The sequence below is a fragment of the Solenopsis invicta genome, chromosome 1 (assembly GCF_016802725.1).
Source record: "Solenopsis invicta isolate M01_SB chromosome 1, UNIL_Sinv_3.0, whole genome shotgun sequence".
Lineage (NCBI taxonomy): Eukaryota > Metazoa > Arthropoda > Insecta > Hymenoptera > Formicidae > Solenopsis > Solenopsis invicta.
In genome coordinates, this window is record NC_052664.1 from 17699863 (window position 1) to 17942517 (window position 242655).

Below are 242655 nucleotides of genomic sequence, written 5' to 3' on the forward strand. Positions count from 1 at the left end.
AGAACATTTCAGGAATATTGCAGCAACATTGCAATATTTCTGCAATATTACTGAAATATTTTGTGTATAAGCAAAAAATTAGTTCTCCATTTAAGTTTTATCTAATAGAAGAACATTATTGCCTAGTTTTACATTATTGCCAACGTTAAACGCATAAAGAGAAAATAATTTAAATTAAAACTAAACACGCAAAAGAATTGTACGAATACGCGTTTAAATAAGTGTGTGGTTCGCTATTGCAATATTATTACGTAACGATATAGTCCTGCTGGTGCCATCTAGTATAAATTTACTGTAAAAAGTAGCAGCAGAGAAAAGTTAGCGACCATAGGCCGGTATTCATAGTCGATTCTTATTTCAAGATCGTCTTAAGTAACGTCTTAAGATGCTAATACGGCTCTCTGATTGGTTGATGGCATCTTAGGGTGATACTTAAGACAATCTTAAATATAAGAATCGACTATGAATACCGGCCATAGTAAAGCTATAATTCTCTCTTCATCGTAGCAGCATTGCAAGATAACTCCGCTGTTGCACATCGGTCGGTAAGTGATAAGCAAATTTTTATAATTGAGTTAATAGAAAATTCTCAGACGAGAACGAAAATTTAGTAAAGATTTTGCTTTTGATTAATTTATCCATTCTCCACTCCTGAGAGTCCTGAGTTTAGCTCAGAAGAGAACATAAAATTATGTCTATTACCTACAGGATGATAGACTTTAGCTACGTAGTTCAATATCGATGTTTCGTGAGCATAGGGGCGCTTCAAAATCGCCTGCTTTTGTAACTCGGAAATTTGCGACTTCTGCGAGTGAATAAATGGAACAAAGAAACCAAAGAAGTTTTGATGGTTAATTGGTGGAGTGTTGCACGTGTTATTCTATAATTTTGTCTTCTTTTTGTTACCTTTCGCAGCAACTCTTTTTTTACTTGTTACAATAACGTTTCACAGCAATCTTTTGTGATATTAAAATCGCATATTACTTGCATAGAAAAATTGAGTGAAGTTAAGAAAAAATAAAATATGTTAATCAGTTTTAGGCCGGTATTAATACTCGATTATTATATTTAAGATTAAATACTGACTTAAAATGACAACCAAACACAGAGCTGTATTAACATCTTAAAACATTTATTCAAAACGGTCTTGAAATAATATTCAATTTTGAATATTGGTGTTAAAATACGTTTTGATTATTTTTAACGGACGATTTGTATAAATCATGACGTTATCCAGTAAGTCTGCAATGAATTATTATAATAATATAGTGTACAGCATAAAAAATAATGTAAACATTTAAACTAATTTATATTGAGATGTAACATTGTAGTACGTCTTTGCCTTTTCAGAGTTTGCAAATCAAAGTAAGGAGGAACGTATGGTAATAGCAATTGGAGAAATTATACAGGAGTTATTGAAAGCCCATAATGAAAATCGAGATGTTAATTTAAATAAATTAAAAACACGAATTTCTTCCAAATATGGCTTGGACTCCTCTCCAAGATTGGTTGATATTATCGCAGCAGTACCTAGTTCTGCTAGAAATATACTTGTACCGAAATTGAAAGCTAAACCTATCAGGACTGCTAGTGGGGTTAGTTTAGATGTATCACTCTATACCACAGACTTCTATATATTACATTAAACTGCTAACTTGAGATTTATTCCTTTTCCACATTCTAAAACTTGCATCGTTTATCTTTTTTCTTTTTTTCCACACTTAAAAAAAGGAATAAAATAAACCATGCAAGAAGTTCAGTTTTGGAATGAAAAACAATAAATCTTTAGAACTTTTATATTGATGCCATATGTAGTATAGAATATATTTAAAACAATTATATTTTGAGTACAGTGTCAAATCTTGAAATGATATATTTTGTTTTTTATAAACTTTGATGTCAATTATGACTTAATTATGTAAAACATTAAAAATATATAGAAGAAAAGTCAGTAGAAGATATTATATTTTACGATAAAAATTAGCTTTTACATTGCACCTTACTACACAGTTTTAATAAGAATTAGCAGTCTGTTGTAGTAAAAGTTTATTACATACAAATAATCTTTGTGTGAACAAAAAAAATAATAGTGCTATTGCAGATTGCTGTTGTAGCAGTAATGTGCAAACCACACAGATGTCCACATATTAATATGACAGGAAATATCTGTGTTTATTGTCCTGGAGGTCCAGATTCCGATTTTGAATATTCAACGCAATCATATACAGGATATGAACCTACATCTATGAGAGCTATACGTGCAAGATACAATCCTTTCTTACAAACTAGGCATCGTATTGAACAGGTAGATCAAGTGTTATGGTTATATTCAATCATTTTTAAGTTTATAGAAATATGATTATGTATAAATATATGTTGCGCTTTTAGTTAAAACAATTGGGCCATAATGTTGACAAAATCGAATTTATTGTTATGGGCGGTACTTTTATGTCTTTACCGGAAGACTATAGAGATTATTTCATACGAAATTTACATGACGCTCTGTCTGGTCATACAAGCAGCAATGTTGATGAAGCAGTGAGCTACTCTGAACGTAGTACTACAAAGTGCATTGGCATTACTATTGAAACTCGCCCTGATTATTGTCTCAAGAAGCATCTTTCAGATATGTTACGTTATGGGTATATATCTGCTTTTAATACAATATTTAAGATTGTGTAAATATTGTAGCTTATGGAGCTACCACTTAAGTGATAAAATAAAAATAAAATTTTTAGTTGCACACGTTTAGAAATTGGTGTACAATCAATATATGAAGATGTAGCGCGCGATACTAACAGAGGGCATACTGTACGTGCTGTGTGTGAAAGTTTTGAATTAGCTAAAGATGCTGGATTCAAGGTGATAGCTCATATGATGCCAAATTTACCAAATGTTGATTTAGAACGAGATATCACCCAGTTTAAAGTAATGTTACTACATATACATAACAATGCACATAACTTATAAGTTATAAATTATTTTTTATTAATGTTTATACTTTTGTATGAAATTTTAGGAATTTTTCAAGAGTCCTGCGTTTCGAGCAGATGGATTAAAGATTTATCCAACACTGGTTATACGTGGCACTGGCTTATATGAATTATGGAAAACTGGGAGATATCAGAGCTATCCGCCCAGTGTATTAGTTGATTTTATAGCTCATATTCTAGCTTTAATACCACCATGGACTCGCGTTTATCGTGTACAACGTGATATACCTATGCCACTAGTGACGTAAGTATAAATAATCAGATTATTCAAGCGAGACACATATAAATTACGATATACATCTTTGTTGTTTGTATAAAAATAGTTCTGGTGTAGAACATGGAAATTTGCGTGAATTAGCTTTAGCAAGAATGAAGGATTTAGGCACAGAATGTCGTGATGTTAGAACACGTGAAGTAGGAATTCAAGAAATACATCATAAAGTTCAACCCTACGAAGTTGAACTTATACGACGTGATTACACAAGCAATGGTGCATGGGAAACATTTTTGGCATACGAAGATCCCCAGCAAGATATTCTCATAGGCCTACTCCGATTGAGAAAATGTTCTTCTAACACTTTCAGGTTTGATTTTCACATTTTGAGTAGCATGATTTTTATATCATACCATTATATCATACTGTTATTATTTAGATTAGATATTTAGATATGATTTTTACATCTTGAAGCTTAGAAGATAAATTCTTTTATAATATAAATTATAAATATAAAATGGACACCTCCAAAAAATTATCATTTGTAATCTTTAATTTTCCAACTAATCTCTTGTAAAAGGCACACATACCTGTAAGCTGAAGGTCGAGATAAAACTCGATTTCTTAAGAAATTTGAGGACTATGAATTGACTGCTTATATATTCATTCAGAGCTATACATCATCTCACATATTATTACATAAAGAATATATACTAACACTCTGCTTCTTGTAGGCCGGAATTAAAAGAAAAAACTTCTATAATAAGGGAACTTCATGTTTATGGCAGTGTAGTACCTGTTAGCGCTCGTGATCCTACAAAATTTCAACACCAGGGCTTTGGTATTCTGTTAATGGAAGAAGCTGAACGAATTGCAAAAGAGGAACATCATTCTCATAAAATTGCCATAATTTCAGGTATATTGTATAATGCTTTTACATTTTTCATACAATGTTTATATTAATCATTATTATTAGATCATAAATTGATCAGAAGTTTAGAAATTTATACTAACAATTTTTTTTTGTAGGCGTTGGTACACGTAATTATTACAGAAAACTGGGTTACGAACTTGACGGTCCATACATGTCTAAAATGCTTATAATATAAAGACTATGTTTCAACGTGCACTATTGAAAATTTATAATACATGTAGATTTTTCAGTACTGAAAGTGTACATCGGAACACAGCCTAGATGTGATGTTACAAAATATATGAAAAATCATAGATATAATGAATATAACTTCATCTACAAAAAAACTCTTAGACTTATTGTTAGTATTTTTGTAGAAAAACTACAATGAAGGCTTCTAATATTACATTGTTAAAAATAAATGAAACAGAAGATCCAGAATACACATCACAAATCTCAAAACTTCAGAAATATATTTATTTGAAAATTTAATAAATTTTTAAAGAAAAAAATACTTAAATATAAATAAATAATAAAACTAATATCTAGAATAAAACAAAATATAAGCATGTGATTATTACAGAAAATTAGGTTACATACATGATGGTTCGCACGAGTTTAAAATACTATAAATAACTAATAAAGTAAATTTTTATTTAAGTTTATTAAGGTAAAGAGAGAAAAGAGAGCAAACAAATATAAATAAATAATAGAACTAAAGTATTCAAAATAACCAATTGTAAATATTTAAAAATATAGTTTTACTTATAAAATTTTATTATTTTTCTAAATTAAATAAAATGAACTTTTCTAGACTATGTATCTATATGATATTTTAATTAATAAAATATTAATAATTTAAAAATAGAAAATTTTATATTGCCATAGCAAATAATTCAATTTAATTATTATTACATTTTGTTATTTTTTAAAGTAGGTGACAAATAAAAGAATTTTCAGAGAATTTATTTTTTATATTGAAATCATGAATTTTTTGGAATTTATTGATATTCAAAGAAATTTTTATAATTTTTATTTTTAAATTTAAATTCTAGCTTTTTTTTGAAAAAACTATTTCTTTGATCATTTTTTTCATAATGCAAAATGGATTAAATGTGGTATACACGTCCACGTTAATCTCGCAACTCTTAAATTTTTATTAAAAAAATATATTAAACAATTGGCAAATTTAAAGACTGTATACAAATTATCGTAAAAATTTAAATCAGAGTTTAACAAAGTTCAACCAATAAGAGTCAGCACGAGGTATTTATGTGCACATAGTAATTTATTAAATTATCGAAAATAATAGACGTTTGATATTCAATTCATACACCTTAAGTGAAAAACCACCAAAAAATGAGAATATTCAATACGCGTCCAATTCTGTAGATCAATATGTATACGTAGAGTACTACTGTGTCCAAAAAGTAAGGTGACATTGCATTTATTTCGAAAATTCTTTATTTATTCTTGCAAATCAATTTCGTCCCCTTCAAAGTAATCCCCCCCTGATATAATACACATATTCCAACGGATTTTCCAATCTTCGAAACAGTTGTAATAATCGATTTCAGGAATGGCCTTTAGCTCCTTCTTCGCAGCGGCTTGAATCTCTTCTATCGACTCGAAACGGTGATTCGTGATTTTTTAACCAAAAACTCGACTAATATCGTTCCACAACCACCGTATTCACCTGATTTGGCTCCATGCGACTTCTGGCTATTCAGCAAACTCAAGCGGCCGCTCCGGGGACACCGTTTCGCTGCGAAGAAGGAGCTAAAGGCCATTCCTGAAATCGATTATTACAACTGTTTCGAAGATTGGAAAATCCGTTGGAATAAGTGTATTATATCAGGGGGGGATTACTTTGAAGGGGACGAAATTGATTTGCAAGAATAAATAAAGAATTTTCGAAATAAATGCAATGTCACCTTACTTTTTGGACACAGTAGTATATCCAACACTTATACTATACCTAATGATTCTAATGTTGATCCACACATAAGGATAGTGCACTGAAGAGGACTCGAAACGTGAGTTTGCGAAACGTTTGCGTATTAATGTAAATTTACGTTAATTAGCGTATGAACGCCATTTACCAATGTGTTTAATTATTAATAAATTACTATGTGCACATAAACATCTCGTGCTGACTCTTATTAGTTAAACTTTGTCAAACTTTGTTTTGAATTTCTACGATAAAAAATATATTATTTTAAATTAAGATGATTGTGGATTTAATTACTTTCAAATTCTATACTTTTGAAGAACTGAATACCTATATTGCGAACAGATCATTTTATTTCAAATTATATCTTTATAGTACTTCTTTTAAATATTTTCCAGTAATTCTTCAAAATTTCACATTTTTAATATGTAAAACTCAAGTGGCTCTTCTTTACGATTGTATGATATTACAGAAGATTAAAAGATAAATTTATTTGAAAACTGCATTTAAAAATTTAATTTTGAATAAAATTCCTGGAAAATCCGAGAATTCTCAGTCAATTCTTTTATAAAATTTAAATAAACACCTCGTAATAATCGGTAGATGTTACGTAAATATGAAACTTAAAATTGACTTATTTCATTATCACACTCATTATTTTTAAATATTTAGTTATAGCCAAAAGAAATATTTCAAAACTTTAGTTATAATAAATGATTTAATGTGGAAATAAAATTTAAAACGGATTTTTATTATTGTGTGGTCAGTATCTTATTTAAGTATTTTCGATTAATCACACACATTCGAAATATTTAAAGCGATTTCATAATCTAAAATAAAGAAATGTACATAGATGTATATGAGAACAGGTTTGCAAAATAATTTAAATATACGCTTAAAATATAACGTATTTTATTTACGATTTTTATAATTATATAACTATTTATTGTAGATATCAGTGAATTATATTTGTCAGTAAATAACACTGCCACTAAAAAGAAAATGCAAGTGATACAAATTAATAAAGGAGTCATTCTGTCGTTGCTTGATATTCAATAAGAGATGAAGACAAAAGACATACATTTGTCTCTTTCGCTGGAAAAAACTAATGATTTTATACATATATTCAAAGTATTCAAACAGTGCGCAATAAGTATGATTTGATCATCTGCCGCAAGATGGCGCAACGTGACGCATTCGCGAGATTTGATTTTATTTTTAATCTATTCATTGCGTATATATTTTTAGCTAATTATGCTATTTACAATTTTTATAATGCCTGCTAATCTTAAACCATAATTTAAAACTTCAGAAATATGTAGCACATACATAATAATTCTTTTATACTGTTTCTTATTGCTATTAAATAAATTATTTGTATGCATGTAACAGTTACTAATATCTAGCTGATATTTATATTCTCTCACTACAATTAATTATCGACAAAGTATTGCGATAAAATCGTTATTGTATCATAATGACAGTAATTATAGTGTTTCATAATGACAGTAATTGTAAGAAAAACTTTTTAGAAAAAATGAAACTGAATCAAGTGCAAATTAAATGCTCGTCGAGAATCTTGTAACGCAAAAACTCAATGATCTTTTTTAATTTTTTTCGCTTATTATGAGCAGTAGATATCATTTAGCACTTCAAAACTCTCTCGATTCTAAACTTTCAACGATGTTTTAAAAGACAAAATGATTCTTTTATTGCCACGCCTTTCTCAATTATGAGCTGCGCGAAACGGCTATGCAAATTAACCACACGAATTAACTTGTCCCTCATAGTTCGACTCGAAATTATCGTCGGCGCATACGAGAGATCGAGCGCGAGATACTCGGTAAGCGTCAAGCAGTCTTCACTTCCCGTAATCTGTGGCGAGATTAAGGTGGTTTTACAATCTTGGAGGATCACCTCTGATCACTTCGGCCCTCGGCTTTTCGCGAGGATCAAGCCACCGTAATCCGTCACTGGCCTAAAAACCGCGAAGAATCGAGCCTTCTACCTGTTGTGAATCAAAGATCTCTCTCGCGGGAGGGACGTCCCCTCCCCCCTCCACTCACCCTTCCTTTCTCCGTCTCTCGCTCTTTCTCTCCCTCGCCTCCGGTGACAGACCGATAGAGGCCGTCGAGAGTAAACAAAAGCGAGACAGCCGCGGTAGTGGTCGTCATTCGTCATCAAAGTGAGCCTCGTCCCGCGTCCGTGGAACGGTGTCGCACGTCGCACCGCAGGTGGTGCGTATTGCATGTATTGCACGTCCGCATCGAGCGCGGTGCACTCGTTTTCGTTCGCGCCGCGGGTTCTCGGTTCTCGTGTCCTTTGACTGATCGAAAGGTGGTGCGGTGGCACCGCGCCGTTGCACGGCCGACGGGATGCGGTGGCCGACGCGGAGTCTGGCGGGATCATCGACGACGAGCCGACAGAGGGAATAGGGAGAAGGATCAAGAAGGATTGCTTCGGCATCCAGCGGATTTTCACGGGACTCCCGCGATTGCTCTGATCGTCTCGTCGTGGAGAACTGTTCGAGGGAGCGAAGGGAGTCGCGAGTAAGAAGGTAACGACACGCCGAAACCCATTCGACCGTGAGCGCGAGAGCCTCGGACGAGAGCTTACGTGCACACGCGTAATAGTAATAATAATAATAATAATAATATGCGGAACTCCGTGACAGTTGGCGAATCTCCCCCCCGAATTAGGTTATGTTTTTGCGCGAGCGTTTTTTCCTAATCGAGGTAGAACCACGCGCCGCTGCTTCATAATTGCGGCTCTATCTGCGTAGCGTGTAAACAGGAAGAGTTTCCACAACTTCGCGATCATTATCGTTTTTGATTGCGCCGCAATTGTGATTGACGAGGCGCGCTTAATTGCTGGTAACATCTAAGTATCCACTCGTTGCCGCGACGTTGCGAGAAATTTCGGAGTAAATGTGAGAGAATCTCTCACGAAAGCAAGTCTCTCACGAACGTAGAAGAGTACACAGAGAAGAAATCATTTTGTATTTATGTTAAAAAAAAATGGTACTTGTTAAATTTTTTTTTTGTTGAAATTTTAATACATTCGAGTGTTGATTTAACATGATGTGATTTTGTTATTTCAATATTTTACGTTAAATTGATATTCAATATTTCTTAGTATCAAAATATTACAATTTATAGATAAAAAGAAGGACAAATATTACGAAAATAATGATGTACTTTTTGAAACATTAATTCTAAGATAAATGAATAGAACGTACGTGCCAACATACTGTAAATGTTAATTTTACTGAAGAAATATAAACTTCCATAATTTTACCAAATAAACTTCGATAATTTTGCATCAGTGTCACATTCTTGTGCTAAATTAATACAAAAAGTTTAATGGACCGTTTTACACATGCAATATGTGTTAAATTTAACACGAATTTTCTTTCTAACTGTGTAACAAAAAAGCGCAAAGAAAAGTAGATGAACTCGTGTTCATCTTGAGCATTTGGTATTAAAATATGTTTAAAGCATGAAAAAAAATTTTACGAGAGCTCGCGCATTAATATTCTTACTAAAGCTACGTTGTTTTTTATAATTGTTACATAGTATACGTGCCCGCTATATAATGATATCTTAAGCGATAGCTTATCTTTATAGAGAATATAATGCGCGAATTTCTCCTGAGGAATTTTTTTCAGTTTATTCTTGTAAGTTTTTATTGTACGATAAAGAATTGTTATTGATCCCAAAATTCAAACATTGCATTATTACAAAATAATATGTAACGATTTTCTAACAATAAGCTATCACAAATCATTGTCTTCGATTTTCTTGGATACTTCTTGTATCTTTGTTCTTAGATTCAATATTTAAATCTAACGTTCCGATCTTTTCTCTGGCGGTCTTTCAACTTCAAGTTTCAAAATACGCGTTATCAAACGTGTATCGAAATTTTTAAATTCAGTTTCGTATCAAATGCTAATCGAATTATGTCACCTTATCATCTCATTCGTTATTACGGTCTTATTTTCGTGTTTGCGCTTAATTCCAATGTTCCAATCGCTTTTGGTGCCTTATCGATTTCAAATTTCAAAACACATTTTCAAACAAATATCAAAATTTCTAAACTTAATTGCATACCAACGGCTACTTGAATAAATCCAATGATGTCATCTTGCCATTTTATTTGTTACAATTGTCTTGATTTCGCGTTAAAAAATTCACCGTTCTAATCACTTCTGATGCACTATCTACTCCAAATTTCAAAACATGTGTTTTTAAACGAATATCGAAATTTTCAAACTTACAAAATCTACATAAGGCCAATGAATAATTATAACAAAATTTTAGTGATTTTCTTTTCCGAAAGTACTGTAAAAAATTTATTGCTTGCAAAAAATATTATCTCAGTCAGGATATAAATTTGGATCTTCCTACATTCCGTAACGAACGTTTTAAGTCAATTTGATCCGAGGTACATAGTAATATTTATCATAACATTAATAACCGATGGTATTAAGGAAACATGTTGAAAGACTAATGTATAAACAGTAATTAATATAAATAGCAATAATAGTAAACGGTAGTTAATATAAATAATTAATATAAACGCCACGTGATGCAACACAATTAAAATCTAGATAAGGCCAACGAATGCTCACGATTTCTAAACTTAATTTCGTGCGAAACTCTAACCGAGTTATGTCATCTTATTTGCCGTTATAATCGTCTTTCTCTCATTCTCGCGTACAAACGCCAGCGTTCCAGTCACTTCCGATGGTCCATTGACTCCAAATTTCAAAACGCGCGTCTCCAAACGAACATCGAGATTTCTAAACCTAATTTCGCGTGAAATGCTAATCGAGTTACGCCATCTTATTTGCCATCACAATCATCTTTCTCTCATTCTCACGTACAAAATCTAACGTTCCAGACACTTCTAATCGTCTATTGACTCTAAATTTCAAAATATTCGTCTCCTCCATATGTCGAAATCTTTCAACTTTTCGTATTAAATGCAAATGTCATCTTATTTGCTATTGCCCTCATCTTGTTCTCGTACTCGCTGCTCGCACTTCAATTTAGCATTCTAATCGCTTGTGGTGCACGCGTTTCCTACATATGGCTGATCGTCGCTGATACATGCGAGTAGCCAATCGCCGAGAAATCGCTGCCCGCACCAGGCAGCCAATCGTGCTTCGCGCGCGTCATATGTCAGTTTACTATTATTAAGTTTGTCCTTAACAATCGTCAGGACTATCGCTCGCGGATTGCCAGCTCGTCTCGCGGAGTTGATTCGCGTGTTTTGTTGAGTGCCGCGTAACACGGCCGACGAGACATTTAAATCAAATATCTCGCTAGTTTCGCTTCGTCTCAGCTCGCCTCGCCTCGTTTCGCCTCGAGAGATTGACGCCGCGGTGAAAGTCGACCGGGAGCGGCTTGTGGCTTTAAAGCTGGCGCTGATTTTCGAATGGGCAAGCTGAAGAGAGGGGGCGAAAAAGCGCAGCACCTTCGGTAAGTCGCCGTCTCTCGCGATCGCCACATTCGCCACGTACCCGAAAAACGATCCATGAATCACCGGCAAAATTTCCCACGTCTGCAGATGAAACGCACGAAATTTTGCGTTCGAATCCCGGCACGAGATTTACATATGCGATTTCCGTGCACGCGGCCAAACCGAAGTAAAATCACATTTTAGCCACGTGTCACAAGCGTTCGAGTTATTATTGCTTACAAAAATAGCTTGTTGTTGTGATTTCACGGCAAAATAATAAATAATTGAAATCTGTTGAATTGTGGACCTCTGACATTTGCTCGCAAAAATGTTTTCTAAATTTCGAAATTTTTAAACTTATTGCGTATCAATTATTACATTGCACTGCCGTCTTATTTGTTCTACTTATTTGTTCTACGGTTTGCACTTTTATTTCTTGTCAAATTGGACTATTATTGATACGCAGTTATCTGCAACTTTATTAGGTTACACCGTTTAGCCGTGATAAACATTTAGCTGGGCGTTATATAACTCAACTAGTTGTTATTATGTTTATTTTACCTTTTGGCGCTGTTACTTGTTGCCAGATCAGCCGAAATGCGAAGATAAACGCATGCTAAATCAGTACTAGGCTCTCACGTGTAAACAACGTTGGTTTACGCTATCTGAATAACGATCTATAAACGGTTCAAATAAGCGAATAATAAAAAAACAGCCGCTAGTTTTGCTCGTTTTTTTTTTTATCGAAATCGCCAATAAAATGCAGCTCACACAGGTATAACATGCTCCTTACTTGAGTGTGTTACGTCACGCGGCTGTAAAACGAATTTTAAAACTCCTCTTCGAATGTTCTTCAAATGTGACTTTAAATACTTTAAAAATAATATTCTTTTCCAGACTCCATATTGTGACACCGTGCGAATTTAACGCTGTGCGCTATTGATTACGAGAAAACGAGAATCGTGATGAATAGATAGATACTGTATAAGACGAAAACGCATGTGTAAATTTAATTAATAGCAGTATATTTCAATGAGAAGAGATAACAGAGATAACCGGTGCACTTGTATTATTTCCGGCAAGAGTGCAATTCAAGCTTATCTTTTTTGAGAAAACAATTAGGATATATCAGTCAAATGACAGATTATCATCACAAAGAGACATAGAAACGCCAGTCGATGCCTCATTATGAAGAAACTTCGATAAGATAATGCAAAGGTGTCTCAATTACAATCAAAGAATTCAGACAGAAAGGTTCTTTCAGTTTTCGATTCTGATTACATCTTGAAGGGGCACAAGTATCATTAGACGTGTCAAAACGAAACCTGCCTTTGTGAATTTTTTGTGGAAAAGCGGAAAGAGATGGAGGAGTCGGGTTTGCGTCATTGTAAAGATTGCATTTTTGTCTTTTTGTTATTTAAATTTCATTAAAAAATAATTATGGCGTTGTTATTAACATTCGTGTGAAGCTTGTTTTGAAAAAAACACGATTTGCGGTGATCACTGTCGCTCCCACGAAATCCATTTGAGCAAAATGACACGAGCTTTATAAAGCTGAGATATAAATCTAGTATTTGACGTAGCTGTTTTTCGAAATATCACATTTGAACAAAATAATAACTAATTATAGTTAAATGTCGATTTTTTATTAAAAATTTTGCTCGGTTGATGGTTTTGTTTAACTGCGAAAAGAAACGAAGTATCGTAAAAAGTTCTATGTCAAAGGCTAGTTTTTAGTGTCTAGAAAAAGTGTGTAAAATTGCAAGTCATCTTCAGAATGTAATAGTGACGTTTTTTTCGAAAAAAAAGCTTCACAAGAATGTTAATAACGACGCCATTTTTAATTGTATTTTGATAAAATTTAAATGAAGAAGAGAAAAACAAATCTGCCATTTCTTTATTTTTCTACAAAAAAAATCACCAAGACAGGTTTGTTTTAACGCGTCTAGCTTGTGTTTCTTTAATAAAACATCGAATAATTGTTGCGATTTTTTGATCAGTGAAGAAAACTATATTAAATCTATAAATTTACGGTTTTTTAACGATTATAATTACACGCGCGGTAAGGGAGGAGTTAAATATTTAAAAAGTAACTTTATTCATAAAAATAAATAGCGATTTCTTTCGAGACTTATTTGAAAGACGAAGGATAGGATTCTTCAGTTAAAAAATCGAGATTCCTATAAGTTTCACACTTTGATTTACATATCTCATCAAACACTTGTAAAATATTATAGGATAAAAATGAAAAATGCATGTATCTTCTACGAAAGACAACAAATTCTTTCTAAGCTTATTTTGAAGACTGTGTGAAAAAAATCGCTATACTTAATTTCAAAATGACAGATTTAATGTGGCGGGTCAAAATACTAAATTTATTGTCACAAATAAGTTAGTGTATATAAGTTTCACTTAAATTCAGTAAAGTTTAACATTTGGCTCGCTATATCTGCTATTTTAAATTTTGGAATTTTTACTGTAAATTCGTTGTAGCGGCTTTTCAAGTTGCTTATGATGGATTATGTTTATGAAATTAAAAATAGTGGATATAACGGGTCAAATGCTAAACTTTATAAGATGGATAAGACTTTAAATGAAATTCATTTTGATCCGCTATTTTAAGTTTTAAAATTTTAACTATAAATTTATAACAATACACAACGATCTTAAAACCTTTAGTAAGATGTGAATTCGGTACTAATTATTCTTAGAAGAAAATTAGGACACGAAAGGGTTAAAAAAGCGCCGATCGTCAATGTCTATCAAAGCGCGATTGCAAAGTCAAGTGGTCATGGATGATTACCATCGTAATCAATGTGTTAAAGTGATTAATTTATTTTATTTGTTTTTTGCTTCTTTATACAGTTTTTGCGAACAGCGCATTTAATTATTTCAGAATAAACACAACATTTTGCATAATAATGTTGCATATATAAATATTTATTATACATTTATAAACTTTAGTGATTAAAATAGATTTTATGAATCTATCAAATCAATAATCTTGAAATATACTTATCACAAATTAAAAAAGAAACTTATTATGTATTCAAAAAGAACATTTATATTCTTTCTGAATAATAAATAGAATATTATAAATAGAATAATACTGAAATATTGTATAATAATGAAATCTATTGTATAATACTGAAATCTACAAAGATAACTCAGTCAAATTTTTATATAACTATTTTTTCAATTTATTTACTATTTACGTAATATAATAACTAAACCATAATTTAAATGGGTAATCACACAAAAAAATATTTAATCTAATACGTTCAATTGAACATTGCGTTATCTAGAATTTAACAATTATTATTTGTACAAAAAAAAGATAAAGAAAATTCTTTCAACTAAATTAACTTTATATTTAGTTGAACGTATTGGACTGAATATTATAGTTTTTTTAACAAATTTTTTTTTTTAATGTACAATTAAGTAGTTGACATCGAAAATGACTATAAATTGTAGTTTAATTATGATAATTGCAATCATCTTTGTTTTCTCAGTGTGAAGTATGTTTCCAATTATGCAAAAGACGTATACAGACAATTATAATAGAGAAGTAGTCAATAAACAAACAAATTAAAGAATAAAAAAAAAGGAAATAATTTATTATTAATTCGTTGAAAAACTTAAGAATATTCAAATGACGTAAATTTTTCGAACTTTATTTGTTCTTTACGTCAGCATAAGTAACATTAAAAATTAATAATTAGATGGATCATCGATCGAATAAAATGCACCTAAAAATCGTATATATTAAAGATAACACTGAAACATAATAATAATTTTAAAAATAAATGACAAATGTGCGTATCTTGGACGCAAAGACATCGAACACTCTGACATTTTTATTATAAAATAAAATAAAATAAATAATTACGTCGGTACAATCGTCTAAGCTAATCTTAATTAGAAATACTTAAAACGACACAGGAAGAGCCTTGAAAATGTTTTTAGATCTCTTTAGCGTTATTTGCAATCTCGAAATGTTTCGTATCTTATATTTGCACGTTTGCCTATTACACTTTTCAACAGTGGCTGCATGAACGATTAAAAATGACGCTTTATACGTCCTTCACGAGCGCAGCAGTAACGTACCACATATTATAGAAGTGCGACTTACGCAATTACAAGAAAAAGAAACGAAAGGACCTTTCATGGTTCACTGGCACACGCATTGGTATTCTTATTTCATTTCCAACAGAAATCGCTCCATTCCGTACATGTGTACAATACGTGAGTCGTTTGGTGGAACAAACTGATTATCATCGCTGACACTAAATGCACGCCATCGTCTCGTCGTTTCATCTCCGTTTACGAAAGACATATCGTATAGGCTTGCGATAATACGAGTATGTAAATTGTGACGAGTTGCTGCATAAAAGCGAGAACATATGATAACACACAGTTGTCTATCGTGCTAGAAACAGGCACGTATCTAGGACTGTAAGCATTTCAACTAATTAATATTACCCGCAATATGTTTCAAAATTGCTTTCTTTGTCTTTATTTCAGTTTGTAATTATTATAATTTTATTAAAGTCACAAAAGATTTATTAATTTCAGATTATGACATAAATGTTTAAAATGTATTTCTAGACTGCGGCATCAATGTTTTTATTAGCATTTGTTTCTCTTAAAATGTTTTGTAAATTAATATTCTTTTGCACATTTCAAGCATTTCAATCATTACATGCTCTATGAGCGCTGCAATATTATTTAATAATAATATTTTAAAAACATTATTAAATAATGTTTCTGAAATATTAATTAATATTAATTAAAAGTGGTTATATATGTACTCCTGATAATATTATATGAAGTATATATTATATAAGAAGTATATAGAATTATTTACTTCGATATTTTAAATTGTTGGCATAATTATAACTTTTAAATATAATAATTATAAAGTTTATGAATATTTTATGTATAATAATTCACCTTGATTTTTTACTAAAATAATATTTGTAAAATATTTTTATAAATATTTCACGGATATTGAAATAATATATCACGAATATTATATAAAAATTAGACATATAACATTTATACAATATTCCCATAATATTAAAATAATTTTTTTTAAATATTGATCAATATTCTTGGAACATAAATATTATTTTAATTTTTAATAATATTTGTATAATATTCTAGGAATATTATAGAGCTTATAGGGCGATAATAATCATTAAATTATTTTTTTGTAATTTCCAAATATATATTCCTCCAAATAATAAAAATCCTTTGCTCCATATTAAACTTATTAGATGAAATCGAGGACAAAATACTTAATCTTTGCTTATTTGCGGAAAATAATTTAAATCCTTCTTCCTCTGAAGTTACATTAAAATGTCAGTCGTGCGGAAATATCGTCGCCTGAAAGGCAAGTAATCCGCTCCGAAAATCACGATTGCCAACCCTTTCTAATGTCAGACCGTGGTAAATGCGGCGCTATTTTCACATTTGAGAAATATTGGGCATGCTAAACAGGGACCGTGCATTACCTGACAGCGCGCAACCACCAGTCGAATGGTTCATTCGTCCCGTGGCGTCGCCGTGCTCCAGTACGTCAGTCTGTGTTTGCTCGGCCGTCAGTGAAGACGACGAGCGACGCAACGCGAACTGCGAAAACACGTTTTGCAAGTGCCGCGGATAAACAAGATCGGCTCTCGGATCACGAAGGAACCCACGCGGAATTTAACTCGACGATGCACCGACGTGGTGACGCTGAAAAAGTATTGCAGTGATGTAGACCAGATTTTATCGTAGGTTTAAATTGACGCTGAGAAGTCTTGTTACCCAGATTGGCACTATTGCGTTTCGGTTATGTTAAATATTTACGAGCTAAAAATAATTGTGGCAGGGCCAAGTCGCATTATTTTGCATTTAATTTGTCTTTGAGTTTAGTTCTGTCACGCGCATTCACGTGAAAAACGCGTTGGTAGCTTGATGAAATTTTGAAAGTTCTCTACTAGTTTCATTACCATTACCTTCACGGCTATACATTTGCATATTTTCGCACAGATTGATTAACACATTCGCAAGAGAGTTTCTACTTGTATTCTTCGCGATACTTGTCGTCACACCGCTTCACTTCTGAAAAAATACACTCAGAGTCAATTGACATTTGGCCTCGCGAAGAAACATTTTCAATGGTAGGATTTTGCGCGATCGTGTTCCATTAAATGAGCCTCAGTAGAAAAAAAATTGATAATTTAAAAGATAAATGAAAGAAACGATTTTTTCCGATCGCGGTCAACGACGTTTCGAACAGCTGAAAACTGTGTTGCTTTGCTTGTTGGACAAACAGGTACCAGATAACCGAGTGTAATAAGGTGTGCAAATTTATTCCGCATGAGACCGATAGAATAACGCTAGAAGTTTATTGCGCGAAGGATCAGAAGTCAGGATGATAACGGTACCGTTATCAGCCTCTAGTCCCTACAGATCTTACAGCGACGGCAGTAAGGTCTTTAAAGAGCCCTTGGTGAGGTCATCGGAGGATCATCCTTCGCCAAATGAGCAAGTATGTGTACTTTGTCTATTGACATAATTGCGAAGTTAGTTAGGAATTGTCGTTTTTTTTTCCTCGAAATTTGTGTTGAAATCACATTTGATATTATCACATTTGATACTCAGTATTTCTGAGTTACGTAAATTTCGTAATTACATAAGCGTAACCTGTGATGGGTAATGATATAGCGTGTCTGTTCACTTCTCATTGATAGTTTTAGTGAAACTGCATGCTTCGGCGAATCATTTGGTCATACATGACCACTAAAGTCGTTTACGTAATTTTATTTTCTACTGTCGCATCTCTGAAGCTAGCCTTCCGGAAGACAAAGTAACGAGCTTTCCCAGCTTATTTTCTTTGTCATTTTATTATTATCAAACATTATCGAGAGAGTGTAATAAATAAATATTTTCAATGATGTCATTTAAGAGAATTTGAGGAATTTTTTATTACACTTGTTCTATATCGCTCTTTAAGTGCGTGCTGAATAATCTTGAGATAATCTCTTACATTATTGGAATCTTTATAATTTTCCTGAAATTGAATAAACGTCGCATAAATGAGCTGTAACCGTGCACGGAAAAAACAATTTTGCTAAAATACAGATCTGAAAATAATTGAGTCATTTAAAAAATCGTATCGGCTGTTTAACTCGATCGCTAGAATATCAAAACCGTTCGCAGCAACCTGATCGTACTTGGACGTCCTACATAATTATTTTGCCAGCTCAACATAAAATTGTTTTCTGATCTGTATCTAGCTAAATTTTTAGATGCTGCAGTAAAATTGTTTTTTTCTATGTGGAAAATTTTGTTCACTTGTATCCTTCGTCCAGGATTCCAAGAAATTTCGCCGTAATTGCTGACGACCCGCGCGGCAAAGGGTTAATTAAAGCTAACCCGTTGCCACCGAGTGGAACGTGTTCGCTTCGGTACGTCACGACGAATGACGGCGTTATTAATTTTCTTCATTGTATATTCATCACCTAGATTTCTTATCGAGGAATCTGCCAGCGATCATTATCGCACGCTTCATTGCTCTATCCTTGCCAAAGATAGGTAATCACTTTTCAAGTGACACCGAAAGCTCATCCACTTTTCTCGGTTAGTTTACGTTGCTCACTGCAATTCTTATGTCCGCCAACACGTAGCGATTGAAGATCAGAAGATTACAAAAATATTACGTGCATACACTGAAGAACAAGAGTTTAGTAATGAGAATCAAGCTTTGAAATAAATTTAAATTAAAATGTTTGATTAATATATATATTTAATTACATTAATACTAACTCCGAACATAGTAGTAACCAATCGGTTACTAAATGGTTACTAAATATTTAGTTATATTAATTGAATACTTAATTGAAATTATTTCACTGAAGCTTAGTACATCTAGACTTAATTTCTTTTTTTTCTTCGTTTTAAGTGTTGTAAATTTCGTAAATTTCCATCTAAAGATTCGAAAAAGAAAAATATTTGCTTTATCGCTGTTAAAAATACACAGCAAAATTTAATGTAATGTAACAGAAGCAAATTTCAAGCAGGTCAACATTTAAAAAATTTAATGTTGCCAAAAGTGCGCTAAATTTCATACACATACTTTTCAGTAAATACATTAAATTTAATGTACTTGTGTAACTTTAAAATACATTGTATTTCATGACATTTCTAACACTGTAATTATATATGAGTTAGTTCTTTTAATATTAGTTTAATTATATGACAAAATGTTAAGTCCTGACAATTCCATTTAAAAAAAAATTACTAATTCTTACATGTAGATGCTTGTTAGCATCAATTAAATTATTATTAAATTTATTTTTAATTTGATATCACGACATTATTTTTTTTTAAGACCGGTTTTTTTTTTAAGACGGTTTTAAGACCGAAAAATTATTTGGCGCACAGCTTTGTTTTATATATATTTGAAAAAATATATAAAATTAATAAATATTAGTAAGATCTAGCTTTGACCTATTAGGCTTTTCGTTTAATATTTGTGTTTTCACATATGAGTCGATGTTCTCTATTTAATATAATCCACTGAAAAAGTACTCTCGATTAAGTGCTTTCGTTTATAAATCACTCTATGCCCCATCATCCCTTTTTTTTCCTTTTTTCCGTTAGCGGAAAGGCGTATTTTCGCGAAACCGAACGTACAGCAATCTAAATTTACTTCGCCGGACAAGCGACGTGAAATCCCAAGTCAGCCTGCCAGCAACCGTTGACTGACCGTGTTTCAATTCCTTCGCAAGAAACACGAAGTGTCTCCACGAACCATCTCTCCACGAACAGTCAACAGTCCTGTCAAGAAATCACCCATACCTCGTTGCATTTGTGCATCCTCTGTCGCTGCGAGATAATGCTCATTTTCAAAACTCTCAAGTCTCCCATTCCGATTTTCGTTTTATTCATAGACGAAATTCCCGGAAGGTCTGACCAAAGTCTGGGTCGAAGTCCCACTAACTCTGGCCAACGTTCCAGTAACACTGAGGATGAGATAATTTTACGTGGACACGTAACCACGAAAATACGAAAATTGGCAACGAATTCGCATACGCAAGCGCATATAGAACGCAATCGTGCATGCGAGTTTTGTAGAACCTGCTGTGTAACTTGGCAATGAATTTCAACGCGATTTACATGGAGCCTGATTGTAATGTAGCGCCCTTATACGATCATATCTCTTTGCGACGTTCGATACACGCTTACACGTGCGACAAACTGATACGCGTTTCGATAACCGCTGCATTTGATGAGTATTACTTTCTTTCGCCCAAGACCTTGCATTAACTTTGCATACGTCAATTATTGGAAGTAACTGAAGTTGCACCTTCTACGTAATTGTATATTCAGGATTAAAATTTAAGTGATGATTTTCGCATGCCACTTAGAAAAGCACTTAATAGCTGCGATGATCTGACGGTAAAATGATCCGATAATTGATTGATCGACGTATTTTTTTTTTTTTATCGCGTTCTCGAGCCAGATGGCCTCTCAAAACCATATTTCTATTAATACGTTTGTAAACAAAGGCGCGTAAGATTAAAAGGTAGTATAGAATACTATAGTCACCCATTTAAATTTTATACATTAACTTTGTTAAAAATCAGTATTTTAAATTGAAAACTTATAATTAACGATTATATTTATCGAACTGTTCTTCAATACATTCTAGACTCAAAGTTATGACATAATTATTATATAAATATTATTATTTATAAAAATGCAGCGACACTGCATAATCGGTCGAAGAAAAACAGAGGTGGCAAATATGGCCCACCACAAGAATGAATTAAAAAAAATTGGTTTTAATTGAAAAAACACAGTGTATTAGGTATAAAATTATATTTATTCAAAATAAAGAGAAAATATTGTAGAATGTGTGCAAGTATATAGACTACAGTATACTGAAAATCTATAATACAATCTAAACTATAAATTAGCAATAAAACTACTATCAACTTATCGATTAACTACTTTTATATGAAAATTTTGAAAAAGAGGCCATATTGAACCTATCGAGACGTCAAACGCACAAAGACTCATATTAGCAATAGTTTATGTTAGGTTATTGTTTAACTTTCCGTAACTCGAAATGTGTACAACCGAATAGAAATTTAAATAAGAAAGGAAAACACTCGAGTGTATGTACATTCGTGTGATAATACGCTCAAGTTTAGAAACATGAAAAAGTACGTGTAATAAAATGTTAAATTGTATCTTGAAGAAGTTTTGAAGTGCTCGAAAGTAAAATGCCTTATAATAAATCGGCTATTGTATACTGGCATATTAACATTACCACATAATGGCAGGTTACTAAACAAATACTTTAATAAGTAATTACTAGAACTCGTCATCTAATAACGTAGATAATATGAGTGACCATAATATTTATACCCCATAATACTACCTTCTCCTTTGTTAAATGAGATGCGTAAAGTTTCTAAGTAGATTATCCAATCAGCCACGATCGGTATAGGTACTTATTTGCATCCGTGAAGGAAGATAGGAGTGGAAAAGATGTCGAGGAAAAACGACAAAAGAAAGATAAAATATAAGATTGATCGACTGACTACGAACTGAAAGAACGTTGAGAAACACTGCTTTATAAGCTAATACCTCTTTTTCTTCTCGTTTCGTCAACCTCGTGTTTATCGCTTATGCAGATGACAGTGGGCGATGGTAGCTAACAGGTTTTTTCCGAGATCGCTTGTACTTCATTGCCACTGTCGGTCACGTACAGCGATATATCGTACGTTACTTGGAAAAATTTCTAGGAAATCCGATTATTTATGTCTATGCATCAGGAAAAATACTAATAGACACTACACGTGATTTCAGTGTATATTTATTTCGTACATTTCTGCACGTCTCAATAAACTGCTATCGTCCCGATAAAATTGACTTCCGAAGTCCATTCGAATATTTATTGCTCCACTCTCTTCACAGCAGAAATTATACGTAACATTGATATTCGTTGATATACGCAGAATTAAAATTTACAAAACCTTTCAAATCTAGTCTTATTAAGTCCAATCATAATTAATGTGTATAAATTATATCGTTTTTTAATAGACGAAGCTATTTTATATAATAATTGTACATACGTGTATTTTCTTAATATTGACAGTTGTAAATTATACAATTTAGAAATGCACATAAATTAATTCCTTTGTCGCATGTGCGTACGTATATGCATGCATAACGGTGTCATATTGACACTTTTTAAAAGTTTCGATTACGTAAAAGCAAATACACATCAAACATGAATAATTTTACATAGAATTTATCGAGTGCTACGGACAGATTCATTGCGTTATCATAAGATATATCGTTATCGGTCACATTTATAGCGCTTAAATAAAACTATCAATTTGCAGGTGAAAGTTTGGCCGTTTTGATAAGAAAAATTTTTTTACACATAATTATATACAGTGAATTATAATTTACTCTATAATTTATACAAAATGTTCTAGTACTGTCAACTTGGATTATATTCAGATATCTCGAGTATATCGATATACTTGTATCATTATTATAATTTATTGCAAAAAAAAAACAGTTAAAAGTACGAAGTTTCTAGTTCTAATAATTATCAAGGCTCCTCGATCAAGGTAACGGCGTGTAAGGTTCTCGATAATTATTAATTGCCGCTTACCAACGTGACATAAAATTCTAATTTCGGGGTTCCCATTTTAACGATTGCTTTGCGAGTGTCAATCAAAAGTGACACGGTTATCCCATTATCGCTAATTATTAGTAATTGCTACGTTGTTATTCTTTTCATGTACGCATTTACATAATCATCGTACTTTCAGCGCGACTGCTAATGAGGCGTTATACAGCGCGAGGTCGCTCGTGGGAGAAAGAAAGACAATTTTTTTTCTTACCGTCTCGACATTTGTCGAGGGAGACTCACACGAGGAATAAATTAGCTTCTCGCATTTTGACCCTTCTTCAATGTAGCGTACGAACTCTTTAGGCGCAAAGCGTTGCTCGTGGTATACTAACTATCGTCCGCGACGACAAAATGCGAATCGCGTAACGCTTTTAAGGCGTACAGCATAATTACACGTTGCTGCAGATACCTTTTTTCCTGCACTGCTCTATGCGGTGTAACTTTGTAGAGTTACGCTTGCATAATATACTCGGTAATTTATGCTAAATCAAAATCCAGCAAAAAGTTGAATTGTTAGAGATTCAATCTTAACAGTTTATATAATCGTGATGACGTTACCTGTATAAACACGTACACATGTTGATAATGTCTACAAGTATGGCGCAGTCGAAACTACGTTGTTACGTATCACCTTCTTTATATTGGCTTAATATCTTCTAATTTATTGCACTCGCATTCTTTCTGGCTACTTTTTATGCACAACTTTGACACACCCTGTAATTTTTCATACGTATTATAACATGCGGATAAGACTAATCTTCTTTTCATTACTTATAAAAACGTTATATTAATTATTCTAACAAAGCGAAAGAAATTTTTAATTGCCGGTAACATTAGTAATATTGACATTAAAATTTGTTAAATATATTTCTACGTTATAAATATAAAATATGCTTAACGTAATTATTAATATTCCGATTTTTACAGAATTATCTTATTTATTTTAATCATTATTAAGTTATTTCAGTGTATTAAATCTGTATTATTGCTAAAGTAAAGACGTGTATCGCGATTATTAAGGTAAAATATTAATATTAAACTCTAGCTATAAGAGCTTAAATTTTAATAATATAAAATTCTTTGAACATTTTAAATTAAGTTTGATTTTTACACTCAAATTGTATCAATAAAACGTTACATGTTTTATTTATATATATAAAAATTTTTTATATTGACAGAGCAATTATGAAAATAATATTATGACTGATATTTATATTAGTCCACTCTTATTTCAAGATCATCTTAAATATTGTCTTAAGTTGTTGTCAACCAGCAGAGTTGCATTATCTTAAGACATTACTTAAGACGGTCATTAAATAACATTTGCATACTAACGTATGATTATTTTATGACATTTTAAAACTAAACTAAACTCAAGACGGTCTTAAAAATATAAGAATGCGGACTACGGCTATGTTTATCTGATTTATTATCCGGTTATGTGTCACCTTAATAACGTCGAGTGTTAATATGACCATATGTTATGAAGAATGAATTAAAGATTTATTCGACAATCTTAGGAAGAAATTGAACAAAATCCAAACGTGTTACATTAAAATAAAATTGGAATGATCAATTTGATCTCTTTCGTTATCAACTCTTCTGATATTTGATCGAGAATCGAATCGGGCAAAATGTATATATATCTCCCACAATTTCACGCAGTTTACATCACGCTCGACCTTGAGCTGAAATACATCCGTAAACGAGCGGCCGTGCATATTCTCCCGATCGGCTCAATTGAAACGAAACTCGGCTTCACGCACGCATTAAATTTGCTCTCGCACGTGAATCTAATCGCCACGCTCATGGCATCGATTCGTGCATCATCGGATGACGTACGCCAACAAAATTAATTCGATCAATCGGGATCGAGAGACAAAGTCGAATGCATGAGCCTCTACGCACGCAAAGTGCCAAGTGCCAGAAGAAAATAGCATCGGTAGAATAGTTCGAACGTCTATTTTCATCGCTCGGCGAATTGCTTTTATTGAGAAAAATAATTTTGCGCGGTTTTTGATTAGGAAAACCCGAATACCTCTGGCCTTTTAAAATTGAAGACGTAATTCTAGCTTTGTGAAAAAGTAAATAGATAGCAAAAAAACATCTCGTTTCGCTAAACAATACGTAATATCTGAACATTGACAAGTACCTATATATTATGTCATAAAACTAATTGTACTTTTATGGCCGTTTTCTTTTCCCCCCCGGTAGATTAATTATCTCACATTACTGTATTAACTGGAAAATCCCTAATGATGTACGTGTGATGTCGCGCGTAAAAGAGAAGTTGAGAAATAAGTTTTACGAGAGGGTCGTGATGCGTTTCTATCGAATGCCAATAATGCTGTACAACTTTGCGGAAGCACAGGAGGGAACATAATAAAGCACGTGCCTTAATTGGATACAGGAAGCCCCACTATCAGTTATCTTCTTTCTATGTCACTAAACGGGCGAGCTCTCTTCCTCCATATCTGGTAAAATACTCACGATAGTCAAGATAGCTTTAATTACAATAATCACATTCGCAAAAGGATCATCATTCGTCATGCGTTAAGCCCCGTACCGCTGTGCATTAGCGAATTACGAAAGAAGAATAATGAATTGGAGATTAGAATTTGATCGATTAGAACGAAACGAGTTAAAATTGTAATTATCTGAATGGTCAAATTCTAATCTCTAATTTACAATTTTCGATTTTTGATGGGTAATCTGATATACACGAACTTTGCATTTTACATCATCGGAGATTACGATGATCATTATAAAAAAAATAGTTCCAATTGTTTTCATTATTGTCGTAATAAATACAAATGCATCTCCGCATTGTCCTGCACTCTACAATTCTCATCCGCGTGCCTATCGGCCGTAAAGAACTCGTTAGGAAAATTATGTCGCTCTCAATCCCACGTCGTAAATGTGAATAATAACATCCAGTGCGAGAAAATCAAACAGACTTGGAAATCAACTGATATATGTCGAGGAAAAAAGTAAATCGTCCAAGGTTACTAAAAGAAGCAGTTATAAAAACAAACGAGGTAAAAATTACTGCAAAATGGAAGAAAAGAATAACGTACATTTAACTGTACACTGAATGCAAAACGAGAATTTTTTTATTCTGCCACATCTATTTTCGTTATATTGTTTATACTTCTAATTAATTTTTTCCCTTTTAAACAAATTCCAGATTAATCGTAAGTTGTTTTTTTCTGCGGTATCTAAATTAAATCTCCCAAAATTTCAATTTATTTCTATTTTTGATACGTTCCTCTTTTTTCTCTTTCTTTTTTTTTTGTTCTAATTTATTGTAAGTTTCTGTCGCTCCACGTGCCGAATCGTTGTTATTATGCGTTCTAGAACTAAATTAAAGCATCTTTTCGGACGAAGAGTCCGAAGTCACAAAGACGATGAGCAGCAGATGTGGAACGTGGGAAGAGATTAGAAGGCGAGAGAAAGAGAGCTCTTTCGAAACAAAGACGGAGAATGAGAGCCATGCAGTCCACGAGTGCTGCTGAAATAAGTTATTTCTGTCCACGGCCATCGGCCACGTTTGATGCACGTTTTCTTGCGAAATCTATTTAGTATATCAATGGTCCCCGTCGTAACGTTTTGTATCTTGAATTATTTCTAAATCGAATCTTCTTTTCACGGGAATATTCTCACGCGGAAAAAATTACGTTACAGATAATTAATTTTTGCAAATTTGTATTTGAAAAACGTTCCATCGATTGAAATCATTCATGTATAAACAAAATATAATGAACGATAAAAGTGGATAAAATTAAATAGAATTTTTAATTGAAAACTTAACGACAGTTAATCTATAAATGTTTTTAATTTTAATTATTATTATTATTTAAAAAAAGAAACATTCTATTATTAATCAATCTCAATTGCAATAGAAACAATTCTTGTACTTTTTGTAAATGGGATTTTTTTGCGGCAATACATGTACCTGACAATAGTGAACTGCTTCTTCTCTCTCTCTCTCTCAGTAGACGTAACTACTTTTTGAGACGACGAACACGTCATATCGGTACAATTATGTTATGTAACGCCATGATGCTCGTTTAATTTGCAGATTTGCAAAGGGTCCTTGAAAGACATGAAGGAACATTCGGCAACTCAACGAATGGAGAGAGATAAGGACTTGCCACAACGGTCGCAGAGCAGCGCGGCTAGCTTGATGTCTATAGGTGCCGATATATCTCCGAGTTCTTCCCAATTCTTCGAAGTAATTATCCTTTTTCATTTCCCTTCTTATAGTGGCAATTATCAGAGAGACGTGTCTATCTCATTAGATAAAATTTCAATACATGAAACAAATACTCTGGAAGTTCACTAAATTAAGAAAATTGTATTATTATTGGTTTTCACATAATCGCTTAAAACTTCAGAATTAACGATATCTTGACATTTTCTTGTATTTGGATCTTACAGGTATTCTATATCGGCAAAATCAAAGTATCCAAAATCAAAGTATCGCACTCGAAAGTTCCGGATTCATTCATTGATGACGCCTTGATTAAGTTTCGCGTTCATGGACTTGAAAAATCGAGATCTTCAACGAGCAATCTTCTGTTAGATTGCCAACGGTTGAAACGTCAAACTTTGATGTCTTCCATTAATAGAAGAAATAGTACGGTAAGAACGCTCTCTTAGCTATAATATAATAATTCTATTTTAAACGTTGAATTAGGGTCATCTGTGTTAAAACAATCTGTGTTAATACAAAAATTTAAATTTTAGCTCTATTAATGTCTCTTTATGATGGACAATAGTGTGAAAAATGTTTCTTGTTCATATTTTTTTTATTTTTTTCTCTTTCAAGATCGTCTTAAGTATAATCTTGAGACGCTAATATGGATCTGTGATTGATTCCTAACATCTTAAGATTGTACTTGACGATCTTAAATATAAGAATGGACTATAAAAACCGGTTATAGCTGCTACTATACAAGCAAATAAATGATTTGAATTTTTACCTGGTAGAAGAGAAAATGTACCTTTACATTTTCAGGAATCTACCGCCAGTGAATCAGGCAGTATCGAGAACGTGTCGGGAAACAGTATAATTCCAAGCGTGAATCCGCTTGGAATACCGCCAGTTTTAAGCGGGTCCGTAGAGACTTTTCCAAGAACAACCGCCAACCCCACAGAAAACGATGATCGTGATGGGAATGAGACATCTGAATCTTCTGCTAATTCTAATATCAATGTACCTGAAATTATGCGAAATCGTGCAGCCTCTACTGGCAGTGTTTTAAGCGGCAGAAGAGATTCTGCTATTAAAGGAAACGATGAGCATAATCGTACTATGGTTTTTCAGGTACGGAGTATAAAACAAAATTTTTGCATTTTTATTGTTTTATTTATATTAATATTTAGGTAAAAAAATAAGAGATTTTAAAATTTTTAACAAGAGAATTATATTTATGTAATAATAAAAAAGAACATTCAATTTTTAAATTATTTTTTATATATAAATTTTATTAATATAAAACTAATAAGTTTATTGGCTCCGGAATTAAAAATAATACGAATAAAATTGCCAATGCAAACCTGCGCTGTTGTTGGTGCGAAAATAATAAAATTACTATATAAAACTTTCCGTCATCTCAATGATAACAAATATAATTTTCCATACAAAATCGATGTTGACGTGTGCAGTTGTTACACTGCTATAACGTTCAGATGTTTCGATCCATGGTGTGGATCCTCCTCAGTAAAATATTGAATTGGAACAAATTTAACGGCTATGAACTTTCCTCCCTCGTAACTTGTTTACGTTCAAAATTTATATTAATCCAAAGTTAGAAAAAATTTTTGTCCATAATTAAATCTTGAGTTTCCAGGAAGAGAGATCAAGCTTAATGTGTATATAATGTGTGTTTACAGAGATACCTTTTATTATATTCGCACCAACAACAGTGCAGGCTCGCATTGGCAACTTTATTCGTGTTAAAAATTTTATATTTTATAGGTAGGGCGATTTGATCTGAGATTGATTAGTCCTGATAGAAAGCAGATTCTTCTGCATAAACAATTAAAAGATGTAGCCAGTTGCGCGCAAGGGATAAGAAACCCTGACCACTTTGGATTTATTTGCAAAGAATCGGAATATTTCATCGGGTATGTCTTCAAATGTCAATCCGGATCAGTCGCGGATGACCTTGTTGCAGGCAAGATTTTTTTGTTTTTCTGTGACACAGTAAGACATGCACTAGTATTCTTGTTAGAATTACAATTTGTTGTACTAATAATAATTTTCTGTTTTTCTTTGTAGCAATTAGTCAAGCTTTTCTTACAAACTACAATGTCACAAGAAAGGAGAGATATTCTATATTTTCTTGCGATCACTGTCCTATGTATTGGTATAATAAATTATGCCAGGAAATTGAAGGTAGAGTACTTAAATTATTATATTCCAAAAATAGATAAAATATGATTTTTTCAATTTTATATATGTATCGTTTTTAGGACAAAATGATAGAAGAGTGCAAAGTATTATCTTTTCCCGTATGGAATTATTACCAGAGGACGAGCAGGAAATCGTTGTGAGCAAATATAAAGGCGCCGAAGCTGCGGGTAATATTGGTGCAAGCTCCTCGAGTCTACGAGAGCAAAATCAATTCTTAATGCAACTATTGCGTGCTCATTGCGAGTCAAAACAAGCTAGACATGTACACGATACGGCTGAAAATAGGTAATGCAACATAAACTGGATATATATAAATACAAATTGTCTAATATTAGTATCAAAATTAGTATCAAAATATAGTTTGTAAATGGAACATTCTAACATAATGTTTTATGTTATAGGAGTGAATTTCTCAATCAATATTTGAGCGTTGGCGTTGGTAGCACGATATTTATGAAAGCAAAACGCTCTCTTACGAATAGTTTTGACAATCTTATGAAGAGGAAAAGTTCACGTGACGATTTTGGTTTGGGTCCGCAACTGAGGGATACAAATCATCTGAATATGGGGATACAAAAGAATGGTAGTCAGAGTCCAGATAATTCGCGACAATCATCTATCTTGGACATTTCACCAGAATCCAGTAGACCAAGATCATTGCGTGTTTCGCCTGAACAGCAAATAGTTGTAAATAATGGACCAAAGAGTTCTATGATGGACATGTTAGTACAACTTTATTGTTAGTAATTAACGGCTAGGACTCATTGTATTATAAAACGAGAATAAAGGCAATTAGAAGTCAGGGCGGTAAACGAAGCGCATAAATTGATTGGTTCAACTTAAAAACAATCTTTATCCTCTTGAGTGAGAACAATAATTATCACAAGCAATAATTATCATCTTGAATGAGATTACACAACTTTATTGTATTTTCAATTCTTTGTTGACCTTTTTCTAATTTATCATTTGTGTTTTGTATATTTATCATTATTATATCATGTTATATTTTTCACAGCTTTTTAAAAGTTGGTAACTCACCGAAAACTTCACCTACGGAAAGTGACGGAAATAGTACGATACAAGCCAATAGTTCGTGGCGACAAACAATATTAAACAGAGTTGTGACGCCGAATAAGGACCATAATGCTACAGAAATTGACAAAATTAGTATTCTCAAAAATTCGGAAATATCTGTTAAACGTAGATCAAGACAAGAATTGCGAGATTTATGGAAGAAAGCGATCAATCAACAATTAATACTTATAAGAATGGAAAAAGAAAACGCAAAACTTAGAGGTAAAAATTCCCACATTTAAAAATATGTTAAGGCTTTTGCTGACTCGATTGTTAAGTCCGCATTGATAGGCGATATAATTCAAAGTAGAAAAAAAAATGAAAAAGAATCACGTTCCATATATCCATATAAAAGAAACACATATACATATGTACATACACATTTAATGTATGTGTGATAAATAATACAGCAAGAAAAACTTGCAATGTACAACGTTATGTTTCATTTTAGTGCAGTGTTTTTATATTTAAAATAATTATTCTAGTATGCTAATATATATATATATATATATATATATATATATATATATATATATATATATATATATACCGAAGACTTTTATTTTATAATAATTTTATATATGTGAAAGCAAATATTTATTTCAATTCAATTGTTTTTGATTATACATAATTCAATTTGACATATATGAATTATTTATTTATCACCCTGAAATACTATATATTAAAATACAAGTTTTTGATATATTTTGCAAGTTTATTTTATCGATTATAAATAGTGTTTTTTATTTTAATACACGTTAGAATAATTTTCGTGATGTATTATCTCACATCTAATGTCAATAATCAAAGATGGCGGCAATGAGTGAACAGAAGCCTTAATCTTCTAATGTGTAATTGTTATCTAAATTTCTTAATAAAATGTCAGAACGTCAAGAAGAGGCAACAGTAAAAAGGATTAAACTCGAATATGACGAGCTTAGTAGTTGCGCGCGTGAAGTGATAGAAGTTTGGGATCTTCTTGTTAGCAAGGAATCACGAGTCTCTACTAAATGTGATAATCAAATGCTTTTACACGCTATTAAACAAGGTAATGAGAAGTAAAACTGTATCTCAATCAAGCTTAAATTTCTAAAATTTAGCGCAAGTTTTAAAATAAATTCTCATTGAATATAGGTGTACCGAAAGGAAAAAGAGGCGAGGTTTGGCAGTTTCTAGCCGAGCAATTTTGCTTGAAACAACCGCCTATAGACACGCAAGAGTTTCCAAATTATAATACACCCTATGAACTTCTCCTGAAGCAACTTACATCTCAGCAGCATGCTATCCTTATTGATTTAGGAAGAACTTTCCCGAGCCATCCATATTTTAGTTCACCCTTGGGACCTGGTCAATTAGCACTCTTTAATTTATTGAAGGCCTATTCTTTGCTAGATCATGAAGTCGGTTATTGTCAAGGCCTCAGTTTTGTCGCCGGAGTGCTTCTATTGCATGTGAGTGCAATTTTAAGTTTTACATTACTCTGTCTAATAATTTATCCAATAATTTATTTTACAGTTTTATATTTTGCGATAATTTTTTTTTACATGAAATATTATTTCTTGATTTTCTTATTAGATGGCGGAGGATCAAGCCTTTTTCTTATTACGGCATCTAATGTTTCGTCGAGGACTTAGAAAATTATATTTGCCAGATATGGCAGCATTGCAATTACACTTGTATCAACTCTCTAGGTTGTTACACGATCGCTTGCCAGCCATTTACAATCATTTTGACAAACATGAAGTTTCACCTACTTTGTACGCCGCTCCGTGGTTATTAACGCTGTTTTCCAGTCAATTCCCCTTAGGTTTTGTAACCAGAGTTTTTGGTAAGATATATATTCTTGCATGTAATAATAATATATCACACACGCGCACAAACACACACACACACACACACACACACACACACACACACACACACACAGTTTTGTAATATAATTGATTTTATTTCTATAGATTTGCTTTTTCTCGAAAGCTCTGAAGTTCTTTTCCGTGTATCGGTTGCATTATTAGAAGAACATCAAGATCAATTATTATGTTGCGATAGCTTTGAAGAAATTATGGAGTACCTCAAGGTAAAGTTATAATATTTTAATCCTTTATTGTTAATTACAAGAAATCAAAAGCAGAAGAGTGAATTTATATATCATTACGTTTCTATTCTTGATTCTAGACACGTGTGCCAGCAATAGACAAACAAAGCTTAGATCGCATAATGAAACGTGTATTTTATCCTGATTTGGAGATTACAAAGCAATTGAATGAATACAGAGTGGAATACCAAGTGCTTCAAGAGGAAATGATATCAGTGAAACCACAAATAGAGAATTTGGAAAAGTTCAAGTTAAGGAACAAGCAGCTCACGCAAGAAGTTGCACAGCTTAATGAGCAACTTGAGGTAAAATCCGAGAAATATTTATCAAATATCATAAAGTTAAGACTTATATGAATCTTAAAATTACAGTTTACAAATAATGTGATAACCATATTGAATATATTTATTCAGTAATTTTATATATACATACATATATATACCAATATTTTTTACAATGCCAAACAAAATAAAATAACAATTAAATATATGAGAAATTATAAATGAGTCAAATCTGATAAAATTAATTTTAAATACAATTTCCAAATTTTTAATCTTAATTTTACAATGAATTTACCTCTCATTTTTTAAATATTATGTTGTTTTTTTAATTCTCATTTTTCTATTATTACGGTTATAATATTGAAATTATATTACAGATTACTATCAGCAACTTGCAGAGGCTCGAAACGGCACGTCCAATGCAACAAGCAACTATCCACAAACTTGAGTCTCAGAATCGCAGTCTTGAAGTAACGGTGGCCACATTAGGCGCATTCATTCAGCAATTAGCGGACACACGTGCCGATATCGAAATTCCGGGCGAAGTTCGCAGGATAATTGCACAACTGAGTATGGTCGAAAAACGACGAAATGCTGGTACCAAATCATATCCTTTAAAAATCATCGAAGACAACAAGCATGGAATGATAAAAAGTAATTCGACTGGAAGAGAATCTCAAAATCTTTTAAGGAATAATAGCACGGACATGCCGTTTCCTTTGAAGTCGACTCTGAGCCAACCCAACTTGGCACTGAAATTAGAGAAAGTGTCATCGTTCTTTTCGAATTCACACAATCACATACAGAAACAACGCGCGCAGTTAGCAGCTCTCAGAAACGAGTTTTCCGAGCAAACAGTAAGAGGCAACAATGACGAGAACGATCCCAAGACGGTCAATATCGATATTCAAATTACGGATACTATGAATCTAGCGAACAATCCAGTCCCACAAAGTGAGAACAATTTAAAAGTTCCAACTACCAATTTAGAAAAATCGATATCGTTACCATTAAAGCTCAAATTGAAATCGTCGAAGTCAGCATATGAATTAAGTTCTATAAAAAAGGTTCCCACTAGCAAACTCGAAGTTACAAGTAACGATTCATTAACAAATTTGACAGGAACCATACATCCACTTGATACTTGTAGCGATGTGAATTTTCGATTTAGCGGTACCACAAAATTGAAATCCATCAAACCTGTAAAATCTAGTCAAAGTTGTCAGGAAGATAGTAGTAACAAACAAAAGCCCGATCAAATCTCCGATTCTTTAAACAGATAACAATTACTTTCAAATACATCTTCAAAGAGCATCTTATCGAAGAGAATTTTCATAAAAAATATATATTTAAAACGATACTGGTGATGAGTAATTTAAAGATTACATATTTATATTTAATTATTCATTTGTAAGTTTTTAAACGAGCAAGTTTCAAAAACTGACTAATTTATGTAATTACGAAGGGAAGGAAATAATTCTTTTTGATTCTCATTGAGATCTGATGTTTGGCAACACATTACAACTTGTGAAAATGAAATGTTCTGTTGAAACAGTATTGAACATTATATATATGGAAATCTTGATCGATTAAAAATCCATTGTTTCCAAATAAACATCTAAAACCATGTCTCAAGATGTATCGAGCATTCAGGAAATGAGATATATCAAAATAAGATACTATAAAGAGACATACGCAACCAGTTTCAAATTGCCAAAGGAAGTGCCAAACTTTCTCTATTAGAATATATTTTATAGTAAAATAAAAACGATTTTAATTACTTAGAAATAAAAATACGTATGTATGTTGCAAATAGATACGTATATTGCATACGTATGCATGCGTAGATGCGATTGTATCGTTGAAAAAATATATTGATAAAAATCATTAATGTATAGGCCTGCTATGCACCGTGTAAGATTCAAAGAATTAAGTATTACTATTTTTGCACAAAACAAGCCTTGTGATATCAGGGATAGTTAACATATACATATATATACTCTTTGTTCTTTATAGTAAAGTTTACCATCGTTGATACATGTATCGTCGATACAGTAGTATTAGCTATACTTAACATCCATATCAAACGTGTTGTAAATTAGAGGATAGCAAGTTATTCAACCCTTAAAAAGATATTCGAACGTAACATTTTGACAGATATTAATGTGAATTAGAGATTTCATGAAAATGAAATTATATTTTGTAGTGTATTCGGGTTACTGTAATATTTTATCAGCTAGTGATTATACGTAACTGTAGACATATTATTTGTAACGAAATAATGCGAGTATATAATCATATCTTATGAAATAAAGATATTCTATATGTATAATTGTTTATTATCACATAGATTGTAGAAGTTAGAATAGATTATATTTTGTATTATATATAGTCTTAGGAACTAAGAAATATTTAATTGATTTTCATTGATGTTTTGTTGACTTGCTAATCTTATTGTGATGATAGATAAAAATATTTAAAATATTCATAATAAAAATAATTTAATAATTTTATTAAATATTTTAATTTTTTCAAATAATTTTATGAAATATATAATGCATAATATATTTAAAAGGCAGGGTTGGATAGTAATTAGTTCAAAAGTTAATAACTTTTAACTTGACTTAGAATTACTTCAATAATATTCTATTCTGAAGTTTCTTCGTTGTTCACTATTCAACGATTTACGCGTTTGGAAGAAATGGGTAAGCAGTACTACTGTTGTGAATCAAATATTGCTGATGGTCTTGAAGACATTAATGTTGCGAAAAACTAAACAAGAATTGATAGCAAAAGGCGAATTAGAAAGTTTACTCGATAAATATAGTAAAATAACAGTAAAACTTAAAATATAAACAGATTCAAAGTTACACATGTATTCTTCTTCGCTTGCGCGCAGCCGTTGACAAACGTATAGCAAGCGAAGAATACGCGCGTGATTTCAAATCTGTTTATATAGTACTTGTTCCTCACGGGCAAGTTTAACTGCTATTTTTTTACTATATTTCTTTTGCATATATCCATAGATATATGGGATCTACAGTTTTAAGTCGCCGATTCTGAACGACCAATTAAAAGAGATTTTCCTAGGCAAAGTTTTTTTTTTCTCATAATGCTCTTAAAATTATTATTTTCATAAAAAGCATTAGTAAAATTTCTATACATACACACACACACACACATGTGCGCGCGCGAATTTACTTTTCAAAATCAATTTTTCATTCAACATCAAAGTCAATTTAATCTTAACATAACTTTTAAATGAATTTTTGTTTTTATAACTTTTAACGTAATTAAGCTATTAACTTTAATTAAAATTTTATTCAACCCTGTTAAAATAAAATAATTTTACATCTATATTCATTAGATCGTTAGATGAATATTTTATTTATTTTTTTTCTTTTATCATGTGAATTTTTGTTAGAAATTTTTTGTTTCTATAATTTATTTTACACACATCAATATAAAATATAATAGTAATGAACTATATATTATGGAACATGTGATTTTTAATCAAGAAATATATTCATATATCTATGAAGTATGCTTTATTGTATAAAGTAATATCTATAAAATTATTATACTTTCGCTGTTACTTCTTCAATGATACATTACACAATCAAATAAACTATCGAGGCGTAAAACGATTAATTTTGAATCATAAATTTGCTGAGTATTATTACGTGCTTTCATAATTCATTAATTGAGAAAAATACGTAGTTTTCTTTTTTTATTCCTAGTTTATAATCTTCACATTAAATTATGAATTCAATTATGAATTCAACTTTTTATTTCCAGATACTACATTATACACATGTAAGATTATATACAATTGTCATCCTCATATGCTTTTACTATTCCTTAATGTTTTGTTTTAGCTATGCTAGTCCTGCAAAAAATTCATATTGCATTTGAATTTCTATTAGAATATCTAATAAATAATCATCATAAAAAATAATTATAAGAAAATATCAGTATATATATTTAAAATATTTACTCATTAAAAATTTTCTATTTTAAAATAAATGAAGTATTCTTACGTTTGCATCTGCTTACTGCCGCTGAGCACTATATATGGTGATTGTGTTTCCTTTTGTTTAGCTTGCAATAAATTCAATGTACCTAGAGGTGTATCTGTTGAAGACATTCGTTTCATTAAAACTTCTTGTTCGGCTTTCTTCATTCTTTTCTCCACCTAAAATATTGGAAAATTACAATTTCAAATATTAAGTTTGACTAAAATGATACGAATGTTACTATTTGATAAATTCGTATATATATGTTCATATATATATAAAACATTCTAATCAATATAATCTAATTTATAAACCTTATTTTTTCCTGGACCTTTCCCATGAAACTTATGCGACAAATATCGAAAAGCTTCCTTGGCACACAAGACGTGTCCATCATCATCAATATATTCAAGTTTAACATTCGGTTTAAAACCATCCTTTTCCTTAAAATCGGACGTCGGTCCGTTAAAGCGATCTCTTCTGCCGAACTTGTCATCATCTCTAAAATAAAAATAATACATAAACGAGCAAATAAAACAAACATCTCAAATTTTAAGCTCTTTATCAATAAAATTCAGGTCAGTTTTTCTCAAAGGTCAGTTTTTATCAATTAAATAAATGCTACTATACTACATTATTTTGTCTTATATAATTATATAATTTCGATATCAGAAGAATAAAAAATAAAGCCCTTGAAATGCGGTGTTCTGAAACTTGTATCCACTACCAGTATAAATAAGACTTGTGAAGAATGATGTTCGTGGATATCTAAGATACGTTATGCGAATAAAATTAAAATAATTTTTAAGGTATGTTACATTTTTTTAAAGTTTTGCTAAGTTTGAATGTGTTTATAAATTCACACGAACAAAAATAGCACTATCTAGCTACGACCGTAGAACGCATGGTTTATTCAATTTGTATTATACATTATCGGTCAAATTCTTCACCTTATTACATTTTTTTAAATTGTTGAAATTCTATGTTAATTAACATTTAATACATTCAGTATAAACAAATCGTATTCTACATTATATACCGATATAAAAAAAAATATTAAACTCTAATTATGAAACTTAAAAATTATTAATTTTATATTTATGTATGTAAAAAAATCTATATTTTTTCTCTGCTTTTTATCATTCTTATATTTATCTAAAATTCAAGTATGCTCAAAAATATTAAACATTTTAATTTTTAATAGCATAGATTGTATCGCCACAAAAATCGACCATTATACTGATTTGTATTAAATACATGCAAGTCTTTCATAAAAAAAAATGATAACAGCCATGATGTATAGAAATAAGACAAGCAAAATCTTTTCTTAACATTTTGTTGTTGACTTATTCTGCAATCTAATCACATCTGGCACTTGACTCTTCCCACGAACGGAGACTCATTTAGAATCTTAACACGATTCGCAGCAACGGAATCGCATAACATAAACATACCTTAACAAATCCTACTCTCTTCTCAGGCCTTGTGTTCACCTCCGATTAAGCGGTAAACTCTCGTAGTGGTAGCGGATCACCCGTTCCGAGCACCGATTTCCGGGCTCTATTTAAAACTGTTAACTGACAGTTCGAAATTCACTAGAGACTTGTCTAATACAATACTTGTAGGAGCGTATTCGACATAAGAACCATTTCTTACATGTTTCCTACGCACGACACATATTTGAAACACGTAAGAGATCTCATATATCGAATCGCGGTAATATATATACTCACTTACCCGTATGTTTTGTCCTCTATTGAATAGTTCTGAGCTTGCAGATGTGCGAATCGTGACGCCGAAGGGCGATTGCTGTCCTCTTTCTGCAAGTAACCTTTACTCATAGCTAACTTTAAAGCTCCACCTACCCCTTGACCGAGTGAGGGCTCGGCGTCTAGAATTGCCGCCTCCATTACAACTGGTTCCGAAGTGTTCTCATCTATTTACAGATTTATATTTAAAAAAAAAGAACGTAATTATGTGAAATACTTCAATTACAAAAATAAATTTACAAATTGTAGGAATGCATTCATTTTTTTCTTATCTTATAAAAAGAAGTATCAATCTTTATATAAAGTTAATCTATATGTGAAATACCTAAATGCACTGTGTTCCAAGCACCACGACCATCGTCCTCTTCTTCGTTTACAGGTGGCTCATCTTTAATTCCGTCCATTTCAAAATCCTACAACATTTTATATTACATTATAAATATGTTATTCTAATACAAATTCAGTAATACAGTACGTTTAATACCATGAGTTCTTGTCCATTTTCCTCTCTATTTCCAGCGAGCCCATAAGTAGGTATATCACCCAAGGTTCTACAAAATTCTGCAGTAGAATTAAGAACGATATTTCCAGATTGATTTTCCTCGGAGTTAAGAATTTCCTGCTTTATTGTTTCAACAGTTTTTTGAATGCTAGATGAATGTTCCTCCTTCAAACGTCGAGTTTTCTTTAAAGCCAACTGTAACTCTAATTCTTTATCGTCTTCTTCAAGTTTTATCCCGGCAAGATCTTCCTGTGGAGCTATTCACAATAATTTTAATAAATCGAACAATAATAAAATAAAAGCGTTATAGGTTATTGAATAAGCAAGTTAGACGTTATTTTCTTTAATTTCTACATGAATAGTTTTAACAATCAAATGAAATGCTTCAACTTGATCAAGTCTTCATCATATGTACCAATTTGAAAAACAATTTTATTACATTAACTTTAAATTAAAAAGATTAAAAAATAAATGCTGAAGATTTCACATTTGCATCTATCGATGTTGGTAATATTATAATATTCTAAAGTGCTAAATTATGATTAGAACAGATGTATATAACAATTTAAATTTTGAATCAGCTATGTGTAAAATTTTATGATCAATTCGTCGTTACATTAGTATATAAAATTCGGAAGAATTTTCACGAAGTCAGTGTCGATAAAATCATGTCCATTCAAATAATTGTCTAACAAAATAATAAAATAAATTCGCTTATTTATTGACCTATAATTTTTTACATTATTATTATTGTTAATATGAGCAAAATAAAAATTTATTAAATCAGACAAATAGTGTAATTTATTATCTATAAAAAATTTAAGAAAAACAAAAACTATGTATATAATTTAACAAAGTGCATATATGTGTGTAGGCACATATATGTATACAATATATGCGCGCGCGCGAGCGTATTGCGTGTGTTTGAATAAATAATAGAGTAGAAAATGTTTCACTGCAAGATTAAAACTTACACTTGCAATTTACAGTTGTCTAATAAACCCTTTCTGTCTCTAATTTTTTATAAAGTTATATAAATATTATTATAAATTACCTTCTAAATCGTCGACATCTAAAGTATCATTATCCTTTGAATCTTCTGGTTTTTTTCTTCTTCTGCTTCCAAGATCTCTAAGATAATCATTATCCACAGGAACCAGATCATCAGCCTTCAGTTTCTTTTTTGTTCTAATTTTCCGAATCTACAATCATATATTTTATATTATTTTATGTTACAGAGAAAATTAGATTTTTGAAATACATTATGAATACAAAATGTATTAAATATAATTGCTCGAGACAACTGTGATTAAAGAATATTAATATACAAACACATAAAAAACAATCTTGTACCTTCTTCTTTGGTTTCTTGAATTTTGCAAGTTCCTCTTCATTATAATATTCACTTGCTAATTTTGGCTCTGCGATTTGTAGCGTTTCCAATTTTTTATTTGCTAAGCGTTGCTTCACTGTCTCTGTCTGACGTCGTTTAAATTCGACCGCATTATTAGTGCCCAGCACAAAATTGTCTTTTTTCTCACCATCAATTTCCTCGTCGTACTTTTCTAAAATCTTATTTTTAGGGAATCCATATTCGTCCAAATTTTCATCGGCATATGGATCATACGTAGGTTTCTTAAGCTTATTTATAACACTACGCTTGTAACGTTCATTGTCAATCATATTCACATTTACAAGTGAATCACCACTTTCATTTAATACTTCTTGATCTTTCAATGTTAAAATTACTGTATTGCCTTCCTCAAACGATTCCTACAAAATATTTCCTATTTAGAACTTATTGTAAGTAAAATAAAATTTTTTTTAATTATGCGTGTTATATACAAGTCTTGAGGGAGCTTATATAATTAATATCATATATTTTTACACTTACAATATTGTGTTCAACTTTAAGGCCTTTTAAATCTTTCCCTGTATATGCGGTATTACGAGTAGTATGCATGTCCTCTTTAACCAAATTACCAATTCCAAACTCTTCATCCAATTGATCCAACATTTTTGCCTTAAATTAATATAAAAAAATTGTTAACATGCAGCATAATAGATAGTATAAAATTAAAGTATTGCAATATATGAAATTGTTAAATATGTATACAAAAACTTGCTTTTACAACTTCAAATCTGAACAAAGTAAAGTAAGTAAGAACAAAGATGCTAAGAATCCTATTAAGACATTACTCTCATTTCTGCTTTCTTCTTCTCTTCTTCTAGCTGTCTAGATCTGTTGATCCATGCTTGGGTGTCATCATCCGAATCACATTCACCCAAAGTTTTCATTTTTGATAAATTTGCCTCAATCTGTCTCTTTTCCTTTTGAGTACCTATCTTTTCTCTCAGCTTCTGCGCCTTTATTTTATCACTATTATTTGGTGCAGGTTTGTGATAAAACTCGCCCAAATCATCTTTAATTTTGCTAGAATCATCTTTCGGTGTATTATCCACTTCCAATGGTTTCAACCCTAACTTTGCGCGAAGCTTGTTAGTTTCTTCAATTGATAAAGACGCTTGCGACGTTCCACCTTTGACAGGAGATGGGCTGCGCTGCTTAGAGATTTCAGGTGGCGGAGGCGTCGACGGATGTGACGACTTTGATATTTTTGGTGGTGGCGGAGCATTAACGATCTCAACTGCAAATAAGAAAATCTTATTCTTCTACAGTTATATATCAATATAATTCTCATCTATTTTAATTATATATAATTTCATAACGTATAACTAGGCTTATCCTTATTTGACATTCGGAGACTATACAAGAATAAAATGATACATCATGCGTGATACAGAGCATAGCTCTATAATATAATACAATACTGGAGTCTCTTACCATCGCTGTCGTAATCTTTGCGCTCTTTCCTTCGATGTTTCTTATGATGTCTATGCTTCTCTGATTTTTCGCGGTCGGGAGTGTAACTTCTGGAGCGACTGCGATGACGCTTCTTCTTGGCATCGCGAGACTTTTCGGTTTTGTGACGTTTGTTGGAACCCATGTCAACGCTTCCGATTTAACACCGCTGTAAAATCTATCGTCCACTCTATTTCGTGGTTACAACTTCGTCACAGTGCTACGTACTATTCTTTTGCTAGCTGAATCGTCTAATATTCTATGCTCACACAGTAAAGCGAATATACGATTGATAGGCCTTTCCTCTTGATTGTATTTCCTCGGCAGTCCTCAGGCTCTCTAATAGAGCATCAATTCGACCAGGACCTTGTTCATATTGTGGTATATCTTGGTTTTATATATTGTAGAAAGAACTGTAATAATAATTCAAAGCGTTGATTGATTGCACCCGCGATAATAGACGATAGGTAGCACACCACGAGTCGCGTCTACTTGTTTCCGCTTAGAGTTATCCTAGTATCTCCACCATTAAATTACGCATGTTTCTACGCATGCGTACGAAACCATTAAACGAATTGTAGGCCTGTTCGTGTTGCAGCTGCACTTTTTGCATTCGTCCTCCATAGCGTGGTCGCTCTTTGAGGTTTACGAACGCATTCCAAGTCGCACCCAGTCGCATCTGGTCGCATCTGCGACTGTCTCAGACTGTCTGCAACTGTACCCAACTGTACCGAGTCGCATGATAAATACGTTTTTCGTATCACTTTGTGTTCAATGTAAATTACGATTTTCTTCGTGCTGAACTTCTCACAATAATCATGATAACAATTTTACCCAACGAGGTAATAACCATCATCCTGCAGCAGAAGAGCATTAGCTTTCAGGATGTCTTAAACTTTGGCCTTACGTGCAAACGATTCCTCGGTGTGATTGACAACAACAATTTATGGCAAAGAAAACTTCATCAGAGGTAATTTTGTCTTGAAATTTCTATGCGATTTAAACTCGTGTTTAGTACTTATAAATTTAACGCTTACGAAGATGTTAGCGTATCTTTTGTTATTATATACCTTTCATTAGATGGATGTGACACAAGAGGTTTGTTTTTTATTGCTACAGTGGCTTCAGAATAGATTACCAAAAACGCACATTTTTATAAATGCGTTCTGTATAGCGAGCCTTATATCCATCAATTAATTCGATCTTGATTTAATCTATTCTTTATCTTTTTCTAACACTGGGAGCATCATAACCTAAATCCGATTAAGGAGGTTTAGGATAATTAACCGCGTCATACAACTTAATCCTCGTAGGGGAGTTTCAAGACCCTCGTTAAAAAAAAAGAATTAGGACGTTGGTTTGGATACCCAAACCAACCTTTCAAAAGAATTTCTATAATAAGAATTAGAAAAAGGTAAAGGATGAATTGAACTATCATGTAAATACATGTAGTTCTAATGTATTCTATTCCTTTCATCCATAATCCTGTATGCGCTGTTTCTGAACGGCTGAATATTGTTTAGCTATGTCCAGGTATATGCCATTAATACATAATTTTTATATCAGAAGTTCTAATTCTGTCATCTTAAAATTAATTAGGTTATTTGTGTTTATTAAGTTTAGTTTTTTAAAAATTGCTTTTTTAAATCATTGGAAAAAATTATAAACATTCTGATTTTTTGTCAAAAATTGCTAGTATATAAATTTTTAGTACTTATATAAATGCTACCTAATTTTTAATATTCATTGTATGCAAAAAATTTGTGAAAAAACCAACATTTAATACTGTTAGCATTCTAGAATTAAAGTTGACTTTAATCAAAACTAAGCAAACCACAAATCTCTATAATGTATCAAAATTTAATACACTGCTGTTGTTATTTTGTTTTACATTAAAAATGGCTTATTTCTTTGAATGTAAAATTTATGTCAACATACTAATGCTGTATATTATTTGATAGCATTAGGCACTTGAGGAAAATAATTTACTATAGTTGATCAATATTTCTTATGGCTTAAAGCTACTACCTATTGTCAGGACTTAACATTCCAGGATGAAAGTTAAGTTCTATAGAAATCAAGCAAACTAAAAGCTTCTATAATGTATTAAAATTTAATAAGCTATGGCTTCTATTTTTTTTTATGAGACAAATACAGTAGAAACAGTCTAGAAAATTTGAATTACATATTATCTTTGCTACTGCAGCATTTTGCATATAAAAAACAGTTTATTTCAATCTCTTATTGACCCTTGTCAATAACATCGACCTCCTATTGATAACATTTCTATCTTATCATACAAAATTTTTTTTTGGAATTAGAAATTTATAATTAATGTCAGATTCAATATGACAAGTATGGTAAACTTATATTAAGATGACAATTTATTGATAATTTTAAAATTCATTGTGTGATAGTGTCATGTGCAAATAAGCTAAAATCATTTTCCACTCTAATTCATAAGATAAAACAACATTCTTCTATATTCTTATCAATTGTATTCTCTAATTGATGAAACTAAATTTCTAAATTCTCTGTCTTTAATGATGAAAATGCGCGACCATCACTATTATGACAATTTTATCTTTGACGATAAGTCAAAGTGTGAAATTAGAGAATAATGTGAAAATTTTTTACATAATTCTTAATTTTTATTTATTAGTATTTTAAAATTTAGCTTTTTGTTTGATTTCTTATTCTATGTATTTTTGCTAAATATTCCTACAGTCTAGTGTAATTACAAAAAGTTTATTTTTATAAGCAACTGTAAATTTGAGTGTGGAGTATCATTATCTTCTGGAAAGCATAACGAATGATTCGGTGAATTATTTGTTAATGTCATGATTTAATGTAACTATAATAATATCCTTCACATCCTCAACATTGTTAAATTTAATGAACATTAAGCGTAAGACACAACATAATTTATTATTTATCTATAGTGTTCATTCAGGAAACCGATTCTAAAATTCTAACTTCTATTACTAATATCTGATATTCATTCATTGTGTACAAGATCTTATGCCTTCTTATCACTAACCCTTATTGCAAATAAATAAAAAACATTTTAATTTAAATTTTCACGATCTATTCACAGACTTTACACAAACATTCTAAATACTGATCCATGTATACCTATGTGTAAAAGTGAGGGAAGAAGGTCTAACATCTGCAAAACATTATATTTCAAACACACTAGAATCTGGTGTAATATATACCGGCTGGGTTCGAACGTTCATAATCTTATCTGTATCGCTCAAATCGCCGTGATTCTGCAAATTTTCAAGCAATTGCGTTTAAATGTTGGGAAATATTCTTGAATTCCCCGCAATTGCTTGAGTTATTATCTAAAACAGTAAAAGAAAATCAATTTTTTGACCCTCTAAATTGTGTGATCTTCTTAAGAAAAGTAAACATAAGTATAAATATCCTTAATAAGTAAATATAAGAAATAGATGTTTGAATCAAACATCTGTTTGAATCAAATAGAATTTGAAATTTTTAAGTCAAATCGAATCTCTTTAATTCTAGTGTAAATCAAATTTTCTTAGATTTACATCATACACTAATTTTAACATAATAAGATATTTTCAGTTACGTTTCAATAACATCTTTCTTTTAAAGGATGAAAAAATTAATCGCCACATAGGTTTGAGAAAATAATTCACTAATTATAAGGAAAATGATGTGTTTAAAAAATTAGAAAATTTATAATATTAAATAAGGAAAGTGCAGATTTTATAAACTAATAAATGCATAATAGGCGAAACCGTACGATCGATAATTTAATCCTATCAAATTATTCGAATTTGAATAATTTTCATATACTTTTAACAAGAAAGAAAAGATAAACTAATTGCTATAGCTTATCGATATATATTTTTAAAAATAATGGTTATTAGAATTTTTTACAACTATTGGTCTCATAAAATTAATGTATTTAATTTTTAAAACTGTTCTTTACAACAAGTTTATAAATATTCTTTTTACACTACATGCTAATAAAAATAACAAGTTACTACAGAACAGTGTTCAATTTATTTCATTCTATTTGTTACACAATAATAGTTATTCAGCTTTTTTTCAATTTAGCAACTACTCGATTATTACCTTATAATTTTTCTAATTTTTATTGTTGATGTACACTAGACCTGTATACTTTTACAATATAATTTTTCAGAATAACAAAATATTTTTACTTTTAATAATAGGTGGCCTCATTTGAAAAGAATACATAGCAAACGAATACAAAATAAAGAATATATAAATTTTAAAGACGATGCGAAAGAGAATATAATATGTGGAATTGAATTACGGCGTTACTTGACGCTGATGTCCGAGAAGTTCTTTTACAAAAATGAGTTGAGCGACAATGACTTACAAGATTTCGATAGCTTATTAAGTCCAAATATAGATGCGTATACTATGAATTACTATTTTGTCAAGGAGGAACTAATATATCTGATCAAAATGTTTCCATTGTAAGATTTAATAAGTTATTAATATTACATTGTGTTAAATATAGTAAATTGATTGTACGATTAATATGCACACATATTTTTCAGATCATCTAATTGTAATTTGACACATAAATATTACAGTAAAAAACTTCTTCCTTATGTACAACGGCGTAGTCTAAAAGACGTATGGCTGGAATTTATAAATTATCCTACAGAAAAGCAGCTTTTAGAACAAGCAGCTACTATCGTAGCACAATGGTACCAACCGGAAAAAAATATTTTTTATTTGGACGTAGGAGCATCGCTGGATAATATTGCACAACGAGTATTGGAGAGTCTTAAAAATACACATAGCAATCATCCAATATCTTCAATATCTGCTGAGCAGTTTTCTTTTTGGAAATATAACAACATCGACAACAAACAATGGAATAAGGAGGAACAAAAACAGATTATAGATGTACTTCGAACTGTTTTATTTAATGAATTAGGTTTTCATGCAGCTTCGGTCTCCGACCCAAACGTACTTCCTCAACCAGAAGACATTCTTATAGATTGCGTAAGTCATTACATAATATGTTGCAATATATTGCATAATATGTTATAGATATATTACAATTACATGGTGAGCATATTTTGATACTATAAGGCCCTGTACACAATAGAGGAATATTTAACATACCTAAAATATTAGAAGTAAGAATTAAAATTTAAAAATCAGTTTTCTTAATGAGCATTATAGATAGATACTAAGTTATGTTGTATCTTGTATAAGCATATTTTTGTTTTATGTTTTATTCGTATCCATTGCGCGTTATACTTAATATTGAGAAAACTGATCTAAAATTTTAATTTCTATTCCTAACATCTAATATTTTTCTATTATGCGCATAGCCTTATACAAATATTAATAATTTTATTATAATTTGTAACATTATTATAATTTGCTACATTATTATAATTTGTAGGTTTTAGAAAGCAAAGTTGGTAATGCTATATCTCTGGCAATAATATTCCAAAGTGTGGCAAGAAGACTTGGAGTGTGTTGTGACCTAATATCTTTTCCTACTCACTTTTTTTTAAGTTGGAAACCGAAGTGGTAAGCATAAATTTATCTTTAAAAGTATTATCTTGTTTTTCTATAAACTTATGTGTAATTATATTATTGCATCTGATACATCGTGAATATTTTAAAAGATATAGGATAATTCCTCACATGTCAAGTGATGAAGTGATGAAAACTTTCAATGATTATTTATCCGAAACGATTTAGTTTCAAAAATACAAGTTGTGTCAATGTTGAAGAAAAACTTTATTTTTTTCCAAAAATTTTGAAAACTATTTGGGTTATTTTGATGAAACATTAGGTATGCTTAAAAGGTTCAATACGAGGTTCAATATCATACTTTTTTTTTTTCTCCAATCAGGAGCTAATCAAGGATAAGCTTGTGCGCCGGTACTTGGTTTTTATAAGAGAGCTAATATGCAACTGATTCTTTTTAAGTTTAAAATTGATAATAAATGAGATAGCACAAATAATGTCTCTTTATTATTTTTGATAGGATAAGTCATTACGAAATTTTTTCTTTAACTTTAATACACTATCTTTGATGCTAAGCTGTTTTACATAATTATATGAAATTTCCGTTTTGAATTAATGTGAAGAATTGTTCCTAAAAATCTTTTAGAATATTTAAAAACCCTATATATATATATATATATATATATAACTTTATTGTTATACATACATATAGGCATAAATAACTTTATTGTTATACATACATATAGGCATGAAGAATGTTTCTATATTGATATCCTGCATGGTGGAGCCATTTGGAGCAAAAACGATTGTCCGAGAACTCGGGGTAAAAGATGTCCAATAGAAAATTTTAATTATCACAAAGAGATTAGTCCTACAGAGGTTGGTAATTATTTATTTATCTTGATAAAGTTTCTGAACTACTCGCACACTATTTCAGAAGCGAGAAACACAACTATAACAATAAATACAAAATAATAATTAAAATAATAATTGTCAATAAAATTTGTAATCGATAGAATAAACTCATAAAATATACTTATGATTGGATTTTCGACTTTGTGTTGTCTGGGATGTTTTGTATGAGTTTGAAAAACATAATGGTTTTTTTATTTGTTACAGTTTTAGCCCTATTTATATATGTTTAATCTTTGTTTTAAGATGGTATTACGGATGATTAATCATTTACAAATGGTTAATCCTAACTGTCAACATTATCAAGACAGGACCCAAATACGTTCATTGCTGGAATTTCGATATATAATAGAACCATACAACTTAGACACGATTGAAATGCTAGGTTACCATTATATGCAAAACCAAATAAATTTATCAAGTCTCATAACCACATTACAGTCAAGGGTATGTAAATTTAATTTATATACAAAAGTATATATATACATTTTGATTTTTTTCTAAAGTATAAATTATTTATATAATAAAATGTAATAAGAAATAAATGAAGTGCTAGTAAAGTGTTTAAACTTTTTTTTAGTCTTCTATATAAACATACTTTTTGCATAAGTAAGATTACAGTACATTTTTAACATATATGTTAATGAGATCTTAAGTTAATGAAACAACTGTTGCAAGAAATATTTTTAAGTAAACTTCATTTTTCCATACATATACAGCGTTTTGGACATGGACTTGAAGAACACATGAGAGCTAGGGAAATGAGCGTGATATTTCGAACATATAATGCAGTACGTAATAATTTATTAGGAAAAAATATACAGTTTATGTATTACATAATATTGTTGGAAAGATTTTAAAAGCTATCTTGTAAATGAGTTCTATAATTTAAAATGTAATGCGTGATAGTTAATGCTACTTGCAGATATCTTGAACAAATGTATATTGAACAGATATAACCATAATAGACTGATTTGTTTTATATTGATTACATATTCATTAATTATTAATACATAAGTATTACAACTTGAGTATGAAGAACAATTTAGAGCATTATAAAAGTTAATAAACATGAAAAAAATATTATTGTGACCTATATTTTTCAGGCTACACCAACATCTGCAGATTGTATAGTACCAAACGAAAGACCGAGAAAAATGAAATATGCGGTTGGAATGATTGTCATTTGTTACAGTAGTTATGTTATGCATCATACAGGTGTGATAATTGGATGGGATAAAATATATAACTCAAACGTGAAAATAGACCATGATTACAGAATTTTATATAGTCATTCTTGTCCCGGCGCCAATACCTTGAAACAGCCGTTTTACACTATCCTCAGTGAAAACGGTAATACGTATTACGCTGCCGAAGGTACAAATCGATTATGTTATTTTTTATGATATTATTTACATGTAAGTACGTAATATAAAAGAACTTTTGATTTTTAGATTCTTTGATAGAGGCATGTCCGCCAAGATGGATTGAGCACAAAGAAATTGGCCGATATTTTCATAAATTCGCACGGTCTCACTATGTACCTAATACGATACTAACAAAACATTATCCATATGATCTGGCTGTTCTCAATACACTTTGTCTATCAGAATCTCTTCATTATCCACATCTTTAGCCCATGGTTAAAATTCCATTGTGATCAGAAATTGTACAAGGCATTACTTATCACTGAGAAAACAAATTGTTATATTAGAAATGACTGCAGTAATTAAATAATAGCGTTTTACAATTTACTGAACACAAATTATGGCACGTGAGAAATAAAACGTGGTATGAAAGCTCAAGTTTTCATACTTATAGTATTATCTTTCATTCAGATAAATGTATTACAAATATATTGTAAATAATTATGTAGTTTATTTTAAAAATAAGAAAGTGGTGATGTATAAATGATTGTTATAAGAAATTTTTTTTTTTTTTGAAAGAAATATTTATACATATCTTTACTGTAGAAGAAAATGTGATAAATATATATTTTATATACATATATACATGACAGTGTGGTTTATTTTTGATATTTACGAAAATATATAATACCAAGGTGACGAAATTTTAATTTAATCAGCAATTGGTTCAATTAAACAACAAATTTAACCGCGATATTTTCATAAAGTTTCTAAAATATAATTCATTGATCTAGTCTGTTTTTTTCATATATTAAATGCGAAAAAATGATTAAAGCCATCGGGCTATAAACGGGGACACAGGGGGTGCCTATTTTAATCGCACCAGATCCAAGTTTATCCAGCGACAATTGCCGCTAAACAAAGCGCGCAGAGACGCAGAGTCCTTGCACACGCGAAGTCGATGCGCACGCGCACTCCACCAGGGAGATCACGGCTTCCCCTACCCATACATACCCATAGATATATCTATTCTATGGTCGTGACCGTCGTGACGTCCAGTGACGTTGTGTGCATACGTCTCCGGAAACACCGTTATGATACTTGTCAACACGTGCTATCCTCGTCACAGAAGAAAATACAAATAATTCAAACGAAAAATTTTGCTAGTTATTTCTAGAGAAAAGACGCGTGGAAAGAGGGAGAGTAGTATACAACATACATCATCTCAACGAGACTGACGTCCACACATACACGCACGCACAAATATATACATATATATATAACGGTAGAAGAAAGGCGCTCTTGTAAGTTTTTATTTATCTTCATCATTTTAACATATATAATGTGTATATAATGTGTTTAAATCTATCGAAAATAAATTTTGCGAAATTGTGTACTATAACTTTATTGACAGAATACCAACAGAAATACAATAGTCTGCTGTGCAAAATATGATGGTAGCCAGATAGCAGTTTGCATATTCTTTGCCTAAAAAGAGAAATACTAACTATACAAGCTTTACTTTTGATTACAATTATGTTATAACAAAGACGTTAATCTCTTTGTATAAGGTTACCTGAAAGCAACAGAAAGAAAACTTTCCGAGCAATTGAAGGACAATAGCATATAAAACTTAATGGTATAAAATTTCCAAAAACTTGTTATAAGTAACTATACATAACATACGTTTCTGACAATATCATGAGTAAAATTGGAAGTCGCTTTCCTAAAAAAATATAACAATTCAGGCAATGCACTTTTAGTAACATGTGGGAAACTTACTATCTGGGTAGATTAACTGCAGAAAAATCAAGAAAAATCTACCATTTTATTTAATGAATGAAAGTCTTAAAAATATTATACAAATTCATTAAGATCCTGAAAAGATCAATATAAAAATGATAAATGGTTATAAGTTTCAATCATTTGTGCTTTATAATTCCAGGATTTTATAGTTGTGATGATATCAAAAAATATTTTATTTAAATAGTTACGAAATGATAGATTCTACTGACATTTTGTTATCAAATTATGTCAGAATCTATTGATAGAACACAGATATTAATGCCGATATAAATGCTAATTTGCCAGTGTTTTGTGCTAAAATCTACAGGCAAATTGTTAGTGTGCTGTTAATATTTTGCTTGTTGAATGTATATATATAATTTCTTTATTTTACAGAAATGAATATCCAAATTTATTTTTTATGCACTTATATTTTTTAGGTAAAAATCCATATTGAATTTTATATTTTTTATTTTAGTACTATGCCGATTTTGCCTGCAAGTTCAAAGCACATATCCCACGATGCTCATCCAATAAATCCATGCAAGAATGATGACATTGTGTTGAGTTACCATGATTACCTACTCAGGGCATCGGATGTCACATTACTGGAGAGAAATGATTGGCTTAATGATATCATAATAGGATTCTATTTTGAATATCTAAATCAACAATGTAAAAAAGACAGCCAAAATCGGTTATTATTTATTGGACCTGAAGTAGCTCAGCTGTTAAAGATGCAAGATTCTTCACAGTATAATATATTTCTTGAACCTATCGAGGCTACAAGTTATGACTTCATATTCTTCCCTCTAAATGATTGTGACAGCAGTGAGGCAGGTGGCTCACATTGGAGTTTGTTGGTATACTCTCATATAGAAAAGATGTGTTATCACTTTGATTCGTCAAGCGGTATTAACAGCTTCTCCGCGAAGAAGCTTGCACGAAAAGTAACAAAATATTTTCTTGAGAAACAAGAGAAAAGGTACATTGAAATGAATTGTCCGCAACAAGATAATAACTACGATTGTGGTTTATACGTTTTGTGTTTAGCAGATGTAATATCTAGACATGCTATAAGTAGTTCTAAAATAAGCGATTGTGATTGTAATATTGTTACAGAAATGGTCGTGAAAAAACGTACTGACTTATTAAAATTAATTTACGATTTGAGAAATACATGTAACAATATTTAATAGAGTTGTAATTAATATTTATGTTAATAGTAATTCTGATTGCAAGCAATGTAGTATTATCTATTATGATTTGATGATATAATGAACTTTACTATATATTAATGTTTCTTTATTTTTCTTATTACTATTTTATGATATTTATATAATTATTTGACGTTAAATGTATCTCAAACATAAAAGAATATTTCATATTTTTTTAAAAATTCACTATTCTTTTATATAAAATAAGATTTGAAAAATTTAGATTATTGACAAAGAAATTTAACTTTTTAAAATTCTTATAAAAGGACAAAAAAATTTATTGTGTTAACTGAATATTAATGTGTAATAATATGAAGCACAACATGATTAGTTGTTCAAGTCCAAATAATGATTAACTTGGACAAACAGTACAAATATGAAAGATGACATGTAACTATATAAAAAAGATTTATAGTTAGCGGGTTTGCTCCCGAGTCTCATCCCCTGCATGTCTTGACTTATAATAGGTTGATTAGTTGAAGATTATGAATAAAAGGAATATAAGATGAATGTAGTTTCAGGGGGAATAATAAAACGGATACGTACAGTAAAAAATGTGAAAGTTTTTATACTGCAAACTTTAAAGTTATTGAAATCCTTCATTTGAGCAAGCTTAATACTAAAAATTAATTAGAATATTAGAACAAAGAGTAATGTGCATATATATATTTTTGCTCAACAGAAACTATATAAATAAAACAATAATTTTCTGTAGTACAAATCTTAATGTAAAAAGTACCATTTTTTAGTAAGACATGAAATTTTCTATAGAACAAAAGATTTGTGCTGATATCCTTCGATTAGATTATATATTATATTAGATTACATGTTATATTATATACATATTTATGATAATGCCTCATGTGAAATTGGTTTATTTTCATAAATGGCTATAATAAGTTGCGTGAATTACCATATCCCGTGTAATATCTTTCACGGACGAACAACCTAAAAAAAACACTTGTTTAAAAAAATATTTCAATAAGATGCATGTTGATATAAAAAAAAACAATGTCTTAACTTACCACTTAACGCAAATGCTAGATCAATTTCCCTTCTCATAATTTCAAGAATCTCGTTAGCACCTTTCTCGCCACTATGTACCAAGCCCCATAGTATTGGTCTGCCTAAAAATACCTGAAAAAGAACACAGTTGTTTAGATCTGTAAACAAAAATGTAAAAGAAATATTTATATAGTATTTATATAAGAAATATTTATACATGTGTATAGTATTAGAAAAATTATTTGAACGATTAATATATCTATAAAGTAAACTGTTCCAATATTTTTGTTACATATATTTAAAATAAAAAAACATATATATATATATATATATATATATATTTGTCGTTCAATGAAATCGTACCATTTTTGCACCCAGTGCCAAAGCTTTTAACACATCGATACCTTGCATCACTCCACCGTCCATGTAGATTTCAACTTTATCTCCTACGGCTTTGCTTATTTCAGGTAAAACTTCAATCTATGAATATAATTCTTTCAATAATTCTCTCTCATTTATTGTATATATTTTTTCTAGATAGTTTCCAATAATGAAAACTTATCAAACAAAAAATGGACCAACCGTTGCTGGAACGCCGTCTATTTGGCGCGCACCATGATTTGATACTATGATGCCGTCGACCCCACTTTCCACGGCTAAACGTGCATCCTCTACTGTCATTATTCCTTTAAGAATTATTGGTAGCGTTGTAATACTGCAACAATTTTACCCAAATACTCGCTTGATTTATTTGATGATAAAAGATCTAATACTCTAAAATGTCAAAAGATAAGGAAAGTTCACAAACAATGATATGCAGATACCTTTTAAGCCACTTCACGTCATCCCAGGAGAGGGACGGATCAAACAGTGCAGAAACATATTCGTTAAGACCAGAACCAGTCTTCGTGGTATTTATTCGCTTTGATAAATCACCTTGAAAATTAGCAAATCTAAAACATAGTGCGTACTGTTTACTTTTTTACTTTATCGTATGTTATTAATTTATTTAAATTTCATTTAAATTCAAAATGCATAATATATATAGGTCGGACTATTTCTTTTTTTTTATATTATTTGTTGCTTATTAAAGGTATAAAGTCTAATTTTTTGTATTTATAAATATTGAAAAATAATTTAGTTTCTCTGTGATAGATTGTGTAGTTTTGAAAAAATAAAAAATACGTTTTTTTTTTAGAATTCTAAGCACAAAACCCTCACAAATTCTTTAAAGTTAATGGCAGTTTACTAACTCGTGCTACTCATCCACATATAATATAAATTTTTTTACGTAACTTTTATATATATATATTTACATTCAATATTTTCTAGAAAAATCAAATAGAGAACGTCCACCGTCGTTTTATCGACACATCGTTTTATGTGAAAACACAATGTACTTTCTACATATTTTTGAATGCGCATACCTCAAGTGATTAGGCAATGCGAATTTATTTCTCAAATCGGCGCGTCTATCGCCAAAATATGGCGCGTCGATGGTGAGAACTAGCGCTTTGAAACCAGCACGTTCGGCGCGTCTTATCAAATTTAAGGTAACATTCCTGTCAGTATAAATATAGAGTTGGAACCACTTTATACCCTTCGGTGCAGCTTCCGCCACTTCCTCTATACTGCTCGTGGCTATCGTCGAAAGAATGAAGATCGTTCCTGCAGCCTGAGTAGCTGTGAATAACAGATAAAAGCAACAAAAACATATATAAATAAAAATAGTAAAAGAATAATTAAATAATAATCTATACATTGAAAGATATCTTGGCGGAAAAAAATTTTACAAAATTCTGCACAAATTTAAAAAATGCTATCAAAATACATGAAAATGCTAGAATTGAAGCACTTATAAATTTTTGTATTTTTGTTGTGCGATTTCTACAAATTCCTCAGTAAAACAACGTCAAACTACAACTTTCTACATATTTCTAAGTAACTTGCTCTGGTGAAAAAAAATTTCTATGGATAATTACCTACTAAAAATAGAAATTTATAGAAATTATTAGTTTTTTCGTAGAAATATTTATTTTTATATAAAAATATTTATTTTTTCTTAGATATATGTATTTAACTACTAAAAATAACAAATGTTTTAATTTTAGCATTTGGACATAAAATTTTGTAGAATTTCTTCCGCCAGGGCATTCTCGAATATTTTTAATCAATTAATTTAACCAGCAGTCATTTAAAGTAAAATCTTATGCTACAACGACATAACTCAAAAAATGAATTTGAATGTTTTGAATCATTAAAACTTTGAATCATAAAATCATAAAAATATCATTACTAGATGCGATTTTAATATTTGAATATATAAAAATAAAAACTATGATTAGCTCTTTATTAAATTCAGTGTACTAAATTCTCTCTTTAATTATAAAAATGAATTCTTGAAAGCATCCCTTTTTGACTTATGATATTCTTGATGCAATTTTTTTCTCATTTTCTCACTTTTTAATTTTAGAAGCTTAATTATGTCGTTCTACCAGTAATAAGAACTTTAAATAACTTCATATACATAATTCAAAAATTGGCATTTTTAACTTATATATCGTTGTTATAGCAAATAGAGCAATATACTTAATCTATTATTCTCAATTTAATATTCTTTCCTATGTTAAACATTTAAAAATACGAATAATGCATCAATGATTCTATCCACGTTAAAAAAAATAATATATCGACGTGTATTATTAGATGTATTATAACAAAATAGTCGATATTATTGAACGTTTCGACATACATTATTGAACACGTCAATATTTTGATGAACATAGTTTGTACGTATGATTCTAAATTGATAAAAAATTACAAGAGTTAATTAAAAAATTACACAACATTTTGAAACTACGTTTTTCTTAGCGAAAAATGACAGTATAAATGAAGGCGTGATGAAAACAATACAACGCAAAAGAAACGTATAATTATAACTTTCATATAAGTATATCTTTCAGAAAAACATCTGCTACAAGTGTTACAAATAATAATGACAGTTATATGCGTGTTGCGGAAACAGGTCGCATGATGTAATCGCGGCGCATAGGTGAAATCGAGGTTTAGTAACTAATACTAATGTTAGGAATAGTGCATTTAACGTTATAATTTCAATAACAGAAAATGTAGGGCGTAGTATAGTGTAGTAAATTATCGGAAACTAAAGTAGGCTAAAACGGATAAAATATGTTCAAACGGATCAACAAAATTTTATTGAATTAACAAATTCATAATTTTAATCAAAAATACTCTCTTTAAAATTTGATTCTAGAAACAATTTTCAAATGCAATAAATTTAATTGATTAAATTTGTTTGGATCCACCTTAAGATTTAACTTAACCGGGTATTAATTTTTTAATAAACATTATAGTTAAATGCGTTATTCGTATTTTTTAACATGAATAGAATTATCAATTTTTGTTGCTTAAGACACGGAAAAAAGATGAGATAATAGAGGAACAATGAACTATTTTAACATTTGTTAAAGCCCAGCAAACAAAAATAAATTCAAATAAAGTACAGTGAAAGTTGCACTTTATTTTAATTAATTTATCTATAGCTGTGTCGCGCTTTAGAATCTTGGAGTACTTTTGGAATCAAATGGACTCAAATAGATTGAAATTTGAAATGCGATATTCATAATTTTGAATTCGGATGTATTCATGTTCATATTATATTTGAAAATGTCGAAATAAATTAATTTTTTTATCCATTTGAATTCATTTTCATTTGGAGCTGTTGCCGCAATATAAAAATTCTTACAATTAGAAGATATTCACGTACACGTATTTCTTTCTTGACCTATAATTAAATAAAAATTCTAACTTTTCGATTTTTTAGTAAAGAAAAGCCTTGAAAGAAAAAGTAAAAAAATGAAATTGTTTTCAAAATATTACTGTTTTTGCAAAAATCAATTATTTTTTTAACTTTAACAATTTAAAAATAATCCAGATAGCAATCTGACGTAATTCTATGTCAGCTTGTTACCTAGCTAGAAATAGATTAGATAAGAATTTTTTTTAATTTTTTGTTATAATTACATATTTCTTGAGTCTTACAATTAGTAAGAGTGAACCAATACCTTTTGACACATTAATATAGATTTGTAAATAATTGCCAAAAAATCTTTCCTAATATTTAAAAAAAATTTAAGAAACATTTAAGTATAATATCAAAGAATTAAGTTTCAAGTAACAGAAAAAGAGAAAACTCTTCGTTTCTTTCCAAAAAAAAAACCTAAAAAAGGTACAAAAATAAAAACTATATAATAGCAAGATCCCTTTAAAAGCTGTGCTTTGAGCGATTCTGTTGTCTAATCGGAGTCACCTTTTAAACTGAAAGAGTTTTCCATGCGTAAATCATTCTCTTAAAAAATTCACACATTCTTATTTCTTATTTAAAATATGTTTGTAATCGATGCTGATCGATAAGGACTATTAAGTCCGCATGGAAGGCAAAATGATGAGAGGCAGGTGGGATCAGGCGGGCGGAACCGATAGAAAACGAGTTTCCTTAATGAGGTTTCTCTCGCGAAGGGTCTCCCACCTTTCCATCCTTGATATATCAGTCAAACGCAGTCAAACAGTCATCCAACATAGTATATGTTCTGTACAGTCATCACGCGGCGGGCGGCAGTCGCGCGTGTCGCATAACTCGTCGTTGCGTCAATTCTTTATCATTTGCCGAGGCGTCGAGCGGGAATCGACGAGCATATCTCGAGATCATTTCCTGACCGCCGCACAGCGGCGATGACGGACGACCGGGACGACGCGTCTGTCTATTCGTGCCGCGAAGTCCGCCTGCGTCTGCCACGTACGACGTGCGACGAGGTTAGAATTGAGGTTAAGTCGTCGTGAGGGAGGCCGGCGCGAAACATGGTCCTCTCGCGAAGATGAGGCGTAACGTGATCAGCCTGGTCAAGTTCCTCCTCCTGGCGGCATTCACCGTGTTCCTGACCGTCGTGGTGTTCCGCTACGCGCGATCGCCACCCAGCCATCGGATCTCAACGTCGCTCGACACCCTGGCGACTGTCGCCGTCGACCTTAGGGATGACGGCAATCGAGGAAACGAGGAACGTTCGCATCAGGTATGAATGGGGAATCGTACGCGAACTCGTTAAATTGAGAACTCTGCATCGAGAAATCGCGATAAAATGGACGTTACATGTCGATTAAGGGCACGAGCCCGATGAAATTTGTTGTAAACACACTGGTAAGGTGTGTCTGCTACCAATTCCGTATCGACAGACTGCCAGCAAAGATGTAACAAATTATTCTTATTTTTTTTTTTTTTTTAATTCTTACATGGCTTATCTTTCATTTCCTGTTGGAGAAAAAGAGAAAAGTTGAATTATGCAAGAATTTCAGTTAAAAAGAACAAAGATCTGTCAACAGAATATAATAGCACTTTGATTGCAGAATCAACTACTTCATAATTATTCATATTATCTTGCTGTTACGTTCGAAATTACTGTACGATTATATTATATAGTATGTTTGGGTCAATGTGATCAGTTTTAACAAATAAAAGCTAAAAAATTTCTACACAGAAAAGATCTTAATAGATGAAATTATCAAAATATGCCAGAGAGAAGTTTAAAAAAAAAAATATAATAATAAAGAAAGAACATGTGTTTTGGATCAAATAGATCTGAACAGAACAGTAGGAGGAATAAATGATACCTAGATAGCCATAGTATATCGAAAACAGATTTCGTAAAATGTCAATTATAAACAAAATGCCAACAGAAACATAAAATTTGTTAATGCACACTTCGCAAGCATTTAAATGACATTTAGATAGCCACATTGGAAACAGATTTTGCAAAGTGTCTGCAAATTTTGTTAGCAGAATACTAACAGAAATATAAACTTGTTAATAAAATGAGATGGTTGATTGATTGCCAAATTATTTTGTAACTATTTGAACAATATCCAAGTAACCAATTTTTTTTGTAAAATGTAAATAGAAACGAGAAAATTTGTCAATAGAATATAATGACTGTTTGAAAAAATCAAGCTGTAATTTTGTAATGTTTTTTAAATATTTAAAAACGTTGTAATGAAAAATGAATATTTAAAGAACGTTATCTGCTGATTAGGAAGTTAAATATAGAAAAAAGTATAAACTTGGATTTCTTTTTGTGATTTTTTTTTACATGTTTTTTTTCACACATGTTATTCGCATATTTTTTAATATAACAATGAATAAAATATTGATTTAAACAATTTTTTTTAATTAACACAATAACTCTTTTATGTGTTTATTAAATAAAATATTTTTTATATTTTAAATTAGTTTTTGTATACTTTGCATTACTTTAACACAAATTTTACACTTTGTTGCGAATTAATTTTTACACTTTTTGTATGAACATCTGCCGAGAGAACCAAGGATAAAAAAAGTATCCAAATTATAAGAGTGTTAATATATCTGACTTTTGTATTGATAAAATAAAAAAGTAATGTTAAAAATTGTAAAATAGAATGTAATTTTTACTATTTCTGATGAAATGAAAATCTTCAATGATTCACATGTTGCTGTTTACATAAACTTTACTATCATCTAGTCATTTTTACATTATTTCTGATTCGTCCATTTTTGAATATATGTACTGGTTGAATTTACCAGATTTCTAATTAATGCAACAAGGCTTTTCTTCTTGCATGTATTCTGTACTTTTAGTAAGATAGATTATTGTGGACAAATTGTTATATGCCATTTAGTTTACATTATTTCTTTTTAGTACTTTTTTTAAATTTAATATTTAAAACCCAAGTGACTTTTCTTTTTATGATTAAGAAACATTAAAAGATATAAGATAAATATATTTCAAAGCTGCATTAACAAATTCTATAATCTTATTTGAAATTTTGAATAAAATTATTGGAAAAACCGAGAATTTTCACGGAATTCTTTTATAAAATTTGAGTACACACCGTGATAACAAAATCAGTTAATAAATTATGATGGCTAATTGATTGTAAAATTTATTTTGTAATTATTTAATTAATATCCAGATAAACAAATTTTTTTATACAATGCTGTTTCATAGAAAAAAAATATGTTAATAGAATAGAATAACAGTAAACTGCAAAAATCAGAAAGAATCTGCTGTAATCAATTTAAACCATTTGTTTGTTTTATTTGGAAGGTCAAGAAATGATAGATTTTGCTCGGTTTCTGTTGTCAGATTATGTTCTGTTGATAGAACACGAGCTTAATGCAAACTCAGTTGATGCCAATTTTCCATAATATTCTACATAAATCTAATTGCGACAAACTGCTAGTGTACTGTTGACATTTTGCTTACGAAAGTATAAATAGAAATCAGTATGACATTTCAACGAGTTTTATTCGGGGAAGAAAGTCGCGGCAGGATAAATTTCGCACCAGTCGTAAATTAAGGAAGGAAAATTCCAACCCCGTTGTAACTTCATTGAGTTTAATTTCCTGCTGGCGCAGTAAAGGAAAGCTTACTTGGATAATCGCGTTTATAATAAATACGTGGATCATTGATGATGGCATCAGCACTCAAAGTATTAGTCATATCATACCGGATATTATGAATAGCTCTCTTATACCTATACATACTTAAAAACCTACTTTCCTCATATGCATACAACAGTTAGGAAACGAGTTTTAGTTGCATCTCTCTTGCATTCTTAGCGATCAGGAATGTACCACGGCGATTGAGTGCCCAAGTCAGCTGTGCGTTATCGTTTTCTATGATCACAAAGGATATTATTTGTTGATTTCCTGATTTCTCAATCATATACCAGAGATCACCGTAATAGTACTATTTAATGTGAAAAATGGACTGATTATAATTCTCAGTTACTTGGTGGAACAAAATAAAACAGTCTATTAAAGTATTTGGACACTTTAATTACTTTTTATACATAGTTTTTATAATTTATTCGACTGACAACTTTTCTGGCCAACTCAGCAAATAAGAGCCAATTTGCTTCTCTGATTACTAATTTTAATATATTTTACAGGATATGGACAAAATCGATTGGCATGATTATAAGAAGATTGAAGAAGAGGAGAGACGAACGGGGATGGGAGAACACGGCAGACCAGCTTTTCTTTCCCCATCTCTCGATGTGCGAAAAGAAAAATTGTATCAAGTAAATGGATTCAATGCAGCTCTCAGCGATGAGATCTCAGTGAATCGTTCAGTGCCTGACATTCGCCATTCAGATTGTAAGAAGAAACAATACTTGAAAAACTTGGATCCCGTTTCTGTGATAGTGTCCTTCCACAACGAGCACTTCAGCACGCTGCTGCGAACTTGCTGGAGCGTGGTTAACCGCTCGCCGCCTTCGCTTTTAGAAGAAATAATATTGGTCGACGATGCCAGCACGAAAATCGAATTAAAAAAGAAGTTAGACGATTATGTTGCCCAACACTTGCCGAAGGTGTTAATCGTGCGATTGCCAAAACGTTCGGGATTAATCAGGGGCCGACTCGCGGGCGCGAAGAAGGCGAGAGCGAAGGTTCTTGTGTTCCTGGACTCGCACAGCGAAGCTAATGTAAATTGGTTGCCACCGTTATTAGAACCCATCGCGCGAGATTACAAAACCTGTGTTTGTCCGTTCATTGATGTGATAGCTTACGAGACTTTTGAATATAGGGCGCAAGACGAAGGCGCTCGAGGGGCGTTCGACTGGGAGTTATATTACAAACGGCTTCCCTTGCTCCCGGAAGACCTGAAGAGACCTGCAGAGCCATTCAAGAGTCCCATAATGGCGGGCGGTCTATTTGCGATCAGCACCAAATTCTTCTGGGAATTGGGTGGTTACGATCCAGGCTTAGATATATGGGGTGGCGAGCAATACGAGCTGTCTTTCAAGATCTGGCAATGCGGCGGTCAAATGTACGATGCGCCATGTTCCAGAGTCGGTCATATCTATCGTAAATTTCCACCGTTTCCTAATCCTGGCCGCGGCGATTTTTTGGGGAAGAACTACAAGAGAGTCGCCGAGGTATGGATGGATGAGTACGCGGAATATATCTACAAGAGGCGACCGCATTTACGGACATTGGATCCGGGTGATTTATCGGAGCAGAAGGCCTTGCGCACGAAATTACACTGTAAATCGTTTAATTGGTTCATGAAGAATATAGCTTTCGATCTGGTGGAAGTGTATCCGCCCATTGAGCCGGACGACTTCGCTTTCGGAGAGATCAGGAACATGGGCGCGACTGAACTATGTTTGGACTCGAAGAAACGGAAGAGAGACGAGGTTGTCGTGATGGACATCTGCATGAAAGACGACCCGAAAATGTCGGGTGAGCAGGAGTTCCGGCTGACTTGGCATAAAGACATCAGACCAAAAGATCGCACAGATTGTTTGGACGTGTCCAGAGGCGAGGAGAAAGCACCGGTAAGCCTGTATCCCTGTCACGGAAAACAGGGCAATCAGTTGTGGCGTTACGATGTCGAAAAGCAATGGCTGCAGCATGGTTATTCGTCCAGGTGTCTGGACACTGATCCAGGCAGTAAGAGGGTGTTTGTGACTGCATGCGATAAATCGTCACTCACTCAGAAATGGCGGATAGAGCAAGTTAACATGAAGGCGATTAATAATTGGGAGAACATAGGACCCAAACTGAAGTGAACTCTCTTCCTTCATACTGCCATAAGCTCTTGAACAGTAGGCTCGCGCCGAATTCCTATTCGTTATAGAAATCTAGGGAGAATTCCTTTATTCCTGGTTACTAGTCATCGCAAATTCCAATCTGAGTAACATACTGCATATTGTGTTAATAATTAACGAAGAATAAGACTCGATGAACGCGCGACCCGAATAATTTTGCACGTAACGTAAGGCGAAATTTTCATTCCTTGGATATGCAAACTGGATAGCAAGCCAGAATGTTTACTATTGAGAAAAATTGAGAATACCTGGAATTTTCAGGAAATTAATTTTTTGCTTTTGAAAATCACATGGATTTTTATAAGATTTTATTAATACTCATGAAAATTTTTGAAATTTTACTTTTACATTATAATTCTGTCTTTTTTTCACAAAATTATTTCTGTGATTATTTAATCCTGATAATTCAAAAATTAATTAGCAATAAATATGGCACAAAAATTAGTGATAATAGAAAATAATATATTGTTCTAAATGGTATTACGCGTTTAATTACCTTTTGAATTATGTACTTTTGATAGGCTAGATCCATGTTTTATAGCTAGATTATTATACGCCATATTTAGTTCATTATTATATGGCATATTTAGTTCATTATTATTATTTTTTTTTAGTATTTCTTTCAAATTTAATATTTAAAACTCAAGTAGCTTTTCTTTGTGTTTGTATGATTAAGGAACATTAAAAGATGCAATAAAATAAATTTATTTCAAATCTGTAATATTCTCTAATCTCATTTAGAATTGTGAATAAAATTCCTGAAAAATCTGGAATTCTTCTTTTACAAAATATGAGTAAACATTTTGTAAGCAGTCATTATATCAGCGGATGTATTTATACATATCGTATAAGCCGAAGCGCTCTATCGTGCCTTACATCACATAGCCATACGTAGGAGTACGGTACGATAATGATCTTAGCATTTAAGTTTCATCTTTCGCTCAAATTAATATTACGATAAATATAACTTTTTAAAATACTGCTTATACGGAGCAGGACTGATATATTTTATTTGTATTATTATAATATCAATTTATTTCTTATTAAAGCGGAACTGTTTTTTAATAGAAGATATTCTACCGAGAATACGATTTACACAGTGTACCTAAAGTATTACAGATTATTATTTTTTAACTATTAGAAATTATAAAAATTTTTTTTCTTATCTTTTTATATGTCGCATAAAAGTTTCTTTTATAAATATTAAAAAGATTTTCTTTACATTCTTTAATATCTAAAAAAATAGTTTATAATAATTTATGTGACATATAATAGTTTTAATTATTCATTCCATTATCACTAATCTATATATGTATAAATAAGTATTATAAATTACTCTTTCCCTCTTTATGAAATTAAATTATTAGAAAGAAAACCAGTGACGAAAAAAAGATGTATGAAATCACTTTCCATTTTCAATTCATTATGAGTAAATTATAAAATAACTTTAAATATACAATATATATTTTTTTCTTATAATACGCAGATATTATATAATATACCAAACTATAAAATGAATCATGCATTTTTTAAATATATAGTAGTTCTTTCAACATAATATACAGTAGTATCTTTCAACATAATATAACTTTTGTTTTTGAAATATATTTTTAATTATAAGTAAAGAAAAACTAAAGATATAGTTATTGTGATTTCTTTTAAAAAAATCTGTTATACCCCACAATTAGATATGTATAAATTGCTTCTTATTGAAAGTTATTCTGCGATATACTTGAAAGATCAAAATTTATAGTAGAGCAATCGTTAGTAGTTATTGCAACAACAAATGAATACATTTGAAGTTGACGTTTATTTTTTACGTTTGTTAGTATATTCGTTTGTGTTTGAATGCAGATCTTTGATAATTATGGAATGGTAAATGAATGTTAGAAAAAGTATTATTAACTGTCTGTGATCGTTGGTGTGTCTGGGCTAATCTTTGATTATTACTATTTTTATAGCATATTTATATGATTTAATACATGTTTGTATTAAAAAAATCCTTATATATATATTTTACAATAAACGTAAGTATCAGTCTAATAATAAAAGTACAGTATGCAATAGAGTTGTAGTTCTGATCGATCAACAATCCCAGACGTCAATCTTTCACTATGGTATCTCAGAAATATTTTGCGAAGCGTATACTCACCTTTTGCACTGGCGCACTCGCCATCGGGATGTGCCATACGTTGCATTGCTGTAGGCGCGACTCCTAAGGGCATTGAAATTTTATGACCCAACACTGGCGTGCTTAAATCTCTTTTAGACACGTTTCGCAAGAATCTAGGGCGTATTCTGTAACTACAAAAATATTAAAAATAATTAAGAACTGAATCGCATTTTTAATTGTCAACCGATATGAAAAGTATACATATATTCCATCTTTCAGCTACATAAATTTTTTAAAGAAATTATATTTATACAATATAAGGATTTAGAAAAATCATGACACCCTTCTAACTCAAATATTTCATATTGAACGTATAACCATATTTCTTATTTCCCATGTTTTCTCTTTCTCAGACATACACATACAATTCTACTTCTTTACTTTTAAAATAGATTTACTTTTTGAAAGCCTCCCTGTTCCATTTTACACTATATTCTCCTCCTGCTCCGCTTTTGTAATAATCTTTCACAGATGCAGGTAAATGTTCCAAAGCATATTTCTCATAGTCCTCGACACAAACGTATGCTGTCATCTTATTGCGTTAAAAATTATTGCAATCTGTAACAAAAATATTCTAATTTATTTTGAAAATTAAGCTCAAAAAAATGTGTAATAAAACTAATGAAAAGATTTCTATCCAGGTAAACACTAATTAACAATAACTTTATAACATCAATATTATAATGTCACATTCTACATATCCGAGATCAATATATCAAGTTATTAAAAAAGATGAAAATATATTTTTTTTATAAATGTGAACACGAAATTATGTAGTTTTTACTGATTTACACATATACGGAATAACTTCTTTATTACTTTTTTATGAATATGACATTATAAATGTATATATTAATAAAATAAAGCTAGAGTTCTCTACCTTTAATTATGTATAAAAAAACTATAAAGTATGATATAATTTTAATTATACAAATTACATTACTACATATTTGAACGGTGTATAAAACGTAATAATGGAGCGTAATCAAAACAACATTAAAATGAAAAAAAAATGTATATTGTGAGTCACTTAATGTCAATGGTCATAAAAATATTTTTGACGTCATATTTGTTAGATAGCTACGACTTTAAAATTGAAAGTCAGATCCGTAATTTTTGTTAAAAGACAATAGAGAAATTTATTTTTAAGTTTGATTAATTCAATTATACATAATATTCCGCTTCGTGAACGCTCTACGGTAACAGCTCTCACTACAAAATTTTATTATATACTGCGAGTATAAACGATTTTAATAAAAACAGATTGAGAAAAATTCACGGATACATAGTTCGATAAAATAATAAAGTCAACAATTGCTTTTTTTTATTTAAATCATAATACAGTGGCACGGATAGTGTCATCGTGGCACGGATAGTGTCATCGCCGTCTTACAAAAAAAATAGATAAAATGTTGGAAAAAATTGCATATTTGAATAAGAAAATCAGCTTACCTTACGAATGACTAGTCGTGCACTTCTGCTCGTCTCGATCGTTAACAAACGACTGACTGTTTCTTGAATAAATCCTCGATGATAACACGGTGATAGTTAGAAATTTAATGTAACAGATAAAACAGTTTGCTCTTAATAACACAATTTTTATCTTTCTCCGCGACGATGCGATGAATATATCGACTGTCTTCTTATGAAGGATGAATTGATAACGTTCAACAAACATTTACAATTTATGATATTCTAAGGAACATTTTTGGCAGTTTCAACGAATTCCACATTTTTCCGTGCCATTATACATTTTTTAGATTTATTAGATTATTCTATAATGTATAATGTAATCGTATAATTGAAGTCGATAAAAACTATATACTTGATATTACATGTTTCTGAAATGCGATGTACTATTTTAAGTATAAAATAAATAAACTATTTTTTCGACCGGTATTTGTCGTTATGATAATACAAACATTTATTCAATGGATTCCATTTTTCAACTTATCTCACTGATAAAAACTCGCCCAAATAGATTAGTTAAAAACAGATTTTACAAAGTGCCTGTTATAAATTTTGTCAACAGAATGCTAACAGAAATATAATGCACGGAAAGACCGGTTTTGATAAAATATTTAAAGATTTAGCTGGATATAGATTTGAAAATAATTTCATTAGATTAATAATTATCTTCCAAATCGCTTTTAAGATGATTATTAATCACAAAAACGAAATCTCTTACAATTAATTTACTTTACTATTAGACATTACAATTATATCTCTTTAATTTTGTTTATAATTAAAGACATTTTTTCACTTTTAGAAATTCTTGACCATGTGAGTGCAATTTTAGCAAAAGTTGACAGTATTGAAAATCGTTATCCTCTGTTGCAACACACATAATAAACAAATGACAATAATCATAACAAGAAACGTGTAAGTGGCCCTTATTTAATAAGTACATTATTTATAAAAAAAGTAAGTATACTTATTTTAAAAAATCTATACACACACACACACACACACACAGGGTGTTCCAAAAAGCTCGCATCCCCTCTTAAGAGCGGATTCTTTGGGACATTCTAAGAAAAAAATCCTAGTACAAAAATGTCAAGGGTATAATGGTTTTCAAATTATTTGCGATTAAAGTTTACGAGTCATAGTGTTGACATTTCGCGCGCTCAGGCATGATGACATGACAAGATACCACAAGGGTACTTCTTGACATTGAAGTTGTCATATAAATACATATAAGTGACATTTTTATTAAGAAATTATTGCTATAGAAAACATATTTGTACATTACATGTTCGTAATTAATGTTTTCAACAACATATTAATTCAATAACAAGATGGTACGATAGTCGTTGGGTCAGCTGTCAAAATAAATTCATTAATTATCGATATTATCGGTATGTTACCATAAAAGTTCTTATCAAACATTGCGCAGCAAATTTTTATAAAAGCCATATCATCATAAGTTTTTATGGCATTAAATAAATATGTTGCTGCTGGTTTTCATTTCTCAGTTTTCCCTCTTTATCTACTTCTTGTTTCTTATGACACACCTTTTAAGCATATATTCTAAACATAAAGCGCGCTTTAAAGTGGTAAATTAAAAACTGACCCTTGTACAGTGCTGAGTCTTCAGCTCTACTTCTTTATATTAATTTTTAGGAAAGGGAGAAAAGAGAAAACTATCGTCTGTTTAAACTTTACTTTATTACATTCTGTTAGAAATAATACACAAAAGATTCCGGAGGCGGCAGAGGTCTCCTTACTGCGGAACACGCAGGACGCGCGGGTGTCGCCCGTTCGTAAGAGAAAGCCCCCCGCGAAAATTGGCAAACCGTCGCCCGCAACCCCCCCGTACGTACCTATATTTTTATGTTTATTTTTGTGTCTGTCTATATGTTTGTGTCTGTATACGTGTCTACAGGTGTTACGTGTGTGTGTGTGTGTGTGTGCAGTTTTCTTTTTATCTCAAATCACCTCAGCAACCGCGCGTGCGCGCGCGCGCACGTCAGCACGTTGCATCTATATAATTAAGAATATACAATCTTATAAGTAATTATACTTATATTTATATATTTATATATATAATATGTATATCGAAAGAGAGTCTGCGAGGGACCATAAATAATCGCGCGGGTCGGCGGCATGGGAAGGGTCGCAGGATCGGTTGGCGAGTCGGTTTACGAGTTTTAAATGAAAAATGCCTGCATAAATGCGCCATTTCAACGGATATGTAGCGCGTGGGGCGACCTGAGCGCTTCTGTTTTGTATATTCTCATTTTTGCTCATAGAATTCCAGCACGTCGACGGCAAATCTGTATCTCGCTATCCTCGCCTCTCTCTCTCTCTCTCTCTCTCTCTCTCTCTCTCTCCTCTCTCCTCTCTGCTAGAGATCTCTCCTCTCTGACAATACAATAGTTAGATCGGTATGACGGCCGAAGGACTGAAAGATTCCAATCTTTCCTAGCACATCCCCAGTCTCTTAATTCCTACTTTAGGATTATTTAAATTCTAATATTTCGCATATTTCAGAATCTTTCGAATCGTTCGCGTATATCCATGAATAATCCGGGAAGGACACGAGGACGAAATCAAGAAGGACTTTACGCGAGCATTGCGATTTTAATATTCGAAAACACTCGTCCTTACGTCTCATCGTGTGATGATTCGTGAGACGAGAAATGAGGAGGCTCCAGCAAAAACGTTCGCAAGCGCAAACACATTTGATTGTCGAGACAGTCGCAAAATATTAAAAATTATGAGAGCTATCATTAAAGCAAAATAAATATAAAGACATAATTAAAAGCAATTGCAGCTTCATTAATGTTCATTTTCATCAATGTAGATTAACTTCATTTTTGGTTTAACTTACTCTTTATTCTTCTAATTCTTAGAATTAGAATAGATAAAGTTAATCTACATTGAAAACGGATGTAAGAGATCCTAATTGATCAAATAGGATATGATAATAGTACGATTTAAAAATCTTTACACGCTTACGCCAACGTTTTTTTCCCCTGATTCTCTTTCGAAGTTCGCTGCGAAAAATTCACTTCGGAAAGTCCCCTGTAATATTTCATATTACAATATTAACAGCGGAAGATAGTACCAAAGTACGTAAGTGTTTCCCATTCTATCCGCGATATTTTGTAGCGATTGGGTAAAAAAAAAATTAACAGATCTTTCCGAAAATTTTTTCAGACCACATTGATAAGAAAAATGGATTACTTGATTCAAATAAATATGTTATTAATACTGTTCAAATAATTTATTTATAAAATTGAATATTACTTGTTTAAAGTATATATTACTAATAACATAATTTTTATTTAAATCGAGTAATTTTTTCTGTCGATGGACTTTTTCCTCTACCCTGTTACAAATGACTCGTACGGAGGGTAAGAGTAGCTTCGGACACCAGAATTTATTCTCCGATTGTTTTTGTATTCCAAGTATCATTATAGAGATTTAAATGTCATTTAAAATTATTCGCAAAACTGTCTAAGAACGAAAACACCTTTCGGCATTTTTGTTACATCTCCCAGACATTTGTGTCGTTTACGTTAATTTCGTATTTATCTCTTTCTCATGGTGATTTCTATCTCGTTTCTCGATACTATTTTTTTTCTCGTTATCGCATGCAGTGCATTCCTTGACGCATTTGTTGTCTACTCATTTCAGCTCTCCATATCTTGATATTAATTTTTTCCGTTTGAATACATTTCGATTAGATATGCTACTTTGATTTTTGTATTGGCAATTCTTTTTTTTTCGAAGATCATGTATCTATGGCTAATGGACGTATAGAATAACGCTATTACCAATAAATTCACGTTATTCCATGAATCATATTCTCATATGACGAATACACAAGGATGCTCACGCACGCATGTCGCATTCGTCTTATGCACAATATGTTAGTCCTGCATAAATTCTTTATGGATACATTTACAGATACTCTATCTTGTACCTCGGATAAAATTGCTCTCTCGTTAATTGTTGTCAATTCGGTTTTATACTGCAATATCCAATCATCCGAGGAGATTTCGAATTGAGCCTTTCTTGCTGCTGGACGAAGCAAATATTGTATATAGCTATGTAAAATTCAGACGTTCCTTGACATACACAGCGCATAAATAAATATTCCTCCTAACTATTTAATAGCAATTATTAGCATACTTTAATTGCAATTAATATAATGCGCTCGCTCCTAAATGATGTGTCCTAAATTTCATCCTTTCGCCGCAATCCGGTGTAGGATCTTCGAATTCTGGTATGTTCCTACATTTTTGTTCCGTTTTCTTCTATCGCTCTCCCTCGCCTTCTCTTTTGCGAAGTACTAGTATTTGGTTTCGTGCGAAGAAAGCATAGAAACTAAGTACATGCAACAGGACAAGCCTGTTTACGTACATATACGCGCAAACGCAACTTACACATCTCTTCCACATGGAACGTAATCCTCCCTAGAGATCGGAGGTCGCGTGTTGCAAAACATATTAGAAGCTGAAAAAAGATTTTAAACGGCAGGATATACTTCATTATACATGTGTATTACGCGAAGCAGTTAGCTCCTGCTCCGAGGAAACTCTCTTTTCACTTTCTGAAAAGAATTGTGTACACGTCTCTCGATCAAGCTCTTTCTCTTCTCCTCGATACAACTCTCTTGTTCTTGCAGACTACTCCATCCTTAAAGATATGCGCATTCTTTCGATGTGAACTACCTAGCGTATTTAGATTAATGTAAAAAGGAATACGTCGTGGTATCCGAACATCGAAGATATCACCATCGTGAGATCGTTCTTTGATCGACGTTCGCATCCCAAAGAAAACCAGTCACGTACAAAAGATACACAAATGTAAATGTACAGCGGACATGACCAGCGAGTAAGGGGTTATTAGAAAAAATATACTTCTGGTATCTGACTTTGGTAAGGATTACATCTGCCGAGCACATTCCGGTCTGAGGCTCGTGGTATCAAGGTCGACGACAAATTATGAAGTTCCGAAATCAGTGGAGCCGAGTCCTCGACCCAAATACCAACTCATGACCTGCTGTCGCGTTCTTTACAGCACCCGATCCCCAATTGTGAGTTCGATACAGTCAAATCGTAATCTGTCTGACAAATCTCGTTCGTTTCTTAGATCCTAACTAACGAAATAAAGCGATATCGAACGGTCGCGCTGATGCACAAAATAGGTCGAAAGCGGAAGCGATGACCTTATCCTCCATTCTGTTCAAGGAGCATTCTCAACCTCCGCGGAGGTAGGATGAGGAAATTTTCTCCTGAAAAGATACGAATGCCAATATTTTACCAGTGCATAATACTAATGTTTTCTCATTTCTTAATGACAGGACAATCGAGCATGGGTAGAGCACCAGCACGCCATCGCGTCCTACTTCAGGACGGGATTTTGTTCGAGGATCAAAACGAAAGTACGAAGTAGACACCCTGACTGCCTGTCGAGGTAGTTACAAGCGACGAGCTCTTCGCACGTCAAAGGCAAATGAGAATATGCGGAGTACGCGTCCGCAAAAATATTCGTAGCCTATTTGATACAAAGTAGCGACGACGACAATAATGATAATGATGATAATGATAATGATGATAACAATGACGATGACAATGACAACAACAACGACGACGATCCACAGTTGTTGGTCTAGTTGCGCGCAAATGCGTCGTCGTGCCGGCGCTTCAAGAACGTCACGCAGATCGTATTAAATGAACGAAAGCTGTTAATCTCCTTTCGTTTATTCGTAATTTTACTGACTAGAGCATCATTCGCGCTGAATACAATTAAAATTCTTTAGAATTAGAACTAAAAAGACGTCGATGATAAATCCTTTTCTCTTTCCCTTCTTCCTCTTCTTCTTCTCTCTTTGCTACGTTTACAAGAGTTACAACTGCATACGATCTCGAGAACGATATGACATTCTGGTCTCACGCGCGGCTCCGCATGCAGACTACGCGCAAGCGACACGTGCGTTATAGTTCATGCATTTGCCTTTGAGCCTTTTGCTTTTTTCCCTTTTTTTTGTCCGATGATCCTCGTACTCTGAAATGAACGTAAACTCGCGATGGCTACTTCCGCCGACATGTACGCAACGTATTAAACAGCGTATAAGTTCAGCGGTTCCTTCCACAGAATGGGGGAACACGCATACGTGCCGTATAAAAACGTTGCTGCACGGAACACCTTTCTCTTACCTCACGCTCCTCTCCGCTACATACAAATGTTGTGCAAATCGGTATAATTTCGATGGGTTCTCGCGTGCGCGAGGAAAGGCCTCGACGCCAATCATCTCGCCCTTCGAGTCTCGCAAACGAATTCACACAGGCGATTTTCGCGTGCCTCCGTAATTAGAAATTATACATTGATCTTAATCCCTGACGTGACCCTTTGTTTCGCATAGAAAAATGACATCCCGTCGCAATCTCCACCGCCCCTTGCATATCACCTTTCTTTCGTTCTTGTGCGACAATACCGAGCGCTACCTTGCATTCGATGGCAAAAAAAAAGAAACGATATTCCGGCGACATATTTGTCATCGATTAGAATAACACGCTCGGCTATACGTCTCCCTTATTTCTACCACGCATAAGATAAATGACACTAGTATTCATGACACTTCCAGTTTTGTAAACCCATATCTCTCGAAGAAGTAATTTAAAAAAGAACAGAAAGAAAATCAAGTATTGTACATTATACGCTTATTTAGTGATACAATTAAATATTAAATAATTATAGATTACAGTTCATGTTAACAAAAGTGAACTTAGCATACAGTCTGTGTACAAAAACCAGGATTTACAATAGCATTTCTCTAAATCTCAATGTATAATAGGAATATAATAATTTTTTTATCACATATAAAAAGCGGTTGTCTATATGTACATATCTGAGTAAGATTAGGTACCATTATCATTTAACCAATAGAAGCTATCATATAATTTGGTACACTGTTTAACTCGATATTCGATAAATACGAACAATAATAATCGATACGTCATTATTTCCTGGTGTCTTGACATAGTCGTTGGTTTTTCGTACGAAATCTTATTTATGTATACACACGGCTCTCGCTTATTCCATGTTACACATGTGACTCTTGTTTATTTCCCTTTTCCTTTTTAAAGATTTTTTTTAATATAATATCTATATATAACACACGTTATTCAATAAGTCAGAGCTATGGCCAGTTCATTAAATTCGAGGGTCGTTCGTCGCATAGTCCGCGTTCTCTCCTGTAGAATGCACCTCCATTACATAATATGCCGGGCATAATTGCCGATGTGCGCCATGATCGCTTTCACAACTTTTGTGAAAAGACCACAGCTCTATCAACGATGAATCGTATCATACAACGATACAAACTAATATTTGTTTGCTCCATATCCTCTTTGTGTCTCACTATCGTTCTTTTCAATTCCTTTTCTTCGTAAAAATTTAGACTCCAAATGAGGACAGTGTCCCAGTATTTTTAAGCAGCTGTCCGTATATCCGACAACTCGATGTTATATTAAACGTGCGTACATGCGTCATGATAAACTAATAAAGTGGCCTCGTTTTTGGGCTTCGAGATTACGTTCCGATCGATCTCTCTCGTCGACGAAATGATCTCTCGTCATCTCTCACGCGTTTTCAATGATATAATCCTCTAAATTTCTTTTCTCTTTTCCTTTCCCTTAATCAACTCAACAAGCGAAGCAATCAAATTTGAAGCAACAACTTGATTCTTAAATATCTACCTAAAAGTACAATGGGAGTCGCACAATGTCGAAGGCACAACTCTTTCAAATCGGTCGAACTGAAAGAAAGCACAACAGGAGGCATCATTGGCGTATGTTGAAATTTAGCAGCGCGGCAGGCCGCCGATAAGTGTCTTTCTTCCAGAATGCTCGAGATTATTAAGTACAAGAAGGATTCTTTTTATTGTTGTTAAAAGATTAAATAGCAAAAGCTATGATACATATATAGCATAGCTATATAATTTTATAAATATGTTAGAACATAGCTTTTTTCGCGATAACTGTGCTTTCTCTGAATGAAATGAGAACTAGCTCATTTACCTTTTTTTTTTAAGTTTTTAGTCGTATCTTTCAATCGTCAGAAAGTTCCATTTGACAACTTCCCTTCGGTTTTTTTTATTAGTAACAAATTTACATAGGCATACGGAAAATTATGATTTATATTTTTGTCTTCTAATCGGCAGAGAACGGGATTCCGTAACACACTACTCGCTATACATTTATACAATCTTACGATATTCCTAAGCTTGAATCCACATGCATTAATCGAGGCAAATGAAATTTCTAGCTGTACTATAATATAACTTTATCGATCGTTCGAGAAGAGACAGCATATTTTTATTTTTATTTTTTTGTCAAATTGTTATTTCTAGAATTGGAAGCCAAACAGTCGTCGGAGGATACAAACAGATGTCAAGATTAAGGAGAAAGAAACTATCGTTGAGAATTGATTGCCTCAACCAGCATGCGTTAATTCACTTCTCAGTCGGAATCGTTTCCCATTTTCACATTGCAGTTCGAACATTTATAGCACGTCATATTATCAAAGTAACTACCCACAGTGAAACTAAGAGATTAGCATGAGTTCGTTAAAGAATGATCACTAAAAAAACAAATCCTCACTTGTTATATCTGTACATATGCTGCTACCGCTCGCCACCAAGCTGCTGGCGCAGTAATATCTAAGTATCTCGAAATCGTTTCACTGAGGCAGCAACTTGGTAAAACGTCAGTATTCAGCGTTCATTATGGATCCTGGCTGGTATTTTGTGACGACTCACAGTTTTGTGGATTATGCATTTGAAGCGCTAAGTGGGGTGTGTGTACTGGAGAAGGTCCTGGTTGAGGCTGTTGCTCTTCTTGCATTTGTTGGATCACGGTAAAATCTGGATAACTGTGTGAAAAAGAGAAAGAGCAATTGTTAAAAATTAGTTTATTTAAAAAAAAATTGTTTCTACTATTTACAATTGATGTACGATTATTATTATTAAATTCTCTTGTGCAAATAAATATCCTATATCTATAAAAAAACTTATCTATAAATTTTAAGTTGTAATTAAAATTTGAAAGTTGTATGTATTTGTAACGCCATTATCATTACATTACTTTTTTGTAACAATTGTCACTTTTTTGTCTGTAATAGCGACAGTAATTTTATTGTTACTTTATAAATATACATATAGACCATGCATATGGACCATGTTGCAATTAACTAAATCACTAGAGAATCACTACTAAATTGATCAAATAATTGGCCATTCTAAAAAATTTATAAAAATTTTGTAAAAAAAAAAATAACGAATTGTTTTTTCTTAACGAAATGCGTTATTTTATATATTTGTATATTTTAACGTTCTTAACTCTGATTGTATACGTCTTTCATTTCCAAAAGATTTAGATAAGCATTTTTGATATGATCAAAGGTGCGTAAGTGTATTCATACAGACAAGATATATTATACTTATAACTTACTCCATAGATGCCCATGCTAAGCTTCTATTATTACGCCTCTTAATTCTTGAAGAAACTTGAAATGATTTGGTTGGATTGATATTGGTAGATTGATATTTAAATGTATGTTGATACTTTTCTGCTTCTTCCGCGCAATCTTCACTCGTATCTTCAACTTCCGGTTCTTCATCAGGACACAACTCGCATGCTCGCTCTAGTGTCTTTCTTGCGCTATTGCTACGTTCCAAAACATAGCCGTTTGCGGAATCATTGGACTGTGTTGGTGGTGACCAATTGTTATACGCGTGTGTATAAGGCGCCGTAGAAGCATATGGTCTCTGCGAAAACGATTTATTGAATATTTCTAATCGTTCTAATATTGAATGGCTTAACGCTCAATTTTTATTACATACTTTGTCAAGTTCGTCATGGAGCCAATCTATAGCGTGACTCCATTTTCTTTTCAACTCTGGACTGTGATGCAAAAGCTGATGCGCCGGTCTGCATTTACTAAAGAGCTGCACCATGCATTTGATACACTGATAAGCCCTTTTCTGATAATGGTTTTTACTTCTTTGTATCGTTTCAAATAAACCTTCTCTTTCATCAGGAACTCCTATAGTTGTAATCATATATTATATATTATACAATACGAATGATTAATGTGAAAGAGTACGTTGTTGCACAACTTACCCTTAAGTGCATTATGCACGCGATGTGTCTGCCATGAATCCTCCATCAGTAGTATCGCAAGCAGCAAATCTGTATGATGCCTCAACTCATGGGTGTAAGCAAATCCTATTTGCCACAACAGCTCACTAAGTACTGTTCGCGACAAATGTGGATTTTCCCAACAACAGTATTGCAATAGTTTAACCGTATCTTCAGTCACATTAGCGTCCTCGATCAATTTTTTAATATAACTATTCCAACAAACAAAATAAATATTAAACATTATATGAGAATTTCATGTTACATCTCCGAGATTTAAAACTTGTGCTAATTCTTACCTAGTACGGATAAATAATATTTCCGCTGCTGAAGATTGAATGGGCATAAGATAATCTGGTTGACACGCGGGATCTCCATACGGATTTGGTAAGGGTTCCGCACGAGGCGTCTGACTCGAGTGTACTTTCGATGATACATCGCAACATCGTATTAACATGCTAACTACCTGGTGAAGCTTAGTCAGTTCCGGATACTGATATTTGATGGTAGGACCTGGGCCTTCATCGATGGCGACTAACATAAACGTAACTGGTACATTTAGCTACAAATAATATTTATAAATTGTTAAAATCGGACATGTTTTATTTCTAGCGTGAAATGTGATAATATTAATATTTAATTATTTATTACCTTAAGCAGTTGCGCCTTTTCGGCAAGACCAAGCGAAGCATATGCATGAAAGAGAGAAAAGTAATGGGGAAGATGACGCCCGTGATCCGAAATTTCTCGGTGCAGCAGCGACAGTACAGCGTGTAACAGGTGATCGCTAAGAGTCGCTACTGGATCTAAGAGTATACCTAAAAATATTCACAAATTAAAAAAAAACAAAGATTATTAAATGTATATTATTTTAATTGCGTATCATTGAATTCTTGCAAGTATCTTAGTACTCACTTGGTGCATTTAAACTGGGCGGAGCGCATGGACCATCTTGCAAAGAAACATGTGCAAGAAATACCAAAATTTTAAGAAAAGCAGTGCGCACCTCCGTACTAGGGCAACTTAAGAGGTATTCGCAAAATCTACGGATAACAAATTATTATTATTTAATATAAATTATTACTCAATATTAAAACGCAAGTATTTCTTAACACATTACACATTTAGAAAATTTTAATACCTATGTGGATGATTGAATAAAACTTCATTTGCGAACCAAGATCGCACTGCTTTACTGCTACGCAAATGATGACAGACAATGTCATACCAGTCCGTTGCCGTGCCACGCAATGTTTTCTTGGTGTGAAAACCGGTGTAAAAAAGAAATCTTGATGCCAACTGAACCGAGAGCATCGCAAGTTCTTCCGCTTCCGGGCTCTAAAATATAATTGCGATCATTAAGCAAAGCTCTGTTGAAAATATGTATCTTACACGTATGGCGGACTTACGAGTTTCTCATTGAGATTTTGACGGTTAACATTATGAGGATTACAGGACACCAATTTCTTAATGAATTGGAAGTATTCGGCACTAAATTGATTTCGGTTGTGCATAAATTTTATATTTTGTTTTCGTACACTGTACTCAATCGCTGATGGCATTTTCATAACTCCTAGTTTCGTATCTAAAGAATACGACCGATAATGAGACGATACATTCGAAAATTGAGATTGATCTCGTGCAAAATTATATAGCGATACTTACACAATGACAGTTCATTTACACTCTTCATTAGAGAATTTTCTTCTACATCTAGTCTTGTATAAAATAACATATATGCATTCCACCATCGCTTCTGTTTGCGGTAACTCATCCGCTTGAGCATATGATCGAATACTTCCCCTAAATAATCACCACCAAAGCATTGAGACTTCATCTCTTCCTCCTCCTCCATTTTGCATTCCGTTACATCACCGTCATCGAACTTATACCACTTTGCCGTACCATCATTCAGCCTACAAAATTTAATAAATATTAATAAAAGCAATTTAATTTGTCAGTTAAAAGTATTTCATACGTTTAAAATACCTGTGCAGGATGTAGGAATAGTAATGACCACCGCTAGCCTGGCCACTATGAACGACAATACCAGTTAATTGATATTTCGTGCATGTTCCTTTTACAGATTCCTCATAATCACAGTCTATAACTTCTCCTTCCAATTTCGCTAAACCGGAGACAGTGTAAGGTTCCATATCAAGATCTCGTGGAAATTCAAAGTAGTCGTTGAACTTTATAGCACATACACGCTCGAAGTCATACTCAAATCTTTTCAATTGAATTGCTAAAATAGGCGGCAGCTTTTTTACGCACAATCTCTTTACTGTTACGACCTGAACATAAAAGAGACATATAAAAACTTTGATCAGACGAAATTCTGCTTAATTTATGTAAAATATATAAAGGCAAAATAAAATTGCTAACAAATTACGTTGTTCAACAAATTTAAACTTTTTCTTAAATCACAAACCAGACAAAAAAATAAATTATTTGGAAAATTGCATATTTTTTGAGCTATTTTAGCTCAAAAGTATAAAAAAAATACCATTTTCAGCACTTATAAATTCAATTTTCTCAAAACTTGTAACGTGATAAAGCAATTTCATTAATGGATTCATTTTCAGCAACAAAAAATCTATAAAACATCTGAATATATCTGATTCATAATCTAAAATCTGTGCCGGACAATGTTATTTTCATTATCTCGTTTGAAACAATTATTTTCATTATAATAAAAATTTCTTATACATTTAAAAGATATATTATTGTAATCGCACCTTTTTGTTGCATTTATCACAATGATAGGCATCTGCACCCTCCAGCAGTTCTCCCTTCACGTATTGCTCAAGAGAATCCAATAAATTACTGTGATTCCGTATGTCCACACTTATCACGCTGAATGGCTCCTCTTTGGAATATCTGAAAGTAATGTAACGTGATATTACAGTCTACCGAAAAAAGTAGAACATAAGAACTAAAAAGGTACCTATGAGGGCAACCTTTGCAGATTTTTTGGTCGCTATATGAGCCACCAAGAATCTTGCCCATTATCTGCTCATGTCCTAAGGCTTTTAATGCCTCGTCTAAGCTCTCTACCAGACTCATGAAGAATTCTACTGCATCTTGTTGCTCTCTAAGATTTACAGGTTCTCCTTGAAGCCTATGAAAATCGAAATTTTTCATTAATGATATAAAACGCAGAATATAATACAGTTTTATTAACAAGATTGTAAAATTTCTGTCATAAACAAATCATTACTTTAAATAAAATTATATTTATTCTTACTTAAAATGCTTCCATAGTCCTCTAGGTATGTAATATTGTAATTTACTGTAAGCCAGATGACCAAATATTGCTTGTACTTGTTTCAGAATGCCGATGTTGTATTCTTTCCTGGATTCATCGGCACCGCACTTTTCTTCGTTTGTGTCATTGTCATTCGTTTCGATTGTCTGCTCTCCTTCTATCCTCTCTTCGCCCGAAAAATCCTCATTCAGATCCGTCGCCGCGCCTTCTGCCGCCAAAAGCCCGACTCTAATGCTTTCCACCATGTATAATTGCTGTAATACTGAATTCATATAGCAGGTTGCCCCTGCATTCTTCAAGCCTACGAAGCCTTTAAGTGGCCTAAGCCCCACAGGCGGTAAATAATCCCACTCTACTAATGGTTCGTCCTTTTCAGAGTAGAACATGTCGGTGAGCATTGTGACTAGAAGTTTCATGTTGGATACACAGCCTACGCAAAGACCTACGAGCAAGTCGAACGCAGCGCTGGTCGATTGAGGAGTGGTACACACCGGGCATGCTTGCGAAGCGCTGAGTTCGCCGGTACTACGAAGCTGCAGCATGAGGCGAGATGCGGGGAATACAAAGTCTTCAACCATTTCCTTGATCAAGTTAACCCCATGCTTCTCATCGGAACCGATTTCGTATTTCTCATTTGGTGGCAGAAAGGCCAACAGCTCCTTTGTTAGACCAAGATGACCTTCGAGCAAGGCTTCGTCCACTTGACTCTCTCCAGTCTCCTTCACGTTATCGCGAACTTTCTTTAACCAGGCTATTTCGACGTTTAACAGTGTCTCTGCGGTCGTAAGAGGGCAACCTGACATATGCGCGAAATTCAACAGTCGGCACAAAAGCTGAAAGTATTCGTGACTCTGTTTCGCATTCTCCATAACTGTACTGTTTAAAACGGTGAAGAGAAGCGTTATGGTGACTAATAGCGTTTGGTGTCCACCACTGCACCATGTCGATATGAGAAAAAATTGTTCACCAGCGGCAACTCTAATAGCTCTTGACGTACTAAGCAGCACAAGGTCTATTAAGAAAGTATGCCATATTTTGTCCCTCGACAATGTTTCTAGTGCCGATGGATTCAAAACAAGGGCGATTGTCAATACTTCGAGTGCTTCCTTGCATACAAGGACATCGTTATTATCGGGATTTCTTTGTTCTTTTTGGTTAGTCTCATGCATCGAGTGAAGAGCCTCATTCGATGCATTAATGTTGTTCAGGTTACCCGTGGATGCGGCCCACGCTAATCTAATTATGGCACGTATAGTAGCCACATCCGGTAATTCCCATGAAAGGGCCTGCACAAAAAGTTGCCGACATCGATCAGCCTCGGGCCCGCCGGATAGCATTCGATGCGCCAGATGCTGTGCCAGTTTGGCTGCCACACTTCTCAGCATGTATTCGGTACTTTGATTCGGTACACTTTGAAGAGCCTGTTTCAACACCGTCACTCGACCGCGATTATTAATGTGGTTGTCGTGATTTTCCGAAGTTCCAGTTTGTTGAACTTCGTCCATCACGCATGCCATTACGTTACCCATCACTGTCAAGAGAAGTTTACATAGTCTCAATACAGTTAGATACGCAGACCGCTTCGTAGTTTCGTCCGCATTTGGTAAAAACTTATTTTTGGTTAGCATATCGAGGATAACACCCGCTTCGCCACTTTTTATGAAATTATATTGAAATTCAAATGCTCTCTCCGACATAGGGTCGAGAGCCGGCATTAACAAAGTGTATAATACCTAAAAAATAAGAAGGCCATTAGCGATAGCGCACAAGGATAAAACTTATTAAAAACGGCTAAAATCTATTTAATATGCATTCACCTCTAAATTGTATAAAACTTGGCTAGGACTTGCAGTAAAAAATAGAGAATCTACTGACGTATTTTGCTCGTTACAATGATATTGAGAAGGGTTCTGTAAAGCTTCCTCGTCTTTGTAATGGCCAAATAGCCACTGTAATCTTGTTACAGTGAAGGTATCTGGCGGCACTAATTGCAAGAGATTTCGTGCACCATCACGCAATTGCGAATGCTGAAGAGTACAGCCAAGATCTGCTAATTGAAAGAAAAATGTCGCATACTGCGATCTTTGCGACATCACCTAAAACGAAGTCACATGGTTAAAATAAACAAACACAAGACACAATACAATTAACTTAAATAAACTATAAAATATAAAACCAAATAAAAATTTTATATTAAGTTTTATATTTACACAAATTTTATAAAAATATTCACTGAGAATCCCCGGATTTTCCAAACTTTATTTAAAATCCCACATAACATTAGAGAATTTTTTAAGTGTAGCTTTGAACTAAATTCATTTTATTATAACTTTTTATATTTCTTAATCATACAATCACAAAGTCATTTAACTTTTAAATATTAAATTTCAGAAAGTACTAAAAGAAGAGAAAGTACTAAAAAGAAATAATATGAATTAAATATAAAACATTAAATACGTTCCCAAAATAAGAATCTAGCTTATCGGAAGTACAAAAATCAAAAGACTATACAATGCCAATTTAGAATAATATATTGTTTTCTTTTTCATCACTGATTTTTAAGTTTTTAAAAATAATATTATTATATGTATATAACATTAAATTAAAAATAAATTTAATAAAAAGAATCACGAGCCATACAGTAATGTATATGAATATTTATTGTTAATTGATTGTTAACATTTTGCATTAAAAAAAAATGATCAAAAAGATACAATTTTGTCAGAAAAAATTTAAATTAAAAATTCCAAGAATTTCTCTGGGTAACAATAAAATTCCATGAAAATCCATAATTTTCAAACATAAAAAAGAAAATCGAAAGAAAAAAAGAATTCCGTAAAAATTCCAGGTTTTCCCAGTTTTTCCTCGCCTTCAAACATCCTGATTAAACTTACCACGCCAGGTAAACTATTCTCTGCCTCTACATTCGGCCCATCATATGGATGATGCGGAGAACTAGTGGAGCTATCAGAGCTACTGTCCGGTGAGCTTGGCATATTGCTATTTACTTGGCTGAGCTTAGCAGACAATAACTAAACAAATAATATTCGTTGATTTTTTACATTCTTAGATATCTTTTGCTTACAATGTTTTGCTTCTATTAACACTCACCATTTTGTCTCTCAGTGGAATCTGAGAAAGGAGTTTCCTATCGTCGGATTGTTCTAGCGATTCTCCATTAATAAATAAATCAAGTTTCACATTTGTTCCGCTTGCCTTAATCCTGCGTAGTATTTGACGTCTCAATGAAGCTAAAGTGTCATTACTGTGTGTAAAGATATCTATGTCGTCAACGTTTCTACCGGGACTCGCAAAACGAATAACAAGTGATAGGTGCTTGCCACGAGCTGCTCTGTAATCAGAATAAATATTACGTTACCTCTGTACATAAGAAAAAGGTATTGTCATCTTTACGCGCAACTGTAAGTTTACCTATGTAACGGTAATATCTTTCGTTCTCCTGGAAAAGCTGTATCGCACTCGTTTATATATTCCTGTAAAACTTTCATAACGCGGCACATTTTTATGGCTTCCATTTTAATCTTATTTGTCATTTGTTCTTCACGCTCCTCTTTTCCATCCAGATACACTCTGCTCAAAACGGTCACAGTATCATAATGAGCCTTCAATCTGTCCATACATTCCGCTATATACGTTTCGTGAAATGCCAAAACGGATGACTGCAACCGCGGTCCTAAATTAGTGTTCACCTCTTTTAAAAGTTCTATGCCTCTGTTGGCAATTTCTTCCGGACTGTTAGTCACTACCTAGACAGATAAGATTACCACTGTTACAAACATGTGCATACAAAAAAAAAATGGCAAATCCTATAAAATTGTATAATTGAAGAAATTAACAAATGTAGTACTACGTACTCTCCACAAATAATCGGTTCCAATTAAATCCACATCATCCATAAGATATGTTCTGCGTTTCAGTTTCAATTTTCCTTCCTTAGAATTGACAGCTTTAAAAAATCTTTCATAACATTTAATACCGCTTTCTGTAAGTAATGTTGGGTCTAATTGCAGTATATTATTTTGAAAAAAATCCTTGTTTATTGCTGGATCCAAATCCGGTTCATCTCCCATAAGTTTAGAAAACCATTTGAAACATGCCTCACGATCCGAAACAAATACACCTTGCTCAGCTAAACATTGCCAAATTTGTTCCGCTTGATCAGCGCAAAGCCATAATTGCCCATCCTAAAAACAAAAATTATGTGTGGTTTTCATAGAAATTTATGCTTATGCATATTCCAAGATCTGAAATATACCTTTAATAAGAAACGCAAAAAATTCAATCTTTCTTGCACTTGTACAATATGATTATATCGACCATCAGGCATAAAAGTATTTGCGTCGATGTCAGGATTTTCTTTCACCAATTGCCGCACCTTATCCATATAATTTGTTAAACTATTTGTTACAAGAATTACTACTGAATGTTCGCTCTGTAGACGCTCTATTACTTCTTGCCTATATAATAACAATAAAGATCAAAATTAATATTAAAAATGTATTGTATTTGTTTATAAATATAAAGTACGATTGATCTGTCATAGTACCTGTAATGTAAATGATGGCTACGTTGACTATGACCTAGGTTGGGATTTGGTTCATAAAGGCAACATATTTCCCGAATTTGTTTCAATGCAGGGAGGGCCCACTTGTCACCATTTTTCAATTCTTCAACACATTTGTCTACCCAAATTGCTTTTTGCGCATCTCTCTCTTGTGAGCACGAGTAATCAAGAATTTTTACATGAGCATTTAATGCCTGATCCATGATCTCTGTAGGGACTTCGTCAGAATGTGCCAAAGTCCAAAAGAGTGTTAACACCTAGCAATAGAATTAATAGAACCAATAAAATAATTTGCAAGCTTAAAGTATGTTTATGTACAAGTCTGTATATTTAAGACAATCTAACCTTATGTGCCATAACACCATCTTTATCATCTTCCGCGAGTCTCCTGATCAATTCTAACAGCTTTTCTCGTTGTTTCTTGTTGGCAGTCCTCCAACTTGTCTGAAATAGCAGTGTATCTCATTGTAAGCTTTCTATTCAGTGTAAATTTGATATCAATAAACTATTGCAATAGCTACCTGAAAACACTCAAATAGGTGATCAAGTTGTTCAGGACTAAAATCCCAAGCTAATTTGGCTAACAAGTCATGAACATTCTTCACAATTGCTTCATGTTTGCCAGCTTGTGCAGCCCAAACAGCATCTAAGTCTTCTAGTGTAAGTGCACGTTCTTTTATAATAAAGCGTAAAATTTTCTCCAGCTTCTCTACATATTGCGGTTGATGCAATGAATCCCTTAGTACAATTTCCAATACACCATTGTCTTTAATCCATTTCTGTATCACAAATAAGTATTCCTTACTTTACAAAATTTATCATATAATTATCAAATTTACAATATTTGCAAAATACTCAAGCAATTACTCAACCCAAATTTTTGTTTTCTGGACTTTTACTACACACTATGATTTGTTCATGTCTATCAATAAATTCAACCATTTTTACAAGTACATAAAAATTATTGATCTTATATATATTTTTATTTTCTTTAAAAAATATTCGTATAGTTGAATATTTAAAAAATGTTTTTTTTTTAATTATAAGATATGTACTATATTTCAAAGAAAAATGTAGTATACAAATATCTCAAGGTACATTAAGTATTAATACATTTAAACTGTTAACATATGATTTAAAAAGTTATTATATTAAAAACGTTATTAGTGTTATATACATTTTTTAGACGAGACACTTACTGCCATACGCTCTGCTGTAAGCCACTCCTCCTCCTCTGCTATAGTATTACGGTGTTGGTGATAACTAACGCTAGATATTACTTTATTAACTTCATTTAAAGCATTCATCTTTCCATTAAACGAAGAAATTTGCAAGAGTCTCAATATCATTTTCAGTCTCAGTATTTCCAAGTTCTTTATCATTTCTTCCTGATGAGGTACGCGTGACACCAAGCATTTAGCAGCTTTGATTATGGCTGATATTGCATCATTTTTTGATTCATTTTTTGCCTCTTTCTTTAATTCATCATCAGTTAAGTTATTCAAAATAAGAGGTACCATTTCCTGTATATAACATATAACGATGCTTTATAAAATGTTTTTAAATAATAAGTAAATAATTAGTGACGATAACTTGAGAATATACTTACAACAATAGGCATCAGATATTTAACTATTGTGTGAACAGTTAACAGTTCATAACACAAGCCAAAGGGTCTGATTAAAGCATAAATAACTGGCACTGTTAAATTACGTCCACTCTGAAATCTCGAAAGCAAAATTTCAAATCCATTAAGACTCCCGAATCTGAAATAAAGATTTACGTTAATTTATATCGAAGTAAAACGTTTTAAATGTATGCGTAAAATCTGATAAGACACCTGTTTATGAGATCTACTAGCCAACCACGAGGAGCTCGCGAGTCAGATGGTGGGCGAGCATAAAGTTCCTCATCAGGAATATCACTACCAGGAGGAACAGTTTCTGAAACTCTTATTGCATTTACTGTGTGAAACCTGGAACAAATTTAGATAATTTAGAATAATCACATAGAAAACTTGCATTTACATAAACAATGCATTTGCTATATAATATCCACTTACTTATTACTAGGATTAAAAACCATGGCCAGCAAATCAAGAAGAGGAAACCAATCCTCATCTAATTTCAGGACACATAGTTCCACCAAACGTGCACAATTAGTATTGATACAATTGTGAATATTCAATTTCCAACTGTTTACTGCATCATCTGTTAATATCTTAGTAAATGAGATTGTGAGACCTTCTCGAAAAAAGCGTTGACACGCTTCACTTTGTACATCAATTCCTGCAACAATAAAAGCAAAATTAGCACATCTTAAAAACAAAAATCAAACACTTCTATAGAAAGACATTGCAACACTTTGTCACAAAGATAAAAATATTTTCCTAATGCCACGTGCAACAAAATGAGTGATTATCTCAAAAATTCATAAATGATACATAACCTTTTTTACAAAGTTCGATACTGGCTTGTAACAGGCACTCTAATTCTTGTTCGGGTAGAACTGGTACAACCCATCGTGGACTAGATATCTTCTCATGAAGCATATTAAGTTTGAAAATAGGAAACTCAGGCTCTTCATGAAGCTGGTTGCTATCTTCTACCGTTGTGATAGCATCATTGTTGCACTCCGTTTGTACCACATTCTCGGTGAGTTGGAGTCCCGACATTGTGTCAGCCAATTGTTGTGGACCTGGTGGACTGTGCATCTACACAAACATTTTTTTTTTTATTTTTACTATAATGCCAAAATAAGTTTTCCTCTGTTCTTCAATTGACTCTAAAATCTATAATACCTGTGTATTTTGCTGGCTGTCGGGAGGGTCTATGCCAACTCCCTGGCCCCTAGTGGCAATCGTCATTTTACACCTTCTTTGCTATACCTTAATTGTCTCAATATTTCTTGGTCCAATGATTACACCACCAATAACAAGCATTCAGCTTATATACTGACATTAAATATAATTATATCCTAAAGGCCTTGTTTTAATAAACTATACCTACATTATCTGTAACAAAAAGGAAAGAAGTTTTAGCATCGCGTTCCTTAGACATTGATCGAGAAACATAACTAAGCTGACGCGTCAACATCCTCAGTAGCATAGCCAAATTAACAATGATAGTAAAGTTCAATTTACAATCCGAACACATGGAAATTTAAGTTTATCACAGCGATGGCACAGTTATGTAAGCGTTTACTTTCTCGAAAAAGTCACAACGAGTGACAACTCGCGAGTCAATGTGAAACAGGCAGAAAAATGTACTCTGAGACTAATATGGTCATCATCGTCCTCGAAGTCTCGAGTAACGCACAAATCAGCGCGGTTCGAACTCCACAGCCGCGAGTGGAGATTCTCCACCCGACACAGTCGGCCTTGTGTTCGGCATCAAAAGTGCGGCGCGCGTACGGAATTCCGTCGACTCGGAGCGACGCATAATCACGGGCGTTTAAATCACGGACATTTAACAAAACTGCGTAAGCCGTGACGGCATGGCACGCGGCCGAGATGGACAATCGAAAAGCGGATAGAATCGGAGTTGCGGACAATTGCTTTCTTAGGATCGCGCGACCGTCCATGCCGTCGGCGACGCGGCGAGCTGTCAACGTCGTCGGGAAGTCGACGACGAGGGAGCGGCCGTGCCGCCGGTCGGCGGAGGTCCCGTCCGAGGAATGGTACGCGCGTCCTCGCCAGGGAACTCCGAACGCTGCGGGTATCGAACCGTCTACGTCGCGACAAGACAGTCTCCGTGCAACTGCCGAAAATGAGGGAGAAATCGGCGTAGCGCTGGCCGACAACTGGCGGACAACGAGCGACTCTGTTGGGAGGCTCGACCGTGGTCTTCCGAGTCGCTGCCGCTGCCGCCGCCGCCGCCAAGACGCGCTGGTCTCCTCGGCTCGAATGATCAACGACGAGCGATGGAGACGGTGACGGCGCGCGGCTCGCTACCTAGAATCCGACGATCCTCGCGGTCGAGGCAGCGCCTATTTTCGCTTCGTTCGCTCGGACCGGGCTACCTCTCCGGACAAAATGGCGACTATCCTAACGATTGGCACTGCCGTGTATTAACAAAAGCGCCGATATTCCGGCCCGATAGCCAGCTACGGTCACGCGAGCTTCGTCATGCCACGCGGACGGTCACCCGGGACCATGGACGATCGACGCGTCGCATCTCCGACGCCGGGGAACGCACCTTTACATAGTAAACGTGGTAGAAATTCGTGTGTTGCACTTTTTTGACGTGACGTTACGGAACTCAACTGGCAAAATCTGTAAACACGACTGCCGCGGCGCTGCGGTGCTCGCTCGAGACGACGTGCGTGCACGACGGGGTGACGAGCGACGCGCGCGATTGGTCCGGTTTCTTGTCGCGCCGTCTCGTCGCTAGTTGTCGCTGATTGTCGTCGACGTCTGACGCGGGAACGTTCAATCAAGGTTGCATTGTAAATTTCAAAATTACATCTAAATGGATCATTTGTACTCTGTTTGCGTTATGTTTTACACGAATCTTTCATGTAAAATTCAAGCAGTGTAAATTAGGACAAAATTGATAAAATTATAAAATGATTATTATTATTGGATAACTTAATACAAAAAATAATTAAGTTATAAGATATTAATATATCTGACTCTGCTATTCATGAAATTATATAATAAAAATAAATAATTTCTGATGAAATCTAAATATTCTACAATACATTGATTATTATTTACATAGATAACACGTAAAACGTAGTTTACATAGTTTCTACTGGTATACACATAATGTAGATCATTTATATTACATTTTACACTTAAACGCTAATTCTGCGTTCAATCGACAAAGGAACGCAGAACATTGAATACCTTTATTGTTGTTGCACCATTCTTTCTGCACTTGAAAGGAAATAAGTATACGATTTTCAAGGTAAAGATGGAAAGAGGGAAAATGAGATATAAGGTAAGCTAACTGCAGCAATTTTGATCAAACTTTGATTAACTTAATCAATGATTAATTCAATCGGAAAAATTGCTTATAAAATATCAAGCTGTACATTCTGTTCTTAATTTAATCTTTTTTCACGTATTGGACAACAGAAAATTTATTATTCTCTTTATATTAAAATAATAGTATCTATAAGCATTAATTGTTTTTAAGTTAATTTAATTGATTGTAAACTTATTATGACAGGTCTAAAACAATTTCACCAACAAAGTTCCGGTTAACGTAATCGGTATTAATTTAAGAGAATTATTTTTTAAACAAAATTTTTAAGCAAAATGTTTAAATTCTATAATTCGTGATTTCTAATCTATCTTTCCTGATATAAAGAAAAATTAATAATTTTATTCATGTACAAAGCATTACTCGACAAGTTAATTGTTAATCAAGTTGATCAGAATCTTAACCTAAATATTTATTAAGTTGTCCTGCAGTATTTTTTAAATGTAGATGTAGAATTACTAATTTTTTGTAATTTGACAGATAAACACAGATTCGATTAAATATGACAAATTATTATTTGAAATTTTACTTTCAAACATCTGTATCATCATAATTATAAGTTAATCAATCTTTGAAGGATCATCTTACAAAAAAAAACAAATTGTCTATTACCTGTTTCTTCTTAACTTATTATGCACTTTGCTCACTTTGTTAGAATTGTATAGAATAATACAAAAATAACATATTCTTTATTCAATACACTTATTCACTTGAAATAAAATATTTCATACGAAAGAAAGAGATGTAAAAAATCAAGAAACATTTCTAATATATGCGATATGCAAATTCTCCGTGCTTTAATTATAATCATTTTTTTCACACAAATTTCGAGCTACTTTTTTATACCAGAACCAGGGTAAAAATCATAGTAAAAATCATGTTCAAATGTGTTTTAAATACATGTTTAAAACTTGATTTTTATCAACCCTGACCAGAATTAATTTTTAACAAATATAAACAATATCAGTTTTGAATATATTATTCTTTAAGAAATCAAATTTTAAGATATAAAATTTATTCTAGTGAGTAGGTTCTAGCGTGTATTGTTTCATTGATATACAATTTCTTTAAGAATTTATTTTCATAAATCCCATCTAACTGTACATAACATTCGTAATTACCTTCCTGTATACATCATAATTTTATCAATATTTTTCGTCGTTCTTATATATTCGTTAAATGCAGTTCATTCATCTTAACAGATCTTGTCATTTTGAAAAAATCTTCTAATGCTTTATTTATTCTTAATAATATGTTACATTAATTATATCTATATCCATAGATGTATTGAAAATTACAAGAAAAATTTATACCCCAATCTTTTGATATAATACAAAAAGATTGTAATTTGAATTATCTAAAAATATTGTGAGAAAAACAAATAGAAGGCGTAGAACATAATCAAAACAATAACATGTCCAAACAAATTTTAAATGTATAAATTTTAAATATACAAAAAGTTTCTTTTTTTTAATTTCTAATTGATCTAATCAATACAATTTTCGATTGCAAAAGATAACATTGTATTAGATAATGTTATTGTGAATGCACAGAATAACAAGATATTTAAATGTAAATTCTACTACTGCACTATAAATACACGTTGGATAAGATTTCGAAAATTCTAAATTTCTCGTAGAAAAAGATAAAACAGAGAACAAATTATAAGAATAGTAAAATATTCTCATACTGTCAGAAACACATTTCTGTTAGAAAAGAATCTGATAAATTTTCAATCAGAGTTGTTCAACTAGTTAATAAGGAGCTTTCATTAATTTGATAATGATTATTTCAAATGCAATAATTTAGATTTGATTAACATTGGTAGTAAACACTGCAACTATCTCTATCATCATCTCTCAATTTGTATTAGTAAAATCAACAAATACATAAGTAATCTTTTAATAATACTAAGTATATTATAGTATTATACAGTGTTATCTGCTGATTAAAACTAATATAATTATATATTCTTATTTATTGATAAGAACACAATTCTTGGATTAATTATCAGTTGATAACTGACGAAAGAGATACGGTCTTGATGTTATCTTAAATTTCTCATAATACAATCTTACTGCTTTTTCAAGTTGTAAAGATGAAGAATTTGATTTTCGTCTGTAAATATTTCTTGCAATCGTTTTCTCTTTTTTTTAAAAAAAAGCTATTTTAGCTTTGTAGATAGTCAATTCCATTTAACATCTGGATGATTTATCATAAAGTAAGCTCTTCAAGTTCTTTCAGCAATTCATCTTCCTTTTTAATCTTGTCTAATTGATTGATTTCTAACTGTTTTCCCGCTTTCAACTGCTCTTTCAATTTAGAAATTTGATCTAATTTCTGTGACACAAATCGAAATTATTAATGTAAATCTAATAATAATGTAAGAAATAGAAACAAGAAACATCACTATTTAGATGCTACTTACGCTTGTTACTTTCTTTATTTTTTTATTTTTTTCAGGATCGTCAGTTAATTCTATTTTGGTGCTTGTTGTAATATTTGTAACATGTTCAGTAACAGTAGGATTGTTAGACTCCAGTTCTTTTTTAGCTTTCTTTGCTTCCCGATTTTTCTTCATTTTCAATGCAGCTTTGGATGGATTTGCTATAAACAAATTTAATAAAATTAAGAGATACTTTTTCATATACATATATATTTATATATATATAAATTTTATTTATATATATACGTTTACATACATTCAGTTGACTTAGAAGGCATTTCAATATCATCATGCAATTTAAATGTAATATTTTGTCCTCTGGCACACGGTGGTCTATATGCTTCTTTTGGTTCTTGAAATAAAGTATAAGTATTGCTATATTTATTTTAAAATTGTATTTAGAAACATTTAAAATAATTTAAAAAATGACCATTACTTTGTGACTCTTTAAGATTAGTGATAATACCCTCAACCGCTTTGTAACTAATAGGTTTCTGTGAAAAAACATTCAAAGGGAAACTTTGCCACAACACTTCCCAAAGTTCTTCTTGGTTATTCCATGGTCGTTGATAAATTAGCGACCCGGTATAATGCCAAATTTTAAAGCTAAAAATTAATATGCATATTAATTTCACAACAAATAAAAATGTCTTAAATTTAACATAATTTCTATTATATATTAATTTACCCATTGGTAATTCGTAATCTAGGTGCTGTAGTTGCAGTCATGAAATGTTCACCATCTGGTGACCACTGCAGCAGTGTAGTATCTGGTGCGTCAGCTTTAGCAATAAGTTTTCTGTTAATGACATCCCATAATTCAATACCGCTTCTAAGATTACCAAATCCAGCCAAAAGCAATAGTACACAGTAGTCAAGGAAATTAATGCATAATTAAGTAACTTACAATTCTCAAGATTTAGGCCTTGTTTTTCATTATCTATTAAATTATGGTTAAACTTAACTTGAAGTTTTAGCTAATAAGCTTCACCTATGGCATCATCATAGATAAAGCCCATTGGATAAATCGGGTAAAATTTAACCATCAGTTAATCAGATAATGAAAAACCTAGTCATACTGTTATTTTCTATTACAAGTATATCTATTATAAATTATTATAGTTAAAAACTTAGTTATAATGAGCACTAGATAATATAAATTCATTAACTTATATTAATAAGTTATTGTATTATAACAAGATGTAATTGTAGTAAAAGGATATTGTTGCCATGTGGATTATAATATATACTGTTTCTATACAACATGCCAAATTCAAAAACAGCTTCGCATTTGCAATTAAACAATGTTGTTTTAGATGGCATAAAGCCATATATCACACAGAATTCTGTATTCCTAGGAGACCATTCTACTGCATGTATTGGACCTTCTTTACCTAATCAGAAGAATTTCTGTTACAATATAGTTTTAGAATTAGTCTTGTCTGTTCTAAACTTTCAAGGCCTGGGCACAATAGAGGAATATTAGTTATAAGGAATAGAAATAAAAATTTTCAAATCTATTTTTTCAATGTTTCCTCATGTAATGAATGAACACAACAAATAAATAATAAGTTATGTTGTATCTTGAACGCCACATTTGTGTCTTATCGTGTTTTATTTGTATACATTGTGCATTACATTTAATATTTATTAAAAAAACTGATTCTCAAATTTCAATTCCTATTTCTGTATCTAATATTCCTCTATTGTGCACAGAATCTAATGTTAATCGAAAACGATAGTTTAACTTGGACTTACTGAGCATAACCATAGCAGTTTCGCCCTTTGTGTTGAGATGATGCAATGTTTGTTTCCCATAATATGATGCACCAGTTTTGTCAACTTCTGTATTTGTCATCAATAAGACATTTGTTCCACATTGATTCCAATACATATCAACCTTGTCTGCCTAGAAAACGATAGTGTATAGAAACAGAAACAACACACTATTTAATATTTAATATTAAAATTTGTTCAAAACTTACTTGGAAAAAACTTTTGCTTGCAATCGCTTCTGCAATCTCAAACTTTGGATATTTAAATAATCTTCCAAAAGAAGGTTGACCAGAGCTTCCTAAATTACATATAAACATTTTATTTAAAAAATATTTATATAGTTCATATAATACACGTAACACATATAGTGTATATAATATACATATACATATATGTATATGTATACATATACATATATGTATATGTATATAAATCATTATTATGAAAGATATTAAATGTGGAGAGTGTTAAAATAATAACATGCAAAATTTGAATTTGAGTTTAAAATTAAATAATATTACACTATCATACTTTAAATGTAATTCTATTGTACAAAATCTTTAAAATGTACAATAATCTCCACATTTCAGTATTTCACCATATTACAATTCATAATTCTTATGATTGTATATTTTAATGTTACACTATAGTATAAAGACATAATTACCTGGCATATGACAGAGGATATGATATGGAGCACTACCAGGTGCTATACTAAATTTGGCAATGTTGCCTTTACTTATTTTGTGTACATATCTATCAAAGTTATTATTTTCATATAAAAGAACATTTCCTCCCTTTAATATTCCATAGAATGTTTCGTCACTTGACCACTGTGGCTCCCTATTTTTAAATAGACAATTATTTTGATGTATTGCACATAGTTAATAATAAAAATATAAACTGCAATATGAAATTTACTGTTTAATTATAGTTTATTATACTAGTTATTTAGAGATTTTAAGATTGATTAAAAAGATCAACTTTTTAAATCAGTTGAGCAGAAAGTGAGTCAAGATAAGCATGTGATACAATACCAATCCATCATTCTCTTTTGAATGAGATGTTGAACTGGTTCACCATTTTCGGTCTTCCATATGTGGAAATTTTGTGATCCCTGAGGTTCCTCTTTTGTTACTAAAATTATATCAATGTTTCTAATTATAAATACAACAAAATTAATGTAATTTTATTTATGCTCAATATAATTTTGTATTAATTACCAAAGGATGGTTCCCAAGTTGCAAGATAAGTGCTATAACTGGAAAATTTAAGAGCACAGATTTTGGGTCGTTGAATTTCCACAACAGTCTGCCATGTTTTGCAAAGCACAATTTTAACCTTTGATGAATTAGACCATGCAAAGTATTGGCCATCCTGACTGAAGAGCATAGTCTTGCAGTTTTTGCTATCATCTTTAGGAAATGTTTTGACTGATTCATAAGATGGTGGGCCAAAAGCCAGATTAATACCATTAGACCCTCTCACTGTAAAATATATTAGTACCTCTCTTACATATGACAAAAAATTTTAAGTTCAATTATATTAGACAATTTATTAAATGTATGTTAGACATAATATATTTTATGAATATTTGTCTGCTAAATTAAATTTAAAAATCACTGCTCAAACAATTGGAAAATCTCTGTTTCTAAAGAATGTATCAATACAAATATGTAAACATCGCTTTTTTTCCCCAGCATTATTGCTCTCGCGAATTTTGCGTCAGCAGTGACGTTTGAGAGAGCACACGTTAGCAATTGGAGGTTAGAAATCTCGCGGTGAATTCGTTTTATAGCATGCCTGTAACTCGCGATGTGACAAACGCCGGTGTTATAATCCGTGACGATTAATCTCGAGCTGTTCGGGTGCCACGAAATATACACACCCATACATGTTAAGCACGATCACAATCAGACACACACGGCGAGTACGGTATGCAGCGGATACTCGGAATGCCATCGGACGTTCGTCTGTGCAGCGGCGCGCATTCTCCAAAAGCGAGTCTCTTCAGCGACCGAGTCACGACTCCGGTAGTCAATAATCACGTTCGCGAGAAGTCTAGGAAAAATGCTTACCAGCTATGCAGGGCACAGACGAAGCCATTCTATCACCATCACCATGTGCCGCACGACAAGCACGAGCGAAGAGCGGATGGAGCGGAGCGAGCCACGAGCCACGAGCACGAGTCACGATCTATACCGTTCCGTCTGAAGTCAGGCACCGACTTGCGACTAATCTCCACGCACCGCGTAACGCGCCTGGCATCGCTGCGACTGCCAGGAGACCGGTCGAGCTGATCTAACTTCAGACGTATGAGTATTTACAACGTCGAGTATACAGTATACTTTCAGAGTTCTTCAGTAAATTATAAATTACATTTGTTTTACATGTACCTAATGAATTTTTACTTATAGGGTGATTGGTAAAACTATGGCTGATAAACTGGCGTTAGAATAGTATCATGTTAATATTTACCGAAATAATTATTCTCAAAAAAACAAAATGGTATTCTGCAATCTCTTCCTTTCTTCTATTTTCATATTCTAAATTATATTTTGTTCAATCTTAAAATCATCTAGAAAAGATGGTGTATAATTTTATCTTTCATCTAAATAAATTTAAAATTAAATCATCTTTATCTTATCTAAAATACGTTTATTTAATTACTTAACGTTTATCTTATCTTTAGCACTTTTACGTTATCCAACGTTATCTAAGCGCATAATTTATTCCAAATATTTATAATATGACCACACTCTACATCACTACATTAGATGCGTGAAAGCGTTTACGATGCCGAATGTACCGATAATCGCGCGCGCATTGAGTTTCGAGACAAGCGTAATCGATCGTCGATCAATCGCGTTTTTTGAATCGCCCCGGGAGATTTCAAAACGTGATGCGACCTGACCAATACAAATCGTCCATAATTTATAAAGAGGTGAACGGTTGGGTCTATATTTGGAGACGTCTACAATTGCGGGATGCTCCACGCTTGTTTCTCGGACGAGACAATCTTGCACAATCGTCTCTTTCGCAAGTGTACTCTTTCTATACGAACTCTATTCCGTTGCTCGAGCGCCTCTCGAACAGAGAGGCACTCGCGACGAGAGGCGCGCGCCTTTCTATTCCACGCAACTCCACGCCGAGCTCCTGTCCACTCCTGGCTGTGTTCCGATATTAACTGCCAGCACTGAAAATGTATAGTATATGTGACGTGAACTATAAATTTTCAGTACTGCCAGTAAAAACGGAACACAGCCCCTGTCTCCGCGCGTTGCGAGTTATTTCCGCGAACGCGATCAGGTGTCATCGGCGCTGATAAGCGAAACTCGCGTGGGCGTTTCGTACATGAAACACCTATGGACGCAACTGCACACGATCGTAGATCTCTCCGACATTCACAGAGTTGCGTAGGGCATGGCAAGTTCATGCTTCAGGTGATTGTTACCTGTTGTTTTCCTTCCCTTCTTTCCCCTACGGAATGATTGTGTTTTCGCGAACCTCATTCCGGATGCGATTGTGATTCTTGACGGAATCATCGATTTAAAAATATCGTATTTGTTTTGTACTTTTGTTTTTGTCTTGTCGAGGTTATGTTTCCGCCCCTCGAATCCACTTTAATAATCAAAAATCCGCCTTCTCTATTACTTGTCAAAACTTTTCCTCCTTTTATTTTCATTTTGGTTACATATATTAATTCATAAATTCATTCATGCTGCAATAAAAGTAAATGAAAATATGTAGCATAATGTTCACTTGACAACAATATCAATAAATTGTAATTTTTATTATAAAATACAAATTGTTTATATTATACATTTATTACATAATAAATGTATAATATAGACAATTTGTATTTTTTAAAATTAATAAATATGTAATATATTATATGCCTACTTATAAATCTGTTTCCGCAGTGATGTGGACGAATATGGTTTCGAACGACCGCACGACTTCGATTATGAAACGTACGAAGATTTTATGTCCGAGTACCTCAAGGTGCTCGCAAAGATGGCCAAAAAGTGGGCGAAAATTATCGGCGAGGGAAAATCCCTACAGCGAAGCATTACGCTCAAAAGATACGTTCGTAAAGGCATTCCAGGAGAATATAGAGGATTGGTAATATACAAAGTTAAATTATACAGCTTGTTTGTCAATTTTTTGAATATTTAATACAAAAAGAATTGAATCAGGTTTGGCTTGCTGTGAGTGGTGGAGAAGACATGAAAAATGCATCGCCGGACCTTTATCAAAAATTACTGCTATCTCCCCACAATGCAGAAACCGTTGAGATTATTAAAACTGATCTCCCAAGAACATTTCCAGACAATATATTCTTTAATAACACGGAGAATCAGCAGCATCAATTATACAATGTTTTATTGGCTTTTGCTCATCAAAACAAATCTATTGGATACTGCCAGGTAACATTAGCACATTCTTAAATATATGAATAAAATAATATAATTTTGTTAAAAGATTTAACGAATGATAAATGATGATTTTATGAGAAAGTTTTTCAAGCATTTATTTAATTTTATTCACTTTTTATTTTTTTCAGGGTTTAAATTACATAGCAGGTTTACTTTTGCTGGTAACAAAAAACGAAGAGACAGCATTTTGGTTACTAAAAGTGTTGATTGATAAAATCCTACCAGATTATTATACATGCACTATGGATGGCCTACTCACTGACATCGACGTACTCGCAGAATTAGTAAGGTAAAGCAGAATTTATACAATAATAATTTGATTTGTCAGCAATATTTGTGCACATGCTTATACATTATATTTACAGAATAAAGATGCCTGATGTGTATCAGCATGTAACAAACGTGGGATTGCCTTGGCCAGTAATTACGACTAAGTGGTTTGTGTGTTTATTTGCTGAAGTTTTACCTATAGAGGTATGTAAATAATCATACATTATATACATGTCGATTAGGTGCTTTCCACTTAGTAACACAAATCGATACAATCGTTGTTCTATCTTTGACTGTTTTTCAACAAGGTAACAGATAGCAGTGTAACACTGCTTGACACTGTAAAAAGTTAAATCGAGTGTCAATCGTAAAATATGTCAGTGTCATCAACTTTTCAAAATATTTTATTTAACATACGCTAATTATGTTCATTTGTAATATGAATATAATCTAAGTATAGAAAAAGAAGATTAGTTATTAATGTATCAGAAATTAAATTTAGAGATCTAATTGTGTTTCAACAAAAATTTTATACAGTATATCAGTGTATTCTAGCTAGAAAACAGCTTTTGTTAGTTATTAAATACCAAAAAAGTTAGAACAATGTTTGTGTCACTAAATGGAAAGCATTCTATAAATTATTAAGACATTGAATAATTTTTCATATAATAACATTTGAATATATGCAAACATGCCAATTATTTTGAATATAAAATATCCAAATATTTTGGCTGCAAAAAAGGTAAGAGTAGTACATGTCCTCAAATTCACAGACTACTCTGCGTATTTGGGATTGTCTTTTTTACGAAGGCACCAAGATTATCTTCCGTGTTGCATTGACACTCATAAAAAGGAATAAATCTAATCTATTAGCTTGTCAAGATTTTGCAACATTAGCCGAATGTTTTAAAGAAATTACAAAAGACAGTATTGTTTTGCGATGTCATGAGTTTATGCAGGTATGTAGCTGGCACATTACATATAGTCCAGACATCTAGATTAGGGAAGGAAATTTAATATTTACGGAGATGAACGTTTTTGATGTTTCGTAGAGTATTTTTAAAGTACCTGGATCACTGCCTGGGAATACAATAACAAAACTAAGAGCAAAGATCATGCAACAACATATAAAACGAAAGCAAGATAAGCTGGAACGATAGTATTAATGGCCAACTTTTTCCATATATACACCGAAATATTCTAGTCTGTTATGTTATTCATTTGCATTTTTTTTGCAAAATGAATGCATATAAAGCTGTATTATATTGTTATTGCATAATGATTCTATTGCTGTACATATTGGGGAGGGTGAGGCAATAAGGTAGTTAAAATTTAATGACGAATAAAAGCTATGTTTTCATAATTAACGAATCATTTTTACTTGTAAAATATTTTTGGGATAATCATCTTTGAACATAACTATAATTTTAAAAAATCTTTAGAAAATTATAAACTTTATTTAAGAAAAATAAAAAGGGAGCATTTCTCCACATCTATCCTATGGTAAGACAAGATATTCCTGAAGACGAGATAGCATACATTTTAAAAACATAAATACAAAGTAGAAAGTGAATCATTTTATCCTTGTTTTATCGTTGTCAATATTAAATAAGAATGAAATTATGCACTTTGTTGCATTGTAGCCTTCTGTGTCTCTTGCTGGAAAATAGCTTCATTTAGCAGACAATAAATATTCTCAATTCATTCATCAGCGCGTAATGTCATACTTTTTACAAATGAAGTTAACAGACATGAGTCTATTTGAGTACCATTCGATTGTTCATATTGTTAACATAGACATAGGATCTATAGACCGAGCATTCGAGGAGTGGGGGTAAAGTTCTCGCGTGAAAAACTAGAAAGAGATAGCCTGCTTTGGACCACTATTTTGTCTTTGTCTAATGACGCGCGTGAGGGTACAGTAAAGGTAACGAAACTCTCGGTAAGGTTAGGGAAAAAGAAAAGGGAAATGTAAGTGAATGTGAAAAAAGAATGAAGGGGAATTGAAAAGCATTGGAAAAAGTGCCAAAATTATATATAATGTAAAATTGTGTATTAAAATTTAAACAATAAAGTATTGAATAAACATTTAAAGCACCTGGCATAATAGTAATAAAAAAATTAACTCTGCTGATCTTTATATATATCTATATATATAATATATGTTATTGATTTTTAAATAAAATGAGTTTTGTGAATTTAGATCTTATTTGTCTAATTTTGTTATTCTTAGAAGCAGCATAATGATGTATACAAAGAGTGAAAAACTTTTCTAAGAAAATACAAATCAATTGATTTCTATGATCCATCAATGGAGCTTGATTAAAAGCATGTTTCTTTTCAGTAAATAAATCATTTATTCTTAGTTTTATTAATGTTAAATTTATCAGTTTCTTTATTACGTTTGTAGACGTCAAAATATAAAAAAAAAAAACAAGTGAAGATTCCCCACGCGCGTCATTAGACAAAGACAGAATAGTGGTCCAAAGCTTGCTATCTCTTTCTAGTTTTTCACGTCCCCACTCCTCGAATGCTCGGTCTATAGATCCTATGTCTATGATTGTTAATTGGCTGTCCGAAGAGAAAAATTGCGCTATAAGTAGCTGTGGTCATTAAACAGACAGGATGCGCAATCTATTTTCTTCTACCTCCTTTTTGCCTCTTTTCATCTAATCGAAATAATATCAATAATTTTTCAAACACTATAAAAGTAGAAAATTAACATTCTTACTTTATAGCCTATTAAATTTGGTCTCAGAAACACATGCATTCACAAGGAAACTACTATAATTTAATATTAATATCACGAGTGAAAAAAATGAGATATGATCATGAGAAAATCGCCAAAAAAAATTATATATATATATATATATATATATATATATATATAAATTATGGTCTAACTCAATAATGCAGCTACCTACTTCGCTGGCTCGTGAATAACTTTCAACGACAGATCGTATGTAACTCGTATGCTCGATTGTGATTCAAGCATTGAAATCGCGCGATACAGGAGATACCTTGTCTTACCTTGCTACCCTTTCTTGCCCTACCTTCTCCTAATATGTTTATTTAGCAATATAAGTATGATACAGTTACTCAATTATTCTAAGTTAAGTTTATCTTAGTTTATTACTGTATATACAATGTAATAAAAAAAACAAGTTATAAATATTTTACTGAGAATATTAATAATGCAAAGTATTATAAGCTATAATGAAAGTTACGTAATTGTGATATTGTGTGGGAATAATATGAAAATGTTAACTAGATAACTGTGAGAAACAGCATCCTTGTAATATTTTATTAGAATTGACTCTGAATTTATATACATATGCACAGTGTCTATTTATGCACAAACTTTCTTGAAAACTGACTGCTTAAGTAAAAGTATTAAAAAAAGTTAATTTTTCTAAACGTACAGTTCCAAAAATAATTATATTTATTATAGAGAAAATAATACCATATATGATTGAATTATAACTATGTATATTAAAATTTTGTCCCTAAATACATTACAAATGTATATTACAAACTACGATGCGTTTTTCGATTGTTTCATGAGCAAATCTTTTGCCTCGTTAATTTTTGTAGCGATATATAGAGAACCGCCCCGATCTGGATGATTCACAGACATTATTTTATTAAATTGGTCCTTTACTTTGCCCTTACTGGCCGTGGGTGACACATTCAAGATCAAACTGGCTTCCCGCTTGGTCATCTTCGGCTCGAAACCACCCTTGTAATACTTGTTGTTCGCTAGCGACTACGAATGTTAACAAAATATCTTTTATGTGAGCGATGCGATTACGAGAAACCTGCTCAAGAAAAATCAGGATTGGAAAGTAATACGCGTTACTTGCAATGCCGTTATTGTTATACTTTTTTTAGTAACGCTTGTTATTTTTTCTATCTGTAATGGTAACATCGTTACATTTTTACAGTAACGGTAACGAATTCAATCATGACTTTTATCGTTACTTTAGTTTTCTTTATTTTAAATTTATACCTATTCAATAGATTCACATATCTCTTCATACAATAATCAGTGTGCCAAATCAAAGATTAAACGCGCTATAAATGCAATTATAAGTTTAATTTATTTTCATATTTTATAATGTATTTTAAATGTTGAAGAATATTTTGTATTTTATATTGTATTTTAGGTTGTATTCTTATAGTTATTGTACGTCATTACATATATATAACAAATATGTAATGTGATAGATTTCCAGTATCGACAATAAATAGTGAAATGCATTTTAATAACTATATTAATATGTTTAAAAACAATAAACATTTTTTACAAAATTCACGTTTGAATTATAATCTAAATTTCTATAAAGTAATATTAAAAAATATAAAAATATTAATATAAAAAGATTAGAGTTATTAGATAAGTTTAATATAAAAAAAGTTTACTACAGAGACCAATTTAGAATTGTAAGTTTTAATATTATTACATTTAATATTATTATATTTAATATTAATTATTAAATAATATAATTTAAACATTTAATGTTTTACTTTTTTGCATTACAAGTAACGAAAAAAGTAACAAATTGTTATTTTTAATTTATTATTTTAGTCTAAATAACGGTAATGCATAACTTTTTACAAAAAGTAATAATAAGTAACGTATTACTTTTATGAAGTAATATTCCCAATCCTGAAAAAAATGAACATTTCTACCTGGGAATCTAGCCTTTTTATTGTTTCTGCCATTCTCTGCGATAAATTTGGTACTCTCCTGAGCAAATAACGACCTGCAAACCCAACAGCTGCCAGACCAATGCCTGCTGCTACAACTGTGCTTGCCTGGAGAACAATTTTTTTTGTTTTCATTGAACATTTTAAACTCATTATGAAATATAATAAAATTGCTCCTCCAGAACCAAAAGAATGTCATAAAAAAACTGAGAGATACTCAAGACATATAAGATAGACAATACAAATAATTTTAATATGATTGAGAAATGCAACAACAAACTAACTAGAAATGACAATATCGATTGAAAACAGTTCTTAGGACCTCTTTTATCAATCTTCAGTTAATTAATCGGCTGATTAGTCCATTGGAATCGACCAGTCGCTTTGCTTTAAGTGAAATGACAAATGTGATTGATCAATTCCAATAGATTAATCTGTCGATTAGCTAACTAAAGATTGGTGAAAAAGGTCCTTCGTGCTCAACAACTTTCAAGTAAATTTTCAAACATTTACAAAATTCTTCAAACTGTGCACATCAAATTGTTTTTTCAGACTTGAAACAGATTTTTAAAAACCCTGAATGCAATATCATGAAATTAAATTAATGCTAATTTATTTATTTTTTTATACTTGCATGCATTTATATATAAAATAGACTCCATATGTTATATATTTTTTAGCACTTCGAGTGAGTATGATAGAATCAAACATTAGAAGTCTCTTCTTGTGCAGGCGGTTGCTTAACAACTTGTTGAATTATGATTGATATCAGAGTTGATACCATTAATAGTAAAAGACAGTAAAGAACAGATTTCTCCACGTTTTGATTATTCTGCCAAGAATAGCTAATGCTGAGTTTCTCATACTTCTATGGACTCAACATCATTGAACTTAACCTTCTATTTAAATCTTGAACTTGTACTATTCTTGAAATGCCATTTTATTTACATTGCATTCATGGTGTCCATAATTCTCATTAAAATACTCGTCATTTTGTGATAATAATGTTATATATTTAAAAGGTCAAAAAAAATGACGAAATCTTTTTATATATATATATATATGACGGACTACTTTGGTACTGCATTTATTCACTCGCACACTTCTCAGGTTTGACATTAATATAAGTAGTTTCCTGTTATTTCAACAGGAAAAATGCAATTTTTACCATTAGTTCTTTCTTGTAAATTCTTCTCAATATTCTTACCATTTTATTCAAAGTTTGAAACAGCAGACGCAATTTTGTGTATATGCTGGGAAGAAATAACTTTAGCGTGACAGCGTGACCGGGTGACCAGCTAACTATGATTACTCCATCTATATGCTATTTTCGAGGGCATCATTGCTCTCGCGATAAAATCGCGATTCTACATTATCATTTGTATATGCCGTACACGTGCACACGCACGCACACAAATAGTCACATTTGCAAAGCTTGGATTAAATATATAAATCTTTTTAATCACATTTTTTATGCCTTTTGTCGGTTTCCTAATTATCAGAGCTTGTGAAAAGTACAGTTTATTGCACCTTAAATACGGAAGGTCCAATTAAAAGCAAGACTCCATTTTCACTTTATTTTTTACATTTTTTTTACATAAAACAAGAAGAAATGTGACGTAATTAAGATATCTTATACTTTGATTTGAGTGGTTGGGAGGGAGGGGAGAGAAAAAATAAGTAAAGAGACGATTAGAACGGTATCAGATATCCTCGGAAATAAGTCTTCGAAATGTTTTGCATACATGCGTGTATAAACGTGGATGGTAATGCAAGTTTTGCCATAAAGACGCATAGCCGTCGAGCGACTGCTGCTTTCAGCTTCTAGTTGATGACGGCGAATGCGGAAGGTTTGGTTCTTTGCAACTGAGCTTCCCGCACCTCTCGTCTTTCTCTCCTCCCTCCCTTCACCCCTTCCTCACAACGCTAACTTGTTTATCCTATTCCATTTTAATCTTTAGAGATCCGCGAGATGTTATAATGTAAGAGTATCATATTTTGCATGTCGATTATATATATATAAATATATTTATATAAATATAATATTTAATAATTAATATTAAAACTTATACAACTTTAAACTACAATTGACTTCTGCGACTTCTGCGAACTGATCCCTAATAATGATCTGTGAACACTTGTTAATATCTAATAATATTGGGTTGGCAACTGAGTTTCCGCCGTTTTTTTTTTTTTTTTAATTTTAACATTCTGCATTAAATGTTTTTGGCATGTTTTAAATCATTCGAAAAGGGATGTTTTGTTCTACCAGAATCTGTTTTTGTTTTTGTTTGAGTTAATTTATGTTAATTTTGAGATTATTAAAATGGAATGTCAAGTTGAGAAAAATAAGCATTTTCGACACCTCCTTCTTTAATCAAGTTTCTAAGGCTGTAAAAGCTGCTCGCGACATTTGTGTATGGAGAGGGTGCCATAGCTGAAAGAACCGCTCGTGATTAGTATGCCAAGTTCAAAAATGGAAATTTTGATCTCAAAGACGCACCTCGTTCTGGCCGTTCAGTTAAGTTCAATGAAGAGCGATTAAACCAACTTTTGCGTAAACAAAAATTCGCGTCAAATGACAAGGAAACTGGTAAAGAAAATGGAATGCTCCCACACTGCTATAGAGAAGCATCTTTAAATAAAAATTAAAAAAAAAACGGCGGAAACTTGGTTGCCAATCCAATATATCACCTGATGGATCAGGTCAATATGTTATCAAAAAGATGAAACATAATTAAAGCACATTATTTATATAAATATATATATAAAATTATAATTTTTTTACTGCTTTTTACAAATGCAGAATAGCACCTGGAATAACTTTTCTGTTATTCGTTTAAACAAGCATACAACTAAAAAAAAGTCAGTATGATATAATAATTAAATAAAATATGAAAAAATTTGTATTAAAAAATAAGTATAAGTAACGAAGTGTATTTATAATATTTTTAGCATATAAAATATTTATAAATAAAAAAAATGAACAGTAATAAATATTTATAAACATTGTGTGCAATCTTGGGTAGTCCGGGGTGTAGCACAATCGCGAGGAACAACTCGTGGTCTCGGCGTTGTACGATCGTTCCGATCATCTTCCGTTTCCGATTGCGAGTCTTCAAGCGAGCTGCAGGAGTGATCACGCACGGTCGTTACATCCGCATGCGTAACGAAATCGGCGTGCGCGAATGTAACGCACGCAACGTACGGGAGCCATGCGTTTCTCTGTGCGCGCGTATAAATATTTGTATATTGTCGCGAGGCCATGACCGCCGTCGCGTCGGATCGAACTTTCGAACGAGCCTCCTAGGCCGCGCGCATCACCAGGGACTTCTTCCAGGCGCTGCGCAACGCGTGTATCCCATCGCACGTCCATCGATTCGTGCCTGGAGAATTCTCCGTCGAGGTTTTGTCATGACTGCGAGAGCTGTGGGAAGCGTCGGACTCGCGTCGTAACGTGATGTGGTTATGCGCCGAGAGGACGACGAGACGACGCGATTGTCGATTAATCCTCTCACAAGCCCCCGGGAACTTTCGATGATACGATCATCAATACCGAAATACTCGACTCGACTTGACTAGGTCGTAGCGTTGATCAACGCTAGTCCTGGTTAACTCAATCTCCCTACCTTCCCCTCCTTTCCGCAGCTGCTTTCCCTGTCTATTACATATCGCGAGGCGAGACCGATATAACTTTGATAGAAGTTGAGACTTCGATGCGACAGGCATGAATGCAGGAGAGCGATCAGTCTACAACAATTCGCACGAGACATAATTTATTAATGCTGGCCTGATTGAAGTTATACATCGATATCAATCTCTCTCTGGCCAAGAACTAATCCAGAAATGAGCGCGCGGAATCCAGCACACGCGAAATTTCAGATCTGCCTCTCGTCGAGGAAAGTTGCAGTAAGGTGGTTCGATTCCCTCCGTGACTCTTTCGCAGATCCCTCTTCTCGCCAAATAAGACGCACAAATGTGACCTGTAGACCAACACTGTCGTTCGCACTCGCATGCGCAACCGTCGACGCGGTGCCTGCATGTAAGTGTATCCCATTTGCGCCGTGACAAGCAACACACACAAACGCAAAATACTTCACATGTATATACATTATACAAGCACACATATATTATACATGCATACACACATTCATATGCACACATGTACGCACGCACACATCAAGAGAGCGAAAAGTAGGTTCCGAGTGAAGATAGCGCATAGAACAGGCGCACGCAGATGAACGGGCGTAAATGTGTGCGAATCATATGCGGCGAAGGATGACGACTTCCATAGGCCATAGCACATGCGAATTGACACGGGAGACATAGCGCACGTACGCGCGGGGTCGTTAATACCTTAACACGTGAATTTAGGTGTTTATTGGGGCGCATATGTGAGAGATGTATACGGTATGCCCTGACAGGCGCATAAATTTTCGTGTTAAGTCATTAACGACCTCGTGTATACGCAACCGATAACGTGGACGCAACCGATAATGGAGCATCCATGGGATATCTGAAATAATAATCCTAATTCACGCCGTTTCTTTCATCCGGGATGAAACGCACTTACGCGCGCTATACTTGATACTACGCGCGTAAATCTACGCACAGCGCTCCCAACAAGCGTGCGTGAACGTTAGTTACGCAGCGTTGCAAGCAGACCTGTCTGAAGAATCGTCGATGTAAATTACAATCGTGTTTTCGCGTACGCTGAAGGGGATTCTCCTTCTCATCGAGAGACTTTGTATGCTACCATTACACACCTACCGCTGAATCTGTGTGCGGCGGCCTTTAAGGTCACGCCGTAACGCATATGGATGACTCGACACGCGGGAGGGAGAGAGAGAAAGCACGCGACTCTCCGGACTCACGTAACGTGCGAATAGTTAGGTTCCAGCGAGTGAGCTAGTTTTTTTTTTTCGTTAAAGCCGAATGTTTTATCAGTCGAAACTCTAGCTTACGCATCACGAGATGCTTAAATGTACAAATTGAATCGCACGGCATATGATGGGAAAAGGACAGGGTCTTTGTTTCTTAAAGTACCCGCGAGCGTTTCTCCGCATCTTGAGCATCTTTCATTCTTTTGTTTGTCCCTTTCGCGGCGTCGGTGATAGCGCGTGCGCGCGCGCGCACGCGCGAGTGAGAGTGAAGTTTGTTAAATACTCACTCGTGTCGTTCTCCCCTCCTCACCCTTTTCTCCCGCCTATTCTCGCTGCCCCCTCCTTTCTCCTTTGCCCTACCTCCCCCCTTCCTCCCTGCTGCTCCGCGCGAGGAATGGCATCCGCGCATTTAGAGACGAAAGAACGAAAACAAAAGAAAAAAAGAGCTAAGAGAAAAAGGAATAAGGAAACAAAAGAGAACGAGCTGTAAGGATAGAACTCCCCCATATAGCGGACTCCCTATATTTATAGTCCTCCACGCGTTCACGTACGTTGCACCCATGGCAGATTGCACATCAGCGATGCATAAGGTGCCTGCGTATGTGTGCGCGCGTGAGCTCGTGAATCGTGTAACGGGTGTACGTAATACTCACACGCATCGTTACGCACATATGCTAAATAAACGAATATATGTACCTACGACGAGAAGATGACAGCGAGGAAGAACGAGGAGAGGGCTGGTGAAGGGAAGAACGAGGAAGAGAGAAAAAGAGGTTGCTGCATGCAATCGTCGCGGGGACCACAACATCACTCTTACTCCTCTCTCCTGCTGCGGCCTGACGAGACTCTTGTAATTTGGCTTTCTTATCTCTTCTCCGAGGATTATTCGAACTTTGCTTTTTTCTCTCTCCTCCTTCCCTCCTACCAGTTCGTGGCCAACAATCCTCCATTATCCCGGCTCTGACATCGTATTAGCAATATTTGTGTTTGCTTTTAATTAAGCAACATCGTTCGGCGATAGCAACGGCGACAAATCGATGTCGCGTCGCTCAATTGGACAAGGTAATGTCGGGTTTGTTATGGTCGTTTCGAGAGAGAGCAGCGTGTCCTCGCGCTGCAATTTGCAGCTGTTATTCTCGACAAGCGATTTCATTTTTTTTTTTTTTTTCTTTTAAGAGGCGTAGATCTCGTTGATCTACGGAGAATAGCGAGTGCAACGACCTCCGGCGTGAAATTGCATTTTGTAATGAAGGATGTGTATACTCGCTCTGGCATATTGCAAAAGTCCGTTTTCCTCCCGCGATGATTCGATCGCGATCACAATGCGATCAAGTATGGAGAGTTCATAGCCACGCACACTTCTGTTTGACGAACGATTTTATTTGCACGAATAAACGTTCTTTTTACTCTCAATCGCCAATTAATGGCTCACGGAACCATCAAGTACGATGGCAATTCAAGCGCGCGAAAGACGAAGACGTCTGCGCACGAATTATTGTTTAGCTGTCTTATATAATAGCAATACGTAATTTTGTAAACCGTACATTTCCGCTTGCACAATTATGAAATATTCGCTGAGTACTTTAATCTTTTACCTCCTCCTTGTTTTCCTCTCTCTTGTATATTTTACTTTAACTTTTGTATTACTTTCTCGTTTTTATATTGTTTTTCTTATTGTTGTTTTTTGTACTATTTTTTTTAATCTTTACCATAATTTGTTGCTTTTCTTGTTTTTTTTTAATTAGTATTTTTTGAACGTTCGTATAAAAGATTTACCCTGGAACAAAAATAAAACTCTTTGTTTCTCACTTTTATTTTCTATTTTCTTTTTTCTAACCGAAGAATTTAATCATTGTATCACATTATTCATAAACTCATAATTATACAATTATTAACGATGATACGTTAAATAATTATTGCACCGTGATATTAAATTACGAAGTTCGTATTTATTTAATTAGTTGTAAATAATACGTATAATTTTATTAAATAATCTAAAATCATTTTTCCACTCATTGTGCTACTCCCAATCTCTTCGTTAATCTTTCCTATACATATGCAGGAAATGATTGAATATTATCATGGTAATTATTCCAACGCCTGAATTATGTATTCTCTCATCCTTTTAAAATGCAAAAGATACAAATACACATTAAAACAGACCAATTGTTTACATTGTCATACGCGAGGGAATTAATTTTTTCACGATCATGAATAATAATCGGAGATCGTCGTCGTATAAAAACCTTTCCGCGTTTGTGCGTGCAAGGACGATGAGGCAATGCGCACTTACACCTTTCTCGATCACAGTATGCGGACGGTGCTGTATACATAATAAGATTCTAGCAAGCACGCGGATTGAGAAAACAGATCGTTGTGCCTACTTATAAAGATACACTTTCCCAAGCAACAATTTGGCGTCGTATAGACGTCGAAAGTCCCGACTTTGTACACGGACATCTATTTAACGTACCGAACATGACTCACTCGAAGACGTTCTCAAGATATAAATCTCAAGATCTTTTCTATGTACGATGCGCCGCGTAAAGATGTCCCGCAGACATTCCAGCGAGAAATGATAATGGAATTGAAATGATTAAAATGTAAAAGAGGAGTATAAAGCCCATATTTGGGTACACATATTGTGTAAAGACGTTTTTACGATGTCTTTAAAAAATATACATATTGTCGTTAATGCATTAAAAAGAATTAAAATAATTGCATTATAATTATACACACACAAACACATATATAAATATCCTAGAAATATCAATTTCTGAATTAATTTTTAAGTAAAACTAAGGAAAAGAACACCTCGCACATTTAATATACAAAAAACTGCTTCTGTCAAATTGGCTAAATTTTTTATATGTAATTACTTTTAGAGGATATTGGTTAAAAATTTCAATGAGTATGACCTCGGAAAGGCTCAACTTTTTGGTTACAAAGTCTTATATTGCTCAAAATTATGTTTACAGAAATCATGTTTTTTCTACAAAACATTATTCATACTCACACATACAACACATATTGTGTGTGCGTGTAAAAATATACAATGTTTAATATTAAGTATAATATCGTTTATGGGTAGATAGAGCAGACTAAATTGAATCAAAAAGTTCTTTATCAGAAATGAGCGTAGCACTTACAAATTTATGTAAAAATATTTTTTTTTACTTTTTTAGAATCTTCCTACAATCTTCTAGCCTTCTTCCGGACCTTCTTAACAAAGCAAAATTTAAAAAAGCCTATTCTTAAAAAGATAGAGTGTTTAATGGTGCCTATTATTATATTCAAGTAATTATTTAATAACAATAAAAGTAGAGCTTTCTGAGGTCATGCTCACTGAAATTTTTAATCAGCATCCTAAAAGCAATCATGTATAAAAAATTTAGCCAGTTTGACAGAAACCGGTTTTTTTCGCATACAATGTGCGGGGTCCTTTTACAGGTACTTTGGCATCTGCCTACGTTGCTAATTGGCTAATTTAATGTCAAATATTTAATTGACTGTTTCCAAGAAAAAAATTGCACTGTGAATGGTTGTGGTCAATTGCAACGTAGTCAAATGGAAGGCTTTCCGGAAAATGTTATCAAAATATGTGTTATTTATACTTTCACCTTTCCAAGTCTCCAAGTTTGAGGACTTGACTTTAAGAAATCTTCTCTTTTCAAAATATATTCTTGTCAAAAATAAGAATAAAAAAATTTCATTTAATGTGCTGTGCCTTTTATTTGATTGCATGTGGATTTTATTTACAAGAGATGCAACTTTGTTGCTGTCTTGAAGCGATGCAACATACATGCTATGTACAAGACGTTCTTTAGACGTCGTTGAACATCTTATTTATAACAATAACAACATATTTTAGAATTAATAATAAAAGTCATCCGTGTAGTCTAAATATGTAAAATAAGCTCATGCAATTAGTAAAATTAAAATTTTAAAAAATTTAATTTTAATTAGTTAAAAAATCGAACATTTCTAAAATGTCTGCTCAAATGTCCTTATTGTAAAATGTCCAAATGATGTCCTTAGGATGTATTTTAAATGTCCAATCTTTCAACGAACGATATAAACTGAGGATTTTTCATGGCATACTTTGAACGTCCTGGGACGTCGAATTGTTGTTCGGGTTTTAAATTAAAATCGATTGCATAATTGCTCGTTAATGTTGTCGATTCGCTTGGACCTCGGCGATGCAGATACCCGAAAACGGTAGTCAGTTAAAAACAGATTTTGCAAGATCTCTGCTGCAAATTTCGACAGAACGCCAGCATAAATTATAACACAATCTTGTTAACGAAATATGATGGTAATCCAACTGTAGAAACCGAGCTGAATTTGCCGTTTCGTAACCAAACCATTTAAATAATTACAAAATAGACGGATTCTGTACGGTTTCTGCACTGATAATCTGCTGTCTGATTATGTCGGCAGGCTTTGCTTGTAGCACACAGAGCTTTGACGTGGACGCGATCAACGTTCTGATTGATTTGCCGCAACATTTTATTCGAATACTATTGAACTTTATTTATTATTAGCTACTAAATTTTATTTATTATTTTACTTGACATTACATTTATTTAATATTGATTTCACTTACCGGGAAAGGCGGAGGGGGATGAAGGAAATTGTTACTTTCTGGTATCGTAATGCGATTTCTTCTTTCATTATAGAAATACGAAATACGAATACTGGTAAAATATATCCTTGGAAGAAATGTAAGGACAAGCCTGATAAATCAAAAGATCGACACGAGGAACTGAAAGACCGTTAGCGACCTGTAGAAAAATACAATAGAGTATTGCAGTAAAATTTATGGGTCGTATAGGATCCGCGGTGAAATCGTCCAACGTTGCTATTATCAGACCGCGATTATTGATAATTACAGAAGTTGACGTACGAATTACATGTATTATATATTTGTGTACAACATCGCGATCGAATTGCGGGTTGCATTCGCAGTACAGAGAGATCCTCTTTGCAGCGTAGCGCAGCGCGATCCAGCGAGATCGAAGCAACATGCGCGAGAGAAGGCGCTGACGCGATACGCGATTCGGAAGAACGGAACAGCCGTGTGCGGCGCGATGGCGCAAGGAGAGGGCCGCGCGAGCCGCGGCAGCGGTCGCGATAGTCGGGGTAGGGACGGTACGTCAGCATGTCGCCGCTCGCTATCGTCCGTAGAATCACGGGCAAATCAAACATGGCGATTCGGTCGCTGTTTACGGTGCGAGCATACGGTTACTAGTGCCGGGGCGGGTGGTATCAGTACGCGAGAGTGACTCTTCGGCGGCGGTGCGTGATCGTGCCATCGTGTATTAACGGATTCCGGTACGTATCGTGGACATGGAGCCGCGTAGGACGGAAACGGCAATGAGAAAAGTGTCGGGCGGTGCTGATGATGATGGAGTACACGACGCAAAGGGCGTAGAAGCTGGGCCAACGCCTGCGACGTCATCGCCTCCAGTCGCGGAGCGGGTGTCGCAACCTGTCGGCGAGAACGCGGAGCGGAAAGTCGAATGCGCCAATGGAAAGAATGTAAGACCCGGTCGATCAATAAGCAATGATAATATTTTTAAAATGCCTCGCTTATTCACTGACAAGGTACTATTTTACGTTTTTATATATAAGTTTGTATGACATTGAAAAATTTAAACGATTAAAAATTCGCTGATTTACATACTTAATTCGTAAATAATAATAAATTTTATCGTTTATTATCGAGGTTGATAAAAATTAATTTTAAACACATAATTTAACATGAAACATGTTTAAAATGTGATTTTAAAACATATATGTTTTTAAAACACGTTTAAAACATGATTTTTTATTGACCCTGTTTATTATTACCCTAATGTTTACATATACATATATTTACATCTCGATATTCGACTTTTATCTTAAATTGTTTGTATGTCAAATTTACTTAACTAATCGTATGTTTTGCAGTGTCCAAAGTCGCTTATAAACACTTGTGGAAGATTGGAGAGTGGTAGCGGCAGTGGCGATCAGGATGGTGGTCAGCATGACGATGGAACGGACATTGCAGCGAAGAAGAGAAAAACTCGAAGAGGCAAACCCAAGCATAGGAAATTAAAGCCTTATTCAAAGCAAGTATCCTATCAGCAGCAATTAAGGAGCAGATGTATTGGTAGGATCGCTAAAACCAGCAGGCAACCACCGGCCTTGTACAATACCACACAATTTCTCATGGCCGATCACAGTGATCTACCAGATCTTGAGCAAAAATTATCGGAAGCTGCGTCATTGGAAGTAACTGCTTTGTTTCCAAAGCCATCAGCGCCATCGCGCACTCGCGATTCCAGTTTCAGCGTAGATTCCGATGAGGATTACTTTTACTCATCTCCAGAGGATGAGGAGGAATTTTTAACGAAGGAATTTTCAACCGCATACGAAGCCGTTCATGAGGAGCGACTGAGCACACTGACAAAAACGGAATTGATACAGGAATATAGGCTCTTAGAAGCCAGAATGGATTCGTTAACAAAAAGACGTAATAAGAGCAGTCATCAAACGGGGGAGGAAAGAGATTCGGAAAATAAAAATGTATCTACTACAGATTCTGAGATTGCGAAGAAATTGAAGTTGTGTCAACAACGGATCGACGATCTGTTACAGCAGAATGAGCAGTTGAGGCGGGAAAATGAAATGTTACGTACTGAAAAGAGATTACGCGCGAGCAGCTCCGAATCTAGTGTCGACAGTGAAAACGACAGCGACAGTTCTAGTAATAGCAACCAAAGTGGATGCAGTTGCTCTCTTTCGAGTTCAGTAACATCTCCTAAGCATACTTATAAATCTAGATTAGATAATAATATAAGAACGGATAACAAAAACGATAGCTGCGATACTAGCCAAAGTGGAAGTCCTAGAACATCTGTAACACCCACTAATTTCTCCAATGGTCATATAATTCTAAATGAAACCAGTAGTTTACCCACGTAGATTCCGAAATTGCTTCTTAGTATGTACTGATATTATGTTCGATATTTGAAATCCCCATTGATAAGATAGGCTGCATTCATTCGATATATATTGATACAACGTATAAGGCTTTTGAGTAGTCGGCCGAGAATTCCGTTAATAGTGACGACGTAGTATTGCGGAAAAAATTAGAAACCAATAGATGAAACATGACATGCTAACGATGAAATTTTGTCTTGCACATCATTTTGTTATATATTTCAGTGTGAAAATGTGACTTGTTTCGTATTTACCAGATTCGTAAAAAAAAAAAATAATAAATGGGTCGCAAATAAAATTTATTTTTGAATTTTATACATAGAATATTTTTCACTCCTTTTAACAGTTGTCCATGTATTTTTTTGCCTGAATAGGCTTTACTTCATGTACTTTTTACAAACATTTACTGTCTGGGGAAAAGGACATAAAGCCCATTTTTATAAGTGTATTGAAGTGATTTTGTTTCACCTAAATTCTCTTTATTTACTAATGTAGGAAAAATTCATGAAGTTGATTGGGAGATTTAATCCCTGATTCTCATTCCTGACACTTAGCATGCTACATCACGACTGCTTCATTGGTCTCATAAAAATTTTGATTGTTTATAGTTTGCTCTATGGTTCTATTTTCCTATACAAATGACACGCAAGAAATTTTTACGTGTGATTTCTCGTTTATGACGTCACTTCAATATGGCCGCAGCGACTCAGGAGCCTTAAAAGAAGCAAATTCTTCATTCAATTTTGTTGTAATCCAGCAATTTCATCTTTCTTCTAATACCTTCTAAATCTCGTTAGGCTATTGTTTAACATCCTGTTACTATGCTGGTCCATTCTTTCTCTTAAGACTGTATATACATACAGTGACGTGGATGCATATATGTATAACAATATAAATATAGGATTAAAGTTCTTTAGGAGAACTCTACGCATCTGTTTGTGCTATTTTTGTTATTTGCTTAGCAAAATATTTACCAAACCTATTGTATTTGCTTCTATTTCTTGTTTACTCTGATACCATACACAATGGAATTTGTTTTCCAGCCTGATTTTTTTTCTCCTTTCGCATACTGCCAATTATAAGAGTTACATTTGCAAATAGACGGTCTACAGACCATCAACTAACGCAGACCTCTATATATATATATGTATAATATATATACATATGCATGAGTAAAGTGCGAAGCGTGATTCTTTTAGACTCATCAGAAGTATTATATAATATGTATAAAATATGTAATATTGTCAATTGTGATGACCTATATTGTAAGAGGTTAAAAATCTTTGTACAATTGTATAGTTTTAGTCAGTAAGACGAAAGGTTAGTTTATGGTCTGAAAATGTAAGATACGCAAAAGTGTTTTTCGCATTTCCAATTTTTAATAAATTTTATGTTTTGCTCCAACATGTATGTTTTAATTATAAACAATGATGTTTGGGACTATATGGTCTTCTTTCAAGATTTATATACATTCATTCTTCCTGATTCCTAAAATACATTTTTCTTTATAGATTTTTTTACTTTCTTTATTTTGAAGAACTTTAAATAATTTCTTAACAAAAAATAACAGAATTAAACTTTTTGCATTAAGGATTAGAAACCCTTATTCTAGTAATCATATTGTGATTAAAAGCTTTTATGAATCTTCTCTTATCACTTTTTTTACTTAATATATAATAAAATCTTTTTTAATCTAAAAATGAAAACAATTAAAAAAGTCTTTAATTCTGGAAATAAAGTCTTTGTTCTTTATAGTCCAATAGAATTAGACTTTTGGAACATAAAAAAATTTGTAAGTGGATATGTCTTTCAACAAATGCTCTGCCACATCGCCACAATCGATAGTAGAGAAATTTTAGTTAATGCTTCTTATGTAAATTATTCTATTTCTCGTTGTACCTTCGTTTTTTTCCTTTGATTTCTAAGAGTTATATCAGTTCTGTTAAAATTTTCTTTATTATCTTTTGATTTCTGTAAAATAATAATAAATTTATTTTAATCACACACTATACATCATAATTAGCACAAATTTTTTTTTATTAAAAATAAAATTGTTTAAAATAATGATTTCTGTTTTATTTGTCTTTAACAAAAAAAAAGAACATATGAGAAATAGACTTTTAAACTACACTTTGTTGGGTCGCTCTTAGGTTCTTCCTTGGTATGCTATTTCATCAATTTCATATAATAGACAAATGCGATTGATTAATTCCAATGAACTAATCAGTTGATAAGGCTAATCAGAATTTCGTTGAAATGGCCCAAAGTTTCTTTCACCAATCTTCGTTTAGCTAACTGGTTAGTCCATTGGACCAATCACATTTGTCATTTCACATAACAGGCAATACGTTTGATCAATTGCAAAATGGACTAGGAATGGACGATACAATAGAGAAAATCGATTTTTCCACTGCATCGTTAATTTCTCCTAAATGCGAAAAAAAGCGCCGTCTAATCAGATGGATAATACAGCAGAAAAATCGATTTTCTCTACTGTATAGCTTAGAGACTCTATACTCTAGTATAGCCCATCTCCTTACAATGGACTAATCGGTTGATCATCTAAACGAAGATTGGTGAAAGAGGCCCTTAGCTATTGTAAACGAGCCTTATGTCTGAAGTGTGACCAACTTTATGGCGCGATAAATTGAAAAACACGGAGTAGTCGAGCACTCAGAGCCAAAATTCGTGATTATTGAAGAGTGTTTATCAGGTGCCAGGCAATATATTATGAAAGCAATGACCCATCATTACGTGGTGACGGCACATAAACCAACGGCTGTCACCGCCTGCGTGACTGGTAAGCTAATTACATTCACAAAATCGCAACAGCGGGAATTGCGTCGCTATATAATCCCTTTGTGTTACACTTCCCTGTGTTACACTTCCCCCAAGGTAATTTTACTTCACCTACGGATTTGAATCTGATATTGGCCAAAAATGTACGTTTGGAGATATATCTCGTGACACCAGAAGGTCTGCGGCCTCTGAAAGAAGTCGGGATCTACGGCAAAATAGCTATTATAAAATTTTTCAGACCGCCGGTAAGGTTAACTCCATGCTAATGTCTGTTTTTTCAGAGCGTTTACAATTATTGTCTGGTATTCATGTTTACCTTTCTCTAATAAATCATATCGGAAAACAGTGTCTAGCAACTTTCATGTATTAAACTTTTGAGATATATATGAAAGTTTTTAATATAATAAATAGATCTGTTCTCTCTTTCTTTTTTCAGCTGTCCAGAGCTAGCATAGAACTTTTCAGCAATGTGGCAGTATTGCTGGAATGTGTCATGCTACTTGGACGAATTTGTATAATTTGTTTTTTTCCAATGTGAAAAGAAAAAGAGGAAAGATGAATCATGCAAATTAGCTAAAAAAATAATAGAACTATATATAAGACGACACTGTAAATATTGTATTTCTTTAAAAGAAGCGAACGTTAAAATGTTAATGTAAATTATTATTATTATAGTATTATATAAAGATAAATAAAATGTGTGAAAATTTATATTAATATTACATGACTAAGGCATCATATTAATTAAGAATTACATCATATGTTGTTTTAACTAACATCAAATTGCACATTGACACTTACAAAATGTTTATTTTGCAACAGCATGAAAAGAAGGATCTCCTGTTTCTATTAACAACACGTTACAATGCCATGATTTTGGAATGTATTGGTGAAGGAGAAGATATAGAAATTATAACAAAAGCCCATGGGAACGTTGCAGATCGTATTGGAAAAGCTTCAGAGACAGGGATTAAAGCTGTTATTGATCCAAAAGCACGAGTAATCGGTCTTAGGTTGTATGATGGTCTCTTTAAAATTATACCCTTGGACAAAGATAATCCAGAATTGAAAGCGTCTTCAATCCGCATGGATGAGCAGCAAGTGCAGGATGTCAATTTTCTTCATGGATGTGCTAATCCCACCTTAATTCTTATTCATCAAGATATTAATGGAAGACATGTAAAAACACACGAGATTAACTTGAGAGACAAAGAATTTTCTAAGATACCATGGAGACAAGATAATGTAGAACGAGAGGCTATGATGGTTATTCCTGTACCTTCTCCCATGTGCGGTGCAATCATAATAGGACAGGAGAGTATTTTGTATCACGATGGTAATTCGTACGTTGCGGTGGTGCCGCCAATTATAAAACAAAGCACTATTACTTGCTACGCTAAAGTAGATAATCAAGGATTAAGGTATTTATTGGGAGATATGGCTGGCCATTTATTCATGCTATTTTTAGAACAAGAAAAGAAGCCCGATGGAACGCTAAGCGTAAAAGACTTGAAAGTCGAGTTGTTAGGCGAGATTAGTATACCAGAATGTATAACTTATTTGGACAATGGCGTAATATATGTCGGTAGTCGCCTAGGTGATTCCCAATTGATTAAATTAATTACAAAGGCAGATGAGAATGGTTCCTATTGTGTACCTATGGAAACGTTCACTAATCTAGCGCCTATTGTCGACATGGCTGTTGTAGATCTAGAAAGACAGGGCCAAGGGCAAATGGTCACGTGTTCGGGTGCCTTCAAAGAAGGTTCCCTCAGGATCATTAGAAACGGCATAGGTATACAAGAACATGCGAGTATCGATCTACCTGGGATTAAAGGCATGTGGGCTTTGAAGGTCGGCGGATCGCATTTCGACAATACACTGGTATTGTCGTTCGTCGGACAAACTAGGATCCTAACTTTGAACGGCGAAGAAGTCGAGGAAACAGATATTCCGGGTTTTGTTGCGGACGAACAAACGTTCCATACAGGTAATGTCACCAATGATTTATTCATCCAAATAACTCCAACCTCTGTTCGATTGATCTCGTACGAAAGCAAAATGGTCATCTCTGAATGGGAGCCACAAAATAAGAGAACCATCAGCGTAGTAGCCTGTAATGGCACCCAAGTCCTTTGCGCAACGGGAAATGATCTGTTTTACATAGAGATCTCATGTAATCAGATTGTATCCAAAGGATTCGTTACTCTGCAACACGAAGTGGCATGTCTGGACATTTCCCCCCTGGATGGCAACGAGGCCAAGATCGTCGCCGTTGGGCTTTGGACGGACATATCTGTTCGTATCTTAATTCTGCCCAATCTAGAGGAAATCAATAAAGAACTTCTTGGGGGCGAGATTATACCGAGGTCCATCTTAATGACCTGCTTCGAGGGTAACACATACTTACTTTGCGCATTAGGCGACGGTAGCATGTACTATTTTATTCTACATAAGCAGACTGGTATACTCTCAGACAAAAAGAAGGTCACCTTAGGCACACAGCCTACTGTTCTCAGGACTTTCCGATCACTCTCCACGACAAATGTGTTTGCGTGCTCGGATAGACCAACTGTCATTTATTCTTCGAATCACAAGCTCGTTTTCAGCAATGTCAATTTGAAAGAGGTGAATCACATGTGCTCTCTGAACGCGGAATCTTACCCCGACAGTCTGGCACTGGCGACCGACAGCACCGTTACTATCGGGACGATTGACGAGATTCAGAAGCTTCACATAAGAACGGTTCCGCTTGGCGAGTCTCCAAGAAGAATCGCTTATCAGGAGAGTTCGCAGACTTTTGGTGTTATCACAATGCGCGTCGACGTACAAGAAAGCAGCGGGGTGAGCATTGTTAGGCATTCCGCATCTACCCAGGCGACGTCCACATCCAGCAGCAGTCACATCGCCTCGCACAACAAACCTAGTGGACACACGGCCAGTGAGATTGGCCAAGAGATTGAGGTTCACAATCTTCTCATCATCGATCAACACACGTTCGAGGTTCTACATGCACATACTCTGATGGCTACCGAGTACGCGTTATCGTTGATCTCAACAAGACTGGGCGAGGATCCGACTTCTTACTTCGTAGTCGGGACCGCGTTTATAAATCCCGATGAGACTGAGCCCAAGATGGGCAGGATCTTGTTATACCACTGGAGCGAGGGCAAGTTCACGCAGGTCGCGGAAAAGGAGATCAAGGGTTCGTGTTATTCTCTGGTCGAATTTAATGGAAAGCTCCTAGCGAGCATCAATAGTACCGTGCGACTGTTCGAATGGACTGCGGAAAAGGAGCTCAGATTGGAGTGCAGTCACTTTAATAACATTATAGCGCTGTATTTAAAGACTAAAGGCGATTTTGTCCTAGTGGGAGATCTAATGAGATCCCTTACGTTGCTTCAATATAAGACAATGGAAGGCAGCTTTGAGGAAATAGCTAGGGATTACAATCCCAATTGGATGACTTCTATCGAGATATTAGACGACGATACTTTTCTGGGTGCTGAAAATTGCTTCAATCTCTTCGTATGTCAAAAGGACAGGTATATTTGCAGTACAAATTTATAAGTTTTTATCTTATTAAAATTGGTTTTTCGAAACGTGATACTATCATCATCTTACACTGCTCCAAATGCAAACTTCAATTTTTCGATTTAAAAATCTTTTTTTTTTTCAATCTTTAAATCGAAGCATATATGGAATGAGAATTGTTAATCGAATTCAGGATCAAGAACTCGGAATTCGTTAATTACGAGTCAAACACTTTCACACGAAGCCACGTATCATCCAACTTCGTATGAATCGATTTTAATAAGACAATAGTAAATATCAATAACCATTTTTTTCTAGCGCTGCAACATCCGAAGATGAGAGGCAACAAATGCAGGAGGTAGGCCAATTTCATTTGGGCGACATGGTCAATGTTTTCCGGCATGGTTCGTTGGTGATGCAGAATCTAGGAGAATCAAGCACGCCGACTTTGGGCTGCGTATTATTCGGCACTGTAAGCGGCGCGATCGGTCTGGTGACGCAAATACCATATTCATTTTACGAATTTCTGCATAATATGGAGGAAAAATTAAACAACGTGATAAAGAGCGTGGGCAAAATAGAACACAACTTCTGGCGAAGTTTCAATACAGATTTGAAGATTGAGCAGTGCGAGGGATTCATAGATGGTGATCTGATAGAAAGTTTCCTCGATTTGAACCACGAAAAAATGACAGAAGTTGCAACGGGACTTCAAGTAATTCGTTCACGTATCTCTTCCCTTAATTGTGATGTACGCCATGAAAATAGAAACACTGAGAAAGGAAAACAATCATCAATAAAAATACTAAAGTTTAAATTTGTATTAAATTTATTTTATCATGTTATTTATTTCTAACATAAGAGATTGAAAATAATTTTTATTTTATTATAACTTATATTAAAATAAATGATAAATTAATATAAATGCATTAATGTTTATATAGATAGCTCTATTTTCATAATCATCACAGTATTTAAATATACTAAATTAATATCCTAAATCTCTTAATCAAATCTCTATATTTTTCCGTAGATCGACGACGGCAGCGGTATGAAGAAGGAAGCGACGGTAGACGATCTTGTAAAAATAGTGGAGGATCTTACAAGGATACATTAAATGTTATATAAGTAAACAATATTTTAAATTCACGAAATGTTTCTGTAAGGATATTAGAAGTTATATATATATATATACATATACATACATATATATATATATATATATATATATATATATATATGTATATGTATATATACATATATATACATACGTATATATACATATGTATATATACATATATATACATACATACATACATATGTATATATGTATACATATATGTATATGTATGTATATAAAATATTCTTAAGCGATGATTTAGTGAAAGCGCGAATGTTTATACAATTATTTTATTGTTACTGCTGATATATGCACAAAAAGACGCAAATTTTCCCTTACTTTTCGACTGCTTTCTTCTATCTACAAAATTGTTTCTTTAACATTTGTAAGTATTGTGTGAAGATTCATATCAATGTTCAGTTGTGCGTTAGCATCCGTCGCAGTATTTTTTTAGACTCGATCGTAGAAGTAATATACAATAATATTCGTTAATGAATTATTTTCAAGGATGCTCGAGGATTTGTAGAATAATGTCTTTGTATCTTTGTAAGTTCGAGTGTGTAAATAAAAAGGATGATACATTTTAAGTTTTGTTCTTTCTCGTGCAATGACAATCGTTGCCTATCTATTAGCCTTGAGCGTAGCCTGCAGCGTTTCAGGATCGAATAACCAGCTGCGTAAACTCTCTATTCCTTGGCCTGTCATACCGCTGGTCTCCAGCACAGTGATCTTCTGAGTTATTTCTTTCTGTAAACGCGCGTATTGTAGCATCAGCAAAGCTTCGTTTCTCATCTGACGATATGAAACATCCATTTTGTTTAAAATAAGCGCGATTTTCACGTTTTGTAGTCTCGGTTCCACGAGGAACGAATAAAGCAGAACACCTGCTGCACTTATTTGGCATAGATTACTCGTATCCACCACGTAGATTATTTTATGAATCTAAATAATCAAAGAGAAAGCGCAGCGCGTGCTTTAAGTATATCGTGTTCATTAAGATACGATTTTTAACATTTTGCACAGTACCTTATCAAAATAGTGTTTCCATATTGGTGCCATATTGCCGCCAATTTCTTTAATCACCATATCGAATTCGCCAGTATCATTTTTTACAGTGTATATATTTATTCCGTTGGTAGGCACAGTATGAGTTGCGTCATCGATCTCGTCTCCTTGGAGACTTTTCATTAGGAGAGTTTTGCCCGATTTGAATGGTCCAAGGCAGAGACACATTTTCTATATTTCAAATTCTATTAACTATTATTAACTTGATGTTAAGACGCGTCTATAAATTGTCTGCTTAATAAACGACTGCAGTTTCGACACGTACAGGGCGCACAATAGACGAATATTGATTTAACAGATTTGTTGTTAGAATAAAAAGCATCTACCGATGATTGAATTAAAATACGTAATTATGGTATGTAATTGCAAAACTCGTTAACTTCATAACAATTATTCACAAAAATGTCTTAATCATCATTTATTTGAATTTTTTATTTAAATGGGAATGCTAAACATATCTTGAAACTTTTAATTATCTATACAAATTATGTTTTTATATTTCAGATGTTCTTTTTCTATTTTTTATGATTGCATTCAAATACCTTAATTGAAAATGGTTCTAGCATATACAATAGTTTATGACTTTATACAAAACTATTCATGTATGTATATATAGATGCGTAAATGAATGTGTATGCATGTGTAAATTTGTTATTAAATTAATTATATTTACATTTACAATGTGATATATATATATATATATATATATATATATATATATATATATACACATACATACATACACCCACACACACATATACTTTTCTAAAAAATTATGTAATGATTACATTTGCTCTTACAACTTCATGTTTTTATTATAATTGTTTTATTTAACAAAATTAAAAATTTAACTTTCTTATTTATCTTGAAAAAGGAAAACTGTAAAATTTTTTCAATTATTCCATTCAAGAATTCTGCATAGAGAATTAATGTTGTCAAATCATTATTTAAATATTGGCAGTAATTTCCTAACATTGTATCATTTTTGTAGACAAATAACACATGTATGATTTTTTATAACTAGCATATAGTAAATATCAATATTGCATACATAATAAATGTACAATAAGACTTACATATGTAATAATAAATACAGTAATCATGTGTTTATTATAGTAGTAAATTGTAAACGTATCAGCCTACAAGTTTAGAATTTATTAAATGTAACGTTCTCTTATTTGCCCCCCCCCCATCCCTTTTTACATAACACAAACATATACATTATCTATTCTTTAATTTCACATTGATTTTCTGATTAGATTATAAATGGCTCATTACATATATTTTGGTACAATTTCTTATTTACATTAGCTAACGTCTATTGCAATAAAATAGAAATTAAAGGATGATAAAGTGTATTTGTTTCTATTAAAACGCAAAGTAAATTGTAAATGAAGCGTGATTGTCATTAATATAAACAAGATCTTTTTAAGGACATATAGGCTTTTTAGGAACAGGCAACAGAGCAACAAATCTTCGCGAAACGCCAACAAGGAACAAAGTATTGTTTAACCAAGAGTTTTATATAAACTGTTGAATGGCATGTATTCTGCATGAATTCTCAATGATGAGTATACCAGTCTCAATTCTTAAACAGCTCATTAATTTGTTGACGTGTGTTGACATAAAATTTGTTTTCACGCGTGTATTAATGTTACATTTTCGATTGATTACAAAGTTACGAAAATTTTCTTAATCATTTCATGTGTGCAAAGCATGCATAAAATAATTTCCATTATTGCATTATTTCAGTTTAAAATCTTTACAAATATACACTTTACACATATTACAGATATGTAATCTTTCATATAATCAATAACGAATAATTTTGGTGTCGATGCTTTCTCACTATAAATAGTTTTTACATACTGTTGCACAATATGTAGCTGTAATTATAATTATTTTACTTAGCATCTTGTTGCTTTATAATAAGCAATTATTATATATATATATGATATAAATAAAGATGATTTGCACTCACAGAAAATGTAATGATGACTTGATGCTATTTATAGTGAAAAAGTTAGAAAATATGCAAGCATATATTTTTAAGTTATAATTTCGGTTTATAAGTTTCTTGCTTCACACATTTATATAATATTATTCAATCGCTGTGTCATTAATTTATCAGCTGCTTTTCCAATTATTTTTGAAATAGAGAATTTCCTGAGCGTGCTACGACATTGTTTAAAGTAAGGCACGCACTTGGGTCGGCATTTGCCACATAAGCAAAGGCTTGTCTTTACTTCCTGCTATAATCTGAAAGAAAAAATTGAAAAAAATGATCAAAATGGTAAAAATCATATTTCTTTCAAAAAAACATGTTTTTTGTTTAATACATATTTTTAATGTTTTAAACATATTTTAAGCACAAAATATAACATATATGTTTAAAACATGATTTATATTAATCCTCAAAATTTATTTATTAACATCAGTGTGTCTTTTTAAGACATACTTTTAACTAAAAACTCAATAAACAAATAAATCAATAGAAAAAATATTTACTGATATTTTATTTAAAATATATAATTTAAAGAAAAATAATATAAAAATTTAAAATTGTTGAAAAAATATAAAAATGCATATAAAATACATACCTTATTATTTACAACCTCTATACTTAATACCATTTTATTCCCTGGACCATGTATGCTACACACTAATTTTTGAGTCTGTAAAAAGATTTAATTGAATATTAATGATGCAAATATGTTGTAATGACTGATTACACAACTTGTGATACAATAACGTTTGTATCAAACTCACCTTTGTATCAAAAACATAAATAAACCCGTTGTAACAGCCTGCAAAGAGTAGTTGCTTATAAAGCCGCATACATACAGTACCCTGACCAGCATGATATTTAACTACTTGTTCACCCGTCTACAATTATATTGTAAAAATTGATTATTTAATTTCTATTTCAAAATAATTTATGTATAAAAATCATTACTACTTACCGTAAAATCGAAAACGTTTATGGATGTGCTCTTTGTACCACAATAGAGTAAATTATTATGAAGTAATAAACTGTAAACCGTAAGATCCGTCTGACCACTAATCGTACGAAGAAACAAACCAGTGTGTGCATCGCGTATAGATATCGGCTGATTTCGACTTGCTACAATAAGGATTTTTCGAGGGCCTTCATTCGTTGCTTTAAGCGCAAATACAGATTTATCCGAAACCTGAGTATTCTCTCCTTTAATTGCACTAGCCTGTCAATAAATTTGCATTTGTTAGAGTGTATTCAAATTTTCTAAAAGATTTTCCTGATAATTTTTAGATTTTACAGGAATTTTATTCAAAATTTCAAATATAATTAGAGATTTTTCTAATATAGCTTTAAAACAAATTTATTTTATAAAGTTGGAAGAAAAATTTGTAGTTTTATTTGTTAGCTTGATGAGAAAAAGTTCATAGAAGTTGTTAAACTAAAATTCAAAGACAATGTTTAAATATTTCTGCATAAATTTATTTAACCACATGCCACTATAAATTTTTGTTCCAACTTAATATTTTTTATTGTTTCTTTATGTAATTATAGAATCACAAAGAAAAACCACGTGGTTTTAAATATTACATTTAAGAAAGTATTAAAAAAAAATATTAACTAAATATTAACTAAATATAGCATATATCAGTCTTAAGCTCATCCAAAGCTTAAGACTGATATAGTCTTAAGCTTTGGATGAGCTTGTGTACTATGGACACAATTCAAAAGTTTAAATAAAAGATTAAATACAAAACGTTAATTTACAACACATTGCCACTAATTTTTTAATAAAAATGAATCAAATGAGAATGTATATGTGTATGCTATATTTCTTCTTAATAATTTTTTAACCATAAAAAAATAATTTCGTTAGAAAAGAGGAAATAGAATTTAAAATTAAAAGTAAAATTTTAAAAATTTCCCCGAGTACCAATGAAATCCCATAAATACACAATTTTAAGGCAACTAAAAGCGGATTCCTTGAAAATTACAGATTTTTTTAGTAGTAAATATATTATATATATTTTGTTTATACATTGACAAATTCTATCTCTTTTACTGTATAAATTACTGTATCCATATTTAGGAATATGTAGATCAATGTAATAAAAAAAATATCTTACCTTGATATGGAAACGCGAGATAAGGCCAGATTTAGTTCCCATAAAAACCAACCCCCATGATTGATCCATGCACAGTATCGGACTGTTTATTGTTACCGGATCAATTATCACTGCTCCAGTCTACAAAGAGGCAGTTTTTTTTAAATTATTTTTTATAATTTGCAATAAATTTAATATAATTATAAAGTTTTACCATTATATCATAACAACGTAAGGTGCCATCCAAGGAACCAGAAAACATAAGATCTTTGTTAATTCCCGCAATATCCGACTTGTAAATATACAGACACGTAACTGCAGCTTTGTGACCTTTATAGATATTCAATATTCCATTAGACATCTGACTATATCTGTATATTTTACCGTCTTCGCTTGCTGCTAGGAAAGAGTTCCCAAAAACCTAAAAAAAAAAAAAAGAAAAAAAACACAAAGAATAATTTAGCTAGATGTGTGTGTGTGTATATGTATAAAATATAATTATCAGATTACTACCTTGATGTCTAAAATAGGGCCTTTGTGAACCGTGTACCGCATCTCCGTCAATTTGTCAATTTCTGCTACATGTGAAGCAGATTCTTGAGCGAGATCTTTGTTGCTACTTTCCTTGAACACCTTCTCTTCTAGAACTTTAACCTCGGGTTGTTTTTCATCAAAGGACATATCTACTAGAAAACTTTTATTCAAATGTGCATTAGGAATTATTGCCACATTTTGATTATATGTGGCACGCATGTCATCACTCGGTGCACAAGGATTGTTGGCAACTACTCCAAGGCTGCTCACAACCTTGGATCCAATATATTTAAAAACAACAGATTTACAATCGACTAATCTCACTTTGCAGTTTTTCATTTGCCATTGTGTGTGTCGTTTTCTCTTTCTTGTAATCTTATTCGACATTGTGGAGTCTACAGTCTTTTCGAGGCGTTTAACTACATCTTCGATCTTTGTTTCAGATTCAGCATCAACCTTTTGGTTACTTGTATTTTTCGTTTTTTGTGCAACGCGAATCTTCTTAATGTTTGCAATTTCGCGTGTTGCCGGCAAAGGGGATTTGCTTCTGCTTCGCGTTATTAATTCTCTTTCGTGAACAATGCTCGCTTCTCGTGAAGAGCGTTCACTGTTGCTCGAATTAACATCGACTTCATTTATTTTACTAGACTTAACGTTTTCATTGGAGTTTCTGGTGCTTCTCCGAACCGGCGCTGAGCTGGTGTATTTAGGACGAAGTTTCTTGCTCGTTTCTCCGCCCTTCGCAGTTGTCTTATCAAACGAGAAGGTAGAAGCGCCTTCCAGACTGGGCTGTTCGATAAACGCTTCGTTGGATTCTTCCGATCTTTCGTTCTCTAGATTAGCCGGAGCGGAACTACTGGTGCTTTGCTCATTATCCAGGATTTTCTCAAATGTATGTGACTTGTTTTCGATATCACTTTTATCTTCTGTGACGACCACGTTATTTACGCTTTGACTATCTTGTTTCAAATCAATCGCGTCATTCGAGGGCTGCTCGGATTCAGCATTCGATTTTTTCTGTATCAGATCCGTCTTTTCTAAAGTAGAATCGGAATCATGCGCTATATTTTTTACTATTGCCTTAGCAGACTGGTTGGATACAATGCTGTCACCTGATTCCTCGTTCTCAGTAACAGCGGAAGATCCGGACTTGGCAATGGTAGATTGCGGCGCAGATGGTGCATTACTTGCGCTATCGATCGTCTCCTCTCCTTCGTTTGCGTCCATCGCGTCTTTATCTTTAATTTCGTCTTTCTCATCCTTCTCGACTTCCTCCACGACTTGTGAAGTATTTTGCGAACTCTTATCCTTATCCTCCAATCTCTCAGAATTAACTGAAAATGCATTAGTCGTAGAATCAACCAGACCAGTGCCCACGACACCACCCTCTGTATCATTCGATTTCTGCAACAGACTCGGGCTAAGATCATCTTTTGTTAAAACTTTAGGCACAGATACTTTAATATCAAAGTGTGACGTGACATTGTTGGAATCCTTCGAATGGTCGTGCTCAGGGTCTAAAGAATGGCTCTCCAATAGAGTTTCTTCAGGGGTGATGCTACTATCAGGTTCCACGTTACGTTCCTCGTAGAAGGGTACTTTGTCCTGAGTCACAGCTTTAAAAACGTGATTCGATCCATCGGCAGATACGTCGTTACTGTTCTGCTGCACCGTTATCTCTTCTGGGTTTTCCTTTTCTCGACATGGCCAATCCGAATTGGCGTTTGCTTCAGCGTCAACGTAAAATTGATGCTTGTCGGATTGAAGTATAGGAGAGGCACCGGACGTTGCTGGAGCGTTATCGGGAGCTCGCGTTTCCAATTGCGGTTCGTAAGGATCGTCCACCTTGTCCTCCGTCATGGCCACGTTCTGAAGGTCGTTCGAAGTGACGACTTCTACGTTTTCCTTCTTCTGGCTGAGCGAGTCGAGCAAGTCTCGCTTTTGCTGCAGCTTCGTGATGTACAATTTCGTCAAAGGCAGCTCCTCCTCCTCCGTCGTCAGATTGTTGACCGACTTCAGGAAGTTGTCTAGCTGCTGCTTCTTTTTCTTGCGCACGATCGCTTTCATTTTCCGCGACTTGGCCTGTTCCTTCTTAAGAGACTCGTCCAGCAAGGCGAGACCCGTTGCTTTCTCCCCGTTGCTTTCTCGTGCGTCTCCGATGCGGTATTTTGCTTCGGGGAATCCCACGTGCCGTCGTCAGAATATATATTTGATGATTTCGGTGTGTCATGCACTTGCCTGTTCGACGGCTGAGAATTTGTCCTCGCCGTTTCCCTCGGCGGTTCATCGTTTTGCTCATCGAAATCAAGAGATCGTTTCGTACGGTCCGTCTCGCCTTGAGCAAAATCTCGCCATTCCGGACGATCATCCACGCCCTTGTCCGCTGCACTTTTATCCGAGCAGATCGCAGCATGGCTCGAATCGATATCACGAGCAATCTCCTCGTTTGGCTTACCAATGGCTTCCTCCTCTCGCGCCTTATCGTCTATCGCAGCGGTCGACTCGGGTTGCCGAACTATATCTTCAATTACATCAGTCGAGCAGTTTTCTACCTTTTTATCGGGAGATGTTGAGGTCTGCCGTTCCGTCTTCTCGTCGAGGACCTCCCTCCCTTCGTCTTTCTCCTGTCTGACTACCTCATTCAGCCGCGGCTTCTTCTTCCACCTGATTACCGGCGTTTTCGATCTCGTATAACCTATATCTCGTACAACCTCATCGTCCTCCGAATCGCGAGGCAAGACTCTCTTTCTCGGCGACGATTTCGACGAAGGTGAGTGCTTAGCGCGGTTTACCTCATTGTTCTGCACCAATGTCGGAGACGTTAACGCCGACGGTGTTACGGACTGACCGGAAACGGTAGCGTCCTCTGTCGTTGTCGGTATCGTGCCGCTAGTCGCCATAGAATTTTCCGTCGGAAAATTATTCTGCAACATCTCGTGCAACTTGAGCTTCTCCGACGCCAGTTTGTGCATCTCGATATCGATTTCCATCATTCTAGTCAGAACGGCTTCTCGCGTGAGACCGGCGGCGAACGACCTTCGTTCGGTTCGTTTCATCTTCTTGAGTCTCTTCGTCAAACTATTTCTTCTCGACGCTCTCTTGTACTTCATACGCCGCTGATCTTTCAGCTTGTGCAAAATCGTCCCGTTACGTTTCTTTGGATCTTCGTAAACACTTTCCGTCACCTTCTCAGAAGTGTTTTGAGATGTCGACAGACCCTTCTTTTCCAGCAGTTCATCCAGCTCTTTCATCTTCCTCAGTTCCACAACTGGATTACGTTGCACACCGCCGCACAGGTTTTTGATATTGATCAAAGAAGGCACCGCTGGTGGCTTGTGCTCGCGTTCAGCAACTTTACGAGACGGCCCGTCGCACGCGTTCTTTGGCGTCGACGTGATCATGTTTACGTTCTCGACGTCCTGCGCGACGGTAGCGGGGGTCGCATTGTTTCGAGCCTCTTGAGACGGCCGTTTTTTCACACTGTTTTGTTCTACGCGGTAAGCCACGATTTGATAATTCGAATCCGCCTCGATGTGCTGCGTCTTTTCTAACACTTCGAACGATGCTTCCTTACCGATCGCCGTCGACACGTTACTCACCGATTTCAGAAAGAGACTCGTCGCAGCCTCCTTCAGGGCGGCCTTCGTCGGGATATTCAACGTTCTCGGCATGTCGGACGGCGATCGTTCCGTCGACATTCCCGCGAGCAAATCGTCGACGTCGCCGCCAGCGCCGGTTCCCGCCGAAATGTGTTGCGGCTGCTGTTTCATGTTGTATGCGCACTCCGGCGCTCTCGACGGCTCGCCACGTGATAGATCTGCGCAGGGCACGATCATCGCTGTTTCCGGTGTGATGTCGTACTGTGCGATCTGCTGTTCGACAGGGAAGTGCACGTCGGACTCGTCGTCCTTGTTATCGAACGTGGCAGTGCTTTGTAGACGATCGTCGAGATAGAATATATCGTTGTCCAGATGCTCGTCGGAATCGAAGCCTGGCAGTTTGTCGCAGGGCGCCTTTTCCGCGCATATGTTCGTTTCCAGGTCCACGAGGTGTTCTACACTCTGACTCTCCGGCAGGCGCAACGCGTCGTCCGAGTTCGCCTCCAACGCGTCGGACAGACTGGGATCGGTCGTGGTTTTGAGCTTGCTCGTCAGATCTTTCGAGCGCGCGTCACTCTGAATAATCTCTTCCTCGTTAATAAACATCGACTCTTTCATTGCCAAGCACGTGGCATAGCGTCCCTCCTTGCTTAGCAACTGCCTTTCCGTTTCGCTGCCCCCATCAATGTTAATACCGTTATCCTCATCGTGCAACGTGCTCGTTATCTCGCTAGAGGCTTTTGTTACATGACGCTCTCTACATTCATCCACGGGTATCGAGTCGGACTTATCGCTCTTCTCGCTCGTCGTGCATTCCTTATCTGAAGCAAGTAGGGTGTCACGGAAAGCGATGTTAAAATTCTCACTGACGCTGATATTCGTACCATTAGCGTAATCGGTACCGGAATCGAGCGTTTCGTAATCCTGTCGTTCTACGATCTTATCAGCGGTATTTTTGTCAGCGCTAACATAATTCACGTTACATTCGTTTAAGAATATCTTGCTCTTCTTATTGTCGTCTATCTCGTCGAGATTGAACAGATTAGATTGTTCGAAATCCATCATGCTCTCCTGAAGAAAGCCCTTGAACGGACTACCCGTGCTCTCGGGAGAACAAACGATGTTTCCCGCACCCTGCTGCTCCAGCGAATTTTCATTTGAAACCGAAGTCGGCTCGGTGGTTTTCGCAGCCGGCGAAGAGGCGTTCTCATTCGCGGATTTATCACTCGGCACATCTAATTCGACTTTATTTTCTTTAATGTTATCGGTTTCGATATTACTATTTATTAAGAGATTATCCTCCTTACTTTCTTTATCGACGCTGACTAATCGAGACGCCGTCACATCAAATTCGTTTGTATCACGCTTGAGTGAACTTTCCATTTCATTTTCAACGCTTGATTTTTCAATTTCGTCCGCATAATTCGGCGGAAGCTCCGTATTTTTCGTGTCAAATTGCCGAATCTCAGTGGATGTAGATAGATCTTCTTTATTCATTTTTTCATCTTTATCTGAAATTTCAGGAACATGCGGGACACTTTCGGAAGATGTCGGTACATCGAGCTCCGGAGCGACTTTACAAATTTCTCGCGCACTTTGACTCTTTTTATCCGTGTTCTTCGTACGTTTTATGCCATGTGTTTTTTCTTTTCGCATCGTCTTTGACGAATGCTCACGCGCATCGCCGCTTTCTACATTGCTCGTAGTTTTTTCAGCGTTTCCACGCTCATTTATTTCTAAATTCGCAAGTTTCGTCTTCTCGATATGCGTTAACTCGTTATCAGCGTTTCCTGAGGAAACTGTTGCCGATTCCGTCTTCGCGTTATTATTATTATTTACCTTATTTTCGCGAGAACTTGTCGATTGCGTCCGTTCAATTTCGATTTTGTTTGCATCGCTGATATTACTGATCTTCTTTTCTTGCGGCATTTTTTCTGTCTTTGTCACCTCTTTCGAAGGAAAATATACTTTTGTCGAAGCCAAATTAGCGGGCGTTGCCGCAGATTTCTTTTTCGCCTTCTGTTCCTTCGCCATTTCCTTCTTTAACTTCAACTCCTTGCTACCTTCCGATCGAATGTTTTTGAATCGCTTAGGATCAGATGAAACTTGACTCTGTGATTTATCTGTTGCATCATCTTTAATCGCTCTCTTGGATTTCGACGTTGTATTATCAGCTGGTTTTATAACAACGTTGGATAATATGTTGATACCTTTACTGCCGAGCGACGTTTTACTTTTTGATTTATCCTGATTAACTTTTTCAACGACGCCATCGCTCTTAACGATACGATTTGAATTTTCTTTAGGACGTTTCGGCGCTAATTCGGCGATTGTAGATTCCTTTGATTTATCCTGATTAACTTTTTCAACGACGCTATCGCTCTTGACGATGCGATTTGAATTTTCTTCAGAGCTTCTCGGCGCTACTTCAGCGATCGTAGATTCCTTCGTCATCCGCTTTTCTTTTTGCTGAACGTTCTTTCCCGTTGCTGTCTGCGTAATATCGATTTTACTACTTGTTGCGTTTTTAATATTGGCGTTCGCCAATCTTGCTGCAATTCGTGGATCTTGTATAGAACCGCTGTATGTAGGTATCAAGGATAATGCAGGTTTGCTCACTGCAATTTCTGGCTCTGTAGTTTTCGGTGCAGGTAAATTCTGCATCAATTTTGTGGGATTTTCTGCGGGCTTCTTCGATTCTAATTTCTCGCTCTTGCGACGTTCTTTCGTGCGCTCGTAGTACGTCTTTATGTCGATCTTTTTACTGGTACCCTGCTTCGGAGTTGTAGTGCTCACAGGCGGAATACTCGATGCCGACGATGCTGACGTATCAGCTGTCGCTGATACTTTCGATATATCTTTATCAGCTGAAGTTTCATTACCGTCTTTGAGAGTCGTTTCGGCAGAATTGCATGCCGGTGCGTCCGATTGTTGCGGCATTGTATTCTTATTAGTTTCGTCGCACGATACTAGCCCGGCATCCTTGTTCGTTTTAGTTTGTTGATTGGCACAATTGTCGTTTGTCGACAAAACAGCTTTATTTTGGCTACAGCCGGCGTCGAGTTTTTGACAAGGCTCGTTCAAGTTCTCCGAGCATTCAGAGATATTCGGATTAAGCTTACGACAATCTTCCGGTATGCAAGTCAATACATTCGAGGAAACTTTATCATTCATATCGGATGCTTCCGGCATCTGCTTTAGCTGCGCCTTGGTCTTTAGCTGCGTCGGAGAAGCCGTCGGCAGTCTATCTTCAACATATAGTTGCGTAGCATTGACAGTTAACAGTGGAAGTTCTTGTGTTGAAGGAGATTCTGATAGTCTACTCGATGTGGGGAGCGAATTTACCGTCTTATTTTCTTCGAATCTCGCGATCATAACATTCGAAGCATCTGCTAATTCAGCGTTTCCGATAGTCTCTTCTTGGCCAATGTCCAATTCCTCTTTGACAATCACTTCCTGTGTGATCTGATTTTCTATTTCCTTCTTAATTTCGTGTTCCATCAACAATCTATCGGTCGTTTCTTCACCATCTTCTTCATCTTCATCTCTCTCCGAGAAAGAATCAGAGGAGCTCATCGATTTCTTGCTGTGCCTCTTCTTTTTCTTATGTGCTTTTCTGTGCTTTCGACTCTTGGAGCTTTTATGATTTTTTCGCGACTTCTTTGATTTTCGCTCTCGCTCAATCTCGGCATTCACCTCGTCTCTTATCGCTTCGTTCAATGTCATCTTCTTGGCAACCTTTTCATTCTCTTTTATCACCCTCAACAGTTTTGTAACGTTTGTATTATCGCTACTGCTAGTGCTACTTGTGGTGCTACTGCTACTACTACTGCTGGTGCTACTGCTACTAGTGTTACTATCGGGATTAATATTCTGTTCTAGATATTCTGTACTATGTCTTCTATCGTCGCTATGTCGTCTAGATTTTTTATGTTTATCTTTTTCCAATGTTCTGTGTCTCGTGTTTGGCGGATGTTTCGAAGATTCAGATGAATGACGACGTCGCGGATAACATTTTTTACCACGTCCTCTTAATCTCCTGTTGTTAACATCGATTCTTTTTGTACTAACAGAAGGCGTTAGTCTTACATTAACAGATGGTGTCGGTTTTATATTAACAGAAGGTGCTACATTTGCCTGCGTTCCGTATCTTGCTTCCCATTCTTCTTTGGTAAGATTTCTGTACGCATACGGATCTTCCCGTTCCTTTCTCTTCCATCTATCGCATCTCTCGTCCCAATACGAGTAATTCTCCATCCTGTATGCTCTATCATCTTCAAAAACTGCTTCGTTCTCTACGATTCTCGAAATATCGACGTCAAATCTCTTTACGTTTTGCTGTCCCATACTGGCACGCTTACGTTCCTTTGCTATTGCAGGTTTTTGATTTTTTTTTCTCACTTCTGAAAATATATTATCTAAATCATGTTGTAGAGATACTACTAACAAGTCACGGCTAACATTTGAAGCGTCAGTTGCAACAGTATTACAATTATCATCTCTCAAACTAAAATCGTTAATGCTAGTATTATATGTTGGCACATCCTTTTTATACGCCGTTCTCGTTGTGCGACTTCTGGGTTTTACATATTCCTGACTTTGGCTTTTGCTTTCCTGACTAACTTCATTTATTATTTGATCCGCGTACTCTGTGTCAGATATGGGACTGAACAAGTGGGCCGCTTCTTCCGATGCGAAATGGGCATCTTCCAATTGACTACTACTCGAAGCTATTGCGGGCTCGGCCTGAATGTCTGGCTGCACATCTAATTGCAATACCTCGTTTAAATGATGAATAAACTCCGAAGGCAGATCTTGAACGGACACAGTAGTATTGTCCAACATCGCGTTCAATTGCTTCATAAATTCCTGTTGGTCGTACAATTTCATCTTTTCGTCCTGCGCATGCCTCATCTCCAAGGATAACGTATGTTTCTTCTCTTTGACTAGACGCTTCATTATAATATCAAATTTCCGAAGACTAGTATTATTCACCATGTTGAAAATATCGTTCTGACTCATTTTTAAGAATCGGCTGATAATCTTGTTCTTCCACATAGTCTCCATGTCAGAATTCTCGTTCTTTTCTACACGACTCCTTGACTTTTGCACGTTGACTTTCGGATGAAGTGAAATGCTAGAGTGTTGAGATTTTTCTGTATTGACGTCCCTCTGTGACTTTTTACGAGGCAATGCAGTATCTTGATTCGTAATCGGTTCAGATAATGCTACATTTTCAAAATTATTTTCATGTCTCTTCGAAGTTTTCCTTTCTTCTTTACTACGTCTCATTGTATCTTCCAAATTTTTAGTTTTCGAATATGCTGCGTGTGTTTTTTCCGATTCCACAAATTGCGTCATTCCATTCTTTTTCTCATTATTCTCGTTCCATGCTGCTTTAGTATTTACTATTTTCGTTTTGTTATTCAAATTAAATGCTACTTTAGGACGATCTTGTTCCTGCAATACGACATCCTTGGATCTCACATTTACATCCTGTATCGGTTCCTCTGTTGACAGACGGTTAACCGCACTTGGTTCCTCAGATACTGTTTTTTTCTTGCTGTCATCTTTGCTTGGTCTTTTTAGCTTGTTAGTTTTGGCTTTCGGTTTCCCTGGAGGTAAAGCTATAGACTCTACAGAACTAATAGGATTAATTGAAGTACTAGTTTCGGAAAGAGATTTGGAACTTGTCTTGGATTCCTCGTCCGACTTTCCCGTTATACTTGCCATTTCCTTTGCAAATTTCAAAGCTTCCTGCATGTCATCCAAACCATCGTCTTTGTTCTCACTGCAATGTAAATTAGAAGGCAGAGAGAGTTTCGGTAGGGAAGATGAAGATACGTAAGTATTAGGAGGCGCCGCATGCATTGGAGGCAATTCTGGTGGAACATATGCATTGATGTCGGAATGTCCGGTTGCCGGCATAGGAAATACCGGGCAAAAATTTACTGGCTCAATAGGAGGTGGCATAAAAACGTTACCTGGACTGGCTATTTCTAGTGGTAACTGTGGAGGTATAAATCCTCCGCATGTATTTAAACCCATATGAACTTCTATGTTGTTATAAGTGGGAGGTATCGGATTTTGAGCATTACTCCATGGAGGATTTGCGTCTTCATGGGATCCAAGCAAACATTGCATATTTGGCGGTGGTTCCGAAGGATTGAATAACGGTGGTAAATCAGACGGTACTGGATACAGAGGCAAGATACGTGATTGATCTTGTTTTAATAATATCGGCGGTGGAGTAGTAGGGTCGAAATCAACGGGCAATTTCTCCTGCTCGATATGCGGCGAAAGTGTTGGTGGACCGCTATGAAAAGTGTTCTCCTTCATCTGTGGCAGTTGGCTATCTAACATGATATTATTTACCGGCACATCAGCTAGGACTGGTTGTGTCGACATATAATTACTACCGTTTGAACTTTCTGCATGTAAAACATTCGAGACGTTTTCCTGTATTTCTAAATTCGTTGAAAGTATCTCTTCATTTGGCGATGCGTCTTTCCATGAAGTATCCTGATCTGTTGCATCAACTGGAAATAAGGTAACCTGCAAATTCGGTGTTTCAGATTCGTCCGGGTCTTTCGTAGCCTCTGTAGGAAGTATTTCGATTCCTTGCAAAGCATCCTGTTGCTGGTCATCTTGTAGTGTATCCTGTAAAATATTAGTTGGTGGAGTATTGTACTGAAGATCTGATTCTAACGTTTCACTCTCAACATTGTTAACTCCATGTAAATCTGACTGTATGAAATTATAGTTGTTGACTGGTTCTTGAGCCGACAGTTCCCAACTGTTCAGTTCAATATATTCATTATCATCCGATACATTTTCCAGATTTGTCACTTGATCGTTGGGTATCTCTAGTTGAGGTCCATCTTCGTTTTCACCTAATATTACATCGTTATTTATATTATTTGTAACATTAAATACATTTGTAGTGTACTGTGTGTCAAGTTCCACGTTCGCGTTATCAAGCTCCATATTCACAGTATCAAGATCCATATTCGCGTTATTAAGTTCCATATTCACGTTATCAAGTTCAATATTCGCGTCATTAGGATTTATTTTTCCAATGTCCTTTAGATCATTGTACGTCAGATTGATCTCAGATGATTTGTATCCGACTAACGGGATACGTTTATTCTCTGCATCATCCTCGACGACGCCGGTCGGCGCATCCTCCTTCCAGACATCCGTCGTCTCCTCGCTGCTAAGGGAGGAGAGCTTCTGCTTCAGTCGATCCGCCGTCTCGGTAATTTTCTGCTGTCGCTCTTCTTCGGAACCGAGTAGAGGTAGTTGCGGCGCAACTTCATCTTGTTCGTCGTTCAGCTGAGTGGCGGACGCCTCGCAGTCCACCGGGAGCAGTCTGGTAGGACTGTTAGGGTATCGCATGTTGTAGTACCCACCACCGCCTCTTCTAACATCCGGTCTGTTCCGCAACAGCGGACCACCCCGCAACTGCGGACTGCCTCGCATCTGCGGACCACCCCGCATCTGCGGACCGCCTCGCATCTGCGGACTACCCCGCGGGTGCGGCTGGAAAAACATGTTCGGTTGCCAGGAGGCACCGAACGACGTGGGTTGCCCCGGCTGCCTCGGCGGGGCCACATGATGGAAGGGCGGACGCGGGAATCTGGGTCGGCCGAAGCGACGCGCGGCTCGGGTACCCTGCGGGCCTCCTGCGTAGCCCCTTCCTCGACCGCCGAAATTGTTGTAACTCATTCCACACTGTTTATTTCCTGACACCTCGGTATCGTCTCAACGAGTTGACGCGAGCACAGGCTACCACCGCACAAGTCTTTGGTAACTCAGCATGCCGCGATAGCGCGCACACACGCACGCTTATTGCATCGAACCGTCGCGAACGACGGGTCTTCCCTCGGATACTCTCGTATTCGGGACGTCAGCAACCATCGTGCTGCTCTTCCTCCGTTTCTCCGTCTCTAGCGCTCGCTCCCGACGTCGTCGAAGTGACGCACCTCGATCGACATCACACACCACCTAACCTCTCACGTTACAGGGACCGCCCGACTGACGTTCTCACCGGCGAGGCTGTCGGCTGCAAAGGAACAACACGTGTTATTAGATTGGGAGGGAAAAGCGCCGAAGGGCGAACAGCGCCCGACGGCGACGTGTCTCGCGACACGAGCATCATCGAACATACCTGCGCTAGTACTCACGCGTTCTCGCGTCAAGCGATCAGATGTTTCGCGCTCCTCTCCTCGCGCGTTGTGTCGTCGTCTCGCGGTTCCCGATCCTTCTCGCGCTTTCTGCTGCCTTCCCCCCTTCTTTCTTTCTTTTTCTCTCTCTCTCTCTCTCTCTCTCTCTCTTCCTCTCTCTGTTGTACCGCGGAGCTCCCTGTGACGATGTTATTTCCGTCGCGTGGCGACGTCGCGGCGAATCCCGCCTTCCTCGGCGCCGCGGACGTCCGCGGACTCCGCTTGATTGATCGATTCCGCCGATCTGATGGCTCTACTCACCAAGTATGGGCACAGACGGGCACAACAGCCCACGAAACGCGTTTTTCGATCCGTCACGAGCACTGACGAAACACTCGCTCTTACACTCGCTCGGTCGTGCTATGACTACTACTGCGTGTACACATGCGCGCGTCCGATATCGCGCTCGACTCGCTGCAACTCGCTGCCGCTGCCGCCGCCGCCACTGCTGTTCATGATAGGTACGCCACGCGATTTGATTACGCATGCACGCGCGCCCGGGCGCGGGAAGGGACGGAGGAGCGCAAAGAGGAAGGGAAAAAAAGAAAAAAAGATAATCAACGGTCACCTCGATCCTAATGCGCGCGACCGGATCTTCCGCGCGCACACGTCTCCCGTGATTATGCAAACATTGTAAACGGCGCGCGGGACGGAGTATGCGACGGTCTCCACCACGTTAGCCCCAGTCCCCGAGCGTCAAATGAGCGTGGCAAGTTCCGTGCCACTTGCACCGGGAGCACCGAGCGTAACTCACACGCGCACACGGAGCACACTCTTATTCTGCCTGTCCGCGGTCCGCGAGTGGACGCCTGGTCTATGAAGGGGGGGGGGGAATAAGCACTCTCCCTTTTTTTCGCGTGTTCTCCTCTCTCTTTTTCGTGTTGCCGATAAATTCCTTATTAATGTGCGCATTTACGATTAACTTCCTTTATTTTAAGTCAGCTGTTTTTCATCAGATTAGCATTCTCGTCCCTTTCCCCGCATCGACGCCCCAATCGCATTCGTAGATGTCTCGCGAGCACGTGACCGCGGGAAAGAACGAGCGAGCGAAGCCTTTTAACTTTATCGGAGTAACGCGGCGGCGGTAAGGAAATGGGAACGCTCTAAAATAAAGGAAACGCTCGCAGGAGTGTCGATGATTGAGACTGAAAAATGATTATCTCTTTAAAATAGAGGTAATCGCGATTCCATGTGACTCTCGCTACGCGAACAGTTTGTTACGAGAATGCGGCGAAATATAAGCGCGATTAAGATTCGCTTAATCCACTCGATACACGAACGTCGCAATTTACTGAGTTTAATCCAATTCTCTCTCTCTCTCTCTCTCTTTTCTTCGCTACTACTTCAGTGATCGAGAGATAACAAGCACGTGTTTATATATTCAAACCTTCGCGATATATTGATCGAGCTCGATGATGCAACGCAAATACTCTTTATCGGACGCCTTATCAGTATAGTGCTAAATCTTTTAGAAGCTTAGCTTCTGAAATTTCAGAAGAGACATGGGACATTAACCGGAAACGACGTAAGATAAAGATGGAAAGATGAGGATAATTATCGCTGCAATTCATCACAATTTTATTGTGCAGTAAAATGTACATTCCGTTATGGAGATGTATACAATTAATTAATATAATAGCAGAGATATCTTTGGACAACAAATTTTCGCGTATGTGTGTGTGTGTGTGTGTGTGTGTGTGTGTGTATGTGTGAGAGTGGCAGAAGAATAACATCTTTTGAACACCTTTGAGCGCTGTACAGATATCGAGACATTGACTGCCTGTACCGCGTAAAATTGTTAAAGTTTGAAAATTCGACGCAAGAGAACGGGAGAGAATTTATGCCGAAAAAGCCATTCATGTTTCGTGTCCGAAATTCCGTAACATTAACGCCGTGCATAACTGAACGTACATCGAACACAAATTTCACGATTTTACATCATTCTTTCATATTGACTTATATGGGAAGTATCGAATAAAGTACATTATATTTTCTCCTTAACGCGGACCAAATTGGAGTTATTACAATATGGAGTTAATTAGATAGAAAGATAATTGGATAAATATACATTTAGCTTTGCAGCTTTCTGTAGAAAATAATAAATATATATTAATATATATACAAGTATTTCTCTGCTTACGAGGCAGGGTTACATTCAGTCATGAATTGAATAGCATTTCTGATTTATATAAATAAAACATTATTTACGCAAAAAATAAATTTGTGACTAAAAATGATTATAGATTTCTATTTGCAAAATAACATTTTTTTCAAGAATTATAATTCTTAATAAAATATTTATTACAAAATGAATATTTAGCTTATAATACATTAACTTCTACATGTGATTAAAAAACAATACTATTCTTTTTTTAAGTAGATCACCTAATGCAATATTTACTATCATAAAATTAATATTTAATTTGGGTCGTTGGTTAATGAATTATTAATCATTTTTGTTGTAATCCGTTATCTACTAATTCATTTTTTAAATCCATAGTGTGCTGATAATAAATTCTAAAATTTGGAAGTCAAGGCAGTCGTTGTAGAGAAATACTTGTATACATATCGATTCTCTTTTCTTTCATTTTATATATTAATATAGAATCATTGTAAGATATTTTATATATATATATATATATATATATTTATATATATAGTATGTCTTATTTTCTTTTAACTCTTGGAAATAACCGATTCCTTTGTAAATCTGAAGAAATGCTGTAAGATCACTATACGTTACTCCGTATGAATATTAATATATGTAAACATTTGCAATATCTTTACGCAAAGATATACGTACAATTTCATCCTTGTACAAAAAACGGTTCAGTGTAATTAAGAAGTTGCAATATTCTGTTTTTAGGTTTATCTTTGAATACTTCCTCTTTTTTGGAAGAATAAAAGAAAAATTATTCGTTCTCTCCTTGACAAAAAAATCATTTTAATATTTTCTTATTAGCCTTATGCATTCATTAATTTGTTGCTCTGCCAATTAAACGCAATACAATGAGATATTTTGCAAAAATTTTTACATTAAGAATGATTCCTCTTTTAAAATGTTAAATAATAGCAGAATAGTGGTAGCGATATTAATGGAAACATTTAATTAAGTACATTTAAATACAATCAGTAAAAGCATTTTTGCGCATAATAATATAATAAATGAATTTTATGTATATTGTGTATATAAATATATATGTATACATATATGTGTATATACACATATGCATATATAATGTATATATTTAGTTTATATATATATATATATATATATATATATATATATATATCATATTAATAATGTAGCGATATAACATGATATATATTCAGAATAATTTTAAATTATTTCAGAACCATTTTTATATGCTTAACAATTTATATACAATACATACATAGAGCTTCCCTGGTCTATCTTATAAATTAGTGGAAAAATAATGCTGCTTTGGCCATGATCTTGCGCATCAGTAATTATAAACTACATCTTTGTTGCTAATACCTACACTTTTGAATGTGTGTTTCATGGTAGTCTTCAAAATAGTCAAAAATTCTAATTATACACAGAGTTTATCATCGCGAAGTGTATACTTCTAGAAAAATTTCATCTCGAATAATGCATCGATCGTTACCATAATATAATCCTTTACTATAGTCTGCCATTCGTTAATAGTAATAGATAACGTTAATACTTTGATTATTATCACTGTATGAGGATGATTTGTGTAAAGCAAGTAGCCATCGATTATTCAATAAATGGAATAAATTACTTTCAAATTTACTTTTTTTTACGTTTTGGTTTTTACTAAATTTGTAGTAATTATTCGGCTTTGCGTCGTTATATGAAATATTCAATTTACTCATATAAAATATCAAGCATCTTTTCGACTTTAATATGGAAATAAAATGATTCGGCGATTGCGATCTCTTAATATTCTGTTGAATAAAATGAGATTTCATACTGAAAAATATATTATAAAGTATACATATAAAAAGTACAAGTCGGTCGAATTATGAATATAATATTCGAAAATGGAATGGCTCGGTAATTCATATACATATTTATATATGCATATATATGAATTCTATTACAATGTTTAAATATAAATTAAAAATATGCGTATATATGAACTACATCATAATGTGTAAATGTAACTTGAGAACGGGATGACATACGCACATGGAATGTGTAACTTAAGTGTTTTTTTTTCTCTGAAAATGGCTATTTATCACTTTGTTTCATAATTCATAGTAAGTCATAATCATCGCTTCAAATCAAACTAACGCAATTATTAAATTCTCATCAGCCCCATATCTGGAATATGACTTTAATGTACAAGCAGACAAGCGTATTGGAAGTAACGTTTAATCGTAAATCCTCTCGCATTTGTCTTGCCAATTAATAATAAAATAGTTATATCTATATTCTATATGTACTCTTCTGTGACAAATAAGATAATTACAAGGCCATATAGCAGTACCGCAGAGCATTCTTACAATGTTAATATTTCTATACTACTTTTAATATGTTTTAAGATAGAAATTTTAGTTCAGAATTATTTATTCTAGCTAGCGAACTAGGATAAATTAATCTTAAGAAAGTGCTGTACAATGTAAATAGCTGTCTCTCGACATCAATAGGTTCGTGTGAGAAGTATACCTATTATATACCTCTATAATTTAATAAATTTATCATATATTTACTTTCCAATAAATTAATATTCACGTTGCAACAAATAAACAACGATCTGTACATTCAATATAAAAATTAAACCTAAGGACGGAAAACACAAAACGCATTAATCAGATATTCCCCACTGTGAATAATGTGTTGGTTGGCAATATGTCAAGTTGCCACATTGTTATCTTGAAATCACGCTATGCGCGTAATACTAACAGTGGAATCGTATAATTACTCATTACTCTAACTTTTGTCCGAATAGTTCCATTAAAGTATAACGCTCGCCGAGTCCAATTAATTGTGCGGGGCATTTTTCTGGGTACGAATGAAAAAAATTTCATTTGTATCTCGGACTATCTGGCGGGGTCGGTTGTGTGTTAGCCTTCTGCTTTGGTCCGGTTTTAAAGGACATCTTTTTTACGGGTCTTGGTGAAATTCCGTGGAGCGCAGTACTCTCGGGGATATCATTGCTAAACCACACTCTGCTTCCGTCAGAAACTGGAAACAAATGCCGGAAATCTCACTGATTGTAACTTTGCAGATTATCGATCAACAAGCAACATAAAATTTTAGCCAGAAAGTGATGCTCGTGTGAGAAAGACAGAGATTATTAGAAAAAGTAAGCGTTCGAACAAGAAAATAACATTGGCGGAAAATATTTTATTGATATTGCAAATATTATATTCTCCTGCAAAGCGATATTAAACACATATAAACATAAGAAAAAATAATATCCAAACATGCTATCTTTTAATGTTGTTCATAAATTGGGAAGATTACCTCTGAATATATTTTGCAAGACTGCCAAACAAAAAGTTAATTAAAAAACATAGAAATGTTAAAGAAATTGATATTTTTTACTTTATTACCATACTCGGCAGATTAAATCTTGCAATTATATATGTACAACGTTATTAGATATACAACAGATATAAGATTAGAGTTGGAAACTATTTACTTTCAAACGTCATGTTGCAGATATTTCATGGATTATTGTCTACGTAGTCTATGAGATTGTGATCAGAGATAATTATAATATATATATACTTAACAGATATAGATAGAGAGACATAAGATACAATGTCAGATAAAACGCTGGAAGAACAGCACGGAAACAATAAATAACTAATAATACTACCTTGTCCGGTGGTGTTACAAGGTGGGTGGGGGTTAGTGGACTGAATTAGTCACCTCTATTCGCACGGTTGTCACTGCTAGCTGTCGAACTGCTGCGCAAGCCGGAGCGTCCCTGATGCGAATCAATAAGTGCTGCCGCGAGATTTGACGATGCTGTGGATTGCACGCTTGTTGTAGATCCTGATAGTACGATATTAGTAATAATAATAGATTTCTAAAATAATCAATATCGTAGCGATATGCGAAATTCTGCAGAGACATGTTTCATTTATTTCTGCATATCACATGTGTGAAGATGTAAATAAAATTAAATGTTGCATTACAAAATAATATATAACACTATTAATGCTTTTACTCAATCGAGATTTACGTACCAGAGACAGATGAAGCTGCGCTAAATGGGCTTGGCGGTTGCACCGGTGAATAAACATTTGCTGTAAATTCCTCAAATGTCGTAGCTTCCTTGTGATTTCTCATAACAGTATCGATGGATCGCGCCCTCTCCTCGTAACTGAAATTTTTATTTAAATGATATTCCATTTGACGATTTCATAATTTTGCAGCTTGTAAACAGACTACTTACTAATGTTGGTATAAGGTAAGCGTAGATCTCTTCGCTCTACTTGCGGCTAACGCGGTCGTCCTCACTAAACCTGGTAATACCTTATCTTCCACGATACACTCATCAAATAAAGGACCAAAAAATGGAATCTCCGATTTACGCGAGATCTGTATTCGATATAGCTTGTTTTTCAGTGGATAAATGACTATGAGGACGTCGCAGAACTCTGTGGGTATGATGTCTCTGCGATAATCTCGCCAATGTTCCGACCAAACTATGTGGATTTCATCATTGCCAAGATGCCGTGTCTGAAATCAGGTATCATTTAAATATCTTGAGAGTAAACACCAGTGTGCGATTGTATCAAAATACCTTTTGCAACAAACTCTCGGGGCTGTCCGATGGCATCCTTGTAGCAACGTGGAAGAGAACTTCGGTGAAAGATGTGGCATAATACGGCGCGGTAACACCAGACGCCTTTCCAGGCACTAAGCCACCGAGAAAACCAGTATGCGATTCTAATTCGACTTCCCAAGCGAGTCTCGCGATGAAGCTCTCGTACTCCTTACTGGCAGTGACGTTGCTTAGTATGGAGTTCTTGTCTTCTTGTCCCTGGCTGACGTAAATCACTGCTATCTTGTGTGTCTCCCGAGACCGCTGGCCATCGAGATTACGGAGCTCGCGTAAGAGCTTCTCGTTTTTTGCCAGCAGATGCAATTTCTTACGCAACTCCCAGCCGGACAAACCGAGATGCGAAAACAGAAGGCGGCAGTGATGAAATGGCGCCGGGGGCGGGCGACATGATGGTGGACTGATTGCTGTTGCACTCATACTAAAATTAAGATTTATTAACATTAAATACAATGTAAAATTACAATAACATATGGATGTGTCATTTATCTAATCTAGCTGGACAAAAGTATTTCTACTTTATTCTATGCAAATATTCTCTTATTCTTTAATTTTATGATTATTTATGTTATGTATACTTATGTTATATGTTATATACAAATATAATACATTTTATTCTTTATTCTCCAGTTTGTTTTTAAATATAAATATATATAATTTTCTTAAATTCAAAGTTTAAATTTAAAGTTAGTATATAATAATGATATAAATAACAATAAAACTAAATAACAATGCAAAATATTTGCATGCAATCAAGTAGAAAATACTTTTGTTTCGCTAGATATGTGTTAGGTTCGAAGTAAAACAAGATCATTTTCATATTTTAAGCTTTTATAGATATAAAAATAAAAAATAATATAATAATGGTTTTTGTAAATTTTAGATTTAGAAACCCCAAGATTTTTTTAATACTATTATGAATATAGATATAATATCTTAAATCTTTATATTTTTGTTAGAAAATTTTGGAAATGTCAAAAATCAAAATAAAACTGTATTACTCAGGTATTACAACGATAATCAAAAACGTAATTGTTCAGATTCTTCTAAATAAAAATATTTTTTTAAAAAATTCTTTAAATTTGCATTTAAAAATAGTATACATAAATAATTATAAAATTAAAGCATAATGTGGAATATCTGCAAGGAAGTAAAAATACTTTTATCTAGGTAGAATAGCTTAGTGACATATTGTGCGAAACTCCGTTATGATCAATTGCAAATCGATAAAACGTATTTATATATTGAGATACACGCAACCTGATGTGTTGGTTCCAATTGTTCATGTGTTCTTGCTCTGCGTTTCTCTGATTTAAAATTGTCGCAATAGTTTCGCTTTCAAGATAATGTCCTTGAGGTGGATTAGCGGGCGCATTGAGAGCGATTTCTGGATTGGTCAAAACTTCCGGGCTGGTGTGTCCTATATATTGAAGAAGCTGAAAACACGCAATTTTTTAGAGAATCACTACTTCATAGTTATCGAAAATTACAGTATGTCCTTATAATTTTAACTTTGCTATCTTACATCATCTAAGTTGTCCATGTCGCTTGCAGCGTTCGCAAAAGTCGGCAATATGTGCGGCTCGCGATGCCGTATTGTGTGTCTGGGAGTACAGTTGTGAGGTGTGATGACACTGTTCAAATCATCCGTATGTAATTTTACGCTCCAATCAACTAAAAAAAAATCACAGAGATTTATATTATGTCTTTATTAAAAAAATTAGTATCAAGCAAGAACAAAAAATAAATTATTACCAGGTTTCACAAACGGCAGCGGTAGATCATCATCAATGAATGGTTGGCTATACAAGATCGAACTGTCCCAAGAAGCTTTTCCAGCAAGATCGCGCAACAAAACTCTAACCAGAGAAGGAGCTGTAGTCAAACCAGCCGTGACGCCTCCGCCAGGTGCGTCCAACGCCGCCAATTCTATCAGTGACATTATGATCGAATTAGAGAGCATCAAGAGTTGTATATTAGGCGCTTGAAAAACGGCGGAGGACAGCTCGTCTCCATCGATTCCAGGAACGTCATCCAATTCAACAACTAGTGATGAAAGACGCGCAGCTCCGATACCCATTGGAAAGTGTCCCAAATGATTAATTAAATGCATCAGTACCTGTGTTCAAGTATAATATTTATATAAATATTTACAAATATTTATATAAATTATGCATCTCTATATATGTATAACAGATCAGCTTACCATTTTTGCTGCCAATTGTACAGATTGAATATTTCCTTTGCGAGGGGATTTAACGGAGGATTCGTCAATTAAATTATCTAACGTAATATTAGGATCGAAATCATCGTCGTCGTCCTGATTCTTAGCGATTTTCGAAAATCCCTTTCCAATTTTATTTTGCACTATGTTATTTAACACCTACATAATAAAATTAAATGCTGTAGAAACCGAGACAAAATAAATCATGATATATCACTTCTTTGCTACAGTAACGATATAACTCAAAAAATAAAATTTTCCAGTAAATTTTGAAACGATAACTTTCAAGTTCACTCATTGCAACCAATCTTGGATTGATGACATCAGAGGCAAGAAAATATACCATGAAAATTCTTGAAACGTATATTCCAACGAGATTGCGCATTTAGTATATTAAAATAAAAATATTTTTCAATAAAATATTATTTATAATCAGTAGAGCAAAAAAAATTTGTAAAATATGCTGAAAACTTTCCTTTTGTTTGAGTATGTGATCAATAAATAACTCATATATGAATTAAATTGTGTCTTATCAAGGACGAAAATAAGGACAACTATTGAATCGAAATAAATATTTGCTTTTCAATATAATTGTAGCAACATAGTTTTCGGTATTTTATTACTACAGTTATTTTAAATATAAAAATACTTCACTAAAATGGAAGTTAATATTGTACACGTTGTAAGAATAATTTAGCTTTTTTACATGCCATTTTTCATGCATATATTGAATGTATACGTGTGTACGTTTTGAATCGATATATGGAATGTAATTTTTTATCGCTTTGAATTAAATCGCTCTTGTCAGCATGGACTTCGCAGTCAGGCCAGCACGAACTTCGCAATCAGGCCAGCAGGAGTTTTAAAAGCGATTTTGATGTTACGATTTGATTTAATGATTGCAAAGGAATAAAAATATCATTTCCTCAATGTATTCAATTCTCATTGCAATTCTCATTTTTTTGTAGACAACTCAAAAATTACAATTTTTAAGTTAAGTTATTATTGTAGCAAATGAAAAATATATAAAATATACAAAAAAATGTACTAACTGTAAATAAGGTCATCAAGAGAGGTTTTCCTTGAAACACTTGTAGTAATACTGTTGGTCCTAAGTGCATGGCCCATTCGCCCAAACAAAACAGCATTGATACTGTTAAAGGTCCGCGTCTTTCACGCGTTGTCATTCGCCCAAGTGTATCCGATAAAATCTGCATAGATATCAAAAAATCAAAATTATTATTATATTATGTTCTTCCTCATAATCTTTAAATCAATCCTATGTTCCATTTAGCATTCATAGCGTTTGTAATATATATTCGTCCTAGTTTAATATTTGATAAACAAGAATGATATAATATGATTATAGACTTAAAATGCGGTTTAATGAAATGCACATCAAATCTTACATCGTACCTGTATTATCTTAGATGGCACATTAGGATACAATTCTAGCAACACATCAGCCTTATCGCAGAGAAGTAACAGAGAATCACACGCAACCTGTGCAACAGTAGCGTGAGAAGCCTAAAATAAAAAAAAAAAAAATGATATAATCATTGATCATTAATTTCCGATATGTATAGATTAACTTCTATATATCTGAATAATCATCAACATAAAGTTAGTAACATATAGAGAATTTGGTCATTAGCGGGTATATAGAATATCAGATAAAAGGGCATCATCGCAGACTGAAACAATTTATCACTTCGGACACACATATAGCAGTAGGCCATGCAAAATCAACGATATATCCTCGTAAGGCACGCAGGTATCAATCCAAAACTGTAAACGTCACATAATAACGGCTGACATTGTTATATAATGCAGAAAAAAGGAGGACTACCTGATCCATTAGGGGAAAACAGAAACCAGCTCTGCGACGCTCTGCTCCTTGCATCCGCTGCCAATGACACTCAATGAAAGAGATATTCGCTTTCATCTTATTACTATTGCAACATACCTTATACCGCTTTATATAGCCTACATGTCGTTAAACGGATCTCTTTTTTTAAAAATACATATTCACGGATAGCAACGGTCACGCGATATATACTGTTTAACTTAAGACAATATTCCAAATGCAAACTATCAAGCAACTACAAATCAAAAAACTCATAGAGAATATTTTTCTCATGCAGTCTATGTTCTAAAGTTCTAAGGACTTCTGTTAAAATCTGTGTGTATATAGGCGTTCTAGTGATCTTATATAATCGTCTTTCAAAGACATCTAATAAAGATTTACAATTTAATTTAAGACAAAATTTCAACTTACTCTAAGTGCAAGAAGAAGAACTGTGACAGCTTCCGGAATTCTCGGATGTTGCGTTTTGTAGGACAGTTCTTTGTATACAAACATCGCGATACTTGACAGGGCCAGACATCTCGCAATACCAGTGGGTTCTCGTCGACAGCTTCGCAGAAGTATTGTTACAATATGCTCCTAAGAATGTAAAAATAAATTGAATAAACATAAAATTGTAAGGATCAATTTGGAATCATCTATCAACTGTGTTATTAAGTTATGCATAATAATTACTTTTGCTTCTGGACACGTCATAGTTACAATATCAGGTCCATTTGGTTGTAACATGGGTAGCTTGATCATTGTGACAGGTAACGTTAACAATGAGCCAATAATAGAAACAGCTTCTGTCCTTGGTGCCTGAGAAAAGAATAAAACAATAAATATACATTCGAATAAACGTTACATTATTTAACTCGCAGAAAAAAATTATATACCTCGACATCTTGACTGCTAAGTATCACATTAGCAGCATGTATATAGTCCAAAATCAAAAGACTCGATCCAGGTAGATTTAAACTAAATAATCTGGGCCCTGTATATTTTACAAGTACATGCAGTACTTTACTTTCGTTACTAGCAATTCCATTATGAACGGCGCGGTAGAAGAGCGTGAGATGTTGTTTTGGTAAACTAATATCCAGTGGTTGTACCGTTAAGAGACATATAAGACGATACGCAGCTAATTTACCACTTTCATATTGATCGGGAAGCTGAATTGCCTGCAAAGGATTACGTGGATAAGCACCGAAAGATGCAATTTTCATATTATATGTGTGTATACCTTGAAACACCAAGGTGCAATAACTGTTAGAGGTGGAATTAGATCTGGTGCTGGAGGTGTTGCTTGATTATCCCCGGATACTCCTTGATTTAAACGTATCTGTATAAAAAATTGATTATCAATTTAATATTGTAATATCATTTTTCAGGTCCAGTTTAGAACTGTTTTAAGATTGAAAATATTCAGTGCGTAGTTTGAAGGCCTAAAAAATGTATATAAATTTACATACAAGAAATATTACGTCTTAAGATCCAGCTCTAAACGTTTAAACTATTTCTTTATGTGTTGTTCACAAAATGTTAGGTGAATTTTTTAATTCATCAATTGATCAATCGGAAATACAGTTTCTTTCAGAAGGAAAAAGTTACATTACTAGTTTTATTTTTTACTGTCTATTTATACATATAAACTGTACAGCATAAGAATTAGGTAGATATAACTCTATACACATATTTTATTTTTAACTTAATTTATTTAACATACTGAAATTAATAATTATTACCTTAATTAATGTTTGTGTGAGTTGCACGAGATAATCCATGACTTGGCCATGTAAAACAGGATCTTGAATATTATTAACATCACCTAATGCCGACAGCATACGTCGCCATAAAACGACAGCCACATCTGGCAACCATCCACGGACCCCTCCACCCGCCATAACTGATCTCCTCTCAGATGCGTCATTTGTATCTACAGAACAATAAAAACTACTAAGTATATGTTAATTGTAATCCATTTTAAGTATACAATTTAAGTTTAAAACCAAAAACATATTATTGAGCAACATTGTTTATTAAGTTATTTATGCATTATGAATTTGTCATATATAATTGAGCTTTATATTTTGTAGTGTTGTGCAATAAGAAAAATTATTACAAGCTTAACATATGACTCGATAATAAATGTATAAAACCCAGAAAGCGAAAAACCATCTGAAAAGCATAAATTAAAGAAATATTTTAATTCAATATTATTCAAATTTCTTTCTGTCGCTTTAAATGTCCAAGTAATCATGTTCATCAAAACGCAATATATTGTTAATAAAAAATCATTATTCAGCTAATATGAGATGTTGTAAAGTGGTTACTGAAGCAAGACATATAACAATTTTTCGGTGATGCAGAAATATTCACACAAATGTTCACACATGATGGAAAATTATTGCACGTTGAAATAATACGTTGTATAGATAATGTACAACAACAGGCCTTACATACCAATACTGCTACCGTCAATATTTTCTATCTGTATGGGACTATCTTTGTTGCTATCAACGCCACTGCTGGGTGTTGGTGAAGGGCAGCGTGGTGACGGTGGTTCGCTATCAATTATAACAATGCTATCCAAAGATTTTGCACGTCTGTTGGACAGCATCTTCCGACCGGTCGCTGACGACGAAGTCGAGCCGTTTGACAGTAACCGCGCCATATCTTGTTCTATCGATAGGGGGAGTACTGTATGTGTGGAAATTGTTTACAGTTACTCAAGAAAGACAAACACTGCGGAGATGTATTCAATGATAAATTGTTTAGTTAAAATCGATCTAATGAACAACATGCCGATTAAAAAATTAGGATAAGCGACGATGGGCGCTGCGTTATAATTATGACAAATCTACGGGAGGAAACGATGCTAACTGTCCGTCTCTGTACGGTACGGGGCAAAGTTATTTTTAACCTGGTGTCGGCGCCAAAGCGAAAAAAAAAGAAAGGAATAGACACAGTTATAAATAAATTGCGTACACAGCAACACAAAGGCATTATTAAAGATTTCGCCATAAGTTCGAAAAATGTAAAAATAAAAAAAAAACTATGTGACTAATTGCGCTTATTCACTTACCGGGAATACCGCTGTGTACTGTGTGCGTCCGTTGCCTATGCAATTTTGCACGAGTCTTAACGTTATATATAGTGTTGTCGCTCGCACTGCGCGGCAATGGTCGCACCTTTCTCATATCACGTAGCGGGTGATCTGATCAAAATTGAAAAGTTTCTTTATTAAATCAGTATTGCAAAAAAAAAAAAAAAATTACGATCAAGTGATCTCACGTACCTACGACGCTTCTATTTAACACGGTATTATTCTCTTGATCAACGCTGCCTTTCCGAGGCGGCTGTACGCTTCCAGTTGACGCCGCGCGGCTTCCGATTCCACGTCTCTTTTTTGATTTCTGTTCGCTGAGTCTGTCTAAAGGTAGATCATTCAAATCCAAGTTATATACGTGTCTCGCCAATACTCTCGTTAGCGTGTCCAGAGTTTTCTGTATAGGCATATGTAAAAATAAACTTTATTCCATAGATATGAGTCAGAACTCGTGAGATATTTATCGTAGACTCACCGCCCACTCTCGAATTAATTCCTCCCATTGTGTTAACGATGTCAACACCTCTAGAAACTGGTCCCATAACTGGGTAGAAATAACCACGTTTAAGTTAGCCTTAATCCATGTAACAATTAGAGTCTGGAATATGGCAGGCGCAAGTTTTCCACCGATACTTTCCTGATGCTTGCGGCGAGAGGACTTCTCGCTCAGTACGAGCGATGTAATTTGCAGTAACACTCTGATGGATTCAACAAATTTAAATTAATTATTGCAAAGAAATATTAATTGCAAAAAAGTTATAAATACCTAAGTAACTGTTCCCAAGTCGCCGGTTCCAGTCTAGAGTGCATAACAACATATCGGTATACATTTAGGACTCTCTTACAACTGTCCGTTTGCTCCTCAAGTAATGTCAAAGATGCATTCGGTCCTGAATTCTCTAAGAAAAATACATTTGAAGCTTGCGTAATAAAAATTTGCAGAACATTTTGCAAGCCTGCTCTAATGAACAAATTTTCTCGGTGTATTGCGCCAAGATAAGAATCATTTCTTAATCTCGTCTGCCGGTAACTATCAGACGGACTTTTTTCCATTTCGCTTTCCTTTCTTTGACTCTCCTCAAAATCCCGTTCTTTATGGCCATCAAGCGGTTCTAACATAAATGGAGGGATTTCCTACAAAACATGTAATAAAATATATAACAATTTACATAAATGTGTTTGTATGAGGTGATATTTTTTGCAATAAATTCTTTATAGTTTTTTCGGAATGTGGGGGATCATAGAAATGCCTGTTGGCATCGGTAATATTGAATTAATTTTTAATTTCATTTTGTGATATTACAATTCAAGTTTTATTTAAAAACTGTTTGAAACTGAAAGTAATGGCATACAGTTCGAGAGAATAAGCAATTATAAACACAAGAAACGTTATTTTAGCACAAGAAACATTATTTCAGCACTAAGACCTAGTTTTCATCGTTTAAGCATGTCAGTTATTTATGTTTGTATATATAATAGAGTTACTGCACTAGTTGCTGAACAAATCATCAGTAAGTGACTGTTTAAGAAAAATTTAAAAAATAAAACTTTAAAATAATAAATTGTAAATTGATACTTTTTAAACATAAATTTTAAATATATTTAATTAAAATATTATTTTTACTTGAAAAGTAGTTATATTAAGTTTTTATTTGTTCATTGTCTAATGCAGTCACCTTAGATGATTTTCTAGCATTTGAAACTCACATTCATTTGAATCCAATCTTTATAAACGGCAATAGCCTTTCTTATGGCTCCTGCATGGTGGAAATCCAGAAGAAATGCCTGTCTGTACAATTCATGTACAAAGTTTACATTATCCCTGTTTCCATATAAAACCTCTCTAACTAACATAGCTGAAACTGCACTATCTTCCTGATTTTGACCATCTTGCTGGGACATGGTTGATTCGGGTGATAGTAAATTCGAATCAGCAGAATTTTGAGTGTATACCGATACACGGCGTAATTCCGATTCTGTGTTTTCCTCATTTGGTGTTGTGCTGTAGATCAGATAGCATTTGATAATATAATGTAATTCAATTGTAGTACAAGTAAACAGATGATAAATGAATTACCTTTGTGAAAGATGTGCGAAAAGTCCATCTTTTCTAGCAACATGCGTAAAGCTCGCAATCCATTTGATTAAAGCAACTTTACAAAGTAGATAGTTATTCTGATTTTGATTCATCGGTTTACGCATTGTGGGTAATTCTAAGTTAGGTTTGTAAAGCGAAAAGTTGTCATTAAATTCTGGACAGATGTGACGTAGATATGCTACCTTAAAACGTTCTAATAAAAATTGGAAAGTTTTATGCTGTCGTGTAGATTTATCACGCCATTCTACTTTTACCACCTAGCAAACGTAAACAAACGATTATAAATCATTTTTATCCTAATTTTAAGATTAGAAAAATATTTATAAATATGTCCACATGTAAAGAAATATATAAATTATATACCTGAGTAACCATAAATTCAAGCAATGCTTCCAAAAACCTAACAGTTTCATTGTCGAGTGGCTTTTCTCCACTTTGCGGTGGTAGGATAGGTCCACTGTCAACTTGACTGATAGGACACTGATTTGATCCATTGTCATGAAAAGTACTTTGCCCAAGTTGCGTGTCATAAAATTCTCTCTTATCCTTCTCCTCGGAATTGGCTGCTCTCGCCAGTTTATCTTTCTTACTATCCGTCTTACGATCACATTTATAAGGCGACGCTTGATGCGGTGGAAATCCTGGCACCAAGCTGGCAAACATCTGATGTATGTGTTCAGGAGCATTTTCGCCAAGGGCTTGATACCACAAAATAAAGTACCTAAAACATTAATGTTAAGTATACATTGCTTCAAATAAATATACATGAAAATATATGTCGAAATTCGCGAATCAAAATACTATAGTACAAAAGTTCTCATAAAATTAAGTAAGATATTTGTAAATTGATATTTCAAATAGTAATTTTTGAGATGTAGAGATTAAACCTGGCCAATCACAAACTACGCTTAGATAGATGTATGTCCATAAGTCATATGTTGTATTAATAATTGCATGATTGTCTAATCTTTGACAACTTTAAGACATTATATTTCACAAACTACAGCTTGAAAATTTACAAATAATTTTTTACTTAAATTTTCAAGAACTTTCTTGCTAGGATTTTGATTTATGAATTTTGGGATATCTTGTATACTTCAAACACTGCATACCTTATAGCTTGTCTTCGAAGTTTCCAACTATTACCAGGATGCAAGAGCTTCTGCAAGATTCGTGCTAAACTATGACACTGCCATCGTCTATTAAGTAACTCAGGAAGAAGAGTTAAAATTTTCTCCAGAAGTTGCAATACTTGTTCTAACTCCTCCCTGTGTGCTTTATGCACTATAAAAGAAAGTATAAATTAATTTTTATTTTTAAATCATTTTACATAAGGAATATTTGTGACAAATACCATAAGTCTGTTTTTAATAACTGAATTAATGCACTAAAAAACAGATCTTTTGATTAACTCTCACATGAAGATATTTGTAGAAACATTCATGTAATTGTAATTCGATTATAAGAAGTTAGTAATGAAAGAAGTAATCAATGCAATAAAATTAAGCTAGAGTAATATGATATATGACTTACCAATATGGAAGGAAAGCTCTGGCAGCAGAATGGGAAGAAATGAAAGAGAGATGATAATAAAATAACGAATGAATATATTATGGTTAATACAAAATTTATTACAATTTTGAATATAACGATATTATTGTCAAGTTATAAAAATAATGCGATATACATCAAAGCATGGAAATCTTCAAAGTTATGCAGCATTAGGACAGTTAGATTTATTTAGTACATTACTTTAATATCAGTCCAGTTTGCAACTTACCGCGCTGCCGAAGATTCGCTTCGGCGGACACGAAACAATCGTATAGGATGAAGTACACATGGCTGAAGTTACCCTCAAAAAAGCCCTTTGCCTCGTCAGTGTCCACGTTTTCTTCAATATAAAAACGTATGTGAATTGTTTATTTTTACATAAAATATAATCTATTCTTTTCAGGTTCTTCTCGCATCATTTATCTTTCTTCTTTTTTCTTTTTATGCTGAAGAAAAAAAGAGAAGTTGAACTGTGCAAGAAGTCCAGCTGAAAAGAGCAAATGTATATTCAAAAGCATTAATTAAATGATGAAAAAGGAAAGAAATCTTTTTCTCGCAACATCAATGCCTTATACAGAGGAATGCAATAGAAATTCTATTGCATCACTCATTCGGGATATCTGTGCTCATATGGTAGAATTCCTTTTCCTTTTTCCATATATGTATATTATCAGAAACAAACAAGGAAGGAAGAAGAAACAGAGAGGAATGCATATGTAACAATTTATACATATTATATTTTTTTAATTTAATTCACAAAGACTGCCTGAACTAATGCTATTATGTTTTGCATGAGTTATTGAGTATGTATTAATCAATACATATTACTTGGATACGCATACATTTTAACATCTTAATTCAGATTCCTCAGTGCAAATTTGGTGAAATTCTTTAAATATTCATTCCTGTTAAAGTGTGTGCCAAATGTATTATTAAAATCATCGTACTTATTTGTTATAATTTATAAAGCGTGAGTAAATGAAAGATCATATGTATAATTAACCTCATATTGATCATTTGCTATACAATGTTTCTTTAGTTACTTAGGCCAGTATTCACATTACATAAATCTGGAATTAATTGCGCTTTCAATCAAAGATTAAAAATTATTTACAACTATAAATAGCAGCCTTAGTCAAGCAAAATAATAAAACAGATAAATAAAATAAATATTTTTTATATAAAATATTTATATGAGTATGCTAGACACACATAAGCGCATATGTGAAAAGTATTTAAAGTTAGAGACAATATTTATTAATAACTTTTTGCATATGTAAAGATACATATGCAATGATAATGTAACTTTAGCTGGCGACAGAGGCCACAAGTTGGTTAATGTGGTCAGGCGGTTTGGTGATTAGATATTGACTACCTCTCTCTCACAATACTGTAAAACCACAATCCTAAAACTGATAATTTAAAATTTTTTTTCTTTTAACTAGGATTTGCAACAAACAAGTGGAACACAAATTTTATCTATATTAAACAAACAGCTGACGAATTAAATAACACAAGTAATGCTTTCTCAAATCTTTTACTAATTTTCTTACAAAACTTATTTAAATAAAAAAATAAGCTTAAACTTATTGGCTTTGTTTTTAAGATCTATTAAATATTATATTTTGCTTTATTTCATGAAGAGATATAATCATTTCCTAAAATTCAAATATAATTAATTCTAATTATTACAATGGTATATTCGTAAAATATGCTGTTACAAAAACTTTTCGCTAATGTTACTTAGAATGACCTGGATTAAAATCCAATTAACTTAGTAATTAATTTATCAAGCAATACCTGTGCTATTTTGTTAATATAAATAAAATATGATTTTTTTTTGTTATTTAACACATAAAAAGATTAGATTAAATTAGAAATAATGAATTATATAGTGAGAAATTTTGCAATAAACAATCCTGCCAATTAATCAGAGTTTGATCAGAGTTACCCATAATAATTATTCGAAGCTTTATTGTTTAACAGTATTTTCTCTCAATATCATTTTCTATTTGTAAAGAAAGTCAAAAGAATTGCATGAAATGAACTGTCTGCCTTCAGCAACTTGAAAAATATTGTAAACTTTGACATTCTCTCTATATTCAAGCTAAGAGCAAAAGCTAAAGTAAGACTCGTTGAAGAACGCGACACGAAGCTCCTAGAAACAAACGTGAAATCTAAACAAACGCCAAGAACTTCCTTGCGCTGGAAACGTCATCGCACTCCCAATTGGAGGCATTTTCGCCAGCGCGCGTAGGAGCGAATAAATACCAAGTGGTACCGCCTCGGCTCGCGCGATTACTCTTCCGCGAAATACTGACTCAGCCAACCTCTTCCGACCTAGTCGCCCGGCGCAACGTCGTCGTCATCATGGTTCTCACCTAGCACGATCTTGAGATGCTTGAATCGCGTCGCGCTATCCTTCTTGACATCCTGGATCTTAAGCGTCGACTTCTTGACGTCTACATGGAGCTTCTTGCTGAACATGATTCCACCAGCCGCCGGCGGCCACGGGGACAAGAACAACCATCGACGACGACGCCCAGGACGGTCCGCGTCGATGCCGGGTCCGGTTACCTTCGCGCGATCACCATGCCAGCGGCGCGAGGTGCATGGCCCACCCTCGTCACGTCAAATCGGCGTCAAATTACGGCACACACCTCCGATCAGATGTACGTGACGGCCATCTTGAGCGCCTCACTGGCCGCACGCACCAGCGCTGCGCCGCTCGGTGGTTCCTCGGGGCAATGACATCATCCGTCATACAATTCCCGGAGAACTGCGGATTACGGAGAACATTTGTGACGTTGCCTCAAGTTGCCTGATGGACGATGAAATTTTGAAGGTTCATACGACTGTCACAGAAATATCCATATGCCGTTTTTAAAATGGTTTTTTTTGTATGTCCCGATTTAGGATGTTTTTGACATATTTTTTAAAGTCTTTAAAACGCGCGTCTTATTTGGTATGGTGGCTCTTGATCTATAATTTCGGTCGGTAACATAGTTTAGATAGCAATAATATGCAGAATTGTTATAAATTTCAAAATTTACGTCTACAAATTATTATTTTTTTAAATATATTGTTTACGTCGTGTTTACGCGAACTTTTTCCATGTAAGTAAAATACAAGTAATGAAATTATTATAAACTGGATAACATTAGCAAATAATATAGAACAAGTATAATTAAGTTGTTAAAATAATATATGTATATCTGACTTTAATATCAATAAATAAAATAAAAATATACAATATCAAAAATAAATTGATGGAATATATTTTTCATTATTCCTCATGAAATCTGAATCTTATATGATTCATTTATTATTTTTTACAAATATCCGTAAAATATAATTTACATATTATGTCTTATATTGTACATGCATTATATTGGTAGATTATTTGTATTTTACGCGCAAACACTCAATCCTGGTAATATATAAAATACATTTTTTACTAATGTTGATTAATTTCTTGATTTAAAATTTGCTCTTTATTTTTTTCTAGTTCGACAAATTAAAAAAAAAGTTAAATCAACGTTGTGTTCTAAAATTTCCTTCCAGTATTGAAAATTTATAGTAAAAAAAAATATAACAGTGACTCGCACTAAATAATGAATACGTAAGATTGCAAAAAATGTGGAACGCTTCACGATTTTGCGTGTCATCCTTGCGCAGGGGCCATGCTAATCTTCTCTGTATCGTTCCAATTTTAGTATATGTACTGCCGAAGCAAGTACGATAACTACTCCCTACAATATTCCTTATATAGTGAATGATACATTCAAGAGTGCTAACGAGAAACTGGAATGTTTGTTCGTTCTCGCCGTCTAGCGGCGAAATTGAGCACTACACTCACGATATTATCTCAGAAATAAGAGTAGAATATCGCTAATAATAACTCTGCAATTAAAACGGATTATTTAATGATCAAACATAAATTAATTTTCGCAATTAAAAGTCGCTGATGTTTTAACGATTGCAATTTAAATCCCAGTGTGCACCTAGTTTGAAAATGTAATTGAAATAAATAAAATATATTTCTTTGGTGAACATTTTTTTTAGAATTCTTCGTATAATATTTCAGCATTTTCATATAAATTTTAAAATTTTTCAAAATTTCTATAAAATCATCATGATTGTTTAGAAAATTTATCTTAGTATTTCTAAATTTGTATACTTTTTAGAAATACTGAGAAAGATTATATGTTTTTGGATTCTTTATATACGTAAATAAATTCTGAAATATTCTAAGATTTCTCCTTCTATTATAGTTATTAAAAAAAATCCTATAAAATCTGAAAAGATATCAAAAAATTTTGTTTCTTTTAGAAATCTTCTTGAATTTTAAATATAAAAAATTCTTAAAAATATAATGAGATGTAAGAATTATTTTTAGTAGTATACGTAACGTGAATTACACCTCTACAGTACAGAATATTGTACAATATCTCTGCAATATTGCTACAATGTTGAAATGTTGCTACAATATTTTTGAAATATTTCGCAATATTCTGTGCTGTAAGAAATAAATTTTTAATATTAGCAGAATTATATCAATACCTAGAAGTTTAAATAAATGAATCTTTTTGATAGAAATTGACATTTGAGATGCGTGATATCTGTAATGATATTTGTTTATGATAATAAAACAGTCTTTATCGACCGAGCCGATTATAACTAGATTGACATTTGATTTTACTAGACGCGCAGGGTTGTCTTCAAGAGCGAAAGTGATGTCAAGAACTAGTTACATGTGCTTGCCGCGCGATTTCAAAATGAGCTCAACGGATGAGAATATTGACATGGAATTTGCATTTGTCAGAGAGAATAGCATAAGTCAGCAGGAAAAGATCAAGGCGTTCTGGAAGTTCTTGGATGCTCAGAATTGCTTGCAACCGCACGAAGGTATCATGTAACAAAAAATATGAGTAATTAGGTAATTAGGTTATCATATTTCTTAAATATCTTTATGCCATTTTTTCTGCGAAATTTGGCGTATTTTACAAAATGCGTATTAATATAAATATCTTTGATTTCGAATATTCTTTATGAATTTTTTCAACATTAGAAAAGACATTTTTGGGTTATTTACAAATCTATTATATATTACAAATCTTTTGTCAAAAAAAATACCGTCTTACTAACATAATTAATAATGTAAAAATTATCTGAAACAAAATTAAAAAATTCTTATTCTATATACTTAAAATTGAATTTTCCAAAAAGTTTTATAGAAAAGTTTTAGAAAAAATTTGATTTTTTTACTTTTTTCGAGAATTGTCATTAAAAAAACATTAAAAAAAGTAATAATAGAATTTTAAAATCTAAAAGCGAAAATATTGTATGGCATATTGTAACGCAATGAAGATAAGTTTGCAATTAAGGGAATATTCTCACTTTTAGGTTTCAAAAGTTTACTATTTTTTGGTATTTTTTAATAATTTGAACCTTGAAAGAGAGAGAGAGAGAGAGAGAGAGAGAGAGAGTGTGTGTGTGTGTATGTGTGTGTGTGTGTGTGTGTGTGTGTATGTGAGCAAATAATGGATAAGAAACTTTCAAAAGTTTCTATTAACATATAAACTGCCAAACTCTAAATGCGTTTGTCTCAAAAATATTTTTCAAAATTGTTGCCATAATAACTCATCTAGCTATATGATTAATTCAAAATTTTTAGAAAATATTTACATTTTCTTTTTTTGTTCAATATAATCAAATATAATCAAATATAATAATCAAATAAAAATTCCAACTTTCCTATTTTTCCAATAAGTCTTGAATAAAATAGCAAAAAAAAAATCAAATTTTTTTTCAAAACTATTGTTTTTGAAAAATTTAGTTTTTTAACTTGATTGTTGATCAGATGAGAGCTACTTTTACATAGATTAATTTTTTTTTTTAATTTTTTGTTCCTGATAATTCTGCATTTTTAATTATGCTACCAGTGAGACGGTATTTTTTTGACAAATTCATTCAAATTTAAATAATCCAAAAATATATTTTTTAATGTTTGAAAAAATTTGTAAAGAACATTCAATAAATTAAAGAATAAATATATCAAGTTTTGTAGCTTTTACCTATATTTTTTCCCTAAAAAATTTTTAACAAAAGAAAGTATAAAAGTGGTACTGAAAGTGATAATACCCCCCAATACCCTTTCAATTATATCAGCAATATATCCCGCTTGCCGAATTGCTGGACATCGCGTGTATAAAACAGTATTTATTCATATTTTATTTTTATTGTTAATCTTAGAATTGTAAAATAATAAATATTAAGCAAAATTCCAAATTGATTGAGACATAATATTTTGAAGGGATATCGGAGCGCGAGTCGTCGTCGGAAACGGAAATGTCAGTACCGAGTGTTGAAGAAATTATGAAAGAGAAAGATATTTGGCGCAAAGGATTGAAAGTCCTTCAACATCTCGGCTTGGATAAGACCGCTCTCGCGGCTGATAGCAGATGCAGACTCTGTGTCGCACATAAAACAATCCAGTACGATTAGAGGAATGATTCAATAGAACAATATTTAATTCAACATTTTTTTTTTTTAATTCAATTGCAGATGCAAAGATTTGGCTGATACGGTGACGCAGCCGTATGAGGAATTAAACGCTGACATGGAGGCTTTTGAGCAGCGTCAGAAAATCCGCGACTTGAACAAGAACGAAATAACTTGCACTGTCGATAAATTAAATGAAGGCAACTCCAGTCATATAAAAACAAAAAAATAATTATTACTAACGTGGCCAATGCTTTAGAGTGTTCTTTTTCTAATTCGCGTTCCGTGGAACCGCGACGTTTTCGTCAAAGTTTCAAGTTTTGCATCGATTTTTGATAACTCAACATATAACTTCAGCGGTTTAACAAAAACTATACACATTTATTTACGAATATTTTACATCAATCATTTATGGTGTCTTTATAAAAAATTACTTGTTATGTAAAAGAAAGAAATATATTATTTTACAAGAACGCGTACAATTGTATTCATTGAGAAACTCAAGTTACCAAAATTCGATAATATTAATAACAGACGATAAGGTAACTTTGATATTTATGTTCCAAAAGTCAGAAAAAATAGAAAGAGTAAAAGTAAATTGCTCGCAATCACTCTGTTACATGCCTTTAGTTAATATTGTGTTACGATTTCAGTGTTTTACTGTTAATATTAATTAACAAAATCATCGCGAGCTGAATCAATTTGACAATGTTGCGAGAAGCGCAGTGATGTGTTACAACTTACGTAAAACGATTACTTTCTATGGTGACTTTCTCTGGAGAATAAAAAGATTAGCGATTATTTCGTGATACATGAATATATAGCGATAATTAAAGATGGAGTATACTAAAATTCAAGTGCTTAGTTCTTGTATTTTTTATTCAGTTCAATTGTTCCACTTATAAATGGCCATATATTCCACTTCTTTTGATGTATACTAAAAATGCAAGAATTACTCAGTTTTTTCAAATATAAAAGGTAATTATTTAAAATAAGGGCCTCACCTCGAATCTTCATAAAAATGTACTCATTTTCACTAAAAATGAAAGAATTGGTAAGAAAAACATGACGGTCTGCTCCGCAAAGCAAGTTATTAAGCGAGTTATTAGCGAGTTAGAGCTGTTACGATATCTGCCATACTGACTAAAGGCACGGTCCGATTCATGTTCAAAGTGCTATTCGCATCTCTTTATTGTTCATTAAGCATAAACAAAAATAGAATAAAGCCAATAGCGGTTTTAGCAAATCGGACAGCGGCCTAAATGTATCGACATGGCGCAATAAATATTTACATTACCTCTATTAAGCCAGCCTCCCCCGCCCCACTAGCGTAAAATTAACTTTAAAATATTTTAAAATTGAACACTAATTTGGTGTTAAAGCCCGAAATTAGATGCTTGCATTGTTAGACAAAAAATTAAAAAAAAATAGAGGGACTTAATATTAAGCTAGTTTCCCCCTTAACAAAAAAACATTTATTATGTAAATCAATAAATAAATACAGTAGAATCAAATGCTAATTAGGTGCTTCAAGAAATAACAAAAATAAATTAAAAATATATATTACAGGATAAGAATTTACAAGAAAGAAATCTTAAAAAATTAGATGCTTGAGCAAATTTTATAAACAAAGAAATTTTATAACTCACCGGACCGATGCGCAGCAGAGGAGTTGTAACATAGCTACATTAACCTGTAAAGTGCATATAAATCCAAATTATAACAGTGTCAAAAATATTTTTTTCTATATTAACTTAAAGAAAGTCGTAATTTTTTAAAAATAAATTATTCAAAACAATTATAATATGAATTATTAAATAGATTTAATATTTTATTTGTAAATTAAATCTATAAAATAACAAAAAAATATTTTTTATATAAATGTATTTTTTCTTTTAACTGTTTTTTTTCTGCATAGATGATTTTTTAACTTGGGAAAAAAGTTTATAAATTAAAGGTTGTATTTTAGAAATAACTAATTGAAGATAAAAATAAATAATTTTTAACTAGTTAAAACTATCTATTCAATTCTGATTATTTGAAATAGCAACATCTATTAAGCTGGCACAACTATTTTAACACAATCATATACGATTCATACAAGGATTATGTGTTGTTTTCTTGCTAATTTTTTGTTCTATTTAGCATTTTTTGCCAATAGCTTAAAACCCATTAAAGCCCATAGTCAGATCAACAAAAATAGCCACAAAATAACAGTTAGAAATAGAACTGGGACATGAAAAAAATATTAAAATTAATTATAAAGTAGTTTAATTTATAAATCATGTATTCGTTTACCTTGTGCTTGCTTCGCCGTTGCCTGTTGCCTCCCAGGTCCTCCTTCTCCTCTCTTGTTTTTGCTTGTTGCTTTGTTATGGCACGAGCACTCACTTACGAAAACACTACTACTTATAACATGGGCAGCAATAATTATCTCGATATGACGATTGCGCGACATCCTGGACGACACTCCGCGGTAGACGACGAATCTCGAGCGCCAGGAGATCGCGCGGTCGTAATCTTTCGACCGATTAGCTGCGACCGTTCCTAACATAGGTGTCTCCAAATGATTATTATATCCGCTATCTGTCCCACATCGATCGATGGATCGATTTTTCGATCCGCGGCAAGGTGACGATGTAGCATGAAGGTGTATGCGCATCTGCATCATTCGAGAATCGGCCAACGTCATTGTCGGGTGCCGAGTGACGTGGATAGCGCTTGCCGTTTCGCATTATAATAAATTGCGCATCGCGCACATCAAAATTGTCGTGTAAGTGCAAGGTGCGCGATCTTCAAAGTAATTACCGCCGTATGTACATACGCACAAATGCACCGGCAACTTGTTAGCTTACAAGTTTCGTGAGACATTATACGAAGCTCCTCGCGCCAGCAACGGCGTCAGCTTGCATCTTTCAATGCGACTGTCTGTTTTCCGTCTCAATTCGAATGTTTATCAGCGTACGTGAGAACGCGAACATAATAATCATCCGGAAAAGTGCGTATTGTGTGTTAGCAACGGTCGCGACCAACTAGTTGAAAGGTTATGTTATGTTGCGCGGCGCGGCGTGAAGGTGAGCGCGCGATTCCCTGACGCTCGAGATTCGTCATCTACCGCGGAGTGTCGTCCAGGATGTCGCGCGATTGTCATATCGAGATAATTATTGTTGACCAAATTATAAGTAGTAATGTTTTGTAAGCGAGTGCTGGTGCCATAAAAAAGAAACAAGCAGGCACAAGGGAGGAGAAGGAGGAGGAGAAAGAGGAAGAGGACCTGGGAGGCAACAGGCAACGGTGGAGCAACCACGAGGTAAACGAATACATGATTTATAAATTAAACTACTTTATGATTAATTGCAATGTTTTTTTCATGTTCCAGGTTTATTTCCAACTGTTCTTTATTGGCTATTTTTGTTGATCTGACTATGGATTTTAATGGGTTAAGCTATCACAGCCATTGTCTTTAGCGAAAGAATTGCCACAAAAAATTCTAAATAAAGCAAAAAATAACACATAATGCCTGTATGAGTCGCATATAATTCTGTTAAAATAGCCGTGCCTTAATAGACGTAGCTATTTCAATTAGGGTTGAATAGATAGTTTTAACTAGTTAAAAAGTTGTTGATTTTTATCTTCAATTAGTTATTTTTAAAACACAAATTTAATTTATTAACACTTTGTAATAATTATTGAATTTAATTTATTAACTTTATTTCCAAGTTAAAAAATCATCTATGCAAAAAGGAAAACAAAAGAAAAAATAGATTTCCATGAAAAATATTTCTTTGTTATTTCATAGATTTAATTTACAAATAAAATATTCAATTTATTTAATAATACACATCATAATTGTTTTGAATAATTTATCTTTAAAAAATTACGACTTTCTTTAAGTTAACATAGAAAAAAAAATTATTTTGGATACTGTTATAATTTGGATTTATATGCACTTTACAGATTAATGTAGCTGTGTTACAACTCCGTTGCTGCGCATCGGTCCGGTGAGTTATAAAATTTCTTTGCTTATAAAATTTGCTCAAGCACCTAATTTTTTAAAATTTTTCTCTTGTGGATTTTTGTTCTGTAATATATATTTTCAATTTATTTTTATTATTTCTTGGAGCACCTAATTAGCACTTTATTTTACAGTATTTGTTTATTAGTTTACATAATAAATATTTATTTTTTTGGTGGGGAAAAGGCTAGCTTAATATTAAGTTTGCTCCACTAAATTTTTTTTAAATTTTCTGCCAAACAATTCCAGCACCTAATTTCGGACTTTAGTACCAAATTAGCACTTTATTTTTAAATATTTAAAAATTAATTTTACGCTGGTGGGGGAGAAGCTAGCTTAATAGGGTGAATACATATGTGAATACATATAATATTGGGTCATCTCGATACATTTAGGCCGCGGTCCGAGTTGCACTCAACCGCTATTGGCTTCATTCTATTCTTGTTCATGCTTAATGAACAATAAAGATAGATGCAAATAGTGCTTTGAACATGAATCGGACCGTGATCTTAGTCAGGCAAATATCTTAACAACTCTAGCTCGCTAACTTTAACGCTTTAATAACTCGCTTCGCGGAACAAACCGCCACATTTTTTTTACAGATTCTTTCATTTTGAGTGAAAATAAGTACATTTTTATTAAGATTTTAGATGAGATCCTTATTCTAAACAATTACCTTATTGTTTAAACATATATAGTAAATAATGTTTACACACAAAACTGAATGTATATAAGATATGGAAGTTTATTATATTGAAAACACGATTGGAAATGAAAACTCTTGCCAGTGATAAATTTTTATCAAAAATATACTTTTGATTTATAGCATAAAATAAATTTCCCATATTTTACATGTTCAGATAATTAATTTCATGACTGCATATAAGATTATCTTGTTTATTTAATATTATTTTGTCACAATTTTACAATGATTTTTAAAACTTAAGTAAAAACAGGTGCAGATAAAAAATCGGTTCTTAGTTGCAATTTTATTTAAATTTATCTTTTGATCTGATTTTGTTAATAACAGATCAGTGCATTTTTTTCAGGTTAAACACAAGTTTGTTTCTGATGAAAATATGTATCACTGAGAACAGTGACAGTTTTTACTTTAATCGATATTTCCCTATCAAATATTTGATAAATTCGAGCATAAAGTAATTTTCGAATATCGTGCGTCCAGACAATTAATTTCGTGACTATATATTGTATGTATACATATATATATATCGCAGTTATCTTGTAAGATGCTTCGGTGACATCAGCAATCGCGCGCTTTGAAACTACTGTTCGAAGACAAGCGATGCCAATCGACGTAATCGATGGCAGGAGAATTATAGCGTTTACAATGGCAACGCGATGCACGGGGGCCGCTCTCGGCGGAGGTTGCCGGTTGTTTAATGGAATTGGAACGGGCCGGAATATGGATGAGTAGGGTAGCGCACATCCCGAGGTACCGCGATGGTGTATCGGATTTCCTTAGTCCAGGAGGTCGACGTTGTTTCGAGCAAGGTGCGCCGCTACGGAAGCTATACCCATGAATGGACCGGTGGATCCTGCTGAATCCTTACGCGACATCTGGCCTCCTGGGCTCCGACGACGTTGTCTTCTTATTGTCAGTCGTCCGTACAAGCGGAATACTTTGCGCCAATCGAGAACATCGCTCGATTTCCCCGAAGTATTTTACGATTTAGAAGCATAATGCGGCAACCCGCCTTTCTTAGGATTTTAAGGACATTGGTTTAAATCGAGTTTGTTCGATAAGTTTTTAAAAGAAGTTAATCAGATCACCGTTGCTTTACTAAATTTTTTAAATGTCGCATATTTACATTATCTCAGCATATTTTTTAAATAATATTAATGAGCCAGAATAAATCAATGTGTAGATAGTTTAAAACTGTTTAAAACTGTTTAGAATAAAAATTAATACCTTTTCTGATTTTAAATCCAAATTTGAGTTTCTGTCGAAAAACTCTGATAAACGGGTATTGCATCTACCTATGTTAAAAGCATGATATTTTGCTTCAGCTTACTTTGTTTTTCATTACACTGAGAAAAATTATTTGATTACATCAACAAAACTTATATGATTGAGTGCGTTCTGAAACTAAGCAGAATTTCTTATTATTATAATAGGATTCAAAATTTTATAAACAGAACGTTAGATTTTACTATTATTCGGTATTTCCCACAAGATTTCTGATTCGTCCATTTTTGAATAGACACACTGATCGAATCTATCAGATTTCCAATTAACGCAACAAGCCTTTTTCTCAGTATATATATTTCATGTGCCGTGTGTATATAATTATAATTGATATCAAACATAGGGTCACTGCACCAGTCGCTGAACAATCATCAGTAAACGACTATATTTAAAAAAGTACATGTATTAAAATAATAAGATTTTGAAATAATAAATTGCGAATTAATTGTATTTTTTATGATCTAATTTTCATAAACATTTTATTAAAATATCATTTTTTATTTAAAAATGTAATTATATTAAAATTTCATTTATATGTTCATTGACTAGTTCAATTTTTTATTTGTTCATTGACTGGTGCAGTGACTCTATATAGATAAAAAATTGATCTAATTCTGTCGTTGTATCGATAGTTATATCTTTTGTTAAAAGAAGAAAGAAACAATATTTATAACACGATCATATTTGGAAATTAGATTGGAGTATATTGTATTGACCACTGGGAGCAAAATGTAACCGGAAGTCGAATTCGGTCGAGCAGTTAACGGCTCCGTCAACATTATCTTCCATGGACAATAATCACGAGCGATCGTTTGTGCGTCGCAGGGGGTTTCCGTTTCGTTTCGATCTTACGTTTTACTTTTTTTTCCTGCTCGTGCCATTACGCGCAGACCATTTGTCTCCTGTAGAACGAACGGTCCATTGTCTCGTAAGTTTCTCGATCGGGGACCACGCCGGAAATCGGCCATCGAACCGCGCCCGTACGCCCGCACGCACATACATTGTACACACGTCGCCAATATATGTATCTGTAATCGCATAAAAGCGTTCCGATAATAACTATTTCAGTCGGGCGATCCTCGAAATAGTCTATATCACCAAGGTTTGTGTAAATAACATGGTACGCTTAGGACATGATGTAGGATTTAAATTAAATAGGACAGAAAATTGGAATTGGCACATCGTCGGTTATTGGAGCAATTATTTACGAGGGCCAAATAGAGCATGTGCTTAGTCGTCAGTCGTTCAAGTTACATACAGAACGGGCGAATCTAATTCTCGATGATTCCTATATGTTGAGTTATAGAAGACATATCCAAATATAACGTCGAGAATCTCGCCGTAATTAAATTTGAAGCTATTGGAACGCTACGTCAATATTGCATGACTCGCAGATGAGCTAGTTCATTTTAAAGAGAATGTGGGGGGAGAGGGGGAAACATGACAGTAAATTCATATAATTTACGCAAATGATAAAAAATTATGATCGGAGGTATGTAAAAGATGATAGGAATACGAAAAAGAATGAACGAAAATCACGAAGGATGAACGTGTAAATAGAGTGTATCTCAACCTTTCGATTCCCATGCTAATTTTTCAGACATAAATTCCCAAGTGGAGCGAGCGGTTGACCCCGGAAAAAAATTTTCCGTATAACAGTATGTTTATGATGATGGTAAAAATTATATTAATAAAATATGCTATATATTATATAAATACGTAGAATCTTAATATATAGAATCTTAAAACTATAATTATAATAACAATAAAATTGTGACACTTCTTGTACTATTCATTTATGGGATAAACAGCTTAAACATGAAGAAATATCTTCTTTCGATATAGTTATTGCAAGAAAAAGCCTCGGCTAAGATGTTATTTTTCGCAATAAATTCTTGAGTTTTTTAAGAGCGAAAAGGTTGTCTTATTGGCATCATTATCACATTAGATGCTGCTTAGTCATCATTATTATTAAATTGTTTATTAATTTAATATCGTAGTATTAATATTTAACTTATAACTGTGTTTTAAGATTGTAAATTTATTCGGCGCGCAGTTCGATGATTTTAAAAATATGTGTAAAATCATGCTTCATTCCATTTTATTTAAATATCAACACTAAGATCCATGATTGTTAAGGTTTTTAATTAAGCTTCTCAATTAATTGTGTTAATTGCAAAAGAGTTTTTCAAGATCAATTCTTTACATCATTTTTATTCAAGATTAATACTTTTAATTCAAGATTAAGTAACCAAAACAGTTCATTTAACAAGAATACATTCATAGCGTGATACTTTGATAGTGCGCGGGTTACAACATCCATCGAGTGCTGTTCAATTGATTAGATCTTACAACCCTTGTAAGTGCTAAGCATTTTTGTGTTATATGCGTGTGTGTGTGTGCGTATTTAAATGTTGGAAAAATCATGTAAATTCTCTTGACTACTTGTTGTTGCCTGCATATCTCGCATCCCTGTCTATGATTCTTGCGTCTTACGCAAAAATTCAGTCGCATAATTTAGTAGTATTTGTACGTTCATATCTCTGCATAGTCCTGATATGAAGAGTCGTAACACGTCCTGAATCTTCTCCCGCGAATGGAGCCGCACCTGGAGCATAATGGACGCGCCGATGGAAGAAGAACAGGCAGGGCACGAAAGGGGCGAAACTTACAGAGACAAAAGCACGAGAGGTAAGAGAGCGATCGAGAGGTAGTACAAAAGGAGCAAGAGAAATGAGGCGGATGAAGACAGAGAAAGAGAGAAAGAGAGAGAAGAAGAAGAAAGACAGAAAGAAGAGGTGGGTGGAGAAAGGAAGAGAGAAGAGCGAAGAGTCCCGTTGACGGAGATTCGACGAAACAGTGTTGTTTAATCGATGTTGGCCCGCATCAGGTTGATCGAGGACCCCCCAATCGGGTGTTGGAGGACGACGGACGTGGGCCCGTGACGACGACATAGGGAGGTCCGGAGCAGCGCAAGCGGAACCGGGGAGAGGCTGCGCCGTGCCGATCAGGCGAACAATGGAGGCGGGATGCTCATTTGTCTGCGGGCATTGTTGTTCACCCGGCCGGAAACACGAGCCTCGTACTCTCCTTTTCCCCTCTCTATCAAGCTCTCTGTCTCTGTCTAACTATCTATCTCTCTCGTCCTCGCTCTTTTCCTCTCTCTCTCTCTCTCTCTCTCTCTCTCTCTTCATCTCTCTCTCTTTCTCTCCCCCTGGCGTTCGTCGTTCGTGCATCCTTCTCGTCGACGTCCCCTCTCTCCCGCCGTAGCTTTTTCCAGTACGAAAGTACCGCGATGATTCCGCCAATCGTGTCGCTCGACGTCCGCAGGTCGATGGTGCAAAAATTCGGGATAACCGTTTCCACCATGTTCAACCGCGAGTCGACGCACAATGTTGAATGTGTCGGTCTCTCGTCCGCTGACTTATCGATCGGCGGAAGCTCGCATCGGGTCCCGCGATGCGTGATTTACGAGAGATTCCTAAGAAGAAGAGGTCTTCTCTCAGCTGAAGGAACAAAAGACAGGATTAACCCGCTTGTCAAGCATCTAATTTGCGCTGTTAGCAGATTACAGCACCTAATTTTTCCTTTGGTTTGACAGGTAGATCTGTCTAAATCATCGGCTTGCCAAGGGTCGCCAAAGATTGCTCGTTGGTGATCACTGTGCTCTACTTAAGTTCTTGTCCACAACGAGTTCATTAATTCAAGTATACTAATTCAGACGCCACTTCTTACCGTCGCGTAAAGAGCGATGATACAATACTGAAAGATTTAAATTAATTTAGACCTTTCGACATTAAAGATATCCAATGGTTGCATTCGGCAAAATACATAATGATACGATTGGTAGTTCTTGCTCTTGGTTCCTGCCGGATCTGAATGTATAATAAACCAATCGTAATAAAAAATCTTATAATAGTTGCAAAGCTGTTTCTTTCAAGCTGTTTCTTTCGCTGAACGATATTCGCACACGCGATGCAATGAGGCATCGATTCGGCGATAATACTTGCTGATTGATAATATTTGCGGTATCGACGGTCAGAAGGTTGAATTTTATACGAAGAAGGTCAGCCGGTAAAATATACGGAAACAAAAAGGTGAACGGGAGCGTGTGCGGGAGGATACAAAAATAGAGGGGCAATTTCGCGGACGACCACATCCACCAGCGGTCATCGAAGGGCCCTCGTTTTACGGCCGTTTCGGATCCCTTCGACCGACAGGAGCCGGCATGAAGAAGAGCAGTCGAAGGATCGCCGGCGAGAAAAGAAAAAAAAAGGAGAGAGGGAGGGAGAGGAGGCCTGGCAGCACCGGCGATTGAATGGCTCTGCCAAATTAACAATGATTTATGGGGTCGGTGTACCCCAATACACCATTCTATTAACATCGCATTATTCGATCGACAAATTACACACCGACGATCGCGCTTACGGGCCGGATTCGACACTTTTTATTTATTTTACCGGTAACAAATGACCCCCGCGCAATTACCCAGACGCGTGCATGATAAGCAAGGATTCGCTATCTTAAGCAATAGATATTATCTCGCACATTGAGGAAAAAGTGTTTAGTGTTTGTGACTATAACTGCATAACTAATGCATAATAAAATAACTATTGTTAAGAGCTCCATTTTTATAGTTATTGCTACTATAATGTTAGTGATAATAACCTTATGTTTATAATGCTAACAACTATAAAAAATGTTATCATACGCTGAAAGAAAAAATATCTTAACAAAAAAATTATTTACCCGGTGGATTCTAATAGTTTGTTTACTTACAGTCAAGTTAAACATTTTTTAATTGAAATATTTATGTAAATAAAATGAAGATGATTTTTAATTAATTTTTTTAGTTCTAGAAAATATTTACTGTCAGATTATTTTTCTAATAATTAGATTTTTTATTATATGAAAATTTAAACAAGTTTTATGATATTATTAGTTTATTTATAAAATCATTATTTAAATGTAGAAAATGTAAAAATTATATACTTAAAGTAATGTGTCTATTTACTTCAAAGTAAATATTTTTACTTGAATAGAATAAACAAGTGCTTACATCAAAATATATGGTTGTAAGAAAATGTATTTTTTTCATTGAAAAAAGGTTTTGGTTTTCAGTAGATACATTATAATTTCAAATATTAATAAAATAAATAAAATATCAAGATATAGATGGTAAAAATAAATTTAACATTTCTATGTAGTAATACAATTATAGTGAATACAACTATTATATTTTTTCAACATTTGCTTATCATTAACATAGTAATAATAACTACAATTTACATGGTTAAAACAACCAGAAATATAGAATTGGTAGCGAAAATGACTATAAATTATAGTTAAATTGTGGTAATTGCAACCATTTCTTTTTTAGTGCCCTAAAAAATTTTAATGTTTAATAAATACAAAATTTATTAACATAAATTCATATTAATATTATAACAAATCTCTTCGTAATACAGACATATATGCATATATTGAAAAATAAAGTACGATAATAGCTCGAGAAGCGGCGGAAAACGCATCGAATAATAAATTTTCCTCATCTAGAAAACGATATTTCGACGTTGTGTATTTTTACTGAGAAACATGTTGTTGCCCGCTCTCTTAATTGGCCGCGTCCGCCGAGTTTTCATATTGCGTGCAAAAATTAATGCACACGTACGTTTTGTTAATGTTTTCTTCGCCGCGCCGGTTATTAACGTGGGGCGGCGCGGCGCGGCGCGTATATATTTTCCGATAAGTACAGATACCGCTCGCGCACGGGTGGGGTACCATCCTACCGTTATATTTGCCATGTAAATTTTCAACGATAAATATCGTATCGGTTTATATGGAAAACTGATTTATTACAAATTACATCATTAATATTTATATTAGTATTGCGGCAGCGTGCAGTTTATACGTTTGTTCGATTCTCATTAATTGCAAAGCTTCTATAATTACATATAAATATACGTGTCTGTATCGCGCCTTTCAAAAGATTCCACGCGACACGGCGAGACGCGCAATTTTCCGTATCCGCTCTCTTAATTTCGCGCGTGTAATCGCGATCGGGTCCAGCGATGATGACCACCGATGAGGACGGTAGCCATTTTGATGTAAGGGGCCCAGTTTCGCGGCTTCTTCGCCGTGACGTGGAACGACGACGACAACGATGTGGCGAACGGGCCCCGTGTGTGGAGAAGGGGGCGTATTACGGCTCATTGGACAAGCGAACAAATTCGTCGCGACGTACTCGTGGATTACGTGAGGGGGCCCTCCGCGCGCGTTGGTCCCCAAATTTCGGCTCCACGAACGCGCGGCGGGGGAGGAGCGGCGGAGAGAACCGTTGTCGTCGTACCCCGTCTTATCTTCGACATCGGGGCCCCTCGAGCTTCCTTCTTAACGGGTGATCGAACACAAGCTACGCGTACACGCGATGTGTCCTGTGTACGACGAAAGTTTGTGGACGAAAGTTTGTGTGCACCGGGGCTTTGTGTACGCGGCGTGTGTCTCGTTCTCCTCCTCTCTTTCTCTCGCGTCCCGACACTTTTTTTTGTTCGCTTGTTGCGACAACCGGTAAGCGGGCGATTTTTTTCACTCGACCGCGGTTAATCTACGATGTGCTCCGTAAATTACGCGTATACCTGTACTTAAGCGGTTGCGAGATCGTGAGCCCCTAAAAATTAACCGAGATTTATTTCATTTTCATTGAGATTTCGCTCCTCTCTCTTTGGATCATTATACTTTAGATTATTTCACACACTAGGAATAAAAATTCACTGCTTTCGGCAAAACTGTTTAGTTCAGACATTTTTTTAGATATATTTTAGACTTTATGTACAGAAGCTTGAGCATTTTGAAATAAAGGAATAAATATTAAGAAATAAGGCTATATACGTTACCAAATACTTTTTACTTCTCATAACAAAATTTATTTTGTTAATGCCTTTTAACTGCTAAAACGCAAGCAATTTAGAAACAAAATCTTAATGACGAAAAAATTTAATTCTACAAAATACATTTTTCTATTTTTTTCCTGTGGATCAAATAATTTTATTCTTAGACTTTATTTACAAAATTTAAAGTATTTTAAAATAAAAAACAATAATTATTAAGAAATTAGGCAATATGTTACCAAACACATTTTTCATAACAAAATTTATTTTGTTAATGTCTTTTAATTGCTAGAACAAAAGCAATTTAAAAACAAAATGTAAATGACGAAAAAATTTGTTTCTACTAACTAAACAGTCTTGTTCAGTACATTATTTTAATCGAATTATTTTGTTTTTACAATAAAATTTTGGTTCCTAAAACAAAATATTTTTCCTAGTGCACAAAATAAAAACAGTGTTTTGTAGAAACAATTCTGCGATGAATCCTCTACACTGAGAGCAATCGCTTGGTGAGATCAACCAAAAGTTAGTTAAATAGTGATCAAATGGATTTTGTAGTTACTGGTACCAAAAACTTACATTACATTTTATAATTAGTTACGAAACTTTTTATAATTAGTTGTATGAAAATAATTGTTTAATAAAGGCTACAAATTGTTTGGTCAAAACAACTACATATTTAGTGATTATAACTATAAAATTCATTTGATCACTATTTAACTAAATTTTGGTTGATTTCACCAAACATTTCTCTCACAATCAGTGTACATAGAGAGAATACGTTTTTTCATAATATCTTTGGTCATTAACAACGACATAAAATTGAACTAACAATCACCCACACATTTCTCTTTAGTAAGCGCTAATTTTGTAAGAGCATGTTATCCATTATCAGAGAACATTCCGTATATAGCTACGAGGACGACCGAGAAGTTCCAGGAAAATTCAGGCCGAGCTCGTAGACCTCATCCCCCTCTCTTTCTTAATTTCTAATTTCATTACGGATTCTCGGACGGCCACATAATGGTCTCGGCTCGTCCTATAGGCCATCTGGCACGATCTCCGGTAGAATCTATATCTATATGCGTATCGAAAGATCGATCAAGATCGATCAGGACGGAACGACGTCTAGCTTCGACGACCGACGGCGGCAGCGGCGGCGGTGAGTCCGGTTATAGTTTACTAAGGCGTGTAATCATGTTACGATCGAATTTACATGGCAAATTGCGCTAACGTAGAAAAAACGATTTCCTTCTGGCACCGGACAGCGAATGGAAATTTTTCTGTCGGGACGGATGCTCCCACTCACTCCAAACCCGATAGCTGCTTCCCTTGAAAATTTATATTTTGTTGACCGAGATGCACCTCCTGGCTGCGGGCTTACCTCTCGCGATGTAATCGTTCCGATATTATTGTCAATATCTGTAAATTCATTTGGCGTCGCATTATTAAATGCATTAATAATAATAAAGTATTATATCGTTACGTTATTATGTTACGAGCGATGGGATGCGCTAATATATGCATAATCGGGAATTATTTATTGAATATGCAAATTATTGAAATAAGAATAAAAATCGCAAAATAAAGCAAATTAGTTACAAATTATTTATTAATCAAAATTTTGAGGCTGTTGTTTATAATTTTTATTTTTATTTTTATTAATGTCTGTTAATCTTTTTACTTCATTCTATTATTTCATATTGTAATTTATTGTAAAACCTGATTATTATTTCATTTTAATTACTGCAAAATAATTCTGAAGTGAACATTATATACCAGAAGCTCATAGAATATCTTTCTGCATTTCGCGAAAAATTTCAATGCTTCACAGAATGACTTATAGTGTAAAGTATCTCTTTTCCGGAGAGTGGAACAAGTTACACGACATTATGGATTATTTTCAGGTAAAAAAATACGTTTACGGTGGAAGGGAGTTGGAATTAACAACAACGACGTTCTTATGCGATGCAATATAGTGACGCAGCCAGACGGAACGAATTATTCTAATTCGCTCTGTATTCGGACTGGCGCGTCTCTAGGAAACAGCTATTATGCTTTTAGACGTGCCTAACCGGACCTAGACAATGGTTCTATTAGCGAGGTAGACTTATAACAAGAATAATTATTTAAATACCGTTTTGCGTTGAATCTTGAAATTTTCCGCGTGTCTTCTAACAATTCTCGTATCTTTCATCATGTAATAAATTTTCATTCTAATTGTAATTTTCATTTATAGAAATTTTACGGATTTTTTGTTTACTTATTACAGAATTTATTTCCAGATTAAAAATCCAACGTAAAGATTTTTTTTGCCTGTAGAGAAGTATCATTCTAAAAATAGAAGAATTAGAAGTGCGGAGCGTTGAAATATACGTTTCAATTTTAGTTGCTCATTCACATTATATCTTTTATCTGTAATAAAGATTAATAGTTAATCGGCACCTACAATACGATACCTCGGTATTTTTAGCGTTCGCCTTTACGAAGTCCCCATTCATATTTCGAAAGTGGAGCATTCGCTGAAAAAGGTCCGCGACGTTCGGCCAATTGGCGAATGCAGGGCAACATTGTCCACGTTGCTTACATAATAGGCCTCCTCTGATGCGACGCGTCTGTAATACCGGGTAGCCCGGGTATTTAGATGAGTTGACTCCAATTGGCGTACGTACCGTGAGAATCCAGTATCTGGTGCGCGGACAGACCAAAGCGGGAAAAAAAATGGGTGAACTAATCATGCAAATTACTCGTTGAGTTGCGTAACGCCCCTTCCGTCTTTGCACACTCCATGATTACTGTTTTAACTATTTGTTAGCTATATACGTATATACATTTATTTGTTACAACAACGACATAACTCGAAAATGTCATTTTTCACTTGTCTGCAAAAAAAAAGAATTTTGACGAGAATTCACTAATAAATGAAGAATTAATGATACTTTTCCTCTACAATAATAGACTAAATCAGTAGATATTGCATTTAAAAAGGATATTACAAAATTTTAGTAAAATTTTGATATAAAATTTTAATAAAATTTTAAAACATTTAAACTGAAAAATTTTGTTTCTTTTTTTTTAGTTATGTTATTGTAGCAAATAAACTATAGATATAAAATCAGATAAAATTTGGATTAATTCGTATAGGAGTTGACATGATACCTTCATGGCGAACGATCGCAATTAATGATACCTCGGGCGGAACAGCGTATTTTTATCATTATTATAATTAACTGATTTTGTTTTGTGCACACTGCGTATTATTAGTTGAACATGATCGCAGTTGTTAGCCGATACTTTACACCCGTAATTATCTAGTTTATACGCCGTGTAAACCAGATAATGTTCATCGTTGTTTTTTATTCATTGTTATCACAAGTAACACGTGCACGCAAAATGTGACAAATAATGCTGTTTTAACAAAATTGAAGAGAATTAAGTTCGATTAGAATCGATAGAATTTCGTATAGAATTTCGAGGGAAGAAATTTATATGAACCTTGGCAGAAAGCATGTAAATCTATTTAAAAAATGAGGATTTTAGAATAGCAAGTATTGGGATATGTATTGTTTAAGAATTAGTAATTTCAATATGTATACATTAGTGTAAAAAAATGTTTGGTATTTGTGATTACAATTACAGGGCAAAATAATTATCGAGAGCTCCATTTTTATGACTATTACGTTATTCCTGTAATGTTAGTAATAATAAATTTATATTTATAATTCTACCAACGACAAATATAGTAGAATATTAAAATATAGATGATAAAAATAAATTATTTTTTTATGTAGTAAATGCAATCGTAATTACAGTAAATGTAACTATTTTTAGAATAATTGCTTATTATTTACAGAAGAATAACTAATAGTTATAATTTGCTGAATTAAAGCAACTATAAATACATATATAGTTGACACTGAAAATGATTATAAAGTATTTAAAAACGTCGTGAAATTCGATGTATTTTTAAGTTACACGTGTCAATAATTTAATGTATCTATAACTGAAAACTTTTGACAATTTTAAATGTTTTTTTAATGTACCTACTTGAAATTCGCTTCCGTTGCATGACATTAAATTCTACTACCGATTTTTAACACTGTAGGTAATAAATACATCTTTTTTTTTCTCGGTGCATGTGTATTAAGAGCAATTTAAAGAGAAATTATGAGATAATTAATTTCAATAAATACAGTGTTACGGTGTTGGTCACATACAAACGCGGGCCTCGAAATTCCGTTGACAGATTTCTGCGGACGACGGAAGAAACTGCCGATGAACGATTATGCAGCTGCGACGAGGAGGAGGCACGCGGCGCGCTACGAACAATGTGCGAGGCTTCGCGCGGCCGTCAATTACGATTAATTAGAGCGGAGACTGACAGCGGACGCAGCGACGGGCTACTTAATACTTTAACTTGTCGCCAACCCTCCGCGCGACTTCACTTCCTCCATCCGTCACCGTACGTCATTTACGACGTGACCGAACTTCGGTGCCGTCATCGTGCACGCACGCCGCGTCGCCGTCGCAATCGCGTCGCGAAATTATGCCGTTCGTGTGTTAGCGCAAAATTCAATCAATCATCTTATATATTTCGTCTACACATGATTCCCGATCCCCAGCTCGCGATACGAAAAGAGATTCCTCGATGATACATGTATATAAAAGCAATCCGAGCCATCAATTTCGAGAGAAGTGCATGAGAAGAACGATTTTGCTAAAGTATTTAAAAATTTAGTTAGCAGAGATTTGAAAATAGTATACCATTAAAATTATATTGGATCGTTAAAATAATTATATTGGACATTTAAGCAAGTTAATAGAATGTTAAAACTTTATGTAGCTATATACGTCTGTTCACATCACGTGTACTCTTTGCATTCAACATCGTCGCTTTCTCTATTTTCAACGTTCGAATATATATTTAAGTCTTGTTTTAAGTTAAATTTTTGCACAGAGGATTTCAAGCAACAAACTTAATTCAGATCAGAAATTAATTTTATGTTGGGCTATCAAAATAATTTATGTGAGAGATTCAAGCATGATGATACTGCTGCAAAAAGCTTTGACAATCAGTTTAAACGTCCAATATAAATCTTTTAATGGTCCAGCATAATTATTTTCAGATCTGTATTTCAGTAAAATTATCTTTTGCATGCAAGCATCTTACATGATTATTTTCATTTGTGTATCTGCACGAAAAGGACAATTTTGCTGAAATACAGATTTAAAAACAATTATGTTGAATCATTTAAAAAATTTTATCGGACGTTTAACTTGCTTGCTAGAATGTTAAAACTGTTTGTAGCAACATTATCATGCTTGTGGGCATACTCGACATAATTATTTTAATGGCCCAACATAGAATCATTTTCTGATCTATATCTAGCTAAATTTTTAGATGCTGTAATAAAGTTGTTCTTTCCGTGTAGCTCAATTTTTACATACTTTAACAAAATTATTCTTTCCTTGATTAACATATTCTTTTGTGAATAATTCATGTGCTTCTATTTTAAAATCTCCTTTCAAGCCGCGTGAATAAGGAGTATTATAATATGATATACATATCATGCGTGTGTGTGTGTGGGGGGGGATTAAAATTCCTACATAAAAATATTTATGTGTGCAAATAAAGGCTTCCGAAGGAGCACAATCTTTTGAACGGTGATACGCCGCGTTCACACGTAATCAATTATTTTTCAATGAATAATCAAGATAGAATACATTTCATCTCATTCAATTATCGAATTATTGAATATCTCAAGTTGGGCCAGTATTTTAATCGTGTTTATACCGCAAAATGTAGCAGCCTATAGAATCTCGCATTAATGGCCCCGCAATTGAAAAGTATTTAACGAAAGTCGATCAGACCATCCTCTTCAAAATGAGTGTAAAATGATAGCTTTCTGCACCCTACGAAAACAATTTGCGAATTGAAACGCTCGAATCGCTCGCTGAAATGACACGCGGTTCTTGACAATGCAACGCCCGGCGCGCGTCTCTCGCGCGCGCGACGAAACGGAGCTTCTACGTAATGATATGGTTTTCGGTTTCTGTATTGAAACACGATTCTCAGTGGGGTAGGTCACGCCGCGTGAGTGTCGTGTGCGTGTGCACACGCGTGTAATTCCTTGTAGGAGAACAACGCTCCTTGACTTGTGAATGAACCGTACACGTCACAGTTGTTGACTTCGATCTGCGAGAGACTTTCGAAATAAGAAAAGATTTTCTTTCTTCTTCAAATCCTCTGATGTAAAATCATTGCGAAGATTCAATTTCGTATTGAAAAAAAAGTAGAATTTGCTAATTATATAAATAGATAATTCTTCACATTTTAAGTTAGCAAGCTTGTTCTCAAATAATTCACATTGTTTCGTTATTAAAAAAAAAAAAAATGCCTAACAGAAAAAATTGTCTTTTTTTTCTAGGAAAAGAAGAGGAAGAGAAAAATATTTTAAACTTGTTTTTTCACGTGAAAATGAACAGAAAACTAATGCGATATAAAAACATGTTACAACAGTAACTAAAGAATTATACAAAGTCCAAGCAATAGCTTCCTTTTTGATACTATAAATAATTAACATTTAGCAGAGCTAAATGAGCCAGGCCAGTTGGTAATGCTAAATTAAACATAAAAGTAAAAATAAAATTAAAAAATTTAATAAATAAATATAATATTTACAATGACAGACGTTTCGATTTTTTACATTAAAATTATCTTCAATGTTTGATGTTACAAATTTAAATTAGCGACATTCAATTAAGTATATTATTTCATAATTAACTATATATGCCGCCAAATTGCTCAGATACAATGTACATATCTATTGCAATTGCTGCACATCTTCTTCAGGCTTATACTTAAAAAATCTGTCCTTTTTTTATATTGTACAGTCCATTGTGTAAAAGACACAGGCAGGAAAGAGACCTAGAGACTTTTTTCGTCCATACGTTAAATAATTTTTTTTTAACCGTCAGGTCTGTATAACATATTAAAGTAAAGACAACCGAGTCTCTGATATAAAATTATACATAAACACAATAAATTTATAATAAAGAATGAAAAATAATAGAAAATAATAAATTAAAAATTAAAAAAAAAATCACCTACCCGTTATTGTCATACTCTGAATAAAAGAAAAACTAGTAAAAAACTGGAGTATTAGATACAAATAAATTACTTAAAAAGAAAAGATTATTAATCAAAGATGTTATTGTAATTATCACGTAATAATTGTCACATTTACTACATTCGCGTATCGAGTCTTAAAATATTTTCAAAATTAAAATCGATTATCCATCGCTTTGTTCTCCCGAGGTACATAACGATTCAATCTTCCACGTGATACTACCAGTCTCTATCGGTGTATTCGTTTCTGCGAGAGCTTCGTGCGGAGAGATATAATAGCGACTGGTCCCGCCAACGAAAGAGGTGGATCGGGTCGAGAGAGCGGGAGATGCAGATGGGCCGCCAGCCTCTTTTCCGCAGAGGCCCGCAATAAATTCAATGAGGGGGGCAGGGCAGGCGCGGTTCGATAAGCATCGAAGCATCGAGCGTCGTGCGAAGTGCTAAGTAACTACCGATCGTATCGGAGATATGAGGGAACCGCTCGGCTGCGGGCCCTTTCGCGCATTATACCGCGCCGTACCGTGGAGATGGATGTATTTATTGTGTCCCGGGGGTGCGGAACGATCGACAGGTCGAGTCCCGAAATTGGCAGGCGACAATGGAGGTGCGAACAGCGTAAACAGTCGCGCTTGACGTTTATGAATCGAATTCCGACACCCCCATATGCGGCGTTGTATACAGATCGTAGATAAGGACGAGGGTGCCCCATTTATTGCCGGTCATAAGGCCGGCTCACTTAGCAACCCCTACGAAAAAACGAGATCATCGATGAGCATCGAAACACTCCCCGATACACTTCTCGTTGCTTCATCGACTTCAACACGTCGGATACTGCCTTTTTCGGAACGATATCCTATTATACGGAATATTGAAAGCTTTCCGTCTGTTTTTTATACATGTAGGGATGCGCTTGACGCTCGTTATTTCACTCATTATTGTTTTAACTCGTCTAACTTTTCGAAGTGATTATTACAATACACAATATGCATTGATCATTTATTATTTAGTTTTTAAAGATATTTTTGATCACAGAATATAATAAAAATTACGACGCTGCGTGATGACTCAATTGCGTACACGGCAGGAACGATCTTGCTGAAGAGTCTAAAAATTTTAGCGAGATACAGATCTGAAAATAATTTTTATTATACCAAAATGATTAAAATAGAATGCTTGTTGCTATTATAGAAAGTCAAAATTTTTTGCATCATGGTTCATCATGCTTGAACGTCTTTCATAATTATTTTGATGAGCCAACAAAATTATTTTTACATCTGTTTTTGACACTCTTACTTTCTACCTGTGTATTAGAAAAAAACAAATAGAAATAGGGGAGAAAATTCTGTTTAAATATTCTATAATATTATTATACACGTAAAGATAAGTTTCGTAACAAATAAATTACTTTGAATTAACAATGGTAGAAATGATTTGGACAGAATTTTCTAAAATTATTTATCAATAGTTAAAATTATTTAATTTTAACAGCCTCATTAATGGTGTTAACGGTAAAAGCATTGCGGGTTCTCTGTATTCCTCCATGTTTATGCGGTGTGTCGATTTTCGTATTCTGTAAGAGCCTATTAACCCATCCGTATCGGCGTTTATCCCACAGGAGGCTCGCAATTTGTCGTAATGACGTTACGTTTGCGTCACCGCGTTACCTAATCCCATGGATTTAGCTGTCAATCCCGGAGTTGCCTACGGATGAATTCGATTGGAGGAATCGTCTGGCCAATCCCCGAGCACAAAACTTCGGGGTGTCATTGTACGGAGGGGGGTGTCATTGTACGGAGGGGGAGCTCCGAGATGTTCGACATATGTTTGGTGGGCTGGCATTCATCCTGCTGCAAGAGAAAATAAGAGGGTGGAACTGGTTCCCGAGTCGGCTGCCGATCAAGGATTGCGAAACCGGTACAACTTCTTTATGAATAATTTTTAAACTTCGAATAATATAAGAGACGGGACTTTTTATATTACATTTGTTATAACATTTTCTTCGATAAAAAAAAAAGAATTATTTCTATCGATGTCATCGAAATTTGAGCTTAAAGAAATTTAAATCCGATTTAAAATCTTGGTCTACATGGCGTTTGATACGAGGTTTCTTCTATACGCAAGATCGATAATGCAGCTATTATTTATCGTCGACCTCCGCGATTGGATGGAGGTCCAATTATTCGCGAGATTCGGTTACGGGGAGCAGTGCCAGGGCGCCAAGTCAGGACCTGATGCGAGGGCGGGAAAGGGTGTAAGGTGACACCCCTCCAGGACAGGTCTGGCTTCCCGTCAAGAGCACGTCCGAGATAATCATATTCATAATTCGCGAGTTCGCAGAACCCGCGCCCGAATTGCACGCGAGAGAAGAAGCACCGCCGGAAGATGGCGGATTATCTCTTTTGTGATACAAAAGCTTGAAATATTCGGACGATTGTTGGCGCTTCAACGAGGGTCAGAGTTCCGGTTAAGTGCGCTATAAATTATTCAGACCATATCGACACTCTGAGAAAATTCACCTAGTATTTAGAGGCTGCGGAATAGAGTGCTTCTTTTGTTACTGTTTCATTGTTTTGATTTGCACTTGTAAATTACATGAGATAAATAAAAAAATTGAAAAGATATATAAAATCACACAATAAATATCAGCACTAAGATCAAGTTTACAAAAATTATTAATTGATATCATAAAATTATAGTTACTATTATTTTATCATAAAATGAATGATGTAGCTAATAAGCCAATTGAGATTTCTAAACAAATGGGCGGGAAGAACGATTTTGCTGAAATTTCTAAAAATTTAACTGGATACAGAACTGAAAATAATTTTGTTGGATCGTCAAAATATTTATGACGGATGTTCGAGCATGATAAGCAATGCTGTAAAAAGTTTCGACATTCTAGCAACAAATTTGAACATTTCACCACAATTATTTTGACGGGTTAATAAAATTATTTCCAGATCTCTAGCTAAATTTTTAGTACTTTGGCAAAATCGTTCGTTTCGTGTGGAGTGTATTTTTTCTAATTTATTGAATACATAGCGTTAAAAAGACGAATAAATAGGTGTATCCTGGACACAAAAACGCGTCAAACTATCAGACGATGATTTTCTGACAATTTTATCCCGATAAATTATTCTGTTCCTGTATCTCGATATAATAAAAAAAAAACAAACAAAAAAACAAAAAAAATACAACTGAATCTTGTTGATATCCTCGACAATTGCGATCAGCACAATCGAGACATTTCAAAACCAGAGAGCACGAGAAAAATGCAAAAGAACAGGGGAAAGAGGAAGAAAGCGAGGAAAGTGGGGTCAATCTTTACGGAGAAAAAAAAGGTGAATCGTGTACACGCACACGTATGTTTAAAGGACCCGACACCGCGTGTGAGTCTTTACGCGGACGTGTGGATGTTCCAGACGGGGTCCGGGCCCCGACGCGGCGTAATCTGACACCAATGGCCCTCTCCCCGTCCATCTAGTCAGCCCCCCTCGGCCCATTCGTTCATTCGTTCGCTCGCATCCTCACGTCCCAAACTAAATCATAACCGTATTATGCGGCCCGACAATAGGGTCCGCTCTCTCGCCGTACAGCGAGAGAAGCTGCCTCTAATCCGCCACCGCTTAGACATTTGCTCATTATCTTTCTATCTTCGTCTCCTTTTCTCTCTCTTTCTCATCTTTGTATCGCTCGTTTTCTTTCGTTGCGCCTCTGTGTTCTTAAAGAAAAACGGTTCTTTTATCAATAAAGCAGCAGGAATATCTCTATTTCGCGGAGGAGGCTCTCCTATAATTGAGTTGTTTATGAATAAATTCTTTTATTTTTGCAATGCGTATAATGAAACTTGTATACTTCACTCAATGAATGCCCATTATTGACAAGACAAAGAGGTATGATTATTTTGGGAAAAATTGTAAATGACGTGTTTTTGTCCATCTTGTATTACTTGTTTTTACTCGTTATGCTTTGAACTTCTATTTTTAAAGAAAAACTTTTTATTAATATCATAGAAGTCTCGCTATTTCAGAGAAGTTCTATGCAAAAAGAACGGTTTTGTTGAAGTATCTAAAAATTTAGTTAAATACAGATTTAAAAATAATTTGGACATCACATTTCACTGCTCGACGTAGCTCGATTTAACCCACAATGAGGAAAGTGACATATACTCTTTATAGTTTGCACTTTTATACTTACTTTTCTCTCTTAAATTTATATATCTGACAGTTGATATGGCTTCTTACTTTACCATTAACGTTTCTCTTTATTATATTAAAAGGTTTACATTTTTTAATTTTTGTTTATTATAATATTTTAAACCAAACTTATTTTTGTATGATGGAGGATAATCAAGTAAAGATCTAAACGTTCCATTTGTTATTCTTTTATCAAGTTAAACTAATAAACATCAACTGTTTATCCCCTTAGCGCTCGATTTTTTGGCCCATTTTCACAAATCTGTTAAAATTGATTAATTAAAATTGTAAAAATAATTTAGACCATGAAAATCATTATATAGAACGTTCAAGCATAACAAGCAATGCTACAAAACATTTTGACATTGTAGCAACCACATCTTAAGTATTTTATATAATTATTTTAATATAACAAAATAATTTTCAAATTTATTCTAGTAAATTAAATTTTTATATAGATAAAATTGTTCTTTCCGTGTTTAAATAAACAATGATTAAATTTCTTTACTTTTAAAAATTAATATGAGAATTGTACTTTAACGAATAATTATTATTGACACAACATAGAAAAAAATTATTATCAAATCAACAATCATATTTTCATATGTAAGCAAGAGTATAAAATCTTCTTGAAAGAATTTGATAATCTTAAACAGACATGAAGAATTTGTTTCTTCATGTATGCAAATTGTTTAAGATTATCAAGTTTTTTCAAGAAAATTTTATTTTTGCTGACATATGAGAACATATTGATTTGATACAAATTTTATTTCTGCGAAGATAGAGATACGCTTATTTTAGTAAAGAACAATATAACACTATAAACAAGGTGCAAAGTCTTCAATAACGTAAAATTGCACTCTGTAAAGTATTTAATCAGACAATTATTCACAGAAAAAAAAATGAATACTGCGACTAGTTAAGCTAATTTTCATTTCACGCAATTATCTAGGGAATAAGATCGATCTTTTAATGAGTTTCGGGTTTCTGCTGCACTAGCTCAAATAATTCTCTAATCCCCCTTCCCCAACGAATTATTCTATTAAAGTCTAGTCCAATGTGGTAGAGTCTAGTTTCCCCCTCCGTGTCATCTTTATCAACCCGATTCTAATCTCGCCGGGAATTATTTTCGCGATATACCCGTACCATCTGCACATCTACGCCACCCGTGAAACGTTGCGACGCAAACCACCTACCCACCTACGATTTTCCAGAAAGATCTGCCGTGGACCGTCGTCCCCAACGACGAGGAAAGAGGAAGAGGGAGGGAGGGAGGAAGGTGGTCGCGATTTATCTCGCCCTCTTCTTTATTTCTCCCTCGCCTCGCCTCGCTTCGCGGCAAAACGTCGGGGACGGAATTTAAATTTCACAAATTAGTCCGTCCATTACACCCTCGGCGTAATCGGGGCCGGCTGATCTCTCTCTCTCTCTCTCTCCCTCTCTTTCAGCCGGGGACCTTAACGGTCTCCCTTCTTCGCGCCGGACACCGCGGACGCCACGCGGCGGACGGTTCCTGGAAAGCGTGGGTGCGCTCTCTGCTCCGCCAGCCAACCAACCAGCCAGCCAGGACAGGATCACGATCTGGACGCCCACAAATCATAACGCGGGTGCAACGCAGATCTCACCGCGAGATCCTCGCCCGGGCTCTTCCTCGGGACGATCCCTCTTGTTTCAGCCGCGCTGCGCGCGCGCGCGCGCGCGGGGATCCTTCCTGGATCTCTCTCTCGCCCCGATGATGGAAACGCGGCCGCGCTGTCGTGAGGATGCACACCACGTCGCGACGCGCCACATATACCGAGAACCTTGATTTTGAAAAATCCCGAAAGCCGACGCATCCGAAAATCGTGGATCTAAAACGTCTACACGTCTCTCATAGGGCTACAAGGATATAAATCTTAACGGCAAGGATATAAATACAGTTCCCCAGCTCATCTCGAAGTTGCCCGTTACGAGACGAGCCGTAAAAAATAACGAAGTCTCCGTATAGAGATTTCGTGCCGATAACGGTAATTATGATAAAGATACGGGCGATAAAATGAGAGTCAAGGTGGTACGTATATCGGAGTTTTAACGTAAATGCCTTCTGTTATCGACCAGAGAGATTGCTATCTATCGAAGCGGCATCAAGACGAAGATCTCTCACTTCCCTGTTCAGGTGGGGCATTTCGTTTTCCGAGGCATCGGCCGGCCGATCTCGCTAGAGAAAGAGAGAGAGAGAGAGAAAAAGACACAGAGAGAGTCGTGCTCGCGAAACACAACGAGCTCGATCGGGCCAGCAGCAGCACTCGGAAGAGAGCTCGAAGAGGGATCGACGCGGCGCGGCGGCCCTTCGTGCCCGTTTCTAATGGCCCGGGATTTCCTTACACACAAAAGCCCGCGAGGAGAGTGAGTGATCGTCGCGAGTCCCGCGAATAAATTACGTGGCAGCCTATGCGGCTGCATAAATTAATTTCAGCCGGTCTGCCCATAAATATTCCCCCCTTCGAAAATCGCTTCCCCGCTCGTCCGCGCTCGTCTAAGCTCGCCTAAGCGTTACCAACATCGTAATTTACATCGATCGCCCGTAAGTGGCGCGTTAATGGATTTATATACGCGCGTCGACCTATCCCTCGAATTCGCCTCCATTTCGATCGCGCTCGATCGAGATGCGCCACGCCGCGCCGCGCCGCGTCGAGAACGTTGCGAAGAAATCATTACCTGTTACGCAAGAGACTTGCGTTGAAGAGAATTCGTTTCCATTAACAATAAGTGTGAGTTAAATTAATTATGGCTATTGATTATGGGTTAAATGTTTGATTTTACTAAACGCATATGATAATAAACGCCACCTCATAACAATACGATTATTCGAAAAGTTATTCGGTTAAACGGTTATTAACAATTTACCACAATGCTGTTAGATAATTCAACTGATTCTCGATCGGTTTAACTAATTCAGTTGAAATGACTGATTGAATTAAATTTGTGGAACTTGTGAATAGTTATTCGGTCTTGAAATATTGATTGAGTTCGACATGCAAAATAGACAGCTTTGCTATTATAAGATTATCCTCTGCGATTGGAGTATTGTTTTAGATCCTTAGATAGCTTATCGTTAGTTAGATCCAGAAGAATGATACCAATTAGGAACAATCATCAATGAGGCGTTTAATGATTGTCTCTTATAGTAAATTAGACCTATCAAAGATTTAAAGGTATATTTTGATCACAGACAATTATAATTACTAAACGCTTATTAATCACCGAAATTTTGATGAATGCAGCTATTACGAATTAATATTCGTAAACTAATCATTTTTACTAATTCGTGAGCCAATTCATAAGGTTTACCAGAACATAGAGAATAAGTTGCGAACGATTTAATTATCGATTAAACAGTTGATTGGGATTGATTAGGACGTTAAACATTGTTTTTGTAAAACTGTGATGAACTTTAAAAAAAATAACCAGTACGTTTTTAGTTCGCCAACTGTTGTTCTCCAAATTTGATAACGGTTACTCAGTAACGGATAAATATAAATATGCCGATCATTACCCTGAGAAAAAATTGTTAACTAAAATTATTAACTTGACTAAATTGATCGTTGACTTAACTAAATTCATTAACTTCATTAAATTTCTTCAGTCAAAGCATTTATTTGGCTTAAATAAATAGTTGAATGAAGAAACTTAATCAAGTTGAAAGATGTAGTCAAAATAACATTTTTCCCTCAGTGTACTATTTAAGCAACATTCATGTATAAATATTTCTTTGCAAACAACAGTAAGATCGTTTTAATTGGTTTAACGTAGAAATTGATATTTCTCTCCGAGTATCATTTGTCTCCTACATAAGCAATCTCGTTGCTTTATTAAGGCATGTAATTGATATTTTCCAATGTTACGTTGCAGAATTTAGCATTGGGTTATCTATACTTTTTTTTTCTCGACCTTTTCAGCATCTGTGTATGGGAATAAAAATACCAACGACGCAATTGAGGAAAAAGATAGCTGTTGCATAAGCGCGGAATTTTTTTTTTTTTGCAATTGAAACGTCAATCCTCGGGATGTGTTATTGCGCACCGCCCGAGACTCATCCGTAGGGTGGTGCATCGCGCGTCCATTGTTGCACATCCGAGGCAGATGCGCGGGGAAGGCCGGTGGTGCGTTGCAGTTCGCCTCATGCCTGAATGCACCGTCATTACCAGCGCGTAATGATCGCATTGTAACGGTATCAAACTTATTATTCGCCACGTGACGGCGATGCGCCCCGGAATTAAGGTGAAGAGAGGTTTGGACCGTAAACTTCGCGCCCGAGCACGATCCAGTTATAACGCGCAGCTTACAAAGTATAGGCAACCACGAGTAGTTTGGAATACTTTTCAAATTATCCCTCGAGAGAGGTCTCGTTTTTTTTTCTCATCGAGGAAAAGAATAAATCAAGTGTTAATGGCCGACACGACAGTCTTCGTCTCTTTCTTTATAACGGCAATTCGCAAGAAAAAAAAAGCGGCAAAGAGAGAGCGTCATCCTTTGATCCTATGATTTATCCGAATGAAGCCGGAAAGATGGGTACTTATAGATACGAACTGGTAATTATTTCAAAACGAGACCGTCCTTCGGCACGCTATTAGGCCTATCAACGATCGCGATGACGGATAAGATCTTCGACCTCCTCTTTGTGCCGATATTTACCAGTGCAGTTCGAATAAAATCCTCTACGATCCTGAAAGAGAGCATCTGGCTTCTCCACGTGACCGGAGGCTCCTTTGTAGTCAATTCTGTTCTTATCACCGTGATGATCGCAAACTAAATTCGATCGAACGTAACAGACCTGTGTCGACGCGCTATACGCTTGAACTTTTTTTTACACAAGTGTAATTGCAACGTTCAATTCATATTCTTAACTTTTGATCATTGTAGCTTTCTATTTCTTTTATTAACAACAAACAACGATCGTCATGATGTCAATAAATATCTACAACACAAATCTTAAAAAAAAATAATTTTTAAAAATAATAAATACTAGGTGAGTGGAAAAATTTTGATAGGTTTCAATAGATGTTGTAACCAATGATTTTTTTAAACGACGAAAAAATACGGTCTATTTGAAACCTGTTGGTTCATCAACAATTTCTGCCAGATAACAAGCTGACGTTGTTTCATCATCATTTTGACGTTAAAGTGACGACGAATAACGTCAGCTTGCTGTCGGGCTGTTGAAATTGGTTTGTGTATCCACTAAGTTGTACACGTTATCATCGTCAGTATCAAAAGACCGTCCAGAGCGTGTGATTCGTTAGAAGTTGAAATCAATTTGTTTAAATTTAATGAACCATCTTTCACAGCAATTCAATACAACACATATTCTTCTTTCCGAATACACATACATTTTTTTACTCTATTTCAAACATTTTGTCTCTTTCCAAAATTCACGCATCATTATACGTAAAGAACAATTTTGCTGAAATACGGATCTGAAAATAATTACGTTGAATCATTTAAAATAATTGCATCGGCTGTTTAATTTGGTTGCTCGATATCAAAACTGTTTGCAGTGACATTATCATGTTTGGACATTCCACATAATCATTTTGGCCCAATATAAAATTATTTTCTGATTTGTATCCAGTTAAATTTTTAATTGTTGCAGCAAAATAGTCTTTCTGTGTATATACACACAGAAAAAAATTACTATTAAATCAACAATTCATTGTTTCATATATAAGCAAGAATATAAAATCTTGAAAGAATTTGTAATCTTAAACAGACACAATTTTGCTTACATAAAGAAAATTCTTTTCTTCGTGTAAGCAAATTATGTCTGTTTAAGATTATAAATTCTACCAGGAAAATTTTATATTCTTGCTTATATATGAAACAATGAATTGTTAATTTGATACTATTTTTTTTCTGTGCATAAAGCTTTCCTTCGCTCACTTTTATTTAAAAATACCTTAACTTACTCGAATTTAACCAATTTGTTTTCTAAACGATAGCTGACAATAGTATTGTTTTTTACAATGATGCATAATACATGGTGCTAATAAGAAAACGTTGATTATAACATTTATAGAAAACCTATCAAAGCTTTTATGCTCGTCCGATATATTGTACATATCAAAGGGAATCGAATTGTAAAATGATGCGAGGAAAACGTTTACCGTTTTATTAGGCCTCTCAGAAATAAAGCGAGAGGAAAATTATACGGTTGTTAACAACCCAGGCAAGTTATCGCCCAAGAGGTTCGTAAATAAGACATTCGCCGGAATGAAATTTTTCACGGTTTCTTTGCGTTGATTCTCGATTCTCTTTCCCTCACGGTTCCGCTGAATCCGTCAGCGAGGCGGAATAAGAGCAGTCGACGCATGCTCATCGGCCTGTTATAATTTCGGTTCTATTAGCTGCGAACGATGGGGCCCCGAGGGATTTTTGGAGATCGTAAAGTTAAGCACGGACCCCACAGAGGTGCGTGAGTGCGTGCGTGTGCGTACGCACGGCATACGTCCGTGCGCCGCCGGTTGTGCGGCGTGGCGGAACGGGGGCGAGTGGGCCTGAAGAGGGTCCGCCGAGAGAGAGTATACTGTCAAGTAGCATCTTGACACGGGGCTCACAATGGCTACTTGTTAGCGCGCTGCGCCAACAGCGAGGGGAAAAACGATCCAGACACTTGCCTTTTTCACATCGCGCTCTTCTGCGTTTCGTTACGGCCATCTAACTGCCTCGTTTCAATCTCGAAAATAATCTTGGAAAAGATTTTTCGCTTAGCCGCACGTGCACGCGCGATATTTTTGCGTGCCTTCTCTCGTGTCAGGAAATCGGTGCCAATCTCTCAACGAACCTCGGACGTGACAGGCGAGAAGTTCGATCGCGCCGATGGAAACGCTGTGATTGGCGTAACGCGAAGAAATAAACTTAACGAAATCGTACGAGTTGTACATACAATCTCTATTAGTGTGTCTATTTCATCCGCATTTATTTTACTCGACTTCCTACTCGGTAGAAACTTGGCAAACAAGGTGACAAGGTTAAATGACATCTTAACAATTGTTTTAAGTCTCCAACGTTTCAATAAAACGTCATTAAAACGTCATTTGACGTCATCTTGTTTGCTGGACAACTGTTACTACTTAAATAAATACACAATGTAATTGTCTACAATAATTAATACACATAAAAAGTGTGACACAATTAAAATCAAGAAAAAAAGGCCAACAACAGCTATAGCGGATCTAAATGCTCGAATAATAATTTCATAGATAATTTTATATACATTTTCTAAAAAATCGTCTTCTTAATTTTATTTGAAATTTAGTGATTAGGGTTCATAGTTGTCGCGCGTTACTTACCAGTTTCGATACTGAGCAGCATCTAAGCACGACAGAAGAACGCGGGATGCTGTAAAAGGGACGTGTATGCACGTGAACACAGATAAACACAATTGGCATCTTGTTACTTTAAATAACATCAACTTTACTCGATTACAATTCGATCGTACATCGTGATCTCTTACTTATATTTACTTGCGCATCGTCGTTTGCTTTCTATCCTCTCTTGTGCACACATACACACACACACACACATACATACATACACGTACGTACACACGCGCCCACACGTACAGTTCACTCGCTGATACACACTCATGAATAATCGCACTCACGATCACTCTCGGCAATTCGTCTCAGTTAGTTGTGCAACGTTAGATTTGTCCGCTGAAATACACGAATGAGAACTGGAGAGGACCAAACGATGGTCATTAATTATCGTCCTTGCGCGGCGCGCGCTCGGTTCTCCTTTCATTCATTCGCTTCTTCGATGCCCTTGCCCTTCTATACCTCCCTTTCGTATGCGCGAGTTGCGTGCGAGTGCGTAATTTGTGCAAGAGTCGATTACGATTAACATCCTATTCGCAAAAATTAATTCTTTAGCTTTGGTCGAATCGCAGCGTTCGTTTCGTAGAAAATTTTTTCAAGTTTTCGATCACGATTAAAGTTCCTATAAGTTTGGAAAGGAAACGTGCAATGGTATCTCGGAAATCTGTGTGATGACGGAATATATAAAGAAAAAAAAGGCAACTTCCGGAAGAGAAAGAAAACTAAAGGGAGATTCTAACAATTGTTCGGAAGCTGCGCGTTTGTGCAACACAACTTGCGTCACGTAGACGCTCTTAAACAACGCTTTGAATGTGAGAGAGTAAAATGATAAACATTCCTGTTAGTAATTAGTTCCAGTTGTTGCAGCGTTCATTAGCCGAAGCATTTTAAAACAGTTTACATAATTTTACAAATAAATTTGTCTGTTTAAGAGAGCATATAGTGCTTTTATTTCCTGTACGAAAAACTAACTAACGTAAAACGCCGTTAAAACTGTTATATAGCATTCTGTGAACAAGACTGCAGTAGTACTTATGGCTCGTTAATTTATCAACAGACGAGTTTCGACTGATCCTTATATTTAATTTAATAATTTAATAAAACGTACGACCTAACACGAGATTGGCTTTAACCTTGAGCTTTCAAAGGCTGAGTGGCGATATTAGTTTCATAAAAAAAAAAATTATTATATTAAATTCTATCACAAAAGTCTCGAAATTCAAATAGCTCTTCTGTAAAATGTAAAATTATCGCACTTAATTCTCTTAATTAATGGAAAAAAAAACGTTGCCTCGACAGTAATATTATTGTTGTATATATTCATCTGTTGTATATCGTCATTAATTAATATATTGTGTATTATTTATTGTACATTTGATTCCTTCTTTTATCATCCGTTAACATCCTCTATTGCAATACGAAATGTGGCACTTACGAATTGTCAAATAATTACTTTAATAGTAGTCTCAAATTATTTCTGTGAAAATTAAAGAATACACAGAATACGACAAATGTGAAAGATACAAAATGAAAATAACGCCGATTGGCTCTCTCTCTCTCTCTTTCTCTCTGCCGTAAATCGAAGATATTATTTTCCACGTCGCCTCTCTCTTTCTTTCTTTTCACCTCGATTCTATTCTCTACCCTGTTTCGTCCCGAGGACTCTTTCATAAGAGAAATCCTTTCTCTCCCCGACATCCTAGATAAGAATCTACAAGGCAATGTCGTAGCTAACGGAATATTTAGGACATCTGCGCGCGAGATAGCTCACGAATTGAAAGTCGACATTAGAGATGAATGTAAGCGCCCCCGAATCACTTTAAAAGCGACTTTATAAGTCTTGATAAATAATCTTCTTACATATCGCGCGTTCTTCGTAATAAAATAGAATTTTCTACTTTGTCGTTACAAAAAGATAAAAGCTTTCGTTAGAAGAAAAAAAAGGAAAGATTATCGCGACGAACAATGTAATTTTGAGCTCTTCTTTGGCAAAAATGCGGTTTAATACGTATACATACTTTTCTTGACCCAACGACTGAAGAATTCATCTCGATATCTCGACTTTTCTGTCTTTGTCACACTCTTGCGAAATCTTTTTTCATCTTTCATTGCATTCAATTTTTTTTTCGCGCACATAAACATTCTCGTTCTTCCTCTCTCTTTCTCACTGTCTTTAGATATACTTATGTACAGACTGCGAACTGCGAATAAGTGATAACTTACGCACTATCTTATCCTGCGACAGCATTCACTGTCTACTGGGGGTACCCCTAAAGCTTCTCATTTGTCCAGTTGCTTTTAGTTGATTAAATAACTACGCGATATCACATTTTTTATCAGTAATGATTGATGTGATTAATATTTTTGCGATTAACAATTTTTCATTAATAACAATTGCTTGCTTACTCATACACACAAACCATCTATGGAATGTGAGTTAAGGCTCCTGGCACCTCAGCCGAGAACTCCGCGTTAACGGTAGCGACATTCAGTCGCGGATAAAATTAGAACTAATACTCGTGAAACGTGACAGATTGACGATGAGATGTTATCGTGCATGTCATTTTGTTATTATGTGTTTCATTGTGAAAATGTATTTACGAAATTCGTAAAAATGGACCGCAAGTAAAGTTTTTTTGAAACATTTTATACATAAAAGCATATTTTTCCCTCCTTTCAATAACTATCCGAGAAGTTTTCCTGTCTGAATAGACGTCACTTTACGTGCTTTTTACGATTATTTACTGATTATTAGGCGAAAAAAGGTAGTCTTTACTCATTTGTACAAGTGTTTTAAAGAATTTAAAGTCATCTGATTAGTTTATTTTATCCAAATTGTCTTTATTTACAAATGACACATCGGACAAAATTACGTGTCATTTCACGCTTTTGACGTTACGATTTCAATATGTCCGCGGCGAGTAGACAGGAGCCTTAATAATAAAGCATCTTGTAAAATTTGACTTGTTTCAGATTATCTATGGGTGCTCTCCAATTGCTTCACACATCTTGACACATACGCACGCAGGAATACACAAAATGCAACGTTGTGCACAATTCAATTGGAACAAAGTGTGCATTAATATGTATGCTGTGCATAGTTTCGGATGAGGATACATAAAAATGGTTTTGCTGAAGTCTAAAAATAGTATTGTAAGATAATTTCTGTTGATCTGTAAAATAGTGGAAAAATAAAGGAGCTTAGATGGGTTTGAACGTGGGAACCCTCATTCCGACAACTAGTGCCCTCACTGCTAGACCAAGGCTCCACTGGCATCTTGGTGTTTGTTTCTTGTATATTAACAGTCTGATTTCAGTCCTTATGATTCGGAGTTATGCTTGGAAATCTTACAGTATTTAGCTGCGCACAGACATGATAAATAATTTTGTTGGGCCATCAAAACATTTGTGCAGGACAATCAAATTACTTGCCAGAATATGAAGACATTTTACAACCTTGCTCATTATGATTGAATGTCCTACGTAATTATTTTGATGGCCTAACAAAATTAATTTTAGATCGGTATCTAACTAAATTCTTTTACACTTTAGCAAAATCGTTCTTTCCGTGTAAGATTATTTTTCAATACCGTACCCATGCCTTAATATTTTTTAATTATTATTGTTGATAAAAACTGCGTTTTCTTCTTTTCAATCTCGTTTATAGCGGCTACGTTAATAACTATTTAATTGAAAACATTAGAAACACAAGTTTACACAGGTGAATAGTAACCCTTGAATTAGGTACGGATGTATGATGTATTTCGCCGATTACAATTGGAACACAACTTGGGTCGTCGTGCGCACAAGTGCCTAGAGATATTGCAATTGGAGAGCACTCTATTTTACTGTTATACATATAGGATATGATAAAATTTTTTTAAGGATGTAATAAAATGCTATGAAAAGTATAATATAAGCTAAGAAAAATTAAATTAAAGAAGTCGAGCTATTTTCCCGTGAAAAATATGATTAATTATTTTTTAATCGTTGTCATGAAATTGTAATCGTTGTCATGAAATCCAAATCAGTGATGGGAACACCCGGTAGGCAGCGAACAAGAACGAGATTAACTTAGTAATATGCCGAATGCCGTGTGTATTATACATATGTACATATACAGAACACAAAAGCGTATGGTGTAAGAGGAGCGTATAGTTGGCTACAGTAAATTAATTAGCTGATCGAATTTATGTATATAAAGTGAAGGAGAGGGGTGGGGGCAAGGGAGTAAGTTGCATTCGCTCATATTTCGCGTGCACTTCGCGTAAAAAAAAAAAAGAAACGTTGCTTCATCGTGCAATTTATTCCGCTCGGGCAAAAATCAGAAAAGTACGGCGCCAAGTATGGTGATGGGACAGAAAAGCTGGCGAGATTTTTCGCCCGTTGTTTACTTATGGAAATAGTGGTAAACACAAGCCGGTCTAGCCGGCTTGCCGCGAGAGTGTACGAACTGAGAAAGTAAAATGCTAATATGTCTTTTGCTATTTCGTTCGGAAACGTCATCGTCGCTTCGGCATCCTTTGATTTTTCATAGATATTCTTGGGGTAAGATTATTTTTCTACGAGAAAATATATTTGAAGAACGGGTAGATAAACAAACACATTTTTGGTCTAGAAATTAATGGGAACAATTTTAAGTAAATATGTATTTTTCTATTTTTCAAGTTTAAATTAGCGTTATTTGATAAAAAAAATAAATATAAAAAAATATAAAGTTTTTTTATGCAATGCGTTTGAGTTACTTTCTGGAATCTAATCATAAGGTAAGTGTACTCTGTATGGCCCAGTACCCAATATGGCTTACTTGCTATTTCTAAGTAGTTACACGGTGAACTGAACAAATAACGCTAGGCTGTCAACATGATTTGTTTGTAACAATTGACTGTTCAGTTTGTGTATTTTGTTGCTGACAGCGAGATCAAAATAGAATTTTTTTGATAAGAGGAGGAAAGAGTTTTCGAAATTGTCCCATATTTTAAATTAGATAACGTTTAGAAATGTTTCCTATTTTAAATCAGTTTTTGATTTTTAACTCAGCAAAAAAAATTAGAAAAAAAAATTGCGTAGCTTGGGTAGGCCATATAAGGTACAGTTTCCTGATATATTCTTACCCCGAAAAAATTTTATTCAAAGAATTAAAAAAATGTTTTAAATGCCGGAGTAGACGCGACGATTTGACATACGACTATTTGACGCTCTTCATACGCTCTAAACGTTACACCGAGAAAAGCTGAAGGAGGATGCAACAATATATCCGCAGAAGGCTTTCCTCCCCGCTTATCTGGACATTATCGGATCGCCAAGAAATTATCGTCGCGATGAAAAAGATATTTTCAACGGAAATAAAATTCGCATTATTCAATAATTAAAAGCAACTGGTAAATTTATAAAATTGTTCCAGGTTAATCTTTATTAACCAACGACGTATTAAATAAATTTTAACTGATCTTTATTTTTAGTCAGCGGTAATAATTTATTGGCAATCCGAATTTCGGCAAGCTACTCGAGTACCTTGATCGATCGTCTTGCGTCCCGCCAATGTGTATTAAGTTTTCTCTTGGCTCCTCTTGCTCTGAGTGCTTGGAGCCCAAGGTCACAACGAATGGTATTCGCCCAGCACGAGGCCGCTATGGTAACTCGCGTGCGACGTGGACATCCCCATGGAGCCCATGCTTTGATAAGCGCCCATGCCCATGCCGTTCATCGACATGGTGTTCATGGTGTTGACGCCCTGCATGGTGTTGGACAGCATCGTCGACGGTCCCATCGGGCTCAGCCCGCCCATGGAAGGAGCGATCGCACCCATCTGCATTGACGTCGCCGTGTGCGGCAAGGACTTCTGCAGATCCGCGGAGGTCGGCGTGCCGATTAAATAATCCTGCAAAAACAACGACCATTCTCTTTTTTTTTTAGCCATTTCTGCACGTTGCAATAAAATATAAATATATTTGTCACTATCAGCGCAACGATATAAAACACATTCTTGAAATTTTATATTCATAAGTTTTGAGAAAGAACCTGGAATTATTATATATTTTCGAGATAGTAAATATATCTTTAAATAGAATAGACCGGGGCAAGTTGTCACATGAGGTTGATTGTCAAAAAACTTACAACTTAGTTTTTAATACAAGAAATGTGTAATGTATTAGACAGGAGGTTTAAAAATCTCCCATTTACTTTTTTCTAAAAATCACTATTGAATAATTGTAACAACCAGCTCCGGTTTTTCCTATTTATATTCTCCTATTTTTGAATCTCTAACTTTTCATACGTGAGCAGAATAAACGATTTTCCATCTCTGTTGTAGAACAATGTTACATAATAATTTTTCTCATTCTCAAAGAAACAGGAAAGTTATTTATACATATATTAAAAAAAAAAAGAGTACACTTTTCCATCCTACGCGGTTTCGCTTTACAAAAGGTTAAAGTAACACATACGAATTAGAAATAAACATTCAAGATTATTTCATCGTCCTACCTGCGGATAGTATTGCATGTAATCTAGCTGACTTTTCTGTTGAGCGCAGCTAGGCGGTGGTGGTGGCAAGGTGACGGTAGGATGGACCAAACCATGGGCGCTGTGGGTGCCGACCTGGAGATGATGCTGCAGCTGATGTTGGAGATGCCTCTTGTCATCGCCGCTCTCGCTGCTCGTGTCGTGCTGCATGTGCGGGTGGCTCAAGGACGAGCCGTGGCCTTGATGATACGAGTGCGGGCTGGAAACTGAGACGGAAGATGGTGGCGGAAGTTGGTACATGCCGGAGGTTTGTTGATGATCCACCATTTGTTGCTGCTGCTGCTGTTGCTGCTGAACCGCGCAGGAAGACGGTTGTTGCTGCTGCTGCTGCTGCTGGCCGGATTGCCGCTTCGTCTCGTCGCCACTCTCGCTGCTGGAGTCCCCAAGACCCCCGCCGTGGGTCTTATCCTCCCTCTGACCACTGAAACCGCAAAGCGGCCTTTCAAAAAGAGACAGTTGGTCTTTTTTTTGCGAAGATATACGTTTCGCGTAACGTAAAAAAAAAAGAAAATGGTAAGTGATGAAATGGTAAGTGATAGCAAATTGGAGTCGGTTGAAACAAATTATTATGTTAATTACATCAATATTATATCATGTTTAAGTGTTGTTATGCTAATTACACCATTCTCAAATGTACTCTCACTATTTGTTTCTACTTTATTTTATTCTTATACATAATATAAATATTTTATGTATAATTTTATAATATAAATATTTTATTTTATTTTTATATATGATATAAATATTAATTCTTCATTACAAGAACTAAAATAATTAAGAGTGATACTATTAACTCCATCCAGAAATTTATGACTACTTCACAACAATTAAATTTATTGTAACAAATAACAAGTGTAAGCTGGGCTATTAAAAACGATGCAGATTGTACAGTATTACATGTTTGTCATCGATCCCTGTTAGAAACATGTTCTCCATCATTCCATTATAAAGACATCCCAGGGGCCCGATTTAATTGCGTTCGCAGGCGTGCGAGCGTCACGTTTAAAGCAGCGCCTCGCGGGTAAACCGGCGATGCCAATCGGCGAGGCTGGGGAATCGAAATAATATCGCTTAAGATAATACCGGTACCGGTGCGTAAAGTACCGAGAAGAGGGTATATCCTGCCTCTTTCGTACTTGTGAATTAAGGGCGGGCACCGAGCGTAGGGAGGCACGGTACGGTGTTAAAGAGGTGCGCAGCGGAAAGGGAAGAGAGACTGAGGGGAAAAAAGGGTATGAGAGAAGTGAAGGCGAGAGAGACGCTCTCGGCGTCTCGTAAACTCATTTTAGCGGCCTGGACCTCCTCGAAGCACGTGGGACCTACGGGCCCGGTCGAACCCCCCTTCGCCTCTTCTTCTACTTTCTCTCTTTCTGCCTTTCTCTCGCTGTCTTTTCCTCTCCCTCTTTGTCTATCTTCTCCAGGTACCAGCAATCGTTAAGCGCTTGTTTTACAAGTCGTTTAGACGTGAGACCAGTGATACTGCACTGTTCAAGGCAAGTGCTGCGACACTTGTCTACGGGGTGTTTCCGAGAACCGGTCTTTGGTACGAGAGAGAAACTACCGAAGTGATAAGGGAGCACGGAAGATACTTGAGCTCTCGTAGCCTCGAAGAGCGATGCTGATAAAAGTTCCGTTTAATCTGCGGTATTTGCCGTAAAATTTCTAAAACGTTCTCTAATTGGGTAATACTATGAAGACAAAGTAAAAAATGTAGGTATTATATAACATGTTTTAATACATTGAATCTCTTTTTTTATTCTAATTTAATACTAGAAACGTGCTTGTTAATATATAACTACAGAAGAATTTGAGCTGATACAAATTAGAATTCTGACGAGTTCAAATATTTTGTATTGTATTTAGCATATAAAAAATATTCTCTTTTCTTGGCAATAAAGTGGAAAAAAGTCACTTTTTTCCGTCATAGTTAGAGCGGATTTGTTTTGCAGTGTAGCACTGAAAATTAAAACGATTTTATAGAGGATTATATCAGTAACAATCTCTATAAAGATATTCCTAAGTGAAACGGAACTTTTGTAATAATATATACAGTAAGGTAAGATTCTATATACATGGAGACAATATGTAATCACATTCATTTTTCCATGTTAAGTATTAATTTATACATTTGGTATAATCTTAGTTTCTCTATGAGCAATATGATTTCTAATTAGCGTAAAGACGAGATTCGAACGTACCAAACAATGTAGAGCCGGGTTCATCGTAAAAATCTTTTTCGTACCACCCGTTACATGGTGGAACCTATAACCGGACGGAGGTGTCCCCAGGTATGCCTTATCCGTCCGTAGATCGCGCAGTAAATTTATCCTCGTTGCGCCGTGTGGCCACGAAAGAACGGAATCTTTCGGGTATTATTATTTTCATTAGGATTTGTGACTCATCGCGTGTAGGAGACATTTATTTCGTAGCCCCCGTCGCCATGACACTTCGCGTCTCTGGGATCGACGCTTCTCACTTGTTTTCTTTACTTTTGATGACACCACGTGGAATCGAGAGAAAGAGAAAGAGTCTCTTAAACGTTGGAAGCTTCAACGATGTAACTTCTCGACGGGAATAATTAATAATCATCTCCATGAAATTTGTCATACTATCTTTGTCTTACTATCTTCGCGATAAAATCTTTTAAATCACTTCGCTTCCGTTATTTTTGTTCAGTCAGTTTTTTTTTGTAACGTTAAGCGTTAATATTCAATTCAATCAGGCATCTTTATATCGTAGAAAGTAATCAATTACGAAAGTATGAAGATGTGCAAAACGTCAGATGCAAACAGAGCGTTCCGAATTTCAACGATGCTTACTTGGAAATATTGTATTTTTAATTAAATATATATAAATAAAATAATTAATCTGTAGAGGAAAGTGCTATTATAATGTCGCTGAAAGAGCAAATTTTGAGACAAGGATTATAGTTAATTAAAATAAATCTTATTTAAGGAAAAGCTGTATGGTTTTAAAAATAGATCACCCCGCTCTTTAAAAGTTAATGAAAATAAATTCTATAATTTTAATTATACTATTAATATTTACAACGTATATAAATATTTAATTATATGTTTACAATCATAGATTTACGTATCTTTGTTGCGCTGAACTTTATATACTCGGACTAAATATTTTTTAGAACGATATAGTTATTTTTATCTCATTCTTGACGGCACATCATCAACATATTCTCGCTTTTTAACGAGAAATAAATTAAATATTACATTTTATTGATTTGATTTATTTTTATATGTACACTACTGCGTCCGATTGTATGATTCACACAAGGCTTCTTATGTATTGGAAATGGTTCTCTGACTTCTGTTTTAAGGCTTCTTTCGTTACCTGCATTACTTTATTGTTATTCTTATGTTACTATAATTTTTTTCGGTTGATTATTGTCATAAGTTACTTGAGTTTAATGATTATAATTTATTTAATTTGTAATGTAACTTTGCTATATTATGTATTTGCTTATAATATTGTTTTATGATGAAGAAGAACTAAGTAAAGCGGAAACATGATGTACATACAATTAATTATTCTTACCGTGCTAACTGAGAAAAACATTTATTCCTTTTAAATCTTTTTAATTGGCTTGTTCTTATTGATGATTAGTCTTTCTTTAGTACTTGTGCACTTATCGAATTTAAGTCTTTCCTTTTTTTTCATACGAGAAAACGAGATCTCTTCGTTCAGTTTTTTTTTTTTTTATAAAAACTATGCGGATCAACTTTAAATTGTGTGTTTATTTTATGTGTCTTCAACAATATGTAAAATAAAAATGAGTAAAAAATGTAAATATAAAATTTGAAATCAATCCGTCACACAGCTTTTACTATTAGTCTAAGTCTTTGCATATAGAAAAAAGGGAACGCCCTTAATTTATTAGCTTTATACCATTTATATTACATTATATGATATATTTTGATTTTTAGTATATGTACTGCCTTTTAGTATACGTACGAAGATCGCGTCGACCTGTAATGGGGACGAAGCAAGCTCCATACTCCCATCTCTTTCAAAAAATCAGTTTAATGTTCTGGAATTCTTATGATGATTATACCAGATATTAAGCTGATAAGAACAGATATTACACATTTCTTAGCTTAAAGAGCCGAGAAGCAATAATTATGTATTATAATAAGTGTTCTATAAAACATTTCACAACCGTTATTCTCAACCCTTAAAACATACTTAGGTAATAATCATAGATCAGAATTTTTATTTTGGACATTCTATTCATGTTCGCGTCGTCCGTGTCGAGATCAACGTCAAGGATTATAAAAAATGCCAGGAATGCTAAGAGATTCTATCTGCGGATGGTCCTACGTGAGTCGCCGTTGTCTCACGAAAAGTGGAGACGAATCGATCTCGGCGACTGCCGCGGAATTTCGAAGTAAATCTTATTTACGGACCAACCGATTAATAAAACTAGCCGCGCCTTCGCCGTTATCTTGCACGTGTCGACCGGTGCCATAAAATTGGGATCAACGACTTTAGCTACTTTATTGAAGACACAAGCAAATCTCTCTTTTTTTTTATGCAAATTTAAATTAGATAACTTTTATTATCACTATTTGATAACTTTTTGATACGCCATCATATAATTTACCAAATTATTTTGATGTTGTACGTTGATTTCAAATAAAACAAAAAAATCATTTCTTAAATCTGAATTCCGCGAAAATTTAGGGAGCGGAATTCATGGACCATGCAATGTCGAGTCAACAAATTGCGTTGCACGCCGTATGAGAGCAGTCTCATAATCGCGGAAGGTGCCTTTAATTGGGTGGCGCAAATAACGTATAAATAACCGGGAAACGTGACGCCGCCGCTCATTCATGGCGGTCGACTTCGGTGAGGTGCAGCGATATAGGGCGATGGGGGATATTAGCATAATTCCTAATTTAATTTCTCGATAAATTCCTGATCGCACGCTCGCCTCGAAATGAGATGCTATCGCGGCATCACTAATTCGCGTCTAAGTTTATATCGCTTGGGACCGGCGTGGGGCCCGATAGCATCTGCCTCCCCCATGTCTCTCCCTGTCTTTCTCTCTCTCTCTCTCTCTCTCTCTTTCTCTCTTTCCGTACCGGGGCCTCCTCGTAAAATCGGATTATATCGGCTCTGTCGCCCCTGCGATGTCGCGCACTTTATTCTGCACTACGGTGCGATATCGTCTTCGGGTTTGCGGGGTCAGAGTGCGAGCGGAGAGACTCCTAACGAGTTCTCTCTTTTTTTTTTTGGTGTTTTTTTCTCCCTGCGCTTTTCCGCGCTGCGGAAAAATATCCTGGTAAAAAGAAAAAAAAAAAGAAAAAAAAATGAAAAAACCGCGGTAAATGGAGAATAGTACAAATAGAAGATATTGTAGCAACAATATTTTCCAGCAACTCCTCCGAGAGATCGCTAGTTTAATTTAGCGTTTCCTCTATGTAACTGTTGAATTTATTTTTCGCATTCCAAAAATCCCACGCAACCGTCTCGCCCTCGAGAGGACCGCCAGTTTCGCCTCCGGGATTACTTAACTCACTGAAGAAGGCAGAAAGGCAAACTCGGGGCCCGTAGAGCAAATTGAAAATCGGCTGACTCGTTTGTCGGCCTCGGGGGTCCCGAGGAAAAAACGGCAGATTTTTCCCGAGGCCCCGAGGCCTCTGAGGGCCTTGTCCACTGCTCCCGGCAGGTGAGCCCGTCGAGGAAGTTACTGGCAGCTGATTCCATAAACAGATAGGAAAGGAGAGTTTCCACGGCCTAAAATAATGGGAGGGCAGCGCACCGTGTACACATCGTGCCAGTCTCTCTGTTTGTAAACTACGGCTCTCGCCTCCCTTACCTGCGGGATTCTCTCGGGTCCTGTGAAACGTCCGGGCGAATTTCTCGCGCGCGTGCAACGGATACGGGGGATCATCCGCGGAAAATTCACCAGCGCGAGAAAATCCGAGAAATTATATAGTCGATGCAATTCCGGCTGGCTCGGTTTCCGCTACTATAAACGCGTAAACATTTAAGCTATATCGAATGAGTTTCCACCGTGACGTGTATACAGAGATAAAGATACTTTTTAAACAAGAATTGATTTTCAATTTGCTGAATACTACTCAAGATTCAAAATTTAAAGACTGAGTAGTTACTGTTACTAAGCAAAGAACAACGTATTCTTCGCGACAATCATTACGTAGGAAAATTACTGAATTACGTAAGACAAACAAAGTATCTCTAATTCATAGCAGTTAATAATTGCGACGTGAAGATTCTTGACACTCATGCGATTTGTAATCGTAAAGAGTAACAAAATGGTTACTCTACTTCAAAGTTCAAAGTAGATCTTCAAATGAGAAGTAAACGGAATGCGATGGAACTCACTGACATGTCGGTAATTATTCGGATAATGAATGGCGCGTCACGTTATTTTATTCGTCGCGATTTGACACAATTCGACGGCGGAATGCATCGACGATGTGCCAGAGAATCTGCGTTTTCATGCCAATTGTCGTACGCGCGAGTCCGAGGTCTACCTAAATTCGATTCAAGAATCAACACGCGTATCGAGAAACTGTGCCAGTTTTGCATGAGTATAGCGACACAGCATGTTTATCTTCTGGTAATAGATAACTCGTAAATTCTGGTAAATGACAGCAATAAGCGCTCGATTCTGGCACCGGGCACCGCTTTGTATATGCGCGGGATAACGCGACTTAACGATGTTCATAACTTACTCCTTTGATCGAAATAGAGACGTTATTTCTTTTGTATATTGTAACGTTAAAGTAATTTATATAGAAAAAGGAAAAGCATTCCGCGCTTAGATCGAACGAAGATTCACAAGAACAATAATAATTCAACGCCTAAACTTGATTTTTCCTTAACGAAAATATCAAAGAAGTTCGATCATTCTTTAAAAGAGCACTTAATTTATAACATTAAATATTTCTCTCAATTAATTCTTAAATTAGAAAATCTATTAATTTTTAAGTGGGTAGGAGTGGCCACAGCACCCAGGGCATAATTCTCTTAAGTAATTCATACTTTTAGGTTGGCAACAGAACTCATCGATTCATCACCTTTCACCTTATTTTTACATTCCTCTACTTCATAAGGATACAACTAGTGTATAAATTTACCTACAACGTACCATACTAGTAGATGTTTACAAAAATTGCTTTTTTGATACTTTTTAATAGTTTGAACCTTGGGAGAAAGAATATATTAAAGATAAGAAACTTGGAGAAATTTTGATTAATGTATAAACTGTTCGTAAAACTTTAAACACGTTTGTCTCAAAACATTTTTCAAATTGTCGCTCATGATAACTCATCTAGTTTCTATCCGATTGACTCGAAAAATTGGTAACAAATATTCGCAATAAATTCCTGTCTCGCTTGATCAAATAAAAATTCTAACTTTTTGATTTTTTCAGCAAGAAAAAGTTTTGAAAAAAAGAAGCAAAAACACAACGATTTTTTTTCGAAACTGCTGTTTTTGCGGAAAAATCAATTTTTTAATTTGATTGAAAGCCAGAACTACATTTACATATAGATTAAGAATTATATATTTTTTTTATTTTTTACTTCAAATAATTTATGCATCTTAAATCATGGTAACAGAGAACCAATATTTCTTCTTTTTTGATACATTCATACAGAATTGCCGAAAATATCTTTTCTAATGTTCAAAAACATTTTTAAAAAACATGTAAATATCAAAAAATAAATGTATCAAGTATCAAATTCATTCTTTTCATATTTTTTTCTGGAGAAAAAAGTACAAAAATGATACTGCAAGTGAAGACTCCGTTAAATGTTAAAACCCTATACGAGGAACAATTTCATCAACAATCTACACTAATAGTAAGAGAAAGTGTTTACTATTTCTAACTATAATTGCGTGGTAAAATAATTACGGTCAGGAGCTCCATTTTTATAGTTATTGCTGCTATAAAATATTATTGTAGTAATAAAAACCTTGTGTCTATAATTTTGCAAGGTATAAAATATTTTATTATAAATTATGATAATTTTAAATATTAATATAGTAAAATATCAAGATACTAATAGTAAAAATAAAATAAATGTATAATTATAGTGAATATAATTATGTTCTTAATATCGTCTTATTTATGGAGTAACTAATGACTATAATTTGAACGATTAAAATAACTAAAAATATATAGTTAGCACCGAATTATAGTCGATGAATTATAGTCGAATTATGGTAATTGCGATCATTTTTTTTTCTCTCAGTGTAATATTAACGGTTAATCCGATATAAACAAAATTAACATTCTGAATACTGCATACATTTCTCCGATTATAAATGTAAAATGTACGTTGCACGTTACATGAATTCACCATAGCACAAATTAGCATATAAATTCGCGCGTTCGCGTTCGTGTTAGAAAGAACAATCTTCGCACGGTGTGAAGACCTCGATAAAAAATGAAAGCCCGAAAGCGTGCATCGTATTTCTTTTTTCCCTATTTGGACACGCCACCGAGAAGCGATCGTGGTGGTCGCTCGGTGGCCGGTCGAGAGCTTGCTGTTTTCCATAGATCTATCAGAGGCGCGTCGTTATTTACGGCGGATCGACGCGGATCCCCGCAGGTAGGAGAGACGCGTCCTCGCGCTCGGCGGTCGCGCGCCGCGCCGCGCCGCATGGCGTTAAAACGCTTTCGGTGTTCCGGGATTTCTTTAATCCGGATTACGCCGAACCTGCCGGTAGTTTTCGGCATACCGCGGGCGTGTCACACGAGCGAACGGATTCTCCCCCTCTGTCGTCGTCTCATCAGTCGCGCGCCGCGCGCGTCCCATTACCCGGGCGCGAGAAAGGCGTGAAACGGATTTAATCCCGGAAGGAGCGTCGAAGGGACACCCAGCGCGAGTCCTTGACCTTCGAAATATATCCCCCCCCCATCCCCGAGGTTTTAGTGCGCGCGGAAGGATGCGTTTCTTGCCGATGTTTCGGGATCCCAGATAGAATTGGCGAGAGGCCGAAGACAACGTGCCATTATTAAGTATACGGAGGTGGAGTCTGAGTGAGATAAATCAGTTTTAACGGAGGATTAATTAGCAATTTAAAATCGTCAATTGCTGAAACATTAAAATGCTCATATTGAAATTCCAAAATATTCATCTGTACTCAAGTAATGATTAACAATGATGAATGGAAATGGTTAAAGATGAAAGAAAACAAAAATGAGCGAATAGAGCTTAGAATGATGTATAACGAATTCATAATTTTTATACACGAACTTCAAATTGAATATGTATCTCAAATTAGCCGATTATATGGTCGGGTATGTTCCCTTTACAGACGTTCGAGGGACGCTCGCGCGTCGATCGAAAAGGATGAACGCGCAACCGCAAGCCGCCACAAAAGACTCGTCTGAGATTGAAAGGCGCCACTGAATGCGCAATGCTCTTTCGTCGTGATGAAAAAAAAGGGGGGGGAAAAATACAGTGGGAAGGACAGAGACAGAGGGAAGGCTGGCACGGCCATGTTGGATCGTCTCAGCCATTTTTGGGGACGAAAAAAAGGCGGGATAGGGGCCCGCGCTTCGTGAAAACCGCTTTGAAGAAGACCACGTCAAATCTGACAGCTCGCGGGAAGGGTCCACATATGGGCACGTAAGGGCCGAAAGGGGCCCGCCTCGTCCCCGCTGCCGTTGAAAAAGAACGAGCCGCTCGACTCCCCTCTCCTCGGCTACCCTCTCGCGGCCCCCCCGTCTTTTCCTCTTCTTCTTGTTCGGAATCGTGGGGGACAGAGGGGCATTCATTCATGCACGCATTCCCAGAATGCAACGCGCGTGCGAGTGTGTCCGGTACACGCACGGGACTCCTGGAGGGGACCAGCGCACGAAGGGACATGGCGGAGAGGATAACGCGAGTACCACGACGTGGATATCTCCTCGGGATAGGAAAAGTGTCGAACCAAAAAATACAGAGTGTAATAATTAAAAATATATTATAGTTATAGCAGAAAATTTGCATTAAACAGAAAACACAAGATTTGTTCTTGTTTACACAGAAAGTGAAGGAATTTCTTCCAATGAGAAAAAGAAGTAAAGAAAATTGCAAGAAGCTATAGAATACGTTTCTAAACATAAAACGTATCCTACGGTACTGGACAAAAGTATTGGCACAGCGCACGGTTGCTATTATAAAACAGTAAATATTTTCAAAGAAAATAATAACAAACTTTATTCCTGTATTTTTATTTGTATATTTTTATTTATATATTTTATATTTAACAAAACAGGATCCACTTTTTCGTAACTATCGCTACTATTTAAAAGGATTCATTTTTTTCGTAGCTATCCCTATTATTTCTTGCGGCTCAGTTAAAAATTAACCTAAATGGTAAAAAGAATGAGATCATCAGATTTCCTCGAATGTCTCACCTCGTTTTAAAAGACGATAAATTGTGTAATCAATACGAATATATATATAATCCGATTGTGCCAATAGCTTTCGTTTAAAGATGAAACCTTTTGATGAAGACACTTTTAATTCTTCCTTGTAATTGTATTTATTTATATTAATTTCTATAACATATCATTATATAAATATAAAAATAAAAATTCAAAGTTGACAAAAATTTATATTATATTTCACTGTCATTTTTTAAATTGATAGACTATTTTATAATAGTGCTATGCTAATATTTTTGTCCGGCACTGTATGTACAGCTGTGGTTGGAGATTGACAATATAGACTACATTACATAAATAATAATAAATGAGAATATTTTTTTTTCAGAATTTACTTCTTATAAAAATAAACTTGAAAGTTTGTGACTAAAACTGAAACTAAAACGAAAAATTTCTTATAGCTCTTCGCTTTCATTTAAGAAAATAAGAGGATAAGAAATAAGTACGGAAAAATTTCTTCCGTCACCTTCTATCACTTGGAGACAATCCTAACAACGTAGCGAACGTGCATATATTTTTGTTCTTTCAAACGGTATTGACACAATATCAGAAAAATAAATATGCTTTAGTGAAAATTGCACAAGCCAAGAGTCGCTTCGACCTTGACGAGATTGAGCCGCGCCCAATTCCCGCATGCGAGTGCAACACGGAAGTGACGCGTCGCCGTCGGTCGTGGAAAATCGCTCGAACGTCTGAGCGATTTCCTTGAGCCTGTCTGTCCCGCCTCTCTCGCGTGATTTTTCGAGACTCGTCCGGTTGCACAACGAGATGCTGAACGCGCTCTCAATGCAGAAATATAAACGAATGCAGAACTGCGCGTAGCACTGGCGAGTTTAGGCCGAGCAGCATCGACAATTATCGCGACTAGAAAATCCCGACAAAAATACCCAGAGATTTCGAAAATATCGAACGTTGTCTTTCATTCTAATATCAATATAATAAAACATTTATTTTATGTATATTATATTAATATAATATATGAAATGATTTTTGCTATGGAAAATAGAGACATGCATATCAAAAATTGTTTTGAAAACTGAATCGAATCAAATAGAATTAAGTCAAATAATTAATTAATAACATAATTATTGTTAGATTATTATAAGAAAAAATAATATTGATTATATAAAGTTACTTTAATCATTTCATAAGATTGTTAATCCATGTGATTTGCATTCAAATCATACCTGATTCGATTCGCACATTTTTATTATAATAGAAAATAGTGAATTTTAAGAAAATGTTAACAAAACAAAGTTCGAAAATCTTTCCCTTTTCCTTTCTGTACTTTTCCGCGCTTCGGCATTCCAAATACAATTCACGGTAATCCGTCGTATAATTCGTCGCTTTAATTGCGACATAATGCGGTGTTTAGTGTGTATGCGTTGGATTAATTAACGTGAAAGATTTGACATTTAGAGTCCAGGAGTTGGAAGCGGATACGGCAGTAGCGGCTACGACACACGGCGTTGAGGCGAGTTCTCTGGTTACAGACACGGGTAGCGCGCTGCCCAGACACCGTGCCCGCTGTAACCGTAAACCGGGGAATGGTACCAGTATTCGCGGCTATTTCGGGGCCACGTCGGTCGGCGCTACGATTTGAACGAGTGTCCCCTTCCGCTTGACCCGAAAGCATCTTTATTCGCATGCGAAAATTCGCGCGACGGCTCGCGAGAAAGCGATATCGGAGAGCGCGTCTTTCCTTTTCGGACACGCACAGTGCATTAACACGCCATCAAATTCGCTATCGAGATTTTCGCGAATAATTCCGGGAATAACTGGCGGGATTTAATAATAAAAGTTCCTCGAAATCGGTACATATTTGTCAATAATTAAGCCGTAATTAAACGCGAGCAAAATCGAATATCTGTATAAATTAATTAAAGAAAAAAAAACAAACGGATTTTAATGCAATATAAAATATATTTAACGCTAGTTAAATGTTTGAAATTCTACACCGTCTTAACGTAGCATAATTAGCGTAAAATAGAAGACATTCATATTAATATAATGAATCACGTATATAGTATTCAATATTACGCGCATTATAAAATCGAATATTGAAAGATCGATTGTCTAAATTATATAACTCATGAATTTCAGAATAAGAACAGAAGCTTTAATTTAATTACTTATATTATTAATGTAAAGGAAAGATCTTGCTTAAAATAATCCGTTTTTTTCTTGAAGAAAAAAGATTAATTATTCTAGAGATTTTTCATTTGCATTAATAAATAATTAAATTAAATTAAAGCTTCTGTTTTCGTTCGCTTGTTTGATATATAGAGAAGAGTTACTGAATGCGTATTAGTCGCTTACATCATACTTCATCAATATTTTATATTTTTAATTAATATAAGTATTTGGTTGCAAAAATATGAAATGAGTAATGTAGGCAAAAATTCAATAAATTAAATTTTGTACGTGCTTTTATAACATTTTAAGTAATTAAACAAAACTGACGTTAGTTTATACTGATGATAATGTAATTGTTCAATTTTATTCTGAATTTTTGTATTTTCATAAAAGATTTATTGCAGAATATTTTACAATCACATAACATATTCGCAATTATTAAAAATTAAAACGATATTCTTGTAAAACCTATCATGTTTCCTAAATCGTTATAAGTTTTTTTTTTAGAAAAATTAATATAAAATTTATAAGTGATAATAATAGAACTAATAATTGACATGAATAAAAATATATCAAATAAATTCAAGTCTGTTTTATTTAGATATTCTTATCATTTCACAGTGTTATTTAATGATTAAATATTTGATTCTTTTTCCAATAAATTATTAATAAAATAAATATTAATTAACGACTTCTTACATTTTTATTTTAATTCATACTGTCAAATGATACGATTCAGACAACTTTTTCCAGCATGTATCAAAAAATTCGTTGCTGAATTATTGTATTATAATAGGTACTTAAAATCGCTACAATTTCCAACGTTTATTTGCGTACAAATCGGTACAAAGTAAGAAGTATCATAAAAAAATATCTTGGCTGATAATTTGGCAACTCTTCCTTACATCGATTTAGCCGATTCAAAATGAGAAATCTCCTTTGACAATATTTCGAGCCTTCGAGTGATTAAAGACGGCAGACGCGACAGTCGTCGAAGTTAGCCAGTCGGACGCCATGTCGAAAGTACCTACGTAGGGCGTACCGGGTGTACGGAAGGGCGAGGTAAAGTAGCGCCACCCTCTTTGTGTCACCGACGAGTCTCTGCTTTTCAGAAGGAGTCAATATTGGCGCAGCCACCCCTGTCTCTAACCCTTACCAAGCCACCCTTGCGTGGGCCGTTACCGCCCTCTCGACGCTGACCCCCCCCCGTCTGTCTCATTCCACATCCGGCGAAAGTACACTGTCCCTTCCAGAAAACCCACCACACTTCGATTATTTTTAACTTCCTTTTCTGAGAATCGATATTCGCGGTTAATCAACCGCCGGATAAATCGATTAAATTCCCCCGCTAAAATTTGATGTAGTATAAAAATGCAAGCGCGAACTTATTTTCCGTCTTAAAAGCCGGAAAAAAATTTAGAGATAATATAAATTATAAATGCCATATACATTTAAGCAAACTGTCATGCGATCGTAAGTAATGTTCGAAAGTTTATAATGTTAATAGATATTATTAAAACGTGAGTAAGATGGATTGATACGAGATTATTAAAGAAATATGAAACATTTTTTTTTATTAAATTTTACGCATCGTTGCGCAAGTAGTAGAACAATGATTTGTGTATGTAGATGTGCGTATGTCGAGAATTTAATATTTAATATTCATAAAAGGTTTAATGAAAGATACACATATTGTTCAATCAGGTAAAAAATATGTTAGCAATATTAAACATAAAATCGTAATTGCATATCACATTGCATTTTTATTCCATATTACTGCGAAACTTCGCAAAAAGTTCAATATATTATAGATATGTATTTTTACACCATTACGCAGTAAATGCATTGGGGTTACTGAAACTCAATCTTTTTACCCCCCAACTTTATGATTATTATTATTATAGCAACGTAAAATGCTTTTAAAAGTTTTGTGCTAAAATATCTTTTACGCGCAGAAATTTTTAATTTAATTTTCAATTTAATTTCATCTAACATTTTTTACTGCGTTAAAGCCAGTCTATAAAATTTAATAAAATAATTGTGATTCTCGTGAATACAAAATTTAAAAATTTTGTAAAGATAATTGTTTCTTATTAATAACATTTCTCTGTTTTACCTAAATATATATTCGAAATTAAGAAAAAAATATATTTATATTCATATACATATATTGCGTATTAATACAATATATTAAAATATCTTATTTTATTATCTTATTTCCATTGTATATTCTTACTGAAATTTCGGATTATAAGCGAGATTTCATGAACGATCAGAATCAAAAATGTCTCTAATGATATTCGTCTTCTGATCACTTCTGGTCAAAAAATCACTTTCCCTTCTGACACAAGATACGAAACGTCGGTCGCATTAAGCTTGAACAAACCAAGTCTTAAGCTAAATTCGTGCTGTGTCACTCTGTCCACCAAGAATTGGCGGTTCACTTATAGGAAGACAGAGAGTCTTCCTCGTTTGCATCATTCGTGGAACTTCCGAGATTTACACGCACAATATCTAATAACATATTTGTTTTATAATGTTTTATAATATACTGAAATTTTTATATTTTCATAAAAACATATAATCGAAGATATTTTTACATATATCAGAAAAATATTTAAAAAACAATAATATCTTCGTAAACATATGCCTACACTCACATCCACATGCAGTTTTATTTAAAAAAATTAAACTAAAAAACCTGATATTTTGTGTGCATTTATAAGAAGAATCTTGTTTTTTTTTTGCAAAACCCAATAAAACAATAATAAAAATTTCAGGTAATTAAATTTCTTAAAATCTTTTTCAGTACAATAAGAGAAAAAAAGATTGGAATTATCCTAGTTCAGTATAATTCATAGTCGTTTTCGATGTCAACTATATATTTATGGTTGTTTGAACCATACAATTATAGCTATTAATAATAATTATTATTATGTAAATAGTAAACGACTGCTGAAAAAATAGTAATATTGATTATAATTGTAATTGCATTTAATATAAAAATGTCTATTTCAATTTTGCCATTCATATCTTGATATTTTGCTATATTAATATTTGAAATTATAATGTATACGAACATTGCTTTATAGTTGGTAAAACTATAAACACATTATTATTAATATTATACCACTAATAATTATAAAAATAGAGCTCCTAACCATAACTATTTTACTATGCAATTATAATCATAATATCAAACATATTTACCTAATTGTCATACTTATATACGATTATCTCGATAGGTTCTTCGTATAGCTTTTGTACACGGCTCCACAATTGTCATTTCTGAAATATACAGCTTGATCCACTATGCCCCGTCCTTCTTTGTTCACGCGTAGAATTTTACGACGGTGATACGGCGGATCATCGAGTCCGGTTCGTAGAAAATGTCAGAAGAACCGCACACGTCGGCCGATAAAACGTCGCCACAAACAAACACGGTGAGCAGCCGAGCGCATGTGTTTCGCTTATGCGGCGTGAATAAAACGTCCGTCCCTAATCTAATCTAATCTAAAGTGGACAATCTCAGACGGTCGACAAATGAGAGAGACGTTAATCTTACTGCCAGTAGTTTTCAAATGACGATCATGGAACACGGGGAGAGTGTTTACAGTTTAGTCATTAATTCGGAAAATAAGCTTATAAAATCTGTATTTCATATAGATAGACCCTCTTAATAAATTTATCAGTCTTATCAATGGTAAACTTAACGAACTCGAGAAATAATTTTAAATTTAGCAAATACACGTAGTAAAAAATATACATAAATTATCAGATAATACCGGAAGAGAAGTCTTTTCTTTCCGATATTACCTGACAATTTATATATATATATATATATATATATCTTTTATAGTGCGTATTAGAGGAAGAAAGGAAAGCGATTGAAAATTTACACGATAAATTTGCACGAGCAATTGTACGAAATTAATTGCGACGATGCTAATTCCTACGGGCGGTGTGGGAACGTAAATCTAAAATGTCATGAAATTTCTATATTTTATAACACGATCGATCGATCGAATCGAGGTCAACGCCGACGAGAGCCATCGACTAGATCGGTCCGGGAGAGACGACTTAAATTTTAACAACAAATCGATCGCATGGGATAAGATTGTCGGCCGGCTGGAAATAACGTCCCTTCTATGTCCTCTCCCTCCATTTTTCTCTCCGCGCTGTCGGATAAAGGGGGCGAGCGCGAGGACGAAGGCGAGGGCGAGGGTTCGAGGGTTGGTACATTAGCAATGTTTTGTTGACACTGGAGAACAACGACGAAGCCATTACTGGCTTCTGCCAGCGTGATATAGCCCTTCGATCCATCGAGAAAGCCGGCAAACGACAAACTCGCAGTAGGAGGGACTGTGCTGTCTCTTTCTATCACCGAAACGTCGTCTAGTTCCGTTGCAACATTATTTCTTCTAAATTCTTCATTTTCAGATTCAAATACCTATACATCGCGATACAGAGGAAAGTCGCCAACTATCGACCTATACACCTCTTAAAGCGGCAACCCCGTATTTCTAGGAAACGAAACAATGCTCTGTATTGATAGTGATTAAAACATTGTCTGCTTAGATAATTAAAGAAATAAAAACCCACAGTTCGTACATTCATGGTTTTCTTCTATACAAAATCGGCTAAAAGCAAAATTTTTGTAAAACAAAATTAAAACTTGCACGATTTTTTTCTTACAAATTGCACAGGCGAAACAATAGTGAGTATAATATTAGATCATTTTACATGTTCGTACCTTCCTGAAACTGTTTGTTTTTCTCTTTTATACAATTTTGTGCTCATAAATCGGTTTGGAACATAACTACGCAGCGTAAAGCGGTACACATTTCCGTGAAAACAGACAATAACTATCTTCAGCTACAATGCTGACAGATTTCATGAAGTTTTTCATGATTATTTTCTTTAATACTTTAAGATAAGAAAAACAGTATCGAATGTAACAGATCCACCAGTAAGGTGCAAAAAGATGCATAGTGGTAGAGTTCAATTCTAGCTTTTTAATTTTATAACTTTGTTGTTTCTTAATACATAAAAAATATATTTCATTGCTTAGTTTGTCAATTTATTTTCTAGTTATCACTGCCCTACTGTCAGTTTTGGATTCTTCCTTTAGTTATAGAAATTGGAAAATAAAGATTAAGTTGATCTGACAATGAGATCAAAGTTAATCTGCATTGGTAGAAATTGGTCCATCGCTCGCGAGCGCGGTCCCTTCGCTGCGTGCGGCTCTTTCTAACTAACGCGACGATAATAAAGACGTTTTAAGCGCCATATACAAGCGCGGCTGCTCTCGCAGAGAGAAGGTGAGGGCAAAAAAAATACACATCGTGACCAGCGCGTGCGGTCGGGAGTTTATTTTTGACTGCGAAGAATGAAGGCACAATGCACTCGCGGATGCACCGGCGTCCATCTCTCTCCGTCCCGCTCCGGCCCTATTGTTTGTCGTTCTGACGATGATCGAAATCGACGCGTTTTAAGTGTCGTGTACATACAACGGCACGCATGGAAAAAGAATCGCAGTGCGAAACATGCAACATTTATTTTTTTCAAGCCGAGCGATAGAATCGATATTCGAAAAGAAAGGGCCGACTGACCAATGTTTTTTTTTTTTTTTTTTTCAAATCTTCGAAGTAACGTCAGTGCTGTCGAAAATGCTGCAACTACGTTTTTTATATCTGTGTCGTAAAAACGTGTCACTGTCACGCTGATCGATCTCTCGTCGTTCGAGAGAGGAAGATTCGTCGAAAAAGAAGCAATCTCCCTCTTTCCGCGAGACTAATCAAACTGGAGTGTTTTTTTTTACACCTCAGTATCGGAAAAATAAAGCTCAAACTCTACAGCAAATTCTTTTTCTACTGATCAAAAATACATATCTGTATTCCATTCGAAGATTTCGAGATCCAACTTGTATGTACAACTGAAACAAGTTATGACTCCATATATTCATCTATTGAAACTAACTGGGGTGTAGAAATCAGGGTTATCGTTTACATTATAAAGCCAATCAAGTATGATAAGAGTTTATATTCGAAATAATAATATGAGTTTGAATGAGGTTAAAAGGTAGTCCATTAAAAGGTAGTTACAAGCTATCAAAATCTTTATGTTTATACAATATGAAAAATTTTAATTATGTTTCTATAAATGTTTATTTTTGCTTTCGTGACTGAACAGTACTTCACATAATTTTTTTTATTTACGTGTATAACACAAAATAAATGTAATAAAAATAAACCATTTTTAATAATTTTGCAAAAGCAAACACAAGATAAATAACTTTACATGTACGTAAATTAATTTACAAATTGATGTAAAATGGAAATTAAATTCCGTTTTTCTTTTTTTCTAAGAACTATTTTTTTCACAAACTTTTAAATAGTCCCAACAAAAAACCGTAATATGAAAACGGTTTATTAAATAATTTCATTTTTTTAGAAAAACTGTTACAATAAGATGCTTAATGTGCTTCTCCAGTTTGTTTAATATTTGATATCTCCTTACTTTTTTGAGAAAATATGAATTAAATATACATGATGTCCTCAGATATTAATTATAGAACACTATGTAGTTAATAACAATGACTTTTAATTAGGATGTAAAAATTATCTCAAGTGATTATTTACGATAAAAAAAATTAGGTGACTATATTCAGGTCAAAGGAAGCGCGATACGATTCGCTTAATATTTACAAACTTGAGCATTCGCGTTATCTTGCCTCTTAAATTAGGAATTACAATAATCCAAGTTTCTACTCGCTGCCCGTGTGGCGCTCTCCATTATCAGATATTATTTATATTATTTTTAGCCTAACGGCCAAAGCGATCTAAGTAGCTCGTCTTCCTCGCTCGCTGCAACGCGACACCGCCACGCACCGTCGGAAAATTTCGAGAAGCGCGCGCGGAGTGAGGCGGATTATCCGGCGCCGTCGCCAATCATCTTAATCAGCATCACCGCGCGTTATCTCGCGTTTGGGCGATACACGCACGTTCCGTCGTCATCGGATACCGGGTACCGAGAACAGCGACAGCGGTTCCGTTATCGTCGGCGGCGATGCAACTGCAACGACGCGTGTCGCCGTTGACGTCGCGTCGTCGTCGTCGTCGTCGTCGCCGCCGCCGCCGCCGCCGCCGTCGTTGTTGTCCCTCGTGCGTTTCTCAAAGTGCAGCGGATGCACTTCGACGCGGCTGGATGCTGACGACTCCTGTATCTGCGTGCTCGCCGCGCAAATAATCTTCCGTTGATTACAGCCGGAGAAGTTCTCCCTCTTATCGGGGCCGGCCCTGATTTTTTCGGTATGCAAAACAGTCGCGTAACGGGTTTTATCTCGATCGACGTCTCATTGTTTAAGGTTCGTTACAGCAGGGAGAAAGAAAGAAAGAGAGAGATGCACACAAAGCTGAACTAAAAGCTTATATACGATTAAAGCTTTTATTATGGGCGTTTCGAGAATCTACCGTGCCATGTGTTTAGATCGGCCTTATCTTTCGCGCGATTGAGACCTTATAAACTACCGCTCGGTTACGGGCTTTGCGCGTATACTATGTGTTATAATAATTACGACCGACCGATAGCAATTAATTCAGTTACGATTTTAGAGCACACGCAATCGTTATCTTTCTACGTAAATTACAGACGTTGTAATAGCACGCGATAAACAGCTTGAAAAAAAAGAGCAATAAGAAGGGAAAATCGGATTATGACCTAATTCATTATTGTAATTATCATCACAGACATCGTTCCTGTAATTATCACCACACAGATATATCAATTTTGTTATATACTCATTATTATTCAACATTTTAATTCTTATTGTGTGAAAGAATTCACATCTAACGCTAATCGTCCTCTGTTAGTCATAGTAAACGCGTGTTAAATACCGCATACGGAAATAATTATTCGATATCTCGTAAAATTTATTTCGCCCCTTTTTTCGATGGCAGTCTGTAGTTTTGAGCGTGCGCGTTATATCGTATCGAAACGAGGTAGTTAAATCGTTCGATAACAGCTCCCGGGGGAGGACTATGGTCCTCGTATTTGGCGTTTTTTGTCTGCTGCAGACGCCCACGAGACGCCCCTGTCCCGAGGGGCTCATCGGGACGCCGCCCCAGCAGAGGCGAGACATTCACTTAATTTTCGACTGCGTGCACGTTAAACGGCTAAATGATTATGGTTTTTTGTTTTGGCTGCTCCGTGTACGCTCGATATGCTTGGGCGAGAGCGCGAGGATGCGTTCTGGTGGGTGAAGAAATAACAAAAAGAAAAATAGTTCTATTCGTTTCTGTCTCTCTACTCGAGTCTTTACAATTACAGAATTTAATAATTCAATGCGTTATATTATACGCAGACTACGACACATCGCGGAAGTTTATTTGATATATTTATATCAAGCGATATTAACGGCCTTTACCAAAATTATTGTTAACTTTCGTTATATTTCGAAAATGAAATCGCTATCCGATCAGAATGTTCCATTTATTTTTTCGTCGTTCGGAAGTCGTGGCAATACGTTCGCCACACTCTACTAATTGAACTTGAGCGTTAGAAAAAATTATTTGTTCTCTAATAAAAGGCGTAAACATTTTTGAAGTAATTAGTTTTTATGTTACTGGTATTTTATTAATAATTTTTAATTTAAAAAAAATGCTATTTGTATTACATTTTTTTACTTGATGTGTCTTGCGGCTTAGGCCGGCTCCCGGTTACAATCTTCTTTCTATTTGTATTTGTTCTATTTTACATGTTGCACGTAGTTAATAATGTAGAACTATGCACAGTCAGATTATATTTCGTTTTCTCTAATTCATAAAAGATTTAACATCAAATCAACTTAAATTAAATCAAATAAAAACAAATAAAAACAAAATAGAATTACAATCTTCGGTATCAACGTTGAATCAATAAATTTAGTTCTATTGTTTCAATATATATATATATATATATATATATATATATATATATATAAACACTATATATAAACACTACAAAATTTTCCGTCTGGATCACTAAATCACATGATAAAATTAAAAAGAATATTTCTTTACCAACCTATATTTTTAGTAAACAAATATTTTTGCACTATTCAATAATATAACTTAACTTTTTTGTTGAAAATATAAATATATAGCTAATCTATTATAAAAATAAATTCGCTTATATTCGTCGTATAATTTACACACAATTTACTACATTCGTGACTTTCTCGCAATTAAAAGGTCTCATATCCCCCCCCTCCCCCTTAATGTTATCATCATCCCTAGCAAACATGAAAATAAAATTCGTCATTGTTCATTAAACAAAATGTGTTTTCTGCTGGCTGTACGTTACTAGAAGTGGCAGCGAGGAGTGTCTTTATCAAAGGATATATGGATCCGACCGATCCATGCGAATCGTGGTCACGGCGTTTTCTCGTGAGGGAGGAAGTGGGAAGCACCACCGTGGCAGGACCAGTACACACGTCATGCCACGGGGAACGTGGGGGGGACGTATCGAATTTCTTATGGCTTCTGTGTATTCCCATGGACAGAGGCAGAAGGTCAGAGATACGTACACATCTACGAGGTGTTCGCGAATTAACGCACTCGTCCTAAAGCGATCAAGGATCAAGGCGCAGAAAGATGATCTATACATGGATATGTAACATGTGTCATCGAGTCCAATTTTCGAGAAAACGTAAAATCCACCTTCGCGCGTATATAATAAAAAGTTGAATTCAGCAAAGATTCTATCAGTTTCGAATTCTAATTCGCACTGTTCATGGAAATATAATTTGTAAAATGTGGTACACGTGTAATTCGCGAAGAGCTTATGTAAACTGAATTAATTATCTGAGATTGATACGAGAGCAAAGTTCGTATCCAAAACGGTCATCCTATAGGCACGTTGTAACGATGGATCTTACAAACCTATCCGATGGCTTTATAGGATACGCGCGTATGGCATCATTCGCCGCATATTAATTACAGGAAATCCCGCAAAGCGCCTATGCTACCGAATCACCCCAATATCGCAGAAATACCCATTCAATTGCTCGATCGTATCCGCATGTGATTTCGAGAACATTTGCTCTTCCGAATTACTAATGTTTCATTGTTGAATTAATAGATGATTTGAAATGCTCTTTAGTTTGAAAAAATTTTTGGCAATTTTAATGTTAATGCTACGATTGTCGTAGCTGAATTGTCTTGAAATGTTATACTTCAACTTAATGTGTTTAAGACCATAGCGATTAAAAAAAAAAAAATGAATATTTTTCAACTTCATTTAAAACTTTTACTTAAAAGAAATAGATGTTTTTTTTTGTTTTAAAAACATGTATAATTTATTTTAAAAAAGAGTAAGATGCAAAATTATGTTGAAAATTGTTAAATTTTGAATGCATTTTTCTTAAAATATATTTTTCAAAGTAATTACGATAACTCAAACATGATTTATCCAATTTATTTGAAATTTTAATGCAATATTTTTAATAACATTAGATATTAGTTTAAAACATTTTTAATTTTTAATTTTTTTCTTAAATTATAACAAAAAAAAAAAAAAAAAATTTTTTTTCGGGAAAATGTAATTTTCAAATTCATGCAGTGTGCAGTTTTGCGAAAAATAAAATTTTGAGAATTTCCCCGTAAACTGAAAATGACAAGTGTAAAAAAAATTGCTTAATTTTTAATTTCAAATAATTTACTGAGGCAGAATCGTAGCTATCATGACTACGATTATTATTTAGAACACTTTTTATTTATTAATTTTCCTACTTATTCTAATTTTGCATCTTATTTTTTTTTAAATAAAAATAAATTTTCAAAATAGTTTTATATGTGTGTTAGAAAATACCCTATTTTACAAATTGCTAGGACGTTGTAATCGTTTAATTCACATTATAATAAATACAAATAATTGATAATCTTTTACTGGTCATAGCTAGATCTTACTCGAACACGAACTGACATTATACCAATTATAAGTTTCTTAATATACAATTTAGTGCTTTTATCTGGAAAGGGAAGCAAAAGCTAATATTGTCGACAACAAATAAATTTTACATTCGTAGAGACGAGAATGTGGCCCGACCTACAATATTCAAAAGTTTCTCTTTGAGATGTCGTTTAATAGATGCATATCCGGTCTAATCCGTTAATCAGCCGATTGACATGGGGAAGCACGGTATACTTTCGACGATTTCGATTATCGCAATGACGACGGGCGGACGATCGTTTCGCCGCGAGTGTTGAGTTTCGCAGAAGAATTCGCGAGAAATTGTCTGTCTTGAGTCTGTCAGCGACCCAGATGGCCCAGCTGGTATTTATTTATTATTCACTCGCTCGCTTAACGAAGAAAAGGACGCGTGCACGAGCACGTATGCATGCGACACGATGCCTCTACGCTACGCGGCGGAAGGCATCGCGTTACGTACATAGTTATGGGGCCTCCGCTCGTTTCTAAAATCGGATGTAGAGCAACGACCTTCCAAACAACACCGAACTCCTACGGGCCGCGTGCTTCTGTCCGCGAGAGACGAAAATTCCACGCTAACGCCGTCCGTCAATTGTGCATCTGCGTCGGAAGCGCAGGGATGTATCGCCGGATATTTACTTGACAAAGTGCTTGATAAAACGGTGATTAGTTACACTGGACGACCTTTCCATCCGTCGCGTCGTCGCAACTATTAATATTTTACCGATTTTACTATTAATTGCGTTAGCTTCAGGTCGCTACTTCGTTTCGATTAATATCTTCCGTTGTATATGGCTCAACATGCCCTTATAAATTCACTTGATAAAATACTTTAACACGAAAATTTAATGTAATTTAGTTTTAGTAGAAAATTTAGTATAATAGAAACAAATAGAGAAACGCGACGTCTCGTTTTCTCGTTGATCCAATTTGACGCCCGCAATATTCTTAGACCACTTGTTTTCTTAACATTTTTTTTTTTTTTTAAATAAGTAGACGTAGATTGTTGCATACTTGTGTTTGTTCCAGAAAAAACTTTTCAGAATAAAACAAGATCAAATAAAATAAAATACATTTTTCTCTAGCTTTCGGTTCGCGTCTTTCCGTCAAGACGCGTGTCTGACACATCCCAATGACAATTCAATTTGCGTAATTAACTAAAGCAGGAAGTGTCTCCGGTGTCAAAGACTCACCTATGCTCGGCGGCACGATCTCTCTGTCTCCTGTTTTTGAACCAATTACTGACTTGCGTGGTGGTAAGGCCGGTGCTCTCCGCCAATTCTCGCTTTTCGCGCGGCGACGGATACGGATTGGTGGCGTACCAATCCCTCAGGACGCTCCTCGATTTCTCTTTGAAGCAGTAAGACGTCTCCTCGCCGTCCCAGATCGTGCGCGGTAGCGGAAACTTACGGCGCACCCGATACTTTCCTGCAAAGCAAAAGATGAAATCCCTCTTTGAGCGACGATATACTAATTGAACGCCCTTCCAGAGAAAACATTAAATATAGAAATGACAGTTTTAAAAGCGTCGCTGCGGCTAGTACACCGGTCTTCTCAAGATTACGGCACCGTCAGAATTCCATCGCGCGAGAGTCTACCTGTATCTTTAAATACGCACACATTTTGAGGGCCTCCAAGATAAACATTCTTCCGTACGCCGGCGAGTGAAAATTCATCCGCGAACGCGGATTCGCGACGCCGGGAAAAACGGAAGAGGAAGCACAGCGTGGCGTGTTACGCACTCCGAGTCTCTTAGCGTGCGCAGCCGAGAGGCACGCTTTGTTTCTACGCTTCTCTTTTTTGAGGACGGATTTGGTTTCTGGGCCGAGCGCAACGACGGCGACGTCGTCGCGTCGTCCGCGTTGGCTTCGCGCGCGACCCGGAGTCTCGCGTCGCTTGCGAGAGCAGAATCGAGCGGGTAAAATAGGGCCAAGTCTATACCGCTCATTAATTCATTAGTGTTCGCGCGTGCGATAGCGCAAGCTCCTCCATTTGTCTGGCCATTAATGCTGAAATCATGCGTTTCGCGCGCGTTGTTTTATGTTTATCGTCGCGCGCGTGATGCCTTAAACACAAAAATAAACGCGCGCGCGCGCGTTTTATTAAAACACGAGATTTAAACACCGCTGGCTGATACCTATTATTCGAGTTTAATTTTCCGTGGAATAATACATTCTATATCGAGAGATAAATTGTTCACGAGTTATGTATACATGGAATAAGTTATTAAAAATCGTAGAAAAGTTTTTCGTAATGTATCGACATTTTAGCAGTATTTATATATTACGTTATTTTGTAGTAACATAAATAAATATATCTTGAGAAACATAATAATAATAATAAACATAATTAAGGATCATTAATTTGAATGAGAAATGTTGCGTATATATTTTTATGCCAGATCAGATTTTCCATTATTCAATAGAAAAATTTAATCGTTAATCAGCATAGCCGAGATTTACACTTTCAATGACTTTACACCATGTGAATGTCGTACAATTAATTTATTTATCTCCAAAGTGTAGCCATTTATCGCTATTAAATGTATTATATACAAGTAATTCTCTGCAACTATCCTTTCACCGATTAACGTTCTCACCGTTCAAGTAACGATGGCATCACTGAAATTTTATCTTTTCAAAATCTACGAAGATGTTAAGGTGAATCTAATAATCACTAATAAAATAATGAAAATTATTAGAAGATAACAATTAATGATAGGGTCACTAGAGAAAAGATGTTATATTGTCGAGTTTGCAGGGAATAATTTTTATCGGAGAGAAAAAGTTCGTAAAGGAAATTCTTACTGACCAACGGCGCCAAGGGGCCTTCCGCGCAGCCTCTCGGCCTCGATGTAGTGGGCCTTGAGCCAGAGAGCCTGCAGCTTCGGATGATTGTTCGGGCTGAAGGTGTGGCTCTCCAGGATCCTGTAGAGCTCCTTGAATTGGCCCCGATGAAAGGCGACAATCGCCTTGGCCTTGAGCACACTCTCATGCCGGTGCAACCTGGTGCACGCCGGCAGAGACCATAGAAATCGGCTGAGCCTCTCCACGGAGCCTGCCTGCTGGAGAACCTGGACATTCGACACCATCGCCTTGAAGACGATAGACAGGGGGGGCACACTGTTAGTCGGCAAAACTCATCCCGGGTCTCCTCTTATTCTAGTGTATCTTGTATATGTTTCATATTCACCTCTTTTAGTTAATCGTTTCGTTTCAAGGAAGACGAGTCGGACAACTACTAGTGACTAACAGGTGAGTCAGGAGAATTTTGTGTAAAGGAAAACTGTGAGAACTGGGATGAGAATGGAAGATTACAGCGATTGACACGATAATTGACACGGCGATCTAGTTTTATGAAAATCCCAGGAAAAATCAATCTTAAAACGAGAAAATTAAATTTCAAAATCGATCTCTCTCTTACATTTAGAAATTTCAAGTTTAGAAAATTAATATAATATATTCAATTTCCTTCAATTCTACATATAGGCCATTGTCGTATTAAATAATTGATTACATGATGCAAATAAAAAAAAATTTATGAACACTGAATAACCGAAATGTTATAACGAAATAATTTAAACAAATTAAAAAAATCTTTATAAATTTAAATAATTCGAATTCTGACGCTTAAGTATGCTTCGCAAATTGAAAATGTCAATTTCAACGAAAATCAATTTGAACGGATACAAAAGTCTCTCAGTTATTAGAAACCCTCTTTAAGAAAAAGCTGATACAATCTCTAATAGGACTGGTTTGTTCGGAATTTTCGGAATTTAATCCTTTCTTGAGATATAACTGTTCGCGATGTTGAGAGATGTAACGATTATTCAAAGTATCTTGGGCATTAAAATATCACTTTTGACAAAAAAACTAACCAGTGTGGAGATCTGGGATAGATCTATGATACGCCCGGTTTTTTTTTCTCTCAACAAAACCAGTGTCTGTATTCAAAATCATCGCATCAGTAAAGAAGTTGAAAAATTGGCCTTGACTTGTAAGCATTTTCTTAACGTGGTTATCAAATCTTCCTCAAGAAGAGAGATAAATTTAGAAAAATTTTTAAATTTATGAAATCCATTTAAATTTATATAAAACCGATTGACGAGATTGAATATTAAATCGGGATAAGTCAAAAGTTAGGAAGAAATGAATCAGGATGTCTACCTTTTATGTCGATATATTAACAGTCGAATTTCAATTAATTAAATTTTTGCGAGCAAGCAGAAATGAGTCTCGTGTCTCGGAGCAATTAAAATAGTAGTCTGATACGGTAATTTCGCAAATTACTTGGAATAACTGTGTGAAATATTTTCGGACAGTCGGTGGTTCCTTATGTCAAGATATTAGAATCTATAATAATAAGCACGAAAATTCCGTATATTTAGTTTATATTTCTATTTGCATTTCTACAATTACGTATTTCTACTAGAAATATAAAAATATATCGCTCAATAACGCAAAGAAAGCATTAATAATAAAATTGTACGGAAATCCATAAAACTGTTATAGTTTTAATAAAAGAATATCATTTGATGGAGAGAAAATCTGATGATTACTAATGTGTAAAATTATACTCGACATATCTTTGACGTTTAACATTCGTATAATTTCACGTAACGACCATTAATGAACTTAAACGATCGCGTAACACGATCCTAAGTGGAACTATACATCAATTTTATTTCGTCGTATACTTCAGTTCGTTTTATCGGCACGAATCATGTTATCCCTTGCGCGCGTTCTCCCGTTGACATAATTAACCACCGAGGATTCCGTTTGAGAAATGAGTTATCTATTTGCCGGTATCCGCATATGTCTGCTCTGCGTCACTGACATTTATTCGATATCACGCGCGCCGTATACCGCCAGTCTAGGTATCACGTATCTTTAATTTACACGTAATTGATTTACTAAAAGCGCGATACTATTCGTAAAATCGATACGTTACCGATACATGCAAACTTTACTTGCAGTATAAAATTTATGTCACTTGTAAATAGGCGTTTGACCCTAACTGTCTCTTTCAGTGATACAAATAAATACAGAGAAGATCACGTTTTCTACTCATTTATAATCCTTTTAGGTTTATCGATAATCATATATATTAATTTTAACTCTAAATTAAACTTTAACTTCAATATTATTTATTAAATTGAATTCATAAATCTTTCATACGCTCGAAGAAAGTTAATCTAGCGGAGACTATCAGTCTCAAGATTTTATTCTATTGTACAAAATTAATCACTGCGAAAGTACCGACACGGAATCAAGACATCGCCGATCGTATATATACGGACGAGTGTCTGATGATCGCTCAATTAGCAATATGATCTCTGTACACCTGTCATCTTTGTCTGCTCGCTGTCGTCGCCGGATGTCGCCGAATTTTCCGCGGTACGGCCGATTAATCTCGCCGCATGGCATAATGAGGAATGAGTGTCACGTCACCCGACGGAGAGAAATGTACGACGTAAATCTCGAGATCGGATTAACTGTCGACGACGCATAGGCCGATTAGAAAGACTGCCGTTACGCGAGTTTTTATTCTCCTTTCGTTTAGAACGAAATAACGCAAGAATGTAAGGCACACGATAACAATTTTTTATATAATAATATATTAAAAATTGCATAAAAAATCGGATGATTCAAAATAAGTTTCCATTTTATTCATTAAAAAGTTAATTGATAATAAACACGCGTGTGTGTACGCATATGTATATATTTAAATCTTTTCGTTGAATTTTCAGTATGACTGTACGCATTAATAGACATATTAATAAAATTTGAATCGATAAATTTTCGTTGAACTCGATGTAGACATTAAAGATTGTTGGGATCAAAAAAGATTGGATGTGAATTAGATAATTCAATGATGTATCGAAGCTAAGCTGCTAAACTGGGATTGAAAGTCGATATTCTAGAATTAATCTATAACCAGATTGAGAAGGAAATCATCCAGTTTTATCATTTCTCTTTTTCTCGAGTGTGTAAGATCGATTCCGCGTGTAAGAACGATTCGACGAGAAACGAATCGGCCAGTACCCGGTGAAACGTCGATTTCGTTTATGCTTCGAAAAGGGAACTATATCGTGGGCACCTCGAATCATACAAGACAACTAGCGCCCACGTGTCACAGCGTATGGCAACAATTGCAATATTTTTGAACAAATAGATACGCGATAACATAGTCTCCAACATATCGGGACTCGTGCATAAACCGAAGGGTCCTTTGCATTTTTCCAAGTCCAATCGTAGAATTTGAACGCCATAATTGTCTGTGCGACGTGGGCAAGGAGTTAAAGTCTAGCCGCATAATTATAGCGCTAGTACAGGGATATGCGCGTGCAAGAACGCGTCGTGCAGCGATGCAATCTGCGGCCAATCACTTCCGCGTTTGGCAAACCCATCTTTTCGCACGCTCGTTACCTTATACGCGCCGCACGTTTCAATCGTGCGCGAGTATTTTTTTCATCTTCTATAATGCAAAGTATAGAAATTAGCTCTTAATATTCAGGTGGCGAGTACGGCATATCGCCTACGCTTGCATGTAGTAAAAAAAGGTCTAAAATTAAATAGACAACAACATACAAATTTAAAATACATGCAAGAAATATTTAAAAGTTTGAAATGCATTTTAAATATATTTGGGCGTTTCAATATCGTTTGGATTAAAAAGTATATACAATCAATATTTTTGGTGATATACCTATGGCGACCATACGCCTTTTATTATAAGGAACAGTCCTTTATTTCAAGTAGCTGTCCTTCAGATTTATTTTTTTTAAACTTTATTTTAACAATATTACGGGAAATTCTTTTCTAATATATAATGTTGTTAACTAATAAATAAATTTTTATGGAAACAATCGACAAAGTTAGTTTTATGCAATACAATTTGTTTTTTGTTGAATACATTTATTATTTTTTTAAATTAAAATTGTTCAAATTGATTTGTTTTCATTTTTTTTTATTATTTTGAATCTACTTTAGAGTTAAGCCAAGAGTGTGCTCCAACACAATTTCGAATCAATTTCAAACTAACACAAAACTACGCAATATCTCATTTTGGTGTTAAAGAAAATTTCATAATGCGTAAATTCCTGTGTTATAAACTGGTTTGGAAATATGTGAAAACAAAACGGTAAAATATTTTCAAGTTTGTCCTTTATTTTCTTTAAGAATGGTCATCGTAGATATGCCACATTTTCTTGTACTTAATTCATATTTATTTCTCATTTATAATCCAAACTATATATTAATTTAAACAATCCAAGTATTTAAGAGCTAATATATTGAATTCGTTCAAGCAAAGATTTATATTCATTTAAATTTTCAACTTTATTGATGAAGATGATAAAATGTCGAATAAATCGTTCGAGACTGCATCCTGATGTAGCTTGACGAGTGTGCAGTAAAGAATCGATGAAAATTTTGCCAAGCGCGGAAGGAATTACTTCTCTCTCTTTCTTTCTCTCTTTCTCTCGAACAGGACGAGTTAACATGTGGGACGTTCGATATGAGGGACGTAAACGTCGCGCGCAAAACAATTTACGGTTACAGTAAAATCGTGCAGATTCCATTAAGCGTGTGACATGCAAGCGAATCTTGGCGCATAACGCTGCACATTGTCGGCGACGTAACGACCGGCAACGCGGCGGCAATTTCATCATCGGAACGTAGATCCTCGCCGCTTCCACACTTTGAAAGTGATCAACACGACGGTTGAATTTGTCTATGCACCTGCATATCGAAGAAATTTCAAATTTATTTCAATTTGCAATATTTATATATAAAAAAAACAACTTGCACCGCGAACAAAAATGCTCGTGACGTTTATCGGAATTAATGATAAAATCTAACGACATCGCGTTTCGAAGAGAAAATCACAAATAGACCGGTATTATTCGCCGAGGAAAGTGCAGCGATTGCTAGCCAATTGCTCGTCATCAGCAGCCCATTGTCAACTATGCGTCGCGAACACTGCGTGCAGACTTTTGACTATTTTTTTTTTGCATTTTTATTCGTACACGATAAAATTGTAGGAGCCATGGTGTTTTCTCTTCCTTAAAGCGCGAAGAGTTCACAAATGAATCGAATTGCGTAAGACGAATCATACTGCATAATTATCATGACTTGATACACAACGTCAGCGTTCATCCCGCAACGCTACTGCGAAGAATGTTTACGTCTCGATTTTAATTGGAATGTAAATGGACTGCACGCTTTTTATGAATGCGACGCATAGCATTGGTCAGTCAAATGCAGCAGGCGCGTTATGCAGCTAGAGATTCTTCTGATAAGAGTCACGAAACAACGGCGAACTTAGACTGTACGTCAGACAAGATGAATGACATTCGGCACATGCTTAGAAGTCATCCGGATTTATCAGACGTTCTTTGGATGTATTTTTGAGGGATCGATTTATTTTCGTCGCGTAAATTTGAATCTAATTATTACCAAGTAGAAACAAATAATTAAATTGGTTCAGTCATGTAACTTTAATGCTGAAATTTCTTGGCATAGTTACAGTTATAACTCGACTTATACGCTATATTCTAAATTTACGTACTGTTTTAGAGTATTCGTTCTGAATATTCAGGCTGTACTATATTGACAATTTGAGAATCACGGGTTGTTTCATTAAGGATTCTTAGGGTCGTAAAAAATTTACAGAATTAAAAATTTTTTTATCTAAGTATATTATCTCTTAATTTAGAATTAGATATATTTTCTATATCTAATTCTCTATTAAGTCTATCTAATTCTAAATTAAGAGATTAGAATATACAATTATATATTCTAAAAAATCTCTTGAACTTTTTACGCACCTAAGAATCCCCAATAAAAATTAAAAATCCCCCAACTTTAATTAAGATAAAAATCTGCCAAAGCAACATTGTTATAAGCGCTCTCTAAATCCTAAAACTTAAAGGGTTATCAATGTCGAGGAAATCGGATCTGTGTTTCCTCTCCTCTTTCCCTCAACTTCTCTTCAATCTCCCTTTCGTCTATTGTGTACTCATTTACATAACGTTTCTCGTGGCGATCTTGTAGTAAACCCGGTTTTCAGACTTGCGTGTTACTCGGGTATGTTTTCGTGCCTCTTGTCAGTGGAGCTCCGCGAGACAGGCGATCACACACACGACTTACCTCGCAGACACACGCGACTTGCTCCTGCGTGAAGCCGAAACTCGGCAGCTGGCCGTTACCGCTGCCCCCGGCGGAACTCGCCGGGCTGTCCTGCGGGCTGTAGCTGGCCGTCCCGGTCGTGCCGGGCGTGTAAGCGTTTTCCACCGTGCCACCCGTCGTCGAGTGCCCGGTCAAGGGCGTGGGCGTGCTCTGAGGGCTGTAATCGCTGGCGGCGGTACCCAGGACGTCCGCGCCACCGCCGCCGCCGCCACCACCGCCGCCGGACGACGGGCCCATCGCGCCTCCGTTACCAGCTGTGCCCCCGTAGGCCATCATGGCTGCGTCATCTCCGGGGTCCACGACGACCCCCGCACGGCACCGCCGCCCTCCACCGTTGTGACGCGATCGTCCTACCCGCTTCGCGTTTGCGACCGCGACGGACCGCGTCGCCGCTCACGGGTTCTCCGATCCGACGCTACGCGATGAAAGTCCTTTTCACTCGCCACTCATCTTCCGCGAGGTGAGCCCTGTGCGGGGATCACTGTGGATCGTTGGGATGCCCGAACGAGATCATCTCGCGCGACGCGCCGATCAACGATTCAATGCTTGACGCGAAACGTCGTCCAGGGGAAGAATTTTGATCCGATGTAGATTATCGTCAAATTTGATCGATTAAACTCTCTTTTTCTTAATTAGAATAAAATTAACGTTCTATAACTATAGTCTAAAAAGACACGGCAATCCGTCAACTCAGACTAGATAAGTTTTGCTATAATCGCGATTCCTGCGCAATGCGTTAAAAGACGGCGAGCGATCAAGTCCGCATAATGAGGCAAATAATTAAAGTCGTCCAATCTGTGTACTGACAGTAATCCGATGGCACACTTATCGCATCATTTGTCAAAACTGATCAGTTTTACGCGTAGACTTTACCTATCTCGTCTGCATGCACTCAGTTTTTTTCAAACGCTCGTTCGTGTACCATCATCCGTCATAGTCATCAATTAAAAACTATATTCAATTAATTTAAACAATTGGACAGATAAATTCGTAGGCGTTGCACTATACTACGTGAAGCTCGAGGCGAGAAAGCACTGTGAAGAAGCCCCTTTACATTCCGTTCGACGAACTGTCGACGATTGTACCGAGATGATCGTACATCTCTCCAAAACATCACTTATCGGTCCGCAACGTTGCGCTTGGCTGTCCGTTCGACAGATCGTTCTCGTCGATTGTCTTGTCCGAGCGAGGATCGCGTAAAATTTTCGCGACCAGCGTGCGATATTTTTGGATTCCACCAGCTGATCGGCGAACGTCACAGTCGAAAGTGGAAAAATCCTACGAAACAAATGAGATCCTCTCCGGTATCAGTCTTGTGTGATTAACTTCGTGCCGACGGCCAACCGATTAGCAGATCCAAGTCACAGATCCTTACTTGTCCCTGAATCGCACTCGTTAGTCTCTGCGATCTGATGTAAATCAAATCTTCAAAAATCCAAAAAGCAAGAAGAAATCGTCGATTCTTCTCTTCGCTGAGAAAAGATATTGGAATTTCTTCGAATATCTTTTCTTGGACTTCGGATCGGTGTTCCGCTAGGATATTGTTGTTCAATGAGCAAAAGTATAATTTCCGGGTAAGAGATCACAGAGATTCCAAAAGTGGAAGATCAAATCATCCGGGCGATGATCCTCGCTTCGTCCGCAGTCGAGTCACGCTTGCAGTTTTGGCTCGATCGGCTCACGATCATTCCTGGAAATGCTCGGTGAACTCGCACAGTCGTTAGATCATTCCCGTCGTGGACACTTTCGGCAAATTGATCCGCGATAGAGGTCCGGTCCGTCCGTTTGCCAGCCACTCCCGCACAGCGACTTTTTTCCGACTCCCTGCTCTTTCTTCCTGTCTCGCTCTCACTGTCGGCACACAGGTTGCACCGTGAAATCCACGGGCTCGTGTTTCCACGGGGCCAGCGATCGTATTTATAGACCGCTTGGTACACTCGCGAGCGCGCTACTATTATTAGAGGCGCCTTAACGAGCGTCTCCCTCGCTCTCCTTGAACCCCATCGACGCCTCTCGTCGCGACGCTCTCTCCTCACCAAATGTCTTCAAACCGTTTCCACCTTCGAATTCCCACCTTCTCAAATGCCACTTGACGATTTAATAACGTTTATCTGTACGTGTGCAATAATTACAATGCCTCTCTTCACTTTTTTAAATGAAGTAACGGAGCGATAGAGATAATCCTTCCTGACTGTCGCATTTTTACATTTTCGTTTTCGAACACTGGGCGTCCCGAACAGCTGAGAATCAGCATTGATTCAAGCACTAGATGATCTCTGGTGCAAGCTGCTAATAATCTGATCTTCCAAGAGAGAACATTCGATCACTGTAGTCTTTTGAAATCACGCCTTCGCATAGAACGGGTGTAATCAGAAAATTCCACCCGGGCGATTCACTCGTCTGTTGTCCCCAGTGAGAAGCATATGTCCACGAGACTCATCACCGAAGAAACAACACCACTGACTGCTGAGGAATCGCGATTCTCCGGCACGAACGCGATTTCACTCGACGCGCACTGGATCCGTCCCCCAGAGCAAGTCCGATTCGGTGATCGTGATCTAGATCACGCTGAACGAGCGGGTCTCACGAAGCGGCGGATCAATGGACCGTTCTGTCTCTCTCGCTGCCGCGCGAGAGAGAGACACTCTCCTCACGCGCGCACCAGAAAGGACTGGCGACGCGGCGTGTCGGCGAGGCGAGCCGAGTGCGTCATGCGCGACGCGGTGCGGATTGGCAAGGGGCGTGGTCAATCTGACAGCTGCGTGACGCGCGGCGCTATTGGCCGCTGGGCATGGCCGCAGCCACCATACCGCCGCGCTATTGGTCGCGTGCGCGCCACCAAATGAGCCTCGTTACGAACGTCCGGCACGAGCGGAGAGAAAGAGAGAAAGAAAGGATGCAAGGTGGGGAAGGACGATAGAAAAGAGAGAGAGAGAGAGAGAGAAAGGAGACACGCGAGCGAATTGCATCCAGACCGCGGATCCTTCCGAGGAGCTCGTTAAATTCCAGCCTTTTCTGGATGTCTGTTCTCTCTTAATGACGCACGCACAGCGGGACAACGCGATTTTTACGTCGATGCATGGCGAACGTTATCCGCATGTAAATCTCGAAATCACGCACACGTATGTAGAACAGCTCTTCGTCAATTATTTGCTTTTTTTGTCGAACAGTCTCGAACGGATTGTAAAAATGTGTGGATCGAAGGATGAAAGAAGGATGAGAGAACGTATTGTTACCACTACAGATTGATGGTTTTTCCGCGTTATTTAAATTTATTACAGATTTACCATAGCTGAGATTAAACACTACCAACTGACGAAGTGTAGATATAGAGTAGTAACAGTACTATTTGACCTCGAGAAAAGCAGATTTACAAGTTCAGTTACAGCATGGGAGTCCGTCGCGTTCAAAATTCAAACTCGCCGTTTGGCGAATTTATGAAAGTTGCCTAATGAGATAAACAGCGTCAGGGCATAATAAAGCAATTGCTTGTGAGATTAGCATCGTGACCAGATAGTTCACACTATCAGAAGTATTAGAATCAAACGAATCACGAGCTATCCCAGCATTATTGGGTGCGTATCAATTGTAATATTTTTGGACACTACGTGCACACGGCGACACAAATTACGTTCCAATTGTTGTAATTATCGACACAACACTACACATCTGTATTCAGCCCAAGGGCTACTAATCGGCTGTGTCAGTTTGTTTTCTAGTTCGATTAAATAATTACTAACCGCGACAACTAAATGAGATTGAAATGATGAAAACGCAGTTTCTAATCATTATCAGGAATTAAAAAATGCTAAGCCATGGACATGGCATTGAAAAATAATCCTAACTCTATCCGAAACTGTAAACATTAGTATCACACTTTCATCCAATTGAGTTGTGCACAATATTACATTTCGTGCATTCTTGTGTACATATGTGTCAAGATGTGTTAATTGGGAAGCACTCATTATTCATCGAGCGTTACGAAAAAAAGTGACACATACCATAGGAAAATACCAAATGTAGGAAGCAATAAAGATTATATCGCTCATTATATAGCGTCGATTTATTAACGATGCTCACTGGATGGGAGAGGGTGGACGAAGAGAGGCGAGAGGAAAAGACGCTCGGGAACGGTAGGGAGCAACGGCTTATTCTTCCCCGGGGAAAAATCGATTTATAGCACTCGCAGAGTTTATGAACGCCCCCGCGGAAGAAAGGTAACGTCGCTTAGAAGCTACTTACAACAGAAGTTGGATAAAGTTTCACGGACAGAGCGCTCACCCGCGTTTTTGCGTTACTTAAGGCATCGCGCACTTTCTCGTCGTCGCGCGCTCGGGCTAGAATAACACACATTGCACACGGTCTGTTGCTATAGCAAAATCGCCGACACATCATCCAATTTTTTTTTTCAACAGAAGAAAGCAGCAATAGAGAAATTAATGATGTGCTCCGTCGCTCGTCGAGCATTTGCGATTTGGCGATAATAGCTTTGAGAAGAAACTAGAAAAAAGCAAAACTTGAGAGAGAGAGAGAGAGAGAGAGAGAGAGAGAGAGAGAGACTGCTATATGTTAATTCTTATATGTTAATTCCTAAGTTTTCTAAAATATAAACTAGTAAAAATATACTACGAGAATTTCGGTCGAGATAGTTCTGGTTTTCTATATTATTTTTTAGCTTAAAATTAAAGTAGTTTCTTTTATGTTTCATTAACGACAATTTTCTCATTACTTTCTTTGTAACAGGCAAATTAGTAGTTATGACATCAATTACAAAAGTAAATTAAAAAAATAAAAATAAAACGTAGAGAAATATTAAGACCAGTGCCGAATTGTTGAAATGCTCCTTGCAAAATAAGTTGAGCAGTTTTTAATGCAGGAAAAATGGGAAAATATAGAAAAAATGTCATATATAATATATAATATGGGAGAGAATTGCTGAATACGTACCGCTCTTCTAAAGTACCTTTAATATTTTACATTTTAATTTAATATAAGTAACATTTAGTTTATAACATTAAGTTTTCTGACTCATACCGCCACATTTTATAATAAAAATGATATTCATGTAAGATTGATAAATGATAATAGTAAAACACTAATAATTGATACGAATAAAAATATGTCAATTACAAAAATAAATTCAAGCCAGTTTTATTTCAGTGCCCTTGCTTTTTCCACTGTTGTTATTTATTAATTATTAAATATTCAATGGCTTTTTCGATAAGTTATTAATAAAATAAGTATTAACTAATGATTTTTATACTTTTAATTACTTTAATTCATAAATTAGATATTTTCGAAGACGATACAATTTAAGAGATCTCAGATATGCTTTAAGCAATCGGTTTTCTAAATTACATTTTTCGCAGTATATTATAAAAATGTTTATAACTAGTTAATTTGTTATTGCTGAAAAATTTAACATTATGAATATGACATGTATATTAACATGTTAAATAATAAATGTCTGAAACATCAAACTACAATTTCGAACTGTTATTTTCAAAATCAAATGAGAAGTATAATAAAAAATAACTTAAGGGGTACGTATTTAGCAACTCTCTCGTACTCGTACATTAGGTAAGATGCATAAGTTCAAATTATGATTGCACTTTATGATACTTTCACGAATGCAAATACGCCTGCATATTCATATGGTAATTTGCATTGGAAAGCAAATAATTTATGTCCCGAAATATCGACCGTAATCTGTTTCGTAATGTGAAATGTGACGACAAAATATCTGTTTGGTTACAAAAAAAAACGGAAATTTTTCTGAGAAAAAAAGAATTGTCATACAAATTTATATATATTATATTTAAAATTGACATGAACAAAAACGGGATCTACACCTCATATAAATTACTTTCTGCTTTTAAGACCGCAAGAAAATTGTCTTCTAATTTCAAAAACGCTATATCGGTAAAATTACTATTAATTTTACATTGTGTCTTTTAATATATTTATCTAATTTGTCTCACAAGAGCGTGATATTGATTGCGAGACCTCTGAAATATTTCATCTGCAAGGTTTACAAAAATTTAAAAACGCACGTACCATTTGAAATATATCCAATGACCCATTGTTGTTTATTATGGAATAATAACTATTATAATTTAAACATATTTTTGAATCAAGAGAATGTTAATCGCTATTTTCGAACTTTCAAGCTATAAAGTCAATCGAAAACATGCCCATACATTGTCAAGCTAAAAAAAATACGATGAAAACTGGGACAACCTATAGGCAATAATATAATTAAATATATCTTAAAATGTTATATGCTTTTTTAAAATTCATATAAACCACGAATATATGTGCATATACGCTCTTATGAAACAGACTGTGAATATTGAAAATGAATCGAATAACTCTTATGTGTATCTCTGAAGATACACGCTTGCAACAATAAAGAGACAAAATTGTGGGATCCGTTTCGTTCGATTCTCGATCAATGGAAAACGGTGAAAAGCGAATTCTGTTGGATAGAAGTTCGTGTACCGCGCGACCATCCAAACAGGATCCGAACCAGTCAACTTCCACCTCTCAATGCCAGGTAAACGTAAACATATACAGAGAGCAATCTTCTTTTATTTAAGGCCGCAGCACAGGCTTTTGCATAGCTGCATAACCGTATGCATAAGGAAGTTGATGGGTCCGTTAGCATATGCATAAGGAAATGGACCAATCGATTTCTTTATGCATACGGTTATGCAGCTATGCAAAAGCCTGTGTCGCGGCCTTTAGGTAGAAGAAAGTTCTCCCACAGCAACAACAACAACAACAATGATAAGAACAATACAAATTTGCGAATAAAAGTTACAAATTATAAATTATAA

At 34.7% G+C, this 242655-nt stretch overlaps 18 protein-coding genes, 1 non-coding gene and 1 pseudogene across 41 annotated transcripts; 9 read left to right on the forward strand and 11 right to left on the reverse strand.

Annotated features, from left to right (window-relative positions):
• The first annotated feature begins 815 nt into the window (after positions 1-815).
• LOC105200574 (elongator complex protein 3) lies at positions 816-4607 on the forward strand. Its single transcript, XM_026132887.2, has 9 exons — positions 816-1236; positions 1351-1595; positions 2102-2305; positions 2389-2642; positions 2739-2928; positions 3020-3237; positions 3317-3577; positions 3942-4123; positions 4237-4607. Exons 1-9 carry the CDS (start codon positions 1224-1226, stop codon positions 4314-4316), a joined length of 1647 nt encoding a protein of 548 aa, XP_025988672.1. The 5' UTR covers positions 816-1223; the 3' UTR covers positions 4317-4607.
• Positions 4608-7973: 3366 nt separating this feature from the next.
• LOC105201219 (TBC1 domain family member 4) lies at positions 7974-35625 on the forward strand. Of its 6 annotated transcripts, none has more exons than XM_011169165.3 (16): positions 16797-17281; positions 17857-18072; positions 27323-27475; positions 27682-27885; positions 28262-28570; positions 29225-29423; positions 29528-29644; positions 29722-29947; positions 30064-30384; positions 30678-30958; positions 31623-31784; positions 31871-32187; positions 32312-32564; positions 32695-32813; positions 32912-33136; positions 33490-35625. In XM_011169165.3, exons 2-16 carry the CDS (start codon positions 17956-17958, stop codon positions 34393-34395), a joined length of 3909 nt encoding a protein of 1302 aa, XP_011167467.2. In that variant the 5' UTR covers positions 16797-17281; positions 17857-17955; the 3' UTR covers positions 34396-35625. The 6 variants fall into 6 exon arrangements, with proteins under 6 accessions (XP_011167468.2, XP_011167469.2, XP_011167467.2 ...); XM_011169164.3 differs by having other exon boundaries at positions 16798-17311; XM_039446871.1 differs by lacking the exon at positions 16797-17281 and adding an exon at positions 17344-17701.
• Positions 35626-36643: 1018 nt separating this feature from the next.
• Positions 36644-42786, reverse strand: LOC105201218 (U4/U6.U5 tri-snRNP-associated protein 1). Of its 2 annotated transcripts, XM_011169163.3 has the most exons (11): positions 42245-42786; positions 41599-42047; positions 41294-41422; positions 40753-41172; positions 40454-40601; positions 39382-39656; positions 39223-39310; positions 38866-39064; positions 37443-37629; positions 37153-37307; positions 36644-37001 (listed from the first exon to the last, which is right to left on the reverse strand). In XM_011169163.3, exons 1-11 carry the CDS (start codon positions 42405-42407, stop codon positions 36974-36976), a joined length of 2241 nt encoding a protein of 746 aa, XP_011167465.1. In that variant the 5' UTR covers positions 42408-42786; the 3' UTR covers positions 36644-36973. The 2 variants fall into 2 exon arrangements, 1 of the variants encoding a protein (XP_011167465.1); XR_851012.3 differs by lacking the exons at positions 36644-37001; positions 37153-37307 and adding an exon at positions 38583-38705 and having other exon boundaries at positions 37444-37629.
• Positions 42787-42906: 120 nt separating this feature from the next.
• LOC105201217 (F-box only protein 21) lies at positions 42907-50617 on the forward strand. Its single transcript, XM_011169162.3, has 9 exons — positions 42907-43232; positions 46474-46743; positions 46828-47281; positions 47691-47821; positions 48511-48643; positions 48923-49123; positions 49396-49467; positions 49783-50053; positions 50131-50617. The coding sequence occupies exons 1-9, from the start codon at positions 43081-43083 to the stop codon at positions 50310-50312; spliced, it is 1866 nt and encodes a 621-aa protein (XP_011167464.1). The 5' UTR covers positions 42907-43080; the 3' UTR covers positions 50313-50617.
• A 435-nt stretch (positions 50618-51052) lies between these two features.
• LOC105201216 (sentrin-specific protease 8) lies at positions 51053-54215 on the forward strand. Its single transcript, XM_011169161.3, has 2 exons — positions 51053-51347; positions 52307-54215. The coding sequence occupies exon 2, from the start codon at positions 52311-52313 to the stop codon at positions 53022-53024; it is 714 nt and encodes a 237-aa protein (XP_011167463.1). The 5' UTR covers positions 51053-51347; positions 52307-52310; the 3' UTR covers positions 53025-54215.
• On the reverse strand, positions 53697-67697 carry LOC105201215 (hydroxyacid oxidase 1). Its single transcript, XM_011169160.3, has 9 exons — positions 67345-67697; positions 66291-66450; positions 65872-66023; positions 55478-55733; positions 54875-55003; positions 54633-54765; positions 54414-54530; positions 54071-54182; positions 53697-53993 (listed from the first exon to the last, which is right to left on the reverse strand). Exons 2-9 carry the CDS (start codon positions 66422-66424, stop codon positions 53926-53928), a joined length of 1101 nt encoding a protein of 366 aa, XP_011167462.1. The 5' UTR covers positions 66425-66450; positions 67345-67697; the 3' UTR covers positions 53697-53925.
• LOC105201214 (N-acetylgalactosaminyltransferase 6) lies at positions 57971-66056 on the forward strand. The gene is made up of 2 exons (XM_011169159.3): positions 57971-59140; positions 62055-66056. The coding sequence occupies exons 1-2, from the start codon at positions 58946-58948 to the stop codon at positions 63678-63680; spliced, it is 1821 nt and encodes a 606-aa protein (XP_011167461.1). The 5' UTR covers positions 57971-58945; the 3' UTR covers positions 63681-66056.
• A 1344-nt stretch (positions 67698-69041) lies between the features above and the next one.
• LOC105201213 (probable ubiquitin carboxyl-terminal hydrolase FAF-X) lies at positions 69042-89721 on the reverse strand. 2 transcript variants are annotated; one of them, XM_011169158.3, is made up of 30 exons: positions 89596-89721; positions 88200-88412; positions 87848-88112; positions 87462-87687; positions 87240-87374; positions 87009-87165; positions 86599-86922; positions 85921-86178; positions 85745-85843; positions 85382-85656; positions 85091-85292; positions 84690-85019; positions 84247-84581; positions 83926-84166; positions 83709-83846; positions 82632-82910; positions 80794-82547; positions 80494-80667; positions 80285-80426; positions 79536-79840; positions 79212-79462; positions 78956-79131; positions 78688-78884; positions 78462-78589; positions 78198-78364; positions 77846-78108; positions 77529-77758; positions 77249-77451; positions 76857-77173; positions 69042-76278 (listed from the first exon to the last, which is right to left on the reverse strand). In XM_011169158.3, exons 2-30 carry the CDS (start codon positions 88263-88265, stop codon positions 76131-76133), a joined length of 7785 nt encoding a protein of 2594 aa, XP_011167460.2. In that variant the 5' UTR covers positions 88266-88412; positions 89596-89721; the 3' UTR covers positions 69042-76130. The 2 variants fall into 2 exon arrangements, with proteins under 2 accessions (XP_011167460.2, XP_039302838.1); XM_039446904.1 differs by lacking the exon at positions 89596-89721 and adding an exon at positions 89352-89525.
• A 1723-nt stretch (positions 89722-91444) lies between these two features.
• LOC105201212 (eukaryotic translation initiation factor 2A) lies at positions 91445-96954 on the reverse strand. Of its 3 annotated transcripts, none has more exons than XM_026132886.2 (12): positions 96688-96954; positions 95833-96096; positions 95647-95746; positions 95277-95452; positions 94819-94907; positions 94592-94742; positions 94057-94227; positions 93522-93696; positions 93270-93439; positions 93090-93185; positions 92816-92994; positions 91445-92727 (listed from the first exon to the last, which is right to left on the reverse strand). In XM_026132886.2, the coding sequence occupies exons 1-12, from the start codon at positions 96713-96715 to the stop codon at positions 92602-92604; spliced, it is 1725 nt and encodes a 574-aa protein (XP_025988671.1). In that variant the 5' UTR covers positions 96716-96954; the 3' UTR covers positions 91445-92601. The 3 variants fall into 3 exon arrangements, with proteins under 3 accessions (XP_025988671.1, XP_011167458.1, XP_039302937.1); XM_011169156.3 differs by lacking the exon at positions 96688-96954 and adding an exon at positions 96498-96631; XM_039447003.1 differs by lacking the exon at positions 96688-96954 and adding an exon at positions 96413-96558.
• Positions 96955-97720: 766 nt separating this feature from the next.
• On the forward strand, positions 97721-101149 carry LOC105200287 (growth hormone-regulated TBC protein 1-A). The gene is made up of 7 exons (XM_011167763.3): positions 97721-98052; positions 98533-98734; positions 98809-99039; positions 99177-99337; positions 99414-99522; positions 100092-100277; positions 100371-101149. Exons 1-7 carry the CDS (start codon positions 98033-98035, stop codon positions 100476-100478), a joined length of 1017 nt encoding a protein of 338 aa, XP_011166065.1. The 5' UTR covers positions 97721-98032; the 3' UTR covers positions 100479-101149.
• A 1444-nt stretch (positions 101150-102593) lies between these two features.
• On the reverse strand, positions 102594-105370 carry LOC105201211 (mitochondrial import inner membrane translocase subunit TIM14). The gene is made up of 3 exons (XM_011169154.3): positions 105236-105370; positions 104011-104136; positions 102594-103084 (listed from the first exon to the last, which is right to left on the reverse strand). The coding sequence occupies exons 1-3, from the start codon at positions 105236-105238 to the stop codon at positions 102854-102856; spliced, it is 360 nt and encodes a 119-aa protein (XP_011167456.1). The 5' UTR covers positions 105239-105370; the 3' UTR covers positions 102594-102853.
• An 8366-nt stretch (positions 105371-113736) lies between these two features.
• LOC105201209 (protein HEXIM1) lies at positions 113737-117341 on the forward strand. 2 transcript variants are annotated; one of them, XM_039447010.1, is made up of 2 exons: positions 113737-114518; positions 114864-117341. In XM_039447010.1, exons 1-2 carry the CDS (start codon positions 114261-114263, stop codon positions 115878-115880), a joined length of 1275 nt encoding a protein of 424 aa, XP_039302944.1. In that variant the 5' UTR covers positions 113737-114260; the 3' UTR covers positions 115881-117341. The 2 variants fall into 2 exon arrangements, with proteins under 2 accessions (XP_039302944.1, XP_011167455.1); XM_011169153.3 differs by having other exon boundaries at positions 113751-114452.
• Positions 117342-118011: 670 nt separating this feature from the next.
• Positions 118012-123938, forward strand: LOC105201249 (DNA damage-binding protein 1). The gene is made up of 5 exons (XM_026132874.2): positions 118012-118698; positions 118794-118942; positions 119520-122242; positions 122550-122946; positions 123265-123938. Exons 1-5 carry the CDS (start codon positions 118629-118631, stop codon positions 123346-123348), a joined length of 3423 nt encoding a protein of 1140 aa, XP_025988659.1. The 5' UTR covers positions 118012-118628; the 3' UTR covers positions 123349-123938.
• On the reverse strand, positions 123723-125091 carry LOC105205984 (ADP-ribosylation factor-like protein 16). Its single transcript, XM_011175516.3, has 2 exons — positions 124378-125091; positions 123723-124293 (listed from the first exon to the last, which is right to left on the reverse strand). The coding sequence occupies exons 1-2, from the start codon at positions 124582-124584 to the stop codon at positions 123973-123975; spliced, it is 528 nt and encodes a 175-aa protein (XP_011173818.1). The 5' UTR covers positions 124585-125091; the 3' UTR covers positions 123723-123972.
• Positions 125092-125426: 335 nt separating this feature from the next.
• LOC105201208 (serine-rich adhesin for platelets) lies at positions 125427-141086 on the reverse strand. Its single transcript, XM_011169151.3, is given in 9 exon segments — positions 125427-126675; positions 127017-127091; positions 127186-127302; positions 127380-127637; positions 128539-128658; positions 128732-128938; positions 129031-131184; positions 131187-140715; positions 140821-141086. Coding segments are annotated over 8 exon segments (12195 nt in total). The 5' UTR covers positions 140379-140715; positions 140821-141086; the 3' UTR covers positions 125427-126603.
• A 3127-nt stretch (positions 141087-144213) lies between these two features.
• Positions 144214-161210, reverse strand: LOC105201207 (probable Rho GTPase-activating protein CG5521). 10 transcript variants are annotated; one of them, XM_026132865.2, is made up of 29 exons: positions 160876-161210; positions 158724-158834; positions 158477-158494; positions 158056-158227; positions 157307-157664; positions 156923-157200; positions 156553-156847; positions 155612-155979; positions 155321-155543; positions 155035-155242; positions 154822-154953; positions 154200-154436; positions 153482-153672; positions 152980-153078; positions 152633-152917; positions 152430-152555; positions 152166-152333; positions 151304-151414; positions 150940-151098; positions 149870-150046; positions 149419-149782; positions 149189-149337; positions 148924-149099; positions 147625-148084; positions 147274-147560; positions 147065-147201; positions 146745-146843; positions 146334-146354; positions 144214-146051 (listed from the first exon to the last, which is right to left on the reverse strand). In XM_026132865.2, exons 1-29 carry the CDS (start codon positions 160979-160981, stop codon positions 145891-145893), a joined length of 5676 nt encoding a protein of 1891 aa, XP_025988650.1. In that variant the 5' UTR covers positions 160982-161210; the 3' UTR covers positions 144214-145890. The 10 variants fall into 10 exon arrangements, 9 of the variants coding, with proteins under 9 accessions (XP_025988650.1, XP_025988648.1, XP_025988649.1 ...); XM_026132863.2 differs by having other exon boundaries at positions 146745-146870; positions 160876-160981; XR_003268487.2 differs by having other exon boundaries at positions 145943-146051; positions 146692-146870; positions 160876-161209.
• Positions 161211-162127: 917 nt separating this feature from the next.
• LOC113003465 lies at positions 162128-162234 on the reverse strand. The gene has a single exon (XR_003268497.1). It is a non-coding gene; the product is annotated as a U6 spliceosomal RNA (small nuclear RNA).
• Positions 162235-163229: 995 nt separating this feature from the next.
• On the forward strand, positions 163230-165471 carry LOC105194412. The gene is made up of 3 exons (XM_026132845.2): positions 163230-163402; positions 164811-164991; positions 165062-165471. Exons 1-3 carry the CDS (start codon positions 163231-163233, stop codon positions 165228-165230), a joined length of 522 nt encoding a protein of 173 aa, XP_025988630.2. The 5' UTR covers position 163230; the 3' UTR covers positions 165231-165471.
• A 31161-nt stretch (positions 165472-196632) lies between these two features.
• LOC105201205 (homeobox protein SIX1) lies at positions 196633-238506 on the reverse strand. 4 transcript variants are annotated; one of them, XM_039449015.1, is made up of 5 exons: positions 235778-238506; positions 229437-229698; positions 227819-228053; positions 203054-203531; positions 196633-202448 (listed from the first exon to the last, which is right to left on the reverse strand). In XM_039449015.1, the coding sequence occupies exons 1-5, from the start codon at positions 236090-236092 to the stop codon at positions 202164-202166; spliced, it is 1575 nt and encodes a 524-aa protein (XP_039304949.1). In that variant the 5' UTR covers positions 236093-238506; the 3' UTR covers positions 196633-202163. The 4 variants fall into 4 exon arrangements, with proteins under 4 accessions (XP_039304949.1, XP_011167450.1, XP_011167451.1 ...); XM_011169148.3 differs by having other exon boundaries at positions 229437-229719; XM_011169149.3 differs by having other exon boundaries at positions 203054-203513; positions 229437-229719; positions 235778-238505.
• On the reverse strand, positions 207057-207224 carry LOC113003464 (annotated as a pseudogene).
• Positions 238507-242655: the final 4149 nt, after the last annotated feature.

Coding starts and splice junctions, on each gene's coding strand:
- LOC105201212 (XM_026132886.2), bottom strand. CDS start 96,715: ATGGCTTCGTCTGTGCCCTGCATAGCTG. Junction 94,908..95,276: donor TATCCTCTGTCATATGCCAG/GTAATTATGTCT, acceptor TATGTAATTTAG/GAAGCTCTGGTCAACCTTCT. Junction 94,743..94,818: donor CAAGCAAAAGTTTTTTCCAA/GTAAGTTTTGAA, acceptor ATCGTTTTCTAG/GCAGACAAGGTTGATATGTA.
- LOC105201211 (XM_011169154.3), bottom strand. Junction 103,085..104,010: donor TAAAAAGGCTAGATTCCCAG/GTAGAAATGTTC, acceptor TAACATTCGTAG/TCGCTAGCGAACAACAAGTA.
- LOC105201216 (XM_011169161.3), top strand. CDS start 52,311: ATGCCGATTTTGCCTGCAAGTTCAAAGCACATATCCCACGATGCTCAT.
- LOC105201214 (XM_011169159.3), top strand. CDS start 58,946: ATGAGGCGTAACGTGATCAGCCTGGTCAAGTTCCTCCTCCTGGCGGCA. Junction 59,141..62,054: donor ACGAGGAACGTTCGCATCAG/GTATGAATGGGG, acceptor TATATTTTACAG/GATATGGACAAAATCGATTG.
- LOC105201219 (XM_011169165.3), top strand. CDS start 17,956: ATGATAACGGTACCGTTATCAGCCTCTAGTCCCTACAGATCTTACAGC. Junction 27,886..28,261: donor TTAATAGAAGAAATAGTACG/GTAAGAACGCTC, acceptor TTACATTTTCAG/GAATCTACCGCCAGTGAATC. Junction 32,188..32,311: donor CCGGAGTGCTTCTATTGCAT/GTGAGTGCAATT, acceptor TTTTCTTATTAG/ATGGCGGAGGATCAAGCCTT.
- LOC105205984 (XM_011175516.3), bottom strand. CDS start 124,584: ATGTGTCTCTGCCTTGGACCATTCAAATCGGGCAAAACTCTCCTAATG. Junction 124,294..124,377: donor GGAAACACTATTTTGATAAG/GTACTGTGCAAA, acceptor TTGATTATTTAG/ATTCATAAAATAATCTACGT.
- LOC105200287 (XM_011167763.3), top strand. CDS start 98,033: ATGGCAAGTTCATGCTTCAG. Junction 99,338..99,413: donor GTACTCGCAGAATTAGTAAG/GTAAAGCAGAAT, acceptor TTATATTTACAG/AATAAAGATGCCTGATGTGT. Junction 100,278..100,370: donor GATGTCATGAGTTTATGCAG/GTATGTAGCTGG, acceptor GATGTTTCGTAG/AGTATTTTTAAAGTACCTGG.
- LOC105201205 (XM_011169148.3), bottom strand. CDS start 236,092: ATGATGGCCTACGGGGGCACAGCTGGTAACGGAGGCGCGATGGGCCCG. Junction 228,054..229,436: donor AAGGCCCCTTGGCGCCGTTG/GTCAGTAAGAAT, acceptor TTTGCTTTGCAG/GAAAGTATCGGGTGCGCCGT. Junction 202,449..203,053: donor ACATGCAATACTATCCGCAG/GTAGGACGATGA, acceptor TTGTTTTTGCAG/GATTATTTAATCGGCACGCC.
- LOC105201213 (XM_011169158.3), bottom strand. CDS start 88,265: ATGACGATTGCCACTAGGGGCCAGGGAGTTGGCATAGACCCTCCCGAC. Junction 87,688..87,847: donor TATCGAACTTTGTAAAAAAG/GTTATGTATCAT, acceptor TTATTGTTGCAG/GAATTGATGTACAAAGTGAA. Junction 79,463..79,535: donor TATTCCTACATCCTGCACAG/GTATTTTAAACG, acceptor TAAATTTTGTAG/GCTGAATGATGGTACGGCAA.
- LOC105200574 (XM_026132887.2), top strand. Junction 1,596..2,101: donor CTATCAGGACTGCTAGTGGG/GTTAGTTTAGAT, acceptor GTGCTATTGCAG/ATTGCTGTTGTAGCAGTAAT. Junction 2,643..2,738: donor TCAGATATGTTACGTTATGG/GTATATATCTGC, acceptor TAAAATTTTTAG/TTGCACACGTTTAGAAATTG.
- LOC105201215 (XM_011169160.3), bottom strand. CDS start 66,424: ATGACAGCATACGTTTGTGTCGAGGACTATGAGAAATATGCTTTGGAA. Junction 54,766..54,874: donor GACGTGAAGTGGCTTAAAAG/GTATCTGCATAT, acceptor AAATTGTTGCAG/TATTACAACGCTACCAATAA. Junction 54,183..54,413: donor TGGCACTGGGTGCAAAAATG/GTACGATTTCAT, acceptor GTTCTTTTTCAG/GTATTTTTAGGCAGACCAAT.
- LOC105201218 (XM_011169163.3), bottom strand. CDS start 42,407: ATGGGTTCCAACAAACGTCACAAAACCGAAAAGTCTCGCGATGCCAAG. Junction 40,602..40,752: donor TCAAGAAACCAAAGAAGAAG/GTACAAGATTGT, acceptor ATATGATTGTAG/ATTCGGAAAATTAGAACAAA. Junction 37,002..37,152: donor GGCAGTAAGCAGATGCAAAC/GTAAGAATACTT, acceptor AATTTTTTGCAG/GACTAGCATAGCTAAAACAA.
- LOC105201249 (XM_026132874.2), top strand. CDS start 118,629: ATGAAAGCAATGACCCATCATTACGTGGTGACGGCACATAAACCAACG. Junction 118,699..118,793: donor TGTCACCGCCTGCGTGACTG/GTAAGCTAATTA, acceptor ACTTCCCCCAAG/GTAATTTTACTTCACCTACG. Junction 122,243..122,549: donor TTCGTATGTCAAAAGGACAG/GTATATTTGCAG, acceptor ATTTTTTTCTAG/CGCTGCAACATCCGAAGATG.
- LOC105201207 (XM_026132863.2), bottom strand. CDS start 160,981: ATGTTCAGCAAGAAGCTCCATGTAGACGTCAAGAAGTCGACGCTTAAG. Junction 152,918..152,979: donor TTGCACCTTGGTGTTTCAAG/GTATACACACAT, acceptor AATCCTTTGCAG/GCAATTCAGCTTCCCGATCA. Junction 149,338..149,418: donor GCTGCCGTTTGTGAAACCTG/GTAATAATTTAT, acceptor ATTTTTTTTTAG/TTGATTGGAGCGTAAAATTA.
- LOC105201217 (XM_011169162.3), top strand. CDS start 43,081: ATGATAACAATTTTACCCAACGAGGTAATAACCATCATCCTGCAGCAG. Junction 46,744..46,827: donor CTGATCAAAATGTTTCCATT/GTAAGATTTAAT, acceptor CATATTTTTCAG/ATCATCTAATTGTAATTTGA. Junction 49,124..49,395: donor TAACCACATTACAGTCAAGG/GTATGTAAATTT, acceptor ATACATATACAG/CGTTTTGGACATGGACTTGA.
- LOC105194412 (XM_026132845.2), top strand. CDS start 163,231: ATGTCAAGAACTAGTTACATGTGCTTGCCGCGCGATTTCAAAATGAGC. Junction 163,403..164,810: donor TTGCTTGCAACCGCACGAAG/GTATCATGTAAC, acceptor AATATTTTGAAG/GGATATCGGAGCGCGAGTCG. Junction 164,992..165,061: donor GTCGCACATAAAACAATCCA/GTACGATTAGAG, acceptor ATTCAATTGCAG/ATGCAAAGATTTGGCTGATA.
- LOC105201209 (XM_039447010.1), top strand. CDS start 114,261: ATGGAGCCGCGTAGGACGGAAACGGCAATGAGAAAAGTGTCGGGCGGT. Junction 114,519..114,863: donor CTCGCTTATTCACTGACAAG/GTACTATTTTAC, acceptor TATGTTTTGCAG/TGTCCAAAGTCGCTTATAAA.